Genomic DNA, 288,358 nt, shown 5'->3' on the forward strand with positions numbered 1-288,358 from the left:
GGGGGCAATCAGGGGGCTTTATGCGGTAGTATATGGGGGTCCCTGGTGCTATAAAAAGCTGCGGCGAACCTAAATACCTACCTGCCTAACTAGCGTCACCTGTGACACTAATACAGCGATCAGAAAAATGATCGCTTATTAGGCTGGGTTCACACTAGAGCGATGGGTGAACGCCACGAATCCGCGGCGGGTTCCCGCATCGCATGCCTCCCGCCGGCAGTTCACACTGCCCTATGCGAACTGCTGGGAGTGTCAGTGAAATGTTAATGACACCCCCAGATCAGTTCGCATATCGCAGTGCGATCTGCAAACTCGGATCGCATGGTGTGAACACCCATGCGATCCGATTCTGCTGTGGGCCAAAAAAAGGGTCCCGTGCGAATTTGCGGCGGGTGCGGCGGGTGCGATGCGAATTCAGCCATACTATCTGTATGGCTGAACTCGAATCGCACAGAGATCGGATGTGATTTGCACTGCAGTGCGGTGCGAATCACATTCGTTCTCATAAACCGCTGCAATGTGAACCCAGCCTTAGTGACACTGGCGACGGGGGGTGATCACGGGGTTAAACCTTTATTGGGGGGGTTAGGGGGGTACATTAGAACTAAAGGGGGCTAACCCTAACTGCCCTAACAGTTATTACAGTCACAAATGACACCAATGCAAAAAAAAAAAAAAATTACATTGGTGTCACTGTGACTGGGGGGCAGGGGTAATTGGGGGGGGGTGATCGGGGGGGTGTGAGTGTGCCTGGCATGTTCTACTGTGTAGTGTCGTGTTGGTGCAACTCACCGATCCTCTCTCCTCGGTGTCGGAACGAAAAATACCGACACGGAGGAGAGAATACATCACTTCCTCTCCTGTGTTTACATTACAGGAGAGGAAGTGATGTCACGAAGGATTTCTATTCGTCGGGAGCAATCGCGAGGGGGTGGCCATGAATGAATGGCCGCCCCCTCGTCCGGGATCGCTCCCGAACGAATATGGACCGCCGCAGGCACCGGGCGGGGGCCCGATCAGGCCCCCGACCCGCGGGAAGGCAGGGACGTACATGTACGCCCTTATGCCTGCCCGTGACATTCTGTCGACGTACATCGTCGTGCGGCGGTCGGGAAGTGGTTAAGGACCAGAGGTCTTTTTCCAATTTCGCACTGTGCTGCTTTAACTGGTAATTGCGCGGTCATGCAATATTGCACCCAAACGAAATTTGCGTCCTTTTCTTCCCACAAATAGAGCTTTCTTTTGATGGTATTTGATTGCCTCTGTGATTTTTTTTTTTTGCGATATAAATGGAAAAAGAGCGAAAATTTTGAAAAAAAAAGATATTTTCTTCTTTTTGTTATAAGAAAAATCTAATAAACTAAATTTTAGTCATACATTGAGGGCAAAATTTATTCAGCCACATGTCTTTAGTAAAAAAAATGTCAAGCGTAAAATGTAAGCGTATATTTTTTGTTTTGCGCAAAAGTACATTTTCTGGAATTTACACAGCTTTTAATTTATGACTGCCTATCTCATTTCTTGAGGTGCTAAAATGTCAGGGCAGTACAAACCCCCCCCCCAAATGACCCCATTTTGGAAAGCAGACACCCCAAGGAAATTGCTGATGGGTATGTTGAGCCCATTGAATATTTTTTTTTTTTGTCCTAAGGGATTGAATAATGACAAAAAAAAAAAAAGATTTTTTACAAAAAGTTGTCACTAAATGATATATTGCTCACACATGCCATGGTTATATGTGGAATTGCACCCCAAAATATATTCCGCTACTTCTCCCGAGTATGGGGATACCACATGTGTGGGACTTTTTGGGAGTCTAGTCGCGCACGGCACCCCGAAAACCAATCACCACCTTCAGGATTTCTAAGGGTGCAAATTTTTGATTTAACTCCTCACTACCTATCACAGTTTCGAAGGCCATAAAATGCCAAAATAGCACAGAACCCCCCAAAATGACCCCATTTTGGAAAGAAGACACCCCAAGCTATTTACTGAGAGGCATGTTGAGTCCATGGAATATTTTATATTTTGCCACAAGTTGCGGGAATATTACAAACTTTTTTTTTTTGCACAAAGTTGTCACTAAATGATATATTGTTCACACATGCTATGGGCATATGTGAAATGACACCCCAAAATACATTCTGCTGCTTCTCCTGAGTACGGGGATACCACATGTGTGGGACTTTTTGGGAGCCTAGCCGCGTACGGGACCCCGAAATCCAAGCACCGCCTTCAGGATTTCTAAGGGCATACATTTTTTATTTTACTCCTCACTACCTATCACTACCTATCACAGTTTTGAAGGCCATAAAATGCCAAGATGGCACAAAACCCCCCCAAATGACCCCATTTTGGAAAGTAGACACCCCAAGCTATTTACTGAGAGGCATGTTGAGTCCATGGAATATTTTATATTTTGCCAAGAGTTGCGGGAATATTACAAACTTTTTTTTTTTTTTTGCACAAAGTTGTCACTAAATGATATATTGCTCACACATGCTATGGGCAGAAGTCAAATTACACCCCAAAATAAATTCTGCTGCTTCTCCCGAGTACGGGGATACCACATGTGGGGGACCTTTTGGGAGCCTAGCCACGTACAGGACCCCGAAAACCAAGCACTGCCTTCCGGATTTAAATATAAAATGCTACCAAAAAAACTGTTAGCGATTGCAGGGATCAGGCCTGACTCTGCAATCGCTGCAGTTATGTGTTTAGTGTTTTGTAAGTGACAGTGATCGATCAATACTGCACTTGGGTGGGCTGGGCAGAGGGGCAAAACGCAGGTGCTAGCAGGTATCTGGGCTGATCCCGCTAACAATGCGTTTTTTTGGAACCCTAAACTGCTGGGGATGCTAGTATAGATCTGATCAGATCAGATATTGATCTGTTCAGATTCTATACCACTACGGGAGGTGTATGCTTTGCGCGTGGGTGTTAGCGGTACTGGCACTAACCTAGCGCTGCCTGGGGCGACGCAGACCCTGACCCTAAAACCTAATTGATATCACCCGCCGGGTGATCAGGGGGTTAAACCTTTATTGGGTAATAAATGGTGGGTGCCCTGATGCTATAAAAAGCAAACTAACCAGAGTCACCCGTAACACTTATACGGTGATCAAATTTTTATTAGGTAGTATATGGGGGTCCCTGGCGCTATATAAAAACCTGACGGGGAACCTAAATAACTAACTGGCTAACCAGCATCACCAGTGACACTTATACTGTGATCGCTGGTGAAAGGGTTAACTAGGGGCAATCAGGATGTTAAAACCATTATTGGGTAGTATATCGGGGTACCTAGCGCTATAAAAACCTGGCGGTGAACCTAAAAAAATAACTAGCTACCTAGCGACAGTAGCGACACTAATGCAGCGATCAGAAAAATGATCGCTTAGTGACAGTGGCAAAAGGGGGTGAAAGGGTTAACTAGGGGCAATCAGGATGTTAAAACCATTATTGGGTAGTATATCGGGGTACCTAGCGCTATAAAAACCTGGCGGTGAACCTAAAAAAATAACTAGCTACCTAGCGACAGTAGCGACACTGATGCAGCGATCAGAAAAATGATCGCTTAGTGACACTGGCAAAAGGGGGTGAAAGGGTTAACTAGGGGCAATCAGGATGTTAAAACCATTATTGGGTAGTATATCGGGGTACCTAGCGCTATAAAAACGTGGCGGTGAACCTAAAAAAATAACTAGCTACCTAGCGACAGTAGCGACACTGATGCAGCGATCAGAAAAATGATCGCTTAGTGACAGTGGCAAAAGGGGGTGAAAGGGTTAACTAGGGGCAATCAGGATGTTAAAACCATTATTGGGTAGTATATCGGGGTACCTAGCGCTATATCGGGGGGGGGGGGGTTTGTGTACCTACGTGTACCTATGTGTCAGTGTAGTGTTTTGGTGCACTTACTTTGTGTCTTCTCCTCGTAGTCTGGTCAAAAAGACCGCCCCGAGGAGAATTACATCACGTCCTCCTTCCTGTGTAAACAATACACAGTGGGAGGAAGTTCGTCATTGGCCAGGAGCGATCGAGAGGGGGTGGCCAGAAACCAACGGCCATCCCCTCATCACGGATCGCTCCCGGAGGGAAACGGACCGCCGTAGCCAGCGGGAGGGGGTCCGATTGGACCCCCCACCCGCTGGAAGGCAGGCACGTACATCTACGTGCTTGTGCCTGCCTGTGCCATTCTGATGACGTAGAATGGCAATACGGCGGTCCTTAAGTGGTTAATAACATCTCTACGTATTCTCCTATGCGGTATTATTATGTGTTTATAGTTTATATATTTTCACAATAGTTTCCAATATATGGATGAACATGTCAATTCTTCATACTAAATTTTTCCCACATGGACCACTGGGCAATAACTTTCTTTTGATTCCCTTCTCTCCAGGCCAACGTTTTCTCATATGCATATGAGTCGTCTACTAATTTTCCGACTTCCTTCACCGGGGGGGGGGGATGCTAATTTCCAATGACGTGCTATGACCAGGCGGGCAGCATGAAGGACATGCATCACCAGAGTGTGGCAGCTGCTGGGATAAATGTCCAGATCAACACTCAAGATTGCTTGTTCAGCTTTCAATTTATTGAGTATTCCTGTCAATCTGGCTATTAAGCCCGAAATCACCGCCCAGAAGCTCCTCAAAGAAATACATGACCACAACATGTGTACCAAGTTGCCCACCTGGCCACAACCTCTCCAGCATATGTTGGTCAGTGCTTTGTTATATTTTGCCAACGTGTAAGGCGTTTTATACCACCTGAGAAGTATCTTTTGAGCTACTTCTCTATAATTAGAACACTTGATGTGGGCATTATTATTCCTGATTGCACGGCTCCACTGTTCCCGAGATATTGTTGTGTTTAAATCTGATTCCCATTTCTGAAATTGTTTTGGGATATCCAGGTATTTTTTGCTATTCAGCAGGTTATATATGCTTGTGATCCCTTTTTTCTTAGTAGAGTCAGCCCTCCACAGTTTGTGAATCTCCTCCGGGACATCAACCACCTGACCAGATGCATCTCCCAAGATATGCGAGATTCTCGCATATGTAAGAAATTATGTTTGTGGTAGTGAATATACAGATTGTAAATTCTCAAATGTTCTCAATTTGTGTGATTCATATAAGTCTGCTATGGATTGAATGCCCACTTCCTCCCATTTCCGGACCTGTAGATTTGGTGTTAACAGTAAAAGAGTTTTAATAGGGATTGGAGTTGCTATGTGTTTAACGTAAGGGTTTTTAACCTGCATAGAATAATCCCAGGCTTTAAGTGTTGCTGTAATCGTGGGATGGGTTTTACATAATTTTTGGTTTGTAAGTTTTGTGGAAAGTAATAGGTTCTTAGCTTCTCCCCTGTCTATATATGTTTGCTCTGCTTTGCTCCAATGGATTGGGTTGACCGTGTTATGCCATGCTGCCACTTGTGCCAATATGGCTGCCATGTGGTAGTCCTTAATCTTTGGAACTCCCATGCCTCCTACTCCTCTATGCTTCATAAGGATATTTTGGTGACATCTGGCCCTTTTCCCATCCCATAGGAATTTAGATAGAGCAGTTTGCATTTTGGTGTAAAAAGTAGCTGGTATTTGGATTGGGAGTGCTCTGAAACAATATAATAATTTGGGGAGTAAGACCATTTTATATGCTGCTAATCTACCAGACCAGGACAAGTAATAATGTTTCAGTCTGTGCATTTCTTGTGTGAATTCATTAATTAGTGGTTCAAAATTAGCTTGGTATAGGTGGGAAAATTGGTTTGTTAGCGATATACCCAGGTATTGGAGGGATCTATCTGCCCATGTATACGGCATTGTGTCTTTCAAAAGTTTCCCCACATCTGAAGGCAGGGCTAATCCCATAATACTTGATTTGGATGCATTAAATTTATAGTAGGAAACCGCGTTAAATTGTTCTAGTAGCCCCTGTACCGCTGTGAGTGAATGAACTGGGTTTGAGATTGATAATATAACATCGTCCGCAAATAATGTCACCATGTGTTCTTCCTTACCTATACGTATCCCTGTTATTTGGGGGTGCTGCCTTGTTTTTACTGCCAATGGTTCCATCACGAGCGCGAATATCAGGGGTGACAAAGGTAACCCCTGTCGTGTTCCGTTTGCTATTGGGAATGGATCTGAGAATATACCTTCCGTATATACCATGGCTGACGGGTTTAAATACAGAGCACCTATAGCTGACTGCACTTGACCCTTGAACCCAAATTTGTTGAGTACCTCTGAAAGGAAGCCGCAATGTATCCTGTCAAAGGCCTTTTCAGCATCCAATGACAGGAGGATTGAAGGCTGCCCTGATTCAACTGCACAGTGCATTATGTTTAGTATGCGCCTGGTGGCATCCGTGGTTTGTCTACCTGCCACGAATCCCACCTGATCATGATCTATAAGACGTGGCAAAAGTTTTCCCAGTCTATTTGCTAGGATCTTCACATACAGCTTAACGTCTGTATTTAAAAGCGAAATAGGGCTAAAGTTTTGAGCTCTATCTGGTTCCTTCCCTGGTTTGGGCAGTGTAATAATCGTAGCCTGCAACATTTCCTCAGGGAAGGAGGCTAAGGATGCAGCGGCTTGGAAGACCCTCTGTAGGAATGGTGCAAGTATTTCTTTATAATTTTTGTAATATTCCGAAGAATACCCATCTGGTCCTGGTGCCTTGTTATTAGGTAGATTACCTATAGTTTCTTTAATTTCCAGTTCTGTGAAAGGAGAATTTAGTATTTCCAATTCTGTGGAGTTAATTGAGGGGAGAGAGATATCCTTTAGGAAATAATTTATTAGAGCTGGTGTAGGTTGGGGAGTATCAGGATCTTTCCCTATATTGTATACGTTTTCGTAATAACTTCTAAATGTGTCTGCAATTTCTTTGGGGTTGATATGTTTGGAGCCATGTTTATGGTGGATCAGAAATGGAATTTTGCTTAATTTCAGTTAAGATGTTGTCCAAGCGCTGCCTCCTTTTCCTCCGTAATATTGCACTGTGCTTCATCAGGATCTCCCTTACATATGCTTTATGGGATAACCAAAGGGCAAATGGGTCAACATCAGGTGTGTCATTATGCTCAAAAAAGTATTTCAATTAATTTCCTATGTCCAATGCAAGCACCGGGTCTGCAAACAGCAAGGTGTCGTTACGCCATCTGTTAGCTCTAGTGGTGATACCTTGAGTACTCACTGTTACAGATACGGGTGCATGATCGGACCAGGAAATGTCCCCTATGTCTGATTTAGAAATCTTCTGTAGAAGAAATTTGTCCACCAAAAAGACATCTATTCTAGAATACAATAAATGTACCCTTGAAAAGAAAGAGAAGTCTCTCTCATTGGAGTGATGACTCCTCCAGACATCATACAAATCGTTCTTACGAGTGAAACCTGAAAGTGACGTCCTGAACGTTGTCCTGTTACCGGAGCTGGAGACATCCAGATGTTGGTCAGAAATAACGTTCAGGTCCCCACATAGCATAACATGACCATAAAGGTTTTGTTGTACTTTTTTCCATAATTTGTTCAAAAATCTAAGCTGATTATTATTAGGAGCATATACATTCACAATGGTATAAGCCACCCCATTTATCTCATACGCCAGAATAATATATCTGTCCTCTTCATCACTATAATGGGCTTTGTATTTAAACGCTATGGATTGTTTTACTAAGATAGCTACTCCTCTTTTTTTGGTTTGTGCACATGCATAATAGCAGTGCGGATATTGGTTGTGAGATAAGTGAGGGTGTGTTTGTGCTTTGAAATGCATTTCTTGTAAGCATAGCAGGTCACATTTTTGGGACTGGGCCTCTTTCTATAACATGTGTATCTTCTGAGGGGTGTTTAATCCATTGACATTCATGGAGATAATTTAGAATTCCATTGTCAGTGAATGTATAGTATGAGAGACTCGAGGGTAGAAACGGTGTTGCACTAAAATAAGGCCTTATCGGCCAAGAGCCTCGAATTTTAAGGTACTTGCTAGATAGGAAGGCACTTCACTAGGACCTTGCCAGTGGACCATGTACTGATGGAATGATAAGTATCGCCCATAGGAGTTGGGCTACGGAGCCCTTTCTTAGTCATACAGAGTTGTTTCTGTGTAGGTATCTTGAAGATGCAAACGTCCGATTGGACACAAAACTGTGCAAAAGGAAGTATCCACAGTAAAGAAAAGAAAGAAAACAAACAAAACAGAAGTGCTTGCCGCACTGATATTAAAAGAAACAATTTCTCATGAAATCTGAGCAGATGAATACCTGCTAATTTTAGAAGGAAGTTCAACTAATCCAATCTGCCGGTGTGAACCTCCGGAGTGGGTGAAGTTGATTTGTAGGCACCAACCTTTTGAGATGTTCAGGTATAGTTGTTGGGGTGACACCTTCCATCTTCTTCCTCCGAGTGGGGGGTATTGTCTTGTCTTGGGAGGATGTTCCACTTCTCCAGCAGCTTGATGCCGTCCTCTAATGTAGATATTACGTATTCTCGGTCACCTCTTGCCACCACCAATTTGGCTGGATAATTCCACCCGTAGGGAATTTTGTGATTCCTCAGTGGTTTTGTGATGGTCATCAAATTGCGCCTCCGTTGCATCGTGTGGGCTGATAAATCTGCAAAAAAGGACAGTCCATGCATACTTTCTGGCAGTTTGGCAACATTCCGGGTCATGGACATAAATTTTTCCTTGACATGGTAGTAATGGATTCGCGCAATTGTGTCTCTAGGAAGTTGCTCAGGGATGTGCCTGGGTTTTGGCAATCTGTGAATCCAATCTATGATTGGCATTATTGTAGCCAAATGAGCCATCAATTCTTGGGGTCTAACCGTTTCGGGGATACCTCTTATCTTGATATTGTTCCTTCTGGAAGGATCCTCAAGGTCCGCGACCTTTGACCTGAGCCATTGGATGTCATCAGCATGATCATTGTGCGTGTCAACCATAGCATTAAACGTTGTAGTGAATTCTCCCATCTTACTTTCTATGTGGGTCACTCTGTCTCCTACAGCTTTGACTTCTGCCTTGCATTGTTTTACCAACTGCAACATATCTGTGTGTATTGCGCTCCACAGAGTCATCAGCATTTCTTTCATGGTGGAATCTATCACCGGAGCATTGTTTGTAGGAAAGGCCGCAATGGCGTCTTGGAACTCCAGGGTATCGTCTATTAATATCCCCTTGCCCTCTGTCTCAGAGCCTGAAGGTGACGAATCCATCATCCTTTGCTTTGCTTTTGCTGGGCTGTTCAAGGTGGATGAGGCACGGGAGTCAGGTAACCACTGTCTTCGCTCCTCAGCCCGAGTACTGTCCCCTCTCCATCCTCTCCCAGCATGCGGGGAGGACGGGCGCGCTGCGCTGTGAGTATGGCCGGCGCCATCTTGGCTGTCTGAGCGGCCTGACCGGGCGAAGAAATCCGTCATCTTACCAGGCTCTTTACGGTCATGATCTGCAGGGGTGGCCCACCTTTAGCGCTCTGGTCTGCTGAAAAATTGGTGCCTCTCGTCGCTTGGCCATTCACTTCGCTCGCTGGCTCCGCCCCCCAAAAGTCCTCATTTTAAAGGCTTATATGCAAGTAATTGCCCTAAAAATAGCATGGGGACCTGGGTATGGCTCTAGGGCACATGTATCAATGCAATAAAAATGTTTTTAAAACAATCATTTTTTCAGGAGCAGTGATTTTAATGATGCTTAACGTGAAACAATAAAAATTAAATATTCCTTTAAAAATTGTGCCTGGGGGGTCCCCTTAGTCTGCCTGTAAAGTGGTGCATCTGTGTGATGTGTAGAAAATGCCGCAGCAATAATGACATCTCTAAAGGAAAAAAATATCATTTAAATTTGCTCATGGCTTTAATGTATTGACGGCACCCAGCAATATAGATGAAACTTCGATGAAAAAATGGTGTTGGGTACCCCAGTCCACACCAGTCCCTCCGTATCTTGTATGGATTTTAAGGGGAACTCCACGCCAAAATTAAAAAAAAATTAGAGTGGGGTACCTCCCCAAAATCTATACCAGACGCTTATCTGAGCATGCAGCCTGGCAGGTCAGGATGGGGGGAAATGAGCAAGCCCCCCCCCCCTTCTGAATCATACCAGGCCACATGCCCTCAACATGGAGGGTTGGGTGCTTTGTGGTCCTCACCCCAAAGCATCTTGTTCCCGTGTTTATGACATCAGATCACTTGGTTATGTCAATGAGTGGCCCTACCCTTGCCTATATAACAGCAGTCAAAGCCAAGAGACAGTATTCGCTGGGAGACTTCCCACGGAGGCAGAGCTTTTTTTTCAGGTCCGCCGGGTGGTGTGTCTCTTGTGGTTTTTACTTTTTGACACTTTTTTTAGTGAATGGGCAGGACTACAATGTATCCGATACCCATTCACATAGGGGGGTGGGATCTGGGACCCCCTTTTTAAAAAATGTTGGCATAGAGTTCCCCTTAAAATCTATACCACACCCACAGCACCTTTTTTGGTGAGGACCCCAAGCCATGTTTTTCTTTTTTTTCGGAGCAGTGATTTTAAAAATGCTTAAAGTGAAACAATAAAAGTGAAGTTTCCCATGTTTACAACAGTCCCTGCACAAAATCACATTTCTAAAGGAAAAAAAGTCATTTAAAAGTATAAGCGGCTATAATGAATTGCCATTTCCGGCAATAAACATAAAAGTCATAGAAAAAAAAGGCATGGAATTCCCCCACAGTCCCTTACCTGGCCCTAATATTAAGGGGAACCCCAAACCAAAATTACTTTTGTAGTTTTGGGGGTCTGCAGGCAGGGGCAGTATCGGAATCTGGAAGCCCTCTTTAACAAGAGGACCCCCAGATCCCAGCCTCCCCATGTGAAATGTTAACGGGGTACAAATGTACCCCTACCACATCACAAAAAAAGTGTGAACATGGAAAAAAAGGACATGGCACGGCTTACGACAAGTCCTTTATTAAAAAATAGTCTGCAGATGGACCGAAAAAAAAAAAACACAACCAACTTGCCTTCGTGGGAGGCTCCTGCTGTATGGCGCGTCTTCGCCTTGACAGTTCATTTATAACTGAGGGCAGGGTCACACCGTGATGTTCCCGGGTGACCCTGCCCCCTCTGATGCACAGGGCCTTCCCTATGACTTCCCTGTAGTCAGAGGGGGTGGGGCCATCCGGTTATGTAAACGGGTGACCCAGCCCCCCTCTAAAGCCCCAGGAAAGCCATTGGGAAGTCACTGTGTGTCAGAGGGGGGCAGTATCACCCGGGAACGCGTGGCCCCGCCCTCAGTTATAAAAGAACTATCAAAGCAAAGATGCGTCATATAGCAGGACCCTCCCATGGAGGCGGGTCTGTCATTTTTTTTTCCTTTTCAGTCCATCGGCAGAGCAAGAGAGGAAGAAGACTTTGTGGGACATTTTTATTTTTTAATAAAGGACTTGTCCTAAGCCGTGTAATGTCATTTTTACCATTTTCACACTTTTTTGTGAAATGGTAGGGGTACATTTGTACCCCGTTACCATTTCACACAGGGGGAGGCCAGGATCTGGGGGACCCCTTGTTAAAGGGGCTTCCAGATTCCGATAAGCCCCCCTGCCCGCAGACCCCCACAAACACTGGGCAAGGGTTGTGGGGATGAGGCCTTTGTCCCCATCAACATGGGGACATGGTGCTTTGGGAGGCTACCCCAAAGCACCCTCCCCATTTCGAGGGCACGAGGTCTGGTATGGTTCAGAACGGGGGGCACTCTCTCGTCTCCCCCTCATTTCCTGTGGCCTGCTAGGTTGCGTGCTCGGATAAGGGTCCCTATACCTCCTGATTAAGGATGAGCTCAGGCGTGTTTGCATGCTCCACGTGCAGAGCCCACCAGGAAGTCAGCGCAGCACTGCGCTAATCACAGGCAGTGAGACATGGCCCCGATGGGCAGCTGCAGAGATCGTGAAATGAGCGTGAGGAGAAAAAAAAAGGGATCATGAGCTTTTGTTTTGAACATGTGATCAGCTGTCTTTGGCCAACAGCTGATCACATGGCAAGGGGCCGGGATCGGTGATCACCGGAGCTTCAGTAACTTGGTGATCCCAACGTTCTCTCCGCTCTGTGGCCGTCATTCGGTCATAGCGCAGATGTCAAGTGGTTATTGGTGTTCACGTGTTCAAACTAATTTTTTGCCTGTTTGCATGTTCTGGTGCGAACCAAATGGGGGGGGGGGGGGTGTCCAGCCCATGCCTAGTGGCTGCACAGGGGAACCATCTCGGTTCTGTTTATGTTGCTGGGATGAATTCAGATGTAATTGTTTATTATGCTCTGTTGGCATCGGAGAGTTCTGAATATCTCTGCCAGACATTCAAAGGGTGATCCAGAGATTATTTGTTTAGCTCACTCTGTAGTTGATCAGGGCAGTATACTGATTGAAGATGTTCGGCCTTTGATTAAGATATGTACAGCTGGCTCTGCCTTGTATCCCAAAGGGCTGTGATGACTTTTCTCCGCCCTTCAGCTTTAACCAGGTTAAACAGTTGTTAAAGGATTATATACTGTAGATGCAGTGCAGTCCCTGGTCAGACAGAGGGTATGTGAACCCGCTTTTGTTCTACTTGTACTTCAGGCATGGTCAGACCTGTTATACCCAGCATCTGTGAGCTCTCCACTATCCAGACCTGCTAATAAACACCTGCCTGCTCAGACATGTTTTCTGCCGTCACCCATGGCAACCTCAGCTACAGTCCAATATACCCTGCTTCCCACTAAGCATCAATACCCTGTTTCTACTTCCTGCACCCTTCCTGCCTTTAAGCCACCTGCCTCTTCACTACTACCTACAACTTCCCCACAGAAATGTCCTCTGGCCGCTGTTCCCCCTTCCTTGCCATTTCCCAGCCCTTCGCTTCAGTATTCCTCACCTCCTACCTACAGTCCTACAGCCACCTACAGATCTCCAGCAGTTAAGCCAAAGAAGAAACGGAAGTTCTTCCCCACTCACATGATCCTGCCATTAATCCAACCTGCTTCCACACCAACCAACCTGTGTCAGTCTGCCTTTATGCCAACTTAACCTGATGACCCACCTAATCCTGCCAACTCTTTGCCTGCTATCCAGCTTGAAGTTCCTGTGCCCTAGTATGATGTTGCAGTCCGATGTTCCAATACCTGCCGGCCAGTCTGATGTGCCTGCCGTTCAACCTGTTGTGCCAGTGCCTGCCATTTAGCCTGTTGTGTCAGTGTCAGCTGTTCAGCCTCTTGTGTCAATGACTGTGTCTGCCGTCCGGTCTGACTTCCCAGTGCCTGCTGTCCAGTCTGATATCCCGACTCCCTTGTTCCCGCTTGATGATCCTTTGCCCATGTTCCAGTCCGATGTGCCTTTGTCCCCACTTGAAGTTCCGGTGTCCCAGTCTGAAATTCTAGTGTCCCCGTCTGAAGTCCCGGTGTCCCAGTCTGAAGCCCCAGAGTCCCAGTCTGGAGTTCCAGTGTCCCAGTGTGAAGTCCTGGTACCCGCTTTCCAGTCTGATGACCTGGAGCCTGCTGCCCAGCTCAAAGACCTGGAGCATGCTGCCCAGCTTGATGATTCGGATCCTGCTGTCTGCCTTGATGTGCCCACTGTCTGCCCTGATGTGCCGTTGCCCAGTTTGACATACCCATTGCTGAGTTTGATGTTCCTGTTGCCCCCCCCCCTGAAGTGCCTGATGCCCAGCCTGAAGTGTCTGATGCCGTGCCTGATGCCCAGCCTGAAATGCCCGATGCCCAGCCTGTAGCGCCTGTTGCCCAGCCTGATGTACCCCCATCCTTTATTCTGCTTGATGCCATTGACTATGGACAAGTACAATTATCTGGAGCACCTGGAAGCTGGTCCATTTAAGGGGGGTACAGTCAGGAAAGGGTTCACTGTTGGTGGAGCTGTCAGTCTCTTGGGTCACAGTACCAGTGTCCACCAGCGGGTGTCTTCCAACACTCTGGATCTGTAGTGGAAGGATTCACCTGTTGGTGGCACTGTTGGATCCTTTGGCTGTAATACCAGTGTCCACCAGTGGGTGTTTCCCGGCACTGTGGAGCAGACAGCACCTCATGCGTTCAGGTGTCACTTGAAGCTAATTACAGGCATTCATATAAATACCCGGCTGATGATTGCTCTCATCTCCCTGGTGTCTTCCTTGTGTCCTGATCTGTACCTGCGACCTGTAAACCTGATTCTGCAATCAAGGTGGTAGTTATGGCGCTCTCCTATGACAGTGCAAAAATCGCATACTATTTATGAGTTGAAAAATATTACATCCATCTCAAGGTGCTAATGTTGCATATGTTCTAATGTGTTAGATCACAGTGCAAAAAATGTCTGCAAATTACTAGAAATATAAAGGAAACATTTAAGAGTTAATAAAATTAACAACTGTGCAAAAAAGTGCAAAAAAGTGCTTACGTGCTGTAGTGCAAAATACGTGCATATAGAGCCTATCCAGCTTATATCATCTTCACACAAACATTTCAAAAGAAATCCAAAATAAAATCCATTAGAATTTTTTTACAAAAAAACAAAACAAAACAAAAATCCTCAGGAAAAGTTTTATCAGAAAAAGTTTTTTTAGAAGAATTTCACAAAAGTTCAATAAAAGTTACTTGTGCTCAGTGCCTGGTGTATTCTGAATCGCAACCGGTGCGTTTTCCGTGCGTAAGGCAAATTGCCACACTCACCAGCTCCCCTGCCCCTGCAGGGGTTAACTCGCATCCACAGTGTGAGCCCCTGTGCCGCTGTATAAAGATGGTCCGGTTAGTGTTCAGTTGCTCCTCATTTCCTCGTGTTTATATAAAGAAATATAGAACATCCATAGTACAGTACTGTTTTAAAATTAGTGCCTTTATTATATTCAAAAAGTGGCTACTCACATAATCACAGATTAAAAACGTTCGTAAACATCACAAAACACCGCCACCGCCTTATAGGAGAGAGTGTGTACGTTAGGCGTAGACTGGCAAACTGGTGTATTAAAGTTTTCTTCTACACACTGTCTATCTACAGTAGTTGTCTAATACCTTAAGCTGTGAATCTGATCTTGGAGCCTTTTACTAATGACAGCAATATGTCAAGGATTCTTGTACACTATTTGGTCTTTGTTGTTTTTGAGACGAAAGGGGTTGATACTCTCCCTTTTCATCGATATTATGATTGTCCTATTGAATTGTTACCAGGGGCTTCAATACCTTAGGGCAGTAGATATCCTCTTTCAGAGCCTAAATTACAAGTTTTAAAAGAATACATTGATGAAAATTGAAATAAGGGTTTTATAAGGCCATCTACCTCCCCTGCTGCTGCTGGGATTTTATTTTGTTGCAAAGAAAGATGTATGCCTCAGTCCATGCGTGGATTATCAAGCACTGAATTCTATTACCATTAAAAATATTTATCCACTGCCTTTACTTCCTGAATTAATGCAAAGATTGTGTTCTGCTACCATTTACAGCAAGGTCGATATACGAGGAGCTTATAACTTGGTAAGGATTTGAACTGGAGATGAAGGGAAAACTGCCTTCCGTTCTCATTATGGACATTATCAATTATTTGGTAATGCCATTTGGATTATGCAATGCTCCTGACACAGTTCAGCAGTTTGTCAATGATGTTCTGCGGGATATTCTAGACACCTATGTAGTAGCATACATGAATAATATATTACATAGTTACATAGTATGTGAGGTTGAAAAAAGTCCATCAAGTCCAAACTATGTGTGTGATTATATGACAGTATTACATTGTATATCATTGTATGTTGTGGTCATTCATTTCAAATTAAATAGGATTTGTCCCAGCACAGAACCCTGGGGGACCCCCCTTTCCATCACTGACCATTTTGAGTACTCCCCATTTATCACCACCCTCTGAATTCGACCTTGAAGCCAGTTTTCAATCCATGTACTCACCCTATGGTCTATGCCAACAGACCTTACTTTGTACAGTAAACATTTATGGGGAACTGTGTCAAATGCTTTTGCAAAATCCAGATACACCACACCTTCCGTTATCTAGATGGCAGCTCACCTCCTCATAGAATTTTAATAGATTGGTGTAGCAAGAATGATTCATGAATCCATGCTGATTACTGATAATGATACCATTTTCATTACTAAAATATTGTATATAGTCCCTTATTATCCTCTCCAAGAGCTTGCATACTATTGATGTTAGGCTAACTGGTCTGTAATTCCCAGGTATATATTTTGGTCCTTTTTTAAATATTGGAGCTAGATTGGCTTTTCTCCAATCAGCTGATACCATTCCAGTCAGTACACTGTCAGTAAGGATTAGGAACAATGGTCTGGTAATTACTGCATTCCCTAAGGACCCTTGGGTGCAAATCATCTGGGCCTGGTGACCTATTAATGTTTATTTCTAATTCTGTCCTCTGTTAGCCATGAGGGTGCTTCCTGTGATGTGTCATGATGATAAACACTGTCGTTTTGGTTACTGAAGCCCCCCGATTCCCTCGTGAAGACTGAGGAGAAGAATAAATTCCTAACCTTTGCCATCTCCCCATAATTTGTAACCAAATTTCCTTTCTCATTCTTTATGGGGCCAATATGTTCTGTCCTCCCTTTTTTAGTGTTTATATACTTAAAGAATTTCTTGGGATTTTTTTGGCTCTCCTCCGCTATGTGTCTTTCATGTTCTATCTTAGCCGCCCTAATTACACCCTTACATTTATTGTTGCATTCTTTGTAAAATCTGAATGCTGATAGTGATCCCTCAGCCTTGTATTTTTTTAAGGCCTTCTCCTTTGATTTTATATGCATTTTTACATTGGAGTTAAGCCATACAGGACTTTTGTTCGCTCTTTTAACCCTTTCACAACTAAGCCTATTTTTGACATTTGGTGTTTACAAGTTAAAATCTGTATTTTTTGCTAGAAAATTACTTAGAACCCCCAAACATTGTATATATTTTTTAGCAGAGAATATAGAGAATAAAATGGTGATTGTTGCAATATTTTATGTCACACGGTATTTGTGCAGCGATCTTTTACACTCAATTTTTGGGGGAAAAAGACACTTTCATGAATTAAAAAAAAAAGGAACATTAAAGTTAGCCCAATTTTTTTGTATAATGTGAAAGATGATGTTACACCAAGTAAATAGATACCAAACATGTCATGCTTTAGAATTGTGCACACTCGTAGAATGGCGACAAACTACGGTACTTACAAAATCTCCATAGGCGATGTTTTAAAGAAAATAACGGTTACCAAGTTAGGGTTACAGAAGAGGTCTAGTACTATAATTATTGCTCTTGCTCTGACGATCACGATGATACTTCACATGTGTGATTTGAACACCGTTTACATATTCGGCGCAATTTCCGTATGCGTTTTATTTGCTGCGTGAGCTCGCGGGGACAGGGGCGCTTAAAATTTTTTTCTATTTAATTTATTTTTATTTTTTTAATTTGATCACTTTTAGTGCTGTCACAAGGAATGTAAACATCCCTTGTGACAGTAATAGGTGGTGACAGGTACTCTTTATCGGGGGTCCAAATCCCTCCTTTTCACTTCAAAGTATTCATAACAGAAACAGATTCTGAATACTGTATATTTTTTAAAAACCGGCACCATTGGCTGCCGAGTAAACCAGAAGTGACGTTGTTTTGTCACTTCCGTGTGTACAGAGAAATGACTGGAATGAAGCCACTTCTGGCTTCATGCCAGTCTGTCTCTAGCCGCAAGAAGTGGAGGATCAAGGATTGGGTCTCCCGGTGGGACGGGAGGCCTAGTAAGAGTGGCAGAAGGTGGCAGGAGGAGCGATGTCCCCTCCCACTCCTCCGGGATAACAACCAAGCGGCTTTTAGCTGCATCGGTTGTTATCCCTGGAAAGTCGACCGCCTGCTCTAAAAAACAGTACCAAGATGATGCCTGCAGCTGCGGACATGAACCCAGTATAACCCCCGAAATCTGAGGCCATATGTATGCGTATGCTCGGCGGAAAGGAGTTGAATTTATTTCCCAATGGGATGCACTGGCTAATGCCCTTAATTAATATGCTCTTTAAGCAAACCCATCTCTCCTCCGTCTTCTTTGTTCCTAAGATTTTATCTCAGTTTATATCTTCTAGCAAAATTCTTAGTTTGAGGAAGTTTCCTCTTTTGAAATTCAATGTCTTTGTATTCCCCTTATCTTTCCTATTTGTGTGATTTATAATGAAGCTAATTGACCTGTGGTTGCTGTTTCCTAAATTGTACCTTATTTCCACATCTGTGATGAGGTCTGTATTGTACGTAATCAGTAGGTCTAGTAAAAAAAATGTTTCTAGTTGCTGTGTCTACCATCTGACCCATGAAACTGTCCTGCAAGACATTTAGGGACTGGCGAGTCTTAGATGAATGTGCGGTTCCTTCCACCCATATAATTAAAATCCCCCATTATGATGACACTTCCCTTCCTTGCTGCTAATTCAAATTGCGATAGGAGGTCAGTCTCCCCTTCCTCCTTCAAGTTAGGGAGCCTATAGCATACTCCCAGTGTTATTTCCTCCTTAGTTTCATCCCTTTTAAACTCTACCCATAAGGATTCCACCTCCTCCCTAGCTCCCTTAGTGATGTAATCTCTCAGATTCACATGTTCAACATGTTAAGACAGTGTTATCCCTACTAAGGACTCATCGCAAAACTAGGAAAATAAGCTTTCAACGTGAAAACTTTAGATTTCCTGGGGTATATTATTTCATTCCCTTACCCATAGATGAAGTTTAACTCCAACCGGTGAACAAATACTAAGAGCGCTATCAGTGACGCTGCGTACATACACACGATCAGACTATCCGGCGGATATTATCACTGTTTTCTAGCAGGTCTAAAACCACTTTTGATATAAAGGGATGGTTTTGGTTGCTATGGACAATCTCCAGTTTCCAGGTAGAAAGAACAGTTTTTATAATATAAAACTGCATGGAGGGCATGGGACAAACCACTAGGGGACAAATGGACGTGAAATAAATAATAATAATAATTTCATACAGTAATGTAATCTGTAAGATTACAGTATACTGTATGTATAGCATGTTTCACTTTTTGAATTTGACGCCGTTCTCCGTCCTCGTGCGTCGCAATGCTCGCAGAGAATGAAAGCTCTGTGATGAATCGAGCAGAGGACGAGCCACTAACACTGTGGGGAGACATCGCAGGATCCAAGGGACAAGGTGAGTAATGCCGCGTACACACGAGTGGATTGTATGGCGTACTTAGTCCGTCATACAATCCGACGGACAGTCCGTCGTACTTTCCACTGAACGGACTTGACCACACACGGATACACAAACAGTCCGTCGAAAGCTTGTGCGATGACGTGTACAGCACGTGGACGTGACGGGACTAGAAATAGGAAAACCAAGACACAGCAAAGCACCCTTCCGCCGTGTAAATCCTTTCTGGGCATGCGCCATTCTTAGTCCGTCGAACTAGCATACTGACGACCGTATTGTCCGCTGAAACCAAAGTACGACGGACAGAATTTCGAAAAAAACGAAATACTTAGTACTCCGGACTACACGCTGAAAAAGTCCGCTGAAGCCCACACACGAGCGGATTGTCCGCTGAAATGTGTTTCGACGGACTAAGTACTCCATACAATCCGCCCGTGTGTACACGGCATAAGCTGTACCTGGATCCTGTGATGCAATCCCGAGCCTTACCGCTTTTGGTTCTGAAATTCCACCCTGAGGCCCGAGCCAGATACCGCCAGGGAGGTCATGCTTTTTGGAAAACATAGGGAAGGATTATCACCCTTGTAACATTTGTTTTGCTGTCTGTGCACCTGTTCAGAAGATTTCATCTCACTTTCTGTCCCAATGACAATTGGATTTTGAAAATTTGGGGTTTTTAGTGAAATAAGGAACTCTCACAGGAGAGAATTTTCTTCCTAGGAGTAGATTTCCTCTCACTTCCTGTTGTCTCCTTCCGTTTGCAAGTAGGAGTAGTTTGTAAGTTGGATGTTTGAAAGTAGGGGCCTGCCCTATATACTCTGAAAAAATTTGGTCCTTAGGTTTTGGTGTTGCCACAACACTGTAAGCACTCACAGTTACTCTTGGTTGGCACAGGAACAGGCCCTGCTGTGAAATATTTGATCAAGAATTGTAATTAAATGCCCTTGTTAAACAGGGCCTGAAAAATTGGGCCTTAGGCACTGGTGCTGGTGCCACAACACTGCAGCCCCTCACAGATACTCTAGTTGGAGTGCAGGAATGAGCCCTGCTTCAAAGTATTGCATCAAAAATTTAAATTATGCACCCCTATTAAACAGGGGCTGAAAAATTGGGCCTTAGTCACTGGTGGCAGTCCCCAGAATCAAAAATGTTCTTACAAGCTATCAGCATGAACATTGAGGAAGAAGCGGATAATCACTCGACATAACAGGATAGTCACTCAGCATCAGCATAGGCAGTCTTGAAGGGATCTCACATAAAAACTACACCAGCATCAGGTGCTTGATATTTTGTGATCCAAGACTGATTCTTTTTTATGAAGGTCAGACGATCGGCCGATTCGGTGGACAGGTGCACCCTGTGATCGATTACAAAGTCTCCAGCAGCATTGAATGTGCGTTCTGAAAGAGCGCTGGATGCAGGACAGGCCAGTAGCTCAATTGCATACTGTGCAAGCTTTGGCCAGTGATCCATCCTCAAGACCCAGTAACCTGGAGTATTTTCAGTGGAAAAGGTGTCCAAGTCTGATATTGCCCCTAGGTATTCCTGCACCATGTGAATCAGACGCTGGCGATGGTTGCTGGAACTGATAATACCTTGGGGCTGCGGACTAAAAAATTGTCTGAACACATTGGTCAGAGGGCCACCTTCTCCATCACACCTTCTGTGACTGACCGAAGCCTTAGCAACACGTTGTCCAGGAGGACCAGGAAATTTTAACCTCCCAGGCTCTGTAAACGCGTTGCACAAACATTTCTGCAAGGCCTCCCGAAGATGTTTCATCCTCTGCCTCTGCAACAGCAAGATAAGGTCCGCAACCTTAATCTTGTAACGTGGATCAAGGAGGGTTGCCAGCTAGTAATGATCCCTCTCCTCGATACCACGAATAGAAGGATCCTTCCGCAGACTTTGCAGGATCAGGGAGGCCATGCAGTGTAGGTTTGTAGAGCCATTCAGTCTGGAGTCCTCTGGGACACTAAGGACAACATGATCCCCAGCCACGTACAAGTCCATGGGTTTCTTCGGACTGTAAATGATCCCTTGAAGACTGCTGCTGATGCTGAGTGCTAGGATCCACCTCCATGCTAATGCAATCCTCCTCCTTCCTGTGTGATCGGCGGGCATGCAGGAACACTGTCTAGATAAAGGGGGCCTTGAGAGGTAAGGAAGTCCTCCTCTTCCTGCCTCTGTTCTGCCTCAAGTGCCCTGTCCATTATTCCATGCAGTGTGTGCTCCAACAGATGGACAAGAGGGACAGTGTCACTGATGCATGCACTGTCAATGCTCACCATCCTTGTGGCCTCCTCAAATGGTGACAGGACAGTGAATGCATCCCTGATCATGGCCCACTGGAGTGGGGGAAAAAAAAGCCCTGTCCTGGTGCTATAGTCGCACAGGTATTCATTGATGGCCCTCTGCTAGGTGTGCAGCCTCTGCAGCATGGCCATTGTTGAGTTCCACCTGGTGGGCATGTCACAGATTTGGCGGTTCTTGGGCAGGTTCAATTCCTTTTAGAGGTCTGCCAGCCGAGCACTGGCACTATATGACCGGCAGAAATGCACACAGACTTTCATGGCCCGCCTCAGGAAATCCTGTATGCTCGGATACCTGCCAAAGAACCGCTGCACCACCAAGTTAAGGATGTGAGCCAAACAGGGAACATGGGTCAGTTGTCCCTGTCAGAGGGCAGAGAGGAGGTTGGTGCCATTGTCTAAAACCACCATTCCTGGCTTAAGCTGGCATGGCGTCAACCACCTCTGCACCTACCCCTGCAGAGCTGACAGAATCTCTGCCCCAATGTGGTTCCTTTCCCCCAAGCAGACCAGCTCAAGCACCACATGGCATCTTTTTTCCTGCATGCTTGCGTAGCCCCTTGAACGCCTACGGAGCACTGCTGGTTCCGAGGACAAATCAGCACAGGAAGAGGTCATGGAAGAAGAAGAAGAGGAGGGGGTGGAGGAGAGAGGTGTGTCAGAATCACCAGTAGTAGCATTTTGGAGGCGTGGTGGTGGAACAGCCTCAAAAAACGAATGCACCCTGTCCTGCATCCTTCCCAGCTGCCAGCAGAGTCACCCAGTGCGCAGTGAAAGATAGGTAACGTCCCTGTCCATGCCTGCTGGACCATGAGTCAGTGGTAATATGCACCTTACCACCCTGACCGCCCTGTCCAGTGAGACCAAGACATTGCCTTCCACATGTCGGAAGTGAGCCGGAATCGCCTTCCATGAAAAAAATGGCATTTGGGAACCTGCCACTGAGGTATCACACATTCCACAAACTCACGTAAGTGGAGCAGAGTCTACCAACTGAAAAAGCAGCAGTTGAAATTCTAGCAATTTAGCCAAGCTAGCATTCAACTGCTGGGCATGTGGGTGGCTGGGAGTGAACTTCTTTCACCGGTGGGGCAACTGGGGTAGGAATATCTGCCCAATAGCAGATTGCCCACAATTACTTGGCAGTGGCACACCTAATTCTACACCTTCATTCTCAGTGCAGTTTCTGAAAGGACTGAAGGTATAGGGGGTTGGAGATCCCAGCTGATGAGGAGGAGTAAGGAGAGGTCTGTCTTGTTCTTTGGAGTGGGTCTTTTAGGTAGTGTTGCCAATGGTCTGCATTGGAGCTCGACATGTGTCTGATTAAGCATGTGGTGCCCAAGTGCTTGCTGTCTAGTCCACGCTTGATACGCTTCAGACATATGTTGCAAATAGCAACGGTGCGATCTGCTGCACGCGTTTCAAAAAAGGCCCACACCGAAGAACTTTTGGAATAACGCATGGAGTCACAAGCGCCCTGCACTTGCGGAGCTCTGTGGTGTGATTCAGTCAGTTGGCTGCCCTTAATCTGGCCCCTGGAGGGCATCCTGCCTCATTGTAGATGTGCCTTCTCCTCCTCCCCCCCTCTCCTATCAGGCACCCACGTAGAGTCAGTGAGCTCATCATCCCCTCCCTCCTTGTCACTGGAGCAAACCTGGCAGTATGCTGCAGCTGGGGGAACATGACTGCCAGTTTGTTTTCCTACTTGGGCAACCCCTCTCTCTGGGCTCACGTTACTGCCTTCCTCTAGCTAGGTACTATCATCAGAGCCTTCAAAATGCTGCACATCCTCCTGCAGCATGTACCCGACACTGTGGTTGAACAGTTCGTGGGGCTCCTCTGGTGGGCTAGGGAAGGAGTAACCGATGATGACCTCGAGTCCAAGGAATAGAGCGCTTTGTCACCTGCATTGGCAGCCAAGGTAGCTTGGGTGACAAAGGATGAGGAGGATGAGGACGGCTTGGTCATTCACTCTACCAACTCTTCGGTATGTTGTGGCTCAACACGGCCAGCTGCAGAGAAAAAGGACAATCGTGCCTGACGGCCAAGTGCTGATGAGGATGCACTGTGTCCACAACCAGCACTGTTGCCTCTAGACACAGAGTCTGCTTTCCCTCTTTTATTGGCCTGTGACTGTCTGCCTCTCCTTGTTGGCCTTCCAGACATACTGTCTTTGATGTATTGGAATAGGTACACAAGGAATGGCCTGCAGTGAGATGTATCTGCACAAAGCTGGGATATATATATTGTGACATTGGGGTGATTAGCTCAATTGGTAGATGCATTTTTTAGTCCACATCAGTCAGGCGTGTAGGGTTAAGGGCCTGGTAGCCCACGTTTATTAGAAGAAAACAAAATATTAGTCCATCCAGTAATCCCATGCAGGGGTCCAAGCTTAAATTAAATACAGCAAAATCAGAACGAAAATGCTAGCCCACCTGGCTACTTGCCCCGTCCAACAAACTGCTTGGACGCACACAGCTTCCAACCCTTCGACACACAGCACACGGCTCCTTGGACGTACACAGCTTTGAGTCCTTCACACAGCTTTGGACATGCACAGCTTCAAGCAGCAAGCTGCTAACACACCACCATCCTACACAAATCCCCTCGTTATATGGGCTGTGTGCAGCTGGGCACACACCCTGCTCGCTAGCCTCAAGACCCGGACACAGGGTTGGAGATCCCGTCCCACCCATAACTCTCAGGGATCTCCAAACTACAGAATCCCATCTGGAGCTAGCAAAACCTGGAGAAAACTGACAGAGCAGTTTTCTCCATTTAAACTCTACACTCTGTAGTCCTGCAGTCTGCAGATATGCAAACTCTGTGTCTCCTTTACCTCTAATTTCATAGGGACAGAGCCTCGCTCTGTCACATATCCCCCCCCTTTGTTTCGATCCGGAGGGAGGAACACCAGCACCCATCATGATGGTTGGGACACCTCTGTGCTGGCTGTCAGCCACGTAGGCCCAACCCTTTTTCCGGGTGCGCTTCCAGGAACATTCCCCCCTGGATCTTAACAGGTTCCTATATTGTCCTATACTCAGCCTTCCTCTTCTTTTGGGGTCCCTGGGCTTATTCACTTTTCTTGGGGGAACTCTGCCTTCCTTGAGCCCTCCTTTCAACTTACAAATGCCCATTTTACCCTTCACCATCGGTATTTCAGGTTCAAAACAGTTTTTCTTGGTACCCACTGCAACCAAATCATTGTTTACAGAACAAACTCTTAACAGATCACAGCTTTCCATATCATCAGTGCTTTCCAATTCAGTGTTTGTTAGAAGAAGACCTGAGGAGGGACTACGTCCGACGGGACCATAGCACAGCTCCACCTCACCCATTGTCAAACACTCCATGGGTACCTGTTCTAACAAACTACCCTGACCCAAGCATAAACCATTTTTTCCAGGTGTACACATTAGACATGTGCAGAGTAAAATATTTCGTTTCGGAATTTCGTTTTCGTCTGAAAACTTAATTTATTTAGTTACTCCCGAAATTCGTTTTTATTTATTTCGTTTTTCGTTCAAAAATTGCATTCGTCCGAAAATCCACATGAATCACGGTGGAATCTGTCTTTGAAGGCTTATGGTGTATGTCGAATGTATAAAGAAGATTCGACGGAGCTAGTATATAGCATACTTTAGAACCCTATTAAAGTCTATGGGACTCCAACGTTCAAAATCTAAAGTGCTAATTTTAAAGGCTAATTTGCAAGTTACTGTCCTAAAAAGTGTTTGGGGACCTGGCTCCTGCCCCAGGGGACATGGATCAATGCAAAAAAAAGTTTTAAAAACGGCCGTTTTTTCGGGAGCAGTGATTTTAATAATGATTAAAGTGAAACAATAAAAGTGTAATATTCCTTTAAATTTCGTAGGGGGGGGGGGTTGTCTATAGTATGCCTGTGAAGGGGCGCATGTTTCCCGTGCTTAGAATTGTCCCTGCACAAAGTGTCATTTATGCAGGAAAAAAAGTCCTTTAAAATCACTCGCAGCTATTATGAATTGTCGGCTCCCGTAATACAGAGAACACTCATTGAAAGTCATTGATAAAAAAATAAATAAATAAATTTAAAAAAAAGCGTGGGGGCCCCCCAAATTCAATTACCAGGCCCTTCAGGTCTGGTATGGATATTAAGGGGAACCCTGCCTCAAATTTAAGAAAAAATTTGACGTGGGGTTCCCCCTAAATATCCATAACCAGACCCTTTATCCGAGCACGCAACCTGGCAGGCCGCAGGAAAAGAGGGGGGGACGAGAGAGCGGCCCCCCCTCCCTCCTGAACCGTACCAGGCCACATGCCCTCAACATTGGGAGGATGCTTTGGGGGTCTGTGACCCCTCAAAGCACCTTGTCCCCATGTTGATGAGGACAAGGGCCTCATCCCCACAACCCTGGCCGGTGGTTGTGGAGGTCTGCGGGCGGGGGGCTTATCAGAATCTGGAAGCCCCCTTTAACAAGGGGACCCCCAGATCCCGCCCCCCCCTGTTTGAAATGGTAAGGGGGCACAAAAGTACCCCTACCATTTCACAAAGAAAGTGTAAAAAATGTTTAAATAAAACAAACACACTTTTGAAAAATTCCTTTATTAAAAATAAAAAAATAAAAAAAAGATTCCAGCGGCGGTAATCCACTCTTGCTATCCAGCGACGGACGGTCATATCTCCAGCGATGTCTCATGTCATCCAGCGCAGCTCAGCATCCTTCTTCTGTCTCCGTGTAGGAGACATTGCAGGCATTCCGGCGGCTGACGTTTGTTATATACGGAGGGCGGGGCCACCCGTCACCTGACCCCGCCCCCCTCTGACGCAAGGGGAAACCCGGGGTTCCCCGTGACGTATAGGTGACCCCGCCCCCCTCTGATGTAACGGAAACCTGCCTGTGTTACATCAGAGGGGTGCGGGTCACCCCTACGTCACAGGGAACCCCGGGTTTCCCCTTGCGTCAGAGGGGGGCGGGGTCAGGTGACGGGTGGCCCCGCCCTCCGTATATAACAAACGTCAGCCGCCGGAATCCTTGCAGTGTCTCCTCCACGGAGACAGAAGAAGGATGCTGTGCTGCGCTGGATGACATGAGACATCGCTGGAGATATGACCGTCCGTCGCTGGATAGCAAGAGTGGATTACCGCCGCTGGAATCTTTTTTTTATTTTTTTATTTTTAATAAAGGAATTTTTCAAAAGTGTGTTTGTTTTATTTAAACATTTTTTACACTTTCTTTGTGAAATGGTAGGGGTACTTTTGTACCCCCTTACCATTTCAAACAGGGGGGGGGCCGGGATCTGGGGGTCCCCTTGTTAAAGGGGGCTTCCAGATTCTGATAAGCCCCCCGCCCGCAGACCTCCACAACCACCGGCCAGGGTTGTGGGGATGAGGCCCTTGTCTTCATCAACATGGGGACAAGGTGCTTTGAGGGGTCACAGACCCCCAAAGCATCCTCCCAATGTTGAGGGCATGTGGCCTGGTACGGTTCAGGAGGGAGGGGGGGCCGCTCTCTCGTCCCCCCCTCTTTTCCTGCGGCCTGCCAGGTTGCGTGCTCGGATAAAGGGTCTGGTATGGATTTTTAGGGGGAACCCCACGTCAATTTTTTTTTAAATTTGACGCGGGGTTCCCCTTAATATCCATACCAGACCTGAAGGGTCTGGTTATGGATATTTAGGGGGAACCCCACGTCAAATTTTTTCTTAAATTTGAGGCAGGGTTCCCCTTAATATCCATACCAGACCTGAAGGGCCTGGTAATTGAATTTGGGGGACCCCCACGCTTTTTTTTTTTATTTATTTATTTATTTTTTTATCAATGACTTTCAATGAGTGTTCTCTGTATTACGGAGCCGACAATTCATTATAGCTGGGAGTGATTTTAAAGGACTTTTTTTCCTGCATAAATGACACTTTGTGCAGGGACAATTCTAAGCACGGGAAACATGCGCCCCTTCACAGGCATACTATAGACAACCCCCCCCTACGAAATTTAAAGGAATATTACACTTTTATTGTTTCACTTTAATCATTATTAAAATCACTGCTCGCCGTTTTTAAAACTTTTTTTTGCATTGATACATGTCCCCTGGGGCAGGACCCGGGTCCCCAAACACTTTTTAGGACAGTATCTTGCAGAATCTTTTCTCTCTGTCAAATCTTTTTTCTCTGTCGAATATTTTCTCTATATAATCTTGGACTAATAGAGGTAAGGTTAGGCACATTCGAACACAGGTTCTATAGACACAGATTGTTGTCAGAGTCATGTCGAATCTCCTATTCTATATCGAACTGTTGTAACAATGAAAACGAAAATAAAGCATTTATTTATGTCGGATCTTTCCTTTTTCGGATTTTGTGCTTTCGTTATCGTTTGTCAAAACGAAAACGAAAATAGCTGAAATTCGGACGAAAATGCATTCGGACGAAAACGAATGCACATGTCTAGTACACATTACATTGTTACGGCAACCAACATTAACACTTTCTCCCATAGTGTCTCCGGGCACCTTAACTTGTACCCCTGGGCCAGTGACAGAAAGCATCTCTGCTACTGCTGAGTCCATTCTGGGCCCTTCCTTCTCATGAGGCCTAGCGGGTAAGGCAGTATCTGCGCCCTCTACTGACCACTGCTCCGCCGCACCTCGGACCACACCAGCAGAGATTTTTCTAGTCACCGCCCCAGACGGAGAGACCTCTGATATCTCAAGCAGTTCTCTCGCGTGCCTTCCATACCAATCAATAACTAGAAGTACGCTCACAGAGAATCTGGAGATCCTGTGCCAAATGGTTAACCATTGGTCCCACCAATTCCACTGTTGGTCATGGTTTCCCAGCACTGCCTGTACCACCTGGCTCCACCCATTGGTGCTACGCAGCACCACCTGGTCCAACTGCGGTGGAGATACCCAAGTATACAGCGAGTTCATTTTTACCAACTCTAGCATTTCCAGTAAGGTTTCGGTCATCTCTAAACATCCCATGTCTAAACACCAGAACTTTCTAGGGTCTTCTACCCTGTCCAAGACATGGAGGGGCTCAGCGACTGCAGGTTGAGAGGGTGAGACATTTGAAGAGACCTCATCCTCCTTGGAGCTACTCATCATCACGGCCTGTTGTTCCCCTGGAGAGCTGTCAGACACATGTCTCACACTTATCCATTCTGCACCAGTGTTGGTGAGCCTCTGCAGGTCATTACAAGTCACACTATCACTTTGATACTCAATATCATTTAGCTGTGGAGCTGTGGACAACACATCTGCGATGCCATTGCCCTGAACTGTTTCTTCAGAGGGGAGGGCAGCAACCTTTGCAGGGACCAGGACGCCCTCAACCACCAGCGGCTCTGCGATCCCCCTGTCTGGCATAGCAGTTGTGTCCACACCCTTGTTACTTAAGTTAGCCTTACCCAGCATGGCTAGCAATTGTTTGGCCCAGCTGTCCCAGTCCATTGTGGTTCCACCATGGGTGTTCCACAGCGTTGCATCACCTGCTGTAGAAAGCCGCACAGAAACCTGGGATTCATTAGCTTTAACTGCACATTCCTCACTTCTATATACATCATTTTGTAACACCACACATTTATCAACGTTGCATTGGGGTGATGCTTCACCTAAAGCTTGGTGCAGCACACCATTTTGAACACCTTTTTCTGGTGGCACTACAGACACATTCAGCTTTGTACCCTCAACTTTTGCAGGCTGAATTAACCCCTTGCCTACTGGGCTACACGTAGGGTTGTGGGGCTGCGCCCACACTCTCTCACTGCGTGGCCCAGTCGTAACATTACAGGAAACACATTTTTCAGCATTATAATCACCAATCACATCACATTGGCCAACACTATTGTCAGCATGACCATCAATATTCTCATTATGTGTTGACATAGCTACTGCTTTTGTGGGTTGTCTATGAGCCACCATAACCTCTGAGCAACTCTTCACAGCACCCGCTCTCTGTAAAGGGGCACTTTTGCCTATTTGGGCAGCTCCATAGCTGACCTGGGAAACTCTCTGCTCTAACACTGCAAGCTCCTTGGAAGTTTCCCTGGGCAACCCTGCAGCAGCTGTCACTAGGGAACATGGTACCAGCACTGTTTTGGTCACCCCTAGCTCAATTTTCCCAGCCATCTGCTGGATCATAGCAGGCATATGCAGAGTCCCCATGTCCTTTTCAGTCTTTAGCCCTGCGTCTAGTTGGGCTTTACGCTGCGCCTCCCCACTGCTCTGGGTAGCACAATGCAGAAAGTCTATGTCCATTTGTACTGCGGATCTCCCCACTGGACATACTCCCACTTCACTGGGTTCAGCATCATAAACTGAAACAGTCTTACCAGTTCCTGCAGCTGATGTCATAGCCTTCACTTGAGTGCGTTGTCTCACTGGTGTGGTGTCTCTATAGGCTGACTCCCCCATGTGGCCATGGAGCAAAACTGCAGCCTTTCTGAACCCACCGACGCCCCCTGTAGGTAACACAAGATCCTTGTTGATAGGGGTAACTGCAGACTTGCGCTCCAAAGCTGGTTGGCTATAACTCATCCAGGATTCAGGCTGATGTACTCTCCTTTCGGGACTGACCCCTTTGCCTAAGCGGCCATGACAGAAAACTTTACGTTTCTCTGGATTTCCAAAACCTAGGTCTTCCGGCGACACTTCTCCCGTCCTGGAGTATTGCTGGCGGCCCATGATACGATGGAACTCTCCTCTAAGAAAGATTTCCTCTTTAAACTTGCTGTAGTCATCCTGGTCCCCATCCATCAAATGGTAAACCGACCGGAACTCTATCCGCAATAAGGTTTGCAGCAGTTTTGGCCACCGGTCCCTAGGCCATTTTCTCTTTACAGCAACTTCTTCAAATCTTACAAGGAAGTCTCCCACCTCCTCTGTAGGCAGCATGGGTTGCACATAGTCAGAGGCCAAGATCTCAGCCCCTTGCAGTGCACCCGACTCTTTGCGATTCCGCTTGAACCATTCATTCGCTGTCTCACATGTCACTGGCCCCTTTTTACTGGTCCTACAAGGTGGAGACATCTTCTCAGGCCATGCTGAGCTCACTTCTTGGCACCTCCTCCATGACTGGCTCTCACTCGTTGCCATTGGATACCACTTCTGAGGACACAGCTGATCACAATCATTAGTAGGTGAGCTCCAGAATTCATCAACCTCCCATCCAGCTTGGTTATTCCACAAACATTCCTGTGACAAGGGGCAATGGGCAACAGCATGTCCCCACTCACTACAACTAATGCAGCGCAGAGGCCTCCTTGCGTCATGCTGTGGCACCTTTGGGCTCAGGCTGCCAGGAACAACATCCTCTTTCACTTCTCCTTTAACTCGGGGTGACATGATCAATTTACCCCAGATCACAGCGATGTCAGACTCAGACAAATTCTCTGGTGTGGCTGGGGCATGTGGTGAAATACCCTCTAGCCACAATAGCCGCTCCCTGGCTTTAGCAAGGATTGCTTCCTTTTTTTTTTTGCTTTGACCGTCCCATCCTTGCAATCACATGCACACAGCAGCTTGTAACAGTTCTCAGCAGAGAAAGAAAAAAAAGAAAAATCTGATGTTTGATTCTTCCTTCACAGGTACACAACCCGCATGCAACACAGTCCATCAAATAAACGTATACGCAATGCTGTTCGCCTGGCTGCCACACACAGCTAGCAGTAGTTCCTGATGCGACTCACCATGGAGCAAGGACCCGGATTCCACCGTCTACATGCCCGCATTCGAGCACCACTTGTGACATTGGGGTGATTAGCTCAATTGGTAGATGCATTTTTTAGTCCACATCAGTCAGGCGTGTAGGGTTAAGGGCCTGGTAGCCCACGTTTATTAGAAGAAAAATAAATATTAGTCCATCCAGTAATCCCACGCAGGGGTCCAAGCTTAAATTAAATACAGCAAAATCAGAACGAAAATGCTAGCCCACCTGGCTACTTGCCCCGTCCAACAAACTGCTTGGACGCACACAGCTTCCAACCCTTCGACACACAGCACACGGCTCCTTGGATGCACACAGCTTTGAGTCCTTCACACAGCTTTGGACATGCACAGCTTCAAGCAGCAAGCTGCTCACACACCACCATCCTACACAAATCCCCTCGTTATATGGGCTGTGTGCAGCTGGGCACACACCCTGCTCGCTAGCCTCAAGACCTGGACACAGGGTTGGAGATCCCGTCCCACCCATAACTCTCAGGGATCTCCAAACTACAGAATCCCATCTGGAGCTAGCAAAACCTGGAGAAAACTGACAGCAGTTTTCTCCATTTAAACTCTACACTCTGTAGTCCTGCAGTCTGCAGATATGCAAACTCTGTGTCTCCTTTACCTCTAATTTCATAGGGACAGAGCCTCGCTCTGTCACAATATATATATATATATATATATATATATATATATATATATACTGATTATACTGCAGCTAGCGGAATCGCCTGCCTACCTGTAGTATTATTAGGAAGAGAAAACCAGCAATTGTCTGCAGTTAACTTTAGTTGTACACTGTGCACAGGATACAGTACACTGACTGAAAATACTGCAGCTGCCTGCCTATAAGTATATTAGGAAGAGAATAACAGGAACGGATATAGCTAAACTGATTACAGTGTATATATATATATATATATATATATATATATATATATATATATATATATATATATATATATACACAACACCTGGGATGCATATATATACTAAATACACTGATTGCAGCTAACTCACTCGCCTGCCCGCTCTATCTAATTCAAATGAAATTACACTGTCTCTCTCTCTCTATCTCTCAGCTCACCGGAACACACTACACGAGGCCGAATTCCAGACAGCCGTATATAGTGTGGGTGTGTACTAAATCCCCTGAGGCATAATTGGCCAAAGCCACCCTGCCTCTGGCTCTCTGTTCTTATTGCGCTGTGATTGGCCAAAGCATGCGGGTCATAGTGCATGTCTGGCCAATTATCAGCTAGCAATGCACTGTGATGCCGCAGTGAATGAGGCGCCACTCGAATTTGGCGTGAACGGCCCATAATGTTCGTAATTCAACGAACAGCTGATGTTCGAGTCAAACTTAAGTTCGACTCGAACTCGAAGCTCATCCCTAATTGACACTATCAATTTTTACAGGAATTATCAGTGACCTTGGTTGTCAGTGGGGGCTGCATACACTCTCTCCTCTCTTCCTCTATACAGGCATACTCCACTTTTAAGTACACAATAGAGTTTATTTACTAAAGCTGAAAACTGCAAAATCAGGCTCACTTCTGCATATAAACCAATCAGCTTCCATGTTTTATTGCCAAAGCTTAATTGAACAATCTGGGGTTAAAAGCTTATTGGTTTCTATTTAGAAGTGAGCCTGATTTGCACTTTTTAGCTTTAGTAAATAAACCCCATTGTGTACTTAAAAGTGGGGTATGCCTGTATACATACACTGATCATCCTTAAAATGGAAGTAAACCCATCAATTTAAACAGTTAAAAAAAAAGGCATGCCGGGAATGCTAACTGCACATTGGCTGTGCTCTCAGCCAAACTATCAAACCATCCAATGGCTGGTGTCATAACGAATCACATGTGCAGCACCATAGCAGTTGAAGATTAAACAGAGGCAAAGATGGCAGCTTCCTTGGCTGAAAACGACAGGGGAGTTTACTTCCACTTTAATATCCCAAGTTGATCTGAGGCAAGATTGTTTGTTGAGTCATAGTCTTTGAAGTGTGGTGTCCCCATATATCTTTTTTTTGTTTTAAAGTTTTCTTTGCCAAGTGTACATACATAAAAAAGAAGGCATCAGTTACAGAATACAATCTCAACCATAGTCAACAAGGCAGCGGAAGTCTGGACTGTTTACAAGGGTGCACGGTCCGCAGATAAAGATATGTTAGCACATATAGCTTTTTTTCTGCATAATTTACCATTTACCCATATTAGTTACGGGGTCCCCATATATCTTGATTCAAGGTCCAGCAGCACCTACCCAGTATGTTCTGAGGAAGCTACTCATTCGCGAAATGCGTTGACAAGCATGTGTGGAGGAGTTATTGGATCATTTTTAATTACACAGACAAAAGCATTTAATATATTCACATATTCTTTTTCACCAAGGATCCACCCCTTCTCAAGTGTTGCATTGGGTATCTGTTGACCTTGTCAATCAATAAGGTGTTGTCTAAGTGTTATATGTAATTTTAATTGATTTGTAATAAAATATATTTTTAATATAATTTTTGCCTCGTGCTATGCCCACAATCTGCTCTTTCTTTGTGATATATTCTCAATCCTTATATATACTAATTGGATGTTGGCATAGTGGAGGCGCTCCCTTTCTAAGCAAACATAATAGTTATTTCTACCTGAACCTTCATAATAAAGTATAATGTTTTTTTTTGTTTTTTTTTAATGAATGCTGTAATAATGAAAATGACATAGATATGATCAAGTGCAACCAAACAGACTAGAAGTCTTCTGCTCTCTTAAAAGAAAGGTGGCAATGGATCTCCATGCACCAGAGGCAGTTTTTCTAGCCTATTTTATGTTGATATATTTCTCATGAGATAAAAATGTAGACAGACTGTTTAAAAAGAGCAAGTTGCATAGTCACAACTCAATGTACACAACACTGATAGTGAATAGAGTGATCTCTTAACAAAGTTAATAAAGTAAAGCTGTATATATACGCAATAATATACAAAGCAAAGTGCTGTCTTTTTATGTTCCGCTACACATGATTGTTTATTCAAATTAAATGCAACTTCACTGTATTCATTAAGTCAAGTGAACATTAAAGTATCAAACTTTACATGTAAAAAATATCCTCAATTAAATACTGCTTGTAAGCTACACTACAGTCCTTTAAATGACATTACAGTTGATTTACTAAATCAGCACAGGCTGTTTATTTACTAAGCATATGTTAGTAAATAAGGTCTTCACAGAACATGGATGCTTAGAAGAAGATGGACGCTTAGATCCTAAGCTCCTGCTACCTCACGACCTTTTAGCTGACTAACGGAGGTTTTTTACCTACCCCACCTCGCTACTTAATGGGGACTGCTTCGCGGACGTCCTCTGCTTCCAGATCCCGTTCCCCTCGTAGGAATTCGAGCTGTTCTAGCACCACTATCCCGGCTCTATTCCGGACGAATAGAGGGAACATGGCTACCGCTAACAAAAGCCACCCAAGATCTGAAGCGCCTTCGCCGAGTAACACCCCGCCGGCTCTAGCTCCTCATGTGTCTGCCAGTGAAGAGAGCATGGATCGAGCCACACCGCACTCTCAACCTCAGCTCAGCATCCACGATCTTAAAACCATCGCGGCTGACATAAAGGATACCTTGTCAGCCGCCATTTCAGAGCTCAGATTAGACATCCGTTCCCTATCTGACAGGATGGTCGAGGTGGAAGACACTGTTCACAAACAAGAGGCACAGCTGCGGAAGATGACCCATCATGTGGACACACATACCCTCCAACTCAGGGCAATTCATATCCACCTGGAAGACCTCGACAACAGGGGAAGAAGACATAACTTAAGAGTCAGGGGTCTTCCTGAAGCGATCGAGGGTGATAGTTTACCACAGGCTGTGACGTCCATCTTTAATAACCTACTTAATAGGCCACCTCAGACGCCCATCGAAATGGCTAGGATCCATCGCGCTCTTAAACCTAAAGGAAGGGACACTGACCCCCCACGAGATATCGTGTGCTGTTTAACTGATTTTAAACTTAAGGAAGAAATCCTTAAGCAAGCGAGAGGCATACCACAAATCACACATGCAGGTACGGCTATACAGATTTATCAGGATCTCTCTAGTATTACGTTGCAACACCGCAGAGATCTCAGGCCATTACTGGATACTCTTCGTTCTCATGGCATAACCTACAAATGGAAATTTCCATTCTGCTTGGCGGCCTCGGCACAGGGCCGCACCGCGCTTCTCAGAGTTCCTGAGGATTTGCCTCAATTCTGTCGCTCACTAAACATCCCTTTGGTTGATGTGCCTAATTGGCTTGCAGACTTCCGTCGCTCAGCGGTGCACAAGGATCTGCCACCTGCCGAACCTATGGAGGCACAAGACCATAATCTGAGAAGGCCCAGATCTCCATCCACCGCAGACAGCCGCAGTACACCTAGGAGCTACGGCCACACTCGCAGCCCGTTCCATCCACCCAGCTCAAGGAGGGCTAGAAGAAATCGCTGACTCTAATATCATTCTCTTGATCTATACTTTCCTTCACGTTCGGTGAATAAGACTTGTTTTTCCTTTTTTGCTTTTCAATTCAGATCCGCTAAAATGTCTCCTGCTTTGTTATGTGGAGTCATTGCACGTTATGTTTTTTTTTGGTCATCTTAGCTTCCATGGGACAACTGATGGTTCATTTTTATTTTTATGTATACTCCACTCGCTTTTCTAAAACACTGCTTCTACTACAGTCTCTAACTTGTCAAGCTCTTTCCCTGCCTCTGCCTCTGCTCTAAGATTGCGTCTCTAACACAATTCATGGCCATGACTGTAAACTACAGCTACCACAATGCTCTGCGGTGGTCTCCACTGACCTATTGTATCCAGCTTCCTGAATGCGACCCGGAACGGCAATGATACAGGATTGCTGCCGCCGCATCCGAATACTTTCTGAAGTGATATATTTTATGCAATATTGCCATTTACCTACACTTCCCTGCCTGACCTTGCCTCTACCGGACCTCTCACCTCTCTGAATGTTTACGGGGGAAGCAAGATTTTGCGCTCATAATACTCTACCACCCTCGGACTGCCACTTACTTTACCATGCTCCTACTATATACCATACTGCTGAACTCTATATCCAAAAGAAAAGGGAGATGAAGGAGAGAGATCGGAAAGGGACGCAAACTAAAAACAGGAAAGTACTAGACACATCCACTATTGACCTAAACTGTTTTTCTTTTTACTGCTGCTGCAAGTATTTACTAGTTGAACTGCCATATCTCTTCCTACTGGATAAGGTATCGGGGGGGAGCTCCCTCTCTCACCACACTTATATTTGCTTATGTTTCCTCCTCTCCCATAAGCACTGGTAATATAGAAGGTTTAATATGGACTGTTTTTATGTTCAATGATTCTGTACTTTTTATATTTAGCCGCATACTTATGTCTTTATGCCACTATCATAATACCTTTTGCTTTTAAAATGCTCTTTTAATCTCTCCCAATACTTATGATGATCCCCAACAAATTACCTAAGTAATATTTTGGGTGAATTTCCTCCATCATTTATTATTTCTAAGGTCGGGAGATAGCTGAATCTCCCTATTTCTCACACCTCATCCCTGGTCTGGCTTCAGCCAACCCCCATACAGTTGTGGCACTTGGCAACTTCATTCATTACTGAGTGGACTTGTCATTGCCACGCTGTACATATACCGATCTTCTCATATTGGAGATAGTGGGGATTACCTTCCCCACTGCCTCATTGGTTTAGAGTTATATTCTCTCCCACATATCCCTGCATTCACTTCGATACTGCCTTTCAACTCCAAATACACACGAGTTCCAGTCTTTTAATTTGCATCATATATAAGAACGACAACTGGAACTATGTCCACATCTACGTCCTGTACGGATCCACCGCTTACCCATCTCAAAATATGCTCCATTAATATGCATGGTCTCAATATACCCGAGAAAAGAACAAAATTGCTTTCTTCGCTAAAACATTCTAAGGCTCATATCGCTCTTATACAAGAAACACACTTTAGAACTGATACAGTCCCCAAACTATATAACAAATACTTTCCCACGGTCTACCATGCTCCCAATATTGAGGCTAAATCAAAAGGAGTCTCCATATTGATCTCCCGCAATTGTCCAATCCAAATCACGGATTCTCAAATAGACACTCACGGTAGGTTTCTTTTTCTGAAAGGCACTTTTGCTAATAGACATATTACTATTGCTAATATTTATGCACCTAACTCCCATCAAGTTACTTTTTTTCGCAACACTCTCCAACAACTGACTATGTTCCAAAATGGTTTTCTTGTGTTAGGTGGCGACTTCAACATAGCTTTGAACCCCTCTTTGGACACTTCCAATGGTTTCTCCACTTTAACATACAGGGCCCTCCGCGCAATTAAATCCCAATTTCATGATCTCCTATTACATGATTCATGGCGTACATTGCACCCAAACACGAAAGATTTTACTTTTTACTCCCCACCTCATACCAAATATTCGCGACTTGACTATCTATTTATTTCTCAATCCGAACTACCTTATCTGTCCAAAGCCACTATTGACCCAATGATTTTATCTGATCATAACCCAATCTCTATGACACTCTCTTTCCCCGCATCCACACCTCGTTCATCTATTTGGCGCCTTGACAACTCGCTTCTCACCGATCTAGATATTGCTCAAAAACTATCCAAATGGGGGGCGCATGCGCGAAGCTCGACATGGCAGACGTCCTTCCATAGAGCTCCGCACTCCCCGCTGCCTTAACGGATCATTTACATCACCCTGAATCACAATTCTACCCTGCTATCCACGGGATCGCCTGACTAAAGCTCCGCTGTACCTCACGGTATGGTACTCACGGGTCCCAAGGGCAAGAACAAGCCAAAACCCATCAAAGAAGCTCTGGCCCGGGCCTCCTCCAAAATGGCGGCGAAGGCCCTGGCAAAACAGCACGTTGCTTCTCCGGCCTCGGACAGCGATGAGGAAGAAGACATGGACGCTAACGCTTGCGGCTCCCCTCCTCTACCCACCACAGGTATGTCGCAAACTGCCTTTCTAAGCCACATGGAGTCTATGCTCCAGAAAGCACTAAAAACTACTTCTGAACAGATCACTGATACGCTTTCACGAGAAATTCGTGAAATAGGTCAGCGTACTACTGACCTGGAAACGAGGGTGGATGATGTGGAACTCACCCTACGAGAACACTCTCAGGATCTCTCCATGCTCAGGGAGGAGAATCTCACCCTTTTATCCCGCTTAGAAGACGCTGAAAATAGATCTCGCAGATCCAATCTACGTCTACGTGGCATCCCCGAATCTATTGAAGACATTCAGTCGTTCACCACTGCTCTGTTCCAGGAACTATCACCCTCTCTCTCTATAGAACGTCTTGAGTTCGATCGGATCCACCGAGCTCTCACACGCCGCCAGCCAGACGGTCCCCCCAGGGATATCATCATAAAGCTGCACTTTTTCCGAACGAAAGAGCAATTGATCAACGCAGCCCGCAAGAAGGAAGACCTCACCTTCCAAACCCACAAATATCAACTATTCTCTGATCTGGCTCCCTTGACCATCGCAAAACGGCGTGCCATGAAACCCCAGCTCCAGATCCTATTGCAACATCAAATCAAATACACCTGGAGATTCCCCTTTGCCCTGCAATTTACCCACCTGGGTCAGCAACACTCGTGCTCATCCCCGGAATCCTTACAGCGGCTCCTGGAATCCCTTCGCCTGACCCCGTCGACCCAACACCAAGAGACTGAGCTGCCCTGTACGCCAGCCCGAACGGCTGCCCACCCGTACTCGGCTACGCCTAAACGCAACGTCTCCATTCCACCTTCCGTTCGTAAGGGGACTCCGCAACGACGATATGATGACACCGTCGTCAGTCCGAAGGTCCGCACTCCGCGCTGATTAGTCTGCACTTGTCTTCTTTGTCTTCCTCCCGGTGCTCCATGAGTGCCCCCACCGTGTCCCTATACTACGGGACTCTGTAGATACCTTACTACGAAGATTTTTTCTCTTCGACTTCCTCAAGCTTCTTGTTACACTACATGCCCTTGCATTTTCGCTGCTTTTTTGCTAAAATTTTTGTTGTTTTTACTTTTTGCTTCCCTCCCTGCCTCTCATTTTTTGATTCCCTTTTTTCATTTTTTTAATTTTTTTAAAAAAAAGCATTTTTCTGTATGTTTAAAATTTTTGCTTCAAACTTTTTATTTTATACTTTTTGCTATCCCCTCTATGCATTGACAATGCCGTGCTGGTTTCAAATAATCCCTATTGTTTTGTGAACAACCAGCTCATATTTAAATGTCTCCTGAAAAGCTTGTGCTCCGCACGGCTCAGTTGATAGGGGCTAGTTTTATATTTGTGTTATTTTATTGGTTTTCCTTTATTACCTAATTGCCAGCTAATTCCGTTCTGGCCAATACCGTATACCCCTTCTTCGGGGTTCCCTGGGCTGCTGCACTCCCCTCCCCCCTTTTTCTCCCCTCCCCCTATTCCCTCCTTCTTGGCCCTTGTCCTCTATCTATCTTTCTTTTCCTCCCTGTTCTTGCTTGCCTTTTCCCTCTTCTTCTCTCTCACCTTCTACCAGCTATGTCTTCGCCACAGCCCCCCCTCCTTTCTACCCTTCCCCTTCCCCCCTTCCCCTTCCACCCTTCCTGTTACCCTTGCTTCAGCCCAGGGGTTAAAAATGTTAAGCCCATTCAAAGGGGCTCTATACTGACTCAAAACTGTTTAAGTTTACATACTTTGCTTACTTACCCTGGTGTTTTCAGGATTAATGTTTTGTTTTTCATGTTCGATCCTACAGCAGCGGGGAGTAGTCACTGCTCCCCCGCCTTACGGTGCTCTTTCTCTTGGGCCGCTCCTAGTTGCCCGCAGAGCAAGTGCGCCATTTAGTTGGGCACCATCAACTGTACACTACACTTCTCAAACTCAAGGATGTGCCCCACGCTGGTTTTACCATTCTCTCTCTCCCTCTGTCTTACTTTCTTTTCCTATCCCTTCTTTCCCTCCCTCTCCCCACTCCTCTTTTCTGCTCAGGTGGTCCCAATACCCTTATATCTATTTTTTATTGACCCCCCAAGTACACTCAGATGGCCCCCCTGAATATTCTCTCCCTTAATGTTAAGGGACTCAACTCCCCGCAAAAGAGGGTTAAAGCCTTTCGCACTTTCGCTTCCCTGAAGGCGGATGTGGTCGCCCTTCAGGAGACCCATTTCTCTGCCCATAACACCCCTAAATTTTTTGGCTCTCGCTACCCTTCAGTCTACACTGCTTCCGCTGAATCTAAGCACAGGGGTGTCCTCCTGGCCTTCCACCATTCCTTACCCTTTACGGTTATTAAAGAAATTAAGGACCCTGCTGGCCGTTATCTTATCTTAACGGGTTTGCTTCAAGAAATGGAGACCACCTTCGTCTCCTACTATGCCCCTAATGTTAATCCAGTCCCGTTTTTTTCTCATCTTCTGAGGGTGATTAAATCACATGTTAAGGGTACCCTAATCTTGTGCGGTGACTCTAATCTGATACTTCAACCGCACCTTGACAGATCACCCTACTCCCCGGGTCATTTCTCCCCTTCTTCACAATTATGTAACCTCCTACAGCAACATTCCTTGCTGGATACTTGGAGAGAGTGCAATCCGTTAAAGAGAAACTATACTTTTTATTCCCATCCACACAACTCTTTCTCCAGAATTGACCATATCTTTGTCCCAATCGCCTCCTCTCCCCTCTTGATGCATTCCGTTATACACCCCATTACGTGGTCGGACCACTGCGCTGTGATTACCACGCTTTCTTCACTAATACCCCGTCCTGACACTAAAACCTGGTGCATGAATGAAGCCCTCCTAACGAATCAGTCCTATTGCCTAGACATCCAAACGGCACTTAATGACTATCTTTCACATAACTTGATACCTGGTGTTTCATCGACCCTCTTGTGGGAGGCCCACAAGCCGGTGGTTAGGGGTACTTGTATTTCTGTTGCTACCCACATTAAAAGGGAGAAGAAGGCCAGGCTCCGACAGCTCGAGTCTGACTTTCAACTCCAGTTTTTACAATTTCAGGCTTCCCCCTCTAACACCAATAAGCAATTATTAGACAAAACCAGACTGGAACTTGACCTTCTTTTGGCCGAATCTGCGGAAAAATCCATCCGCCGGTCTGGCCACAAGATTTACACCAAGGCCAACAAGCCAGATACCTTTTTGGCACTCCGCCTTAGAAGACCAGACCATACCTACACTCCGGTTAAACTTCGACTGGCTAATGGTAACCATACCAGTAACCCTGTTAAAGTCCTTTCTGAATTTCGTAAGCACTTAGCCGATTTATATAAAGAACAGGGATCCTTCCCCTCCCGGGAAGCGGAAACACTATTTCGGGATTTACCTATACCTACGTTACCTGACGCCAGTCGAGAGTCTATCGACGAACCAATTTCGATCGATGAAGTGCTCGGCGCCATTAAAACGCTCAAACCTCACAAACGCCCTGGTCCAGACGGTCTTCCCGGCTTATACTATAAAAAATTCGCAACCACCCTGGCCCCACTCCTTGCCAATTCTTTTAACGCCTTGTTAAATCAACAATCCCTTGGTCGTGATTCTTTGACGGCCATCATAGCTATGATCCCCAAACCCAACACCGACCACACAATATGTTCCAACTATAGGCCCATTTCCCTTTTAAATGTAGATGTAAAAATTCTAGCTAAAATCCTTGCTCTGCGACTAAACCCGATAATAGGCCGTATGATCCACAAAGACCAGGTAGGCTTCATTCCTAGACGTCAAGCCAGCGACAACATACGTCGAATTATTCTTTTACAGCACATAGCCAAGACCCGCAAAATCCCCATGCATCTCCTATCGCTCGATATTAAGAAAGCCTTCGACACAGTCTCATGGCCCTATCTTCACTTTATTTTAGGACGTTGGGGCTTTGGCCCCAATTTTCTATCTTGGATTAAATCACTGTACACACATCCACAAGCCTTTATAAAATACTCAGGTTTTAGCTCAGTTCACTTCCCTATCGGTAGGGGGACGAGGCAAGGTTGCCCCTTATCCCCTTTATTATTTGCCCTAGTAATCGAGCCCCTTGCCGCCCTCATTAGAGCGAACCCCAACATCCATGGTCTTGATATAGCCTCCACATCCCATAAACTGTGTCTCTTTGCCGATGACGCCTTACTATTCATCACCTCCCCGCACATCTCCCTGCCCAATTTACTTCAGCTCCTCTCCCAATTTGCCAAGATATCAGGTTTGGAAGTTAATCAAGCGAAATCCAAAGCCCTAAACATATCCCTTCCCACGGCTGACCTTCATCTTATACAGGCGAACTTCCCTTTCCAATGGTCCACCGCCTCAATCCCTTACTTAGGAATTAAATTAACCAGTGACCCCACCCAACTGTTCCATTCTAACTACACCCCAATGCTGAAATACCTGTCCTCCCTACTCACTACTTGGCTGCCTCTCCACGTGTCCTGGCTTGGTCGCATAGCAGCGGTAAAAATGTCCCTATTGCCTAAGTTGCTTTACTTGTACAGGGTCCTCCCGGTCACCGTCCCGACCTACTTCCACAGAGTGATTCAGAGCAGGGTTTATAAATATATATGGGGTTCTAAAATCCCACGCATTTCCCGAACTACCCTGCTCCGTAGCAAACTCAATGGGGGTCTAGGAGTCCCTAACTTTCATCAATACTACCATGCTGCCCAACTTGCTCAACTCACTCTCTATCACGCTAGGACTGAAATCCCCTTGTGGGTCGTCCTTGAGGCTATAGATGCCCATCCAGTTTCTATTTCTAATCTCCTGTGGCTCCCTGCTCATATTCGGGGTCCTTTATCTAACCCTCTGACCCAACACTCCCTCAAGATCTGGGATAAGCTGAATAAACCGTTTCAATTAACCTCCCCACACTCACCTTTGCTTTCCTTATTTGGCCAACCGCTCTTTTACCCCGCCTTTGCCCAACCTATCTCTTTCCAGACGTGGTCTCGTGCTGGTTTGGAACGTATTCGCGATTTCTTCTCCAATGGCACTCTCAAACCCTTCTCAGTCCTTCAATCACAGTTGCGCATCCCCCCACGTGAACACTTTCGCTATATTCAAATCACCCATTTTATCCGTACCCTCCTAGGCTCTCGCAGAGCTTCGAATAGGTTATCTGTGTTTGAGGATATATGTGACTCTGATCCACACGCCCCAGGTATCATCTCCACTCTTTACGCTCATCTTACATCCCTTCCGTCATCCCTTCCTTCGTATGCTTCGGCCTGGTCTACAGACTTATCCCTCAATTTGGATGCAGGCGATTGGGCGGAGATATGGGCAACCACTAAAATATCATCACAGAATGTGATCGCGCTGGAGGCCAGCTATAAGGTGCTAATGAGATGGTACCTTGTACCGTCCAGGATCGCTAGTTATACCCCAGCCCACTCTCCGAACTGTTTTCGTGGTTGTGATTCTAGGGGTACACACCTCCACACATGGTGGACGTGTCCAGTAGTAGCACACTTTTGGGTACTCATATTTCAAATGGCCTCTCTCCTGTTCAACACCACCTTCATTCCTGACCCGGCCATTACCCTGCTTAACCTCCCTCCCCCCAATTTGTCTAGGGCGCAATTGCGTCTTCTCACCCAACTTACCACAGCTGCCAAACAGACCATAGCGAAGGCCTGGAGGACGCCACTGTTACACATTGCGGAAGTTAAATGTAGGATAACCCAAGCCATGATCCATAGTAAAATTGAAGCTACAATCTTGGACAAAATTCCCCAACACCTTAAAATTTGGCGCCCCTGGGCAGATCATTACCTCCCCCACGATTTTGATAAACACCTTTTGGAACCTTGATCCTGTGATATTTGGCCTTGTTAAGATTTAGGTCCCTTTTTTTTTTAGGATCAGGAGTTTGTGACGTTCTCAGCTTCCTAAGCACCCGTGGACCACCTGGCCGGAACCAACTCTCCTTTTCCTTTCACCCACCTTCTTTCGTTACCCTCTCCTTCACTCCACTCTCCCCATTCTCTCTCTGCACTTTTTCCCCCTTTTTCCTTATCTCTTTTCTATCTCTTACTCCTCTTGTCTTATCCCTTAAAATCTGTTGATGATGTAGCTTTTTTATCCCTTTGACCTTGACCATCGCAAAACGGCGTGCCATGAAACCCCAGCTCCAGATCCTATTGCAACATCAAATTAAATACACCTGGAGATTCCCCTTTGCCCTGCAATTTACCCACCTGGGTCAGCAACACTCGTGCTCATCCCCGGAATCCTTACAGCGGCTCCTGGAATCCCTTCGCCTGACCCCGTCGACCCAACACCAAGAGACTGAGCTGCCCTGTACGCCAGCCCGAACGGCTGCCCACCCGTACTCGGCTACGCCTAAACGCAACGTCTCCATTCCACCTTCCGTTCGTAAGGGGACTCCGCAACGACGATATGATGACACCGTCGTCAGTCCGAAGGTCCGCACTCCGCGCTGATTAGTCTGCACTTGTCTTCTTTGTCTTCCTCCCGGTGCTCCATGAGTGCCCCCACCGTGTCCCTATACTACGGGACTCTGTAGATACCTTACTACGAAGATTTTTTCTCTTCGACTTCCTCAAGCTTCTTGTTACACTACATGCCCTTGCATTTTCGCTGCTTTTTTGCTAAAATTTTTGTTGTTTTTACTTTTTGCTTCCCTCCCTGCCTCTCATTTTTTGATTCCCTTTTTTCATTTTTTTAATTTTTTTAAAAAAAAGCATTTTTCTGTATGTTTAAAATTTTTGCTTCAAACTTTTTATTTTATACTTTTTGCTATCCCCTCTATGCATTGACAATGCCGTGCTGGTTTCAAATAATCCCTATTGTTTTGTGAACAACCAGCTCATATTTAAATGTCTCCTGAAAAGCTTGTGCTCCGCACGGCTCAGTTGATAGGGGCTAGTTTTATATTTGTGTTATTTTATTGGTTTTCCTTTATTACCTAATTGCCAGCTAATTCCGTTCTGGCCAATACCGTATACCCCTTCTTCGGGGTTCCCTGGGCTGCTGCACTGCCCTCCCCCCTTTTTCTCCCCTCCCCCTATTCCCTCCTTCTTGGCCCTTGTCCTCTATCTATCTTTCTTTTCCTCCCTGTTCTTGCTTGCCTTTTCCCTCTTCTTCTCTCTCACCTTCTACCAGCTATGTCTTCGCCACAGCCCCCCCTCCTTTCTACCCTTCCCCTTCCCCCCTTCCCCTTCCACCCTTCCTGTTACCCTTGCTTCAGCCCAGGGGTTAAAAATGTTAAGCCCATTCAAAGGGGCTCTATACTGACTCAAAACTGTTTAAGTTTACATACTTTGCTTACTTACCCTGGTGTTTTCAGGATTAATGTTTTGTTTTTCATGTTCGATCCTACAGCAGCGGGGAGTAGTCACTGCTCCCCCGCCTTACGGTGCTCTTTCTCTTGGGCCGCTCCTAGTTGCCCGCAGAGCAAGTGCGCCATTTAGTTGGGCACCATCAACTGTACACTACACTTCTCAAACTCAAGGATGTGCCCCACGCTGGTTTTACCATTCTCTCTCTCCCTCTGTCTTACTTTCTTTTCCTATCCCTTCTTTCCCTCCCTCTCCCCACTCCTCTTTTCTGCTCAGGTGGTCCCAATACCCTTATATCTATTTTTTATTGACCCCCCAAGTACACTCAGATGGCCCCCCTGAATATTCTCTCCCTTAATGTTAAGGGACTCAACTCCCCGCAAAAGAGGGTTAAAGCCTTTCGCACTTTCGCTTCCCTGAAGGCGGATGTGGTCGCCCTTCAGGAGACCCATTTCTCTGCCCATAACACCCCTAAATTTTTTGGCTCTCGCTACCCTTCAGTCTACACTGCTTCCGCTGAATCTAAGCACAGGGGTGTCCTCCTGGCCTTCCACCATTCCTTACCCTTTACGGTTATTAAAGAAATTAAGGACCCTGCTGGCCGTTATCTTATCTTAACGGGTTTGCTTCAAGAAATGGAGACCACCTTCGTCTCCTACTATGCCCCTAATGTTAATCCAGTCCCGTTTTTTTCTCATCTTCTGAGGGTGATTAAATCACATGTTAAGGGTACCCTAATCTTGTGCGGTGACTCTAATCTGATACTTCAACCGCACCTTGACAGATCACCCTACTCCCCGGGTCATTTCTCCCCTTCTTCACAATTATGTAACCTCCTACAGCAACATTCCTTGCTGGATACTTGGAGAGAGTGCAATCCGTTAAAGAGAAACTATACTTTTTATTCCCATCCACACAACTCTTTCTCCAGAATTGACCATATCTTTGTCCCAATCGCCTCCTCTCCCCTCTTGATGCATTCCGTTATACACCCCATTACGTGGTCGGACCACTGCGCTGTGATTACCACGCTTTCTTCACTAATACCCCGTCCTGACACTAAAACCTGGTGCATGAATGAAGCCCTCCTAACGAATCAGTCCTATTGCCTAGACATCCAAACGGCACTTAATGACTATCTTTCACATAACTTGATACCTGGTGTTTCATCGACCCTCTTGTGGGAGGCCCACAAGCCGGTGGTTAGGGGTACTTGTATTTCTGTTGCTACCCACATTAAAAGGGAGAAGAAGGCCAGGCTCCGACAGCTCGAGTCTGACTTTCAACTCCAGTTTTTACAATTTCAGGCTTCCCCCTCTAACACCAATAAGCAATTATTAGACAAAACCAGACTGGAACTTGACCTTCTTTTGGCCGAATCTGCGGAAAAATCCATCCGCCGGTCTGGCCACAAGATTTACACCAAGGCCAACAAGCCAGATACCTTTTTGGCACTCCGCCTTAGAAGACCAGACCATACCTACACTCCGGTTAAACTTCGACTGGCTAATGGTAACCATACCAGTAACCCTGTTAAAGTCCTTTCTGAATTTCGTAAGCACTTAGCCGATTTATATAAAGAACAGGGATCCTTCCCCTCCCGGGAAGCGGAAACACTATTTCGGGATTTACCTATACCTACGTTACCTGACGCCAGTCGAGAGTCTATCGACGAACCAATTTCGATCGATGAAGTGCTCGGCGCCATTAAAACGCTCAAACCTCACAAACGCCCTGGTCCAGACGGTCTTCCCGGCTTATACTATAAAAAATTCGCAACCACCCTGGCCCCACTCCTTGCCAATTCTTTTAACGCCTTGTTAAATCAACAATCCCTTGGTCGTGATTCTTTGACGGCCATCATAGCTATGATCCCCAAACCCAACACCGACCACACAATATGTTCCAACTATAGGCCCATTTCCCTTTTAAATGTAGATGTAAAAATTCTAGCTAAAATCCTTGCTCTGCGACTAAACCCGATAATAGGCCGTATGATCCACAAAGACCAGGTAGGCTTCATTCCTAGACGTCAAGCCAGCGACAACATACGTCGAATTATTCTTTTACAGCACATAGCCAAGACCCGCAAAATCCCCATGCATCTCCTATCGCTCGATATTAAGAAAGCCTTCGACACAGTCTCATGGCCCTATCTTCACTTTATTTTAGGACGTTGGGGCTTTGGCCCCAATTTTCTATCTTGGATTAAATCACTGTACACACATCCACAAGCCTTTATAAAATACTCAGGTTTTAGCTCAGTTCACTTCCCTATCGGTAGGGGGACGAGGCAAGGTTGCCCCTTATCCCCTTTATTATTTGCCCTAGTAATCGAGCCCCTTGCCGCCCTCATTAGAGCGAACCCCAACATCCATGGTCTTGATATAGCCTCCACATCCCATAAACTGTGTCTCTTTGCCGATGACGCCTTACTATTCATCACCTCCCCGCACATCTCCCTGCCCAATTTACTTCAGCTCCTCTCCCAATTTGCCAAGATATCAGGTTTGGAAGTTAATCAAGCGAAATCCAAAGCCCTAAACATATCCCTTCCCACGGCTGACCTTCATCTTATACAGGCGAACTTCCCTTTCCAATGGTCCACCGCCTCAATCCCTTACTTAGGAATTAAATTAACCAGTGACCCCACCCAACTGTTCCATTCTAACTACACCCCAATGCTGAAATACCTGTCCTCCCTACTCACTACTTGGCTGCCTCTCCACGTGTCCTGGCTTGGTCGCATAGCAGCGGTAAAAATGTCCCTATTGCCTAAGTTGCTTTACTTGTACAGGGTCCTCCCGGTCACCGTCCCGACCTACTTCCACAGAGTGATTCAGAGCAGGGTTTATAAATATATATGGGGTTCTAAAATCCCACGCATTTCCCGAACTACCCTGCTCCGTAGCAAACTCAATGGGGGTCTAGGAGTCCCTAACTTTCATCAATACTACCATGCTGCCCAACTTGCTCAACTCACTCTCTATCACGCTAGGACTGAAATCCCCTTGTGGGTCGTCCTTGAGGCTATAGATGCCCATCCAGTTTCTATTTCTAATCTCCTGTGGCTCCCTGCTCATATTCGGGGTCCTTTATCTAACCCTCTGACCCAACACTCCCTCAAGATCTGGGATAAGCTGAATAAACCGTTTCAATTAACCTCCCCACACTCACCTTTGCTTTCCTTATTTGGCCAACCGCTCTTTTACCCCGCCTTTGCCCAACCTATCTCTTTCCAGACGTGGTCTCGTGCTGGTTTGGAACGTATTCGCGATTTCTTCTCCAATGGCACTCTCAAACCCTTCTCAGTCCTTCAATCACAGTTGCGCATCCCCCCACGTGAACACTTTCGCTATATTCAAATCACCCATTTTATCCGTACCCTCCTAGGCTCTCGCAGAGCTTCGAATAGGTTATCTGTGTTTGAGGATATATGTGACTCTGATCCACATGCCCCAGGTATCATCTCCACTCTTTACGCTCATCTTACATCCCTTCCGTCATCCCTTCCTTCGTATGCTTCGGCCTGGTCTACAGACTTATCCCTCAATTTGGATGCAGGCGATTGGGCGGAGATATGGGCAACCACTAAAATATCATCACAGAATGTGATCGCGCTGGAGGCCAGCTATAAGGTGCTAATGAGATGGTACCTTGTACCGTCCAGGATCGCTAGTTATACCCCAGCCCACTCTCCGAACTGTTTTCGTGGTTGTGATTCTAGGGGTACACACCTCCACACATGGTGGACGTGTCCAGTAGTAGCACACTTTTGGGTACTCATATTTCAAATGGCCTCTCTCCTGTTCAACACCACCTTCATTCCTGACCCGGCCATTGCCCTGCTTAACCTCCCTCCCCCCAATTTGTCTAGGGCGCAATTGCGTCTTCTCACCCAACTTACCACAGCTGCCAAACAGACCATAGCGAAGGCCTGGAGGACGCCACTGTTACACATTGCGGAAGTTAAATGTAGGATAACCCAAGCCATGATCCATAGTAAAATTGAAGCTACAATCTTGGACAAAATTCCCCAACACCTTAAAATTTGGCGCCCCTGGGCAGATCATTACCTCCCCCACGATTTTGATAAACACCTTTTGGAACCTTGATCCTGTGATATTTGGCCTTGTTAAGATTTAGGTCCCTTTTTTTTTTAGGATCAGGAGTTTGTGACGTTCTCAGCTTCCTAAGCACCCGTGGACCACCTGGCCGGAACCAACTCTCCTTTTCCTTTCACCCACCTTCTTTCGTTACCCTCTCCTTCACTCCACTCTCCCCATTCTCTCTCTGCACTTTTTCCCCCTTTTTCCTTATCTCTTTTCTATCTCTTACTCCTCTTGTCTTATCCCTTAAAATCTGTTGATGATGTAGCTTTTTTATCCCTTTACATCTCCGTTACTGTTGCCCAGCTCGCTCGGGCAGAGCCTCTCTTCTCTTTGGCTGGTCTAACAATTTCTGAACATGCAATCTGGTGTCAAGACCATGCTCGTTGTTTTGTTATACCTTTTTATTTCTCTTGTTATACGATTCTAATGTACACCAATATCCGAATCACTCTGTACGCATTAATGCACATTTTCTCTATTCTCCTTTATCTTCCTTTGTAATAGCTCTGCTACCACTGTTAGTTCCTTGCAAGCGATTGTAACAGTACCAACACTGTCTGTATCTTTTTAGCTTGTTGTCAATAAAATTATTTGAACGCAAAAACTATCCAAATGTCTGACCAACTATTTCTCTGAAAACTCCCCCGCTGACTCACAACCAGATCTGCTGTGGGCTGCACATAAATGTGTACTCAGGGGAGAAATTATCTCCCTAGCAGCTCGACGTCACAAAATTAGAAAGGCACACATTGATGACCTGACCAGACGTATACAGGACTTGGAAAAAAAACACAAGGCCTCACAAGCCGTGGAAACACTGACGGAATTAACGTTGGCCAGAGAGGCTCTTCTAGAAGAAATCCATAAAAAAATGAAACGTAAATTCGCATTATCCCAAAAAGTTTTTTACGAATCTGGAAATAAATCTGGCAAATTGTTAGCTAGAGCCCTACAAACTCAGAAAGCTCGTTTTAACATCCGCTCTATTAAGGATGCATCCGGCAAGGTGTTCTCTAAGACGGATGAAATTGCGAACCAATTCGTAAATTACTTTTCTAACCTTTATAACCTCCCTAACGCGCAATCGATTGCTACACCGACTGATTGCAAGACTGCTTTTCACGAATTTCTACAAAAATACTCACCGGACCCTATTAACCCTGCTGAATACCCTAGCCTAAATTCCCCACTGACTGTAGAAGAAACACTAAACGCCTTAAAATCAATGAAACCTGGGAAAAGTCCGGGTCCAGATGGTTTTACGGTTGGCTATTATAAATCATTCACAGACATTTTAATTCCACGCATGGTTAATGCCTTTAACATGATTACACCTTCTCACACGACTCATAAAGAACTTCTGGAAGCCCACATCACCCTAATACCCAAGCCTGACAAAGATCATATGTTAGTTACTATCGTCCAATCTCGCTCCTCAATGTTGACGTGAAGCTGTATGCCAAAGCCCTTGCGAATCGGATCGCCCCCTTATTGCCCTCTTTGATTAATCTAGATCAGGTAGGATTTGTCCCTGGCAGGGAAGCCAGGGACAATACTATCAAGGCACTTCACATCCATCACTGGCTCTCTCATAATAACTCTACACCTGTTTTTTTCTTATCCCTTGATGCGGAGAAGGCGTTCGATAGAGTGGCCTGGGACTATATGGAGGCGGCTCTACGTGCGGTGGGTTTGCCTTCACATCTACTGCAGATGATCATGCTTCTGTATTCAACCCCCACAGCTAAAATCAGGGTTAATGGCCACCTATCGAACGCCTTCTCCATTTCCAATGGAACACATCAAGGATGCCCACTCTCACCTTTGATCTTCCTTCTCACCACGGAACCCCTTCTTCGTAAATTGAGAGATAATTCAGATATTAAGGGTATTACCATAAAAAACAAGAGTTACAAAGTTGCAGCTTACGCTGATGATATATTGCTCTTTCTCTCAGAGCCAATTATCACTATTCCCAACCTCCTAGCGGATTTTTCACTATTTCATGACTTAGCCAACTTGAAAATAAAAGTCCTCTGCCTTAAATATATCCTTATCATACTCACTGGTGGCACAATGTAAACAGAATTTCCCGTTTGATTGGAAACGTTTGGCCATTAAATATCTCGGCATTCTTATACCCCCCGATCTTAAAGACTTATATGCTAAAAATTTCCAACCCCTACTTAGCACAATTCAAGCTTATCTACTCAAATGGATTAAAGGCCCTTTTTCATGGTTCAGCAGGGTTGCCATCTTAAAAATGAATGTTCTCCCCAGGCTCCTCTATTTACTTCAAGCTATCCCTATCACCCTACCACCGTCATTTTTCTCAGCGTATAAACGCATGTGCAGAAATTTCATTTGGCTATCCAAATCACCTAGAATCAAATGGGAACGTCTGACTTTACCTAAATATATGGGAGGTTTGGGAGTGCCAGACATCCAAAAGTATAATTTAGCTTGTCATTTAACTAGACTTGTAGATTGGCACGTACACGAATCTAATAAGGATTGGGTCAACCTCGAACGGACTCTCGCGCAATATCCATTGACACATTTACCCTGGATACGTTCTTCCCATTACCCAGATTCCGTTAAAATCAATCCATTCCTGTCATCTACGTTACAAAGTTTCAAAGCGGCATGCCCATTCCTGAAACTGGACCCAATTAATGGTCCCATGACACCGCTGAATAATAACCCTGATTTCACACCGGGCCTTCCATTGCACAACAATTGTATAAGTCCGAATATTTCCATACCTCGAGCCCACAATTTCTTTCACAATGGGAAACTGTTGTCCTATCAAGACATGGTATCATCCTTCCCTGATTATCGCATCCCATTCTTTAAATTCCTGCAACTTCGATACTTCTTTCAAAGTCCCACTTCCAAATCCAACTGGTATAGAGAGTTTACTCCTTTGGAATCTTTATGCAACGCCTCTGAACCCCAAAAACATGTCATATCTTTCACCTATACACTCCTCTTCTCTACATATGACATTCGCCAAGATAAACTAACCCAACGATGGGAAACTGACCTGGAAGTCACTTTATCCACGGATGATTGGCGCCGTATATTCCACATTCTACACAAGGGATCTTTGAATGTTTACAATCAGGAGAATAGATATAAGATATTCTCAGGCTGGTACAGAACTCCTGATAAAATTCATAAATTTTCGAAGGCAGTCTCCCCTTCCTGCTGGCGTTGCAATAATGCCTTAGGAACCCTACTACACATATGGTGGGAATGCCCCCTTCTACACCAGTTCTGGCGAGATATCCACCAACACATCTCCAAAATTACAACCTACACCCCAGACTTTACTGCTGCCCAGTTCCTACTACATTACTCCCCCAGCCCAGAACCTAAATATGCTAAATCCCTAACTATGCATTTAATTAATGCTGCTAATCAGTGTATTCCAGTACATTGGAGAAACCCCTCATTGCCCTCAATATCTGAATGGATTTCAAGAGTAGACCGTATTGCTGAAATGGAATGCCTAATATCGCAGACTAAAGATGACCCCTCCAAGCATGGACGAATTTGGGCGTGCTGGAATCTTTTCAAAACTTCCTTACACTCCCCTGATTCTCATACTTCCTTACCACACTAATACAAGTTCTGAGCATACCTACAGACGTTAGAGGTTTAATATGATCCCATCCCTATATGTACTTCACTTTCCCCTACTATCCTCTGCTATGATATACTCTTCCTTTCCGACCTATGAATGTACCTGACACCTTTCTCTAGTAAAGCGAAGGAGCTATTTAAATGTGTCTTTAGCAACTATGTCCCATTCAGTACCTGGGAACACAAGTCTTTATTCTCGACACGGGGTTAGTAAAGAAACTTTATAACCCCTTCCTAATTTCCTGTTAGGGTATCGAGTTCTCCCTCCGGTCACAGTTTGCTCCCCATAGGGGTGGCTGGAGATTTGTGAATGCTGCTGTACCCTTTTTTAGACATTTGTTACGTTATATGTTATAGCTTCTTAAGCTTATTACGTTTCCTAATCGAGACTATCCTACCTTATATGTTTAAGGTATTTTGTTCAATACTATGACCTTACTGGTAACTTCGCTCACTCTGTTATCTGTTGTTCTCAACATAAGGATATCACCAGTGTCGAAATTTTTGTTCCCTTTTTCTTTGGTGTATGTTAGTAACTCCTCTGTTTAATATGTACCATAAGAACTGTACCTACTGCTTATGCTGTATGACACTGAAAAATTTTAATAAAATATTCTTAACCACTTCAGCCTCGGACCAATAAATACCTTAAGGACCAGAGGTCTTTTTCCAATTTTGCACTGCGCTGCTTTAACTGGTAATTGCGCGGTCATGCAATATTGCACCCAAACGAAATTTGCGTCCTTTTCTTCCCACAAATAGAGCTTTCTTTTGATGGTATTTGATTGCCTCTGCGATTTTTATTTTTTGCGATATAAATGGAAAAAGAGCGAAAATTTTGAAAAAAAATGATATTTTCTTCTTTTTGTTATAAGAAAAATCGAATAAACTAAATTTTAGTCATACATTGAGGGCAAAATTTATTCAGCCACATGTCTTTAGTAAAAAAAATGTCAATAAGCGTATATTTTTTGGTTTGCGCAAAAGTTATAGCGTCTACAAACTAGAGTACATTTTCTGGAATTTACACAGCTTTTAATTTATGACTGCCTATCTCATTTCTTGAGGTGCTAAAATGGCAGGGCAGTACAAACCCCCCCCAAATGACCCCATTTTGGAAAGTAGACACCCCAAGGAAACTGCTGATGGGTATGTTGAGCCCATTGAATATTTATTTTTTTTGTCCTAAGGGATTGAATAATGACAAAAAAAAAAAAAAAAGTACAAAAAGTTGTCACTAAATGATATATTGCTCACACATGCCATGGTTATATGTGGAATTGCACCCCAAAATATATTCCGCTACTTCTCCCGAGTACGGGGATACCACATGTGTGGGACTTTTTGGGAGTCTAGTCGCGCACGGCATCCCGAAAACCAATCACCACCTTCAGGATTTCTAAGGGTGCAAATTTTTGATTTCACCCCTCACTACCTATCACAGTTTCGAAGGCCATAAAAAGCCAAAATAGCACAAAACCCCCCAAAATGACCCCATTTTGGAAAGTAGACACCCCAAGCTATTTACTGAGAGGCATGTTGAGTCCATGGAATATTTTATATTTTGCCACAAGTTGCGGGAATATTACAAACTTTTTTTTTTTTGCACAAAGTTGTCACTAAATGATATATTGCTCACACATGCTATGGGCATATGTGAAATGACACCCCAAAATACATTCTGCTGCTTCTCCTGAGTACAGGGATACCACATGTGTGGGACTTTTTGGGAGCCTAGCCGCGTACGGGACCCCGAAATCCAAGCACCGCCTTCAGGATTTCTAAGGGCATAATTTTTTTATTTTACTCCTCACTACCTATCACTACCTATCACAGTTTTGACGGCCATAAAATGCCAAGATGGCACAAAACCCCCCCAAATGACCCCATTTTGGAAAGTAGACACCCCAAGGAAACTGCTGATGGGTATGTTGAGCCCATTGAATATTTATTTTTTTTATCCTAAGGGATTGAATAATGACTAAAAAAAATAAAAAATAAAAAATGTACAAAAAGTTGTCACTAAATGATATATTGCTCACACATGCCATGGTTATATGTGGAATTGCACCCCAAAATATATTCCGCTACTTCTCCCGAGTACGGGGATACCACATGTGTGGGACTTTTTGGGAGTATAGTCGCGCACGGCATCCCGAAAACCAATCACCACCTTCAGGATTTCTAAGGGTGCAAATTTTTGATTTTACCCCTCACTACCTATCACAGTTTCGAAGGCCATAAAAAGCCAAAATAGCACAAAACCCCCCAAAATGACCCCATTTTGGAAAGTAGACACCCCAAGCTATTTACTGAGAGGCATGTTGAGTCCATGGAATATTTTATATTTTGCCACAAGTTGCGGGAATATTACAAACTTTTTTTTTTTTGCACAAAGTTGTCACTAAATGATATATTGCTCACACATGCTATGGGCATATGTGAAATGACACCCCAAAATACATTCTGCTGCTTCTCCTGAGTACAGGGATATCACATGTGTGGGACTTTTTGGGAGCCTAGCCGCATACGGGACCCCGAAATCCAAGCACCGCCTTCAGGATTTCTAAGGGCATAATTTTTTTATTTTACTCCTCACTACCTATCACTACCTATCACAGTTTTGACGGCCATAAAATGCCAAGATGGCACAAAACCCCCCCAAATGACCCCATTTTGGAAAGTAGACACCCCAAGGAAACTGCTGATGGGTATGTTGAGCCCATTGAATATTTATTTTTTTTGTCCTAAGGGATTGAATAATGACTAAAAAAAAAAAAAAAAAAAAAATGTACAAAAAGTTGTCACTAAATGATATATTGCTCACACATGCCATGGTTATATGTGGAATTGCACCCCAAAATATATTCCGCTACTTCTCCCGAGTACGGGGATACCACATGTGTGGGACTTTTTGGGAGTATAGTTGCGCACGGCATCCCGAAAACCAATCACCACCTTCAGGATTTCTAAGGGTGCAAATTTTTGATTTTACCCCTCACTACCTATCACAGTTTCGAAGGCCATAAAAAGCCAAAATAGCACAAAACCCCCCAAAATGACCCCATTTTGGAAAGTAGACACCCCAAGCTATTTACTGAGAGGCATGTTGAGTCCATGGAATATTTTATATTTTGCCACAAGTTTGCCACAAGTTGCGGGAAAACCAATCACCACCTTCAGGATTTCTAAGGGTGCAAAGGCCATAAAATGCCAAAATAGCACAAAATCCCCCCAAATTACCCCATTTTGGAAAGTAGACACCCCAAGCTATTTACTGAGAGTCATGTTGTCTGAACGAAAAAAAAGAGATTGATCGGTGGGTATGCCCACCATTAGATACCTCCCTTCATCCACCCACTTCTAATGATGGACATACATGCACCATTTATATATGCCGAAGCATGGGGGCATCCTCCCGCAAAAAAGTTATGCCGCGTACATACGTTCAAACTTTTCCATGGGCAAGCCCCCTGTCGGAATTTTGACCGTATGTACGCGGCATTAGGAGCAAAATCACTCCTCCACCCCTTATGCCCCCATGCTTCGGCATATATGCTCTTTTTTAACTGTGGTGGTGAAATCACCGCCTACAGCACTGGAGTCACGGCTTTATGTATCGTGGGAGCAAACGCTGTTGCTGTCAAGATAAATAAATCCGCGCTGCAGCTGAATGGCGTACCTGCTAAGCAAATTATGGTTAACGTTAAAACAAAGTAACATCCCAGTAAAACCTTACCATACCATACCTGCAAAGCAATTGCCAAAAAAAACAGTAAAAAATAAAACATTTTTTAACACAACCTGTGTCTAAAATATATATATGCCGAAGCATGGGGGCATCCTCCCGCAAAAAAGTTATGCCGCGTACATACGTTCAAACTTTTCCATGGGCAAGCCCCCTGTCGGAATTTTGACCGTATGTACGCGGCATTAGGAGCAAAATCACTCCTCCACCCCTTATGCCCCCATGCTTCGGCATATATGCTCTTTTTTAACTGTGGTGGTGAAATCACCGCCTACAGCACTGGAGTCACGGCTTTATGTATCGTGGGAGCAAACGCTGTTGCTGTCAAGATAAATAAATCCGCGCTGCAGCTGAATGGCGTACCTGCTAAGCAAATTATGGTTAACGTTAAAACAAAGTAACATCCCAGTAAAACCTTACCATACCATACCTGCAAAGCAATTGCCAAAAAAAACAGTAAAAAATAAAACATTTTTTAACACAACCTGTGCCTAAAATATATATATGCCGAAGCATGGGGGCATCCTCCCGCAAAAAAGTTATGCTGCGTACATACGTTCAAACTTTTCCACGGGCAAGCCCTCCGTCGGAATTTTGACCGTATGTACGCGGCATTAGGAGCAAAATCGCTCCTCCACCCCTTATGCCCCCATGCTTCGGCATATATGCTCTTTTTTAACTGTGGTGGTGAAATCACCTCCTACAGCACTGGAGTCGCGGCTTTATGTATCGTGGGAGCAAACGCTGTTGCTGTCAAGATAAATAAATCCACGCTGCAGCTGAATGGCGTACCTGAAAACATGAAAAATGGTTAACAATAACACAGTAAACAGTAAAGTATAAAAAATTTGAGAGAAGAGAGAGAGAGAGAGAGAGAGAGAGAGAGAGAGAACAATAAAACGACAACTATTTTTGGTTTTTATATTTTATATTTTTTTTGGTTTTTTTATTTTACTTTTTTTTTTTTTTTATACACTTTTTTTTGAACTGTAAACTGTAACTGTAACGGTTCGGGTCTCTCAAAATGCGATGGCATCTTGGGAGACCCTGTGTAAGTGTGCCTAGCCTGTGAAATGCTGTACCCTACGCTAATACTTCACTAGTGAATGGTAACGTTCAAAACACTCACCCTGACAAAGACCAGGATTGCCAGGACAGCGTGGACAATAAGAACGGGTGTCACGCCTATATCCGCGCTTGCTACAGACACGACATCTTTTTTGGGGGGCTCGTTGGGTAGGGGTACTCGGGAGGACATAAGAATAATGCCTCTCATACAGCCGGCTTACTGCATTTGGTTGGGAATGGTGAGGTACAGAACCGTCTGGAAACAGAAGCTCTGTGACAACCTCTCTTTGGAAGAAAAGAAAGGTTAATGTTCCGCCTGAAGCTTTGTATAGCACAAAAGCATTCAGCAAAGCCAATTGAAATAAGTAAGCAGACACTTTTTTGTACCAGCGTCTGGTCTTACGGGAAGTTAGATACGGCGCTAACATCTGGTCATTGAGGTCCACCCCTCCCATATTTTTGTTATATTCGTGGACACAGAGGGGTTTCTCCACAATACCAGTCGCCGTAGAAATTTGGACCGTCGTGTCTGCATGAAGGGAGGTAAGAACGAAAACATTCTTATTATGCCTCCACTTCATAGCGAGCAAATTATTACACCGATAGCAGGCTCTCTCCCCCAGCCTAAGACGGGAATCTACAAGCCGCTGGGGAAAGCCCTGGCGATTAGGTCGCACGGTGCCACATGCTCCAATCTGATTATCAAATAAATGACTAAACAGTGGCACGCTGGTGTAATAGTTGTCCACATACAAGTGGTACCCCTTTCCGAATAAGGGTGACACCAATTTCCACACTATCTTGCCAGCGCTTCCTATGTAATCAGGGCAGTTCTCCGGCTCTACGTAACTATCTTTACCCTCATAAACCATAAAGCTCCATGCATAGCCTGTGGCCCTGTCACAGCACTTATAGAGCTTGACCCCGTACCTGGTACGCTTGTTGGGAATGTACTGTTTGAATGACAAGCGACCAGTAAACTTAACCAGGGACTCATCAACGCAGACAACTTTTTGGGGAATAAACAAGTCTGCAAAACGTTGGTTGAAGTGGTTTATGAGGGGCCGAATTTTGTAGAGCCGATCGTATTCAGGGTCTCCACGTGGACGACAATGTTCATTGTCACTGAAGTGCAAGAACCGCAAGATCTGCTCGTATCGTGCCCTGGGCATGGAGTTAGAGAACAGGGGCATGTGGTCAGCCGGATGCGTGGACCAATAAGCCCTCATCCGCATAAATTTATGTGTGCCCATGTTGAGGGAAAGGCCCAAAAACTTCTTAAATTCGGAAACCGTAACTGGTTTCCAATCTCTGGCAAGAGACGGCAACTGGGGATTAGCGGCGATGCGTTGACCAGCATATAAATTGGTTTGGTCCACAATAGATCTATAGAGATCTTCCGTGAGATACAGAGAATAAAAATCGAGTGGCGTAAAATCATCTGTATCCACCTGAATACCGGGTTGGGCAGTGAATGGGGGAAGTACGGGTTCTGCAGAAGTGGTGGGCACCCAATTGGGATAGGCGAATTCTGCAGGAAGGGCACTATGGGTACGACGGGCCTGTCTTTGTCTTCTTCTTCTTGGTGGCAGCGGGACACTACTTGTGCTTGCCACCTCGCCAGCTTGAACTGCACTTATGGGACTCGCCACGTCACCACGTGATACTGCAGTGCTGGATGTACGTCCAGGGTGTACTAGGCCGCTGGTGCTTGCCAGTTCACCAAAAGGATGAGCGGCGCTAGTACTGGCTCTATACTCCATACGAGGGACTTGCGGTTCCTGCACCTCAACAACATCAGAAAATCGGGGTCGGGTACGCCTGACAATAGCAGGGACCTCTTCTTCGTCGTCAGAGCTATCTGACATGGAGGCGCTGTCCTCTACAGGTTCGTATTCTGAGCCTGATTCTGACAGATCAGTGTCTTCCTCTTCACTATCTGTCATGCTCAGAAACGTGTAGGCCTCTTCACTAGTGTACCTTCGCTTTGCCATTTTGGGCTCTAAATTTAGGGGTACAGTAGTGAGACTCACAGGTAAAAAAGCACCTAGCCTGTCAGCGACTGTATAAAACGCTACCAAAAAAAACTGTTAGCGATCGCAGGGATCAGGCCTGACTCTGCGAACGCTGCAGTTATGTGTGTTGTGTTTTGTAAGTGACAGTGATCGATCGATACTGCACTTGGGTGGGCTGGGCTGGGCTGGGCTGGGCAGAGGGGCAAAACGCAGGTGCTAGCAGGTATCTGGGCTGATCCTGCTAACAATGCGTTTTTTTAGAACCCTAAATTGCTGGGCACGCTAGTATAGATCTGATCAGATCAGATATTGATCTGTTCGGATACTATACCACTAAGGGAGGTGTATGCTTTGCGTGTGGGTGTTAGCGGTGCTGGCACTAACCTAGCACTGCCTGGGGCGACGCAGACCCTTTCTGACCCTAAAACCAAATTTATATCACCCGCCGGGTGATCAGGGGGTTAAACCTTTATTAGGTAATAAATGGCGGGTGCCCTGATGCTATAAAAAGCGAACTACCAAACCAGCGTCACCCGTAACACTTATACGGTGATCACTGGTGAAAGGGTTAACTAAGGGCAATCAGGGGTTAAAACCTTTATTGGGTATTTATATGGGGGTACCTGAAGCTTTATAAAAAGCTGACGGGGAACCTAAATAACTAAATAACTAACTGGCTAACCAGCGTCACCAGTGACACTTATGCAGCGATCGCTGGTGAAAGGGTTAACTCTAGGGGCAATCAAAGGGTTAAAACCTTTATTAGGTTATATATCGGGGTACCTAACGGTATAAAAACCTGGCGTTGAACCTAAAAAAAAACTAGCTTCCTAGCGGGACCAGTGACACTATTGCAGCGATCAGAAAAACGATCGCTTAGTGACACTGGTAAAAGAGGGTGAAAGGGTTAACTGGGAGGGCAATCAAGGGGTTAAACCTTTATTAGGGGGGGGTAGGGGGCTACCCTGGACCTAAAGGGGCCTAACACTAGCTGCCCTGACACTTTTTACAGTCACAACTGACACTAAATGTAGTGATCAATAAATAAATGAACACTGCATTAGTGACACTGTGACTGGGGGGGGGCGGGGGGCCGATCGGGGGGGTGATCGGGGGGTGACTGGGGTGAAATGTGTGCCTGTGTGTACCTATGTGTCAGTGGACTGTTGGTGCACTTACTTGCGTCTTCACTCCTCGCTGTCCGGTTCAAAAAGACCGCCACGAGGAGTGTGACATCACTTCCTCCTCCTGTGTTTACATTTTCACAGGGGAGGAAGTTCGTCACTGGCCAGGAGCGATCGAGAGGGGATGGGCGGAAACCAACGGCCATCCCCTCATCGCCGATCGCTCCGGCACCGAAAGGGACCGCCGTATCTAGCGGGAGAGGGTCCGATCGGACCCCCCACCCGCTAGAAGGCATTCACGTACATTTACGTGATTATGCCTGCCTGTGCCATTGTGTTGACGTACATTGGCAATACGGCGGTCCTGAAGTGGTTAAAAAAAAAAAAAATAAGGTCTTCACTTTGAATACCTAAAAATAAGTTACTTTTTCATAAAAAATTTAATCCACACATGACTGGGTATTCAAACAGCAGAATAGGTGTTCTTATTAACCAACATTCAATTTGCTATGTGCACAGCCTTTATTAAATTACCCCAGTAAATCTACAATAATGTAGATATAAACTACAAGCTCAACAAAATTAAGGGTTAATGCACACAAAATCCCAAATCTAAACATGACAAAGCTTGAAAGAAGCCTGTACTAACAGAAATGAAGGGGCAGCCATTGATGACCTCTTTGAAGGCCAGTTCACTCCAGAATTTGTATAAGAATGCGGGCACTGTCATGCGGTATGAATGCAGCGATTTTGATGTACTGTAAACAAATTCCTTTTGTATTAACGTTAATGAAATATCACAAAGTGACATTGCAATACTGTAAGGCTTATTGGCCACAGAGGAATACTATTCAGTGGATGGTGTCATACCTTGCTACACTGAAAAAAAAAGCAAGCCATACTTTTTCCAGCGCACAATATCTGCAGAAGATGAACAGTAGGGAACAAGATTTTTTGCCTTGTCTTAAATTGGGATTGTGCAGGGCAAGACTGCCCAGCAATGTTCCAATGCACAGGGTGTGAACGGAATCTTAAAAAATACTATAAGTCTGTCTAGGGTTTTATTACAGTCAATGAACTGGGACAAGAATACAGATAAGAACGTTAGTGCAAAGTCAGGGCTCCTGTTCTGCATACTTGTTGAAAGTCCAACACAACAGCCAGGAAGATAGCATTTTTTCAAATGGACAGATCTGCAATGGCAGCCTACGTGTTCATTATGTATTGTATTAATTTTCTTTCATTCGTGAATGTCTAAATAATTTGACAGCCCAAACCAGGCAAATTAACATAAAAATAAGTTGAGGGGATACAAGGTAAATACAAGGTGAATTTGTGGGTGGATGTTGAGTGAATTTCAACTAATTTTGGCTTGATGCTTACAGTGAATGTTTGCTAACAAAGTTTGGATGAATTTGGGTAAGTGTTGGGCAAATATAACACAAAAACATTGGTAAATACATCCCCATAGGCTACTAATCCTAATTATTTTTATTTAGTTTCACCCATCAGTTTGGAAGATTGTTTTGTAGGACCTCAAACTATGAAAAATTCTATTTATTTACTTGACTATACAAATAAGCAAGTAAGACTCCAGGCTCAAGTGTGCACACATTTATTTCTTTTTTGAATCATACAACATATCTTTTCTAATGCTTTCAAAACTAATGTTCAGGTTAAATTTTCTATTTACCCCGTATCTAATAGTGCTATTCTTTAAACTAGATGAATATTTTCTGGACCGTGAAAATGTTATTGACATTCTGTTGTAATCAAATGTCATTCTAGACAATGCAATTGCTACTTCACTACTGAAAAAAATGTTTTTCAGTATACATTCAAAGCATTGCAGAAATTCAAAATTCACATGTGATCTATCTATCTATCTATCTATCTATCTATCTATCTATCTATCTATCTATCTATCTATCTATCTATCTATCTATCTATCTTATATACAGTGTATATATATATATATATATATATATATATATATATATATATAAATCTGTACAAAATGGAAAGTAAATGAGTAGAAGAGAATTCCAAATTAAAATGATTTTGCTATGACCAACCTTTGGCTTCAAACGAGTATCAATCCATCTTGATATACACAATGTTTGTGAACACAGTTTTTGAAGCAACCCAGCAGGTAGGTTGTTCCAAACACACGGTCGGACATTCTGACGACCAAATCCGTTGGATTTTGTCCGACGGATTTTGTCCGAAACTGTTGCATACACACGGTCGGACAAAGTTGTCGGAAAATCCGATTGTACATAACGTGATGACCTTATTCCGTTACGATGGGACTACGTTCAGGCTAGTAGCCAATAGCTTTGGTCTAGGAATGTGATCTGAGCATGCGTGGCACTTTGTCCGTCGGAGTAGGCTACACATGATCGGAGTATGTCCGATTGGAGCATTTTGTCGGAATATTTTACCGGCAAAGTCTGATGGAGACCACACACAGTCGGAATATCCGACAAAACGGTCCGATAGGACACATTCCGTCGGAATCTCCGACCGTGTGTACAAGGGCTTGGAAAACTAACCACAGATCTTCTGGGGATGTAGGCTGCCTCAAATCCTTCTGTCTCTTCATGTATTCCCAGACAGACTGTAAGATTTTGAAATCAGGGCTTTGTGGGGTCCAAAACATTACTTCCATAACTCCTTGTTCTTCTTTATACTGAAGATAGTTTTTTTTTCATAAAATTTTTATTGAGAAAAAAAGGGTACATTACAGAAGGGTAACCAGCAAGTACAACATTTCTCTATTTTTTAAAATGTACAGGCTATAGAGATACAACAAATAGAGCAACAATTGGTGCCAGAGCACCTTCTCATAAACCAAAGATGGAGAGTACCACTCTCCCTGAGAGTCAAAAAGAAATGAGGTAGCTATGACTGGATGGATCTGAGAATAATAAAGCACTAAGTTAACCTCGGGGAGAAGGAACAGGGTACATATCGTGTCAACAAGAAGGCTCTGATTGGGGGGGGTGGGGGGGGGGGGCAAATTTGCAGTATTGCCGTGGGTAGCTACCCAGTAGTAGAGGGGGCTGCGGTGAGCCAATGGCCATTGTAGACAAAAGAGTGTTCAGCAAGGTGAGCTCGTTCTTGAGGAGTGAGTTGCGATGTCACAAAAGAGTCCCATCTGCTGTGGAAGCGCTGATTTGCCTTCTTGTGGGCTAGATTGGCGTTAATTCTGTCACGGAATAGAAGTTGCAGGAGATCTCTATTGACCTGAGTGACTGAGGGTGTGGAAGCAGACGTCCAGTTGGCTAATATGGCCCGTCGTGCCAGCAGGAGGCAGATCAAGGCCCATTCTTTGCCTTGTGGGCCAGGAACATTTGACCAAGGAAGTAATGTAGGATCCCAATATCCGAAGATAAGTAGTAAAGGGTCTTTGGGTAGCTTTAGCAGTGTAATCCTAAAGATGAAGGCCAGGATCTGGTCCCAAAACGCAGAGATAAAGGAGCAAGTCCAGTAACGGTGCGCGAGAGAGGGCTTAGGTTGGTGGCACAGAGGGCATAGTGAAGACGGGTGGAGTGTGGTTGTTTGGCAGGAAGAAAGGGGATATGCGCCCGGCGGGCGATTTTTAGTTGCGTTTCCCTCCAGGATTCATTTGGAACCAAATTGTAGACAGTGCGGAGGCCTTGAAGGATCTTGTCCACTATGTCTTCCTCCGGGAAGTCTTTTGCCCAATTGGACACCGAAGAGGAATCCAAGGGGGGTGTCATTTTTACAAGTAGAGGCTTATAGATATCCGAGATCTTGTAAGAATCTTTCTGTATAAGTATCTCGAGGAATGATGATGTGAATCTCGTGGATGCGACTCTGCAGGTTTTGTGGAGAAAGCTGAGACATTGGCCATAGTGAAAAACGGAGGTAGTGGTGAGAGAGAATCGAGCAGCTAGAGTACGGAAAGGTAATGCTTGACCAGTATCGGGATCACAAAGGGAGAAGAAGGTGGTGAGACCCTTTTGCCGCCATGATTCATAAGGTTTGTGTTCCAGACCTGGAGAAAAGCTCGGAATGCCTTGTATCGGGAGAAATTTCGAGATGAAGGGGGAGAGTCGGAGGCTTTTCCTTACCTCCCTCCAGGCTATAGCAGTGTCTCTCAATAGAAGGTTATGTTGATATGGTGTTGGTAGAGATTTCCACTTACAGTGGAGAAGGGCTGTTAGGGAGTAGGGGTGGACCATTGCAGCCTCCAGTTGATAGAGCATTTGGACTTTTGGGCAGTGGCGGAATTATCAGGGTCGCAACAGTCGCAGTTGCGACTGGGCCCCGCAATTCCATCACTGTGGGGGGGGGCCCGGCGTGGTTGCTATCCACGGGGCTGTGAGTGGAGAGCGTGTCTGTCATTTAACAGCAGCGCAGAGCCAGAGACACCGGGACTGACGTTTAATTTTCCCTCGTTCTCTCTCCCAGGGAACACTGGCACAGCTGATCTGCTCCCCCTTCGGCCCCCCCTCCCCTCCCCTCCTCTCCTGTGTTCTCCGCGGGCATTCAGGTGCGAAGCTAACAAGCTCACATTTCCCGCGTTGAACACAGGAGAGGAGAGGAGGGGAGGGGGGGCCGAAGGGGGAGCAGATCAGCTGTGCCAGTGTTCCCTGGGAGAGAGAACGAGGGAAAATTAAACGTCAGTCCCGGTGTCTCTGGCTCTGCGCTGCTGTTAAAGGAGAGACACGCTCTCCACTCACAGCCGTGCTGACCCCTCTCCAGTGTGTGCAGAGACTCAGGAAGATCCCGCCGCCCATCAACATCCATAGAGCTGCTGATCGTTGCCTCCCCCCAGGTGCGGGGGGGGGGGGGGGTTACAGAGATCTGCTGGGGCCAAGGTGCACATCGGAGTCCAGCAAGGTACAGAGAAACCTCTTTAAGGGGGGGTGACTGCCTAGGGACCCTAAAGTAAGGGGGGCTCTCTGGGGACCCTGATATAAGGGGGGATATCTGGGGATCCTAAAGCAAGGGGGCCCTCTGTGAACCCTGATGTCCAGTACCACGGCCACCCCTCCTCCAGTACCACCACCACCACCGTACCCCCCACCTTCAGTACCACCACCACCCACCTCCAGGACCACCACCACCCCTCTCCAGTACCACCACCGTGCCCCCCACCTTCAGTACCACCACACCCACCTCCAGGACCACTGCCACCCCCCCTCCAGTACCACCGCCACCCCCTCTCCAGTACCACCACCACCACCCACCTCCAGTACCACCACCACCACCCACCTCCAGTACCACCACCACCACCCACCTCCAGTTCCACCGCCACCACCTCTAGTACCACTACCACCCCCTCCAGGACCACCATCCCCCTCCAGTACCACCACCGCCACCCACCTCCAGGACCACCACCCCTCTCCAGGACCACCATCCCCCTCCAGTACCACCGCCACCCCCCTCCAGTACCACCACTGCACTGGTGACACAGGTTTCACTCGGGACACAGGCTGCACAGAAATGTTTTACTTTGTTCTACAGTGGAAAAAAATATAGTATCAAAATCATGCTTTTCGGGGGGGGGGGGGGGGGCCCTTCCTGATTTCTTGCATCGGGGCCCTGAGGTTTCTAGTTACGCCTCTGCTTTTGGGTTATCCAGTCCAGACCTACCCTCAAAAGACAAGCAAGGTTATACATTCTAAGGCTCGGGAGACTAATACCGCCTTCGGTCCTGGGAAGATGAAGTTTCGAGAAGGCTATGCGTGGTCGCTTGTTTCGCCATATAAATTTTGATATCGCAGAATTCAACAATTTAGAGTCTTTGTGTCTTATAAGTAAAGGTATTGTCTGGAGAGGGTATAGCAGGCGTGCGAAACTGACCATTTTCACCAAATGGCATCTTCCCAGGAGCGAGAGGGGCAGATCCATCCAGTTGTCTAATTCTTGGGTGATTTGGGCAAAAAGTGGGGGGTAATTCAGGTGGTAGAGAGAGGATGGGAGTTTCCCTATTTTGACTCCCATGTATGTGATATGGGACTTGGCAATAGTAAAGATGGAGTTTTGAACCCAGGCTGGTGGGGGGAGGGAGCCTAGGGACAGAATCTCGCTTTTGGAGTAGTTTATGCGCAACCCTGAGCTACCAATCTAGCTGCTGGTGAGGTGTACATAGAATTTATTAGGTGAAGGAAAGGGCCAGAGAATCCCATTTTATGTAAGACCATGGTGAGCCAGTCAAAGTTTACATTATCAAAAGCCTTTTCGGCATCAAGAGTTACAATGGCATAGTCACCCTTTGGATGGCATCTGGCGTGTTCTAGCGCCATCATCACCTTTCTGATATTTATCGTTGCTGTTCTGCCTTTCACAAAGCCAGACTGGGCAGGATGGATCAGAAAAGGGATGATGTCGGCCAGTCTTGTGGCTACAATTTTAGAAAGAATCTTAACGTCAAGGTTCAGGAGTGAGATAGGTCTGTATGATCCAGGTTCCTGGGGGTCTTTCCCTTTCTTTTCTAGTAATTTAATTATTGCCTGATTGCCCGTGGGAAGGTAGGGGCCACCAGACCACATACGTTGATAGACATTGTGAAGAGTGGGTGCCAGGAGAGGGTTCAGGGATTTGTAGAATTCGCCTGTTAGGCCATCTGGGCCAGGCGCTTTAGAGGAGGCTAAATTTCGTATCGTGGCAGTGATTTCCATAAGAGAGATAGGGGCATTAAGGGATTCTAGTTGGGAGGGAGATATTTGTGTCAGAGTCACTTTGTCTAGGAAGTCGCACGCCGTGGGTTTGTCAATGGGATCGGCAGCATATAACGTAGAATAATAGCGCAACATGGCAGAGTTTATGCCTTTTTGCGTGGTCGTGACAGCACCATCTGGCTCACGGATGGAGGGGATGATAGTCGGGCGATAGGTTCCCTTGCTAAGACGGGCTAGGAGCTTACCTGCCTTGTTTCCAAATTTATGGAGAGTGGCGTCTAGGTATGCTCTCTTGGTCGATTCCAAGGTGTCTGCCCAGGTGTCAAAGGATTGTTTGGCCAATTGCCAAGCAGCCCGGTTTTCAGGGGAGTCATGAGTGTATAGTGCTCGTTGAGCCATGTGAAGTCTGGAGCTGGAGGTGTTGTAGTTGAGGTGTGCAATTTTCTTAAAGGACGACGCATACGAAATGATGCGACCCCTGAGAAAAGCTTTCCCCGCATCCCAGAATAGATTTGGGTCATCAGCGTGTGTCGCATTTGTTTGCGTGTAAAACTGCCATTCTTTAGTGATGTAAGTTTGGAAGTCCGCATTGTGTTGGAGGAAGGAGGGGAAACGCCAAATTTTAGGGTTGGAGTGTATGTCAGGGTTCTCTAGGGACACAGATATGGGAGCGTGATCAGAGATGGCTATATCGGGTATCTCTGCTTCTGGGATTAGAGGAAGTAAATCATCGGAGCAGAATAGATAATCTATCCTGGTAAAGACATGATGTGGGTGTGAGTAAAAGGAGAATTCTCTATCGGTCGGGTGGTGAAATCGCCATATGTCACGAAGGTGAAGGGTTTCCATTGTTGCTGCAAGCACTGTGGGGTTTAAAGATGTCGGGAGTGGGATGGGGCGTAGTCGCGTGGATTTGTCATCTATCTGGTGAATAACAGAGTTGAAATCACCCCCAATGATCTGAGGGAGGTGTGGGTATCGTAAGAGCCAAGTGGTCAGTGTATTGAAAAATTCCTTTGTGGGGCTGTTAGGGGCATAGATGTTAGATATTATTAGTTCCCTTGTCCCAATGAGGACACGGATAGAGAGAAGTCTGCCCTGGTCGTCTGAGTCCGTGGATAGGATTTTACAGGGGAGACGTTTGTGAATGAGGACAAGGACTCCTGCTTTGCGGCCTAAAGCCTCAGATCCTACAACCGTACCTACCCAACGTTTCCTCATCCGAGCAAAGTCAGGTGAGGAAAGGTGGGTTTCCTGAAGTAGTGCTATATCTGTGTTCAGCCTTTTGAGATGTCAAAGGACCTTCATCTTTTTAAAAGGAGAACGAAGGCCCTTCACATTCCACGAGATTATCCGCAGCATGGTGGGAATGTACTGGGGAGATGTTGTACAAGTATTAGAGCTACTAAGACATTGGGGCCTGGGTAGGATAGATAGCTAAAAGCTGCAAAGGAATTAGCTCGCCAGGCCCTAGGAAGCGGGGTAGTAAATGGTATCAAAACATTAGCGGGCCCAATGGGGAGAAGGAGAGACAGATGGGGAGAGGGGGAGGACTGGAGTGTGTACCAAAGGTAGAGTATACAAAAGTGAACATATTCATTAACCAACTTCGCTTTTTTCCGCATGGGGGTCACCGTGAGGACCAGCTCCCATAACCAGCCCTGTGTCTGATGTGAGGGTTTCCGCCCTTCAAATAGAAAATATGGGGTATCATCAGTATCTGCAGGGAATTGGAGCGTGGTTATAGGTCCGCACAATAGCGCCCAGGGGAGGAAAACATGAGTACACGTATAGTGTAATCAATATCTAGGGTATCATTAAAGACATAAGAAACCGTACTATAAACTGTATCAAGGAAAATACCACAAAAGAGAAAACAGAGATAAAAGAACAAAAACGAACCAAGATGTAGCTGGTGACATCCCCATAACTGTTTAACTCTTATAGAGCAATACCTGAGAGGTGTGGACAGTCCAGGAAGGAGAGTCCAAGAACAGTTCACCTTGACCAGGTCGGGTGGGGGCCAGGTAAGGTCATCCGGAAAAGAAATGAGAGTGTGCCGGGGGGGGGGCACCGTTGAGTACATCACCCCTGAGCGGGCAGTTAGGCCATGTTGTGTTGGGCCCGAGACCCTAAAGCGCTTGGGAGAGTCTTTCCGTGGGCTCCGTTGATCCAAGGCTTGGTTGACTGGCGGGGCTTTAGGTGCGGGACTGAGGTGGGAGCCCGAGCGGGAAGATTTCAAGAAGGACGCCGCCTCCTCCGGATCTTGAAAAGAGAGTTGTTCCCCGGCGGGTGTTTTGATCCACAGAACGGCCGGGAATGCCAGGGTGAACTTGAGTTGACGTTGGTGAAGTTCTGCGCAGATGTGCTGAAAGGCCTTGCGTTTCTTGGAAACGTCCGCCGAGTAGTCAGCAAAGATTAGAATTTTGATACCATCAATCTGCAAAGATCTGGACTGTCGGTATTGTTGCAATATGGCGGCCTTGTCGGAGTAGTTGAGGTATTTGGCAATTATCGGGCGCGGTGTTTTGCGTTCTGAGTTAAAGGTTTCCACTCGGTGAGCACGTTCCACTGTGCAGGGGCCTCCCAGACCCAGTGCCTCAGGAATGTGGCGGGCACAGAATTCTGAAAGAGCAGATTGGGGAAGCGATTCGGGGAGTCCTACAAACCGCAGGTTGCTCCTCCTGGACCTATTTTCGAGGTCATCGAGTTTTTCCAGTATGTATTTGTTCGTTCTGTCTTGGGCATGTTCAAGGGATTGCGTCTGGTAGAGTTCTTCTTCAAGATTTGATATACGGTGTTCTGCTTCGTTCAATCTGGAGGCATGTTCCCCTAGCTGGGCTTGAATCTTTTGCATGCCTGCGCTGACAGCCTTCTCCACTGAAGCAGCAATCATAGGGGAGAGAAGAGCAGCCACAGCTTGAGCCAGAACCTCAGTGTGATGATCCTGCAGTGGTTGAAGTATGTGAGGCTGCTGCATATGCTGGGGTGTTGCAGGGCCGGAGATTTGTGGAGGGGCCTGGGGTTGTGGAGACATGGAGTCTCTCTGAGTAGGGTGTGTAGCTGGCTGATCACCTACCTCCATAGCTGGGGCCGTCTCTGCTGGATAGGCCGCGCAGGCCGGTTCCGTGTAGGCCGAAGCCGGGGCCTCGATTTGCGGCAGGGCCGACCGCGCGGTAGCGGCCACATACGGCCCGGTTTTTTCCACGAACCGGTCCATCTCGCGATCGGATTCGTGGAGAGGGTAGCTGGGGTCGTTTCGAGTGAAAATGACGATTTTGTAGGCAGTTTTATAGGGTGGTCTGCGGGAGCTGTGAGGAGAGACAGCTACTCCATGCAGCGCCGGAACCGGAAGTTAATATAGTTTTTTAATGACATTGGCTGTATATTTGGGGCCAATAACATATCTCCCTGATAGTATGGCATGATGGATAAATATTTGCCTGTATTTTTTTTTTGTAAGCTCTGTATTTTATTTTCAACAAACTTTTATACATTAACACAAATACATTTTCATTGCATGCGTATCATAAAACATATCTTCCATATATATCGATTCATTTCTATTATAACCGGTTATCCATGTTCATAAAAAAAATCCCTTCTTTTTCCTCCCCCCCTCCCCCCCTTTAAATTCCCTCTCCTCCCCCCCCCCCCCCCCCCCAGCTCCGCCTCAACTAATATGCTGCCATATTCCTCAGTAGATGCCAAATGGGACCACGGTATCCATTTTGATTCAAACTTCTCCTTTTTACCCTGTATAATTGCAATTCCTTTTTCCATGGCATATATGTCAGCTATTTTTTTAAACCACAGTACGGTAGAGGGGGGTGTTCCCCGCTTCCACAGAGCCACAATGCACGCCTTCGCCGCATTCAACTGATGAGCAATCAGCGAGTTTCGATATCTATGTTTTGAGAAATCTGAAAGGTGAAGGAGATAACTAGCTGGGTCAGATCCCAAATCATATTCTTTTAACTGTTTAACAATATTTTGCATCTTGGCCCAAAAATGTAGTAGATTTCGACAAGACCAAAAAATATGTAGCATATCACCCACCGACTCTCCACAGAGCCAACGAGTGTTGGTCACTTCCGGATAACTTTTCTGTATTAAGAATGGGACTTTGTACCATCTTGTAAGAATTTTATAGCATAACTCCTGATGATTACTAACTGTGGAAGAATAATGAGAAAAATATAAAATTTGGTTAAGTTGTTCTTTAGAAAATGTGGTACCTAAGTCTCTTTCCCATCTCTCAAGAAATCTAGGAACATAGTCTTCTGGAGGGTCTATTACTATTTTATATACCTATGATACCCCGTGAGACGTAGGTTTTTCTACCAAATAGAGATTTTTCCATTGACGTATTTGGACGATCTGATCTCTCTCTACCCCCCCCCCCCCCCGAGTAAGAGAAGTGCCAAAATTAGTAAGCTGTTGCATCTACCAAGGGTCCAAAGGCGGATTAAACATAAGCTGTATTTCCGACACAATTTTCATCCTTGACCCTTCAAGAACATCACCTAATCTAATTTTGCCACCTCCCATAGCTTGTTTGAATCTACTATCTGTATAACCTGGAGGGAATAACGGATTCCCCAAAACTGGATACAGCCGGGTAATTTCTTCCTCCACTTTTAAAAATAGATTGTTTTGTTGAATTACTTTTAAAGTTGCCCCTATCAAGGGGTGCTGTCTTAATGTTCCCAATGTTCTTGGCCGTAACCATGGCAAACATTGAAGTGGTATCTTTGTACATGATTGCTCTATCGCTACCCAGGTTTTATGTCCCTCATCTCTACACCAGGCTAAGACCCTGGTGAGATGGACTGCCTTATAATATTTTATCGGGTCCGGAAGAGCCATATCTCCCTGAGTTTTGGGCAGTGATAAATAGTGGAATGCTATTCGCTGACTTTTTTTGCCCAAACAAATCTAATAAAGGCACTGCAAAGTGACTTCAGAAATGACTCTGGAATAGCTATTGGTAGGGTCTGAAAAAGGTACAACAATCTTGGTAGAATGTTCATTTTAAGAATAGAATTTCTACCCATCCATTTATAGGAACCTTAATTCCATCTATCCAAGTCTACTGAGAGTTCCCGTAATAGTGGTGGGAAATTTACATGAAAGATCTTATCTATCGAAGATGTCAATTTTACTCCAAAGTATGTAAAAAAAGAAGATGCCCATGGAAATGAAAAAGAAGACTGAAGAGCCTCTACTTGTTTGCTTAATAGCATAAAATTCAATATTTCAGATTTTTGAATATTGATTTTAAAATTTGACACTTTACTATACCACTCAAACTCCTTTAGTAGGTTTGGTAGAGTAGTTTCTGGTGAGGTAATAAAAAACAATATATCATCGGCAAAAGCCACAATTTTATACTTGGACTTATTAACTAGACAACCTTGAATATCCATACTTTGTCTTACATGTCTTAGGAAAGGTTCAAGGGTTAGTATAGAGATCAGTGGAGAAAGAGGGCAACCCTGTCTAGTACCGTTACTCATATTAAAATATGACAAAGTCACCTCATTAATTCTTAATGCTGCCGAAGGAACAGAATAAATGGCCTCTATCCATTTGCTGAATGACTTTCCCACACCAATATGAGTCAGCGTCTCCTTCAGAAATGTCCAATCCACCCTATCAAAGGCTTTTTCAGCATCAGAAGATAGTAAACACATTGGTATTTTACAGGCATGGGCTAAATGAATAATCTCTAAAGCTTTTGTAGTATTATCTTTAGCCTCTTCGGTGGGCATAAAACCTACCTGATCAGGGTGGATGACATTCTTAAGGAGAGGCTGTAACCTGGAGGCCAATATCCGAGTAAAAATAAAGTCAACGTTTAAGAGGGATATGGTTTGATAGTTCTTACATTGAGCATGAACCTTACCTTCCTTGGGAATAACTGGCATATGTGTTCTGAGAGTATCTTCCGGTATGGGTCGGTCCTCTAGTAAAGAATTAAAAGCGTTTACAAATCTGGGGCCTAAGATAGAAGCAAATGCCTTATAATACACAACCGTATACCCGTCAGGGCAAGGAGCTTTATTAGGCTTGAGCATATTAATAGCCTTCGTGTATTCCTTGATTGAAATCAGTGCTTTAAGTAATTCTGATGCGTCCTCTGGGATTGACGGTAATCCTGAGGAGGAAAGATAATCCCTAATTTTTTGTTGTTTTGTGGACATCTGATCTGGAGGCATCTTGGTCTGCAGGTTATAAAGTACTGTATAGTATTTTCAAAGGGTATCCGCAATTTCAATAGATTTAAAGGTATGATTCCCATTCGATATGTGGGACATAGTTCTTTCTAGAGATTTCCCTAAGTGACTGTGCTAGCAGTTTACCATGTTTGTTCCCTTGTTCATGATACGTATTTCTGACTTTAGCTATCTGTATATTAGTCTTTTGTCTCATTATTGAGTATAGCTTTTCTCTCTCTATCCTAGATCTACTGCTACAGACTGGGCCAATGTTTTTTTTATGTTTGATTTCTAAATCTGCCACCTGGTTTAATTGGGCTTGGAATACTGCTTGACTATTTTTCTTTAATTCGACTGCCTTTTTAATAAATACACCCCACATAACACACTTATGCGTTCCCCCTAGAGTTAGAGGGGAAATTTCATCTGAATCGTTTTCATTCAAAATTCTATTCAATTTGCTTAAAAAATTGTTTCGTAGTTGGCCTTCCTGTATTAGTGATTCATTGAGCTTCCATGACCATGGTCTATTAACCCTCTTAACCAACTCGAGATCAATGAGCACTGGGGCGTAGTCGGACACAGTTTGTACACCAATTGATTAATTAAATACCGTAGGTAATAAGGATTGGGAAACCAATATGTAATCAATACGAGAATATCCATCACGTGGCGAAGAATAGAAAGTATAATCACGTTCAGCTGGATGTTGGATTCTCCAAATGTATACCAAACGCAGAGTTTGAAGGGCTTTTTTTTATATGATTAAGATAGTGATATGGAAGATATGAAGCTGATTTAGAGACATCCAATAGCGGTTCGAGAGCCACATTAAGGTCTCCACCCATTATCACCCCCCCTTCCATAAAACTTTGTAGAGTACTAAGAATACTGTCCAAACAGCTCAGCTGGGCTCTATTCGGTAGAGAGAAACCAAGGTAACCCGCCGACCTGCTAGATCACCTTTAACAAATAGATACTGTCCCTCCGGATTGCTCATCTGTTCCAGCAAAGACCATGGCACCGAGCTCGAGAGCAAAACGCTCCCCCCCCCCTCGTCTTGGAATCTGGATTTGTACTATGGAATATCTGTGTATAGTGTTCGGAGTCTAAGTTTCGGAGTCTTCCCCATTTGAAAATGTGTTTCTTGTATAAATGTGACTTGTACTCGCATACGTCAGAGTTCACGCAAAACTGTTGTGCGCTTCTCTGGTATATTTAATCCATTGACATTTAAGGTTAGACAGCGTATATTTGTCATATTGAAACCCGGGGTCTACTACCTACACACTGGCAAAGTAAAAGACCAACCAGTGGGGGGTAAGGGGGGGGAGAAGGAAGAGAACGAGAGGAAGAGAGAAAGAAAGAAAGAAAAAGAATAAAAAAAGAAAAAATAATAAATACGCAGCAACTAACTAAAGGTGCTCTTAATTGAGCCAAACCACCCCTGCAATCTCTTCCCAGAATTATCTAGCAAGAGAGCGCACTGGGCGACTCATTTCCTATATTTCCTTTATTTACTATATGTGGGTGGCTGTAATGTAATGCTGTTGATAGAGAGAACACTTGGATCAAAAAAACCTCAAATAATATATTTTAAGCCTATTATCCACAAAGCCACTTTTGAGAGAAAAAAAAAATTACATACAGCAAATTACATAGGTCCATAAATTTGCGTATATAGATCTAAGCCATACATATAGCTACAAAAATGTATTTATATACTTTAGTATCTTTATTAATCTATGAATCTTTAGTATCTCATTTATCCACGATTTTTAATGGTTAAGTGGTTATGTCTCAGAAATTTTTCTCACCTTGTTTCAACAATAATAAACCACACATATCTCATTTTTTTTCCCCTCTCTTCCTCTCTGCCTCCCCTCCTCCCTCCCCCTTATAGTATCCTCATTTCTTTTTCTCCTGAAAGAAAGATAGGAAAAATAAAGGGGGGGGGCGGGGAATGAGGTAAAGGGAAGGGGGGGTGATTACCCTCAACTACCACTACCACTTCCCCCCCTAAAAAAGGGGCGGGGAATGAGGTAAAGGGAAGGGGGGTGATTACCATCAACCACCACTACCACTTCCTTCACAAAAAAAAAAAATTATATACAATAGAGGGATAAAAAAAAAATGATTGCCATCAAAGACTATTCTGACAAAACTTGATAAATAAATAAATAAATAAGTAGCTTAGTAGGTGCCTTCCCTATATTTTTCAGAGTAGATAGCAATAATGCAGAACATATATACAATAACCAATATATGTAGTTTCCGTTCATTCATTCTAGCATAGTCCAATCAATGGGTGCAATGGAAGAAATATCCAACTTAGAAAACATTTCTGGTAGTTGATAAGGAGAATGCAATGTAAATGACTTTTGGCCTTTTGAGATATAAATGCAGAATGAGAAGCCCTATCTATATGTGGCTCCTTCTTCTCGTAGCCTATCCAACAGGGGCTTCATACTACAGCGCATCTGTAGAGTATATTTAGGTCTGGCAGAATCTGAATTGTTACTCCATTAAATTCTACAGTACCAATTTGTCCGCACCTTATGGATAATCTCCTCTTTTACGGTATAAAAATGGACCCTACACAGAGTGTCTCTAGGTCTACCATCTGGGAGGGGATTCAAACCCTGTAGCCGGTGGACTCTGTCCAATTCAATATCCGCTAATGGCTCCTTTCCCATAATCTTATTCAATATCGCCACTATGGTAGGACACAGTTCTTTTGCCGCTATTGATTCTGGAATGCCTCAAAGTTTTATATTATTTCTCCGACTATGGTTTTCAAAATTGTCTAGTTGAAGACGCATGTTGTGAAGAGCTATTGCTTGTACATTTGACTTATCTTCCAAAGAGGCTATTTTTTGATCTGCCACAGAATGTTTTTGTTCAATAGTGTCTACACTGGTTGTAAAGCTATATAATGATTCCTTCACCTCCTTAAATTCTTCTTTCAGCACCTGTTGCAGAGTATTAGTCATATGCTCCATATCTGATTAAGTAGATAATGTAGCAAGGAAAGCCAAGCCAAGCCATCTCGTCCAACATCAGTGCCTGAACTCACAAATGCACTTCTGGATGAATGGTCAAACATTCCCATAGACCCACTCCTAAACCTTGTGGACAAGCTTCCCATAATTTTTAAAGCTGTCATAGCTATAAAGGGTGGATAAACTCAATATTGAACCCTACGGACTAAGACTGAGATGCCATTAAAGTTCATGTGTGTCAAGGCAGGCGTCCCAATAGTTTTGGTAATATAGAGTGTATATATACACTGAACAAAATTATAAATGCAACACTTTTTTTGTTTGCCCCTATTTATCATGAGTTGAACTCAAAGATCTATGACTTCTTCTATGTACAGAAAAGGCCTATTTCTCTCAAATATTGTTCACAAATCTGTCTAAATCTGTATTAGTGAGCACTTTGCCGAGATAACAGTCAGTATCTAGTGTGACCACCCGTTGGCTCACACAATGCAGCGCTTCTCCTTCGCATAGAGTTGATCAGGTTGTTGATTGTGGTCTGTGGAATGTTGGTACATTCCTCTTCAATGGCTGTGCAAAGTTGCTGGACATTGGCATGAACTGGAACATGCTGTCATGTACGCCGATCCCGAGCATCCCAAACATGCTCAATGGGTGACATGTCCGGTGAGTATCCTGACCATGCAAGAACTGGGATGTTTTCAGCTCCCAGGAATTGTGTACAGATCCTTGCAACGTGGGGTGGTGCATTATCATGCTGCAACATGAGGTGATGGTCATGGATGAATGCCAAACTACAATGGGCCTCAGGATCTCATCACGGTATTACTTTGCATTTAAAAATGTCATCAATAAAATGACCCTGTGTTTGTTGCCCATAGCATACGCCTGCCCATACCATAACCCCACCACCACCTCAATCCACAACAGTGACATTAGCAAACCGCTCACCCACACAATGCCATACATGCTGTCTGCCATTTGCCCTGTAGAGTGATTCATCCGTGAAGAGAACACCTCTCCAAAATGACAGATGTCATTGAATGTGAGCATTTTGGGGGGAGTGTCCAGACGGGGAAGACATCAGACGCACCTTGCAGAGGCTCCCTCACCCCGGACCTAATCCAGAGCCATCCAGCGCCATCGGACTGCCCTGTGAGTTCACAGACCCTCCGCACTGTAGTTCGGGCTTCCCATGACCGGATCAGCTCCAAATTGCCCGCCGCCACACACTTAAACTCGGCCCGTGGCCGGCGCCTTCTCCGGACCTCCAGCCGTCATCTTGCGGCCTACGAGGCCTCCGTGTCCACCGGGCTAGATTTCGCCGCTCGGCTGGGACCTTCAGGGATCTCCATCATCAGCAGCGGCTCCCTGACGGCAGGCAGTCTTCTTGGCCCCAGACGGCGCATTCACCTTGCGCCCCGGCTTGCGGCCGGATCCATCCCCAGCATACGGCCTCTGTCCTGCGGCACGCGAGGCCTACTGCTGACTCCAAGCTTGTTGGGGTCACCATCCGGACCTACAGCTACCCTTTCCTAACAGCGCCCGCACTGCGGCAGGCGATCAGGGGGCTCTGCACCCCAAGGCTGCTGGCACGCTTATACATCAGGCCTCCAGGCGTCGTCCACCATTTTGCGGCCTACCAGGCCACCTCTAGGCCTATTTGCCATGCTCCGCGGGGTTGGCGGTGGTCCCCCTTTACTCTGCCGCACCAGAGGACCAGAATCTCATCTCCCATGAACCCCAAGGTCGGCTGGAGGATCAACAGCAGAGCATTACATCTGAACATCAAGGTGAGAGGCGGCCATCTTGATACACCCTGATTCACCTGTAGCCCCTCTGTCCCACCACAATCAGATCCTCTCCCTGCTATATCACAGCAATACATCACCTTGGGGTGCTCTCCCAGGCCAAGGCACAGACAAGTCTACACCCCCTCCCTACCTTATCCCCACTCCCAGCTGCAGCCACCACCTCTCTACCCCATAACAGTCCGGAATTGCTCTCTGTGGGTCCCCAAGAGCAACCCCCAAGTTTATCTTCTTGGAGAGAACCCCCTTTTGTGTTGCAGCCAGCGACCGCTATTACTCTACATCTCCCGGACTGTTTTACCACAAGCCCTGGCTACTGGTTCTTTACCGTATACTCATCAGGCAAAATGTAGCTGCACAATGATCTTGATACAGGCTATAACCCTGAGACCGTGAAATAAAATGAACTAAAGATATACTCACATACAATTGGGGACGCTTGCGAGCCGCGATGCAGTTCAGCATACGTATCCAATAACCCCATTGATTCAGCGAGGATTCAATACGAAAGATAGTGTTCTATTGCCTTTAATAGTCATATTTCATATAAAAATCCATACATTTCATACTACTGCATGCCGTCGGGCAGGAAGGCGAACAATCGCCGTGCGCAACAGCACTTATTAACCACATACCCACTACGCAATAAGGAGCAAAAGAATATGGCTCAAAAAGGCACCAGCTCATCACCGGAGCAGCCCTGCACGGCCGGCACTGGCCCTCAAGTAAAGTCTCCTTCAAAACAAAATATCAGCGATCTCCCCTCCCAGATCACAAAGGCTGACCTGGATTCCAGTTTAACCAAGATCTACGAAAAACTTGTAGACAAAATACAGTGCGAACTCCAAAAAACAACAAACACACTTACTCAAGAAATTGCTACTCTAGGAAATCGCACAGATGTTCTAGTAACCAAACATGACAAACTTTCACTTGCGCACAAAGATCTTAGAAGGGACTTTGAGCTCTTGGCAGAAAACCACTCTTACTTACAATCACAAGTGGAGGATTTGGACAATCGCAACCGCAGAAATAACCTGCGGATTCGTGGCATCCCAGAGTCTGTCACCGAATTGTTACCTGCAGTATCCAAGTTGTTCCACAACCTCCTCCCAGATTTACCTCCGTCCTCATTTATGTGTGATAGGATTCATAGGGCCCTGCGTCCCAAGCCTCCCCCAGATAAACCCTCACGGGATATTATACTATGCATGAAAGACTTCATCGCAAAAGAAAGTATACTTAGAGCATCTAGGAACATGCAAAATATTGAATTGGATGGCTCAAAAATCCAAATATTCCCAGATATCTCACAAGCCACCCTGGAGAGGAGACGCAAAATGAAAGAGATAACATCGGTATTACAATCAGCTCATATCAGATACCGGTGGGGTTTCCCATTTAAATTAACAGTCCCTCACAATGGTACTACTTACACAGTCTTCAACATCTCAGAAGGTAAAGATCTTCTAGTAAAGTTGGGACTCCTGGACCCGGGCACAGTTGCAAGACCACCTTCTACTCCTCATACCTCACCTATCTGGGCCACCCCGGCCACACGCCGAGGACAAGGAAGATGGCGCCCCTCACTCAGAAATTTAGACCCCTGAAGCTATATTTGTGCTCTGCCGACTGCTTTGTCTTCATTCTTTTACAGGAGCAGAGGAAAACCACCCCCCCCTTTTTTTTTCTTTTCTTTTTTCTTACGCTTGATCCTAAGACCAATTTTTATAGTTTTTTATTCAGCAAGTACTAAAGTTTGACTTATTGCAATTGGTACTTAGCAGCTCTATTCCTTCAGAAATTATCAGTTCGGTATTTACATAATCTTTTTTATGGGATTTCATGTGTTTGTATACACTTATCACACCCCCCTCCTTCCCCCCCCCCCTTTTTTTTTTTTTTTTCCCTTTTCTTACTGGTCCCTAAAACATAACCTTTATAGCTCAAATGATTCTAAATCTTAATATGTGTATTATTATGATCAATATTTAGCAGTTACACACCGTTAAGATTTTTCGAGTTGGTTTTATATAACCCCCTATACATGTTTCTGTGTGACACTGTGCATCTGTGGTATGGAGAAAAAGAAGGGGAATTTCCTAAAGATAATTTTTTTTTTCCCCTTTTCTTCCTCACTCCATAGGGTAATAGCACACTCTTGGTTTATTCTTTTTATAGTTTATAAAATCCTTGCTGAGGCTGTTCTGCTCCGCCTCTGCTAGTTTGTTCCCCTACTCAAAAAGGACTCCATAAACATGATTCACCTGGTGGATACGCTTCTACTAATGAACCTGCTTTCCATTGTTTTTTTGGAGGATGCTCCATTTGTGAGTTATGGACATTATGGTCCACAACAATTTTATTTTTGGTCAGTTAGTGCTTCTCACACTGACCCCCATGTTATTAATGACTATAATTCATTTATTTACAGTATTATACTTTATGTTCTGATACATTTGAATAGGTCAAACAAATATTCTCTACGTTATTTAATGCAATATGATGGTGAGGTTTTATGCTGGGTAGCAATCACACTGTTCAGGATCTTAGAATTTGTTTGGTTCTACACTTTAAGAACCCCAATCTACATTGTTTACGGGTATAGGTACAATATATCTCTTATTAAAAGATTAACTAGAATATACATACACAAGGTTTTGATGAATTACTTAATATGTACACTCGATATCACAGTTGGCCACATAGTTACCACAGAATTCCTCTCTTCGTTAGGTAGTATCTCCATCTTGCTTTACACCTTGTTGATGGAATCAACCACATCACCAATATCAAATCAACTCAGCCTCAGATCAATCCCTGGGCCCTATGACCCTCTGCCACTATCTAATAACCTCTGTAGCCTATTAATGCCTCCACAATGGGTCTCAGGGTGATTTCTCACAATGCCCAGGGCATTAACTCACCTCATAAGAGAAAGAAAGCCTTTCGCCACTACAAAAGATTTGGGGCGGACATAATTTTAATGCAAGAAACCCATTTTGCTACAGAAAAACACCCCAAATTTTTTGACAAAAGTTTTATTCAATTTTACTGTACTACTTACAACACGAAATCTAGAGGAGCCGCCATATTCATTAGAAACTCTGTCGTTTTTGAAATTCAGAGTCTCTATAAAGACCCAGATAGTCGTTATTTAATTCTGAAAGGCTCAATTAATGGTCGCTCCATCACCATCGCCTCGATTTATGCTCCCAATAATGCCCATTCAAACTTTTTCAATACATTTTTTGACACTCTGGATAAATATCACTCCACGCACTTAATTGTGGGAGGTGATTTCAATCTAGCGGCCCATTCGACCCTTGACAGAAGTAGAGTTGTCCCATCTTCTAAAGCCTTCCCCAAGTCTCTAAATAAATTATTATATAACCACCAATTAATAGACTCTTGGAGAGCACACAATGTTGGCATCAAATCCTACACATTCTATTCCCACCCACACAACAGCTTCGCCCGTCTAGACTATATCTTCTGCTCTCCAATCCTACTTGCCAACTCCTCCAAGGCTGACATCCACACATGCACCTGGTCGGACCACCACATAGTTTCTTTTGACACCTCTTGCATAGGTCTAGCCAAAACTACACATTCATGGCTAATTAACGACTCTATACTTACTGACCCTTCATGCATCCAGCAAATTCTATCTCACCTTGAGCAATATTTTGCAAATAATGTAACACTGGACATGTCTCCTTCAAATGTTTGGATGGCACAAATTAAATCAATCCATGAAACCACCCCACACATATAAATTAAGAAATACATCTGTAAACACAGTGTCTCATCCTAAAGAAGTCATGAAACTGTTTTTAGACTACTATAAAAATCTCCTCTCTACACCACAACCCTCTCCTAAACAAACCTCTTTAGATTGGCTTAATGACATTACACTACCAACCCTCTCCGTGGAACAAATTGAATCTCTCAATGCCCCTTGCACTGACATTGAAATCAATAAAATCATTGGCACTTTAAAGATATCCACAGCCCCTGGTCCAGACAGCTTTTCCACGTCATATTACAAAAAATGTTCCTCTATTATTACTCCACACCTTACTAAACTATATAACAATATTTTACAAGGCGCCCAATTCCCATCTGAAATGCTTTTAGCCAACATGTCCCTTCTTCCCATACCAAATAAAGACCATACTGCCCCCCAAAACTACCGCCCAATATCAGTGGTAGATAATGACTTGAAAATATGTGGTCGTATCTTGGCAGACAGACTATCCAGAGTTATCTCTCCTTTAGTCGACCCTGATCAAACAGGCTTCATTCCAAACAGACAAATAACAGATAACATAAGACTGACCTCAAACATTATTCAAGATTCCAACTTACATTCCAAACCTACTCTACTACTTAGCCTGGATATACACAAAGCTTTTGATAGCGTATCCTGGTCATATCTAGACATTCTACTCCCCAAATATGGCATTAACAATAACTTCGTACATGGCTTTAACCACTTGCAGACCGGACCTATTTGCTGGTCAAAGACCAGGCCCCTTTTTGCGATTTGGCACTGCGTCGCTTTAACTGACAATTGCGCGGTCGTGCGACGTGGCTCCCAAACAAAATTGACGTCCTTTTTTTCCCACAAATAGAGCTTTCTTTTGGTGGTATTTGATCACCCCTGCGGTTTTTATTTTTTGCGCTATAACCAGAAATAGAGCGACAATTTAGAAAAAAACACATTATTTTTTACTTTTTGTTATAATAAATATCCCCCAAAAATATATAAAAAAACATTTTTTCCCTCAGTTTAGGCCGATACGTATTCTTCTACATATTTTTGGTAAAAAAAATCGCAATAAGCGACTATTGATTGGTTTGCGCAAAAGTTATAGCGTTTACAAAATAGGGATAGTTTTATAGCATTTTTATTAATAATTTTTTTTTTTTTTTTACTAGTAATGGCGGCGATCAGCGATTTTTATTGTGACTGCGACATTGTGGGGGACCCATCGGACATTTTTGACACATTTTTGGGACCATTGTCATTTATACAGTAATCACTGCTATATAAATGCAGTGATTCCTGTGTAAATGACACTGGCAGTGAAAGGGTTAACCAGTGGGTGGCAGTGTAGGGGTTAAGTGTTCCTAGGGGTGTGTTACTAACTGTGGGGGGGTTGGGCTTTCATTTAGTGAACACTGATCTCTGCTCCAATCACATGGAGCAGAGATCAGCGTCACTAGTTGCTAGGCAGAATGGAGAAATGTTGTTTACACAGCATTTCCTCCATTCGGCCGCTCCGTGAGACGATCGCGGGGATGCCCGCGGCGATCGAGTCCGCGGGTCCCGCGACCGGACTCACGGGGGTCCCGACCAGCGCGGGAGCGCGCCGCCGGCAGCGTGGGAGCGCGCCGCCGGCAGCGCGCTCCCGATGGCAGGGCGGCATTGAATATTGGACGTACCTGTACGCCAATATGCCTGCCCGTGCCATTCTGTCGACGTACATCGTCGTGCGCTGGTCGGGAAGTGGTTAAGGCTCTGTATCATAACCCACAAACACGTATTAAACTCCCTGGCAACAATTCTGACTTTTTCCCCCTGACCAAAGGTACTAGACAGGGATGTCCCCTTTCCCCTCTACTTTTCGCACTTGCGATAGAACCCCTAGCCTGCGCTATCAGAAACAACCTAGATATTAAAGGATACTCCAAGGGATCCAGAGAATATAAATTAAGTCTTTATGCAGATGATGTACTTCTATTTATAACCGACGCTCTCATCTCTCTTCCCAATCTTACTAAAACCCTGGACATCTTTCATGACTTGACAGGTCTTTGTGTAAATTTGTCTAAGTGCTCGGCTTTACCGATTAATATTCCCCCAACCTTAATTTCTTTGCTTAAAGACAATTTCTCATTTAACTGGAGCGTGGACTCATTCAGATATTTAGGTATCCAGATTACGCCATTATAAAAATCACTATACCAAGCAAACTACCCCTCATTAATCAACAAGATTAAAAATCTACTCAAACTTTGGTCGCCATACCATATCTCATTCTCGGGCAGAATAGTTGCCGTGAAAATGATGATTTTACCAAAACTATTGTTTTTTTTTAGAGCCCTTCCCATTGCATTAGCTAAAAAAACATTAGACTCCCTACAAAGGGACATCAATAAATTTATTTGGCTAAACAAAAAAAACAGATTTAGCAATTCTCTTATGTTTAGACCCCAAATAAAGGGAGGTCTAGGTATCCCCAACCTCTGGCAGTATTATCTTTCGGCCAGATTCACCCAATTAGCACAATGGTATGCACATTCACCTCATATCCCTTGGCTCCGCTTTGAGGAAGAATCTATCCTACCCTATCTACAAGGACTCCTCTGGTCCAAATCGATAACTCCACAGAAACTCTATCGTTACTCACACTCTTCAGCTATGGAATAAACAGGTCACTAAATTTAAATTATCCTCTGACACTCCCCCCCCCTTGCTTCCTTTCTAGGCGACCCTCGCTTTTCCTCCCCAGAAAGAGCTCATGATCATAATTTTCTATCGCATTGGAAGCTAAATAATCTAACGCACCTAAAATCACTCTCTCACAATAACTCATTTCTCACCTTCACTAGTCTACAAATAAGATATGATCTCCCACCCTCGGAATTAGAGAACTATACCAATATAAAACACTTCTATCAGAAATTTCATTCACTCACACTCCACCCCCCTTACACACAATTCGAGCAAATTTGCATCTCCTTCCCTCGAGATAGGGGTTTAATCTCCAAGATTTATAAGTGCTTAAACGAGTCCAATATGCCTGAAAAAACACTCCCCATGCTACAGTGGGAATTTGATCTAAATACCACATATACTTCTGGGCAGTGGGACTCTATTCTTACAAACCTACATAAATGCACAAAAACAACCTCAATTAGAGAATCATCCATCAAATTGATACATAGATGGTACCTTACCCCTGTCAAACTTAACACATTCTATCCCTCAATTTCTGCTCTCTGCTTTAGGGGCTGCCCCTCCCAGGGAACCCTATTACCGTATATACTCGAGTATAAGCCGAGATTTTCAGCCTCTTTTTTGAGGCTGAAAGTGCCCCCTCGGCTTATACTCGAGTCACCGCTGTCTGACTGCTCGATCAGCGTATCGAGCAGACAGACGGCGGACATTAAAATTCAAAAGCCGCGCCTCCTTCTCCGCCTCCGCCTGTGATAGGCGGAACACTGAATTTCCCAGCAGTCAGTGTTCCGCCTATCACGGACATCCGCTCATTCTCATACTACGGACGAGGATGAGAGGATGTCCGTGATAGGCGGAACACAGGCTGCTGGGAAATTGAGTGTTCCGCCTATCACAGGCGGAGGCGGAGGCGCGGCTTTTGAATTGTAGAATGGCCGCCGAGAAGAGCGGCGATCCTGGAGCGGCGATCCATCGGCACGACACGGGACGGAGGAGGCACGGGACGGAGGAGGCACGGGACGGAGGAGGCACGGGACGGAGGAGGCTCGGGACGACGGCGGCTCGGGACGGAGGCTCGGGACACAGGTAGGCTGGACACACACACAAGGCTGCACGGACACACACACAGGGATGGATGGATGGATGGACACACACACACACACACACACACACACACACACAGGGATGGATGGATGGATGGATACACACACACACACACACACACAGGGATGGATGGATGGATGGATGGATACACACACACACACACACACACACACACACACACACACAGGGATGGATGGATGGATGGATACACACACAGGGATGGATGGACGGACACACACACAGGGATGGATGGATGGATGGATGGACACACACACAGGGATGGATGGACGGACACACACACAGGGATGGACGGACACACAGGGATGGACAGCCATGTCTCACCCTCGGCTTATACACGAGTCAATAAGTTTTCCAGTTTTTGGGGGGTAAATTGGGGGCCTCGGCTTATATTCGGGTCGGCCTATACTCGAGTATATACGGTACATATCTATTGGGATTGTCCTCACATAAAAAACATTTGGCATAAAGCCAGCAAAATTATAGAAAAAATAGCCGGTAAAAAGCTCTCTCTTACGCCCCAAATATGTCTCCTATTCTTCCCTTTACAAGATATCCCAAAGAACAACATTACCCTAATCCATACATTCCTAAGCACTATACATTGGGCCATATTTATTGTTATTGTTATATATTCTTATACCTGTACCTTCACTTAACTGTTTTATACTCTGACCTTGCAAATAATAAAAATCGTTTGTAAAGAAAAAAAAGAATGTGAGCATTTTTTCCACTCAACTGCAGTCAGGTTGAGACCCTGATAAGGACGAAGAGCATGAAGATGAGCTTCCCTGAAACAGCTTCTGAAAGTTTGTGCAGAAATTCTTTGGTTATGCAAACCAATTGTTACAGCAGCTGTCCGGGTGGCTGGTCTCAGACAATCTTGGCGGTGAAGATGCTGGATGTGGAGGTACTGGGCTGGTGTGGTTACATGTGGTCTGCGGTTGTGAGGCTGGTTGGATGTACTACCAAATTCTCTGAAACGCCTTTTGGAGATGGCTTATGGTAGAGAAATGTACATTCAATTCAAGGGCAACAGCTCTGGTGGACATTCCTGCAGTCAGCATGCCAATTGCGTGCTCCCTCAAAACTTGCGACATCTGTGGCATTGTGCTGTGATATATATATATATATATATATATATATATATATATATATATATATATTCTGCATTTAGTGTAGACTAGATATTCAGTGTAGACTCTATATTCAGTCAGTGCAGGCAGTGTTGTATAACACTATGTATTGAAGTAGTATTGAAGTAGTTAAGGGGAACCCCGCGCCAATTTTTTTAAAAAAATGGCATGGGGACCCCCAAAATCCATACCAGTCCCTTATCCGAGCATGCAACCTGGCAGGCCAGGATAAGGTGGGACGAGCAAGCACCCCCCTCCTAAACCATACCAGGCCACATACCCTCAACACGGGGAGCTTATCGGAATCTGGAAGCTCCCTTTAACAGATCCCGCCCACCTGCAATGTGAATGGGTATGGGGTACATTGAAACCCTACACATTCAGCAAAAAAGTGTTAAGAAAAGTAAAAAACAACAGGAGACAGTTTTGGATGATTCCTTTATAAAAAAAAGTGTACCACATACCCATTCACATGGGGAGTGGGATCTTGTTAAAGGGGGCTTCCAGGTTCCGATAACCCCTCCACCACAGGGCAAGGGTTGTGGGGATGAGGTCTTGTTCCCATCAACATGGGGACAAAGTGCCTTAGGGGGACCCTAAAGCAGCCTTCCCATGTTGAGGGCATGTGGCCTGGTATGGTTCAGAAGGGGGGGCACTAGCTCGCCCCCCATCCTGGCCTAAAAGGCCTGGTATAGATTTTGGAGGGAACCCCCATCCCCTTTTTTAAAAATGTTGCCATGGAGTTCCCCTTAATATCCATACCAGACCCAAAGGGACCATGCACCATTTTTTTCAATGGTTTTTTATCTATATTACGGAGGCCAACAATATATTACAGCTGCAAGCAATTTTAAATGACATTTCTTCCTTTAGAAATGTAATTTTTCTGTGCTAAAATACATTGGAAAGATGCGCTAATTCACAGGCAGACTAAGGGGACCCCCAGGCATGATATTTAAAGGTATATTTAATTTTTATTTTTTCAGTTTAACCACTTCAATACCAGGCACTTCCTCTTCCTGCCCAAGCCAATTTTTATCCTTTCGCTGTTTAAATGACAATTGCTCGGCCATACTACACTGTACCCAAACAGAATTCTTAGTATTTTGTTCCCACAAATAGAGATTTCTTTTGGTGGTATTTGATCACCTCTGTGATTTTTATCTTTTGCTAAACAAATAAAAAAAGACTGAATTAAAAAAAATCAAGTTTTGCTTTTGTTTCTGTTATAACATTTTGTAAATAAGTTTTCTCCTTCACTAATGGGCACTGATGGGCACTAATAAGGCGGCACTGATAAGGTGGCACCGATGAGCTACACCAATAAGCGGGCACTGACAGGCACCGACAAAGGGCACTGATATGCAGCACTGATGGGCATTGATAGGCGGCATAGCTAGGCACTGATGGGCATTGATACATGGAACTGATGGCATTGATTGGCAGCTGCCTGGCCAAAGTTTTGCATTTCCCTGGTGGTCTGGGGGGCATACCTGGTGGTCCAGTGTGGATGGCCACCCTGGTGGTTCTAGGCAGCATACTGGTGGTCCTGGGTGGGATCCGAGGAGGGACTGTGCTGATAAACAATCAGCACAGACCTCCCTGTCAGGAGAGCTGCCGATCTGCTCTCCTCTACTCGCGTCTCTCAGACGTGAGTGAGGAAAAGCCGATTATCGCCACTTCATGTTTTCATTGTGATCAGCTGTGACTGGACATGGCTGACCACGTGGTAAAGAGCCTCTGTCAGAGGCTCTTTACTAAGATCGGTGTAGCGGTGTGTCAGACTGATACACCGCACCACCAATCACCATGATGCACACTCCCATGGGATAACGGAACCACCGCCCAGCTGTCATTTTGCTATAGGCCAGGTGGGAAGTGGTTAAGCATTATCAAAATCGCTTCTCCTTAAAAACCAGTCTTTTTAAAAACCTTTTTTTGTATTGATACATGTCCCCTGGGGCAGTACCCGGGTCTCCATACACTTTTTTTATGGCAATAACTTGCATATAAGGCCGCGTACACACGGGCGGACTGTTCGCCCAACTTTGTCCGCTGAACAGTGTTTCAGCGGACAGTCCGCTCGTGTGTGGGCTTCAGCGGTCAGTTTCAGCGGACTGTCTGACGAACAAAGTCTTACGGAATTTCCGTAAAACTGTTCGCTGAAACTTGGTTTCAGCGGACAGTCCGCCCGTGTGTGTGCCAGTCCGCTGTACTTTCGAAATGAGCAAACTGTTCCCGCCCGGAGAAAAGTCTGCTCATTTCGAGCGCGTCTCCAGGTAGGCGGGGCCCGCGAAGGAGACGTCGCGGGCCCCACCACCTGGTATGGACTTAAAGGGGAACCCCAACGCCGAAAAAAATCGGCGTGGGGGTCCCCCCCAAGTCCACAACAGACCCTTGTCCGAGCAAGCTACCCGGCCGGCCAGGAAAGGGGGGCGAGCGAGCGCGCCCCCCCTCCTGAGCCGTACCAGGCCGCGTGCCCTCAACATGGGGGGCGCCTTGGGGAAGGGGGGGCCGCGCGGCCCCCCCACCCCAAAGCACCTTGTCCCCATGTTGATGAGGACAAGGGCCTCTTCCCGACAACCCTGGCCGTTGGTTGTCGGGGTCTGCGGGCGGGGGGCTTATCGGAATCCGGGAGCCCCCTTTAATAAGGGGGCCCCCGGATACCGGCCCCCCACCCTATGTGAATGAGTATGGGGTACAATGTACCCCTACCCATTCACCTGTAAAATAAAAGTACCCAAAAAAAAACACAACACACGAGATAAAATATTTTATTGCACAGCTCCGGGGGTCTTCCGTCTTCGGGGGTCTTCTCGCCGGACTCCTCCGCTATCTTCTTGTAGCTCTTTTGCTAGCGGAGGAGTCCGGCTTTCTTCCTCCCCGCCGCTGGCCTCTTCTCCCGACTTCGGGGGTCTTGTCCCTCTCTTCGGTTCTTCTGCCGGGCCACCGTGCCTTCTTATAGCTCTTTTACAGGCGGTGGCCCGGTCTTCTGTCGCCGCTGTCGCCGCCGCCTTCCGTTCTTCTTCCTCTTCTTCTTCTTCTTCTTCTCCAGGAGATGTTGACACGACGCTCTCTCCGGCCGGAATGCCAGAGCCGCGCTGCGCTGCCACTTATATAGTGACAATGGGGCGGTGTCACATGGTATATGTCACATGGGTTGGTCACATGGGTTGATGTCAGATGGGGACTATGACATCGTAAGGGGGCGGGGTCACCATGTGACCAACCCATGTGACATATACCATGTGACACCGCCCCATTGTCACTATATAAGTGGCAGCGCAGCGCGGCTCTGGCATTCCGGCCGGAGAGAGCGTTGTGTCAACATCTCCTGGAGAAGAAGAAGAAGAAGAAGAAGAAGAAGAACGGAAGGCGGCGGCGACAGCGGCGACAGAAGACCGGGCCACCGCCTGTAAAAGAGCTATAAGAAGGCGCGGTGGCCCGGCAGAAGAACCGAAGAGGGGGACAAGACCCCCGAAGTCGGGAGAAGAGGCCGGCGGCGGGGAGGAAGAAAGCCGGACTCCTCCGCTAGCAAAAGAGCTACAAGAAGATAGCGGAGGAGTCCGGCGAGAAGACCCCCGAAGACGGAAGACCCCCGGAGCTGTGCAATAAAATATTTTATCTCGTGTGTTGTGTTTTTTTTTGGGTACTTTTATTTTACAGGTGAATGGGTAGGGGTACATTGTACCCCATACTCATTCACATAGGGTGGGGGGCCGGTATCCGGGGGCCCCCTTATTAAAGGGGGCTCCCGGATTCCGATAAGCCCCCCGCCCGCAGACCCCGACAACCAACGGCCAGGGTTGTCGGGAAGAGGCCCTTGTCCTCATCAACATGGGGACAAGGTGCTTTGGGGTGGGGGGGGCGCGCGGCCCCCCCTTCCCCAAGGCGCCCCCCATGTTGAGGGCACGCGGCCTGGTACGGCTCAGGAGGGGGGGCGCACTCGCTTGCCCCCCTTTCCTGGCCGGCCGGGTAGCGTGCTCGGACAAGGGTCTGTTGTGGACTTGGGGGGACCCCCACGCCGATTTTTTTCGGCGTTGGGGTTCCCCTTTAAGTCCATTCCAGGCGGCGGAGCCCGCGACGTCTCCGTTGCCGGCCCCGCCTACCTTGACACGCGTTTGAAATGAGCGGACTTTCCTCCGCGTGTGTGGGCGAGTCCGTTCATTTCAAAAGTTGCGCGGACTTAGTACGACGAACTTAGTTTGCCGTATTAGTCCGCTCAAAAAGTGCCGTGTGTGGGCAAGTTCGTTCATTCAAAAGTTTGAGCGGACTGTTTGACGAACTTAGTTTGGGCAGACAGTCCGCCCGTGTGTACGCCGCCCAAGCCTTTAAAATTAGCACTTTTGATTTTTCATGTTTGTGTCCATAAATTTTAATGGTGTTCGCGTGTTCACACAAATTATTTGCCTGTTCACATGTTCTGGTGCGAACCAAACCGGGGGTGTTCAGCTCATCTTTATGAGTGAACAATGTGGGCTAGCTTGTGGCTGAGACACGGTTGCTCAGCTGTGGTGACCTCCTCTTTGTGACCCCTAAGGCAGATGGGAGCTTTCAAACATCCAGTTAAGGAATGTAACTGGTGATGAGGCGACCATTTATTTTGTTGTACCAACAATGACTGCCTTTTGTTTGCTTAAGATAAGCTGTGTTTTTGTTTGTCTGCTTTTTTAAATAAAAAAGACTGTTTGCTTTTACCAACATGTTTGGCTGATGATGTTAGGCTCCTTAAAGTGGAAGTAAAGCTTAGTTTTATTTTGTTTTTTTCTGACCTGCAAAAGTAAAGACATAATGTGCTAGTATGCATAGCATGCAGTGGCTTCCACTGTGGTGTTCTCCCATGGAATCCATTCTTTTTTAGTGTTTTATATATTGTAGGTACGCTAACAGGGATGTTAGCATATGCCAAAGAATTTTGTAAGTCTTTAGCTGACACTCTAGGATTCTTCTTCACCTCATTGAGCAGTCTGTGCTTTGCTCTTGCGGTCATCTTTACAGATCGCCCACTCCTAGGGAGAGTAGCAGCAGTGCTGAACTTTCTCCATTTATAGACAATTTGTCTTACTGTGGACTGATGAACAGCAGGGCTTTTGGGGATACTTTTATAACCCTTTCCAGCTTTATGCAAGTCAACAATTCTTAATCATAGGTCTTCTGAAAGCTCTTTTGTGCGAGGCATCATTCACATCAGGCAATGCTTCTTGTGAAAAGAAAATCCAGAACTGGTGTGTGTTTTTTATAGGGCAGGGCAGCTGTAACCAACACCTCCAATCTCATCTCATTGATTGGACCCCAGTTGGCTGACACCTCACTTCAATTAGCTCTTGGAGATCTCATTAGTCTAGGGGTTCACATACTATTTCCACCTGCACTGTGAATGTTTACATGGTGTGTTCAATAAAAACATGGTAACATTTAATTCTTTGTGTGTTATTAGTTTAAGGAGATTGTCTATTGTTGTGAATCAGATGAAGATAAGATTACATTTTATGACCAATTTGTGCAGAAATCTATTCCATTCCAAAAGGGTTCACATACTTTTTATTGCAACTATATATATATATATATATATATATATATATATATATATATATATATATATATATATAACAAATAAGCAAAATACAGTTTTAGAACTTTAAATGAAGCGAGCATCAAAGGGGTGCCCACCTCCATCCCTATCAAAATATTAAAAATGGGGGGGGGGGGAAGAAAGTGGGACTTTAAGTGAAGCACACAGTAAGTAAAAAGGATGGTCAAGCGACTAGAAAGTTATATTTATTCATATTTCATAATCCATAATCCACCATAAAACATTTTGGGCATCAAGCCTCTAAAAAACATTGTGGGCATCAAACCTCTATAAGGTGGATCTTGGGTAAAAATACAATATATAAAAATATATCACAATCCGATAGACCTTAACATTTGACTAAAACAGCAATAACAATTAATGCATATAGTACACAAGGTCATAATAAATTATATTGAATATAAATACAATCAAATGATATCTTATTGTTCCATGATTAAAGTAGAAATAAAAAATTGATAAAGGCTCAACGCGTTTCGCGGCACGACAACCGCTCACCAGGAGCAAAATCATGGAGTAAATCTAAAATAAAAATGATAAAACATAAACAATAAATAATAAAAAATAAAATAACATAGATTGATTGAGAAACATAAGAGAAAGACATGTATAATTTTATAGTTAATGAGGGCTATGCATCCAACTCACGTCTGCACCCACACACCAGCAGAATAGCATCGGGGATCGCCGCAACATCGCAGAGCAAAAATCCCGGTCACCACAAAGGCCAGCATGGGTGATGACACCCACCACAGGCACCTCCAAAGTGAAAATGTGCATATGTGAAGTAAAGTGTGAATGAAAATCCCATAGGGGAACCTAAGTGAGAAAAAATTTAAATAAATATATTAATAATGTGTACATGTTGGTGTGTCAAACAATTTAATACTTAATTTTTTTTTCTTCACCGCTTTGTTTGACACACCAACATGTACACATTATTAATTATTTATTTAAAATTTTTCTGACTTAGGTTCCCCTATGGGATTTTCATTCACACTTTACTTCACATATGCACATTTTCACTTTGGAGGTGCCTGTGGTGGGTGTCATCGCCCATGCTGGCCTTTGTGGTGACCAGGATTTTTGCTCTGTGATGTTGCGGCAATCCCCGATGCTATTTTGCTGGTGTGTGGGTGCAGATGTGAGTTGGATGCATAGCCCTCATTAACTATAAAATTATACATTTCTTCCTCTTATGTTTCTCACTTAATCTCTGTTATTTTATTTTTTTATTATTTATTGTTTATTTTTTATGGGATTTTTATTTTAGATTTACTCCATGATTTTGCTCCTGATGAGCGGTTGTCGTGCCGCGAAACGCGTCGGGCCTTTATCAATTTTTTATTTCTGCTTTAATCATGGAACAATAAGATATCATTTGATTGTATTTATATTCAATATAATTTATTATGACCTTGTGTACTATATGCATTAATTGTTATTGCTGTTTTTTTCAAATGTTAAGGTCTATCGGATTGTGATATATTTTTATATATTGTATTTTTACCCAAGATCCACCTTATAGAGGTTTGATGCCCAAAATGCTTTTTAGAGGCTTGATACCCAAAATGTTTTATGGTGGATTATGGATTATGAAATATGAATAAATATAACTTTCTAGTCGCTTGACCATCCTTTTTACTTGCTGTGTGCTTCACTTAAAGTCCCACTTTCTTCCTTTCTCCCCCCCCCCCCACATATAATTAATTTTGTTAACTGCATGCTTGAATCTCTTTTATCTCATGTATCTCTTAGTTTGATTTAATATCAATAATCTGAAACAAATTTGTACAAAAGAGTAATGTGGGCATGTGAGTTATTGCCCATTATGTCACACTTTAACATGCATTGCATTAAGGCAGTCCAGTGAAAACATTGGACTTGCAATGGAGAAAAACTTCCCAGTTGTCAGACTTGTCACAACATTTTTGTCTCAATTGCAACATCAAGCAAAAAAGGGGCTGCATTGTAAGTAGAACTGCTGTTAAGAATTTTACAAAGCATCGTTTTCGGTAAATTTTGCTGGTGTACCTTTTTCTTGATGTCACATTTACCTCAATGAGCATTGCTTGTGGGGAGATTGTATGGTAAGTGATCATAAAGCCGTTTGTTACTGTGAGCTGTATCTTCTGTGTCTTTGTCTGTACTAACTGTTATCAATTATATTGTTCTGATCTATCTCTGAGGACAAAATAACCACACCCCTTTCATATTAGAAGGAAGAGAAGAGAGGCACAGTCCTGTGGGTTTTTAGCAGAGCACTCTGGAATGCAAACATCCTGGAAGGCAGATTTGCTGGTATGAGTTTAAAATCCCCACCTCCACCCCAATGGGGGTTAAAACTGTATTTCAGAAGAGCACACTAAACTGTTTCATTTTGTGCGGGAGGGGAGCTAGTAAGAGGTCATTAATGGTGGAGCAGGAGACTGTTGGTTAACCAGTGCAAATACGGGTGCTTGATGCGTGATTTAGTATCCTACATTCAGAGGCAAAATCATATGAAAAGTTTAAATGGGCCTTCATAACCACATTTACAGTTCCACAGTTAACAATTAAGAAGATGTTTAGATGCCATTGGTCAATTTTGAAAAATGATAGGATTCTAGGCCCATTGCTCCCTGAAAAACTGGAGCGGTTTTTAGGGGAGCTCCATTTCCACAGAATAGGATTTCCACTAATATTTTGAACCCACCTCGTAGACCTTTCTTCTTCCGTTCATTAAAAGGTTTTTTCCTTGAAAAATGTTTTTGTATGTATGATCAACCAATCATTGACAGTTACCTCTCAGGAATATTGTATTGATAGTTTTATTACATGTGCCTCTAAAAATATGGTTTACCTATTGCAATGCCCTTGTGGTTTGCAATATGCGAGGAGGACCACAAGAATTTTTTTTTAGAGCTCGATAAATATGTATTCAAAGATTGAATCTCAACTGCTCACACTAAATGTAGACATGTGGAGTAAAATGGAGGCCTTTGAATGTGCCGTAAATCACATACCAATAAAAAACGCAAATCTAAAACATATAGGCTTTATTCTGTTACATAATAAAATCTAAATGTCTGATATATACAGAATTTTATACATTTAAAAGACATAATGTTGTATGTGACACATTATCAGCTATTGTTCACAAAAGATACACATGCAGGATTAACACGTTTCACTTTTCAATGCTTCATCAAAATCCATGCCAGTGATAAAGAAACAGTACAGCTGTATATATTAGTATTCAAAGATATTAGACTAATGAATAATACCAATTATAATGAAACCGATATATAACACAGACAAAATTAATTTGCAATTAAACACCCATAGGGAATATAAATTTGGGGTCAAAGGGGACAAGTAAAGCAAAAAGGGGGATGTGAGAAAGTGGGAGAAACCTACCCAGATAATTCTTACCATAAAAGAGACTGTGGGGTGGGGTCAAGGGGGGACAAAAATAGAGAAAGAGGGCCTGTGGCAACATAGCTAAATGTGAAATAAAAAATACATAGCACGAGATGCCCAGATAGAACATCCCCAGAGCCTATCAAATATGCAGATTTAGACAGACCAACGTGAATTGCAAGGGCCGAGACCATTAGACTATGCAGAAGCAGCATCAGGGGGTCACGTCACAGGCATAAGGTAGAACACCTTAAGGTCAACATTTATAAATATTGCTATAGAGGGAATTTGAACAAGGAAATATGGGTATATATATTTATATCTATCTATATATAGTTTAGAATGTAATATTAATATATATATAAATAAATATATATATATATATATATATATATATATATATATATATATATATATATATATATATATATATATATATATATATATAAACATAAAGCAATCATTATGGACACTTGGGGTATGCTATTAATTGACCCCACCCAGACACATTCTCTTTTATGGTAATAATTAGATGGGTGGGTTTTTTCACTACCCCTCTCTCTTTTTCCTTTCCCTTTTCCCCTTTGACACCTCCCCCCTTAAATTCCTTATGCGTGTTTATTTGCAAATTAATTTTGTCTGTGTTATATACAATATCTCACAAAAGTGAGTAAACCTCACATTTTTGTAAATATTTTATGATAACTTTTAATGTGACAACACTGAAGAAATTACACTTTGCTACAATGTAAAGTAGTGAGTGTACAGCTTGTGTAACAGTGTAAATGTACTGTCCCCTCAAAATAACGCTCAAGTGTACATGTGGAGCAGGTGTGTTCAATTTGGTGTTGTCGTTCTCATTCTCTCATACTGGTCACTGGAAGTTCAATATGACATTTTATGGCAAATAATTCTCTGAGGACCTGAAAAAAAAAAGAATTGTTGCTCAACATTAAGATTACCTAGGCTATAATAAGATTGCCAATACCCTGAAACTGAGCTGCAGCATGGTGGCCAAGACCATAGAGCGGTTTAACAAGATCTCACCATGGTCGACCAAAGAAGTTGAGTGCACATGCTCAGCATCATATCCAGAGATGGTCATTGGGAAATAGACATATGAGTGCTGCCAGCATTGCTGCAGAGGTTGAAGGGGTTTGGGGTCAGCCTGTCAGTGCTCAGACCATACGTCAATCACTGCATCAAACTGGTCTGCATGGCTGTCATTCCAGAAGGAAGCCTCTTCTAAAAAAAAAAGATGATGCTCAAGAAAGCCCATAAACAGTTTGCTGAAGACAAGCAGACTAAGGACATGGATTACTGGAACCATGTCCTGTGGTCCGATGAGACCAAGATAAACTTATTTGGTTCAGATGATGTCAAGCAGGTGTGGTGGAAACCAGGTGAGGAGTTCAAAGACAAGTGTGGCTTTCCTACAGTGAAGCATGGTGGTGGGAGAGTCATGGTCTGGGCCTTCATGAGTGCTGCCGCCACTGGGGAGCTCCAGTTCATGAGGGAACCATGAATGCCAACATGTACTGTCACATACTGAAGCAGAGCATGTTCCCCTCTCTTTGGAGACTGGGCCGCGGGACTGTATTCCAACATGATGACGACCCCAAACACACCTCCAAGATGACCACTGCCTTGCTAAAGAAGCAGGGTAAAGGTGGCGGATTGGCCAATCATGTCTCCAGACCTAAACCCTATTGAGCATCTGTGGGGCATCCTCAAACAGAAGGTGGAGGAATGCAAGGTCTCTAACATCCACCAGCTCCGTGATGTTGTCAAGGAGGAGTGGAAGAGGACTCCAATGGCAACCTGTGAAGCCCTGGTGAACTCCATGTCCAAGAGGGATAAGGTGTTGGAAAATAATGGTGGCCACACAAAATATTGACACTTTGGGCCAAATTTAAACATTTTCACTTAGGGGTTTACTCACTTCTTTTGTCAGCAGTTTAGACATTAATGGCTGTGTGTTGAGTTATTTTGAGGGGACATCAAATTTACACTGTTATACAAGCTGTACACAAAAACAATCCTTTACCCACAAGTGTTTCAGAGGAAGGAGAAAACCCCAGCAAAGCATGCGCCAATTTGCTACAGCAGAGGAAAAAATCCTTCCCCTAACTGAATCAACTTTACCTATAAAAGTTAGTACCCAGTTATATTATGTACATTTAGGAAAGAATCCAGGCCTTTTTTAGAACAATCTACTGAGCTGGCCAGAAACACCTCCGGAGGGAGTCTATTCCACATTTTCTCAGCTCATACTGTGAAGCAATCTTTCCGTATTTGGAGATTAAATATTTTTTCCTCTAGACTTAAAGAGTGCCCCCTGTCCTCTGCGATGACCTTAAAGTGAATAACTCAACACCAAGTTCAGTATATGGACTACTTATGCATTTGTACATGTTGATTAAGGATGAGCCGAACAACCCCCAGTTCAGTTCGCACCAGAACCTGCGAACAGACCGAAACTTTGTGCGAACTTTAGAACCCTATTAAGTCTATGGGACTCGAACGTTCAAAATCTAAAGTGCTAATTTTAAAGGCTAATATGCAAGTTATTGTCCTAAAAAGTGTTTGGGGACCTGGGTCCTGCCCCAGGGGACATGTATCAATACAAAAAAAAGTTTTAAAAACTGCAGTTTTTTCGGGAGCAATGATTTTAATAATGCTTAAAGTGAAACAATAAAAGTGTAATATTCCTTTAAATTTCGTACCTGGAGGGTGTCTATAGTATGCCTGTAAAGAGGCGCATGTTTCCCGTGCTTAGAACTGTTCCTGCACAAAGTGTCATTTCTGCAGGAAAAAAAGTCATTTAAAATCACTCGCAGCTATAATGAATTGTCGGCTCCCCGTAATACAGAGAACAGTCATTGAAAGTTGAAAGTCATTGATAAAAAAAAAGTGTGTGGGGTTCCCCAAAATTCAATTACCAGGCCCTTCAGGTTTGTTATGGATGTTAAGGGGAGCCCCGTGGTCAAATTTAAAAATGATGTGAGGTTCCCCCTAAATATCCATACCAGACCCTTTATCCGAGCACGCAACCTGGCAGGCTGCAGGAAAAGAGGGGGGACGAGAGAGTGCCCCCCCTCCTGAACCATACCAGTCCACATGCCCCCAACATTGGGAGGATGCTTTGGGGGTCTGTGACCCCTCAAAGCACCTTGTCCCCATGTTGATGAGGACAAGGGCCTCATCCCCACAACCCTGACCGGTGGTTTTGGGGGTCTGCGGGCAGGGGGCTTATCAGAATCTGGAAGCCCCCTTTAACAAGGGGACCCCCAGATCCTGCCCCCCCTGTGCATACAATACACACGCCCCAGGTACGAAATTTAAAGGAATATTACACTTTTATTGTTTCACTTTAAGCTTTATTAAAATCACTGCTCCCGAAAAAACGTCAGTTTTTAAAACTTTTTTTACATTCAGGACCCAGGTCCCCAAAAAACTTTTTAGGACAATAACTTTCATATTAGCCTTTAAAATTAGCACTTTAGATTTCTCCCATAGACTTGTACAGAGTGTTCTGTGGCTTTTCGAATTTGCCGCAAACACCACAAATTGTTCACTGTTCGCCGAACAGGCGAACAGGCAATGTTCAAGTCGAAACACGAGTTCGACTCGAACTCCAAGCTCATCCCTAATGTTGATCATATCCTCACTTAATCTCCTCTTCTCAAGAGGGAATAGATTCAATTCCTCTAATCTTTCCTCAAAGCTAAGCTCCTCAATGCCTCTTATTTGCTTGCCTGTCTCTGCACTTTCTCCAGTTCTTTTTGAGAACTGGTGCTTTAAAGTGAACTGCATATTCCAGATGCGGTCTTACTAATGATTTGTACAGGGGCAAAATTATATCTCTCAATCTCTCTCTCTCTCTCTGGAGTCTATACCTATCTTATTACAAGAAAGAACTTTGGAAACCTTAGCTTGGCACTGCATGCTATTATTGAGCTTGTGATCTACCAAAACCGCCAGATCCTTCTCTGCTATGGATTCCCCCAGTTGGACTCCCCCTAGTATGTATGATGCATGCATATTCTTAGCCCCAAGTACATAACTTTACATTTATCAACATTTAATCTCATTTGCCAGTTAGTTGCCCAATTAGATTAATGCATTGAGGCTGGCTTGTAAACCAGAGACATCCGAGTAAGAATCATTAACCACTATTCTCTGAGTTCTGTCTTTTAGCCAGTTTTCTATCAATTTACAAATTGATCTTTCCAAGCCTGTAGACTTTACCTTACATTTGAGCCATGTGTGGGGAACTGTGCCAAATGCTTTTGCAAAATCCAGGTATACCGCATCCACAGCCACCCCTCTGTCCAAGGTTTTACTTACCTCCTCATAAAAAGAAATCAGGTTTGTTTGACAACTTCTGTCTTTCAGGAATCCATGCTGTCTGAACTCATCTATGTGGTCTTTTATTAAACTCTCCAGTATCTTCCAACTAACAAATCTATAGTTTCTTGGTAAAGACTTTGATCCCTTTTTAAAAATGGGCACCACATTGGCCCTGCGCCAATTCAGTGGTACCATTCCAATCATTAACAAGTCCCTCAATATTAGAAACAATGGCCTTGAAATGAATAGCCTTTTCACATGAAAAGATATAATAAAATATTTACAAAAATGCGAGGGGTGTACTCACTTTTGTGAGATACTCTATCTGTTTTGTTACAAATGGTATTATACATTATGCTAATATCTTTGAATTCTAATATATACAGCTGTACTGTTTCCTTATTGTTGGCATGGATTCTGATGAAGCATTGAAAAGCAAAAACGTGTTAATCCTGCATGCATATCTTTTGTGAACAATAGCTGATCATGTGTTACACACTGCGATATGTCTTTTGAATGTATCAGGTTCTATATATAACAGACTATGTCGCAATGTTGATATGTTTTACATTTTAGTTTATTTTGGTATGTCATTTATGGCCCATTCAAAGTCCCTCATCTCATTCCACACATCTACATTTAGTGTGAGCATTGGAGATTCAGTCTTTGCATTCATGCTTTTCTGGGATGGTGCCATTATATAATTTTGCTGTGACTTCACCCACATGACTATTTTCATTGATTTTTATTGATAAATATGTACCTCCTTGGACAGGCGGTTCTGTAAAACAGGTATTTCCCAGCTAGAGACACGTAGGATATGAAACTAGAGATTTTTTTTCCCCTCACAGTATGAATTTTGAGTGAGATATACATTATTTTATAAATAATGAATATCTCTGTTTGTAAATGTTGTTCTTTATTGTATTTGGGATCTATTATTATTTTAGATATTTTTTTTTATTGGGTTATCAGTACCCCCTTTTTTTGATGAATGATATGTAATGTTTTTCTACTCAGGTCATATGTTTATATATTTTGATATATAGGTGAATATTTGTATGCTTGTGAGAAATATGAGAAACACTAGGAAACTTTTTTTTCCCCTTATGTTGGGATATGTGCATTATTGGACTTTTTAAATTTATTTGTATCATTAATAGAATATTTTTGTTGTGTGTAATCTTTTCTTAACACTAGATGGTGCATGAGTTTTTAGATGGTAGTTTTTCATTTGGATCGAGGCCTGGTTGTGGAAAGTGACTTCAGGCCACACCTGTGAGATGAATGGATTATCTCGGCAAAGGAGAAGTGCTCACTAACACAGATTTAGACAGATTTGTGAACAATATTTCAGAAAAATAGACCTTTTGTGTACATAGAAAAAGTTGTAGATCTTTGCGTTCAGCTCATGATAAATAGAGGCAAACAAAAACGCATTGAGTTTATAATTTTGCTCAGTGTTTTTTCGGAAAAAAATCACATTGAGTAACTATTTCTGAATGCCCCTTAATGAAAAATTACATCACATGCTCCTGGTTTCTCTGAAAGCCTGAGGCTATGGGTCCTGTGTTACAGATATGCCTGTTGGCTCTAAGTCATTTAGCTTGATGATCTTTACCTGTGCTCTAATTGCTGAAAAGAAGACCAGTTAAAATGATAAAAAAAAATTAACTGTGCTCGCTTTGTTTAATAAACAGGATGGTTATAAATGGCAATTAAAGGTTAAGTCCTCTTTTTATAAAAACAAAATTAATAAATGCACATCTATTCACAGATAGAAAAATGTGCATTTATTATTTTTTTTATTCTGAAGCTTGTAATTAAGGGTGCAATGGCAAGATCCAGCAGACTCTCAGTACACTGTCTGTTCATAGCCCTGATATGGCAGTCACTGAATGGCAGGAACAATCAATGGACTATCAGAGCGCTCACCAGCCCCCTCACTGTTCATTGAGAAATACAAGCCGTTGGCCTCGGTGGCTGATGGTACTTGTAGTTTATTGAATGATTCAGTTGTGGGATCAGAGCCCTGCACAGCCACACCGTTTTTAAATTCTGACAGTGGGTGCAGCGAGAAGAACCCCCATCCACTGTCATAGGGAGGGAGTAGTGGGAGGAGAGGAGTCAGGAGCTGTGCCAAAGGTGAACTCTAATGAAATGTATACCAAAAGTTTGAGACTTGCCTGATTCCTTATCCTTCAACATGGAAACAATGAAGGTCAAAAAAAAATAAAAATAAAGGGCGGCGTGGCTACCGCACAACTGAATGGATGCGTGATTACTCAGCTCCGCTCCAGCTTTAGGGACGACACCGCTTCTTAATAACTCACCCGTGGCAAGCCTAAAGGTGTAGCAGAGCCCACAGGATGGTCTGCAAAAGAAAAGGAGAGGCACAATTGAAGAAACTACAGGATTTCTTCCCTCCGAAAGACCGTGACCCCTTCCAAGATGGCACCGATGTTTGAAACAGCTCTCCTTCCTCCACAGGCAGTTCGGAGTCTTCAGCATTGAGTCCAGCAATACAAACAGGCTCTGCTCACAATGCTCCGGACACATCAACTCTGCTTTCCCTCAGCCCTGCAAAATCAAAGCCCCGGATGGAGGATGACGCCTGGCCGAGGTGTACAAGCCAAGAATCCATGAAGGACACGAGGGAGCTGGTGGATCCATTCACCACATTTCCTACAACGGGTAAGCCTGTTTCTGGTACAACTCTCAAGGACATGCTAGTCTCCCTCCATAGCTCCATGCACACAGACATGCTGCAGTGTGTCACTAACTTTAAAACTGAGCTAGGTGCACTAGGAGGGAGGGTGAACCACATTGAAGTGAAAATGGGGGACTTTGCTGCATCCCACAATACACTAATAGATGCCCACAACGACCACTCTGAGGCGCTCGCATGGCTCAGGTCAAAGGTCATGGACCTTGAAGACATGTCAAGGAGAAACAACGTCAAGATCCGGGGGGTCCCAGAAACAGTTCCTGTTCTCCCCGCACAACATCAGCAGTACGCCCATGATCTTATTAGGACCCTCCTGCCCTCCATCTCTGATTCTGAAATACAGTACACATTGACCGCATCGACATAGACTGCCTAAGCCATCATTTCTCCCGGATAATATCCCCCATGATATCTTGATGCGGGTGCATTTCTATCAAATAAAGGAACAACTTATGTCCGCGTTCCGCAAAAACCAGCAACCTCCAGAAAGATTTGCACATATTCAACTGTTTGCAGATCTTTCTCAATTTACGATGCAAAAACATAAATCTCTGCTACCAGTGACCAAAGCCTTATGCAACCACATTATTCCGTATCGTCTGGGGATACCCTGTTAAACTGACTGTCACGCATGAAGGCAACACGACTGTAATCTCAGATGTGGAAGAAGAGCTGGAATTGCTCAGGTCCCTAGACATACTGCCTGATTAATAACCTGCAGACCCCTCCCCCCTGCAAAACTAGACGCTCAATATGAATGGCAAACGGTGTCAAGAAAGAAGAGCAATAAACAATATAACCCTAAAGCACCTAAGCGCAAAAATTGAATCATCTTCTTTATATAATGGTTCCAGACAAACTCTGGAGTTCTCAGTTGTGAATTTCCCCCCGAGTTATGGGCAGGTGTTCTTCCGTCAGGTTCAAATTTGAATACGATTTTTTACTACATTATCTGTTTTTTTACACTTTAACTTTAATTTTCTTCCCCTCTGTTCCTTTATCCCCCTTCTACTAGTCTGACCTCCATCTGAACTATTTCACCTCCATCGCACTGGAAGTGTGTCAACGCATCTACCACGACAAGGAGGACTTTAATACCAAGGCTAAGGTACTGTCAACGCTCACACTCACTATACACACATGGCTTTGAAAATAGTTTAATTTAATGTGAATGGCCTCAATCACCCGGCCAAAAGGTCATCAACCTGGAGAGAGGCACTTAAAATCCAAGCTGATATATTATGTCTACAAGAGACTAATTTCTCAGCTGGCAACACCTCCTATTTCCAACATAAAAAGTGTCCCCACATTTTTTCTGCACCAACTCCCTCGAAAGAGAAGGGTGTCCTCATTGCTGTTAGAGACTCTGTGGCCTTTAGTTTGTTAGATACTCACGTTGACCTAGCAGGTAGATACCTCATACTTTTTGGAGAAATCAACAACAAGCCTTTTACCATCACAAAACTATACACCCCAAATTCCCACCAGATCTGCTTCTTGAAAAGACTTTACCGCAAAATAATTGCTATCAAAAAAGGCTCACTGGTGATATGTGGAGATCATAATATTAGAAATCGAATATGAGGTTGAATCCATTTTGGACTGTAGAAAGAGACGTAATCAGATTAAATTTCTGGTAAAATGGAAGGGGTATGGGCCTGAGGGAAATTCCTGGGAACCGGAATCCAATATCCATGCTAGAAGATTGATCCTTGCCTTTAAAAGGTCCCATCTGGGTAAGATGGCACAGTTGGGCATCCGGAGGCTGCCCCTTGAGGGGGGCAATGTCATGGTTTTTCCCGGTGGGCCAATGACATATAGAAGTCCTACCCACAGGATCCCCTTGCAGAGAACTTGTCGGTATCCTTGGGCGCGCGTTAGCGCGAACGGACGCACGCGGGTGCGCGTTGGTATGAACGGGAGCACATGGGTGCGCGATGCTACGAACGGGCGCACGCGGATGCGCGATGGTGCGAACGGACGCACTCGGGTGCGCGGGGTCACTAACGGGCACACGGTTACCTGCGGGGGCGCTGTGCGACCGTTTTTGGCGCCCAAAGGGCTACTTAAGGGATCTGCCACTGTGCCTCCTTGCTGTCCAGTCTACAGCGTGTCCGGTTATTCTGCTATTCTGACTACGCTTCTGCCTCTCCCTGTGTACCATTGTTGCCCGCCTGTTACCGACCCGGCTTGTACTAGACTCTGCTGTCCGCCACCTGCTGCTCCTGCCTGACTGCCTGTGTCTGCTGCCATCTGCTGTCTGCCACCTGCTGCTCCAGCCTGACCGCCTGCGCCTGCTGCCGTCTGCTGACTGCCACCTGCTGTTCCAGCCCATCTGCCTGTGCCGCTGTCTTCTGCGTCCTTACCTGCCTGCCGGGTGTCTACTATCCAGTGCCTCTTTGGATCCTTCGCTCCTGTTGGTCTGGATCTGTCCTACACCAGCTTGGCACTTGTGCCCTCTGAACTCTTGAATTCCTGTCCCCACTTCCAGGGGTTCTCGAGCCAGAGGCTTACGAGAGGCCGCTCCCTGCATTCTGGGCTCACATACCAGGTATGTGACAATTACACAGTGGCTCGGCACTGGGCAAGATAGCAGCGGCACACAAGGGGACAGTGCACACAGCTCACGCGGCCAGCCAGGCAAAGCAGCAGCACAGACCTCTGTTCGCCCCCACACCATTCTACTGGGAGGATTGCCAGTAGCCCACCACCCTCCGCATCCTCCAGTCCTGCAAAAAGTAAACCAAGGTTGGATAGCACGGAGAGAGAAGAGGAGGAGATAAGCCTAGATTCCTCACTAGAGGACACTAGGGAATTGCAAGTCTCACTATCTGACTTTCCCACTGCTAATGCCCCGATGATGGACACTACTTTAAAGGATAGGCTAGTATCCCTTCGCTCCACATTACACGCTGTTATCCAAGCCCTTACCAGGCACTTCAAATCAGAACTCTCCACAGTAAATAATAGAGTGTCACATGTGGAATCAAAAATGGGCGAATTCGCTGCCACTTTTAATGATCTTGTGGATGCTCACAATGATAAGACGAAATTATGCAAATAAAACTCAAGCTGGCAAATTTAGAGGACAGATCCAGGAGGAACAACGTTAAAATAAAGGAAATCCCCGAAACAGTTAAACCTCCAGACCTAAAAAATCATTTCCTGCAAATCTTAAAAGCAGTCCTTATGACGCAACTCAGGAGGACCTTGTGGTGGATCGCATCCACAGACTCCAAAAACCCAAGCACGTTGCAGCGCATCTCCCCAGAGACACCATCATTAGAATTAATTTCTATCATATAAAAGACCAATTCATGGCAGCCACCAGATGCAGGGATCTGCCTCCCAGGAACTACAAGAACTCTTGTTCTTTGTGGATCTGTCAGCCTTCACCATGCAACAGCGTAGGCAACTATCTACTATCACAAAGCTCCTAAAAAATACTGCATCACCTACCGCTGGATTTACCCAGCGAGATTGCAAATCATAAAAGATGATAATACCCACTTGATTTCTAACTTAAAGGAAGGCCTACGACTCCTGCAGGAATGGCAACGTATTCATCCTGAGATTACGATGACTCAGATCAAGGGTGAATACCCACATCCCATTCTGACCATGCCGCAGAAGCGAGCAAGTTATGCCTTACGGGTTTATGCTTTTTTTCGCCCCTGATGCCCCCCCCAGGGGATCGCATAGCCTTCGAGTTGTTTCCTTTTGAAGTTTTATACCTAAAGTTCAAATACCCCCCACAACAAGAGCGGTAATCATCACCACACAGATTCAAGTGTTAATCGCCTGAGTGTATCACGTTTTTGGTCTGTCTTCAGTTTTGTTTTCTGCTTCTCTTTGTCTTTTATTTTTTTATTTTTTTTTGTCCATCTTCTTTGTACTAGCTGCCACATATCGTCCCTGAAGGACTTCCGGGTACACAACCCAGCATCATACAACTGATTGCAGATCATTTGCTGCTATCTACAAGAAAGGAAGCTGCATCCGGCCACCGTATTCTGCTGAGAACAGGTAACCCTGTTGATCTGGCAAGCACATTGTTCCAAGTGTACTGAACCCCGACCACAGCTAACATGCCACTAACTATATCATCCCTCAACGTTAAAGGACTTAATAGACCTTACAAGAGACAATTGACATGGAAAGAAGCTAGAAATCTACATAGTGGTGTCATTTGCTTTCAGGAGACTAATTTTGCATCCCACAAACCACCTAAATTTGCTAACCGTCAATTCCTCCACGTATTTCAAGCAAATTACTCCTCCAAGAAAAGAGGTGTGGCAATTGCTGTTAGGAACACTGTACAATTTAAATGTTTAGATGTACATCTGGATGACCTAGGTCGCTACATTATCTTGGTATGCAAACTTAACAACGCTAAGTTCACTTTAATTAACGTCTATGTACCTAATACCAAACAGTTGTCTTTTATGAGTAGGGTTTGGAAAAAGATATCCAAAGTCAGACAAGGTCAGGTTGTATTGTGTGGAGACTTTAACCCCCATGACGGTATTCCCGAGTCTGGCTCGGGGTGGAATTTTTATACCAAAAGCAGTAACCCCGAGCCAGACTCGGGACTGCATCACTGGATCCAGGAGGATGTTTACTTACCTTCTCCCTCGGATCCAGCGATGTCCCCTCGCTGTACGAGCAAGCCAGGTCTCGAGCGATCTAGCACATCGCCGATCTCCGTTCCCTGCGAGCGTTGCGACGCACGGGTACGGAGAACGGCGCCAAATTCAAAAAGTGAAACACTCACTATACCTACAGTATAATGTAATCTTACAGATTACATTGCTGTATGTAATAATTTCACATCCCCTTTGTCCCTAGTGGCCTGCCCAGTGTCCTGCATGCAGTTTTATTATATAAAAACTGTCCTTTATGCCTGGAAACTGGAGACATAATGTACTAATCAAGGCACCCTTACCCCACCGTGCTCTTGAGCCTGCTGTCTCACCATCAGCGGTTCTCGAACTGGAGTTGTACGAGGGCCTTCCTCCACATGTCAGGCTCATCCACCAGGTATGTTGGAGAAACTGTGGGGCAATGAGAACCTGCTCCACATTTTCTGGGCCTGCAAACACTTAACCAGTTTTTGGAACTCCATTTTTGGTATGATATCAATCATCACTGGGGTTTTGACTTGTCCCAACCAATGTCTAGCAATATTGAATCTAGGTATTGAAACCTTCCCTAATGATTTCAGAACAGTGATCACTCACATTCTCCTACTAGCAAGAACACTAATAGCAAAACATTGGAAGGCAGACAAAGCACCAAATTTCTCTGAGGTTCTTATAAATACCCAAACCCATTATGTTTATGAATCCCTACTGGATAGTAGGTGCAGGTACAAGAAACAGTTTGATAACTATTGGAAAATATGGACAACATAGCTTAAAGGTAATCAATAAAGTATTATGTAAAGCATTATTTCTTTCCTACTGGCAACCTATATGTGCATAAGATGGTCGGACCATATAATTGTCTATTCCCTTTCCCCTCCTTAGCTTCCCTCCCTACCTTATACTGTTATACTGTTGTATTCTTATATTCATTTTCAGTTTTACCATTGGTATTACTCAGTCATGCTAACAATGATAGAGGAAATGCCTATATTTACAAACATGTTCTTCAACCATGATCAATTGTAAATTGTCTTTGCAATATATACGCACTATTTCCTTCCATGTATTATGGTGAATTATACTGGAGAAATACTGTATCTTATCTGTAATCTGTGAAAACTGAAGAAAAATCATTATAAATAAATAAATAGAAATGGGTTGATTCACGTTTTTGCACTTTTTCCCCAAAATTCTCCATGCTTTTCTTTAAGCACTGTTCTGATTTAAAAAAAAACTGTCCCTTCCCATGGCATACCTTTTATGTCCTGCATGACATTTCTGCAAAAAGTTTTGCAAAAAAGTTCTAAGTAGATGACCCCTCTATCCTGGCTAAACAGCCAAGGTTGAGCCAAACATTTGAAGTGTGCACCCAGTGGCCTCTCCTGGCTCATTCACCCATGCACAGTGAGCTCTGTTGAGTCCTCAAACCAGGGAAAGTAATCATTTGCCTTATTTCCCCCATTATCTCAACTAAATTGTATTAAGGGGATGAAAAAGACCATTCTTCTGTTTTGGTCCAAAGCCTGCCTACTGGTGACAAACGATGTGTAACATGCAACATTACATGGGTCTCTATGGGGCTTAGGTGTTATACAAATGTAGCACCCTGCTCCTGATGAGCAGATGCTATTGTTTTTTTTTTTCAAATTTAATTGTCTGAAGCTGTAGTTTGGCTCAGACTAATTTTTCTAAAAGTTCTGGTTTCTGTACCAGTCCAGCTGGGTTGCACTGATTCCCACCTGACCGTAGGTGTCGCTGTCACTGTTGGTGGGTGGGGAACAGAAGCAGGCTGGATGCATTGAATGCCACTTCTTGCTCGGAAATGGTTCATTGGGTGTGGTTTCCCTGCTGTGCATTCTGGGAGAGGGTACTTAAGGTACCAATGAAATTTTTTTTGTTTGTTTTCCAGGGTCCGTGATCCCAACCCCAGGGCCCTCCTGGCCTGGGGTCTGTGTCGCATGGTCTTGTGCCTCGGGGCGAGCTGGCCCGAGGCTTCGCAAGTGAGAGTGTAGGCCCAGAAATGTCTTGGGGTCTACTGATCCAGGGGTGGTCCTGTGCTGTCTCACCTGTGGGGAGAAGCCAAGAAAAGCTGGAGGATCCAGGGGAGGACTTTTCCAGTGGAGGACCAAGCGCAAGGCTAGTGTCTCTGGAGGAGCCTGGAAACTCTGTTTGAAGATGCAACCCGGATCAATATCTTTACAGGATTGTCGGGTCAGCTGAAAGAATCTGGTATTGTATGGTAGTTCTTCCTAAAACTCTCAAAAATCTCTAAGTTCAGTTAACAAGTCTGTGGCAGAGACTGTTGTGCATCTACTCTCCAAACCACTAAGTTCAATTAACAAGTCTGTGGCAGAGACTTTGTTTGGCATCTCATCGGCTGTTTGGTCAAGTGAGAGGGGCCTGTCCAGTGACTGCTGGATCCAGTCTGTGGAGCTGTTTGTCCTTTGGATCTGACTAATACCTCTAACCCGCAATTACTAGGTGCCTGAACTCACCCTTATCCTCTAACTCTCTATTGAAGGACTGTGTATTGTGTTTTTCTTTGGTGTTACCCCTAAATAAATCTTCAAAAAGGACCACGTGTCTGATCTATCATTATTTGGGCTACTTTCCACGGGAATCCCCTAAGATGAAGAGGTGAGTAGGTGAGGTAATGGTAAGCCTGAATAAAACCAGCAGCTCCTTTGGGGGTTAGTGCTACACACATATTGGTTCTCTTCTCTAAGGGTGTGCTTGACAAAGTGCAATAAAGTATTTAACTTGTTTTGGCACCAGCAGTTTTTTTTGCAATAAAGTGCAATAAAGCAATTGGGAGCTGAGGTTTTAGATGATTTGGTGACTAATGATACTTATCTTGCAGTTATCAAATTTTCTTTTATTTATCTACAGGTCTGAGGCAGGGATGGGTCAAGAGTTCAGAAAATAAATCATGTATGTTATAGGCCTGGATTTGATGGGGAGCAGTATAGAGGTTAGAGTAGTACAAGTGGAATTCCCAGAGGATTGCTTGAGAGTTTTGAATGAGAAAACCATCAGATTTCATAATTTTAGTTATTTTAGTGTGCAAGGATCAAGTATTGTGAAGTATTGTGAATGGACGGACAGTTTGGGTGTAGAATTTAGCATTTATCCATTGAAGGTTCCAGTCTAGCCGAGCCTAATGTACTCCAAAGGTGGTCAATATTTGTGTTCCTTAATTAGTTTGGATATGGTTAAATCCTTTTGGATAATATATACTTCTTTGTTTCTTATAAGGCAGTAAGGCTAAGCTTCCACCAGACATGAATTAAAACATGGTGGAAGAACATTCTAGCTAATTTAGTGCCCAGTCTAGATGGGTGACTGACAGTAGTCTAGTGCCACTTTAGCATTGCCACAAATCAGAATACATCTCACCAGAATATATAAACCTTCTAGGTAAGACAATTGTATTCAGTGTAAAGGAAAGGTTTTTTTCTGTGTTTTATCTGCTGCATTTACTAAGTAATTTAGGAATATAGTTGTCTTGTAAGAGGAGTATGTCTACTCCCAAAGGATTACAGTGCTGTAGGGCCCTGAGTCTTGAACCCTGAGCATTGTTATGTGTGTGGTGTAGACAGTATGTGGAGTAGGAAAAGGGTTGCATTCAACCCAGTAAAGCATCAGAATATAAACACATATATGGACAGGTGGGGGACAAGGAGGTGGGGGCAGCAGAAAGCTATAAAAAGGAAAAAAAAAAAACACCTCAAATCTGGAGAGACAACATCAGTCCAAGACAAACAGATCAAAACATGTATAAAACATAACTTTTGAAACGGCAATCATGCATTTAGGGTCAAAACACCCATAAAGCAGATAATCATGCCCCAGAGTTTTTTGGGTCACTATATTTGTGTCCATCTGCATTTCTAGGGATAATGGCAGAGTCAAATGAGGACAGAAGACTAATGCCGCGTACACACGGTTGGATTTTCCGACGGGAAATGTTCCTTGTGAGCTTGTTGTTGGAAAGTCCAACCGTGTGTATGCTCCATCAAACATTTGATATCGGACTTTCTGCCAACAAATGTTTTATAGCAGGTTCTCAAATTTTCCAGCAACAAAACTTTGTTGTCGGAAAGTCCAATAGTGTGTACACAAGTCCGCACTCAAAAGTTCACGCATGCTCGGAATCAAGTACAAGCCGGAAGCTAGTACTTAGCGTTCATAATGGAGATAGCACATTCGTCATGCAGCAAATTTTGAAATCGCTCATTGCAGAGCATTCTTTTCTTCTTTATAATGCTAGAATAAAGAATTTTTGCATTGCTGCTGACATTTACAGAGTTCTGACAAACTGATTTTTAAATATTTCTCCTAATCTCATGAATAATCTTTGTTTTTTTTTTCTCAGGATCTCCAGAATAATACATTTTTTTCTATTGATCTCCATATTTTTTATGTTTTTTTTTTTTTTTCGTGATCTCCCGAATATTTTTTTTTCTAGTGATCTCCATAATATTTTTTGTTGTTTTCTGTGTGAAGTTACTACAACACCATTATTATGTTGTATTTTTTAACCTCAAAGAGATACAACTATGTTGGTGTCCCTTGTTAATTTGACATTGTATTTTGGAAATGTACCTGCCTACTCACAAACAGACTGTTCTTTTTGAAGTAAAACACATAGCCAAGTACTTTTCCAAAAACAATTTGACATTTAATAGGGGTCATAACAAAATAAAGAGGAAGGCAATGCTGGAGAAATAGTTGGAATTGGTGAAGCCTTTGTACCCCAGGACAGACATCAATTATTTGACTGTCAAAGTTGGTAACCTGAGGAGTCCAGGAGATCGGGAGCAACAGCAGATGACTTATATGTCCCGAGGCTGTGGTGTTACAACAGCCTGTGTCTTTTGCCAGACCACACCAAACCCAGGTCATCACTCTCAACACTTCCTTCCATGCTTCTTTCCATTCTGCTCTGGTGGGTTGGGTGGCTGTAGTGTTGGTGGTGTTGCTGGAGGTGATGGAGGAGCATGGTCCAACTCACACAGGTAGCTTTTATTTGTGAGTTAGCCCCTCATCCCCTTGTTTAGGGCCTGAAAAATAATCTCCTCACAGATGAGGCATTGCCCCTCCTCCATGCATTCAGGTTTACTTGCTGTCACACCTCCAAATGACTCGGGGCAACCAGGGGTCATTTTATGTACCGCAGTAGCCTGGCAAATTAAAGCAGTCACTGAATCATTCAGATTCCTCACCTTCCTGATCCATTTGGTTGGAGGGCGGAGGGAAGGAACCTGGGATTCGGTCAGGCTGCTTTCCCCCTGGCTGAGACTTTCCTGTGTATGAAAATGGTACATGGTTTAAATTTTTTGGTTATAAATCACACACAATTTTGAGCTTATGACTGTTACAAATTCTTGTCCCAATCATTTTTGGCTACTACTGTCAATTGATATGTAAACACTTTGTTAAATCATAAATGTGTGATCAATAATAGCATCTAGTTAACATCATAAAATTTTTGACAAGAAATATGTTCAATAATGCTATACCTGGCTCAAGCTGGGCTCCTCCACATCTTCTTCCTAGGTGGAAGGTCCAGGTTTGACTTCTCTCATCTGATGTTGAAGGAAGTGTGGAATAAATTGTTGACAGTGATGGCCTGGGTTCACTCTGGTCTGACAAAAAATGTAGTCTGTAGTAGTACCACAGCCTGGGGACATATACATCATCTGCTGCTGCTCTGGATCTCATGGAATCCTGGACCTTCTTGCGCTCCCTATTATATGTACTCCGCAGGCTACCAATTTTGGCATTCAAATAGTTGATGTCTGTCGTTGGACTTCACTAATTCCAACAGTTTCTCCAGTGCTGCCTTCCTCTTTAGCTTGTTGAAGTATGCTCTACATGTCACTTGCCAGAGGCATGGCTGCTCCCTGTACATATCAATGAAGTTTGGCAGGAAGTCTGGGTCAATAAATGTATCCACCATTTTATCTGCAACACACAACACAAGACAAACCCAAATGTCAGGCTAAACGCTCCTAATCTTGTCCCAGTATAGGCCTCAATCTATAATCAGTATAGGCCTCTAACCACTGATGCCCCAAGTTAAGACTGTATGTATGACCCCCACGCGTTATGCTTTATATACACTGCGCATGCATGAAACTCCACCCCTGTCCTTATTTCTAGTGGATTCCCCTCCACTTCTCTTTCGAGGCAGTGGGAGAGCACATGGCAGTGACATAGCAGGTGCCTGCAGAGAGCAGCAATGACGATGAAAGCCCAGCGCAAGGCAGTTCCTTATTCAGGATGAGGTATAAGGCCTCAAATATGTCCTTTGTAGAGATGGTGGAGATGGTGGACATCTTGTAGAGGGCAGACTATGATGGGAAATATGGACTGTACACAAACCCAAATGTGAGAAAGGCCAAGATCATGGCTAAAGTTGTGAAAAGTCTGCACAGGAATTTTGGGGTATGACGATGCAAGGAGCAATTGAGGAAATGCTGGTCAGACCTGAAATTGAGGGAGCATGATCAGTATAGAAGGATCAAGAAAGTGCTTCTAAAAAGTAAGTATTTGTCTTGTGTCCCTATTATTTTTATTACTTTAGTGCTGCTCCATGTGCTTTTCTTTACTGTTGTACAGTTTACAATGCCAAGTTTGAGGTTTGTGCGCACAGTAATTGTTCGTAGTAAACATTGTTTGTTCGACCACTAATACGTTTTTGCCAGATGCAGGTTAACTACATTTGTTCAGGCCTTGTATTAAAAGAAGTTTGTTGTCTAGATGTGTTTGTAACTAGAATGAAATGCAAACTTGATTCAGTGTAAGCAGAGGACACTCCGCAGCTGTTTACACATCTGGATGCAGGAGCACTAATGTGGGACACCAGAACAACCTTTTTATGGTTGTAGCATGCAGGTGCTCCAGTGGATACTAGAGGATACTCTTCATGTGTGAAACTTGAACAAAATAGGTAAGTATTCCAGCTTTTGAAAAGGAAAAAATCATGTCTTCAACTTGGAACTCTGCCAAAACAGACAATTGAACGACACTTCCAAGCAATGTTTCATATTCCTATTTCTCACCTCAAATATCTGTCTGCTAAGTATAGCTTGTTTGTATTCACATCAGGACATATGAGGACACCAGGAACCCCACAACTCCTAAAGAAGGAAAACAACTCACCACACAACATGAGGATGTGGATTCTGAAGTTCAGGAAGTGGTCAAAATTGTGACCACAACAGGTCAGTGTCTGAAACCACAGCTTCAGGTAATAGATGTATGCCTGCATATTTATAATAAATGTTTTTTTTGTTTTTTTAGGTGATGTGGATGTTATGGAAGAAGAAACTCACTTCAATAGTGCAAGTACACAAGTCCTCATCAGCAAAATAATGGTGTGCAATCGGCATTTAGAGAAGGTCAAGAAAAACATCAATGATGTTGAAAAAAAGACTGACCAACATCATTGATGTTTTAGCCGAAATGTAAAAAAAAAAAAATGTTGTCATTATTGTTTATATTTTTCTATACATTTTAAAGTAATTGCAAAGCCAAATTTTGAAGATACACACAATGTGTCAGCATGTGCTATCTGCCATCAGGGATATCAATGTACGTGTTTTGTGTGTGCAACCCCTTCCTCGCAACTAAAGTAGACACGTCCATTGATCCCCATGATGAGATCTAGCACATGTTGACACACACAATGCAAGTGCACTTGTAGGGCAAAGTGGATTGTCCTTTCTGAAATAAGGCCCAGTGTGTCAACATGTGCTAGCTCACATCATGGGGGATCAATGAATGTCTTTCAGGGGTGCAACCCTTTCCAACCCTTTCCTCTCATCTACTTTAGTTGTGAGGAAGGGGTTGCACCCACAAAATATGTACATTGATATACCATGATGGCAGATAGCACATTTTGACACACTGTGTGTTTTGTGCCTTTTTAGACATGGAATCATGATGGAAATCCATACTTTGAGCCACCATTTGTGTGCATCTTCAAAATTTGGCTTTTATGGAGGTGAGATCACCCCATCTGATGAAAGCAAAATCAACACAGTTTTGACATACTAATGTGTCATATGGCCTTCACTTTATCAAAGTTGAACTTTGTAAGTTCCTGAGTTGGGGATATGGATGTTGTTTTTAAACATGCCTGTTTAGCCACAAAAAGGCATGTCAAACATACATGTTATATGTCAAACATACATGTTATACACCAAAGATGTTATTTTGTTTAAAAACCCTTTTATAACGCACATGTGAATGTGCTTGGAGTAAAATGTTTTATACTCAGCAATGTGTGTCTGTTTCTTTAAATGCTCAATATAATTTTTTGGAGTAAGTTGTTGTAGTTACAGGGACAATGGGGGGGTATTTACTAAAGGCAAATACACTTTGCACTACAAGTGCACTGTAGCATACTCATAGCACAACAAAACATAATAGTTAGCTGAAGAAGAGATTGTCACCTCATGTATCAAATAGGTTACGTTTGCACTATTGAAGAAAATGGGCAAAAATAAAAGGCCATTGGAGAACCTAGGAGACAGATAAGAAACACAAGCAGTAAATCAAATGAAATATGAGTTTAGTTTTTCACACAAAAAATATTAAAAACAGATAACTGATTATCTGGCATATCAATTGCCCGCCTACCCACCAAATACTCTAGATATCTTTGCCATACTTCACGGGTGCTTTGGGGAGGCAAGCCAGGATGGCCAGCTTCAATAGCCTTCATGCTTTCCTCCGGTGAGCCGGCCTCAGTCGCAACTGAGGCCAGATAGTTGGTTGCATTTCTTCTCATATAATTATTAAAAATGCAGCAGCACATAATAATATGGTTACGTTTGTATTCTGCCATATTTATTGATGTTAGGAATAGCCGGAAATGGCTGGCCATTATGCCTAAGGCATTTCCCACCACTCGTCTGGCTCTGGCCAGCGGGTAGTTATAAACCCTCTGGGCCGGGGTGAGGGTCCTCATCGGGAATGGCCATATCAGATGGTCCCTTAGCGAAAATGCCTCATCTGCCACAAACACAAATGGGAGGCCTGCCACGTTGTCTGCTGGAGGTAGCAAGCCCAAGCTGCCAGTCTGGAGATGCCTGTAGAATTCCATCTGCGCGATGACTCCACCATCCAACATACAGACATTCTCCCACGTACAGAAACTCGTAAGTCGCCGACACCACCGCCAACAACACAATACTACTATACCCCTTGTAGTTAAAGTAGTATGGCTTTGAGTTGGGGGGTGGGATGATACAGACGTGTTTCCCATCTATCGCACCACTGCAGTTGGGAAAGTCTCACTGCTGGGCGAACTGGGAGGCCACAGTCTGCCATTCCTGTGGGTTGTAAGGAAACTGGAGTCAAACAAGAAAAAAAAATAGTACTTTTGCACATAACATTGCAAGCAGGTTAGACACAAACATTCTTGGCCAACATAAGTATAACATTTATTTAAATCAGTATTTAACGACATACGTATAATATCCCAATATATATATAATTGCGCTACCAAATAGAAACAATGTATAAAGCAGCCAGCATCAACAATGATACAATTTCATAGAAAACAAAAAACAAAAAATGCGGCGCTGAAAGTGAAAAAAATCACCTACTTGTGAAAAAAAATTTGCACAATGGCATAGCATAAGCCAAGCATAATAAAAATAACACAAATGCAATATGTATAGATAAACAATACAGAAATCCATGTGAACAATGTGTAAAGATCCCCACATAATATGTGGATGAATAGTAAAGAAATCCACGTGAACCATACAACGTAGATCAAACAAATAATGTGAAAAACACAAAACAAACAATAGTCCTATGACACGTAAGAAAATAATCGTCCCCTTAAGCAACAACTAGTTCCTCTTCAGTAAGGAGTGACCCAAATTGACAGGAGTGCCCAACTTCTTGTAAAATGGAACACTGAAGATACCATCATAGCGACACCCTTCCAAAGCTCCTCATGCAGGTAATACAGCGTACGGGATAAACAGAGATAAGTAATGGGTACACTTATCCGAAGACCTTAGTGGTGAGTCAGTCAGGCGTCAAGCTGTAATGAACAGCAATCCTCTCAAAGGGATGGTGTGAACCTCCACTCCGCCACGCCGTCTTCTGTACTCTGTATAACTGGGGTGTCCAATGTAGGATATCCTCAGCATAAACTCCAACGTAGGAAGTACTCACATCATAGTAGGTGTATCAAAAATAAGAAAGGGGAAAAGAAAAAAGGCCTCCTCATAGAGTAGATTAAATCCAATAAAAAAATATGTTTCTTAAAAAATATAAAATTAGAAATACATGCATGTACAATCCCACAGTGAAGAGGGGTACAAAAAAGCAAAACAACAACGAAGCTGTCGCCTGGATGCGTGGAAAATATCGCCAGCAGGCTAAGTACCCGACATGTTTCGCAATAAATTGCTTCAACTGGGGCTCTCTTTACTATTCATCCACACATATTGTGGGGATCTTTACACATTGTTCACGTGGATTTCTGTATTGTTTATCTATACATATTGCATTTGTGTTATTTTTATTATGCTTGGCTTATGCTATGCCACTGTGCAATTTTTTTTTCACCTTTTTCACAAGTAGGTGATTTTTCTCACTTTCAGCGCCACATTTTTTGTTTTTTGATACGTATAATATCCACTTATCAGATTCCCCACCCCCTCTGATGGCCCATTGTAAAGAATTTTTGGGGGAAGATGTTTTGGACAGGCAACCCTCTCCAATTCATTGAGAGCTGGATGTATAAATAATGTGTGTTACTTTGGCCAGCTCCTCCTTACTTACACTATTGGCAGCCCACTGGATAGGTAATAAGTGTCATAATCCAAAAATATGAATACACACTGTCCAAACTGAAGCACTTTTTTACATTCTGCAATTACCTATCAAGATAATAGGAGAACAAAACTTTAAACAGTACTATTTGAAAGTATCAGGCAGGCACTTGCACGACATGCTTTGGTGAATTCATCCATAAATATGACCACAAAAGAGGTAGGTATAGTGTGTATGGGTTCGGCAAAGACAGCAGATAGAGGATTGGGTTAAAAAATAGTTTAGGCCCCCCCAAAAAAAGCCTCTTGCACTCTGCCTGAATTTAAGGACAACAATAACATTTGCACACTTTTAAGGAGGTGTTTTTAATGTAAGCACTACAATAGAGCAGACAAAATACATTGTTAAGTGACTAGGCTAGGTGTGTATTGGCCCAGGATAGCATGCTGGGGAGGCTAGTGAAGGCAAATATGCATGAAGGATATAAAAGGAGCATTACAAGCTTACAGCATACATGAGGATAAAGAGAACATTCATTCTGCCCAAAATGTCATGGGTAGATCCATTATGTGATGTGATGAAGTTCCCAGTATGTAGAAGGATTAGATAGGAGCAGTGCTTCATATGGAAGATGGTGGAAATAGAATAGGTTCTAATTCTTGCCATCAAAATGTAAAATAAAAAAAAGTAAATAAGATGACTAGAAAGGTTGGGCGAATGGTTCGGCCCAAGCATGAGTTTGTGCCGAACATTGGCTGTTCTCCCCATTTTCAGAACACTCAAATTTGCAGGGTGTTCGGCGAATGCCCTGCAATTCACTGTGCAATTCACTGTGCTCTGCCCAACCAGGGTGTAGTCAAATCGGGTTGTTAAAAAGCGGGGCCGGGAAATTGGCTTAATAACAAATGAGTCATCAGCTGTCAATGAGCTTCCCCCGCTGACAGCTGAATAAAAAAAAAAAATTGCAGGTAGAAAAAATTATAAAAAAAATGGCGTGGGCCCCCCCCCAGTCAATATGTGCCAGAGGTGGTAGTAACGGCGCTCACCTACTATTAATTACACCTACTGCAGGCTCACCTGCTATTAATTTACATTTTGTTTTTATGTGAAAAAAATATTTATAAAAAGGTGTAACTGAAAAGTGCCTACGTGACAATATCTCTCAAAAAATGTCTCACATAAAATGATGTACAAAAATGAAAAGAAACCAATATTGTATGAGAAACATCAAGTGGATATTCTACATATATAAATCCCTAGCCATATGCATAGAAAAAAATTGTGAAAAGACCTACTGCACATATAAACGTTAAATTCACTTATTGCGATTTATCAGAAGTGCAAAGATGCTAAAGTGTTAAACATGCAAAAAAATGCCTTATTAACAATGATGACAAAAGCTACTGCAAAAAAGTGCTTCATGCTAATTAAAGTGCCATAGTATATAAATTTTCTGTCCTTGTGCGATTATAAAGTCGCTAAATTATAGCATGCGTTTTTTAGTTGATATGGAAGTCCAACGGCAAAAAAGGCAAAAAAGGACAATACAGCTCCAAAAAAAATATTCTATAACAAAGGTGACTGTGTGCTTTAATTTTCAGTGGATTCCTGGATTGCAACCGGTGCGATTTTTCGTGTAAAAAGACAATAATCCGCACTCACCAGCTCCCTCTCCCCTTAAGGGGTTAATGCGCCTTCACAGTGTAAGCCTCTGTGTCGCTGTGCAGAGCTGGTCCAGTTAATATCCAGTTGTGATCCAAAGATTTCCTCCAGACAAAAGGAAGCCCAGCAATTCAGATATCAATGACCCTCAGAGGTCATTGTGCCACTTTACAGGCATACTATAGACACCCCCAAGGTTATGAAATTTAAAGGAATATTTCACTTTTCTTGTTTCACTTTAAGCATTATTAAAATCACTGCTCCCAAAAAAAAACAGACGTTTTTAAAACCTTTTTTGCATTGATACAACGCCCCTGGGGAAGGACCCAGTTCCCCAAACACTTTTTATGACAATACCATGCATATAAGCCTTTAAAATTAGCACTTTTGATTTCTCCCATAGACTTTTAAAGGGTGTTCCGTGACTTACAAATTTGCCGCAAACACCCCAAATTGTTCGCTATGCGGCTCATCCCTACTGATAAGGCTGCATTGATGGGCATTCAAATGTACGTTTTTTTTTTTTTCCTTGAACTTCCCTCCTAGTATAATATATATATATATATATATATATATATATATATATATATATATATATATATATATATATTTTTTTTTTTTTTAATATATATATATATATATATATATATATATATATATACCTTTACAATCACAGATAAAGGTACATATAGAAACAATATTATTTATGCATATATGCTTAAAACAATTCACCATCTAAAAAAAATCTACAATAAAAATATGGTAAAACAACTGGTAGCTAAACTGAAACAGAAGAAGGCACGTAACTGCATTGTTCTTCATCCTGTTCAGTATTGTTACATCAGGAGACAATGCTAATCTATATTGCTGCTTAATGTCAGCAGGAAACTTCAGAGCTTAAAGGTTGTTAGATTTATGATCACATTTACTAATTAAACAATAAGGTTCAGTCTTTGAAACCCTGTTGTGACAAATATATTCTGCAGGAATAATAAAATATTCATTGCCTGATACATTTATTTCTCATTAGCACCATTTTATAATCCACACTGAAATCCAACAGTGCAAACAATGTGTTTTTATATTTTACTGTTTGCAGTACATTAATAGAGGTATTTTCCTTGAAATTATACATTGTTTTGTTTACCATGCAAAATAATGTTGCATGTGATATGTATGAAGTTGCATGTCTCATTATTATTTGTAGGTTAAAGAACAAGATTTACTGAAGCTTAGGAAACTCATCTGCAACTAATCTGACTAATTCTGAACTGCAAGACAGAGGACCTATATATGGTGATCATTTTTAGTATAAGAACAACAAAATAAAGGGGTTAATTGGCTAAAGAAATAGAAGCTGTTCACCTAACACAATTAATGTTTATTTTGGAGAATGTATCATGGACAAGTGAAATTTAGAAAACAGTAATTTTTCTTGCACTAAAATGATTATTTAAAGTGGATGTAAACCCAACTCATGAAATGTCTTCCTCTGTTATCAGCATGATAACTTCTGACATCTTATCATGAAAGATAAAAGCAGCTAAAAATGTGTGTCTGGGAGATTGCTATAAAGATATATATATAATATATAGATTAGCAGAGAGCTGATCTATTAACAGCACAGCTCTGCAAGTTTATTTGTTTCTCTACCTATGTGGAAGGGGGGTGCCATTCCTCCAATCAGCTATCACACAATGTATGCCCAGACTCCCCTCCCATTGCTGAAAGAGTAAGTAAAAATTCTAATACAATGTTTATAGAATAAAGAAAGCTGAAGAAAGCAGATATGCATGCAAAACTTACTGTATGTAGGGAGATTTGTCTAGTCTCTGTGTATCATCTAAAGCTAGTCACTTCACTGGGTATAGTAGAGGGTTTACTTCCACTTTAAGGTGCATATAGCTTAATTTTGTTTTCTAACATTCACTTTGCAAAGTGAGCATTCAATTTGCAAGGCAAATGGCCTTATACCTTTAGGTAATCAAGCCTGATATGTACTAACTGCCGTTTTTTGCTATTTTATTACTGAAAACTACAGGCATACCCCAATTTTAAGTACACCATGGGGTTTATTTACTAAAGCTGGAAAGTGCAAAATCAGGCTAACTTCTGCATAGAAACCAATGAGCTTCCGGGTTTTATTACCAACGCTTAATTGAACAATCTGGGGTTAGAACCTCATTGGTTTCTATGCAGGAGGGAGCCTGATTTTGCACTTTCCAGCTTTAGTAAATAAATCCCATTGTGTACTTAAAAGTGGAGTATGCCTGTACCTCTTGTTTGTGAACATGTTTTACTGATTATCTGCTAACTTTTAATATCATAGCATATGTATGCTTTACAGAACATTTAACAATGTAATCTAGGACTGGATTACCAGAACATTTAACAATGTAATCTAGGACTAGAAGGGGGGGGGGGGGGGGTGGTTATATATCTTTGCCCTGTTTTTACTTCTGACCTTTGTATAAGAGTCTGGGGATTTCCCTTCACTTCTTGTCCCAGAGACACAACAATATGTACGAATCTCTCCATAATGAAATGAAATCCCCTAATATAAAGTTGTCACTGGGACAGGTGTCCCCACTGAAAATATGTCCTTTTACTCTTATTCCAATTATAATTGTAATATTTTAAATTTCCTGCTACTGTCTATACAGATGATGATAGTTACTAGGAAAAATACACACTGAGTAAATCTACCCAGATGAGACACAGAGAGCAATAAAACCTGACAGAAATTTGAACACTTCTTCACCCTATCCAAAACAGAAAAAAAGTTTTGTCTTTGTATTTTATAATTAAAAAATATGTTTTAAGGCAAATAAAAGACCACCTAAAAATCACATTGATTCTTTCCCCACCATCATCCATGTGTTCAGCTTCTAAAAATGTACTTGTGGAATGGAGGTGCTGACAACCCTCAATATGTGGTTGATTTAGAATCTTACTTATCAGTCATTTTAGCATCATCCTGTAGTGGATCAACCATGTTTGTGGGTTATAGAAACCCATAGACAGGAAAGAATGAAGACTAATGCCGTGTACACACGGTCAGACTTTCTGGCGGAAAACGTAGGATCTGAACTTATTGTCAAAAATTCCAACCGTGTATAGGCTCTATCAGACAGTTTCCATCGGAATTTCCATCGCACAAAATTTGAGATCTGGTTCTCAAATTTTCCAACAACAAAATCTGTTTGCGTAAATTATGATTGTATGTACACAATTCCGACGCACAAAGTTCCACGCATGCTCAGAATCAAGCAGAAGAGCTGCACTGGCTATTGAACTTAATTTTTCTTGGCTCATCATACATGTACGTCACCGCGTTCTTGACTTTCAGAAATTATGAAAACTTTGTGTGACTGTGTGTATGCAAGACAAGTTTGAGTCAACATCCGTCAGAAAAAATCCCATGGATTTTGTTGTCGGAATGTGCGAGTGTGTAAAGGGTAAGGGAGGGATATTTTTTTTAGTTCTGTTTTTTTTTATAGCAAACAGTTTTCACAATGGGCTGAAAGCTGACAGCACATGGTAAACACTGTAGCATCAATAAGGATGCTGAGCACTCTTGCCACCAGTTAACACCTCTCACTAGGAATAAGTGAACTTGGCCAGATTAGTTTCAAGCTAGGTTTGCCAAACTCAACAGGAAGTCTGCAAACCCTAAACATAGCATCAAACCCCACTGAAGTTTAAATACCCTTATCAATCACATCATCCCGCGATGTAAATGCATTGTCAATCACTAAGACCCACTGCCCAATGATGTTTCCATGCCATACAGCCATTAAATTAACAGATCCTTGGCTGGTAGAATGTAAATAACTATGTGATCGGGGGCCAACAACCTCAATCTAGAGAAATTATTGAAAACAGATATGACATCTGCATTAAACATGTCCAATGCTCCTGCTGCTATGTATGTCAACAGAGTTGGTTGTTAAACAAAAGAGTATAACTTTCAATAAAACAGCTCATAGAGTCCAGAAATTGAATATAATAACAATATTCACATCACACACTTTACTGGATAAGGCTTTAGGAGTAGCGGGTGCTGTAGCAACAACCAGCTGGATCTTTATTGTAAAATGATCTCATCATAGAGACATAGTGCAACATTTCAGAGCTGTGCAGGTCCCCTTCACCAGGCATCATGCCTGGTGATATGATCATTCTTCAAGAAAGATTTGTATCTAATTGATGATCCATGGTGTGCTGGCGAAGTACAGATGCAGAATATGTATTCACTTTAATAGGTAACCCCTGTTAAAAGCATGTGACAACCCTGTGATATTGAGCCACTGAGAGTTGCCCATGGGGGTGGCCAGTCCAATGATGAAAGTCTGTCAGGCAGCAGTACAGGGGTAACAAAGCCAAGTATAGATGCCAGATGCCAGTGAAAAGCAGTGCCAGTAGTCAGAGTCACCGGAAGTGATGCATTGCCAGTGCTCCAGATCTTCTCCTGTTTCAGATAGCCACAAGTGTCTCAGATCTACAGGACAATGCATTATGAGGCATGTTTTATTTGTCAGGGCCTAAGGTAGAGACTGGGGGAGATGAATATAAATATACCAAAGCACTGGGCTAATGCGGCAGGGGCAGAGATGCAAAAACAAAAAATAAAAACAGCAGACCACCCCCAATACCACTGTGACACTGAATGAGCCCCTTTGAAGCTAAAGAACCACCACAATTAAATGTATGACCGCAAAGTTAGATCGATATAATAAAATTGTAATTTAAATTGATGATACCACAATAAAAAAGCAATGTGGACAAAATAACATAATTGATTTGGACACAATAGTAGCCAGTGTGTGTATTATAATAAATAAAAACTCAAAGGATCAATCTTAAAATTAATGCTAAATATACAATGTATTTTATATTAAATATTAGCTATTTAGAAGTTCAATACCAACACTAAGAAGATGATACATATATGATTCTCATGAAAAGATAACAATAAAAAAATAAAATAAGCGCCACTAAAAAAATAAAACAAAACAAATAAATAACAATGATGATCTTTGTTCCTTGGGGACACTCTAGTACTTTTTCCATGAGCTACACCTTGGACTCCATGACCATGTTTTTTGGTGTCTATATTTAAATTTTCTGTTTTTTGTAATGTAAACAAGCAGCTGGGGATCCTAATCCTAGATGACATAACTGACCTTATTTGGTCATGACCAATTATGGTTAATGGCCTAACTCATGATTGTCACCACTGTGTTTACATCAACTCAGGACCAGGGATCTGTCGTTTAGCAGCAGTAGTGCAGTGGAAAAACATCAAGTGATGGACCATTGTTTGAAAAAATTAATTGGGCTGTAGGTTGTCATGGTTGATGATGAATTTACATTGCTGGCCTACATGACTGATGTTGAAAAAAAGGTATAGGGGTTCCTTTTAAAATTTGGTCTGTGAAAATGTCAATTATCAATCACATAATCCAGCAATGTAAATTAATCATCAGTCATGATGACTCACTGCCTGAGGATGTTTCTCCTCTGCCACTAAGGCCGCGTACACACGGGCGGACTGTCTGCCCAACTTAGTCCGCTGAACAGTGTTTCAGCGGACAATCCGCTCGTGTGTGGGCTTCAGCGGACTTTTTCAGCGGACAGTCTGACGAACAAAGTCTTACGGAATTTCCGTAAGACAGTCCGTTCAAACTTGGTTTTGTCCGTCCAAACTTGGTTTCAGCGGACAGTCCGCTCGTGTGTAGGCAAGTTGGACGGACTAAGTATGGCGCATGCTCAGAAAGGGTTTACACAGCCGAAGGTTGCATTGCAGTGTATAGGACGTCGTTTTTCTAGTCCCGTCGTACGTGCTGTACACGTCATCACGCACGCTTTCAGCGGACTGCCTGCTCATCGTGTGTGGTCAAGTCCGTTCATGCTAATTTTGAACGGACTGTCTGTCGGATTGTCTGCCGAACTTAGTTGGGCAGACAATCCGCCCGTGTGTACACGGCCTTAGACTCGCTACCTGTTGATGCCTCCCCTCTGTACTACTACCACAAAAAAAAGCAGAATACCATGTTGCTGTAATGTACCAAACAGCGTTTTGGATCCTGTCTTTGACCAAATACGGTCCTGATCATATTTGGTCAATGACATCTCCTAGATTCTTGGATGTTTACTAACATTGTTACCCTAAACACATATAGCACAATAACTAAGAATAAAAAACTTTCGCTCAACCATTTCATATCAAGAAAAATGATTAGTTCAACTCACTGTATACATTAGAAAAAAATATTTAATAATGTCAAGCAAGAAAGAAAGAACTGACAACTGATACCTATCACCCAATATCACTCATACTGATTGAAAGCCATGTCCACCTCATATGCACATATATCTCTGACCACAAACAATTGTAAATGTATTTGACCCCCACCCCATAGCTTGTGTTGTCACTGTATGAGGGTATATGTATGCAGGGTCCAGTGATGTTGGATAGATACTGCTGCAAAGGGATAGTTCAGTACAGTCCCTTAACTGGGTTTCTCAACTTACAGTATGTGATAAGTTAGACGTTCACATAGTTCCTCTTGATAAAGATACAACTGGACAATGGTGATGTAGCTGAATATAACTGAAGTGATGCAATGGCCTAGGCTCATTGTTCAAGGTCAGGGAGTCCAGTATTATATAGATATGGCGGTCATTTTGTCAGTTGGAAACGCTGGTCATTTCCACTTGCCTGACAGATCTTATAAACATGTGAGTGTAACAGTTTCTTTTACTGAATACATTTAATTCTTGGATGCCTGCACAATGAGCGGTCTTTTTTCTCATATCTATGTGTTGGATGCTAGAGTTTATTTTATGGGATTCCTATTTATGGAGGAGGGCTTGGAGGTCTTTTTTGCTCTATTGAAAGAGAATTATTTTGACTTTCTGTGAAATCGATCGATCTGTGGAGTAGGATCGTTGGGGCCATAGCCTATACATTTAATGTTTGTACCCTATACACTGATGGTAAGAGTAAGTAGTTGTGGATGCTGGTGGTGGCTTTCCTATTGTTCCTTATCCAGATTAATCTATTAGAGGACTTTTGTTTCGACCATCTTCTAAAAATACCAAACTTTTTTATTTATTTATTTATTTTGTTTTTTAGTGCTAAACCTCTCCTTGTATTCAGTATTCATATCCAAAAGGTCAGGTATAGCCTGTTATGCAAAAACAGAACGCCATGCCTTGAATACCTCCCTTGCACTGTAAAGTTAGCCACAATAGTAGGGCCAAACAACAGTCTAGAACTTCTAGTCACAGTTCCAAAGAAAGCAATTGTAATCCATTATGATCATGCTCAGAAGTGATCAAACGTCTTACATCCAAGCAAAGTATAATATACTTATCAGGCCCTTTTGTTCATGGGTCTCTTGTGGTCAGTAAGAGAGACATCCATTGCAGGGTATATCATTCCATAAAGTGTCATATAGATGTCAAACAGGTTATAGTGAAGAGGTGGACAAATATCCTGACTGGTTTCGCCGGTCTCTGCTGGCTGCTTCAGAGGGTAGTGATCGTGTGGTTACCCTAAACACATATCATACATTCAGGAAAACCTACAGAGTCCATATGAGAGATCAATAGAAAAAGTGTTCAGCAACTCTTTAGCTCAGTGGCCTAGCATTTTGCCTCAGGACAGAATGCTTGACTCATTGTGGGATGTGAGAAATTGGTTACCAGTCAATTTAGGAAAGTTTAACAGAGTTTATTATAACCAATAATAAATATAGAGAGGGATTAGATTACATGTCCAAAAGAAAGGTATGCAGACTTGGTATTTTTACTCACAGTCCAGCCAGCAAGATCCTTTGCCGGCTGGAACCATCATTCTGTATTCTTCCAAACTATAAAGCAGTGTCAAAATACACTCACTGGATGTGCCAAACAACTTCCTGCAATCTCCAAGCTTGTATCCAGCTTTCCTGTACACTTCCATATTCAGCAGATTAAGTTTCACCACTGGTGCTCTGAGACTTCAGCTTTACTACTCTAAGATATACCATCCTGTAAGGCAGTGCAAGCTCCAAAGGTCCATACTCACAGGCCTTTCTTCTCAAAGCACAAGTTTCCTCCTCAGTCAATAGGCCTGAGAGGTCAGACAGTTTCACATATGTTCTCCCCAGGCAAAGCATGGGTGGCAACAATGCTTCTAGAATATATACAGTATGTCCTTCTTCGCATGTTCATCTGAGTGGTTGGCTAGGGAGATGTACATATTCATAACCCAGGTCATTGGCTCGTCTTACATTATTGCTAGGTACATTTGCCAACAGCAGACAGAAGCAAACAATGACTTGGGGGGGGGGGGGGACCTACATAAAGGATACTGATCACTCCAGGCAGTCCAGCAGCACTACATGTGGCATAAGAACACTCCTTCTGGAACCTGTGCAGTTCAGTTTAGAAAAGAATAGTGACAAATTATAAAATAACTGTAATCTAAAGCTGAAATGAAAATAGCATTACTATTAATTGCCAGTTGCATAGTTCCATCCAGTATTTGATGTGCCACTAATTATAATAAGTTCATATTGCCTAGAATTAACTAATTACAGGTACATAAATAATATAATGCATGCTCACCTTAAATCTGAGCTCCAGCAAACAGTGAAATAATTATATATAGAAGATATTTTCCTTCACATAGGGTTTTTATTTCTGCACATCCGGTCATGAGATTTTACAAGCCTAGGCAGACAGCAGAGTCATGTTTGTGCTCTGTTTTTTCCCTACTGCAGTTAGAGCACTACAGCTAGGTCACCTAGCTGTCCCCAGCCTTTAATTGGACAGTGAATCAGGTAGATAAGCTAATCCTCAATGCCGTTCACTCATTCTGCTTTTTCTTGTCAACACTTGGGCATGCTCATCTGGCTCCCAGTGTCAGCCATCTCTTTTCCAGTCTGAGTGCAAATGTGACCACAAAATACTTATACCAAGTCTAATGAACAACAAATGTTGAATGTGAGCCTGTTGGCTGAAAGTCCGACCATGTGTATGCTCCATTGAATATTTCCTGTCTGACTTTCCGCCAACAAATGTTGGCTAGCAAGTTCTCAAATTTGCCGCAAAACTTTGTTGTCAAAATTTCCGATGATGTGTACACAAGTCCAATGCACAAACGTTCACGCATGCTCGGAATAAAGCAGAAGGAGCCGCACTGACTATTGAACTTTCTTTTTCTCGGCTCATCGTACGTCTTTTGCATCAGCACGTTCCCACGTTCGTAATTCTTGGCCAACATTTGTGGGACTGTGTGTATGCAAGACAAGCTGGAGCCAACAACCTTTGAACAAAATTCCACGGTTTTGTTGTCGGAAAGTCCGATCGTGTGTACGGGGCATAATGGGGGCATTGTAAAATAAAGGTGTTTTTTAAATGGATACTTATCTGCAATAATTGGTGTTTTGAAAACTGCCTAGAGTTCAGTTTTAAGTCACAAACTTCTGGCAATAAGAGTGTAAAAATAAAATTTTGCAAAATAGGAGCTAGCTTAAGAGAAGTTCATTATATCTAGCCAAAACGTTCTTGCTTGAAACACGATAAATAACAGTTGTAACCCCATATCATTTTTTTCCCTATGGGAGTGGTTAAAGGGAAATCCCCAAGAGGGACACAGACAGAAATAAACTGCTAACAGGGATTTTAGGATTCTCGATCCCTCCTAACATACAGATTTATTTATTGCCAATGTGTACCTGTAAAAGAGATTTGGAGTACTCAGGGATTTCCACCCATATAGGTTGAGGAGTTCTGGGGTGATGCAGAAAAAGGTAAAAACTTGTTTTCAGTTTCCCCAGGTTTGTTTATTCATGTTATGAGACCTTGAATTCAGGGTGGGAAAGAGCCTCCAACCCTTTCTATTGAGATTGTGGTCCTGAAAGAGTTAAGTTGGAAAGAGCAGGAAGATCAGGCATGAGGTAGAATGGAGCAGGGCACAGCTGTATGAGAAACATGGACTGGCTTATGACTGAGACACATTTACTGAGCTCTTGTAACACTTATGAACTCCTGAGCAGGCATGAACTTAAAAAAAAAAAAAAAAAAAAAACACGGTGGGACAAGCCTGTGATGGCAGTGAGCCAAAAGCTTATTTCTATGTACCAAAAGTATGCAGTCTTGTTTTTACATGCTGAAGTAAGCTGTTTTCATTTAACATTTTGGAAAATAAAGACTATTGCTTTTACCAAGGTAGCTGGCTGGTGATCCCAGGTTCCCAAATAATACAGTGGGGTATATCAGTCATGTTTTTTTGTTTTTTGCTTAGTCCTACGTTCTTTGTTGATGATTTACTTTTCTTTCTTTTCTCTTTATTTCTCATCTTCCTTCACCTACTGCTAAAAATGAACAACTCTGAAAATTGTGCTTTGCAGTGTTTAAGTGCATATGTAAGTGTTCCTATTGAATGTTGTGGGAAGGGTGACAAAGGCTAGAGAGAGGAAGTTCAGTTTAGGAATGACAAATATACACTGTATATACAGTACAGCGGATAAAATAAGTATTGAACACGCCATAATTTTTCTAGGTAAATATATTTCTAAGAGTGATATTGACATGAAATGTTCACCACATGTTGGTAACAACCCATGCAATCCATACATACAAATAAACCAAAACAAGTTCTCAAATTAAGTTATGTGTATTAAAATAGAATGACACAGAGAAACAAGCATTGAACACATGATGAAAGGGAGGAGCAAAAGGGCATGGAAAGCCAAGACACCAGCTGAAATCTATCAGTAAATAGAAAGCAATCCTGCCCCTTGTCAGTCCAAATTAATATCAACTGGTTCAGTCTCAACTGATGGCCTATAAAAAGGTGTCTCATTACCAAGGTGTCACACAAGAAAATCTCATGGTAGGTAAAAGCAAAGAGCTCTCTCAAGACCTTCACAAGCTTATTGTTGCAAAACATACTCATGGCATTGGTTACAGAAGGATTCTAAACTTCTGAATGTTCCAGTTAGCACTGTTGGGGCCATAATCTGGAAGTGGAAAGAATGTAATTTCACCATAAACCAGCCGCGAACAGGTGCTCCTCACAAGATTTCTGAAAATAATTATCAGATGAGTTTTCCAAGAGCCAATGACCACTTGTGGAGACCTTCAGAAAGAGCTGGAATTAGCAGGTACAATTGTTTCAAAGAAAATAATAAGTAATGCACTCAACCGCCATGGCCTGTATGCACGCTCACAATGCAAGACTCTATTGCTGAAGAAAAAGCATGTTGAATCTCGTTTACAGTTTGCTGCATAACATTTAGACAAACCTGTGGTGAAATACTGGGAGAATATAGTCTGGTCTGATGAGACCAAACTTGAACTCTTTGGATGCCATAATACACACCATGTTTGAAGGTCAAATAGCAATGCACTTCACCCCAAAAACACCATACCAACAGTGAAGTTTGAAGGTGGGAACATCATGGTAAGGGGCTTTTTTTCAGAATATGTTACTAGCAAACTTCATTTTGTTGAAGGAAGGATGAATGGAAAAATGTACCAAGACATTCTTGATAAAAATCTGCTGCCATCTAACAGGATGATGAAGATGAAATAAGGATAGACATTTCAGCAAGACAATGATCCCGAACACAAAGCCAAGGTGTCAGGAACCATGAAACACACTAAAGGTGAGGTGAGACTGGTGCTTACAGTAGCCAGAATGTGATCTGGAGGTATTACACGAACAGGCACTGACTCAATCTTGGAAGCGGTGGATAAACTGTCATGACAATGCGTCAGCCCTTACATTCTTAGTACTGGGTAAGAATGAGACTATGCAATTGAAGCTTGACAGAAAAAGAGCACACTGCTCTCTTCTGGGAGATAAGCGTTTAGCCTCAGACAAGAATGTGAGATTCTTATGGTCAGTACCTTTGAGGACCGGCACAGTGGTACCTTTGAGGAGATGCTTACATTCTTTAAGAGCTAAAATTATAGCTAACACCCAATCTTGTAATTGCATTCTGCAGGAGACAATTTCTTAGAAAAGTAGCCACAAGGATGCTTAGCGCTCTCAGAGGTAGGATGTTGAGACAGAAGGGCGCCCTCTCCAGTCTCAGATGCATCAACCTCAATAATGGTAGCATACGATCAGGATGTGCCAACTCAGGAGCTGAAACAAATGCAGCCTTGAGAGACTCAAAAGCTTTAATGGAATCCAGAGGAACCCAGAGACCAATTCTGTGAGTTATCATCCTTTCTAGACATATTAGTCTGGGTTTGACCAAAGAAGACAAGTTCTGAATAAATTTCTGATAATAATTGGCAAAGCCAAGAAAACATTGTAACTGATGTAGACCGGTCAAGGTCATTTTATAACTTCAGATAATTCCTCTGGGTCCATGGAAAAACCAGCAGTAGAAATGTCATAACCCAGAAATGTAACCTGGAACTTGCACTTCTCCCATTTAAAATACAGGTTATTATCTCTCAACCTCTGGAGCACATGGGAGATATCTGTATGGTGGCTCTCTAGGGATTTAGAATATATGAGAATATTGTCGAGATAAACCACCACACATTGCTGCAGCATATCTCGGAGGACATTGTTGATGAATTCTTGAAAAACTTCAGGAGCATTACAAAGGCAAAACGGCATTACAATGTAATGACTTGAAATTGGATTATCTCATGGTGAAGAGCCCATATGGCCATAGTCAACGGAGAAGGTCCCCTCATCACATCAGCAGTTACCTGTCACATCAGAGGATCCCCATCATATTAGGGGTCCTCTTTGTCATGCCACCTGTACATTCTGGACTGGACTAATGCTTTGGTGGTGAGGTGACCACACTGATATCACCTGGCTGAAGACTGAAGGCTACCGACATCATTCATTTCCCTTGCTGCTGCATAGTGGACACAAGAACTTCTCCTCTCCAAGGCTGATTCCTCCTCTGTGCTCCCAAATTCAAAAACCCACTGCTCTCTTGCAGAGACCGGATGCAGAGGGAGGAGGCTGTGTGTGTGTGAGTGAGCGGCGTCTCGCTCTCCTCCCCATGCTGTTACACTGAACGGCGTTTTCCCCCACCACCCCCGCCTGCTTGCGGATGGATGGCGGCTTGAATCTCGGACCCCATGCTGCACGGATATTCCTTTCTGCCTCTGCCTGCCATTCCGCTGTGCGACGGAGCCCGCGACCCGGAGGTGGTGGGCATAGCCCTGAGGAGGGGGTCAGTCCCTTTGCCTGTCTCTTGTGGAGCGGTTAGGACTTAAAATTAACCTAGGATCCGGGAGCTGTGAGCGGAGAGGCTGAAGAGCATCTAGTGAGAGACCAGGGTTGCTGCACATTCATTGCCAAAAAAGAAAGAAAAAAGTCAGGACCGGAGCAACAAGCAACATGCAGATGAGCTCAAAGGAAGGGTGAGAAACAGCTGATGGAGGAGAAATTTTCTTGCATAAATCCTTTTGCATAAATAGGGTGGTGAGTCAGTATTGCTCAATGAACATTGCAATGTGAATAAGTTTGTATACTCTGTGGAAGGACGTGGAATAGCTTCTATAACTCCCACCCTATATACTGTTTTTTTTTCCCTCTCCCCCCTGCTCCTACCCAGATAGTTAAGCAGATTGCTTGAGAAATAATTTGAAGACCTGGGGCTTTGTTTCATGGTTGTCTGGAGGAGTTGCTAACTCATTATAAAGAACTTGTCGGGACGCATAAACCCTGAGTGGAGCTGTTGTTGCTAGACCCATTTTTTGATCTCCCGGGACACTGTTCCTCCCCAGGGTTTGACTGTTGTGGGGACTGCATAATGCTCTACGGAAGCCACCTTGTAGATTAAAGCTCGTCAGCCTTTTAAAACACTACCTTACATACCTGTTTGCTTGCTTTTCTCCTCCACCTCAGCTTTGGCAACTAAGGTCTTTATTCAAGAGAACAACATAAAGAACTGTATTGTATGTATGTACTAGAGGAGTTAAAAACCTATGGTGGAGAACTGTTTCTATCTATAGTATTGATAGTAACCGCAGGGGAAAGGAAAGAAAGAGAGGATAAGAGAGGGGAGGAAAGGAGAGGAAGAATCGATTTATTTATTTATTTAGTTTTCTTCTCTTTTTTTTCCTTCTTTTTACTGGGTTAATAAATTATCACGGGATATCGGGTAAATTAGACCCAGTGTTTTTACTTTTCCTACCCTGGCATAGAGTCAAAGTCGTCATGCCGTCGCATCGTGCGACTAAAGCAAGCCAAGCAGCTGCGAAACTTGAGAAATATGCCCACAACCCGAGTCAGGGGCCCGGCCAGACCTCCCTGAAGGGTATTCAACAAGGACAGCAAAATCAAATTAACAGATTGTCATGTGCCAAGGGCACTAGGAAAAGCCATGGGTTAAACCACCCTGGGATGGTATTGGAAGGAGGCGAAGATATGGAAAATACCCCAGGTCAGGCCATTGTTGCAATCTTGGAAGGAGCACCTACTCCGGTTGAAGAGGGGGCTCGGGGAGGGGTGGAATTGGAACCTGAGCCAACATTAAAAGAAGTCCTGATGGCAGTTAATTCATGTAGAGAGTCCCTGGGAGGAATGAGTGTTCAACTCATTTCCATTCAGGAGGAATTATCCTATGTCAGACAGGATATTCAAAAAATCCAGGAAAGGACTACAGCCTTAGAGGGCCGGATTGGTCAGGTTGAGGACGACTTAGATCCTTTGATACGGGTAGTCAAGACTATGCAAGAACAGTTAACCAAACAAGAAACCAAATTGGATGAAATGGAGAATAAGATGAGGAGGAAAAATATTCGGATAGTGGGCTTACCGGAACACTGTGAAGGACCAGACCCTATAGCCTTTTTAGTGAAATGGTTTGGAGATGTGTTTCGTCAAGATACATTTTCACCTTTTTTTGCTATTGAAAGGGCACACAGGGTCCCTGCAAGACCCCCACAATCCGGCGCCCCCCCCAAGACCAATTCTGGCCAAATTATTGTTCTACAAAGACAAAGAAACTATTGCACGTAAAGCCAGAGAGCTGGGCAAGATTGTATACAATGGTTCTCGAGTAACAATTTTTCTGGACTTTTTCACCAGATTTGCAAAGGAGGAGAGCTAAATTCGGGGAAGTAAAATATAAACTCCGCCAGAGGAATGTGACCTATGCTTTGTTATATCCAGCAAGATTGCGATTAAACACACCTGGAGGGCCTATGATATTTGACAGCCCTAGAGGGGTTGAGAAGTGGTTGGAGTCCCACTCTTAGAGACTATGGTGCTGATGGATTGGCGATTTTTTTCTCGGCTCTCCCCCCTCTCCCCCCCCCTGTTTTGGGGGGGGGGGGGGAGAATGTTGGGCAGATTCTTGATGTGGGGGGAGGGGAGGGAGGGGAGAGGCGATGGTTAAAAAAAAAAGGTTGTTTCTATTATTATTGATGGGGGAGGGAGTGGGAGGGCGAGATAGAGAAGAAGGGGAGTGGCAGACATTGTGCCCCTTTATAAGGGGGGGGTTGGTGGGTTGCTCTCCCCATATGTGTATCGTATGGGGTATACTTTGTGTTTGGAGGGTTCCGGGGGGGGGGGTAGAGAGATGGGGGCGAGGGAGGGGAGGAATTCACGGTAGAATGGGGAGCAAAGTTTTTGTATGGGAAGGTCACATCAGAAGGCCCCAGGGGGTGCCTAGAGAGGCAACGGGAGAAGTGTGTGGGTTGAATGGTGAGTGTGATGTGGGGGGGAAGTGTATAAGGGAGGGTGGACATATAGGATGTAGAAAAGGATGGAAGAAGCCCACTCTAGGAGCACTATAGAATGAATACTCAATCACAGGGAAATGATGGGTAAGAGATAACCACATAAAATTGAGTGTTAAAGATGGAGTAAATTATTTTGTAATAAGGATGATCACTATAATTAGTAATGGGTGAATTCACAGCGTTAAAAGGGGAAAGTTTTATTGTGTACTCTTGGAATGTAAGAGGTTTGGGAGATCAGTGGAAGAGGATGGCGGTTAAGTCAATAGTTGGGACACAAGGGGTAACGTTTCTTTGTTTACAGGAAACACATTTCACAAATGTTTCTAGTTCACAGTTAAATTGGGGTGAATATCCTATTCAATACCATTCGATACATACCTCTTTTTCTAGGGGGGTTAGCACTTTGATTAAGGTAGGGACACCTTTTGACTGTCTTCAGGTTGAGACTGATGAACAGGGGAGGTACGTTTTCTTGTACGGCAGAATAAGAGAAACGGCTTTGATTCTGGCCAATATTTATATAACGCTGCCCTCTTCCATGGATATTCTATATGCACTGGTTGAGTTTGTGTTGGATAAACCGGGGGTCCCATTGATGATAGTAGGGGACTTTAATATGGTTATTGACATAGCAATGGACAGATTCCCCAAAGGGAGGATACAACAGGGAGGTATAATTGAAAGTCAGTTTTTGCATGTCCAGATAGTGACACAAATGAAATACCTAGGTATATACATTTCAAAAAATCCCAAACAGTATATAATGGACAACCTGGCCCCTTTGTTACTTAAAATCAAACAGAAAATTAATATCTGGAAGAGACTACCTCTATCAGCAGCAAGCCGATGTAACTTAATTAAAATGATAATTCTACCACAACTTTTATACGTTCTACACAACTCTCCAGTATGGATCTACAAAAAATGGTTTTATAAGGTGGATTCCATATTTAGAGAATTGATCTGGAAAGGTGGTCAAGCACACATTGGCTTAAAAACGTTGCAACTTCCCAGCGATGGAGGGGGAGTTGCACTCCCACATCCATTTAACTATTTTCTAGCGGCCCAGATACAGCACCTGGTGGGAGAGGACCTAGAGGGTGGAGGATGGAAAAAGAAAGCCCCTCTTGAACAACGTCTAGGCAGACCATTGGTAGCGACACTAGAGTCAGGGATTCACCTGCGAGATATCCCTACTCTGGGTTTAATGATAAAGGTGTGGGAGGCAATCAAAAAAACGTTGGGATATAAAGGGATTTATGGAGTACTCCCCCCTTTGGGATAATAACAATTTAGATGAGATACAGAAAATAGGACAAAATAAGGGAATGGGAAAGGTGTGGTATAAAATTAATTCAAATAAAAATCGTTTGTAAACAAAAAAAAATTCATTCATCAGATTTACCAGAATGGTAATCTGAAACAGTTTCAAGAGTTAAGGGATCAGTTTGCAATTCCGAGGCAGTCTTTTTTTAGATATTTACAGGTCAGGCATGCGTTGGGAAAACAGTTTGGGGAAGAGGCAATAAAATGGTGTGAGATGCCAATAATTAAAGATATATTACGAGCAAAATCAGGAAAAGGGTTAATATCTAAAGTCTATGTGAATTTGTGCAGGAAGACCCAGGTAGGAAGGCAGGAGCAAACGAATAGGAAAAAATGGGAGGCAGATGTGGGAAACATCTCGGAAGATCAGTGGGAGAGGATTCTCGAGTTGGCACCCTGGGTGTCCATCTCCCCCCCTCAAAAGCTTTCTCATTTGTTCCTGTTGTATAGAGCATACTACTAGTGATGGACGAACTTCCGACGGGACGTTTCGCGAACGCGAAACGCGAACGGGCACAAACGTTCGCGAAAACGACCGTTCGCCGCGGGCTCCATTGACTTCAATGGGAGGCGAATTTCGCAAACCTTTAGGTCGAATTTGCGGCCACGGGGTAATTATTAGGGGGTAGCACGTAGTCCCACCACCTGGACAATAGCATAATACATGTATGAGGTGAATTTGGGATCGATAACTACAAGCATTTTTTTTTTATTTGGGAAATTGTTCTGACAATTCAGGACTATGGAGCTAATGAAGGCAATGGAGGAGAGGGAAGGTCAGGGACCAGGGTAGGCAAACAAGAGGGTGCAGGAGATACAGAGCACTGACAGCAGCACCGTAATACAGAGCACTGACATCAGCACCGTGACATACAGCGCTGACAGCAGCTCCGTGACATACAGCGCTGACAGCAGCTCCGTGACATACAGCGCTGACAGCAGCTCCGTGACATACAGCGCTGACAGCAGCACCGTGACATACAGCGCTGACAGCAGCTCCGTGACATACAGCGCTGACAGCAGCTCCGTGACATACAGCGCTGACAGCAGCTCCGTGACATACAGCGCTGACAGCAGCTCCGTGACATACAGCGCTGACAGCAGCTCCGTGACATACAGCGCTGACAGCAGCTCCGTGACATACAGCGCTGACAGCAGCTCCGTGACATACAGCGCTGACAGCAGCTCCGTGACATACAGCGCTGACAGCAGCTCCGTGACATACAGCGCTGACAGCAGCTCCGTGACATACAGCGCTGACAGCAGCTCCGTGACATACAGCGCTGACAGCAGCACCGTAAGCAGCCCCAGGAGGAAGTCAGCACAGCACAGGGATGGTGTGATCCCCTCATAATAAGAACCCCCAGGAGGAAGTCAGCACAGCACAGGGATGGTGTGATCCCCTCATAATAAGAACACCCAGGAGGAAGTCAGCACAGCACAGGGATGGTGGGAACCCCTCATAATAAGCAGCCCCAGTAGAAATATGACACCGCTCAACCTCTTCAAAGAGGAGGGTAGGGGCATATAGTACGGTGTGCTTTTTTGGGTCAGGGAAGTGAGCCAAATGAATTAAGAAGGTCTGTGTGCTTGATTCCAAAAATTGTTTATAGACATATACATGGTCTACTGATCACATGTGTTGAATTCCTCCGAGATCCATGCCTCATTCATTTTTAGAAATGTGAGGTAGTTAACACTGTGGTGAGCTAGGCGAGTACGCTTATCGGTCACAATCCCCCCTGCTGCGCTGAACGTCCTTTCGGACAGGACACTGGATGAGGGGCAAGCCAACAGTTCGATTGCAAATTGGGCAAGCTCTGGCCAGAGGTCAAGCCTGCCCACCCAGTAGTCTAGGGGTTCATCACTCCTCAGAGCGTCCACATCGGCCGTTAACCCAATGTAGTCGGACACCTGACGGTCTAGGCGTTCCCTGATGCTGGATCCGGATGACACCTGTCGATGGGTCGGCTGAAAGAATGACCTCATATCCGAAGTCACCAACACATCTTCAAACCGGCCTCTTCTTGCAGGCGCTGTTGGATTGGTACCCGCAAATCCTTCTCTGGGAGTGGGAATTGCTCCTCTGCCAGCGCACGCAAAAGCAGAATGCAGCATTTCTCGAAGCAAGGCCTGGAAGTGCTGCATTCTGACAGCCCTCTGCGACGGCGGTAACATTTCCGCCATTTTGTGTTTGTACCGGGGGTCTAAGTACGTTGCCACCCAGTACTGGTCCTTGACCCTCATGCTTTTTATACGGGGGTCCCTATTAAAACACTGGAGCATGAAGGCCCCCATTTGCACTAAAGTGGAAGCGGTGTGGTGGCCTGGCTCCTGCTCATCATCCAGGATAATGTCGTCCTCTTCATTCTCCTCTCCCCATCCTCGCACAACAGGGATCCCAGAAAGGTTTAAAGCATGCTCTTCTTGCTCCTGCTCATCCGCCCCGGCACCATCCTCCTCTGACTCCTCATCAGACTCCTGTTGTTGACTTGTCTCAGATAGAGTAGCCCCCCCTGGGAATTCATCCAGCATTGCGACTTCCTCATCTTCCCGCTCCTGCTCCTCCACAGCCTGATCAATGACACGACGCAATGCACGCTCCAGAAAGAAGGCATAAGGTACCATGTCACTGATGGCGCCATGGCTGCGACTGACCAGTTTGGTGATCTCCTCAAATGGCCGCAGAAGTCTGCATGTGTCGCGCATGAGCAGCCACTGGCGCGGTGAAAAAAAACCCAGCTCCCCAGAACCGTTTCTTTCGCAGAGTTCATACAGGTAGACGTTAACTGCACGTTTCTGCTGGAGCAGCCTATCAAGCATATAGAAGGTTGAGTTCCATCGCGTCGGGCAATCGCAAATAAGACGTCTGACCGGCAGATGGTGTCGCCGCTGAATGTCAGCAAGGCGAGCCATGGCCGTGTAAGATCTTCTGAAATGGGCCGAGATTTTCCTTGCCTGCCGCAAGATGTCCTGGACCCCAGGGTATTTGACAAGGAATCGCTGCACGACCAAGTTTAAGACGTGTGCCATGCACGGCACGTGCGTGATTTTGCCCTGTTTCAATGCGCTAAGCAGATTGGCACCGTTGTCACACACCACTTTACCAACTGTCAAATTGAGCGGTGTTAGCCACTCATCTGCCTGTGAACGCAAAGCTGAAAGGAGTGCCGGGCCAGTGTGGCTCTTTGCTTCCAGGCACAACAGACGCAGCACGGCATGGCAACGTCTCACCTGGCATGTGGAATAGGTTCTGGGGAGCTTGGGCGGTGCAGTGGAAGAGACGCTAGCAGCGGAAAAGGAGGAGGCAGCTGAGGAGGAGAGGGAGGAGGATGGAGTAGGAGGAGGAGAAGAAGAGTCAGGCCTGCATGCAATCCGTGGCGGTAAAACCAAATCTACACGGGTGCCACGGGTTACATGCTTGACGGCCGTCAGAAGGTTCACCCAGTGGGCAGTAAAACTGATATACCTTCCCTGCCCGTGTTTGCTAGACCACGTGTCTGTGGTCAGATGTATCTTGGCACCGACACTGTGTGCCAGAGATACATTCACTTGCCGCTGAACATGGCCATATAGCTCTGGGATGCCCTTCTCTGAGAAATACTTCCTTCCTGGGACCTTCCATTGTGGTGTTCCAATGGCCACAAATTTGCGAAAGGCCTCCGAGTCCACCAGTTTATATGGCAGTAGTTGGCGGGCTATGAGTTCTGACAAGCCAGCCGCCAACCGTTGGGCAAGAGGGTTATCCGGCGTCATCATTTTTTTACGCTCAAACATTAGGCCCACGGAAGCCTGCCTTTTTGCAGAAAAATGTGAGCTTGGCGTGATGGAAGGTGGAGTGGAGGACAATTGTGAGGAGAGAGGAGAAGGAGAAGTAGAAGACGAGGCTGGACGGTGAGAGCCTGCAGTGTGGCTTTGTGTGTTCCGTTGCTCCCACTGGGCTCGGTGATGGCTGCTCATGTGCCTTCTTAAGGCGGTCGTCCCTAGGTGAGTATTGGGCTTACCGCGACTAACGCGTTGACTGCAAAGATTGCAGATGGCAACGCTATTGTCAGCAGCGGACACGTTAAAAAAAGCCCACACTGCGGAGCCATGTGCCGGTGTCCTGGGAGCGCCAGATGTGACCGTACATGGTCGATGACTCGCTCCTGATACATTTGCAGTCTGCTTTGTCCCTGCTGTGCAATGTAAGTCATTGCTGCTTCTCCTCCCTATCTGCTGGTCCATATCTCCCTCTGAACTCCCCTCCTCTTCCTCTCTTGTGGGCACCCACGTGACATCACTAGACACGTCATCATCAACGTCACCTTCCCCACCGCTATAAGTAGAGTAGGCAGCAACACCGGGGACCAACCTCCTCCTTGGGCTGATCTGGGTACTGGCGTCAGACTGCTGAGTAGCGCTTGTTGCTACCTCCTCTTCCTGATCCAATACCAAGAGTGGCTGCGCATCAGAAATGTCCTCTTGATATGGATCGGAAAATAATTCCAGTGACTCAAGCGGAAGGTATGTGGTGGTGGTGGTGGTGGTCGTGTTGTTGGTGGTAGTGTCTTTGGGGGTGCACATAGCAGAGAGTGAAGAAGAGGGTGCAGATCGAGAGGATGAGGAGGGTGCAGAAGAGTAAGGCTGAGCGAGCCACTCAACCAAGTCTGGTGCATCCTTTAAAGTAATTGAACGCACCTTCTGCAACTTCCCACTTTGGCTCAAGCCTGTTGCTCCTGCCCTACCCCTACCACCCCTGCGGAAGGGCCTGCCTCTTCCTCTGCATGTCATTTTTTAAATGACCCTGTGACAAAACTCTTAGTCCCTATACCGCTGAAGGACTGCTGCAGTATAGGTGAGCGGTCAGCAGTGGTGCACGTCAACCCTATCTATTGTGGACCTATAGCGGTCCTTACAGAACAGCAGACTGTACCGCACTCAAGCCTATGTACCGTAGCACCCTATACCAAGTTACCAGTCCTTATAAGAACTTTTGTGGACCAAGCAGGTTGTGTGTTAGTGATTAGCAGACTGTACGTCAGTCCCTATACCAATGAAGGACTGCTGCAGTATAGGGCAGCGGTCAGCAGTAGTGCACGGCAACCCTATGTATTGTGGACCGATAGCGGTCCTTACAGAACAGCAGACTGTAACGCACTCAGGCCTATGTACCGTAGCACCCTATACCAAGTTACCAGTCCTTATAAGAACTTTTGTGGACCAAGCAGGTTGTGTGTTAGTGATTAGCAGACTGTACGTCAGTCCCTATACCAATGAAGGACTGCTGCAGTATAGGGCAGCGGTCAGCAGTAGTGCACGGCAACCCTATGTATTGTGGACCGATAGCGGTCCTTACAGAACAGCAGACTGTACTGCACTCAGGCCTATGTACCGTAGCACCCTATACCAAGTTACCAGTCCTTATAAGAACTTTTGTGGAACAAGCAGGTTGTGTGTTAGTGATTAGCAGACTGTACGTCAGTCCCTATACCGCTGAAGGACTGCTGCAGTATAGGTGAGCGGTCAGCAGTGGTGCACGTCAACCCTATCTATTGTGGACCGATAGCGGTCCTTACAGAACAGCAGACTGTAACGCACTCAGGCCTATGTACCGTAGCACCCTATACCAAGTTACCAGTCCTTATAAGAACTTTTGTGGACCAAGCAGGTTGTGTGTTAGTGATTAGCAGACTGTACGTCAGTCCCTATACCAATGAAGGACTGCTGCAGTATAGGGCAGCGGTCAGCAGTAGTGCACGGCAACCCTATGTATTGTGGACCGATAGCGGTCCTTACAGAACAGCAGACTGTACTGCACTCAGGCCTATGTACCGTAGCACCCTATACCAAGTTACCAGTCCTTATAAGAACTTTTGTGGAACAAGCAGGTTGTGTGTTAGTGATTAGCAGACTGTACGTCAGTCCCTATACCGCTGAAGGACTGCTGCAGTATAGGTGAGCGGTCAGCAGTGGTGCACGTCAACCCTATCTATTGTGGACCGATAGCGGTCCTTACAGAACAGCAGACTGTAACGCACTCAGGCCTATGTACCGTAGCACCCTATACCAAGTTACCAGTCCTTATAAGAACTTTTGTGGACCAAGCAGGTTGTGTGTTAGTGATTAGCAGACTGTACGTCAGTCCCTATACCAATGAAGGACTGCTGCAGTATAGGGCAGCGGTCAGCAGGAGTGCACGGCAACCCTATGTATTGTGGACCGATAGCGGTCCTTACAGAACAGCAGACTGTACTGCACTCAGGCCTATGTACCGTAGCACCCTATACCAAGTTACCAGTCCTTATAAGAACTTTTGTGGAACAAGCAGGTTGTGTGTTAGTGATTAGCAGACTGTACGTCAGTCCCTATACCGCTGAAGGACTGCTGCAGTATAGGTGAGCGGTCAGCAGTGGTGCACGTCAACCCTATCTATTGTGGACCGATAGCGGTCCTTACAGAACAGCAGACTGTAACGCACTCAGGCCTATGTACCGTAGCACCCTATACCAAGTTACCAGTCCTTATAAGAACTTTTGTGGACCAAGCAGGTTGTGTGTTAGTGATTAGCAGACTGTACGTCAGTCCCTATACCAATGAAGGACTGCTGCAGTATAGGGCAGCGGTCAGCAGTAGTGCACGGCAACCCTATGTATTGTGGACCGATAGCGGTCCTTACAGAACAGCAGACTGTACTGCACTCAGGCCTATGTACCGTAGCACCCTATACCAAGTTACCAGTCCTTATAAGAACTTTTGTGGACCAAGCAGGTTGTGTGTTAGTGATTAGCAGACTGTACGTCAGTCCCTATACCAATGAAGGACTGCTGCAGTATAGGGCAGCGGTCAGCAGTAGTGCACGGCAACCCTATGTATTGTGGACCGATAGCGGTCCTTACAGAACAGCAGACTGTACTGCACTCAGGCCTATGTACCGTAGCACCCTATACCAAGTTACCAGTCCTTATAAGAACTTTTGTGGACCAAGCAGGTTGTGTGTTAGTGATTAGCAGACTGTACGTCAGTCCCTATACCAATGAAGGACTGCTGCAGTATAGGGCAGCGGTCAGCAGTAGTGCACGGCAACCCTATGTATTGTGGACCGATAGCGGTCCTTACAGAACAGCAGACTGTAACGCACTCAGGCCTATGTACCGTAGCACCCTATACCAAGTTACCAGTCCTTATAAGAACTTTTGTGGAACAAGCAGGTTGTGTGTTAGTGATTAGCAGACTGTACGTCAGTCCCTATACCGCTGAAGGACTGCTGCAGTATAGGTGAGCGGTCAGCAGTGGTGCACGTCAACCCTATCTATTGTGGACCGATAGTGGTCCTTACAGAACAGCAGACTGTACCGCACTCAAGCCTATGTACCGTAGCACCCTATACCAAGTTACCAGTCCTTATAAGAACTTTTGTGGACCAAGCAGGTTGTGTGTTAGTGATTAGCAGACTGTACGTCAGTCCCTATACCAATGAAGGACTGCTGCAGTATAGGGCAGCGGTCAGCAGTAGTGCACGGCAACCCTATGTATTGTGGACCGATAGCGGTCCTTACAGAACAGCAGACTGTACTGCACTCAGGCCTATGTACCGTAGCACCCTATACCAAGTTACCAGTCCTTATAAGAACTTTTGTGGAACAAGCAGGTTGTGTGTTAGTGATTAGCAGACTGTACGTCAGTCCCTATACCGCTGAAGGACTGCTGCAGTATAGGTGAGCGGTCAGCAGTGGTGCACGTCAACCCTATCTATTGTGGACCGATAGCGGTCCTTACAGAACAGCAGACTGTAACGCACTCAGGCCTATGTACCGTAGCACCCTATACCAAGTTACCAGTCCTTATAAGAACTTTTGTGGACCAAGCAGGTTGTGTGTTAGTGATTAGCAGACTGTACGTCAGTCCCTATACCAATGAAGGACTGCTGCAGTATAGGGCAGCGGTCAGCAGTAGTGCACGGCAACCCTATGTATTGTGGACCGATAGCGGTCCTTACAGAACAGCAGACTGTAACGCACTCAGGCCTATGTACCGTAGCACCCTATACCAAGTTACCAGTCCTTATAAGAACTTTTGTGGACCAAGCAGGTTGTGTGTTAGTGATTAGCAGACTGTACGTCAGTCCCTATACCAATGAAGGACTGCTGCAGTATAGGGCAGCGGTCAGCAGTAGTGCACGGCAACCCTATGTATTGTGGACCGATAGCGGTCCTTACAGAACAGCAGACTGTACTGCACTCAGGCCTATGTACCGTAGCACCCTATACCAAGTTACCAGTCCTTATAAGAACTTTTGTGGACCAAGCAGGTTGTGTATTAGTGTTTAGCAGACTGTGCGTCAGTCCCTATACCGCTGAAGGACTGCTGCAGTATAGGGCAGCGGTCAGCAGTAGTGCACGGCAACCCTATGTATTGTGGACCGATAGCGGTCCTTACAGAACAGCAGACTGTACCGCACCCAAGCCTATGTACCGTAGCACCCTAGACAGACCAAGTTACCAGTCCTTATAAGAACTTTTGTGGAACAAGCAGGTTGTGTGTTAGTGATTAGCAGACTGTACGTCAGTCCCTATACCAATGAAGGACTGCTGCAGTATAGGGCAGCGGTCAGCAGTAGTGCACGGCAACCCTATGTATTGTGGACCGATAGCGGTCCTTACAGAACAGCAGACTGTAACGCACTCAGGCCTATGTACCGTAGCACCCTATACCAAGTTACCAGTCCTTATAAGAACTTTTGTGGACCAAGCAGGTTGTGTGTTAGTGATTAGCAGACTGTACGTCAGTCCCTATACCAATGAAGGACTGCTGCAGTATAGGGCAGCGGTCAGCAGTAGTGCACGGCAACCCTATGTATTGTGGACCGATAGCGGTCCTTACAGAACAGCAGACTGTAACGCACTCAGGCCTATGTACCGTAGCACCCTATACCAAGTTACCAGTCCTTATAAGAACTTTTGTGGACCAAGCAGGTTGTGTGTTAGTGATTAGCAGACTGTACGTCAGTCCCTATACCAATGAAGGACTGCTGCAGTATAGGGCAGCGGTCAGCAGTAGTGCACGGCAACCCTATGTATTGTGGACCGATAGCGGTCCTTACAGAACAGCAGACTGTACTGCACTCAGGCCTATGTACCGTAGCACCCTATACCAAGTTACCAGTCCTTATAAGAACTTTTGTGGACCAAGCAGGTTGTGTGTTAGTGATTAGCAGACTGTACGTCAGTCCCTATACCAATGAAGGACTGCTGCAGTATAGGGCAGCGGTCAGCAGTAGTGCACGGCAACCCTATGTATTGTGGACCGATAGCGGTCCTTACAGAACAGCAGACTGTACTGCACTCAGGCCTATGTACCGTAGCACCCTATACCAAGTTACCAGTCCTTATAAGAACTTTTGTGGACCAAGCAGGTTGTGTGTTAGTGATTAGCAGACTGTACGTCAGTCCCTATACCAATGAAGGACTGCTGCAGTATAGGGCAGCGGTCAGCAGTAGTGCACGGCAACCCTATGTATTGTGGACCGATAGCGGTCCTTACAGAACAGCAGACTGTAACGCACTCAGGCCTATGTACCGTAGCACCCTATACCAAGTTACCAGTCCTTATAAGAACTTTTGTGGAACAAGCAGGTTGTGTGTTAGTGATTAGCAGACTGTACGTCAGTCCCTATACCGCTGAAGGACTGCTGCAGTATAGGTGAGCGGTCAGCAGTGGTGCACGTCAACCCTATCTATTGTGGACCGATAGTGGTCCTTACAGAACAGCAGACTGTACCGCACTCAAGCCTATGTACCGTAGCACCCTATACCAAGTTACCAGTCCTTATAAGAACTTTTGTGGACCAAGCAGGTTGTGTGTTAGTGATTAGCAGACTGTACGTCAGTCCCTATACCAATGAAGGACTGCTGCAGTATAGGGCAGCGGTCAGCAGTAGTGCACGGCAACCCTATGTATTGTGGACCGATAGCGGTCCTTACAGAACAGCAGACTGTACTGCACTCAGGCCTATGTACCGTAGCACCCTATACCAAGTTACCAGTCCTTATAAGAACTTTTGTGGAACAAGCAGGTTGTGTGTTAGTGATTAGCAGACTGTACGTCAGTCCCTATACCGCTGAAGGACTGCTGCAGTATAGGTGAGCGGTCAGCAGTGGTGCACGTCAACCCTATCTATTGTGGACCGATAGCGGTCCTTACAGAACAGCAGACTGTAACGCACTCAGGCCTATGTACCGTAGCACCCTATACCAAGTTACCAGTCCTTATAAGAACTTTTGTGGACCAAGCAGGTTGTGTGTTAGTGATTAGCAGACTGTACGTCAGTCCCTATACCAATGAAGGACTGCTGCAGTATAGGGCAGCGGTCAGCAGTAGTGCACGGCAACCCTATGTATTGTGGACCGATAGCGGTCCTTACAGAACAGCAGACTGTAACGCACTCAGGCCTATGTACCGTAGCACCCTATACCAAGTTACCAGTCCTTATAAGAACTTTTGTGGACCAAGCAGGTTGTGTGTTAGTGATTAGCAGACTGTACGTCAGTCCCTATACCAATGAAGGACTGCTGCAGTATAGGGCAGCGGTCAGCAGTAGTGCACGGCAACCCTATGTATTGTGGACCGATAGCGGTCCTTACAGAACAGCAGACTGTACTGCACTCAGGCCTATGTACCGTAGCACCCTATACCAAGTTACCAGTCCTTATAAGAACTTTTGTGGACCAAGCAGGTTGTGTATTAGTGTTTAGCAGACTGTGCGTCAGTCCCTATACCGCTGAAGGACTGCTGCAGTATAGGGCAGCGGTCAGCAGTAGTGCACGGCAACCCTATGTATTGTGGACCGATAGCGGTCCTTACAGAACAGCAGACTGTACCGCACCCAAGCCTATGTACCGTAGCACCCTAGACAGACCAAGTTACCAGTCCTGATAAAGAGCTTTGTGGAACAAGTGAGTTGTGAATGATTAGCAGACTGCAGCAGAAGGGCAGCAGTCAAGTATAATATTCTTTCTATATTTGGAAGAAAGAATATTATACGTGTACAAGCCTATTACCGTACCACTGATACCAGTCCTGAAAAGAACCTTTGTGGAACTAATAGTAACAGCAAGTCTTTAAAATTATCCTCACTGCCTGACACACTGCTTCCTGCCTGTCCCTATACAAATTGGCAAAAAAGAGTAGGCTGGAACGATTAGCTGGAACAGCTCTTTTGTGGACCTGATAGTAACAGCTAATGATGATGATGATGATGATGATGAAGAAAGACTAATCTGGCTGAGCTGTCCCTAAAATAGCAGCATACAGCGCTCTGTCCCTTTATCTAAACTGACAAAAGAAACTCAGGCTGCTGACCTAACACCTATACCAGTCCTGAAAAGAACTTTTGTGTACCAAATAGCTAGCGTTTTCTCTGTCCCTACTCCACACAGGATCCTTTCCCTACAGTGACAGAAGAAAGAATGTAAAATGGCCACCGGATCGGGTGTATTTATAGGTTAGGGGGAATGTCCAAGTGTCCATGAGCTGTCATGTCTCAATTGGTTGTCCTGTAACACATGATAAACGTGTCACGAAAGGTTAAAGTTCTTGTATACATTAAACACGTAAGTCCGCCGGGGCGAACGACGGAAAAAGGCGTTCGAACCCGCGGACGGCGAAAGTCGGAAATTCGCCGCGAAACGACCGCCGGGCGAACCGTTCGGCCATCACTACATACTACACCCCTAAGAGGCTCTTTCTGTTTGGTAGGAGATGTGATGCGGCTTGCCCTAGGTGCGGAAGGACAGAGGCAGATATGATACACATGTTCTGGAGATGCCAAGCTATACCGATATTGGAGAGAGGTAGTGACGATAATTAACCGAGTGTTTGAGATAGCAGTAGAAATGGAACCAATGGGGTGTGTACTGGGGTGGACTGCGGGGGGTGGCGACCCCAAGGATAGTAAACTGGCAAAAATAAGGTCCCTCTTTCAGGCTAGGAAACTGATAGCTCAGAAATGGCAGTCTTCAATACCCCCTACCAGCGGAGAGTGGGTGCAGAATATGAATAGGGTTATCCTTAAGGAAAGGGTTGCTTATATAAGACAGGGTGGTATTAAAAAATTCGATAGGATTTGGAAGCTGTGGTATGAGAAAATGAATAAAGGGGTTTATATTTAAAAGGGGAAGAGTTGTTGGTCGAGAAATGACGGGAGAAGTGTGTTTGAGTGAGTGGGGAGGGGGTTGTCAGTTAAAGAAAAACAGTGTAAGGAGTGGGTTTGAGTGAGTGTGGGAATAAGATGAATGTGGGGAATGGTAGGGTGTAAAAGGGTTACATGTAATTCATATGATGTTTTGGTTTTATATGATAATGTGGTATGTCATGTTTATATATTGGGAAAGAAAAATTAATAAAGAGATAAAGTTAAAAAAAAAAAAAATCTTCAATCGGGTTCTGCACCGGGCCCGGACGGTCTCTCGAACCCCTATTATAAGACATTCTCTTCCACACTGACTCCACACTTGACGAAATTTCTTAACACAAAATCACAGGGGACCCCTCTCGACCCCCACCTAAACACCGCCTACATTATAGTAATACCAAAACCAGATAAAAACCCAGAAGAAGTTAGTAACTATAGGCCTATCTCCCTCATCAACAGTGACTTAAAAATCCTCACCAAAATCCTTGCAAACCGTCTAGCTTCCTTTATTAACCGTTATATACATAAGGATCGGGTGGGGTTTATCCCAGGGAGACAAGGTCCTGATCAAATCAGAAGAGCGATAGACATAGTTTTCATCCTACACACAAACTGGACAGGGGGCCCCAAACAATCAGGCATGCTACTATCACTAGACCTCCAAAAGGCCTCCTGGCTGTATATTTTTGCAATTCCTCAAGCATTGGGGCTTTGGCGATAAGTTCATGGGCTTGGTGCGGGCATTCTATTCAAACTCTACAGCTTACATTAAGCTGCAAGGGCACTAAACCAATACAAATAGCTAAATGCACCAGGCAAGGCTGTCCTTTATTCCCACTTATTTTCGCAATAGCAATCGAGACACTAGCCATCCCTGTTCACCAAAACCCCAGTATACAGGGAGTTCAATGTGGCTCTCAGGTCCACAAATGTGCCCTTTTCGCAGATGACATTCTCCTATTCCTTACCTCCCCCTAACCCTCAATCCCCAACCTTTGCCACTCTTTAGACAAATTCTCCAAGATTTCCGGCTTCCAAGTAAATTACTCTAAATTTCAGGCCCTAAACATTTCACTTCATCCAGACACTGTAAACCTCTTAAAAACTAACCTTGACTTTCAATGGAGCTCCTCCTCCATCAGATACCTAGGTATAAACCTTACGGCTAAAATGGAAGACCTCTACAATAGCAATTATCCCCCTATGTACAGGAAACTGGAACTAGATCTTTCCACATACTCCAAACACAATCTATCATGGCCCGGGAGGATCAATTCTGTTAAGATGACACTACTCCCCAGACTTCTCTACCTGTTTCGATTCCTTCCGATTCCCATCAAAAAAAGCCAGATCAAATCATTCCAAAAGCAAAGTCCTCAGATTTACCTGGGGAAAAGCAGGCTATAGAATTCCCCAACAGACCCTGTATTTGCATAGAAAAAAGGGGGTCTAGGATTGCCTCACCTACACAAATACTATCTGGCAGCCAGGATAGCCCAAATGTCAGTGATCTATTCCAAATATGAGAAACCAGACTGGGTACAGATGGAAAAGCAAGCAGTTCCCCAATTTACCCTTGATTACCTCTTCTGGTCTAACCCTAAAACCCGCCCCCCGATCTTGGCCTCCACCCTTTCCCACACATATGCTTTCTAGGATTCCTTGCGCTCGAACTCTGCTTTTGTTTCATCTTATAGGCCATTGACACATATCTTTAACCACTTGCTTACTGGGAACTAAACCCCCCTCATGCCCAGACCAATTTTAAGCTTTCAGCGCTGATGCACTTTGAATGACAATTGCGCGGGCATACAACACTGTACCCAAATTAAATTTTTATCATTTTTTTTCCCACAAATAGAGCTTTCTTTCGTGGTATTTAATTACAGCTCGGAGTTTTATTTTTTGCTAAACAAACAAAAAAAGATGCAAAAAAAAAAAAAATCATGTTTAATAGTTTGTGGTTGTTAAAATTTTGCAAACAGGTCATTTTTCTCCTTCATTGAAGTGCGCTGATGAGGCGGCACTGATAGGCTGCATTGGTGGGCACTGATAGGCTGCATTGGTGGGCACTGATAGGCACTGATAGGCATAGTTAAGGCGGCACTAATAGGCACAGATAAGGCGGCACCGATGGGCACAGATAAGGCGGCACTGATGGGCAAAGATGGGCACAGATAAGATGGCACGGATGGGTGGCACTAAGGGGCACTGATAGGTACCACTGATAGATGGGACTGATGGGCACTGATAGGTGGCACTGATAGGTGGCTCTGATAGGTGGAACTGCTGAGCACTGATGGGCGGCACTGCTGGGCACTGATGGGCACTGGCAGATGACACTGATGGGCACGGATATGTGGCACTGGGGTGCAGAACCTTTGTTGAGGCAGATTGTGGGCACTGCTGGGTGGCACTGTGGGCACTGCTGGGTGGCACTGATGGGTGGCACTGTGGGCACTGCTGGGTGGCACTGACGGGGGGCACTTATTTTTTAATGATGTCTAGTGATGAGGGGGCAGGTGGGCACTGGCAGGGAGCAGGTGGGCACTGGCAGGGCTGGCTGTGATCGGGACTGATGTCCCGATCACGGCCGCCGGTGATCGGCTCTTCTTTTTTCTCCTAGCCGATTACCGGCTCTGTTATATCACATGATCAGCTGTCATTGGCTGACAGCTGATCACGTGATAAGGGGTCGGGATCGACCCCTTTCTCGGATCGGTGATCAGGCGAGTCTCATAGACTCGCCGATCACAGAGAGCGCCGTGCGCGCCCCTCAGGGGGCACGCAGGCCGCTCGTGCACGGGACGACGTCAATAGACGTAGTCCCGGCAAAGGAGATCCGCGCTGTAGCCATCATTCGGCTATAGCGCGGGTCTCAAGTGGTTAATAATCCAGCATTTCCCCCTGGAGAAAATATCCTAGCATTTAAATGGTGGTTGGACAAGGGGCTATACCGAATCGAACACTTCTTCACGACGACCGGCTAGATCACCCTGTCCTTCTGTAACACAAGTTGGACCTACCCACTTCGGAAAAGTTTAGATTCAACCAGATCTCACATTTCCTACAAAAAATATGGAAGGTAAAGCCCCTTCCCCCACATTTCACCGAATATGAACTCTGGTGTGCTCAGTCCATGGACCAGAAGGGTGGGGTGTCTGTGGTCTATTCATCACTTGCCTCTTCTCCAAACAAGCCCTCCTATATGACTTCCTGGGAATCAGACTTCAATTTTCAGTGGGACCTGGGGGTCTGGCAGAAAGCAAGCTTCTCCCCATTTAAGATCATTCTCAATACAACACTAATGGAAGAAAGCCTAAAAAATATTTCAAGATGGTATTATACCCCTTCTAGGCTTGTCACAATCTTCCTGGCAGCCAATCCTTTGTGCTTCAGAAACTGTAATCACAAAGGCAGGATGGCTCATATTTGTTGGGAATGCCCCAGAATACGCCAATTCTGGAAAAAGTTGTTCAATATAATTGACAGGCTTGTGGGTAGCCAGATCCCCAGGACCCCTCAAATAGCCCTTCCAAATGAACAGATCCCAAATGTCTCCAAAGCCTCGCGTAGGCTGGTTCAGTGTGGCCTAAGCCTGCAAAACACGAAAGATCTCATTCCCAGCCTAATTATAAAATTCTCTTGGATAATGTCACGGGAGAAGTTATCTAGCATACTCTCAGACATGGTGGGTAAATTTGTAACAACCTGGGAACCATGGGCCATTTATGTGGGGTCACCTCTGACAACTAACTCATTCCCAACCGCAATTCTTCTGACTATACCTGCTGATGCTCCTCCCTGATCCCCCTTCACTCTCTTCTCTTCTGCCTCTTCAATCTTTATACCTATCTTCATTCCTCCCTCCTCCTCCTCTCTTCATCATTTCTTAAAGCACTGTTGGAAAGTGACAATTGATTTCTTGTCTAGCTAGACTTTATCATCCAAACAAAATAGAAGTTAGATACATGCAGTCCCTTTCTCCTCATTCTCCTCACGAATCAACCGATGGTTTATCTTTTCTTGGGCACAGTATGATCCCAACAGGGGTGTCCAGGGGGGAGGAGACCATCTGACCTTCTACTGTTTTTCCAATCCAACACACCATCTTCATTAGGACTGCATTAGTTGGCATCCTGTTTGCTAGACTTTTTGTTTACCACTAAACTATTGTGTTATCTTGTTACAATTATATACACTGTATGACTCGATATGTTGGATGTCGCTTTCAAATGTTTTTCGATTGCTTTAAAAAATAAAATATTTTGAAATTTAAATTATAGACCTCATCAATAACGACTTAAAAATACTTACCAAAATAATGGCTAATAGGATGTCTTCCTTCATCGGCCAATACGTTCATAAAGACCAAGTAGGTTTTATACCTGGGAGACAGGGCCCTGACCAAATCAGGCTGGCTATTGACATCATCTTGATCTTACAAACCAACTAGGTGAGGGGCAGAAACAATCCAGTTTTCTTCTATCCCTAGACCTTTGATACGGTCTCCTGGTTCTAAATCTTCTATCTTTTTCAGAGGTAGGGCTTCGAGGCTCTCTTCCTTGGCCTTCTGCATGCACTGTACTCTCATCCGAAAGCCCTAATATGCCTCCAAGGGCATTATTCCAAACCAATAGACATCACAAGGGGCACCAGACAAGGGTGTCCTTTATCCCCTCTTATATTTGCAATAGTTGTAGAAACCTTAGGAATCGCCATCCGCCACAACCCAGACATAACAGGTCTGACCTGTGGGGATCAAATGCACAAATGCAGGCTTTTTGCCAACGACATCCTCCTTTTCCTAACCTCCTCCCTCACTACACTTCCCAACCATTTCCTAGTCTTGTAAAACTTTGCCAAAATCTCAGGAGTTAATTTCTCCAAATCTCAAGCTCTCAATGTTTCATTACCTCACCAGACAGACAGTCTCCTCGCTAAAACAATCATTTCATTTTTTGAATGGAACGACACCTCAATTCGTTACCTAGGCATCTCTTTGGCGGCCAAAACAGAAGCCCTTTACGCTCATAACTACCCAGCACTCAAGAAACTGGAGGCTGACTTAAACTATGGTCAAAACATGAACTATCCTGGCTAGGTCGGATCAACTCCATTAAAATGACCCTACTTCCAAAAATCCTCTATTTCTTCCGCTCTCTCCCTATCCCGATCAGGAAGGACCACCTAAAATCGCTTTAAATTAAAATACTAAAATACATATGGGGCAAGATGGGTTATCGCATTCCGCAAAGTACCCTTTTCCTCCATAGGCGCAGAGGAGGACTTCCCAAACCTACATAAATATTAATTGACAGCCAGACTAGCCCAACTGATCACAATTAATTCCAGGTATGAGAAACCGGACTGGGTAGCTATAGAACGACAGGCCACCCCCAACTTCCTCGGCAAACCCTCTCTGCTTCAGAGGATGCCATCACCTGGGCTCCATGGCCCACATATGGTAAAAATGCCACAAGATTTACTCCTTTTGGAGGAAAATCTTCATCATGATTTACAAGGTGACAGCTTGCCAGGTCCCCCGATCCCCAGAGGTTGCTATTCTCAATGAACGTATCCCTGATCTACCTAAAGCCTCTCAAAAGCTAATCCACTTCATCTTTCTAGGCACTAAAATCACAATAGCTAAAGCCTGGAAACAGCCAAAACCATCCTTGCAAGTGGTTAAGAGAAAGGTATCATGGATTATGTCCCAAGAAAAACTTTTCTCGCATCCTGACAGACTCCTCAACGAAATTCCAAAAGATCTGGGGGCCTTGGGCCCAGTACGTGGGTATTACCCTCATCAAGGGGATTCAGATTCCCAACAATTCTTGACTCATTCTCAGGCACATTTGTCCGACCACTCCTCAGGCGGCACACATATGTTATCTTCATCTCTCTAGAGGATTTCCTTCCCCAAACCTCCCTTTCTCTTTCCTTTCTTCCTCTCTTCTATCCCTTTTCACTGTCTTCCTACTTACTTTTGTTGGTTAAAGACCTTTCAGTCTGACACCACCTTCTCCTGATGGATTAGTCCTAGCAGGCATGGGAAATGCTTGGGGGGGGGGAGCTTTCCCATCTGGCACAGTCAGATCCCGTCAGGGGTGCCGGGGGGGAACCCCTCCACCCTTGTTGCATAACTGAGAGTCTGTTGATGACATGCCTGGGACTTCCTCATAGGACAGCAAACTTTACAAAGCATTCACATTGTTGTTTTTGGAGAAAGCTGTAAGAGTTTTGCATTACTATGTTGTACATTACAGGAGGCCTGCCTTCCTGATTTTTTCTCAATGTTCAAATTCACATGTTTTTGCAATTTTGAAAATAAAAACATATTGAAAGTAAAAAACTGCAGCTTTTTCAGGAGCACTGATTTTAATGACGCTTAAAGTGGAAAAAAAGTGAAATATTCCTTTAACCACTTCCCACCCGGCCAATGCATATATACGGCCGGGTGGGAGCCGTCTACTCCTGATAGGACGTTCAGGAACGTCCTTCAGGAGTAGCGGGATCGCGCGCGCGCGTGCCCGCGCAGCGGCGCGATCCCGATGTGCTCGTGTCACCCGGACACGGCACATCTCAGATTGGCAGGAGGGCTCTGTGATTGGCCCTCCTGATCACATGACGGCCGTGTCCAATCACGGCCGTCATGTGATGTAAACAAACAGCCGGTTGCTAGGCAATCGGCTCTCCTCTCCTCACACGGAAGTCACCGCTGAGGAGAGGAGAGCAGAACGCTGCAGCCGGCTGATGATCAGTGAGTATGGGCTGCTTTTTACAGCTTTTTACTCACTGATCATCAGTGTAGTGTAAACACACAACACACCACACAGTACAAACACAGTCCCCACATATGTCCCCAAAACACACATGTCCCCAAAACATACATGTCCCCAAATAATAAAAACACATGCCCCTAATAATAAAAACGTGTCCCCCACATATGTCCCACTAAAATCACATGTCCCAATGATTATCTGCACACATATGTACGTGATCACCTGCACACATATGTACATGATCATTTGCGTACATATGTCCGTGATCACACAAACCAATTATTATACACTTAACGGAATTTTTTTTACCAAAAACATGTAGCAGAATACATTTTGGCTTAAATTTATGACAAAATTTGATTTTATTGGATTTCTTTTCAAATAGAAAAAAGAAAATATTGTTTTTTTTCCAAATTTCCGCTATTTTTGCGCTTATATCGCAAAAAAAAAAACGGAGTCGTGAATAAATAACACCAAAATAAAGCTCTATTTGTGCGAACAAAATGATAACAATTTCATTTGGGTACAGTGTAGCATGACCGCGCAATTGTCACTGAAAGCGCTAGAGCGCTGAAAGCTGAAAATTGGGCTGGGAAGGAAGGGGGTGCAAGTGCCCTGTATTGTAGTGGTTAAATATCTTGCCTGGGGGGTGTCTATAGTATGCCTGTGAAGTGGCACATGTTTCCCATGTTTAGAACAGTCCCAGCACACGGAACGGAAAAAAAGTAATTTAAAACTGCTTGCGGTTTTAATGTAATGTCTGGTCCCAGCAATATGGATGCAAATCATTGAGAAAAATGGCATGGGGAAGGGGCGTGGCTGGACCTCGTAGAGAATGGCTGCTTGATCTCTGAGCTCCGCTGACAGGGCTAGAATTCAGCTTACTCTGACGGTTTCTGACATTCCACACATCTGAAAAAAGATAGGGACAGCCTCCAGAGCATCGTCGACCTCCCGGTCACGGTCACCCTGCGAATTACCGGAAAGATCCAGTCAAACAATCCCGGAGCTCTTTCAAGGCCAGACGGCGAACAACTCGCAGTTAATATCCTCACAGAACGCTCAGAGGATTTCAGTGAATCGCACTGGGATGGATGCCTCACACCACAATAGTCTCAACGATGGAGGGATTCTCCTCACATCTCAACAGCAGTCAAGTCTGAATGACCTTAGATCTGTAGCTGAGGATATTAAAGATACCCTCACAGCTGCCATCTCTGACCTGAAATTGGAAATTCAAGCCATCACAGGGAGAGTTCAGGCAGTTGAAACTACCTCAGCATTACATTCATCACGGATCCATTCCAATCATCTTGCGATCGATACACACACCAGACAACTTAGAGACATGAATCGCCACTTAGAAGATTTGGACAATCGTGGCAGACGCCACAATCTTCGTCTGAGAGGTCTCCCTGAGTCTGTGGAGGCGGAAAACCTACAAAATGAGGTAGTACATTTCTTCAATAACCTGCTTAACAGGCCGAAAGATGTCCCAATCGCTATGGAACGAATACATCGTGCCCTGAGGACTAAGGGCAAGGACTCAGATCCACCTAGAGATGTGGTGTGTTGTATTGTGGACTATCGCTTGAAGGAAGAACTGCTGAGGAGAGCTCGGTCCCAATCCCCTTTACAACATAACGGTGAGGAGATTCGCCTATATCAAGATCTTTCTAACATAACCTTACAGCGCAGAAGAGAACTAAAACCACTTCTCATGGTGCTAAGAGAAAAAGGGATAATCTACCGCTGGAAATTCCCATTTGGATTGTCGGCATCGGCTCATGGGAAATCGGCTCTCCTCAGAGTGCCAGAAGATTTGCCCCATTTCTGTGAGGCACTCGGGATCCCTCTCACGGAGGTCCCGGACTGGTATGTGGAATTTCGCACATCTTTTCCTCACAGGCCGAACCCCAGAAGTGAACCAATGGAGTTCCAAGATTCCCGCTACTGAAGACAGCGATCTCCGTCGGACACACGAGCATCATAACGCGATCCCTGCTCTCCATTGACCTACAGCCCGACGAAGCCTCCACGCTCTAGAAGAGCCAGAAGATATCGTTAGATGTAGAAAGCTTCTACCAAGCTCTACAGACTGCCCTCTACCCGTTTGATCATCTTTTTACCATGGTTTACCTGTTTTTTCCCCTGACTGGTCATACTCTAAATACAGTAAGTCTCAAGACTACAGCTGTAGCCTCAGGATTCCTATGGGCCCTCTCCTTTACAGACTCCTCAGCACACAGACAGCATGTGTCCTCTTGAAAGTATCTGCCTGCTCGTATGAACTATTTCTGACGTTACTGTTTATTCAGCTGTTCTCTTAAGTGTTCTCAGGGTTTAACCCCCCTTCCGTTCTATACTACTTTAGAGTTAAGCCTCTTATTGTACCCAGACTTCAGGTATGACTCCTTAATCCTGATTGGCTATGTTTTTTAGTTACTGTCACTGCCCCGCTGCTCAGTGTCACTTTTGATTAGACTCATGCCATCCCTGTTTTAATTCTGCTTGTTATGTTTCTCAAACCATAGTGACACTCTTTGGTATTCTTTTTTTTTTTTTTCTTTGCCACATCAGTATTGTTATATCAGAGACTAGATTCAGCTTGCCGCTCATACGTGTCTCATTCATAATTCCACATCATTGTGGCTTATTTCATTTCATATATTTTCTCTAAGGTTCCTTGTGATTACATAGCCAATACATAATATTTTAAAAAATACAAACAAGAAAAAATAAATAAACAATGTGGTGGAAAACGTCCCCATCCCTAGTGTTCTCGAAGTATATACCATAGCTAAACCTATTACCCTGACATCCTATACTTAAATTTAATTTTTCTCCCCCAGCACCCCCCCCATATTCCCCCCTCCCCCCCCTCAGTCCCCACAGGATCACATCATACACTCATTTTGGATATAGCCTCCTCCCTCCTCTCTCCAGTACTGTAACGATATCATTCTCTAGTTGACAAACAGAGTCATGAAGAGGCCAACAGGGAAGTCCTAAAGAAAAACAAAAGGAAGGGCCCACCCTTCATGTAAGGAGAAAGACACTCATATAGAAATAAAAAGAAAATAAAGATGCAAAGATACTAGAAAAAGCCCCATCCAAAGAGCCACCAGACACTCATGGGGGAAGTCAGTTTTTCATGCAAAAGCTACAGCCCATCTACTTATGGTAGAATACCCAACTTCCCCAGGGTAGACCCCCATAGGCTCATAAACTTCTTATTATTGCCCTGTTGGGTGAAAAGGACCCTTTCATTACCAATTGTTGTTTTTATGTTTGCTATCCAAGTTTCAACTGACGGGCCCGAGTGTGAATGCCATTGTTAAGCAATTAACTTCCTTGCTTGGAAGAGACATCTAATCACTGGAATTTTAGTAACGTTGGAGATTGTAAAACCCTCAGGTATAGTCAGGAGACAGGTCCTGACCGTTGCTTTCAGTGTTAAATTAAAGATACTATTAATCTGATCTATAACCTGCGTCCAATACCTAAACAACTTCGGGCACCTCCAGAGCATGTGGATGAAGTCGCCCGTCAAGCCACATCTAGGACAGTGGTCATTATTTCTCCAACCTAATTTGAACATTTTGTTAGGGGTGTGATACACCCGATAAAGTCGGAATTGGACAGAGGACCCACATCGTTCTCCCATCTTTTCCTACTTTTGAGCAAGGCTTCATGATCCAGCATTTTATCCCCTAATCTAGCGTACATATAGGAAATCAATCCCTTAAGCGTGTCCTGGGACATGATTTGTGATAACACAGGCATCTGGATCCACTGAACCTTTTGAGATCCAAATTGTGACTGGACTGCATGTCTGACCTGGAGATATTTATAAAAACGCACGGTTCGTCAGCGAGAATTCCAATTTTAAACTATTAAACAATTTAATTTCCGAACCCTGAAATATTTGGATTAGTTGGTTTATACCTTGATTCACCCAATCTCTACATCTTTCAACTTTAGGTAATTCGGCCAGGTTACTATTATTCCATAAAGGGGACCATACAGATACCCCCTGGTATCCTAATATAGCCTTCACTGTTTTCCAGAGTTTAACAATCTGGTTAATTGTAGGGCATCTTATACCAAACGAGTTTGCCTCGAGGGACTCAATAAGTGTATTATGGGGGGATCCTAACATTAACAGGCCATGGCGAGGCATACCCTCACTTGGTATTCCTGATCCTGCTAGATGCTGCATCTGTGCCGCCAAATAGTAAAGCCTAGGATGTGGAACCGCCATCCCCCCCTCCTCCAACGGTAGCTGCAACGTCCATAGATTGATCCTAGGCGACCTCTTTCTCCATATAAAATCTCTAATCAGAGATTCTATTTTCTTAAACCACCTCGAACCAATCCATAATCGGGGATTTGTGGAGAAAATATAAAATTTGGGGAAGCCAGACCATCTTGACCAAGTTACAACGTCCCACCATCGATAAGGGGAGGCGGCTCCAAATATCAGCCTTGTCTTTGAGCTTCACCAGAAGAGGGGCTAAGTTATCTTCCAGATACTAGACATGTGCAGAGAAAAATATTTTGTTTCGGAATTTCGTTTTCGTCCGAAAACTTAATTTATTTAGTTACTCCCGAAATTCGTTTTTATTTATTTCGTTTTTCGTTCAAAAATTGCATTTGTCCGAAAATCCACATGAATTACGGTCGAATCTGTCTTTGAAGGCTTATGGTGTCTGTCGAATGTATAAAGAAGATTCGACGGAGCTAGTATATAGCATACTTTAGAACCCCTGTTAAAGTCTATGGGACTCCAACATTCAAAATCTAAAGTGCTAATTTTAAAGACTAATTTGCAAGTTACTGTCCTAAAAAGTGTTTGGGGACCCGGGTCCTGCCCCAGGGAACATGTATCAATGCAAAAAAAAGTTTTAAAAAAGGCCGTTTTTCCGGAGCAGTGATTTTAATAATGATTAAAGTGAAACAATAAAAGTGTAATATTCCTTTAAATTTCGTAGGGGGGGGGGTTGTCTATAGTATGCCTGTGAAGGGGCTCATGTTTCTGGTGCTTAAAACTGTCCCTGCACAAAGTGTCATTTATGCAGGAAAAAAAGTCCTTTAAAATCACTCGCAGCTATTATGAATTGTCGGCTCCGTAATACAGAGAACACTCATTGAAAGTCATTGATAAAAAAAAAAAAAAAAAAAAAAAATTAAAAAAAAAGCGTGGGGGTCCCCCAAATTCAATTACCAGGCCCTTCAGGTCTGGTATGGATATTAAGGGGAACCCTGCCTCAAATCTAAGAAAAAATTTGACGTGGGGTTCCCCCTAAATATCCATAACCAGACCCTTCAGGTCTGGTATGGATATTAAGGGGAACCCCGCGTCAAATTTAAAAAAAAATTGATATGGGGTCCCCCTAAAAATCCATACCAGACCCTTTATCCGAGCACGCAACCTGGCAGGCCGCAGGAAAAGAGGGGGGGACGAGAGAGCGCCCCCCCTCCCTCCTGAACCGTACCAGGCCACATGCCCTCAACATTGGGAGGATGCTTTGGGGGTCTGTGACCCCTCAAAGCACCTTGTCCCCATGTTGATGAGGACAAGGGCCTCATCCCCACAACCGTGGCCGGTGGTTGTGGAGGTCTGCTGCCCCCCTCTGATGTAACGGAAACCTGCCTGTGTTACATCAGAGGGGTGCGGGGTCACCCATACGTCACAGAGAACCCCGGGTTTCCCCTTGCGTCAGAGGGGGGCGGGGTCAGGTGACGGGTGGCCCCGCCCTCCGTATATAAGAAACGTCAGGCCGCCGGAATCCTTGCAGTGTCTCCACAGCGGAGACAGAAGAAGGATGTATTCGCTGCGCTGGATGAGATGAGACATCGCTGGAGAGAAGACCGTCCGTCGCTGGATAGCAAGAGTGGATTACCACCGCTGGAATCTTTATTTTTTTTATTTTTAATAAAGATATTTTTCAAAAGTGTGTTTGTCTTATTTAACTATTTTTTACACTTTCTTTGTGAAATGGTAGGGGTACTTTTGTACCCCCTTACCATTTCAAACAGGGGGGGGGGCGGGATCTGGGGGTCCCCTTGTTAAAGGGGGCTTCCAGATTCTGATAAGCCCCCCGCCCGCAGACCTCCACAACCACAGGCCCTTGTCCTCATCAACATGGGGACAAGGTGCTTTGAGGGGTCACAGACCCCCAAAGCATCCTCCCAATGTTGAGGGCATGTAGCCTGGTACGGTTCAGGAGGGAGGGGGGGGCGCTCTCTCGTCCCCCCCTCTTTTCCTGCGGCCTGCCAGGTTGCGTGCTCGGATAAAGGGTCTGGTATGGATTTTTAAGGGGACCCCCACGTCAATTTTTTTTTAAATTTGATGCGGGGTTCCCCTTAATATCCATACCAGACCTGAAGGGTCTGGTTATGGATATTTAGGGGGAAACCCCACGTCAAATTTTTTCTTAAATTTGAGGCAGGGTTACCCTTAATATCCATACCAGACCTGAAGGGCCTGTTAATTGAATTTGGGGGACCCCCACGCTTTTTTTTTTTTTTTTTTTATCAATGACTTTCAATGAGTGTTCTCTGTATTACGGGAGCCGACAATTCATAATAGCTGCGAATGATTTTAAAGGACTTTTTTTCCTGCATAAATGACACTTTGTGCAGGGACAGTTCTAAGCACCAGAAACATGAGCCCCTTCACAGGCATACCATAGACAACCCCCCCCCCCCCCCCCTACGAAATTTAAAGGAATATTACACTTTTATTGTTTCACTTTAATCATTATTAAAATCACTGCTCCCGAAAAAACGGCCGTTTTAAAAACTTTTTTTTGCATTGATCCATGTCCCCTGGGGCAGGACCCGGGTCCCCAAACACTTTTTAGGACAGTAACTTGCAGAATCTTTTCTCTCTGTCAAATCTTTTTTCTCTGTCGAATATTTTCTCTATATAATCTTGGACTAATAGAAGTAAGGTTAGGCACATTCGACCACAGGTTCTATAGACAGATTGTTATTGTCAGAGTCATGTCGAATCTCCTATTCTATATCGAACTGTTGTAACAATGAAAACGAAAATAAAACATTTATTTATGTCGGATCTTTTGTTTTTCGGATTTTGAGCTTTCGTTATCGTTTGTCAAAACGAAAACGAAAATAGCTGAAATTCGGACGAAAATGCATTCGGACGAAAACGAATGCACATGTCTACCAGATACCCATTTACATCCCTTGCCATCCAAACCCTTAGATACTTAACTTTCTCCACCACCTTCAAATTAAAAGTATCGCGTATTGCCTCAGTGGCCCCCATATCTATCAGAAGTAGTGCAGATTTATCCCAATTGATAGTCAATCCAGACACTTGGCCAAATTCCCTAATCGTTTTCATAACCTCTTTTAGCGAAGTTTGAACTTCTCCTAAAAAGAGCAAAATATCATCTGCAAATAATGCGATCTTTTCCTCTATCTGACCTCTTCTAAATCCCTGAATTTCTAGATTAGCCCTAATGGCTATAGCCAATGGCTCCATTGCCAGGACGAAAAGTAGCGGAGAAAGGGGGCAACCCTGCCTCGTACCTCGTTCCAGTTGAAGCCCATCGGAGTACTCATTATTGATTTTTATTTTTGCACTTGGATTAGTATAAAGCATCTTTATCCATTTAATAAAGGTTTGCCCAAACCCAAATCTATCGAGTGCCTCAAAAAGTATTCCCACTCAAGACAATCAAAAGCCTTGGCTGCATCCAGGGCTAATATGGCCCTGGGGCCTCCATCATCTGCCGGGATCTGGATATTCAAATGGGCTCTACGTATGTTAATACTGGTAGACCTGTTCGGGATAAATCCCGACTGATCAGGATGGATGAGCTTATGGATAAACGTTTTTAAGCATGTTTCCAGTATTTTCGCTAAGATCTTTACATCAGTACATAACAACGAAATCGGGCGATATGAAGCAGGATCCATCGGGTCTTTCCTCTCCTTGGGGACGACCACTATGGTAGCTTCCAACATTGAGGAAGGTAGCGTTCCCACTGTCAATGCCTCCAGCAATTCTGGCAACAGAACCTCGCCATATTTCTTATAAACCTCAATAGGTATCCCATCAGGTCCTGGTGATTTTAAATTGGGCATCTCCGCCACAGCTTTACGAAGCTCATCAATTGTTATTGGAGCCTCCATTATCATAGAGTCTTCTACTGATAAAGTTGGTATAATTATATTTCCCATAAAAGCAAGCATCGTTCCCCCCTCTTCCCCCCTCTGAGATTTATATAAAGAGCAATAATAATGATGGAATATATCTTTAATAATAGACTCTTTGGTATTCTAGTATCACTCATAGCTGGGTTACGATGCAAACCTATTGCTGCTCTGCTGTTAGCAAGCGCCCAATAGGAAGACCCGGAGCTGGTAGCCTTGGCAACTCTCACTGAGGTAGCCCCAAGCTCCTCCTTTGTGGATGAGCACAGCCAAGGGGAGTTGTGTAATGTTGTAACATGATCTCCTCACACAGGCATCTCTAAACAGAGCTTCATTTCTAAGGTTAGGGCATTAAGTGTACAGCTACTGCGGTACGCATCCAGATTTATGAACACCTTTAGTTTCCCATATATGAGACTCCAGATGTTGGTTCTTATCTAGAATAGATTTCTTGATCGCGGTTTTGCTTGTGTAAGGGTTTCACAGGATGGCGTTGGGCCAATAACATTTCCAGCCAGACATTCTCCACTGATGGATGGACAGGAGACAGGCTGAGTTCTTGGCCCATCTACACAAGCTAAACCCTTGGCGCTTGCAGCACTCTGGACATGTTCTCTCCTCAAATGATAACATACCTAGCAGCGACTCCCGCCCTCAGTACGGTCGCGCAGTGAGGATGATTCCAATGGGTGATTCTTGGTCACCGGGTGTTCCTTTTAGTTTGTCAATTACTGATTCTGTGGATGCCTCTAAAAGTATAAATGTACGATCTTAAGTATAATGCTCTTATTCACCTTCCCACCAAGGTGTGCTCTAGTGCAAGCTGTCATACATATATTGTGCTTCCAATATACAGGGAGATTTGTGTGCACAGTGATTATTCATGATGTCAGTATATGACCTTGTGCCCCAGTTCTCTTAGCCCATCTGGCATGTGACACTACTGTACTAAGGAGATCATTTAGGATTGACGGCCCATACATCAGGCAATTGGCGCTGTGCGGTAACATGCTGTCATTATCCTGACCCTCAGGGTCCAACCCTGGTTACCGATTCCTGTTTAAGACTTCCAATACTTTGGTTAAGTTCAGTTGTGCTTATAGCTATTTTGTATGACATAGACAGGGGTAGCTCCTTTATAGTTTATGTGTTGTTTAATTTGTTAAGAGGGTAGGCCACGTACTGGTACTAATTCTTTCAGCTCTCATCTAGGATAGCTTACCTGTTTTATTTTAAATTTTTTTGCATTTATGGTACACGAAAGTGGTTGTCCCTGATATGCCTTGCGGAACAGCCCTCCCTCACAGGGTTTGTCTGCCACTCCTACCTATGGAGGGGAACGCTCCTTTTTCACAAGGGATGACACACTGACTCCTAACTGCGGTTTGCCCATTCCAACAGAAACCGTCCTCAGTTCCTGCCCATATGATTTTACTCTGTAAGTCCCATGTATCAGCGGATCTCACCCCATTTCATTTTTTTTCAGACCTCTATTCCTCTACATAGTAGTTCAGCCATCACCCCACGCAGTGCCTCAATCCCATCGAGTGTTTTTTGCATCCCAGTTATTAGTACTACTGCACTGACCCTTTCCGGCTATATAGCTCTGGTGGTAAATACCAGCTAGTGTCTAGCGAGCAGGTTTCGCTAGCTGCCGGACTACTTACCCCCCCCCTTTTTTTTTTATTATTTATTTTTATTCATTTATTTATTTATTTTTCTCTCCCTCTATCCTTATGTAACACACTGTACACTCTTCAGTGACCTGTGTATCTCAGTACACTCACCCAGCCCTCACAGTTGATTCAGTGACCAACCTACGCCTGCAAGACACAACCCGCCTCTCGCAGAGTAGTATGGCTCCTAGACACTCAGAGCGCGCCTCGCACACACACAACACAAATCTCCCCTCAAAATAGTCTTGATAAATGCACGAGACCTGAACATCCCCGAAAAGCGTGCACAAGTTCTTCTATCCATGCGGAAACTCAAGGCAGACATTCTGTATATTCAAGAAACTCACTTCAAAGCAGATAAGATCCCTAAGCTTTCCAATTATTACTATCCCTGGGCTTTTCATGCCGCCAACCAGGAGTCTAAAACAAAAGGGGTTTCTATCCTTATCTCAAAACACTGCCCATTTCAAATAAAAGAATCTCTCCCTGACAGTAATGGCAGGTTTATCTTTATCAAAGGGGTATTGTTTGGTAAACAGATGACCTTGGCTAATATATATGCACCATTTTTTAGACAGACACTACAATTGCTTGCCTCCTTCCAGGAGGGTATCTTAGCGGTGGGAGGAGATTTTAATGTTCCGCTTAATCCCTTGCAAGACACCTCTGCGGGAAAGTCTGCCTTGCCTTATTCAGCCTTAAAAGCAATCAAGAAGTGTCTCCAAGATTTGACATTACATGATTTGTGGCGTGCCTTGAATCCGTTGTCTAAAGACTACACTTTTTTCTCAAATACACATTGCAGCTACTACAGACTTGACTATCTGTTTATAACTCCAAGGGATCTGCCCCTGATCACAAATGCCTCCATAGAACCGATGTTTATATCTGATCACAATCCGATCACCTTATCCCTGGAATTTGACTCCGCACTTCCTAGCCCCAGAATCTGGCGTCTAGATCCATCACTCCTTACGGACTCTTCCGTAGTCTCCAGCATAACTGATAGTCTCACACATTACTTCGAGGACAACGTCTCCCCAGACATGTCTCCACTGCTATTATGGGAAGCCCACAAATGCACTATTCGAGGGAAATTAATAGGGCTAGCCTCCAAGAGGCGACGGGATAGACTTTCTCATATCTCCACTCTATCCAAACGCATTCACGATCTGGAAAAAACGCACAAGCGGACTCAGGCTCTCTTCCCTCCAAGAACTCACCCAAGTTCGGCCTGAATTGACCGAAGCGCTGAATAGTCAAATAAAACGTAACTTTATTCTATCACAAAAAAAATTCTACGAGCATAGCAATGAATCGGGTAAGATTCTAGCGAATGCACTTCGGACCAAACTTCAGATGGGAAGTTTCTCCCATTTTCCACCTTATTTCCTCAAGGGTTGAATCGCCAAACCTCCTTATGGTCTTATCTGCAACTCAAACATTTTCTACTCAACCCACACATATGCACGGCCTTCTCCAGAAAGCATTCACACTTTGAGTCCCTATGTTCTAGTACGGAACCGCAACGCCACTTGATTTCCAACATTTACCTGTCTCTCTTTGACGAACAAACCCCCAAATCGGATAGGACTACCAGACAATGGGAGAGAGACCTATCTATCAATCTTTCTGCAGTTGAATGGGGGAAGGTATGCTCCAACATACATAAGGGGTCAATTAACGTCACAACACAGGAAAATGGCTATAAAATATTTTCCAGGTGGTATAAAACTCCACTAAAATTGCACAGAATTGACCCAGCAATCCCACCCAATTGCTGGCGTTGCAATGATCAGAATGGGTCCCTCCTTCACATATGGTGGGAATGCTCCACGATAGCCAATTTTTGGTCTAAAGTGTATCAACTCATAGCTCAAATAACATCTCTTCAACTGGACTTCACGCCAGCCCAAGCATTGTTGCACCATTCTTCCCTACCTATGAAAACATATCATAAATCTCTAGCCTCACATTTGCTGAATGCGGCTAAATTGTGTATCCCAGTTCTCTGGAGATCTTCCACACCTCCTACAATAGGAGACTGGATCAAAAGAGTGAATAAAATATCCATAATGGAAGACCTTGTCCACCAAGCCCATGACGCCGAAATTTACAGGAAAGTATGGGCCGGCTGGAGACATTTCCAAACAACACCTGAGTACTCCCGGTCCCTCAGATAGAGACATGGACAATAGTTATTCTTCTACTTCTTATTCAGTTTGTACTGTCACCCAAGACAGAGTAGGCCCGTTTTCCTTATGGATTAAACTGGACATGACAAGGTATCTTGCTACATACACCCAACCTATGAGTCTTACCGGCTGAGAGAATGTCCTATGGCTGGGCTATGGATGCACACGCCCTATCACGTGCTCACGTTGTCACTATTATCAATGTGCTTTGGTTTACGCTTTTTATTCCACCCAGGATGTGTACATATTCTCTGACTCACGGCTTTCCTTACCCATTCTGTATGTCTTGAATTCCTATATGAATATCCTGTTAATTCCCAGTTAATTTAATTTATGCCCCCTTAATTATTTTAGAGTTATATATAGTCAATACATAATTTGCTATAGTTAATATTTCAAATTCAAGTATTATTTCACCAAATGATACCCATGTTTACTGTATTGTTCAGAATATCTGTGTAACTCAATGTTTGCTTATCTGTATATTCTTCTTTGGATTGAATAAACTTTTACTTGCAAAAAAAAAAAAAAAAAAAAAAAAAAAAAGATAAATGTCATGGGTACCTCCCTACCCATTACCAGCCCCTTTGGGTCTTTTACGGATATTAAGGGGAACCCCGTACCCAAATTAAAAAAAGAAAAGGCGTGGGGCCCCCAGGCCCTATATACTCAGAACAGCAGTTTGAGTAGAATCTGTTTGTAATTTTGAACTGGTACATTTTTAAAGTGTAGCTCCAGTCAAAAAATCAATTTTTAAGCTTTTTGGAAAACATAGGGAAGGGTTATCAGCCCTGTAACATTTTTTTTGCTGTCTGTGCACCTCTTCAGAAGATTTCACCTCACTTTCTGTCCCAATGACAAATAGTTTTTTTTGAAAATTTGGGGCTTTTAGTAAAACAAGGATTGGGATAAAGCATTAGTGGAGAGGAGACACGTTTTTCCCATATCAACTCTAAGCCTTTGTACACACGGTCGGAGTTTCCGACAACCAAATCCGTTGGAGTAATTCCGATGGATTAATTCCGGAAGAGGTCCGGAAGTGATGTTGCATACACACGGTCGGACTAAGCCCTTGTACACACGATCGGAGAATCCGTCCGAATGTGTCCTATCGGACCGTGTTGTCGGATAATCCGACTGTGTGTGGTATGCATCGGACTGATTCCGTCGGAACCCAATTTTCCAACTTGTTGGAAATATTTCCCGACCAACTGGGCCGATCGGACATACTCCGATCATGTGTAGAGAATTTTGATCGGACCAAGTGCCACGCATGCTCAGATCAAATTCCTACATCAAAGCTCTTGGCTACTAGCCTGAATGTAGTCCCATCGTAACGAAATTACGTCATCACGTTCTGAAAGATCGGATTTTTAGACAACTTAGTCCGAACGTGTGTATGCAACAGTTTCGGACAAGATCCGACGGACAAAATCCGACGGGCAAAATCTGATTGATTTGGTTGTCGAAATCTCCGACCGTGTGTACAGGGGCTAAGTTGTCGGAAAATCCGATTGTACATAACGTGATAGTAGCCAATAGCTTTGGTCTAGGAATTTGATCTGAGCATGCGTGGCACTTTGTCTGTCGGAGTAGGCTACACATGATCGGAGTATGTCCGATCGGAGCATTTTGTCGGAAAATGTTACCGTCAAGTTGGAAAAGTTGGTCCGTCGGATATTCCGATGGAAACAGTCCGATGCAGACCACACACAGTCGGAATAACTGACAAAATGGTCCGATAGGACACATTCCGTTGGAATCTCCGACCGTGTGTACAAGGGCTTACAGGAGATAATTTCCCTTCCTAGGGGGTAGATTTCATCTCACTTCCTGTTGTCTCCTTCCGTTTGCAAGTAGGAGACAGTTGGATGTTTGAAAGTAGGGGCCTGCCCTATATGCTCTGCAGAAATTTGGGCCTAAGGTGTTGGTGTTGCCACAACACTGTAAGCCCTCAAAGTGACTCTTGGTGGGCGCTGGAGCGCCCTGCTGTGAACTATTATATCAAGAATTGTAATTACATGCCATTGTTGAACAGTGGTAGAAAAATTGGGCCTTTGATGGTGGTGGTGCTGGTGCCATAACACTGTAAGTCCTCACCATTACTCTTGGTGGGTGCTGGAACAGGCCCTGCTGTCAAATATGATATCAAGAATTGTAATAACATGCACCTGTTGAACAGGGGCAGAAAAATTGGGCCTTAGGCACTGATGCCACAACACTGCAACACCTCACAGAAACTGTAGTTGGAGAGCAGGAATGAGCCCTGCTGCAAATTATTGCATCAAAAATTGTAATTACACACCCCTGTTAAACAGGGGCTGAAAAATTGGGCCTTAGGCACTGGTGCCACAACACTGCAACCCCTCACAGATACTCTATGGGGAGCGCAGGAATGTGCCCTGCTGCAAAGTATTGCATCAAACATTTTAATTACAGGGGGGGCGTGGCGACCGCCGAACGTGATGGCCGCAAGTGAATAGAGCTCCGCTCGGCTGAAGGGGAACTATCGACATACCGCCGTTCGGTCGCATGCCTGAATCGCCGCCGCGGCTCGACGAAACACCGCAGAAGCGAGAAATCCCGGGAACATGAAGAAGAAGCTCCGCGCGGCGGAGAAAATGCAAAGATTACCGGCCTTTTTTCCGGCCGTCTCCCGCGGACCACAGGAAAATGGCGGCGAGAGACAAAACCTCAGGCAAGCCTCAAGTGCTCTAGTGACACCGTCCGGACCGGAAGCGCTGCGGAAGGAGAAGGAGAGGAACGCAGCTACTGCACACACCATGTTCGCTGCACGGAACAGTGGAAATACATCGCCATGTGACTCACCCACAACTAGAAGTCCGGCGAAATCCAAGCCCAGGCTGGATCCAGAAATCCCTGCACATCAAAACAAATTCTCAGCCCTGGATATGGAGGTGAGTGGTGCTCATGACAAGGACTCAGGAACACATACCCCAGCAGACCCAATCGCTATGTTTCCAACTACAGGGCAATCAATCTCGGATATTACACTTAAAGAGATGCTTATGTCGCTTAGATCATCGCTGCAGTCAGACATGATGACGTGCCTCCAGCAATGTAAAGCTGAAATCACTGAATTGGGGGGCAGGGTGCATCAAGTTGAAACGCAGATGAGTGATGTTACTATATCCTTCAACGCACTTGTGGACTCCCATATGTCCCAGCAAGACTCTATATCTAAAATACAATCGAAATTGGCAGACCTCGAGGACCGTTCCCGCCGGAACAATTTGAAAATAAGGGGCATACCGGAAAGCGTCACAACGCAACAGCTCCAGTCCTATGCCACAGATCTATTTCATGCTGTAGCGCCATCATTGTCCCCAATGGATCTGAAGATAGACAGGATTCATAGAGTACCCAAACCTTCCTTCTTACCGCAAGAAGTCCCGAGAGATGTGCTCCTTCGAGTCCATTTCTTCCAGACCAAGGAACTACTTTTAGATGCCTTCCGTAAAGCGGAGAATATTCCAGAACAGGCTGCAAGCTTACAAGTGCTCCCGGACCTTTCGCAATACACGTTGCAATTGCGACGCAACATGGCGACAGTCACTAAAGCGTTTCGAAACCACAAGATAATGTATAAATGGAAATACCCGGCGAAACTTGTCGTTTCACATCAGGGCACCACTCACTTGATTACCTCATTGGAAGATGGATTGAGTCTCATCCGTCACTGGCAAATCCTACCGCCTGATACAAGTGCTGATCCCCCTCCACTGCATATGGCCCCACCTGGCAAAGTACAACCAGAGTGGCAAATACAACAGCGCAGAAGATCCAATTCGAGGCGTACCTGAACCGACCAGTATTACTTGACCTGCTAAATACAGTAGGGTTCCCCACCGGCCTATGATACCGTACACCGTACCGTAGCTCCCTCCAGTTGGGCGGCCAGCTTGCCTGGTCCGTCTGGACTTGTTCGTATGTTTGAGTGTTTTCCTTTTGTTTTCCCTTTGTTTTCCTACCCCTTTTGACCTTTGGAGATTTTGCTCGACCAATATGCTCGCAGCTGTAATTTTTAGAATATCTCCACATACAGTTCTGGACATTACCGCTTTTTCGATTGTTTGCCTCCCTTACCACCACTATTGGCAGTCATCCTGGATATTGACTGTCGCGAAGTTCCACCTATGCTTTAACTCTGTTCCCTATCTAACTACACACCTATCGGAGGACCTATTGATAGTTGCTTCTACATCCTTTCCACTTCAGAGAACACTGTGCCATTTTTCCCATGACCAAAGACACTACCGACTGCCTTATCGTCCCACAACTGTGAATGTCAGTTAAGATCCTATCGATCAACGCGAGGGGCCTTAACAATCCGGCTAAAAGAAGATCCCTATGGAGAGAGACTATCCAGCACAATGCAGACATTCTAGCAGTCCAAGAGACCCATTTTCATAGCTCAGCCACACCTAGATGTTCCCACCCGAACTTCCCGCATGTGTTCTTGTCATCTGCTATGACGAAGAAGAGAGGAGTGATGCTTGCTGTGAGAGATACGGTGGTATTTGAACTAAAGGACTCCTTTTGCGACCCAGATGGTCGATACATCATTCTGGTTTGTACCATAAATAAGCTTCCTTTTACATTATCGTGTATATATGCTCCCAACTCGCGTCAACGCCAATTTGTAAAACGTATCACCAAAAAGATTTCAGAGATGCGAGCGGGGAGTATATTAATTTGTGGTGATTTCAACATGGTGGTAGATGTAAGCCTAGACTCTTCCTCCCGCACTAAAAATCGTAACCCGAATTTTCTGGACCTTCTTATCAAAGAGGATTTGTATGACGCGTGGCGTTGTCTAAATGCTAATGATAGAACGTACACTTATTACTCCCCCAGACACAATACATACTCTAGATTGGATATGTTTCTAGTAGATAAGTTGCTGCTGCAGAGAATCTCCCACTCTGCTATATATGATATAACGTGGTCAGACCACGCCCCAGTACTTATTCAGATAGAGGGTGGGAGTGCATTTGCCGCAGCTCGCTTATGACGTTGCAATGACTACATAATACAGGATCCTAAACTACAAAAAGACATCGCCAACCAGTTGACAGAATTCTTTCACTTTAATACCCCAGATGACACAAATCCCTTTACAAATTGGAACGCCCACAAAGCTTATGTCCGGGGTATCCTAATCAAACTAAACACAGTAGCCCATAAGGCCCGCTCGGCTAAAATTACGGAACTCACATCTGCACTTCGTAAGCTTGAAAAAGAGAACCAACTCACACCTACAGCTGCCACTGCCTCGAAACTAGCCAATACACGCTCACAAATCAGGGAATTATTTTGTACTCAACACGACCAATATATGAACAGACTAAAATTAAACTACTATGCTAATAACAACAAGGCAGGTAAATTCCTAGCGAACAGATTAAAACAAAGAAGATCCAAAACGGTAATTCCCCATCTGCACTATCCCGACGCCTCCAAGAAAATAGAAAATCCACAGGGTATTGCTAACGCATTCGCGGACTACTACTCGTCACTATATAACTTAAAAGATGACCCCAATACCACCCAACCAAATAGGACGGATATAGTCAAATTTTTATCTACGATCAAATTACCTTCACTATCAGAATCCCAGCTTCAAACATTGAACGACCCTTTCTCAATTCCAGAATTAGAAAAAGCCATAGAGTCCCTCCCCCTCAATAAGGCTCCCGGCCCAGACGGCTTATCCAATGGATACTACAAAGCCTTTACCAAAATACTGACCCCAAATCTCATATCACTATTCAATGAGGCCAGGACAAAAGGTTCTTTCCCACCAGAAAGGCTAAAAGCTTATGTAATCACACTACCAAAACCGGGGAAAACTCCCGATACGCCAGCTAATTTCCGCCCCATCTCTCTTCTCAATGGAGATGTAAAAATCTATGCAAAACTGCTCGCTAACCGATTATATGATCTTATCCCAGACTTGGTGAAACCAGACCAGACGGGCTTCACCAAAGGCCGTCAGGCATCAGATGCCACAAGACGCCTTTTGAATATCATTAACCAGGCAGAGGCCCGGGGAACGCCTTCTCTGCTCCTATCAGTGGATGCAGAGAAGGCGTTCGACAGGGTCCACTGGGGCTATATGGAGGCAGTTCTGCAGAAATTTGGTTTCCGAGGTGAATCCCTATCAGCTATTATGGCCCTATATTCAAACCCAGTAGCACAGGTCTATACATCAGGACTGCTATCGAAAGAATTCCAAATTACGAATGGAACCCGCCAGGGGTGCCCATTATCGCCATCAATTTTTAACCTAATGATGGAGCCCCTGGCGGAAACCATTCGTACTCATCCCCATATTTCAGGCTTTAAACTCCGTAAGGTTAACCACGTCATAAGTCTCTTTGCAGATGACGTTATTCTTCTACTTACCAACCCCTCTCTTTCACTCCAATTCGCCCACAACGTTCTCAATGATTTCGGTAAATTATCTTACTATAAAGTAAACTTTAGCAAGTCCCTAATATTAGACTTAGGCGTTCACCATCTTACTAAAACTCATTTAAAAAATGCCTTCCCATATACGTGGGCGGAGAAATCCATACCATACTTGGGCGTTCAACTTGCGGCAAAAATTTCAAAGATAGCCGAGATTAATATTAAATTATTAATTTCGGACATTCGGGAAATTTTGGACAATATGACCAAAATTGAACTCTCCTGGGCGGGCAGAATTGCATCCTACAAAATGATCATTCTCCCTAAAATACTGTACGTGTTCAGAACCCTCCCCATTCCATTTAAAGCCTCTTACTTCAACGAACTAAACAGATCCCTTAAGTTGTATATCTGGCAAGGGAAAAGAGCTCGCTGTTCATATAATATTCTTACTCGGCATAGGAAGGGAGGGGGGATGGGACTCCCGGATCTAAAAGACTATTACTGGGCTTCTCTTCTTGCCCAGTCCAAAAGCTGGTTCCAGGTATCTTCACTTCCATTATGGGTGGATATAGAAGCATCGGTCAACAAGGCGTACCCTTTAAGTCTTCTACTGATAGCAGACTCCTGGAAACAGCTATCGCTTACATCCCTGTCCCCAACCACCAAGGCCACTCTTCTTGCGTGGAGGCATCTTCTGTCACAACCCAAAACTGAACATAATCTCACCACCTTAAAAATACCATTGCAGACGATCGGAATAATTCTCCCCTATAGCCACATTCATAAATGGATAGATTTAGGAATAGAAACAGTGGAAGAACTGCTAGACGATGGCACGCTAAGGTCATTTAACACTTTACAATGTAAATACAATCTACCTACCTCACATATTATGTTATATAAGCAAATCTCATCATTCTTAATTAAACATCCCCTTCCGACTATACAAATAAACACCCAGGTATGGCAGTTCCTTACATCACAACACAGCAAACGCAGAGGCATATCCCTTATCTACAACCTATTACAATCCAAACTCGAGTTCATCAAAACGTCAAATATACTGTCCTGGGAAAAAGATCTGGATAAAACATTTGACCCTGACCACTGGCGAGTAGCACTGCGTTACAATTACAAGGCCACGCATTGCATTAATCACTGGGAACTGTCCCAAAAAATTCTCAGTAAATGGTACAGGACACCCTTTCAATTAGCTAGAATGTTCCCTACGCATTCCCAGCTATGCTGGAGAAACTGTGACTCACCCGGAACAATACTACATATTTTCTGGCATTGCAAAAATCTAACCAGCTTCTGGAGAAAAATATTCACGGTCCTTGCCGAAATTACAGGCATATTACAGAATCCAAACCCAGCTCTGGCAATACTCCATTTAGGTATACATAACTACCCTTATCAATTCCGGATGGTCGTGACGCATATTTTAACCACAGCAAAACTGATTATTGTCAGGCACTGGAAAAATACTCTCTCTCCGAACCCCTCTGAAGTAATGGCACAAGTAAATCTTAACTACCATTATGAAAGATTATTATCGATTAGAAATAACTCTTGCTTGACTTTTGACAAAAACTGGAATTGTTGGAAAGAATGGTATGGCCGTTGATAACACAATCTCTTTCGCTTCCCCTATTCGCCCTGCCTATACCCCTCCTGTCACCCCTAGAACTTTATCGTTTACGTCACCTACCAGGTAGTTGAAGCAAGTTAATTGTTTAGGCAATCAAATCATTGTTTAGTACCTTTATAAGCGATCTTCCAACTGGAATATATGTCTTATTCGAATCCAAACAACGAACCTCCTCTGGCGCAGTGTGATCCCAATTGGGGCGCTAGAGGGGTTCGGATAGGTCTCTTTAGACGTGACTTCCAGGTGGATTGACCGCAACAGTAGTTTTCACATGCAAACCTTATCTATATGTTCCAATGGTAATGTTATCAATTAATCTATTGTATCTTATTTGAATGTTACAATGTATTATTCATATGACCTTGTTTGACAATCCAATTGTAACTGTGAAATTTAATAAAAATTATATTTAAAAAAAAAAAAAAATTTAATTACACACCCCTGTTTAACAGGGGCTGAAAAATTGGGCCTTAGGCACTGGAGCTGGTGCCACAACACTGCAACCACTCACAAATATTGTAGCTGAGCACAGCAATGAGCCCTCCTGCAAAATATTGCATCAAAAATTGTATTTACACGCCCCTGTTAAATAGGGGCTGAAAAATTGGTCCTTAGGCACTGCTGCTGGTGCCACGACACTGCAACCCCTCACAGATACTCTAGGTGAATCTCACAAATGACTATTGTCATAGTGTATTGTGTCACTGTGCAGATGACACAATACACCGACTGTAATTGCTGCAGCTGCCTGCCTGTGGTATAGGATCTGAAGAACACCAGCAATTGGGGTAGCTTTAAGTGCACACTGTGCAGATGACACAATAGATTGACTGTAATTGCTGCAGTTGCCTGCCTGTGGTATAGGATCTGAAGAACACCAGCAATTGGGGTAGCTTTAAGTGCACACTGTGCAGATGACACAGTACACCGACTGTAATTACTTCAGCTGCCTGCCTATGGTATAGGATCAGCGGAACACCAGCAATTGGGGTAGCTTTAGGAGCACACTGTGCAGATGGCATAATACACAGACTGTAATTGCTGCAGCTGCCTGCCTGTGGTATAGGATCAGCAGAACACCAGCAATTGGGGTAGCTTTATGTGCACACTGTTCAGATGATATAATACACTGACTGTAACTACTGCAGCTGCCTGCGGTATAGGATCAGCAGAACACCAACAATTGGGGTAGCTTTATGTGCACACTGTGCAGATGGCACAATACACCGACTCTAATTGCTACAGCTAAATGAGGATAGGATCAGCAGAACACCAGCAATTGGGTTGGCTTTAGGCATACACTGTGCAGGTGGCACAATACACCGACTGTAATTTCTACAACTGCCTGCAGATAGGATCAGCAGAACACCAGCAATTGGAGTAGCTTTAGGCGTACACTGTGCAGATGGCAGAATACACCGACTGTAATTGCTGCAGCTGCCTGCCTGTGGTATAGGATTAGCAGAACACCAGCAATTGGGGTAGCTTTAGGTGTACACTGTGCAGGGGGCACAATACACCGACTGCAATTGCTGCAGCTGTCTGCCTGTCACGATCTGGAGTCAGGCTCAGAGGCCAGTAGCTATAGCAGCAGAGCAGATATTCACACAGGTCACCCTGGCTGATGACACGGGTTCTCCTGAGGTACGGGGTCTAAGCACTAACCGGTATTCACCAGAGCTCCCAAAGGTGGAGATGGGCTTGGCTGCGTGTTAGTGCCAGGTCGCGGTCCTCAGGATAGCCCCACCAGGAGGTGAGCAAGCCGGGGGTCTGGTAGCAGATATAGCAGGTAGGGATCAAGCAGAAGCGTAGTTGAGAAACAAGCCAAAAAGTCGGTAACCAATAGTTGCAGGTTGGGATTCAGCAGAAGCGTAGTCCAGGAACAAGCCAAATGTCGGTAACAAAAGGTAGCGAGGATACGGTCGGCAGCAGGAGAGATAGAAGCAAGATATTGGCTGGTGAAGGCACAATATTCTGGCAACCAGGAAGTGCAGAGACATGGCTTAAATCAGGAAGTTCATGGGAGGAGCAAAGGGTTCAAGGTTCAAGGCAAACAAGATTCAAGACAAGATCACTCAAGTAATTGTCCAAGAAGCTGTCCAAGGAGCTGTCCAAGGAGCTGTCCAAGGAGCTGTCCAAGGAGCTGTCCAAGGAGCTGTCCAACATTCCAGGTGGCTCAGCAAGCAGAGTCACTGCCAGACACACCAGAGGTCCCAGGTTCAAGCCCAGGTCCTAACAGTACTCCCCTCCTCCCAGGATGTCTTAGGGCCAGGTTTCTGAGGAAACCTCTGGTGGAAATCCCTTGTTAATCTAGGGGCATGAACATTCTCCTCAGGCTCCCAAGAATTTTCTTCTGGCCCATATCCTTCCCATTGAACCAAATATTGCAATTTGTTCCTAGAGATCCTGAAGTCAAGAATTTTTCCCACCACAAATTCTTCTTCAGCCTGTACCTCGACAGGTGGGGGAGGAGGCTCAATTCTTCCAGAAAAAGTATTTTCATGAAATGGTTTGAGTAGTGATATATGAAACACAGGGTGAATCTTCATATTGTCAGGAAGTTTGACCGGGTTGATTTGAGCAGAAATCTCAAAAGGTCCCATAAACTTTTGACCCAACTTAGCACATGGAACTTGAACTTTAAAATTTTTGGTAGATAACCAAACTTTCTCACCTACTTGAAAAGTGGGAATAGACCTACGATGTCTGTCAGCAGCCTTCTTGTAATATTCCTGCGCCTCCTTCAATGTATCAGTCAATTTCTCCTAGATCTCATGTAATGAAGTTAGTCTGTTGGTAACAGCAGGAATTGAAGTTGAGATGGGGAGATCAGGAATAAAAACTAGATGATACCCGGTGTTTAAGAAAAATGGGCTTTGGGATGTGGAACTATGTTTAGAGTTATTATAAGCAAACTCTGCCGTAGGAAGGTAGTCCACCCAGTCATCCTGAAGATAACTCACGAAACATCGAAGGTATTGCTCCAGAGTTTGATTGGTCCTCTCGGTCTGACCATTAGACTGCGGATGAAAAGCCGAGGACAGATTAACTGTTACACCCAAAGCTGAGCAAAAACTTCTCCAAAATTTTGAGGTAAACTGTACCCCTCTGTCAGACACCACATCATCAGGAATTCCATGAAGTTTAAAAACTTCTCTAACCATTACCTCAGCAGTATGTTCGGCGGAGGGTACCCCTTTAACTGGAATAAAATGAGCCATCTTAGTGAGACGGTCAACGACTACCAGAATGGTGGTCATCCCTTTTGAAAGAGGAAGGTCAACCACAAAGTCCATAGAAATTGACCCCCATGGTCTTGATGGAACAGGTAATGGTAGAAGTAACCCCAGAGGAGAAGATCGAGGTGTCTTATTTCGAGCACAGGTTAGACATGAAGCCACATAACTCTTAACATCTTTCTTGTACCCAGGCCACCAAAAGGAATGTGATAAGAGTTCTTCTGTCTTAGAAACCCCAAAATGACCAGCAAGCTTAGAGTCGTGTACCAACCTGAGGGCTTCTACCCGAACTGATTCAGGTACATAGAGGCAATGCGCTTGAGTCCAAAAACCATTGTTGTACTTGAGGTTAATGTCCTTAGGAGGATTATTAAGAAGTGGGTCATTCTCATACCCCTCCTTGAGAAGATTAAAGCCGCGTACACACGGGCGGACTGTCTGGCCAACTTAGTCCGTCGAAACGCATTTCAGCGGACAGTCCGCTCGTGTGTGGGCTTCAGCTGACTTTTTCAGTGTGCAGTCTGGCGGACTAAGTATTTCGGAATTTCCGTAATATTGTCCGTCCAACTTTGGTTTCAGTGGACAGTCTGCTCGTGAGTAGGCTAGTTCGACGGACTAAGTATGGCGCATGCTCAGAAAGGATTTACACGGCGAAAGGTTGCATTGCTGTGTATTGGACTTCCTATTTCTAGTCCCGTCGTACGTGCTGTACACGTCATCGCGCAAGCTTTCGACGGACTGTTGTTCATCCGTGTGTGGTCAAGTCCGTTCATTCGAAAGTATGACGGACTGTCCGTCGGATTGTCTGACGGACTAAGTTGGCCAGACAGTCCGCCCGTGTGTACGCGGCTTAAGAAATGTCTTCGAACTCATGGCCCCTTGAAAGTTCTTTTGAGGCAGGATTGTACATTCAGAGGTGCTTTCCTGGAAAGGCCCAGACAACATCCGTGATAGGGCATCAGCCTTATCATTCCTTGACCCAGGGCGGTATGAAATAACAAAATTAAACCTGGAAAAGAAAAGGGTCCGACGTGCTTGTCTAGATGACAACCTTTTAGCAGACCTAATAAATTCAAAATTTTTATGATCGGTGAGAATGGTTACAGGGTGCTTAGCTCCTTCCAGCAGATGCCTCCACTCAGAAAATGCTTCCTTAATTGCCAGCAGCTCCTTGTTTCCAATGTCATAATTCATCTCGGCTGAAGACATCAGTCGAGAGAAATAAGCACAAGGATGAAGCTGCATTTTTTCTCCCATTCGCTGAGAAAGGATAGCTCCCACAGCAGAATTAGAAGCATCAACTTCTACGATGAATGGTAGTTCTGGATCTGGATGTACCAGTATTGGTGCAGAAGTGAAGAGATTTTTCAGTTTACTAAAGGCAGCCTGTGCCTCAGGTGACCACAAAAAGGGCACCCCTTTCTTTGTCAACTGTGTGATTGGAGCAATTACCCTAGAGAAATTCCTTATAAATCTTCTGTAAAAGTTGGCAAATCCAACAAATCGCTGTATCTCTTTAACATTCTTAGGGGCGGGCCAATCCACCACAGCTTTGATCTTATCGGGATCCATGCTTACCCCTTCAGAAGAGATTATGTATCCCAAGAACTGGATCTGAGTTTGTTCAAACTCGCATTTCTCTAATTTTATGTAAAGTTGATTTCGCCTTAATCTCTCGAAAACAATACAGACATGCTTGCGGTGTTCTTCCAAAGTATCAGAGAAAATGAGAATGTCATCCAAATATGCTATTACAAACTGATCAAGCAAATCTCGAAAAGCATCATTAATAAAATGTTGAAAAGTTGCAGGAGCATTGCAAAGCCCAAAGGGCATGACCAAAGACTCAAAATGTCCATATCTGGTTCTGAAAGCAGTTTTGCATTCATCTCCGGGATGAATGCGGACAAGGTTGTATGCCCCCCGTAAATCTAATTTGGTAAAGGGCTTGGCAGAGCGGAGTCTCTCAAGCATTTCTGGAATCAGTGGGAATGGATAGCGATTCTTAATTGTGATCTTATTTAAATCTCTGTAGTCAATACACGGACGCAGGGTGGAGTCCTTTTTTTCGTCACAAAGAATAAGGCTGCGCCAGCAGGAGAGGTTGAGTGTCTGATAAAACCCTTCTCAAGATTCTCATTAATCCACTCCCTGAGCACTTTCAGTTCAGGTTCTGATAAAGAATAAAGGCGACCAAATGGTATTTCTGCCCCTGGAAGCAATTCAATGGGACAATCATAAGAGCGATGAGGAGGCAGCTGATCTGTGTTCTTTTTATCACAAACGTCCCGAAACTCAAGATATTGTGGAGGTAGCTTGTCGTATGACTGGATAGTTGCCAAAACTGCTTGTAAATCTTGGGTTGGTGGAGGGCTTATTTGATAAGATTCTTTGCAATGTTACTTGCAATGGTCAGATGTAAAGCTTAACCACTTGAGATCCGCGCTATAGTCAATTGACGGCTACAGGGTGGATCTCCTTTTCCGGGACGACGTCTATTGACGTCGTCCCGTGTACGAGCGGCCTGCGCACCCCCCGAGGGGCGCGCGTGGCGCGCTCTGTGATCGGCGAGTCCATGAGACTCGCCTGATCACCGATCCGTGCAAGGGGTCGATCCCGACCCCTTATCACGTGATCAGCTGTCAGCCAATGACAGCTGATCATGTGATATAACGGAGCCGGTAATCGGCTATTATTCCTCCTCGCGCTGTCAGCACGAGGAGAAAAAAAAAGCCGATCACCGGCGGCCGTGATCGGGACATCAGTCCCGATCACGGCCAGCCCTGCTAGCCTGCAAATTCGATGTCGACTAAGTTTCCCCCAGCCCCTGAGTCCAGCATAGCAGAGCAAGGTATTTCATTGCTTTCAACAATAAGCTTTATAGGGATGACAAAATGAGTTGATAAAGAATTAACTTTATTTGCTTCCTGAATCAAAGGAGAGATGGACTGAGAAATTGAGTTTATTTGTTCAGATACTGTAACATCCGTTGCTGCAATTGTTCTTTTAAATTTATTGGGACAATTAACTGCGTAATGTCCAGAGTCTCCACAATAAAGACATACGTTTTCTGAACGTCGTCTTTCTTTCTCCTGAGTAGTAATAGATCTTTTAATAGCATCCACCTGCATAGGTTCAGAAGTGTCAGAATCAGGAAAAACTCTTGGACCCTTAGGAGGATACTGAGTAGTAGAAAAACGCATGCCACCATTACTGCCTAGGATTCCCAGTCTCTCCTTTCTCCTTTCAGTCTCTGATCAATTCGAATACATAATTTAATAAAAGCTTCAAGGTCATCAGGACCTTCTACTCTGGCAAGCTCATCTTTTACGTGTTCCAAGAGTCCTTGACGGAACTGACTCTTTTGTGCTGCTGGATTCCAATTGGTATCTGAGATCCAACGTCGGAATTCAGTTGTGTACTCTGCAACAGAGCGTCTTCCCTGCCGTAAATTGTGCAATTTTGCCTCAGCAGTAGCACAGCGGTTAGGATCATCGAAAACTTGGTTCATCGCAGTCACAAAAGAATCAAAATGATCCAGGACGACATCATCTTTCTCCACATAAGGGGAGGCCCAGGCTAAGGCTTCCTCAGTCAGGAGGTTGATAATAAACAGCACCTTTTTCCTATCAGAAGTGAATGCAGCAGGTTGCATCTGAAAGTATATACGACATTGATTAAGGAATCCTCTATAATGGCGGCGATCTCCGCTAAACTTGAGTGGTAGGGACATTCGTGCATTCGTTTCTATGGCAGCAGTATCTCGGGCATGAAAATCCCGCAATTGTTTGTGTAGATCAAGGATTTCCTCTTGTAGACCTTTTTCACTTCAATTTGTAACTCAGAAAATTTTTCCTGGTAGTCAACACCAAATGCCTGTAACTCAGCGATTTGAATCCTGAGAGGAGCCACGGCAGCTGCTACAACGGCCTCCATGTTTTTGGCCAGAATATTCTGTCACGATCTGGAGTCAGGCTCAGAGGCCAGTAGCTATAGCAGCAGAGCAGATATTCACACAGGTCACCCTGGCTGATGACACGGGTTCACCTGAGGTGCGGGGTCTAAGCACTAACCGGTATTCACCAGAGCTCCCAAAGGTGGAGATGGGCTTGGCTGCGTGTTAGTGCCAGGTCGCGGTCCTCAGGATAGCCCCACCAGGAGGTGAGCAAGCCGGGGGTCTGGTAGCAGATATAGCAGGTAGGGATCAAGCAGAAACGTAGTTGAGAAACAAGCCAAAAAGTCGGTAACCAATAGTTGCAGGTTGGGATTCAGCAGAAGCGTAGTCCGGGAACAAGCCAAATGTCGGTAACGAAAGGTAGCGAGGATACGGTCGCAGCAGGAGAGATAGAAGCAAGATATTGGATGGTGAAGGCACAATATTCTGGCAACCAGGAAGTGCAGAGACATGGCTTAAATCAGGAAGTTCATGGGAGGAGCAAAGGGTTCAAGGTTCAAGGCAAACAAGATTCAAGACAAGATCACTCAAGGAATTGTCCAAGGAGCTGTCCAAGGAGCTGTCCAGCATTCCAGGTGGCTGAGCAAGCAGAGTCACTGCCAGACACACCAGAGGTCCCAGGTTCAAGCCCAGGTCCTAACACTGCCTGTGGTATAGGATCAGCAGGACACCAGCAATTGGGGTAGCTTTAGGTGTACACTGTGCAGGTGGCACAATACACTGACTGTAATTGCTGCAGCAGCTGTCTGCCTATGGTATAGGAACAGCAGAACACCAGCAACTGGGGTAGCTTTAGGTGTACACTGTGCAGGTGGCACAGTATACCAACTGTAATTGCTGCAGCAGCTGCCTGCCTGTGGTATAGGATCAGCAGAACACCAGCAATTGGGTTAGCTTTAGGTGTACACTGTGCAGGTGGCACAATATACCGACTGTAATTGCTGCAGCAGCTGCCTGCCTGGGGTATAGGATCAGCAGAACACCAGCAATTGGGGTAGCTTTAGGTGTACACTGTACAGGTGGCACAATATACTGACTGTAATTGCTGCAGCAGCTGCCTGCCTGTGGTATAGGATCAGCAGAACACCAGCAATTGGGGTTGCTTTAGGTGTACACTGTGCAGGTGCACAATATACCGACTGTAATTGCTGCAGCAGCTGCCTGCCTGTGGTATAGGATCAGCAGAACACCAGCAATTGGGGTAGCTTTAGGTGTTCACTGTGCAGGTGGCACAATACACTGACTGTAATTGCTACAGCTGCCTGTAGTATAGGATCAGCAGAACACCAGCAATTAGGGTAGCTTTAGGTGTACACTGTGCAGGGGGCACAATACACCGACTGTAATTGCTGCAGCAGCTGCCTGCCTGTGGTATAGGATCAGCAGAACACCAGCAATTGGGGTAGCTTTAGGTGTACACTGTGCAGGTGGCACAATACACTGACTGTAATTGCAACAGCTTCAAATGAAATTCAATCAAATTGTCTCTCTATCTATCTCTCTCCACCACTGCAACACACTACACAAGTGTGGGGCATGTACTAAACCCCCTGAGTCATAATTGCATTTTTTTCCGAGCTGTGATTGGCCAGAGCGTGTGGGTCATAGTGCATGCTTGGTCAATCATCAGCCAGCAATGCACTGCGATGCTGTAGTGAATTATGGGCCATGACGCGCCACTCGAATTTGGCGCAAACGGCCCATAACGTTCGGAATTCGCCAAATGGGCGAACAGACGATGTTCAGGTTGAACATGGGTCCGAGTCGAACACAAAGCTCATCCCTACTGTATAGACCATGTAAATGCAGTTTATGGATAGTTAGTCATTCAACCTCCATATATGTGCATCTGTTTGTAAATTCATAAGCTACATAGACAGCAATTGTTTCACTTACGTTTAACTCAGGGCTAAGTAACCAGCATAGGCTAGAGCCAGGTTGGGCATCCAACTTCTGTTTGTAAGGTTGTAATATATAAGTATTTATTTGCCTATTATCTGGTTGCCTCTAGAATTTAAGTCTGCATAGCTACAAATAACATTCAGTTTTGCTTGCAGTCTCTCAAGTTGTCTTCATAATTCCCGTGTGTTAAACTTACATCCATCATTAACCATTTACCACCGGCCTATAGCAAAATGATGGCAGGGCAGTGGTTCAGTTATCCTGACTGGGCATCATATGACGTCCTTCAGGATAAAAGCCGCTGTGTGCCCGTGGGGCGATCGATGGTGCAGTGTGTCAGTCTGACACACTGCTACACTGATCTCGGTAAAGAGCCTCTGACAGAGGCTCTTTACCACGTGATCAGCCATGTCCAATCATCGTGACGGGGGGGGGGGGTCTGTGTTAATTGTTTATCAGCGCAGCTCCCCCTCGGATGCCCACACTGGACCACCAGGGAAGCCGCCAGGATCACCAGGGAAGGGGTCAACATGTGGATGGCCAGGTAGATACCCCATGGCCATCCACATGTGCAAATATGGGCACTAACTGGCACCATTATGTAATAAATTACATCAGTGATGTCCAGCAATGACATCCATCAGTGTCATCAGTGCCACCCATCAGTGTCCATGAATGCCACCTATTAGTGCCCATCCATGCCCATCAGTGCTCCTCAGTGCCCATTTGTGCCACCTATCAGTGCCACCCTTAAGTATCCATCAGTGCCACCATAAGTACCCATCAGTGCTGCCTATGAGTGCCCATCATGCCGCATACCAGTGCCACCTATCAGTGCCCATCATCAGTGCTACCTCATCGGTGCCACCTCATTGGTGCTACCTCATCCCTGCCCATCAGTGCCACCTTATCAGTGCCTGTCAGCGTGGCCATATCAGTACTCATCATTGAAGAAGAAAACTTACTTATTTACATAAAATTTTAACAGAAACAACAAAAAACTTTTTTTTTTCAAAATGTTTTTTTTTTATTTGTTGCGCAAAAAATAAAAATTGCAGAGGTGATCAAATACCACCAAAAGAAAGCTCTATTTGTGGGAACAAAATGATAAAAAATGTGTTTGGGTACAGTGTTGTATTGTCATTCAAATTGCTACAGTGCTGAAAGCTGAAAATTGGCTTGGGCAGGAAGGTGTTGAAGTGCCTGCTATTAAAGTGGTTAAGCATACTCATTCTTGTTAAATATTTCATCAGCAAACCTATTTTTCTTCCCCAAACAAGTTTGTCATTGTGGGTGTGATGGGAGTCACTTTGGGCGGGAGGCTTGTGGAACCCAGCTTACCTTGGAGAGCACTGGAAGCTCCTAGTGCAGCTCCCTTGGCCCCTCCTATGTTTAAGTCACACCGTGTCCATTTGGGCACAGGGTGACTGAAAACTCCAGCTGGGTCTGCCTAACCCAACTCACCGTATAACTACATAAGACTCAGCATTTCCTTTTGACACTGTTGTGCTGGATTCTGTGTGTGTGCGGCTTGTGCTGAAGAAGCAAAGGGGCTCTTTTCACTTGGGACATTAATGTTTGTGAGCCATATCCCTCAACTTTAAGACTACTAGACTCTTGTAAGAGTATTTTACAGACCATTGCTAGATAGTTTGAGGTGGAGTGGGAGTTTTTATGTACTTGTATGGTACTATTTCTGGATATTTTTGCCTGGTGTGCCTTGGTTATTCCCTGTGACACTGACATTGCAAATAACACTGTTTTCAGCACTTTTTACCCAGATTTAAGTGAGACTGTTCTCCCATGTCTCTAAGTTACCAGGCAGTCACACTTCTACTAGCCAGGCTTGTGGAACTATTATCGGCCACCATTTTTTACCATGCCCAGTTCCTTTTTATTGCTTGTATTATGTGTATCTTGCAGGAAGACTGGGGGCAGGACAAAGAGGGGAGGGGGGATTCCTCCAACAGCCCTCCCTGATGATAAGGTGGTCTATTGTTCAAATGTTTGATTTACCTTTGTGTCCCTTATTGCTGAGTGGACAATTTACCCTGCCCTGAATCCAAGGGAGGAGGCATTGTCTTTGAGTGTATCTGTTGTTACATGTGTTGGAATAAAGAGTTTGATATTTTCCACCCTACATTGAGTTACAGCTAGTGACTGGGTGCACTAAGGGGTCTTGGATAGTGCTGGTTCTGGACAAAGGAAGCATTTAAGGGGGGACATAATCCTGTTGAGGACAGAGGTCCGTCACAGTGGGTCTTTCACTGCGCATGCATAGGCATTAGGGATTAAAAAACAATAATCATTTAGATTGTGCTTGCATATGAAAGTGCAATTGTATATCTATTTCCAGCTTAACCTGCTTTAAGATCTATAAGACAAAGTAAATCAATAATTTATGAATTAATATGAAACCAAGCATGCAGATACACAGATAAGAAGCTAATTCAGTCAATTTTCACGTCTGACACTTTACGTATGTTAATAGTAGTGATAATTAGTAGTGACCTTTTACACATTGTCAGTCAAAGTCTCATGCTGTTTTTCAACATAATATAGGCTTGGACAATGTTATGCTCCACTGATTGATTTTTATGCATATTTAGCGTTGTAGAAGGAAGAGATAGCTTTTTAAGTGATATTCACCTTCATAAAATTTCATCTTGTTCTATGATGTTTATTCAATTAAAAATGCAAATGACTCTGAAAATGTTTATTGCAGCTGTTTCCTGCATCTGTTACTATTACTGATCCATTAACACCTGGATAATATGAGTACATATGGCTTGTTTATGAGACCCACGATATGATGTAGTAGACAGCAGCATCCTTTGAATATTTAGCCTGACTTCCTATCACTAAAAAAAATAACCTTATATCAAACAACATTTGATACACTGTTATGGATTCTTTTAAAAACATACACTTTGTTTTGGAGTTAATTAAAAAAATATATACACACAAATATACATTATTAAAATATTGGATTGAGCATACTGTGTAAGTAAAAGCACAAGTCTAAATTAACCAAAAATATACATGATTACATTTAATATTCACAAAAGCACATACAACAGCTCTTGTTTAAGTCATACACCCCTGGCCGTAAAACACCATCACGGTTGATGGTATTTTCAAAGAGGGATGAGGTTTGGGTCTAGCATGGGTTTGGGACAAACCTTATTTGTTTGCAGACCCACAAAATGTGCAAATTTGCAATAGTTACCATAATGCATTGTCTGGCTTTTGAAGTTAGATCAGTTACCTTTGAAGGGTCAGTAAGGGATTTTTTTTTTTTTTAGATAAACAAATCCCCTCACTGTAAAAGGTTGGGTTCCCAGCAGACATACTGACATTAAGGGAGATTAGGGCTTGCGGCAGGGCCATCTTTAAGGCAGGGCAAAAGGGACAGCTGCCCTGGGCCCTGTCATTGTTGTGGGGCCCAAAACAGCTGCCTCATATTTGCCAAATATCCAGGTTTAAATTCCCTTGTCCCTTGAAGTTTTATTCGTGTGCTGTGTCCAGATATCTCAGTGTGCAGTGCTGGTACTAATGCTGCCCAGCTCTGCCCTATTGTTGTGTGCAGATGACTCACCTGCAAATCTTATGTTTACATGTAAATAATCGTCATTCTTATGTAAATAGCGGCGGCAATACTAAGTAAATAGCTGTGGGCGGCGGCATTGATATGCAAATAAAGGCGGCATTCCTATGTATATCATGCTCCCCTGCTATGAGGAGGTGATGTGCTGTAACCTCTAGCAACTAATCAGTGAGCCGTAATGTGTGCTGTAACCTCTAGCAACTAGTCAGTAAGCAGTAATGAGATGCTGTAACTGCTGGCAACCAGTCTCAATTGGTGCCTGATCTGATACAGAAAACTGATTTTAAGTCTAGCTGCTATTTATTGTATGTCTCAGAGTAGGTGGAGAGGGAAATTGCATGAGGAGGAGGAGGAGGAGGAGGAGGAGGAGGAGGAGGAGGAGGAGGAGGAGGAGGAGGAGGAGGAGGAGGAGGAGGAGGAGGAGGAGGAGGAGGAGGAGGAGGAGGAGGAGGAGGAGGAGGAGGAGGAGGAGGAGGAGGAGGGGGGGGGGGGGGGATGGGGATTGCCCATGGTCCAATCTATATTAAAGACGGCCCTGGCTTGCGGGCATTGGCTGGTCTCTTAAAGTAGATGCAAACCCTTACTGAATGTTCTGTAGGTAGTAAAATACTATGTATCTTGGGGTTTTTCAGTATAGGGCAGGGAAGTTTTTTTTTTTTCCTTAAATAGATTGGTGTTACAAGAGAAAAGTCTGCACTATCAAGTTAGTCTTGGTTTAAACCAATATCAATGGGTGTAACCATTAAATGGAAAAGTGAATCCCTACACCTTCCTCCCTAAGTGAAAAAACAAACAGATGCTGCAAAAGCTGAATACAAGATTTAGCTATAAATAAAAGAAAACTTCAAAACTTCAATCACGCAACCCGAATGGGTTAATCAAACGAGTGCTTACATGGGTCTCCGGAATACAAATTTCCATGCCCAAACTAGTATACCCTTCACTCTCACCAAAAAAATCAATAATTAATTAATCAGTGATAAAAACACACTCAGTGATAATAACAAAAGTATGCCTGTTATACCACTCATAAAATGTGTAAAAATAAAAAACATGTTTTTGGGTTGTTTTCTTTCCAAATTGGGGTAATTTTTAGGGTGTTCCCATTGTCCTGGTACTCCAGGGCCTTCAAAAGTGTAAGCCCTTGTACACACGGTCGGACATTCTGACAACAAAATCCGTCGGACAAAGTTGTCAGAAAATCAGATCGTTCAGAACGTTTTGACGTTATTTTGTTATGACGGGACTACGTTCAGGCTAGTAGCCAATAGCTTTGGTCTAGGAATTAGATCTGAGCATGCGTGGCACTTTGTCCAATCGGAATTCTCTACAAACGATCGGACAAAGTCCGAGCAGATCATGTTTTCAGAAAATTTTATAGCCCAGCTCTAAAACTTTGTCGGTTGGATATTCCGACAGAAACAGTCCGATGGAGCGCACACACGATCGGATTATCTGACAACACGGTCCAATCGGACATTTTCCATTGGAATGTCCGACCATGTATACAAGGGCTAAGAGGTAGTCAAAAACCCAATGTATAATCTATGAGGCATATTGAGTCTTTTGTACAGTCATTTTTTTCTACAAGTTTTTGGAAAATGTGTAAAGAAAATGAAAACACATTTTATTTTTACACAATGTTGTCCATTTACACAACATTTCTAACACATAACATGTGCATGGCAAAAATTACACTCCAAAATAGATTCTCCTGCTCCTCCTGAGTACGGCGATACCACATGTGTGACACTTTTCCACAGCGTGGCCACATACAGGGGACCAACACGCAGGGAGCACCATCAGATGGTCTAGGGACATAAGTTTCAAATCTAATTTGACTATCTATTACACTTTTGTGAGGCACTGTAGTGGCATGGATGTGGCGTGGATGAGCATAGATGGAGATAGATGAGCATTAATGGGGATGGATGAGCCGTGGATGGGGATGGCTGGGTATGCAGAGTATGGCTGGGTATGGCTGGTTATGCAGAGTATGGCTGGGTATGGCTGAGTATGCAGAGAATAGATGGGTGAGCATGGATGGATGGATGTTTAGATTTCTCACTAAGTAGCGCTGTGGGCACTGCACATGCAGCCCACAGTGCTGCTACCACACGATCAGCGGCTCTTCACCATGATCCATCCTGAGGACCCGGCGGTCACGGAAGTTCTCAGGTGCGCGCCCCCAGGGGGCGCGTGAGAGCGGAATTCTGGGAGGACGTCACTGTACGCCCTCTCAGAGTTAACAAACCACCCTGTAGCCATCATTCAGCTATGGCCCGGTTATTACGTGGTTAATTAATTCGGACAAATGCAATTTTTAACGCCAAACAAAATAAATAAAAACTTATTTCGGAAGTAACTAAATAAATGTATTTTTCGTACAAAAACAAAATTCCGAAACAAAATATATCAGTGTGCACACGTCTAGTACACATACAAATATGAAAAACATCATATATACATTACATATCAATTAGGATTGTATGAACCACTTTCTTAAACACATACACACATTTTAAAGCTTTAAGACTTATACATACATAACTTCTGAACAAGAAACTGACTATAGATAAGTATTACTTAAAAACAATAGCTAAAAATCATCAAGCTTATACATACTTATGCGCTAGGAAAGAAATTAATTGCACCTATCCATAAACAAATTGATGGGGATTGTATGAACCACTTTCTAAAACACGTACAATTTTTTTTGACCTACTGTAACTCCGAAACTATACCAATCAATACATGAATTGATAAGAAGTGCAAAAAACACTTTTAAAACAATAGTTGTTTTAAGACAATAGTTATTTTTCAAAGGATAAATTCAATTAAATACATGCATAAGCACCTGGTATTCCTAGGTTTATATTTGATAACTAGTGATAGACGAACTTCCGAAGGGACGTTTCGCAAATGCGAACCGCGAACGCGGCCAAAAGTTTGCGAACCTTACGGTTCGCGGCGGACCCCATTGACTTTAATGGCAGGCGAACCTTAAAAACCTCCAGGTCATATTTTCAGCCACAAAATACTTACTAGCTGTGCACACATAGTTCCCACAACATGGACACTGACATAACAAAAGTATTAAGTGAATCTGGGATCGACAACGACAAGCATTCTTTTTTTATCTGTGAAATTTTGACAATTCAGGAGCACATGAAGGCCATGGAGGAGAGGCAAGGCCAGGGCAGGCTATGAAAGGGGTGCAGGAGATGATCAGTGCCACAGTCAGGGCAGCACAGTCCTGTGCCAGTGTCCCAGTGTGCCAACCTGTGCTTGAGCCCCTCCCTCTGCCCGACCCTTACCCCCACCTATGCAGGGCTCCACTGCGGTTGTCCGGAGGTGCCAGTCCAGTGCTGATCCTCAGCCATGGGGCTGGCACTGCCTGCTGAGTGGCTTCTCCACTGCTAACTCCCTCACTGTCTGAAACCAGCACTGTGATAGAGACTGAGCACTGACACCAGCACTGTGATAGAGACTGAGCACTGACACCAGCACTGAGATAGAGAGCACTGACACCAGCACCGTGATAGAGAGCACTGACACCAGCACCGAGATAGAGAGCACTGACACCAGCACCGAGATAGAGAGCACTGGCACCAGCACCATGATGGAGAGCATTGACACTAGCACCGTGATAGGGAGCACTGAAACCAGCACCGTGATAGAGAGCACTGACACTAGCACCGTGATAGAGAGCACTGACACCAGCACCGAGTTAGAGAGCACTGACACCAGCACCAAGATAGAGAGCACTGACACCAGCACCGTGATAGAGAGCACTGACACCAGCACCGAGATAGAGAGCACTGACACCAGCACCGTGATAGAGAGCACTGACACGAGCACCGTGATAGAGAGCTGACACCAGCACCGTGATAGAGAGCACTGACACCAGCACTGAGATAGAGAGCACTGACACCAGCACCGTGATATAGAGCACTGACACCAGCGCCGTGATAGAGAGCGCTGACACCAGCACCAAGATAGAGAGCACTGACACCAGCACAGTGATAGAGAGCACTGACAACATCACCATGATAGAGAGCACTGACACCAGCACCGTGAGAGCATGGACACCAGCGCCTTGATAGAGAGCACTGACACCAGCACTGTGATAGAGAGCACTGGCACCAGCACTGTGATACAGAGCACTGGCACCAGCACCGAGATAGAGAGCACTGATACCAGCAACTCGCTGCGGGACCCAAAAATATGACACCGCTCAACCTCTTCAAACAGGAGGGTACAGGCATATAGTACGGTGTGCTTTTTTTGTACAAGGAAGTGAGCCAAAGGTAGAAAAAAGGTCAGTGTGCTCGATTAAATAAATCATTTATAGAGTTATGCATATACATGGTCTACTGGTCACATGTGTTGAATTCCCCCGAGATCCATGCCTCATTCATTTTTATAAATGTGAGATAGTCAACACTATCGTAAACTAGGCGAGTGCGTTTATCGGTCATGATCCCCCCTGCTGCGCTGAACGTCCTTTCGGACAGAACAGTGGACGAGGGGCAAGCCAATAGTTCCATTGCAAATTGGGCAAGCTCTGGCCAGAGGTCAAGCGTGCCCACCCAGTAGTCCAGGGGTTCATAACTTCTCAGAGTGTCCACATCGGCCGTTAACCCGATGTAGTCAGACACCTGTCGGTCTAGGTGTTCCCTGATGCTGGATCCAGATGACACCTGCCGATGGGTCGGCTGAAAGAATAATCTCATATCAGAAGTTACCAACACATCTTCAAACCACCCTCTTCTTGCAGGTGCTTTTGGATTGGTACCCGCAACTCTTTCTCCGGGAGTTTGAATTCCTCCTCTGCCAGCGCACACAAAAGCAGAATGCAGCATTTCTTGAAGCAAGGTCTGTAAGTGCTCCATTCTGACAGCCCTCTGTGATGGTGGTAACATTTCCACCATTTTGTGTTTGTACCGGGGGTCTAAGTGTGTTGCCACCCAGTACTAATCCTTGACCTTTATGATTTTTATACGGGGCTCCCTGTTAAAATACTGGAGTATGAAGGCCCCCATTTGCACTAAACTGGAAGCAGTGTGGTGGCCTGGCTCCTGCTTATCATCCAGGATAATGCCGTCCTCCTCGTTCTCCTCTCCTCATCCACGGACAACAACAGGAATTCCAGAAAGGTTTAAAGCAGGCTCTTCTTACTCCTCCTCATCTGCCCCGACACCATCTCCTCTGACTCCTCTTCAGACTCCTGTTGTTGACTTGTCTCTTATAGAGTAGCCCCCCCTGGAAATTCATCCAGCATTGCGACTTCCTCATCTTCCTGCTCCTCCACGGCTTGATCAATGACACAACGCAATGCACGCTCCATAAAGAAGGCATAAAGTACCATGTCACTGGCGCCATGGCTGCGATTGACCAGTTTGGTGATCTCATCAAATGGCCACAGAAGTCTGCATGCGTCATGCATGAGCAGCCACTGGCGCGGTGAAAAAAAAACAAGCTCCCAGAACCTGTTCTGACGCAGAGTTCGTACAGGTAGTCGTTAACTGCCCGTTTCTGCTGGAGAAGCCTATCAAGCATAAAGAAGGTTGAGTTCCATCACGTCGGGCAGTCACAAATAAGATGTCTGACCCGCAGATTGTGTCGCTGCTGAATGTCAGCAAGGCAAGCCATGACCGTGTAAGATCTTCTGAAATGGGCCGTGATTTTCCTTACCTGCTGCAAGATGTCCTAGATCCCAGGGTATTTGACAACGAATCGCTGCACGACCAAATTTAAGAGGTGGGCCATGCATGGCACGTGTGTAATTTTGCCCTGTTTCAATGTGCTAAGCAGATTGGCACCGTTGTCACACACCACCAACTGTCAAATTGAGCGGTGTTAGCCACTGATCTGCCTGTGAACGCAAAGCTGAAAGGAGTGCAGGGCCGGGGGGGCTCTTGGCTTCCAGGTACAACAGACGCAGCACAGCATGGCAACGTCTCACCTGGCATGTCGAATAGGTTCTGGGGATCTTGGGCGGCGCAGCAGAAGACACAATAGCAGTGGAAAAGGAGGAGTCAGCCGAGGAGGAGAGGGAGGATGAGTAGGAAGAAGAGAAGAAGAGGCAGGCCTGCATGCAATCCATGGCGTTAAAACCAAATCTTTACAGGTGCCATGGGCTACATGCTTGATGGCCGTCAGAAGGTTCACCCAGTGGGCAGTAAAAGTTATATACCTTCCCTGCCCATGTTTGCTAGACCACGTGTCTGTGGTCAGATGTATCTTGGCACCGACACTGTGTGACAGAGATACATTCACTTGCCGCTGAACATGGCCATATAGCTCTGGAATGCCATTCTGTGAGAAATACTTCCTTCCTGAGACCTTCCATTGTGGTGTTCCAATGGCCGCAAATTTTCAAAAAGCCTCCGTTGGGTTATACAGCGTCATCATTTTTTTAAGCTCGAACATTTGGCCCACGGAAGCCTGCCTTTTTCCAGGAAAACGTGAGGACGGCATGATGGAAGGTGGAGGGGAGGACAATTGTGAGGAGAGAGGAGAAGGTGAAGTAGAAGACGAGGCTGGATGGTGAGAGCCTGGAGTGTGGCTTTGTGGGTTCCGTTGCTCCCACTAGGCTCGGTGATGGCAGCTCATGTGCCTTCTTAAGGCGGTCTTCCCTAGGTGAGTGTTGGGCTTACCGCGACTTATGCGTTGACTGCAAAGATTGCAGATGGCAACACTATTGTCAGCAGTGGACACGTTAAAAAAAGCCCACACTGTGGAGCCATATGCCAGCATCCTGGGAGCGCCAGATGTGACCGTACATGGTTGATGCCTCGCTCCTGATACATTAGCAGTCTGCTTTGTCCCTCCTGTGCAATCTAAGTTCCGCCTGCTTCTCCTCCCTATCTGCTGGTCCATATCTCCCTCTGAACTCCCCTCCTCTTCCTCTCTTGTGGGCACCCACGTGACATCACTAGACACGTCATCATCGACGTCACCTTCCCCACTGCTATAATTAGAGATCTCGGAGTAGGCAGCAACACCGGGGACCAACCTCCTCCTTGGGCTTTTGTCAGACTGCTGAGTGGTGGTTGTTGCTACCTCCTCTTCCTGATCCAATGCCAAGAGTGGCTGTGCATCAACAATGTCTTGTGATGGATTGGAAAATAATTCCTGTGACTCAAGCAGAGGGTATATGGTGGTGGTGGTGGTGTTGGTGGTAGTGTCTTTGGGGGTGCACACAGCAGAGAGTGAAGAAAAATGTGCAGATTGAGAGGATGAGGAGGGTGCAGAAGAGTAAGGCTGAGTGAGCCACTCAACCAAGTCTGGTATATCCTTTGACGTAATTGAACGCACCTTCTGCAATTTGCCACTTTGGCTCAAGCCTGTTGCTCCTGCCCTACTCCTACCACCCCTGTGTATTACACCCCTATATACTGCACACCAAAAAGTACACCTATACCAGTCCTTAAAAGGACCTTTATGGACCTAATAGTAGCTAGCTAGTAGCTAGTGAATTGCAGACTGTCCCTGCTCCAAAAAAAATCCAAACTGTTCCTCCCTATACTGAGAAACAACAGCTGCAGAATCGGTCAACAGCACTGCATGCAGTGTACTATAAAAATGTTTTCTATATTTGAAAGAAAGTATATACGTGTACAACCCTATATACTGTACACCTATACCAGTCCTTAAAAGGACCTTTGTGGACCTAGTAGCTAGTGATTTGCAGAATTTCCCTGCTCCAAACACCAAACTGTCCCTCAGTCCCTACACTGATAAAAGACAGCTGCAGAAGCAGTCAGCAATCAGCTCAGCTGCACAGCAGTCAAGTATAACAGGCTTTCTATTTTTGAAGAAAGTATATTATACATGTACAACCCTATATACTGTACACCTATACCAGTCCTTAAAAGGACCTTTGTGGACCTAGTAGCTAGTGATTTGCAGACTGTCCCTGCTCCAAACACCAAACTGTCCCTCAGTCCTTACACTGATAAAAGACTGCTGCAGAATCGGTCAGCACTCAACTCAGCAGCACAGCAGTCAAGTATAATATGCTTTCTATATTTGAAAGAAAGTATATTATACGTGTACAACCCTATATACTGTACACCTATACCAGTCCTTAGAAGGACCTTTTTGGACCTAATAGTAATAGCTAGTGATTAAACTGACTGTCCCTGCTCCACACAGCATCCTGTATCTGCACTGACAAAAGGCAGCTGCAGAATCGGTCAGCAGTGCACTCAGCAATCAGCAGCACAGCAGTCAGCAGCAGTGCACCAGAACCCTATATACTGTACACCTATACTAGTCACTACAGTCTGTCCCTGCTCCACGCAGCATCCTTTCCCTACACTGACAAAAGACAGAATGTAAAATGGCCGCCAGATCAGGTCTATTTATAAGGTAGGGTGTATGTCCATGTGCCGAACATACCTCAATTGGCTGTCCTGTACCACATGATGGATGTGTCATGGGTCAAAGTTCTTCACAATGTAAACAAATATGGCCACCGCGAACAGCGTCAGAAGTCCACCGGTTTGGCGAATCGTGAACGAGCAAAATTCGCCACGAACCGACCACTGGGTGAACCGCAAGGCCATCTTTATTGATAACCCTGAATGTATGCTATATGTACCCCTCAGTTCCTCTGTCTCCTGTGTAATTTGCCTTTGCACTGTCCCTGTACTATATATAACCTTCCAGAGCAACTCTTGAATGTAACAGAAATTTACAGTTGAAAGGATCTGCCATGAACAAATGTTTAGGGTATGTAAAAAGAATGTATGCTTTTTATAGTAAGTTAAAGTATGTGCATGTTTTACAGTCATTGTTAAAAACCCAGTTCAATTCAGTGTAAATGCATGACAATGCACTAAAATACAGAACACAGAACCTTGCCTTAATGACCCTCAATGTAATGCTGTCAATACAATGGGTTTTTGACAAATACTCTATATTTTTCAATTTTAACTGTGCAGAAAATTCAGAAATGTGTTAACAAACTGAACCTACGGCAAGTTAATGGACATTCAAGTATTTGCATGCCCTTTAGAAAGAGCAAATGAGCTATAGAACAAGTCTTTACTGTGTGGGGGCTTTCGTTACTTGCCTCTGAGTGTTTTCTTAACCCACTGTGGCAATCTTTTCTGAATCATTGATGTAGATCAGGGAAATCAAGTGAGAAGTCCTTATCTGTATATTTTTTCCAGGTCATTTGCTAAAAGTATCGACACATCAGGGTCAATATCTAGATAACTAGTATTTTCCGAAAAAGTCTGCAACAGTAGCCTCCGTGATTTTCCCACAACAAGTTGTAAATAATATTTTTTGTACAAACCTCACTAATGAAAACCTGCATGAAATTTGTGTGCTGAGAAAGTTAATAGCTGGCTCATCCTCTTATACTTTGCTCAACTGTTTATTGATTCATTGACATCATTAACATTTTAATTTTCCAGTAGAAAGTTCTAGGTAGAGTGGGTCAATCCTTTATCTATTTAGAAAAAGCTAAGATTTGCATATACATATATAGGTTCTGGGAGTTTCTGGGGTACTTATAAAATAAAAGGATGGTGCAACTCCTTCAGGCTGACATCAGCAGCTACTCAGTTCATATGATCTCCTGCAGCCTCTTTGATAACACTGCGTCTCTACAGTGATTGCTGCATGTCATGTTTCAGGGCATGTTTATTGATGGGAATGGTGACTAAACATGTTGTCACTTTGAATGCTGGTATAGATGATTATGGTTTACAGCACTGCAGGTGTCTTCTTCTCCTGAGCCTGCTCTCCAGCAGCACGCTTGGGCCATTTTAAGTTGGACAACTCTAGTCTACACTGAAGGTGCACGTGGCAGAGTGAAAATGTAAAAGAACAATTGGAACACAGGCACAAAGCATTGTCCCCGCAAAACAGAAGGTGCCTGAACATACGTCAGGATCACAAGGTATTTGAAATCTGTACACTTAAAAAATACTTTTGGAATATATTATTATGTTAAAGAATATAGTGTAGAGTATGAGATTTTTAGGCAAAAAAAATCACCAAAAAGAGTAGTGTCTTTAAAGAATCCAAGTGGAAAGATGTGCCCATTACAGTGACAAGAGTATCAGTAATTTTATGTTCAAATACATTGGAGATTTTTCATGGTTAGCTTGCCTCAATATCCATTTACATTTGCTTTATTTGTATTCTAGACAAGTTATCTGGATTAATTATACACTTAGGGCCGGTTCACACTGCGGCGCGAGGCGAGGCGACACGGCTCGCCTCGCCTCGCTCCCGCAAGTCGTCCCCATTGAGTACAATGGAACCGTTCTGAGAGGAGCGACTCGAGTCGCTCCGACTCAGAAAAAAGGTTCCTGTACTACTTCGGGGCGACTTCGGGGGCGACTTGCATTGACTTCTATGCAGAAGTCCTCTGCAAGTCGCCCCTGACCCCCCCTGCAAGTCGCGGCGAGGAAGTCGGAGACGCCTCGCCGCGGCTCGCAGTGTGAACCGGCCCTTAAAGTGCACCTTTGCCCGGTCTATGGACATTAAACTATTTACCTATGTTCTCAACAAGCAGTAAAGAATAAAATAAAACAGACTATCCCTGACCTCTGAAAAAATGGTGTGGCCTTATGAGAAAATATATATAAAAAAAGGTACCATCATCCCATATAGATTACAATAGAAAAAGTGAGGAGCTCAAAAGAGGGCATCTATGAGCAGCCAAAAAAGGGGAGGAAAAGGGACTATTGCGGCACCACAGGAGTAAAGTTATTCAGAAAAAGTATTTTTTTTTTTTAAAAAAACACATTTATTCAATATATTAATTAACAATGACATCACAAAAAAGAAACAGAAAAACAATTCCAAGAGACAAATATGCATCTCAAAAATTCAACATAAACATTACAGAAATATGTAACAGTAAGGTGTGGTGCTCTTTCAAAAAAGGCAAAGATCATTGGATATAGGGTTTTTTGACGTTTTCCTCGACTAGTTTCGTGACAGAGCGTCGCTTTCTCAAGAGGCGTCACCCGTGCAATCTAATGAGACATAATAATGACTTGTTAAAAAAACATTTTAAGAAAGTGATAAAATTATGAAAAGGGGGACTCACCACCCGGTTTGCTGCCCGAGAGAAACTCCACAAGAAAGGATATTTGCTGGATTGAAAGCGGGGTTAAATCCACAGTCCCTATTCGAAAAACATAAAATAATTTTAATCAGATTATCAACAAGAAATAAAAAATAGGCGAAAAGAAGGGGGGGGGGATTTTTAGGATCACAAGATCCGGGTGTGTTATCCACCCTATTGATATTGAAAAAATGGTGTCGCCTTATGAGAAAATATATATAAAAAAAGGTACCATCATCCCATATAGATTACAATAGAAAAAGTGAGGAGCTCAAAAGAGGGCATCTATGAGCAGCCAAAAAAGGGGAGGAAAAGGGACTATTGCGGCACCACAGGAGTAAAGTTATTCAGAAAAAGTATTTTTTTTTTAAAAAAAAACACATTTATTCAATATATTAATTAACAATGACATCACAAAAAAGAAACAGAAAAACAATTCCAAGAGACAAATATGCATCTCAAAAATTCAACATAAACATTACAGAAATATGTAACAGTAAGGTGTGGTGCTCTTTCAAAAAAGGCAAAGATCATTGGATATAGGGTTTTTTGACGTTTTCCTCGACTAGTTTCGTGACAGAGCGTCGCTTTCTCAAGAGGCGTCACCCGTGCAATCTAATGAGACATAATAATGACTTGTTAAAAAAACATTTTAATACACAAAAATAGAAATGAAAAATAAAACAATGTCATTATACAACAAGGTTTATAAGATCAAATGACTCACCCATATCAAAAGACAGATCCGAAAAAGGGGGCAGGGGGGGCAATTGATGAGGCGCCCTGAACCATAAGGACAGGGACACCCCCCTGGGCACGGACAAGGGGGGTAAAAACACAGTGGCGGCAAAGGCAGTTGTCAGCTGGAAGTGAAATAAATTAATATGCGATTTATTGGTGGGGTTCGGCGCCATAAAAACCCCCAACCCGGAAGCCAGGGAGCGTCATCAAAGTGCTCCCTGGCCGTCGCGTGTCCATTCCTAGTGCGCAGGCGCCGAACACATCATGCGCGCGCATATTATCCCGGCAGTAGCTGGAAGGCATAAGTCCATGCCAGGAAGAAGGAGGAGGAATAGGCAGAGCGTGCCACCCAATCGGGGAACGCCCACCCACCCATCCTTCAGAAAGGACACAGATTTACCGGGTCTGATGGCCAGAGGTGCGCGCGCATATCAAAGAGATGCACACACACGACCTCTGCACCGAATGTAAACAAAATATCGGGGCAGAGAGGGGACCGCAAAAAATATATTATCCATAAGGCTGCTTTCACACTGGGGCGGTATTCAGGCGTTACAGCGCTAAAAATAGCGCCTGTGTAGCGCCTGAAAAAAACTGGCCCCTGTCACTCCAGTGTGAAAACCGGAGGGCTTTCACACTGGAGCGGTGCGCTGGCAGGACAGTGAAAAAAGTCCTGCCAGCCGCATCTTTGGAGCGGTGAAGGAGCGGTGTATTCACCACTCCTAAACCGCTTCTACCCATTGAAATCAATGGGACAGCGCGGCAATACCGCCGGCAAAGCGCCGCTTTGCCGGCGGTTTTAACCCTTTTTTGGCCACTAGCGGGGGTTAAAACCACCCCGCTAGCGCCCGTAGACCGCCGCTAAAACGACGGTAAAGCGCCGCTAAAAATAGCGGCGCTTTACCGCCGACGCCCGCACCGCCCCAGTGTGAAAGGGGCCTAAACATGGAATAATATCGGGTACCCTAGGACATCACTTGTCCGTCCCATGGGGGGAGCATGTAAGCTCCTCAAGCACCCCCTGGCTGGGCTGTCAAGACAATAGGGGAGTCAGGAGATATACGACATATAATGTATACAAAAACAAAACATTTGTAATAAATATCAAAAGAGTGGGGGACCACGATGTCCGACCAATGACATCCAATGGGAAACCTACCTATTCACTGTCGGCAGCATCGTGGGACCCCACTGTAGTATAGCAGAAACAGAAATTGGTAATAATGAAGAACAAGCACACCTGCCGTACAGGCAGGGGTGAAAACAGGAAAGGGAAGGAAAAGAAAACACCCGCTACAACTGTTGTCCTGAAACAAACGCATTTTGCTAACAGAAATATAGTGACAACAGCAAGAGTATTGTATAAAACAGCAAACAGGACGACAGAACAGCATCCCTCTTGTGGAAAGTTCTCTGGGGCTATAGCGAGTGATGTGAATAGTTAAAAATAATATTCAGTTATAGAAAATGTTTGTATGAATGGGCCTCATTTAAACCAGGGGGAGTGAGGGCATTGAGACGTTCTATCCATAGTGTTTCACGTCTAAGGATCTCCCGATCCCAATTGCCCCCTCTTGAGTCTTGTGGAAAGAGTTCTAAAACCATAAATTTGACCTTTTCCGGTTGGAATTTGTGGTATAAGCCAATGTGTCCTCCTATGGTCGTAAGCTTACCATTGGTGGAGTAATATATATGGTCTCCTAGGCGCTGTCGTAGTTCCCTGATGGTCTTGCCAACGTAAAACGCGCTACAGGCGCAGACCATCAGGTATACCACTCCCCTGGTGCCACAGTTGGCATGATGTGGAGGTGAAAATAATTCACCGTTAGGGAGGATATAAGATTCTCCTTCCAATATCCAGGGGCACCTGGAGCATTGTCCACATTTGTGTGTACCACGAGGACCATCCCGAGACCGGGGTTCGGCCCTATAGTGGCTATTAGTCAACTTATCCCTTAATGAAGTGGCCCTTCTAAATACAAGTTCAGGAAACGGTCTAACATATTTGCCCAGGATATGGTGCTCAGTCAATAAATGCCAATGTTGTGAGAGCAAATTACGTAGCTGTTGGTGATGGCTAGAGAATTTAGTTATGATTCTTGTAGTGCTGAGTTGTTTAGAGCGCGGAGGGCCATATAAAAGAGATAAGCGAGTACGAGAGGAGGCTTTATTAAAAGCCTTTTTCAAAGCTGTATGACTATAGCCTCTGGCTAAAAGGCGTATTCGTAAAGCATTGGCCTGGTCTCGAAAATCCCCGTCCTTGGTGCAGTTTCACCTCAGCCTCAAATATTGGGCATAAGGGATGCTGCGAACCAGAGGACAGGAATGTGAGCTTGAGGCATGCAAGATGGTATTTCCGGCAGTCGGTTTACGAAAAAGGTTCGTAGTCAATTTTCCAAGGGTGTTCTTACTAATTAGGAGATCCAAAAAAGAGATATTCCTTTGGTCTGATGTATATGTGAAGTGCAAGTTAAACTGATTCTGATTCAAGATGACCATAAAGGCATCTAGATTCTGTCTAGTGCTGTTCCAGATAATAAACAGATCATCAATATATCTGTGCCAGCACAGGATATAGTCCAAGAAATGTTGTAGTTTTTCATCACCGAAGATAGTTCTTTCCCATCCCCCTAAATAGAGGTTAGCGTATGAGGGAGCGCAGGCTGTACCCATAGCTACCCCTTGGGTCTGCAGATATAATTGATCCATGAACAGGAAATAGTTCTTGGTAAGTATAAATTGTAATAATTTTAGAATAAACTTGTTCATGGGCCAAGTGGTGTAATCCTGCTCCATAAGAAACGTCTCAGCCATTCGGACGCCCTGCTCGTGGGGGATGCTAGAGTATAGTGCCTCCACATCGATAGCCACGAGCAGGGCATCCGGAGGGACCTGGACATCCTCAATGTGTTTCAAAATGTCGGTAGTGTCCTTTATGTAGGAGGGGAACCCCAAAACGTGGGGCATGAGAAATGAATCAACGAATCTACTTGCGTTTTCGGTTAATGAGCCTATGCTAGACACAATGGGTCGGCCTGGAAGTTTTCCTACATTTTTGTGAGTTTTTGGTAATGTGTAGAAGGTCGGTGTACGAGGAAATGCAGTATTAATGAATTTCAAAGTGTCTGCATCGATGAGGCCCCCCCAGAAAGCATCCATAACGAGACCTCGAAATTCTGCAGTGAATGTTTCTATTAGTGAGTGATCGATCGGAGTATACCAAGAGACATTTTTAAGAACCGTAAGGCACATAGATTGATACTGTGCATGCGTCATCAGGACTAGGTTACCTCCTTTGTCTGATGGTTTTACTATTAAATCAGATTTTTTTTGTAATTGTTTAATGGCTTGTTTTCGTTAGGGGTCAGATTTGATGGTGGGTCTGACCACTGACTTTTTTTAAAGATTTGATAGATTCATGGAAAAAGGCCCAAATAGATGGGCAGGTCATTAGGTCAGGGAATGCCCTGGATTTAAGTTTTACATTTTTATTGTTTATAGACGCCGAACCCGAGCGGCAAAGAGTTTTGTCCACGGGTTTGGAGTCTACATCCTCAGTTGGAGTCTCAGTGGCTCCTTCTTCGTATAACAACATTAGGTCTCTTAGGGCTCTAAATTCTTGCATGGTAAAGGACTTTGTGCGTTCAGTAAGTTGCTTTTCCTGATTTAGTTTCTTACGGTCTGGATCAAAAATGAATTTGTAAGTGAGATTTCTTGCAAACAGATAAAGATCTTTTATTGTCTCGTAAATATTGATGGGTTCCGAGGGGCAAAAACCTAATCCCAACTGAAGTACATATTCTTCCTCACGGGAGAGTTCAATAGGGGTCAAGTTTATAATATTGAGAGTAGACTCTCCCATTGCATTGGTTACCTCGGTGTCTATTAATTGTTGGGCAGGGGTGTCTTCGGAATACATGAGTCCAGAGTCCCTCTTCTGATGGAGTCTGGAGCTGTTGGGTTTAAAAGGTTGGGAGGAAAAAGGGTTTGAATCTGTGGTTGTAATAGTTTAGGGATGATTGAATGTAAAGTGGAGCTTGAAGCTTCACTTTTCGTTGTAGATGTACCTAACCGAGTATTCATCGGTGGTTTAACACCTTTACCTTGTTTTTTGCCCTTTTTGGGGTCTTTAGTAGGGACGCTATTACCAGTGAGAGATCTTTTTCGGGGGAGAACCGAACCTTGTGTAGTCAAGGAGTAGGACGTCATTTGTGAAGATAGGGAAGAGGCTGAGGAATCCGATTCCATAAAATCAGACGGTATTGTGCCTGAAGGGTTTCTATTGCGTGTCGGATTTCTCCTAAAATGCGGCTTACCCGCCCATTTATAGGCATAGCCTTCAGTGAAAGCAAGTTTGTCTTTGAAAAACTTGCCCTGTTTGTTACTAATTATCTCTTTGTTCAAAGTTTCTAGTCGGTCTCTCACCTCTTTCCATCTCTCTGGAAAGGACGTCAGTTCCACGATGTCAGGATATTGCTGGTTCAGTCTGGTTATTTCTTGTGGCATTTTTTCCAAATATCCAAAGTAAATAGCATAGGAGCAAGGCAAATACGTCTGAGTTGTGATATAGAGGAGGATAGGTCAGACCCGAGCATAGAACAAGGATGGACCGGGTCAGTGATACTCATTTCTATCTCCGCCCATCGACTCGTCGCAAAATAGGAGGACCAGGAGACCGTCGTAGATAGGTGGGTCGCGTAATAATATCGTATAATATCGGGAGCTCCCAGACCCCCGTGTGAGCGCGGTGCAAAGACAACCGTATGGGCAATTCTATGTGCTTTGTCACCCCATATGAATTTAGTAAAGGCCCTCTGGATACTGCGAAGTTGGGGCATGGGAAGGGCAACAGGTAAGGTTTCGAAAAGATACAAAAATTTAGGGAGTATCGCCATTTTGAGGACATTTATCCTATCTAAAAGGGTAGGGGACATTCCATCCATTTACGGAGTAGACTGTGTGTTTCTGAAATTAAAGAGAGGAAGTTAGCCTGGTATAGTGTGCAATAGGACGCTGTTAAATGAATGCCTAAATATTTGAGTGAGTCTGAATGCCACTGGTAGGGAAAGGTGTTGCGTAAAGCGGCGAGGCGTAGGGGAGGGATATGAATGGGGAGCGCTTCGGTTTTAGCTGTATTAACTTTATATCCCGATATATTACCGAACGTTTCTAGGAGGGCATGAGATTGGGGAGTGAGGTGTGAGGTTCAGTTAAAGTAAGCAATATGTCGTCAGCAAACAAGGACAGCTTGTATTCTTTCCGTCGTAAAGAGACTCCCCTGATGTCCGAGTCTTCCCGGATGCGTGCTGCCAGAGGTTCAAGGCATAATATAAATAACAAGGGGGAAAGGGGGCAGCCCTGTCTAGTACCATTGCTATGTGTAAACGTTGGGGATTTGAAGGATGCCAATTGAACTTGTGAGGTGGGATGGGAATAAAGGGTTTGAAGAGCCGATACAAAGGAGCCTGAAAAACCATAGCGTGCAAGTGTGGCAAACATGTAAGGCCATCCAAGCCTATCAAAGGCCTTTTGGGCATCTAGGCTGAGAATGAGAGCAGAGCGAGAGGTTTTATCAAGCATGTCAATTAGATCAATGGTACGTCTGGTGTTATCACCCGCTCGTCTACCTAAAACAAAACCCACTTGATCATTGTGAACAAGGGTGGGGATTATGGAAGAAAGTCTATTGGCTAAAATTTTGGTAAAGATTTTATAATCCAAGTTCAGTAGGGCGATGGGCCTGTAATTATCTGGCAGGGATGGGGATTTGCCCGGTTTCGGAAGGACTGTGATATGAGCGTGTAGGAATTGCGAATGTGGAGTGACCCCTTTTTGTAAGGAGGAGTAAAGCTTTAATAAGTGAGGGCCGAGGATGGGAAGGAAAGTCTTATAATATTGATATGGTAGACCGTCAGGCCCAGGGGACTTATGTAAGTTCCTTTACTACTGCTGCTAACTCTTCTGTCGAGATATCTGCATTAAGGGTGGCTATCTGTGACGGTGATATTTTAGGCAACTTTAAAGGGGAGCAAAAAGAATCAAAAGAATCTTGAGTGAAAAAGTGTTTAGGGTCAGAAGCTAAACAGTTGTACAATTTGTCGTAAAACGAGCCAAAAACCTTGGACATCGTCAAAGGACAATGGGTCAGGGAGCCGTCAGCCTGGAGAAGGAGTTCAGGATAAGATTGAAAGGGGCGCGATTTTAGCTTGTTTACTAGCATCCTGTGGGGTTTGTTAGCGAATTCATAAAATTTCTGCTTTGCCCAAATTAGGGCCTTAGAACATTTTTGCATATCTAGCGACTTCAAACGCTCACGGAGGGTTGTGACCGTGCACAGACGGGTCACCGTAGGGGAAGCCAGAAGCAGATCTTCAGCCTTACGGAGCTGTAAGAGGGTGTCTTGCCTCAGGGCTGCCGAGTCCCGCTTTAAGCGGGCGCCGGCAGAGATACACGCACCTCTAAAAAATGCCTTGTGGGCTTCCCATAGGGTAGACACCTCCGCCACTGAGCCCTCATTCAATTGAAAAAATTCCGATAGATTTTGGGACAGTTGAGCCTCGACAATGGGGTTGCGGAGGAGAAAGTCATTGAGTCTCCAATGACAGGTTCTCGGCATGGAGCAGGCAAGAGCCAAGTCAAGCTGAACCGAGGCATGATCTGACCATGTTATGGGGTTCAGCTCCGACGCCACCGCCGATGTCAGTAAAGGTGCCGATATAAAAAGGTGGTCAAGTCTGGAGTACATCTTATGTGGGGGGGAGAAAAATGAAAATTGTCTGCTAGTGGGGTGTTTGATTCTCCATATGTCCAACAAGTTATGGGTTCTAATTCGTTTACGAAATGTGGTGGACTGACGTTCCACTCTAGATGAGGGAATGGAAGGAAAAAGCGTCTGTCTGTCTCTCCTAGGAGACATGACCATGTTGAAATCCCCCCCCCATGATCATGAAGGGTTGAGCGTATTTACCTAAGCTGTCCAATAAGTCAGAAAGAAATTGGATTTGGCCCGAGTTAGGAGCATACACATTAATCACCGTAAAGCCCCGTACACACGAGAGGACTTATGTCCGACAGACTTCCGAAGGAGTTCCGTCGGAGTTCTGCTGGAATTCCGACGGAGTTCTGACAGACTTTTCGGCTGAGCGGACTTGGCCACACACGATCACACTAAACTCCGACGGATTCGAACGTGATGACGTACGACTCGGCTCGAATAAGGAAGTTCATAGCCAGTAGCCAATAGCTGCCCTAGCGTCGGTTTTAGTCCGTCAGAGTAGCATACACACGAGCGGATTTTTCGAAGGGGACCGGGTCCGGCGGAGTTCCTTCGGAAAAATTTGAAGCATGTTCCATATTCTAAAGTCCTTCGGACTTTGGCGAGTCAAAAGTCCGTTGCAGCCCACACACGATCGGATAGTCTGACGGACTCAGTCCTTCGGACTTTGGATGTTGAAAAGTCCGCTTGTGTGTACGCGGCATAAGAGAGCGCGAGAGATATTCGCAGTCCAGGAGGATATATCTACCATGAGGGTCTATAAATTAAGATTTTACCCTGAGCGGGCAAGATTTCCTAATCAGGATTGCAACCCCTGCTTTGCCAGAGGGGTCAGAAGCCAGAAAAGAATTTGGAAAGTGTTTAGCAGCAAATTTAAGAGAACCCCCGGGGCGAAAATGAGTCTCCTGGACCAGGACTATGTCTGCAGCCGAAGATTTGAACTCTTTCAGAGCCAGCCAGAGCTTATGAATAGAGTTCAAGCCTTTAACATTATAAGTAAGAACCCTTAAAGCCATCTTTATGGATTGGCATTAATGCAATGTAAGCAGAACAAACATGTATTAACCAAAAATACCCGTAAAAATTAACTAGGCAGTATAAACCATGGTGTATCCTGTGGGAGAAAAGCAGATGTATGCATACAACATCAAATATAAGAAAAAAAAGCTACACAGTACCTTGAGCAATGTAGGTCAAAAACAGCCAATAGGCCAAAAAAAAGGCCCATAACAAGAAAAAAGAAAGAAAAAAACGGAGAAAAAGAGCCTGGGGGTAAAAACCACCCAGGAGTCCACGGCCAAGGCCGCGGAACAAACGGAGGCACACAAGGGGTTCCATCTCATCGGGAGTCGCTCCCCTCGCCACCTTCCAACAGCGCCTAAAGATAGCCAAAGAAAAAACAATTTAACTTAACTTGACTCTAGTCCAAAGGAGTAATGAAAAAACCATAATTACGGGCAAGGCCAACCCCAGAACAGGGGAGACATGGTGACTTAGGGGCCGAAATCAATCCCAACCAGGGTTGGGGAATGGGTCCATCTCAAGGAGGATGTCTGGCAAATGATGAGCGTTGAGGGGTAGAAAAGTTCTTCTGCGACCTCTGCCGAGCGGGGGTCCAGAGCCGTCCTGGGATGGAAGTGGGTTTGGGTGTCATGGGAAGAGGAGTGGGGTCTTCACCTGGAATCGGTGGTAGACCAAGGCTGCGGACAAATGCTTCACTTTCCTGTAAGTCTCTCATTGAGTATTGAATTCCATCTTTTGAGGCGGACAGGCGAAAGGGGAAACCCCATCGGTACGGGAGTTGATGTTTCTGTAGATGCGTAGTCACCGGTCGGAAGCTTCTGCGTTTGGCAAGGGTGATCGGAGATAAGTCACTGAAAATCTGTATCTTCGCCCCCTTAAACTCTAGGCGGGATTTGTTGCGGGTAGCCACTGTTAGAGCCTCCTTACTGTCATAATAATGAAAGCGTACTATGATGTCTCTGGGTTTGGCACCTGCTGGGGGCTTGGGGGCCAGTGATCTATGTGCCCTATCCAGTCTCCAGTCAATGTCCGGAATCCGAGGGGCCACCGCATTGAACAAGCTGAGAAGATAAGGTCTAATCTCTCCCTCGCTAACGGTCTCCGGCACGCCCCTGATACGCAAATTTTGACGGCGTTCCCTATTCTCCAAGTCTTCTTGCTGGGATTGAAGCTGGGAGATTGATTGTTTCAGGCCAGCATTGTCATCTTCCAATACGTGAACGTATTGTATCAGATCATCAAACTTCGTTTCGAAGACATCGGTGCGTTCACCAATTTGAGCTATCTCTCCCCGTAGTTCGTGTGCAAGCTTTCCCATTTCTTTAGAGACGTTGCTGGTCAGGTCTTGCAGTAGGGCCTTAAGTTTGTCATCAAGGACTTCTACCGTGACAGGGGCGGCCATTGTTTCTGGTGTGGCGTCTGAGGAAAGCTGAGAAGCGTTTTGCGTCACCCCTTGAGAATGCGTTTGTGCGGACAGGGTGGCTGTCAAGGTTGGGGAAGGGGATGTAGGTCTGCTCAGAAAACGATCAAGTGTCTGCGAGGGTCGCAGGTATGGAGATTGAGACTGAGTGGGATGTTTTGGCCCGTTTTTCACCATGAGGCGTTCGGACTAGAAGTCAGACAGTTGTGCTGTCCCCCGTTGTAAAGATGCTGGTTATGCGTTGTAGGGGGAGTAGGAAGGCGGCTTAAGGCGTCATTTAATAGTTACATGGTGCTCATCCTATGGGACCAGATGTGTGGCCCCCACAGCAGAGAATGAAGCACATGAGGTAGAGGGACCACACGGGTATAGGGGGTAATGTGGGGCCCCTAAATGAGGAAGAGGGTTCCAGGGGGGTAGATTGTGTTGGTGAAGTGGAGGGATCCGGGAAGAATGTAGGAGCAGTGCTCACTGAAAAGGTCTCGGGAGACCCAACATGGCCGCCAGGCAGGCCAGAGCCTCAGTGTTCAGCTGGGGGTAGTGGTAGGGGGAGAAGCAGAGGTCTATTGCCCTGCCTGCATGTACAGAGTTCAGAGCCAAGCCAGCGGGGGTAACTAGAACAATAAACTCCCAGGGCTTCTCCTCACCTTAGGTCTTGGGTGTAGCAAGATGGCCGCCGGAGTTCACCAGGAGCCTGAAGAGCTACTTCTCCTCGACACCTCCGGGAATGCCGCTGTGGATGCTTCGCCGTCGGCGTGTTCAACCTCCGGTGTGTGCGGCGATCTTGCGGTGGGCAGATGTGTCTGCCTGCTCGGTGGAGCCCGGAGCCTGCAGGGCCCGTTGGAGGAGGTAGGCCACAAGATGGCGGCGACGGGACTCTCACTGTGGCGCCAGCCGTGCGTTAGGCCGCGGATGGTGAGAGCGCAGAGGAGTGGAAATACCGCCAGCAAACCGATCCGGGCGGCTTCCCCACTCAGGATGAGCCGTTTTGGGGCCTCGGCAGACGATCCTGAGTGCGGATGGTGGTGGATACAGACGGGGATGCACGGAGCTCTCCTCCAGTGCGTCCGTCCACCTCGGCTTCCGGCCACGCCCCCCCCAGTTTGGTTATTTCTTCGTCCAAGGCTGTCATGTCTAAAGCATATTGATCATTAAGTTGTTTTATGAGTTCCACACTGCAGGCGGTGAGTGTGTTTTCCCAAGTTTTTTTTAAATCTGCAGTGGGTTCTTTTAAAGTGGGAAATATCTGTATACGAAGATCCAAAGGGCAAACATGTTCTTGTATGTAGAGTTTGAAGTACTGTGTATGCCAGTGTAAGTGAGACTTTCTTTTAAGAAGATTAAACATTCTGTCAAGAAAGGCATTGGTATCATCCTCAGTCTTGTGGCTGTTCAAACACTCAGCCTGAATGGAGGACATAAAGCCCCCCCATGCCGAGCCCAGAACATCCATAAGAAAGTGATAAAATTATGAAAAGGGGGACTCACCACCCGGTTTGCTGCCCGAGAGAAACTCCACAAGAAAGGATATTTGCTGGATTGAAAGCGGGGTTAAATCCACAGTCCCTATTCGAAAAACATAAAATAATTTTAATCAGATTATCAACAAGAAATAAAAAATAGGCGAAAAGAAGGGGGGGGGGATTTTTAGGATCACAAGATCCGGGTGTGTTATCCACCCTATTGATATTGAAAAAATGGTGTCGCCTTATGAGAAAATATATATAAAAAAAGGTACCATCATCCCATATAGATTACAATAGAAAAAGTGAGGAGCTCAAAAGAGGGCATCTATGAGCAGCCAAAAAAGGGGAGGAAAAGGGACTATTGCGGTACCACAGGAGTAAAGTTATTCAGAAAAAGTATTTTTTTTAAAAAAAACACATTTATTCAATATATTAATTAACAATGACATCACAAAAAAGAAACAGAAAAACAATTCCAAGAAACAAATATGCATCTCAAAAATTCAACATAAACATTACAGAAATATGTAACAGTAAGGTGTGGTGCTCTTTCAAAAAAGGCAAAGATAATTTTTTGACGTTTTCCTCGACTAGTTTCGCGACAGAGCGTCGCTTTCTCAAGAGGCGTCACCCGTACAATCTAATGAGACATAATAATGACTTGTTAAAAAAACATTTTAATACACAAAAAAAGAAATGAAAAATAACAATGTCATCATACAACAAGGTTTATAAGATCAAATGACTCACCCAGATCAAAAGACAGATCCGAAAAAGGGGGCGGGGGGGAAATTGATGAGGCGCCCTGAACCATAAGGACAGGGACAAATTCCAAACAGAAAAGGTCAAATTTATGGTTTTAGAAGTCATTCCACAAGACGACTCAAGAGGGGGCAATTGGGATCGGGAGATCCTTAGACGTGAAACACTATGGATCGAACGTCTCAATGCCCTCACTCCCCCTGGTTTAAATGAGGCCCATTCATACAAACATTTTCTATAACTGAATATTATGTTTAACTATTCACATCACTCGCTATAGCCCCAGAGAACTTTCCACAAGAGGGATGCTGTTCTGTCGTCCTGTTTGCTGTTTTATACAATACTCTTGCTGTTGTCACTATATTTCTGTTAGCAAAATGTGTTTGTTTCAGGACAACAGTTGTAGCGGGTGTTTTATTTTCCTTCCCCTCTCCCTTTCCTGTTTTCACCCCTGCCTGTATGGCAGGTGTACTTGTTCTTCATTATTACCAATTTCTGTTTCTGCTATACTACAGTGGGGTCCCACGATGCTGCCGACAGTGAATAGGTAGGTTTCCCATTGGATGTCATTGGTCGGACATCGTGGTCCCCCACTCTTTTGATATTTATTACAAATGTTTTGTTTTTGTATACATTATATGTCGTATATCTCCTGACTCCCCTATTGTCTTGACAGCCCAGCCAGGGGGTGCTTGAGGAGCTTACATGCTCCTCCCATGGGACGGACAAGTGATGTCCTAGGGTACCCGATATTATTCCATGTTTATGGATAATATATTTTTTGCGGTCCCTTCTCTGCCCCGATATTTTGTTTACATTCGGTGCAGAGGTCGTGTGTGTGCATCTCTTTGATATGCGAGCGCACCTCTGGCCATCAGACCCGGTAAATCTGTGTCCTTTCTGAAGGATGGGTGGGTGGGCGTTCCCCGATTGGGTGGCACGCTCTGCCTATTCCTCCTCCTTCTTCCTGGCATGGGCTTATGCCTTCCAGCTACTGCCGGGATAATATGCACGCGCATGATGTGTTCGGCGCCTGCGCACTAGGAATGGACACGGGATGGTCAGGGAGCACTTTGATGATGCTCCCTGATTTCAGGGTTGGGGGTTTTTATGGCGCCGAACCGGCGCCTTCCAACAGAGCGGCAGCAGCTGGGCGAACGACTGCATACTCTCACTCTAGGTAGGTCGCTATTGCCGGCAGTTAACCCTATTTAAAAAGCTTTATTCTACTCAATCCTGTCTGATATTAGTAAGCCTGGTGGGTGTATACCTCCATTATATCGTCACCCACTGAGCTATGCTTCTTTATCTTGGTAGTCCAATATTGCTGTTTAAGGTATCTTTACTTTGAACTTTATTGCAGTTCTGGGATAGAGCAACTTGTATGCCTTTCCCTTTCCATCATAAAAACCTTGCTATAGAGTCAGCCTTGGATGCCCTGATTTTGGTGCTAAGTCTTTACCTATTGGATCTGTGTGTACTCTAGCCGTCCCAGCTGTGATTCGCTTCTCGAACTGTGCGGGGTATGTAATTAACCGTTTAAACAATTGAAAACTGCACTATCTATTCAATCTCTCTCACTGATGGTGTCTCTACCTGGATGGTGGGTGCCTGGTTTTGGGTTAATCCCTAAATTTTTCTTCCCTCCTGTCTTTTCCCAATCTTGGTTGAACTACTACTTTTTAGTTCTGCCCACCTCATTTTCTTTTCTTCTCTTTTTCTCCTCTTTTTCTCCCCTTTTTTTTTTTCAAATCAGGAATCCCACCAATAAATCGCATATTAATTTATTTCACTTCCAGCTGACAACTGCCTTTGCCGCCACTGTGTTTTTACCCCCCTTGTCCGTCCCCAGGGGGGTGTCCCTGTCCTTATGGTTCAGGGCGCCTCATCAATTGCCCCCCCTGCCCCCTTTTTCGGATCTGTCTTTTGATATGGGTGAGTCATTTGATCTTATAAACCTTGTTGTATAATGACATTGTTATTTTTCATTTCTTTTTTTGTGTATTAAAATGTTTTTTTAACAAGTCATTATTATGTCTCATTAGATTGTACGGGTGACGCCTCTTGAGAAAGCGACGCTCTGTCGCGAAACTAGTCGAGGAAAACGTCAAAAAACCCTATATCCAATGATCTTTGCCTTTTTTGAAAGAGCACCACACCTTACTGTTACATATTTCTGTAATGTTTATGTTGAATTTTTGAGATGCATATTTGTTTCTTGGAATTGTTTTTCTGTTTCTTTTTTGTGATGTCATTGTTAATTAATATATTGAATAAATGTGTTTTTTTTAAAAAAAATACTTTTTCTGAATAACTTTACTCCTGTGGTACCGCAATAGTCCCTTTTCCTCCCCTTTTTTGGCTGCTCATAGATGCCCACTTTTGAGCTCCTCACTTTTTCTTTTTTTTTTTTTTCCCATAAAGAATTTATTGAAGTTTTAAACAGTACAATAAGAGGCGATACAGAATGTACTAAAAGAAAAAGGGAAGGACATAGTACAAATTGAGATCACAGATAACAGTATAAACTGAGAGGTGGTCTCGAACCCATCTTGTTTTATACAGCAGTCTACACCTTAAACAATATTGACTGTAAGCGGAAGGATCGCGGAGATTGGTCCGATAGGTTCCCATTGCAGGTGGTCGGGAAGTGTACTGTACACAATCCAAAGTTGAAGCTGCCGGGGTAGGTCATTGGTTGTGGGCGTTATCGTATCCCTAAGGGATTGTTAAGTTGAGTGAAGGTACAGGGGGAATGGGAAGAATGTCGGGCGATAGTATGGTATGTGGGGCGGAACAAGTGGGTAAGCGGCTAACCGGAGCCAGTCAGCCGAGCTGAGATCTAAGTCATCTATGTCTGGGCTAACTCCCCACAGGGGAGAGGTCAGTGGGGCACTAGGAGATGGAGGGGATGTGGATGGGACAGGTATGGGGGGGATAGGGGATAGGGAAGGGGCATGGGAGAGGAGGGGTGTTGTCTCTCCGGGCTCCTCCACCAAATATGCACCATTGCATAGGTGCGTACAGCCGTCCGCTCGAGTTCCTTTGAAAGGAGGAAAAATACAAAAAATAAAAATAAGACTTGCACCACCTGGGCCAGTACCAGGTCGTATAGCAAAACAAACAGGGGTTTACTAAATGCGTACTTAATTATGGGAGCTATTTGAGGAGAAAAGGCAGCCATAATCTCGGAAATGTGTCCACTTATCCCAGGTCCACGCATACTTCTGTGGGGAGTCTCGGGCAATGTGAATGAGCTCTTCCATTTCCGCTACTTTCTCTACCTTGTTTAGCCATTCAGTAATGGAGGGGATATTGGGGGAGCCCCAATGGATTGGGATGCAGAGCTTGGCGGCGTTAAGGAGATGTAGGGTCAATGATTTCAGGTAGAGTCGTGTGGGGATAGAGGTATGGTGGAGAAGCATGCGAACTGGTGTATATTCTATCGTGCTGTTGGTGATGGTGCTAGATATTCTATGAACCCGTGTCCAAAAGGTTTGGATTTTGGGGCAAGTCCACCAGATGTGTAGGAGCGATCCCTCATCATTTAAGCATCTCCAACATTTGTTGGGGGCATCAAGTTTAAATTTATGTAGCAGCTCAGGCGACCGATACCATCAAGATAGAAGTTTGAAGTTATTCTCCTGGGTGTGAACATTCAGCGAGCCTTTGTGTGTGATTATTAAAATTCTTTCCCAGTCTTCCTCAGAGAGGTTTATTTGTAAATCTCTCTCCCAAGCCTGACAAGCTTTCCAGTCCTTCGGGGAGGCGGACTGAAAGAATAGGGAATAGATTATAGAAATTAAATGTCGTTGAGGAGTGCTTTGACAGAGATTTTCAAATGATGTTAGCCGTCTGAACAGCTTGCCATCTACGTTTTCCGCTCTAAGGAAGTGGCGAATTTGGAAGAATGTCCACTTAGGGCAGGGGGGGCAGTCATCCTTGGTAGGGAGAGCACTACATTCCAAAAGTCCCTCATTGCTGTAAAAGTGGTGGGCTCAGACTTCCTGGTGTACCCAGCAATCCTTGAGAAAATTATTAGACATTCCCGGGGGGAAGGCTGGATTAAATCGGATGGGTGTGAGGGGACCTGGAGAGGAGGAGAGCTTGAATTTACAGCAAGCTTCCTTGAAATTATTCAGAGTAGCACTTACAAGGGGGTGATCTTTAAGCGTTTTGGGAACATTGGCGGAGTGGATCCACGGGGCGTTTTTGATGGGTATGGCAGGGAGCGAGTTATCTATGTGGATCCAGTCCTTATCCCCTGTGCGGGTGGACCAGTCCACTATTCTGACCATATGGCAGGACAGGTAATAATTTTTGAGGTCTGGGAGGCCGATTCCACCTGCGCTTTTGGGGAGTGTGAGCTGATTGTAACTAATCCTAGGGCATCTGTGTTTCCACAGAAATTGGGTGGATAAGCATTTAACAAGTCTAAAGAAGGAGGGCGGTAGTTGGATGGGAATAGTTTGTAGAAGATAGAGAATTCGTGGGAGAACATTCATTTTGAGAATGGCTGCACGACCAAACCACGAGAAATGGGATTTGTCCCATTTCCGTAAGTCTTCGGCTATGGTACGCGAGAGGGGGAGAAAATTTCTAGAGAATAGATCGCTAAGGCGTGTGGGAAGTTGGATTCCTAGGTGCGTTATAGCTTCCCGTTGCCAGGAGAACGGGAATGAGCTTTGGCATTGGGAGACTAACTCTCCAGGCAAGGTGACATTCAGGGCGCTGGATTTTGAGAAATTTATTTTGAGATTGGAGATACGGCCAAAAGTTTCAAAATCTTTGAGTAGGTTTGGGATCGTTACTAACGGGTCACTGAGAAAAAGCAGAATGTCGTCCGCGAATGCTGCTAATTTATGGATACGCCCAGCCACTGGAATTCCTCTAATATTTTCGTTTGCTTGAATACGTCTAAGCAGGGGTTCCAGCGTCAGAATAAATAAAATGGGGGATAGCGGGCAGCCCTGTCTCGTTCCGTTTCGGATGAGGAAGGCATTTGACAGGCGGCCGTTAACCCTTATACTAGCAGTCGGGACCGAATAAAGGGACACGATGAGATTAAGCATTTTTTCGGGTAGCCCCAGGTGGCGAAGCACCGCCTCCAGGTAGTCCCAGGCGAGCCTGTCAAATGCCTTCTCTGCATTCAGGGACAGGAAGAAGCCTTTCTGTTTTCGGGATGTAAGCCAGTGGTGCAGATTGATGGCCTTGGTAGTATTGTCCCTGGCTTCTCTACCAGGGACAAAGCCCACTTGGTAATTACCTATAAGGGAAGGGAGGAACGGGAGTAAGCGATTAGCCAAAATCTTTGCGAAGAGTTTTATGTCCGAATTGAGTAGCGAGATGGGCCTATAACTGGCGACTGAGGAGGCATCTTTACCTTGCTTGGGAATGACCATTATATGTGCTTCTAAAAGCCTGTGGAATGGTGTGGGCGTATTATTTAGGGAATTGAAGGCGCTAAGGAAGGGGGTCACTAGGGCGTCCGTGAAGGTTTTGTAGTATGGGGCGGAGAAGCCATCAGGGCCTGGACTCTTACCCGGCTTCAATTGTTTGATAGCCTGCCTTAATTCCAATTCGGAGATGGATTTGTCAAGTTCAGAGGCCTGGTCTCTGGATAACTTGTCGGGACTAAACTGATCAAGAAACTGGGAGATAAGGGTCTCCCTTTGTCGCTTTGTAGAGCAAGAAGCAGTAGGGCAGGGTAAATTATACAGGTCTTTGTAGTAGTTTTCGAACTGGGCAGCTATGTCCTCTGACGAAGTATGCGCTTTACCCGACGAGTCGGTTATAGTGTGTACATTCGTGGAGGCATTTCTTGTGCGTAAGGCACGGGCTAGAAGTCTACCGCACTTATTACCCTGTTCATAGAACAGCTTCTGACTCAAGACTAATTTACGCCGGGTTTTATAGTTCAACGTCTCTAAAAGAAGTTTCCTCGTTTCAATCAGATCTTGAAGGGTATCCTGAGCTAACGAATGTTTGTGGGACCGTTCGAGCCTTTGAATTTTCTGTATCAACTCCAAAGTTTTAGCTTGATTTGCTCTTTTCCTGATTGCAGAAAGTTCAAGAAACTTCCCCTGTATTGTGTACTTGTGGGCTTCCCAGGTTGTTATTGGCGAGATCGAGGGGTCTATATTTTCCCGGAAAAAATGGGTCAAACTAGAATTAATGAGGTTAATGTCAGCCTCTGAGGAGAGTAGAGAGGCGTCCAGACGCCAGATCTTTGTGGCCTGTCTCTGGTGTGGGAGGGTAAGTAGTATTGAAATAGGGTGATGGTCAGCTATAACAAGGGGTTCAATCGTGGCGGCTTTAAGAAGGGGAGGGTCCCCTTGGGAAACAAATAAGTAATCTAAGCGAGAATACCTATTGTGTGGAGGCGATAAGAAGATGTAGTCTTTGGCATTGGGGTGCAAGGTACGCCAGGAGTCGTGCAGGGTGAGGTTTTGTAAGAGGGTTCTAATTTGCCGCAAGTTTCGGTAGGGGAGGGATGAAGTACCTGACGAGGAATCTAGAAGGGGTTGTAGCGTTATATTAAAGTCCCCACCAAGGATGATCAGCCCCTTCCCAAAGCTTGTTAGAAGGTCTGTAATGGAGCGAAAAAAGCTTAGTTGAGCTGTGTTGGGGCTATAGATATTTGCCAAGGTGACAGGGAGGTTATGAAGATGCCCTTTCAGGAATACATATCGCCCTTCCGGGTCAATTAGGGAGTCCTCCAATTGCCAAGGGATATGTTTCGCTAGAAGGATAGAGACACCCTTAGTTTTTGCCAAAGGGTTAGTAGAGTGATAGACCGTGGGATATTTGCGGCTTACAAGGTTGAGTATATGCTTAGTGCAAAAGTGGGTTTCTTGAAGAAAGATAATATCTGCCTTTTGCTGTGACATCAGGCTCAACATTTGGCTGCGCTTTTCAGGCACATTAAGGCCTTTCGCGTTTTGGGATATTATTTTCAGAGTAGCAGGGCGATTATCAGTGATCAAAGTGTGCATGGTGTAAGAAGGGATGATGGGTAACGTAGCGCGAATCGATCAGAGTTGGGTGCCCAACCTCAGTTATACCGTCACCGTGAGGGAACAAGGTAAACAGCTGACAAGAGAGCGGGGCTATAGGCTTACGAGCCTTGGAGTGGTGTGGAGGAGACCGGAGAGAACAAAGTTAAGGTAATGGGAAATATGCAGGAGGTAGGAGGAGCCTATAGGGGGGGTCAAGGAGGGTGGGAAGGCAGGAGAGGAGGGGGTGGGGAAGAGAGGGAACAGTAAATACCGGAGGGCTGGGTAGCCGGCTACCTTACCCTAACTTGAGTCGGGAGTTCTGGATGTGGTCAACGGACGGGGATACCTTCCGTTGTGTGGGGGAGTAGAGGGTAGTCCGGGTCAAGTCCTGGCAGGGGTCAGTCCAACGGGAGTCCTCAGATATATCCAAGGAGGCACGAGGGAGCCTGCTAAAATAAAAAGGCAATGGGGACACAAAGAATTAGGCACCGGAGGAACACAGCATATAAAATTAACATGAGGCTAAGGAAGAAAGGTAAAGGGGAAGGATAACCCGAGTGCAAAAACAGAAACAGGTCAAGGTGATTAATCAACATGAGACCTAACATGTGAGATAGAAATATAGTGGTATACAACAAACGTTTGACAGGGGGAATCCCCATAATAATAATCTTGACTATTTTATCATTAAGACAATCAGACCCTGAAGCCCCCCCCTTCAAATAAGACCATACAAAATTTTTCCACTTTGAGAAAAAAAAAAAAAAAGGGGAGAAATAAATGCAAACATAGCAAACTAAGCTGTCTTAAGAAAAAGTGGTAAAAAGAGGGGTAGGCTTCTTCGGCAGAGACAGCAGCTTGGGCCGCTCCCCGCGTTTTACCAGCAAGAACAAGGGCCTAGGCTGGCGTTAATCAGAAGGGGTCGGCCGTTCAAAACTCAAGAGGCCGAGTAGTGTACAAACATGGAAAGCATATTAAAAAAAAATGGGGGGGGGAGGGGACGGGAACAGAACAGGTCAGAATTGAAAAGTAAAGAAACGACCCCACTCTGCTGATATATATGGGGCAGCCATATAAGAATACAGTCACATTTAACTGAGCAGGGGAGTTTTAGAGTCCAGAAGACCACTAGGGTGCGCAAGATTGTACGTTTCTAAACCGTCCTCCACCACAGGCAAATGACTACTTCTGCGAGGGACAAAGTTCAGAGGGTCGTGGTGGGGGAAGGGGCAAAAATGGGTGAGGGGGCCAGGAGAGGCATAAAAACAAATAAATAATAATAAAAAAAAATTAAGGAAGGGGGGGGGGGAGCATGAGCCGAACAGGTATGAGCTCTTGTAAGGGCTATTGAGAAAAGTTAAAGTCAAATGAGATTAATTAATTAAGGACAGTCTGGTCTGGCTCGCCTATGAGCGGGGGAGGCAGTGGGACTAGAATACGATCTGTCATCCCGGTTCCATTGTGGTGGTGGCCGTGGTGATGAAGATCTGCGTCTCCTGATGTGAAATTCCTCCCTTTCAGGAATGGTATCCATTGAGGAAGCTCTCTGAAACTGGGTAGAGCAGAAAGCCTTATACCAGTCTGGAAGTTCAACAAGAGGAATCTGAAGCGTGTCGCAGAACCTTGCTAACTCCTCAGGGACCCTCAGGATTGCGGTGCGACCTGCCACTGTAGCAGTTAAACCAAACGGGAACCTCCATTTATATTGGATACCCTTACGGCGAAGGGTGTCAAGCAGGGGGCGTAGTTCCCTTCTGTTCTGGAGGGTTACAGGTGATAAGTCCTGAAAAATGTTTATTTCAGCACCCTGGTATAGGAGGGGGCGTCTGTCTCTGGCTCTCTTCAGAATGTCTTCCTTGACTCTGTAATTCACAAGGCAACATACAACATCCCTAGGGGGATCAGTGACCCTGCCTCTAGGTCTCAAGGCCCTGTGCAGTCTCTCATACTCAAGAGGTGACTCTGAAGTCTGCCTAGCAGATCATTGAATATTTGTATGGTGACCTGAGCCAATTGTGCCTGCTCAACGGATTCAGGGATGCCTCTTACCCTGATGTTGTGACGGCGTCCTCTGTTGTCCAGGTCCTCCATATATCAGTTGACATCCCTCAACTGCGTGTTGTAAGATAGGGAGGATTGCTGGAGCTGCAAGATGGCGGTGTCATGGCGGGCTGTTGTTTCCTCTACTTCCGTCACTCGTGCATGCATGGCATGGATGTTTCTTCTAAGATCCGTGATCACCGCTGTCAGCGAGTTTTTAATGTCCGCCGCCACATCCCTAAGGTCAGCCATGGTGAGGGTGTTCCTGCCCGGTGGACTGTCCGCTGTGTGTGAGCGCGCGGTGGGCGGCGGGCTCCTGCTGGGAGAAGGCTCCTCTGCATAGGCCTGAAGTGAGGCATCGCGTGAGCGGGGCCGGAAAAGTTCCGGGATACTGCGGCCGATCGGGGCGTCGGATCCTCTCGGGGATCGAGAGCGGGACTGGGAGCCTTGTCCCCTGGATTTCCACATGTTTAGCGGAAGGTAGGCTCAAAGAGAAAAGGCTTGAGGACTCCCGTGGACGGAGCGGCTTTAGAATGCGGCCATCTCGTCCCGGCACCAAGCCACGCCCCCACTTTTTCTATTGTATCCCTGACCTCTGTAGATGCTTATAATATGAAATTGTTCATTCTCAAAGTTCCCCAAAGATTACAAAAAGGACTCTAAAATCAGGTTTCTTAGAGCATCTTAGAAATATATACTGGTTGCTTACATTAGAGGGCTCGCAGACTGCCAAGATCTGCTCTCTATACAGCTTTGTTCAGACTGGCGGCAGCCCTTGCTAGCTCTCTGAAAGTGATACAATTTCCAAAGGGTTATTGACAGGCAGGTAGGAGACAATTTGTCACCTAATGCCTGCCTGTTTTAAACCTGAAAGGCCAAACCACCACACCACATGTGTGTGCATTTCATACACTTGCAAGAAGCTGCAGTGCATTTCCATTCACCGGAATGAGTTATGATCAGCAGAGGTACTGTCCTGAACAACTGCATGTCCTTCTTTAGATGGGCAGTTATGAGGCAATAAAACCATGGCTCCACCACTTGTTTTTACTACCCCCTGTCTGCCCATGTAAATGAACCCTAAAAAAAGTAAAATAACTGTGCTGTGTGCTTTGAAAATCAAAGCAAAACTCCAGACAAACATATTTTATGAAAACCTACTTTTCGTAAAAAGCACTGTTCTGTGCATGACGAAAGGGAGTGGGTGGCTGATGAATGAAACGATGGCATCTGTGTATGAGAGACACAGCAGCACTCATGTCTACATTGAGCAAGGAGCTATACTATTCAATATTGATGGACGAACTTTCCACGGGACGTTTCGCGAACGCGAACCGTGAACGCGGCCAAAAGTTCGCAAACCCCAAAGTTTGCGGCGGGCCCCATTGACTTTAATGGCAGGTGAACCTTAAAAACCTACAGGTCATATTTTCAGCCACAAAATATTTACTAGCTGTGCACACATAGTTCCACAACATGGACACTGACATAACAAAAGTATTAAGTGAATTTGGGATCAACAACAAGCATTCTTTTTTTATCTGTGAAATTTTGACAATTCAGGAGCGCATGAAGGCCATGGAGGAGAGGCAAGGTCAGGCCAGGCTATGAAGGGGATGCAGGAGATGATCAGTGCCACAGTCAGGGCAGCGCAGTCCTGTGCCAGTGTCCCAGTGTGCCAACCTGTGCTTGAGCCCCTCCCTCTGCCCAGCCCTTACCCCCACCTATGCAGGGCTCCACTGCGTTGGTCCGGAGGTGCCAGTCCAGTGCTGATCCTCAGCCATTGTGCTTGCACTGGATGCTGATTGGCTTCTCCGCTGCTATCTCCCTCACTGTCTGAAACCAGCACTGTGATAGAGACTGAGCACTGACACCAGCACCGTGATAGAGAGCACTGACACCAGCACCGTGATAGAGAGCACTGACACCAGCACCGTGATAGAGAGCACTGACACCCACACCGAGATAGAGAGCACTGACACCACACCAGCACCAAAATAGAGAGCACTGACACCAGCACCGAGATAGAGAGCAATGACATCAGCACTGTGATAGAGAGCACTGACACCAGCACTGTGATAGAGAGCACTGACACCAGCACCATGATAGAGAGCACTGACACCAGTAATGAGATAGAGAGCACTGACACCAGCACCGAGATAGAGAGCACTGACACCACACCAGCACCGTGATAGAGGGCACTGACACCAGCACCGTGATAGAGAGCACTGACACCAGCACCGAGATAGAGAGCACTGACACCAGCACCGTGATAGAGAGCACTGCCACCAGCACCATGATAGAGAGCACTGACACCAGCAACAGGATAGAGAGCACTGACACCAGCACCGAGAGAGAGCACTGACACCAGCACCGTGATAGAGAGCACTGAGACCACTACAGCATCGAGATAGAGAGCACTGACACCACACCAGCACCAGGATAGAGAGAGAGAGCACTGATATCAGCACCAAGATAGAGAGCACTGACACCAGCAGCAAGATAGAGAAAACTGACACCACACCAGCACCGTGATAGAGAGCACTGACACCAGCACTGTGATAGAGAGCACTGAGACCACACCAGCACAGAGATAGAGAGCACTGACACCACACCAGCACTGAGATAGAGAGAGAGCACCGATACCAGCAACGAGATAGAGAGCACTGACACCAGCGCCAAGATAGAGAGAGAGCACTGACACCAGCAGCGAGATAGAGAGCACTGACACCACACCAGCACTGTGATAGAGAGCACTGACACCACCACCATGATAGAGAGCACTGAGACCACACCAGCACCGAGATAGAGAGCATTGAGACCACACTAGCACTAAGATAGAGAGCACTGACACCACACCAGCACCAAGATAGAGAGAGAGCCCTGACACCAGCACCGAGATAGAGAGCACTGACAGCAGCACTGATACCAGCAACTCGCTGCGGGACCCAAAAATATGACACCGCTTAACCTATTCAAACAGGAGGATACAGGCATATAGTAAGGTGTTCAAAGGGGAAAACACTGCGCTATGCCAAACAATCACCAAAAATAATTAAAACAGCTGCCAACACTTCAAACAAACAAAGTTCAGAAAATATAAAGTAACAAATAGTGTGGCGCTAAATTTATGTAGCGGAATTGTACATAAAAAATAATGTGGTTGTGAAAAAACAAATTATAAATATACAAAATTGTGACATAAAACCTGTGAATACTGTAAACCATTAATAATTAAATTAGTGAGTCCCAGTGAACAAGTCCACATGTATTAGGTAGTGCACAAATGTTGTGGTAGGTGTTCCTCACAGGAAAATCAGGGAATCCACAGATCAGGTGGGACCAAGTGTGTCAACTTGTCTGAAGTAAGATAAAAGATAGGTAGAATACTCTTACCAGAGAGGATGGACTCATCAGTCTTACGACAGTTGAGTCAACAACGCTTGAGTCAAGCTTGGAACCCCAAATGCAACACATCCGATCCGGATATTCTGAGAGATGCTTCGAGAGACGTCCATCATGAGCTCATAACTTCTGAAGCCTCCCCAGCATCCATTCGGACCATCTATGATTCATCATTCGGTTCCATGTTTGGACCTCAAGCGTTGTTGACTCAACTGTCGTAAGACTGATGAGTCCATCCTCTCTGGTAAGAGTATTCTACCTATCTTTTATCTTACTTCAGACAAGTTGACATACTTGGTCCCACCTGATCTGTGGATTCCCTGATTTTCCTGTGAGGAACACCTACCACAAAATGTGTGCACTACCTAATACATATGGACTTGTTCACTGGGACTCACTAATTTAATTATTAATGGTTTACAGTATTCACAGGTTTTATGTCACATTTTTGTATATTTATAATTTGTTTTTTCACAACCACATTATTTTTTATGTACAATTCCGCTACATAAATTTAGCGCCACACTATTTGTTACTTTATATAGTAAGGTGTGCTTTTATTGTACAAGGAAGTGAGCCAAAGGTAGAAAAAAGGTCAGTGTGCTTGATTAAATAAATCGTTTATAGAATTATGCATATACATGGTCTACTGGTCACATGTGTTGAATTCCTCCGAGATCCATGCATCATTCATTTTTATAAATGTGAGGTAGTCAACACTATCGTGAGCTAGGCGAGTGCGCTTATCGGTCACGATCCCCCCTGCTGCGCTGAACGTCCTTTCGGACAGGACACTGGAGAAGGGTAAGCCAACAGTTCCATTGCAAATTGGGCAAGCTCTGGCCACAGGTCAAGCCTGCCCACCCAGTAGTCCAGGGTTTCATCACTCCTCAGAGCGTCCAAAACGGCCGTTAACCCGATGTAGTGGGGCACCTGTTGGTCTAGGCGTTCCCTGATGCTGGATCCAGATGACACCTGTTGATGGGTCGGCTGAAAAAATGACCTCATATCAGAAGTCACCAACACATCTTCAAACTGCCCTCTTCTTGCAGGCACTGTTGGATTAGTAGCCACAACGCTTTCTCCGGGAGTGGGAATTCCTCCTCTGCCAGCGCACGAAAAAGCAAAATGCAGCATTTCTCGTAGCAAGGCCTGGAAGTGCTCCATTCTGACAGCCCTCTGTGACGGTGGTAACTTTCCGCTATTTTGTGTTTGTACCGGGGGTCTAAGTACGTTGCCACCCAGTACTGGTCCTTGACCTTTATGCTTTTTATACGGGGCTCCCTGTTAAAATACTGGAGCATGAAGGCCCCCATTTGCACTAAACTGGAAGCGGTGTGGTGGCCTGGCTCCTGCTCATCACCCAGGATAATGTCGTCCTCCTCGTTCTCCTCTCCCCATCCACGCACAACAACAGGGATCCCAGAAAGCTTTAAAGCATGCTCTTCTTGCTCTTCCTCATCTGCCCCGGCACCATCCTCCTCTGACTCCTCTTCAGACTCCTGTTGTTGACTTGTCTCAGATAGAGTAGCCCCCCTGGGAATTCATCCAGCATTGCGACTTCATCATCTTCCTGCTTCTGCTCCTCCACGGCTTGATCAATGACACGACACAATGCATGCTCCATAAAAAGGCATAATGTACGATGTCACTGATGGCGCCATGGCTGCGACTGACCAGTTTGGTGATCTCATAAAATGACCGCAGAAGTCTGCATGCATCGCGCATGAGCAGCCACTTGTGCAGTGAAAAAAACAAGCTCCCCAGAACCTGTTCTGCCGCAGATTTCATACAGGTAGTCATTAACTGCACGCTTCTGCTGGAGCAGCCTATCAAGCATATAGAAGGTTGAGTTCCATTGCGTCGGGCAATCGCAAATAAGACGTCTGACCAGCAGATTGTGTCACCGCTGAATGTCAGCAAGCCGAGCCATGGCCGAGTAAGATCTTCTGAAATGGGCTGAGATTTTCGCTGCATGACCAAGTTTAAGACGTGTGCCATGCATGGCACGTGTGTCATTTTGCCCTGTTTCAATGCGCTAAGCAGATTGGCACCGTTGTCACACACCACTTTACCAACTGTCAAATTGAGTGATGTTAGCCACTGATCTGCCTGTGAACGCAAACCTGAAAGGAGTGCAGGGCCAGTGTGGCTTTTGGCTTCCAGGCACAACAGACACAGCACAGCATGGCAACGCCTCACCTGGCATGTCGAATAGGTTCTGGGGATCTTGGGCGGCGCAGAGGAAGAGACGCTAGCAGTGGAAAAGGAGGAGTCAGCTGAGGAGGAGAGGGAGGAGGATGGAGTAGAAGGAGGAGAATAAGAGGCAGGCCTGCATGCAATCCGTGGCGTTAAAACCAAATCTACACGGGTGCCATGGGTTACATGCTTGACGGCTGTCAGAAGGTTCACCCAGTGGGCAGTAAAAGTTATATACCTTCCCTGCCCGTGTTTTCTAGACCAAGTGTTTGTGGTCAGATGTATCTTGGCACCGGCACTGTGTGCCAGAGATATATTCACTTGCCGCTGAACATGGCCATATAGCTCTGGAATGCCCTTCTGTGAGAAATACTTCCTTCCTGGGACCGGACCTTCCATTGTAGTGTTCCAATGGCCGCAAATTTTGGAAAGGCCTCCGAGTCCACCAGTTTATATGGCAGTAGTTGGCGGCTATCAGTTCTGACAAGCCAGCCGTCAATCGTTGGGTAAGAGGGTTATCCAGCATCATAATTTTTTTACGCTCGAACATTTGGCCCAGGGAAGCCTGCTTTTTTGCAGAAAAATGTGAGGACGGCATGATGGCAGGAATGGAGGACAACTGTGAGGAGAGAGGAGAAGGAGAAGTAGAAGATGAGGGTGGACAGGGAGAGCCTGGAGTGTGGCTTTGTGTTTTCCGTTGCTCCCACTGGGCTCGGTGATGGCAGCTTATGTGCCTTCTTAAGGCGGTCATCCCTAGGTGAGTGTTGGGCTTACCACGACTTATGCGTTGACTGCAAAGATTGCAGATGGCAACACTATTGTCAGCAGTGGGCACGTTAAAAAAGCCCACACTGTGGAGCCATGTGCCGGCATCCTGGGAGCGCCAGACGTTACCGTACATGGTTGATGCCTCGCTCCTGATGCATTAGCAGTCTGCTTTGTCCCTCCTGTGCAATCTAAGTTCTGCCTGCTTCTCCTCCCTATCTGCTGGTCCATATCTCCCTCTGAACTCTCCTCCTCTTCCTCTCTTGTGGGCACCCACGTGACATCACTAGACACGTCATCAACGACCTCACCTTCCCCACCGCTATAATTAGAGATCTCGGAGTAGGCAGCAACAGCGGGGACCAACCTTCTTGGGCTGATCTGGGTACTGTCCTCAGACTGCTGAGTAGCGGTTGTTGCTACCTGATCCAATGCCAAGAGTGGCTGCGCATCGGAAATGTCTTGTGATGGATCAGAAAATAATTCCTGTGACTCAAGCAGAGGGTATATGGTGGTGGTGGTGTTGGTGGTAGTGTCTTTGGGGGTGCACATAACAGAGAGTGAAGAAGAGGGTGCAGATCGAGAGGATGAGGAGGGTGCAGAAGAGTAAGGCTGAGTGAGCCACTCAACCAAGTCTGGTGCGTCCTTTGAGGTAATCGCACGCACCTTCTGCAATTTGCCACTTTGGCTCATGTCTGTTGCTCCTGCCCTACCCCTACCACCCCTGTGGAAGGGCCTGCCTCTTCCTCTGCCTGTCATTTTTTAACTGACCCTGTGAAAAAAGTCTCTAGAGAAGTACAGTATGTATGTGGAAGAAGGTATATAACATCCCGCTTCAATCTGTCGTTTTTGGGGGCCACTGGTCTATCACACCAGTTATAATATTTTTTTTTTTAATTGCGTTTGTCACTCTTTATAGTATTGCTGCAGAACCGCTCAGCAGTAACAATGCTGCACAGTGGAAATGCACTATACTATCCTTTCTATATGTGCAAGTATTTTATACGTGTATTACACCCCTATATACTGCACACCAAAAAGTACACCTATACCATTCCTTAAAAGGACCTTTGTGGACCTAGTAGCTAGTGATTTGCAGACTGTCCCTCAGTCCCTACACTGATAAAAGACAGCTGCAGAATCAGTCAGTACTCAGCTCAGCAGTCAAGTATAATAGGCTTTCTAAATTTGAAAGAAAGTATATTATATGTGTACAACCCTATATACTGTACACCTATGCCAGTCCTTAAAAGGACCTTTGTGAACCTAGCAGCTAGTGATTTTCAGACTGTCCCTCAGTCCCTACACTGATAAAAGACAGCAGCAGAATCGTTCAGCACTCAGCTCAGCAGTCAAGTATGATAGGCTTTCTATATTTGAAAGAAAGTTTATTATACGTGTACAACCCTATATACTGTACACCTATACCAGTCCTTAAAAGGACTTTTGTTGACCTAATAGTAATAGCTAGTGATTAAACTGACTGTCCCTGCTCGGCACAGCGTCCTGTCCCTATACTGACAAAAGATAGCTGCAGAATCAGTCAGCAGTGCACTCAGCAATCAGCAGCACAGCAGTCAGCAGCAGTGCACCAGAACCCTATATACTGTACACCTATACCAGTCCTTAAAAGGACTTTTGTGGACCTAATAGCTAGTGATTTGTGTCACTACAGTCTGTCCCTGCTCCACACAGCAACCTCCCCCTACACTGACAAAAGACAGAATGTAAAATGGCCGCCAGATCAGATCTATTTATAAGGTAGGGGGAATGTCCAATTGTCCATGTGCTGAAATATCTCAATTGGCTGTCCTGTACCCCATGATAGATGTGTCATCATGGGTCAAAGTTCTTTCACAATGTAAACGCATATGTCCACCGTGCGAACAGCACCAGAAGTCTGCCGGTTTGGCAAATCGCGAACACGCAAAATTCGGCGTGAACTGACCACTGGGTGAACCGCAAGGCCATCCCTACTATTCAACATGAATAAAAAGGCCCATTTTAAAGAAAGGGCAGCAGTTCTGCAAGTGCCATACTCCTCATTTAGTAGTTCTTACTTAATGTCACGTACCTGATGGTGAGCCTGGAATGCAGGAAGCGGCCCCTCGTATCCCCTGGCTATCGGACCCCTGAAGGTGGAGACAGGTATTCGACAGTCCAGAGGGCACAAGTGCCTGGTAGATGGTATAGGTCCGGAAGGTCAGCTGGGCACAGATAACAGACTGGTATAGCGGATGGTGCTTGACTGTCCCTGGCAGGCACACGTGCGGGAACTGGCTGGTAAGCAGATGTTCTGTAATGCAGGAACTCAGGTAGGTAGCAGGAACAGCGGAGTCAGATACAGGCCGGGTCAGCAGGAGAGGATCAGCACGGTACAAAGGGATGAGGCAGAAAACGTAGTCAAACAGGCAGAAGTCGTAGGCAGGCAGCAATCAATCAGAGTCAAGGGAACAAGCCGGAGGTCAGGAATCAGATAACAGGTTCAGATGCAAACAACACGGATCACGGACACGCTGTAGACCGGACAGCACGGATGGAAGGGAGCCTGTGACTAAAGAAGGCCTTAGGGCGCCAAACGGACGTACGACGGGTCAGCGCGCCCTCGCACGTAGACGTGCACCCGTTCGTGACCCGCGTGAGTGTGCGTTCGTGTTGACGCGAACGCGTTCGTTGGCTTTAGCGCGCGTCAACGGGAAACGACGAGATCTCCACGACGGATCTCTACGGGTGAGTCTCTTGAATACGACCGGAGTGCCCGAGTGGCCATGACATTGCCCCCCCCCCAAGGGGCAGCCTCCGGATGCCTAATCGAGCCAACTTATTCGGGTAGGATTTCTTGAAGGCGCGGATGAGTCTTTTGGCGTGGATATTGGTCTCCGGCTCCCAGGAGTTCTCCTCAGGTCCATATCCTTTCCATTTGACTAGGAATTGAGTCTGGTTCTGCCTTTTCCTACAGTCCAGAATAGCCTCTACCTCGAACTCCATTTCCCCATTGATCAGTACGGGTTCCGGAGGGTTGGAGATTCTGTCGGTGAAGAGGTCCGTGACGGTGGGTTTGAGGAGTGAGACATGAAAAACTGGGTGGATTCGGAAGGATTCCGGGAGCTTGAGTTCAAACGCCACATCGTTAAGTTTCCTCTTAATTGGAAAAGGACCTATGAATTTTGGGCCCAGCTTCTTAGAAGGGCAGGAGAGTTTAAGGTTCAGGGTAGACAGCCAGACCCGATCCCCAACCTTAAGGTCCAGCTCCCCTCTTCTCTTACGGTCAAATACGTCCTTATTATGCTCCTGTGACCTGGCCAGGGTTTCCTGTAGGAGCTTGTTATTCTCCTCAAAGAAATTCAGGTTCCTCTGAACCGCTGGCACGGAAGATTCAGGAAGGTCGCCAGACAGGAACAACGGGTGAAAACCAAAGTTTGCGTAGAACGGGGATTGCTTGGTGGCCGAATGAACAGTATTATTGTATGCAAACTCCGCCATTGGTAACAGAGAAGCCCAATCGTCTTGGGAGAAAGACGAAAAGCAGCGAAGATATTGTTCCAATGTTTGGTTTGTTCTTTCGGTCTGGCCGTTGGTCTGCGGGTGGTAGGCTGAGGATAGGCGAAGGTCAATTTTCAATGCTTCGCAGAGCGCCCTCCAAAATCTTGAGGTGAACTGCACCCCCCTGTCGGACGTGATGTTGGCAGGAATGCCGTGAAGCCTCACAATTTCCTTTATAAAAGTGTTAGCTGTCTCCGCGGCTGAAGGGGTGCCCTTCATGGGCAAGAAGTGCGCCATCTTGGTGAGTCGGTCAACCACAACGAAGATCGTGGAATGGTTTTCTGAAGGGGGGAGTTCAACGATGAAGTCCATGGAGATCATACTCCATGGTCTGTCAGGGACGGGTAGTGGTTTCAGAAGGCCCCAGGCTTTTAATTTGTCGCCCTTACTTCGGATGCAAGTGGTGCAGGCTTGTACGTAATTTCTACAGTCATCTTTCATCCGTGGCCACCAGAAGGTGCGTCTGAGTAGTTCCAGGGTCTTGAATGATCCAAAGTGGCCAGCCAAGGGATGGTCATGACAGGAGGCCAAAACCAGAGTTCGGGCTGCCTGGGGGACGAAATCCTGCTCTCATGCCAAAGAAGGCCATCACTGGAGGATAACGGAATGCCAGATGGAGGAATGGCGCCTATGGACGCCTGCTTAAGCTGAGAGATCACGTCTCCCTGGAGAAGAAGGAAGTTCCCAGCCGAGAGAATGGTGTCAGAAGATGGTAAGTTCTCCGGCTGACTGAACATACGGGACAAAGCATCCGGCTTGGTGTTCTTGGATCCAGGACGGTACGTTATATGGAATACAAATCGGGAAAAGAAGAGTGCCCACCTGGCCTGACGAGGCTTAAGTCTCTTGGCTGTCTTCAGGTACTCTAGGTTTTTATGATCTGTGTAGATCAAGATTGGATGAGTAGCCCCTTCTAGTAAATAACGCCACTCTTCGAGGGCGGACTTGATGGCTAAAAGCTCACGGTCTCCAACGTCATAGTTTCTTTCAGCCTCTGATAACTTGCGGGAGAAATAGGCGACTGGATGGAGTACGGACTTGGGTCCCTGCCTTTGGGAGAGTATTGCTCCTACTGCTATTTCCGAGGCGTCCACCTCAAGGGTATACGGTAGAGCAGGATCGGGATGTTTCAAGACCGATGCGGAGACGAATAGGTCCTTCAGAGACTGGAAGGCCTTTTGTGCTTCGGGAGTCCACTGGAACCTTCGGTTCTGTCTGGTCAGCTCAGTGATGGGGGCGATGATAGCAGAAAAACCTTTTATGAATTTGCGGTAAAAATTAGCAAAGCCCACGAATCGCTGGACTCCCTTTCTATCTGAAGGAGCAGGCCAATCTTGGATGGCTGAGATCTTCTGTGGGTCCATCTCTACTCCTCTTACCGAGATGATCAAGCCGAGGAATTGAATGCTCTGCTGTTCAAAGATACATTTGTCTGGTTTGGCATACAAACCGTGGAGGCGGAGACGGGTCAGTACCTTCTTCACGTGTTCCCGATGAATGGCTAGAGTGGAGGAGAAAATTAGAATATCATCCAAGTAAATTATTACAAACAGATCTAGATAGTCCCTAAAAATATCATTAACAAAATGTTGGAAGGTGGCCGGGGCATTGCATAGTCCGAAAGGCATCACCAAATATTCGTAATGCCCAAAGCGGGTACGGAAGGCAGTCTTCCATTCGTCCCCCTTCCTGATGCGTACAAGGTTATAAGCACCCCGAAGATCTAACTTTGAGAAGAACCTAGCAGATCCTAGTCTTTGGAAGAGTTCAGGTACCAATGGCAGGGGATAGCGATTTTTGATGGTAATCTTATTCAGGGCCCGATAGTCCACACAAGGGCGTAGTGAGTGATCTTTCTTTTCAACAAAGAAGATGCCAGCGCCTGCCGGGGAGGTGGAAGGCCGAATAAACCCCTTCTCCAGACTGTCATCTAGATATGATTTCAGGGCACTCAGCTCAGACTCAGAAAGGGGGAAAATTCTGCCGAAGGGGATTTCTGCCCCCGGGAGTAGTTCTATTGGGCAGTCATATGACCTATGAGGAGGAAGGGTCTCTGCACCCTTTTTGCTAAAAACATCTAAGAAGGCGTGGTATTCCTTGGGTACCGCTAGTCGGGTATCATCATCAGATTCAGAACAGAGAAGAATCGAGGAGTCCCCGTCAGGATTCTGGCAGCAATGCCGGTGGCAGTAGTCCGAGGGGAATTCGATGGTTCCGGTGGTCCAATCAATCCGTGGGTTATGTGCCTTCAACCAGGGCATGCCAAGGATGATTGGAAACAGCGGGGACTGAATAACATCCAGGCACAGAAGTTCTTGATGAGTCCCGGCAATGACAGCAGGTAAAGGACTAGTCTCCAAAGTCACCGGTCCCGAGCCCAAGGTAGATCCGTCGGCCAGGTATACAGAGAGCCCCTTCTCCCTTGGTCTGAGGGGAATCCTATTTCTTCGGGCGAAGGACGAGTCGACAAAGCCACTGCAAGCCCCGGAATCAATAACCGCGTGGGTTTGGATAGTCCTTCCTGGGAGCTGCAAAAGGACGGGAATGGCCAGATGAGAAGTGTTATCAGGCAGCACAGAAGAAGGAACAGGAGGAACAAGAAGGCACTTGCGTAACTTGGCTGGGCAGGCACGAACAAAATGTCCTGGCTCTCCGCAATACAGGCAAAGGTTATTGGCCCGGCGACGTTGACGTTCTTCTGGCGTCAGAGACGGGCGCAGGAGCCCCAGCTGCATAGGCTCTGAGGTGTCCGGAGTGGATGCAGGTGGAGCAGGGGGAGTAGGGTGACTAGGCACCCGTGGTAGCATCCAGATTGGACGGGTAGCCGTGGAAGAGCGTTCCTGGCGGCGTTCTCTCAAGCGCCTGTCGATCTGGATGGAGGTGTCTATTAGAGCTTCTAATGTCCCGGGGATGCCTACACGGGCCAACTCGTCTTTCAAGGCCTCAGAAAGGCCCAGGCGGAACTGAAAACGCAGAGCCGCGTTGTTCCACTCTGTGTCCGCACTCCAACGCCGGAATTCAGAGACATAGTCCTCCACTGGTCTATGACCCTGCTGCAGGGCACGTAGGGCTGCTTCTGCGGTAGCAGCCAGTTGGGGATCCTCATAGAGCTTGGACATTGCCTGAAAGAAGGTATCCACAGAGTCTAGAGAAGGGTCTTTACGCTCTAACAGACGGTGTGCCCAGGTCTGAGGTTCATCTGTCAACAAGGAGATGATGAATCCCACCTTCGTTGCTTCAAGGGAAAAGGTCCGGGGTTGCAAAGCAAAATACAGCTCGCAGGAATTGCGGAAGGCCCTAAACTTGCTTCGGACTCCCGTGAATCGTTCCGGGGTTGGCACCCTGGGTTCCGGTGGCAACATAACTACTGAGGGCGAAGCATGGGCCCCTGGGGCGGCTGGTGCTGAAGCAGATAGTGCCTGGACTTGTTCTTCCAGTCTTCCGTAGCCCTCCTGCAGACTCTTGACTGCTTGAGTAAGGCCGGCCAGATGATGGCAGAGTTCGTCCATGGAGGAGGCTCCCTGCGCAGGCTCGGACATGGCTGTCCGGTACTGTCACGTACCTGATGGTGAGCCTGGAATGCAGGAAGCGGCCCCTCGTATCCCCTGGCTATCGGACCCCTGAAGGTGGAGACAGGTATTCGACAGTCCAGAGGGCACAAGTGCCTGGTAGATGGTATAGGTCCGGAAGGTCAGCTGGGCACAGATAACAGACTGGTATAGCGGATGGTGCTTGACTGTCCCTGGCAGGCACACGTGCGGGAACTGGCTGGTAAGCAGATGTTCTGTAATGCAGGAACTCAGGTAGGTAGCAGGAACAGCGGAGTCAGATACAGGCCGGGTCAGCAGGAGAGGATCAGCACGGTACAAAGGGATGAGGCAGAAAACGTAGTCAAACAGGCAGAAGTCGTAGGCAGGCAGCAATCAATCAGAGTCAAGGGAACAAGCCGGAGGTCAGGAATCAGATAACAGGTTCAGATGCAAACAACACGGATCACGGACACGCTGTAGACCGGACAGCACGGATGGAAGGGAGCCTGTGACTAAAGAAGGCCTTAGGGCGCCAAACGGACGTACGACGGGTCAGCGCGCCCTCGCACGTAGACGTGCACCCGTTCGTGACCCGCGTGCGTGTGCGTTCGTGTTGACGCGAACGCGTTCGTTGGCTTTAGCGCGCGTCAACGGGAAACGACGAGATCTCCACGACGGATCTCTACGGGTGAGTCTCTTGAATACGACCGGAGTGCCCGAGTGGCCATGACACTTAAACAGTTGATTTCTATAGACTATGTATGCATTGAGTACTACTTTAAAATTTCCCAATGCTTGTAGATACTTAGATGAATGAGAGCATATAGTTGAAATATGTAAATACTTGTAAATATGTAAATACTTTAGTGGACATGATCTGGGCACAAGGTTACTTTAAGTACCAAGCTCTAGCTGTGTGAAGTTGGCACCCCATGTTTGTAAAACCTGAATAAAAATATACCATTCGTTTGTGCCGCGTTTGTGCTGATTTGTGCCGCAAAAATTAGCGTTTGTGCCGGTTCGGTTTCTGAGATATTAAACATTCAATTTAATGCAAGCCCCGCCCACTTTGCACCCCATGTTGCTGAATTTGAAAAACAAACGCGCCATTTGTTTGTGCCGCGTTTGTGCTGGTTTGTGCTGCAAAAATAAACGTTTGTGCCGCTTTGGTTGTGGAGATATTGTGCGTTATAGTTGCTGAAACCCCGCCCACTTTGCACCCCACGTTACTGAATTTAAAAAACAAACGTGCCATTCGTTTGTGCCGCGTTTGTGCTGGTTTGTGCTGCAAAAATAAACGTTTGTGCCGCTTTGGTTGCGAAGATATTGTGCGTTATATGTTGTGAAACCCCGCCCACTTTACACCCCACGTTACCGAATTTGAAAAACGAACGCGCCATTCGTTTGTGCCGCGTTTGTGCTGGTTTGTGCTGCAAGAATAAACGTTTGTGCCGGTTCGGTTTCTGAGATATTAAACATTCAATTCAATGCAAGCCCCGCCCACTTTGCACCCCATGTTGCTGAATTTGAAAAACAAACGCGCCATTTGTTTGTGCCGCGTTTGTGCTGGTTTGTGCTGCAAAAATAAACGTTTGTGCCGCTTTGGTTGCGGAGATATTGTGCGTTATAGTTGCTGAAACCTCGCCCACTTTGCACCCCACGTTACCGAATTTGAAAAACAAACGCGCCATTCGTTTGTGCCGCGTTTGTGCTGGTTTGTGCTGCAAAAATAAACGTTTGTGCCGCTTTGGTTGCGAAGATATTGTGCGTTATATGTTGTGAAACCCCGCCCACTTTACACCCCACGTTACCGAATTTGAAAAACGAACGCGCCATTCGTTTGTGCCGCGTTTGTGCTGGTTTGTGCTGCAAAAATAAACGTTTGTGCCGCTTTGGTTGTGGAGATATTGTGCGTTATATGTTGTGAAACCCCGCCCACTTTACACCCCACGTTACCGAATTTGAAAAACAAACGCGCCATTCGTTTGTGCCGCGTTTGTGCTGGTTTGTGCTGCAAAAATAAACGTTTGTGCCGCTTTGGTTGCGGAGATATTGTGCGTTATAGTTGCTGAAGCCCCGCCCACTTTGCACCCCACGTTACCGAATTTGAAAAACAAACGCGTCATTCGTTTGTGCCGCGTTTGTGCTGGTTTGTGCTGCAAAAATAAACGTTTGTGCCGCTTTGGTTGTGGAGATATTGTGCGTTATATGTTGTGAAACCCCGCCCACTTTGCATCCCACGTTACCGAATTTGAAAAACAAACACGCCATTCGTTTGTGCCGCGTTTGTGCTGGTTTGTGCTGCAAAAATAAACGTTTGTGCCGCTTTGGTTGCGAAGATATTGTGCGTTATATGTTGTGAAACCCCGCCCACTTTACACCCCACGTTACCGAATTTGAAAAACGAACACGCCATTCGTTTGTGCCGCGTTTGTGCTGGTTTGTGCTGCAAAAATAAACGTTTGTGCCGGTTCGGTTTCTGAGATATTAAACATTCAATTAAATGCAAGCCCGCCCACTTTGCACCCCATGTTTTCTGAATTTGAAAAACAAACGCGCCATTTGTTTGTGCCGTGTTTGTGCTGGTTTGTGCTGCAAAAATAAACGTTTGTGCCGCTTTGGTTGCGGAGATATTGTGTGTTATATGTTGTGAAACCACACTGACTTTACACCTTGTTACTACATCTTACATACAGAACTTACAGAACCTATACTCAGCTTGGGTTTCCTTAATGTAAAGCTCCTCCCACTGTGCTGAGCACTGCACTTCATACTGTACCCTGTAAAAGGCAGCATTGGAGCTCAAACAACTTTTTGCTTGATGGTTTCATTCTAGCTCAGGGAATCCAGGGTAAATTAATTTTTAACATCTTTAATTTTAATTATTATTAATAATTATGCAATGTATTCAATTGCAGTGAAAATAATACATTTGGAATAGGTGATCGTGTGTTTGCTGTGTGTATACAAACAATTTTTTTTGCAATACTAGCACATCAACCTAATATAGTGGTCAGGTGGCAACACTAGTTGTGTTAATAACTGATGTCCCTATGTACTGTATACATCCTTTGTTCAGGGGTAGCCAGAATGTAAAATCATTGTAGTAACATACAGAAATGCTTTAAACTAGGGATGAGCCGAACACCCCCCGGTTCGGTTCGCACCAGAACTTTCGAACGGACCGCAAATTCGTACGAACCTTAGAACCCCATTGAAGTCTATGGGACTCAAACGTTTGAAATAAAAAGTGCTAATTTTAATGGCTAATATGCAAGATACTTTCCTAAAAAGGGTTTGGGGACCTGGCTCCTGCCCCAGGGGACATGGGTCAATGCCTAAAATGTTTTTAAAAATGTCCGTTTTGGCGGGAGCACTGATTTTAATGACGATTAAAGTGAAAAAAAAGTGAAATATTCCTTTAAATATCATGCCTGGGGGGTGTCTGTAGTATGCCTGTGAAGTGCCACGTGTTTCCCGTGTTTAGAACAGTCCCTGCACAAAATGACATTAAACGGAAATAACATGATTTAAAACTGCTTGCGGTTTTAATGTTATATCTGGTTCCTGCAATATGGATGAAAATCATTGAGAAAAATGGCATGGGTAGCCCCCCCCCCCGCCCATTACCAGCCCCTTTGGATCTTGTACGGATATTAAGGGGAACCACGTACCCATATTACAAAAAGGAAAGACGTGGGGACACCAGGCCCTATATACTCAGAACAGCAGTATACAGTCGGTGCAGACAAGACAGGGACTGTGTAGGTTTGTTGTGTTAAGTAGAATCTGTTTGTAATTTTCAACTGGTACATTTTTAAAGTGTAGCTCCAGTCAAAAAATCTATTTTTAAGCTTTTTGGAAAACATAGGGAAGGGTTATCACCCCTGTATAATTTGTTTTGTCGTCCATCTTTTTTCATCTCACTTGCTGTTGTCTCCTTCCGTTTGCAAGTAGCAGATGTTTGTAAGTTGGATATTTGAAAGTAGGGGCCTGCCCTATATGTTCTGCAGAAATGGCGGAACAAGGTGTTGGGGTTGTCACAACATTGTAAGCCCTCAAAGTGACTCTTGGTGGGCGCTGGAGCGCCCTGCTATGAACGATTATATCAAGAATTGTAATTACATGCCATTGTTGAACAGTGGTAGAAAAATTGACCTTTGGTGGTTGTGGTGCTGGTGCCACAACACTATAAGTCCTCACAGTTACTCTGGGTGGGCACAGGAACGGGCCCTCCTGTGAACTATTATATCAAGAATTGTAATTATATGCCCCTGTTAAACAGGGGCTGAAAAATTGGGCCTTAGGCACTGGTGCTGGTGCCACGACACTGCAACCTCTCCCATATACTCTAGTTGTGGTGCAGGAATGAGCCCTGCTGCAAGGCATTGCATCAAAAATTGTAATTAAACGCCCCTGTTAAACAGGGGCTGTAAAATTGGGCTGGTGGCATCACCCAGAACCAAAAATGTTCTTCCAAGATATCAGCGGAGGAGGAAGAGGATAGACAATCAACATAACAGGACAGTCACTCAGCATCAGCATAGGTAGTCTTGAAGGGATGTGATATTTCAAAAAAAATTATTCGGTTACATCAGCTTCAGGTGCTTCGTAGCTGTGGGTGATCCAAGACTGATTCATCTTGATGAAGGTCAGTCGATCAACTGAGTCGGTGGACAGGCGCACCCTGTGATCGGTAACAAAGCCACCAGCAGCACTGAAGGTGCGTTCCGAAAGAACGCTGGATGCAGGACAGGCTAGTAGCTCAATTGCATACTGTGCAAGCTCTGGCCAGTGATCCATCCTCAAGACCCAGTAAGCCAGAGGATTTTCGGTGGGAAAGGTGTCCAAGTCTGACCTTGCCCCTAGGTATTCCTGCACCATGTAAATCAGACGCTGGCGATGGTTGCTGGAACCGATCATACCTTGGGGCTGCAGACTAAAAAATTGTCTGAACGCATCGGTCAGACGGCCACCTTCTCCACCGCTCCTTCTGACCGATGTCTCAGCAACACGTTGTCCAGGACCAGGAGTTTGTAACCTCCCAGTCTCTGGGAACGCGTTGCACAGACCTTTCTGCAAGGCCTCCCGGAGATGTCTCATCCTCTGCTCCCTCTGCGATGGCAAGATAAGGTCGGCAACCTTACCCTTGTACCGTGGATCAAGGAGAGTGGCCAGCCAGTAATGGTCCCTCTCCTTGATCCGAAGAATACGAGGATCCTTCCGCAGGCTTTGCAAGATCAGGGAGGTCATGCAGCATAGGGTAGCTGAGGCATTCGGTCCGAAGTCCTCTGGGTCACTAATGACAACATGATCTGCAGCTACCTCCTCTCAGCCACGTACAAGTCCACGGGTTTCTTGGGACTGTAAATCATCCCTACAAGATGCTGCTGCTGATGCTGAGTGCCAGCATCCACCTCCATGCTGACACAATCATCCTCCTCCTCCTCCTCCTCCTCCTCATCCTCTTCCTGTGTGATGGGTGGCTCAGCAGGAACACTGTCCTGATAAAGGGGGCCTTGAGAGGCAAGGAAGTCCTCCTCTTCCTGCCTCTGTTCTGCCTCAAGTGCCCTGTCCATTATTCCATGCAGCGTATGCTCCAAGAGGTGGACAAGAGGTACAGTGTCACTGATGCATGCACTGTCACTGCTCACCATCCTTGTGGCCTCCTAAAACGGTGACAGGACAGTGCATGCATCCCTTATCATGCCCTACTGGCGTGGTGAGAAAAAACCAAGCTACCCAAACCCTGTCCTGGTGCCATAGTCGCACAGGTACTCATTGATGGCCCTCTGCTGCGTGTGCAGCCACTGCAGCATGGCCAACGTTGAGTTCCACCTGGTGGGCATGTCACATATAAGTCGGTTCTTGGGCAGGTTCAACTCCTTTTGGAGCTCAGCCAGCCGAGCACAGGCATTAAATGATCGGCGGAAATGCACACAGACTTTCCTGGCCTGCTTCAGGACATCCTGTAAGCCCGGGTACCTGCCCAAGAACCGCTGCACCACCAGGTTAAGGACGTGAGCCACACATGGCACATGGGTCAGTTGTCCTTGTCGGAGGGCGGAGAGGAGGTTGGTGCCATTGTCGAAAACCACCATTCCTGGCTTAAGCTGGCGTGGCGTCAACCACCTCTCGGCCTGCCCCTGCAGAGCTGACAAAACATCTGCCCCAGTGTGGCTCCTGTCCCGCAAACAAACCAGTGCAAGCACGGCATGGCATCGTATTGCCTGCGTACTTGCGTAGCCCCTGGAACGCCTACGGAGCACCGCTGGTTCTGAGGACAGAGCATTGGAAGAGGCCATGGAGGAAGAAGAAGAGGAGGGGGTGGAGGAGAGAGGTGTGTCACAACCAGTAGTAGCATTTTGGAGGCGTGGTGGCGGAACAACCTCCAATACTACTGCACCTTGTCCTGCATCCTTCCCAGCTGCCAGAAGAGTGACCCAATGGGCCGTGAAAGACAGGTAACGTCCCTGTCCATGCCTGCTGGACCATGAGTCAGCGGTAATATGCACCTTACCGCTGACCGCCCTCTCTAGCGAGGCAAGGACATTGCCTTCCACATGCTGGTAGAGAGCCGGAATCGCCTTCTGTGAGAAAAAGTGGCGTTTGGGGACCTGCCACTGAGGAACCGCACATTGTACAAACTCATGGAAGGGGGCAGAGTCTAACAACTGAAAAGGCAGCAGTTGAAGTGCTAGCAATTTAGCCAAGTTAGCATTCAACCGCTGGGCATGTGGATGGCTGGGAGTGAACTTCTTTCGACGGTCCAGCAGCTGGGGCAGGGACATTTGCCTGCTATAATCGGACGTGGGTGTACTGCTAGCAGAGTGCCCGGAAGCACTTGGCTGTGACACACCTCATTCTACACCTTCATTCCTCTCAGAGCAGGTTTCAGAGAGGACTGAAGGTCTAGTGGGGTTGGAGATGCCAGCTGATGAGGAGCAAGGACAGGTCCGCTTTGTTCTTTGGTGTGGGTCTTTGAGGTACGCTTGCCAACGAGCTGCATGGCAGGTCAACATATGTCTGGTCAAGCATATGGTGCCCAAGCGGCTGATGTTTTGGCCACGCGAGACATATGTTGCAAATAGCAGCAGTGCCATCTGATGCACTCGTCTCAAAAAAGGCCCACACCAAAGAACTTTTAGAATAACGCGCAGAGGCAGCGCCCTGCACAGGCAGAGCTCTGCGGTGTGATTCAGTCGGTGTGCTGCCCTTAAGCTGGCCCCCGGAGGGCATCCTGCCTCGTTGGACATGTGCCTCCTCCTCCTCCCTCCTATCAGGCACCCACGTGGAGTCAGTGCCCTCATCATCCCCTCCCTCTTCATTGCTGGAGCAAACCTGGCAGTATGCTGCAGCTTGTGGAACATGACTGCCAGATTGCTGTCCTTCTTGAGCATCCCCTCTCTCTGCGCTCACGCTACTGCCTTCCTCTAGCTGAGTATCATCATCAGAGCCTACAAAACACTGGGCATCCTCCTGGAGCATGTACCCAACACTGTGCTCAAAGAGTTCAGGAGACTCCTCAGGAGGACGTGGTGGGTCAAGGGAAGGAGTCACTGATGATGACATTGAGAGGCGGGAAGACGATGGGTTGGCAGCTTCTTTGCTAGTACCCTGAGCCTGGGTGAGAGAGGATGAGGAGGATGAAGAGGGCTTGGTCATCCACTCTACCAAGTCTTCGGCATGTTGCAGCTTAACATGTCCAGCTGCCGAAAAGAAGGACAAGCGTGTCCCATGGCCACGTGCTGATGATGACGATGCACCGCGTCCACGACCAGCACTGTTGTCTGTCTGTCTGCCTCTACTTGTTGGCCTTCCAGACATGGTAATGGCCTGAAGAGAGATGGGAAAACCAGCATTCGGGTAGTGTATATTGTGCTGGAGGCACACACAACTTCCACTAACTCCTACAGATGGCTCAATTATAGAAAAGCTATGTAGGTGGATATAACGGTGTATACTGCGTTCAGAGCACGCAGACAGCACGCACAATCTCCTACAACTGACTGCAAGCTCTATAAAAAAAAGAGAAATATAGCTAGCTATATAGGTGGCTATAATGGTGTATACTGCGGTCAGGGCACGCAGACAACAACCACTACAGAAGAGCAAGAACGAAAAATTGGCCGATAATAAACGGTGTATACTGTGTTGAAGGTACACAGAACACCCACTAACTCCTACAGACGCCAATACACTACACAAGGCCGCCGCGCTGGCAGGCCTTATATATTGTGGGGCGTGTACTACACAGCCTGAGCTATGATTGGCCACAGGCATCCTGCCTGTGGCCAATCATGGCTCTCCTTGCTGTCGGCGCTGTGATTGGCCAAGCATGCGGGGTCACAGTGCATGCTTGGCCAATCATGAGCCAGCAATGCACTGCGGTGGCGCAGTGCATTGTGGGCCGTGAGCGCCACACGAATTTGGCGCGAACAGCCCATAACATTCGGTATTCGCCGAACGGACGAACAGCCAATGTCCGAGTTGAATGTATGTTCGACTCGAACACGAAGCTCATCCCTAGTGAACAGTGTAGTGGACAGTATAGTGTAGTGATCAGTGTAGTGGTCAGTATAGTGTAGCGGACAGTATAGTAGTCAGTATAGTGGACAGTGTAGTGGTCAGTGTAATGTAGGACAGTATAGTATAGTGGTCAGTGTAGTGGACTGTGTAGTGCAGTGGACAGTATAGTGGTCAGTGTAGTACAGTGGTCAGTATAGTACAGTGGTCAGTATAGTATAGTGGTCAGTGTAGTTCTCAGTGTAGTGGACAGTATAGTATAGTGGTCAGTGTAGTGTGTAATGGTCAGTAAAGGAATTAATCAAGTAGGTTAGTGTAGTGGTCAGTATAGGAATCAGGTAGGTCACTGCTATTGTATTTGAAGGGACTCGGGGAGTGTTAAAAGTCCGCAGGTTAGGAGGTGCAAATTACTTGCCTTGACCCGGGTGCTGACAACCCATGCTACTCCACTGCCGCCCAGTAGATAGCTCACTGCGGGTCGATCAACCAGGGACAGTGGGGAGACAGACGACTGACCAGCTGAGATCCGGAAACTGGGTAGGTAGCAGGTGGATAGCAGCACGTAACAGACCGATAAGCAGCTACCATGGTGGGGGTACAAATCAGCTTTAACACGGAAATTCAGGCTCACTTAGCATATTCGCTCGGGGGGGATGCCTAGGAGCTCACAGCATCACACTGCTGCTTGGCGCCATGTAGTAACTCCGCCCCTCCGTCATCTACACTTTTTTCTGATGAATATGTGCAGCTGCAAATATCCCCTACTTTGAGACATATGAAGGGTGGTACAGAAGATTCACTTGGAGGAACAAATCAAATATCTGCACTGTATCTCCCACCTGCAAGCTTAGTTCTTCATTTTTTTTGCTTGAAAGTTGTAGATGGCCACTCCGAACCTCTCTCTCCTGCTGGAGTGCTGTTTTTCTTGGTTAACGTCTGGTTTAAACTTATGTTAAAAGAGAACTATGTCCCAACCTTTCTTGGCCTTAGTTCTCTTTTTGTTCACAAGGTGACATTTAGTATGTTCTCCTGTGACAAAAAAACTCATGTGCATGTGGCGGGCCATTGCCCACTATATCCTGCCAGTGCAGATCAATGCTGCAACCGGTACAGATCCTGACAATACTGTCGAGATCCACCCTGCCGCCTGATTGACAACTGCTCTGGCTCACTAGAGCCAGAGCTATCTGTGCCCGCCCCCTCCCTGTCTGTTCTTCCATTCAGCACTAGAGAATCGGAAAGGGGGGATCCCTGTGGGGGTGGCAAAACTATGCATATGAAGTAAAACATGTATAATATCCACCAAATCTGCACAAACCATTAACAAATAAATCTAGTTGTATGTATGATTTAATAACGAGGTGCTAAGTTGTTGTGGTTTGACAATATATACTGCTCAATATCTCTGCAACTATACCAGCAAAAACCTGGCACAAACAAATGGCGCGTTTGTTTTTCAAATTCGGTAACGTGGGGTGTAAAGTGGGCGGGGTTTCACAACATATAACACACAATATCTCCGCAACCAAAGCGGCACAAACGTTTTTATTTTTGCAGCACAAACGTGGCACAAACGAATGGCGCGTTCGTTTTTCAAATTCAGCAACGTGGGGTGCAAAGTGGGCGGGGTTTCACAACATATAACGCACAATATCTCTGCAACCAAAGTGACACAAACGTTTATTTTTGCAGCACAAACCAGCACAAACGTGGCACAAACGAATGGCGCTTTTGTTTTTCAAATTCAGTAACGTGGGGTGTAAAGTGGGCGGGGTTTCACAACATATAACGCACAATATCTCCACAACCAAAGCGGCACAAACGTTTATTTTTGCAGCACAAACCAGCACAAACGCGGCACAAACGAATGGCGCGTTTGTTTTTCAAATTCGGTAACGTGGGGTGCAAAGTGGGCGGGGTTTTACAACATATAACACACAATATCTCCACAACCAAAGCGGCACAAACGTTTATTTTTGCAGCACAAACCAGCACAAACGCGGCACAAAGGAATGGCGCGTTTGTTTTTCAAATTCGGTAACGTGGGGTGTAAAGTGGGCGGGGTTTCACAACATATAACACACAATATCTCCACAACCAAAGCGGCACAAACGTTTATTTTTGCAGCACAAACCAGCACAAACACGGCACAAACGAATGACGCGTTTGTTTTTCAAATTCGGTAACGTGGGGTGCAAAGTGGGCGGGGTTTCACAACATATAACGCACAATATCTCTGCAACCAAAGCGGCACAAACGTTTATTTTTGCAGCACAAACCAGCACAAACGCGGCACAAACGAATGGCGCGTTTGTTTTTCAAATTCGGTAACGTGGGGTGTAAAGTGGGCGGGGTTTCACAACATATAACACACAATATCTCCGCAACCAAAGCGGCACAAACGTTTATTTTTGCAGCACAAACGTGGCACAAACGAATGGCGCGTTCGTTTTTCAAATTCAGCAACGTGGGGTGCAAAGTGGGCGGGGTTTCACAACATATAACGCACAATATCTCTGCAACCAAAGCGACACAAACGTTTATTTTTGCAGCACAAACCAGCACAAACGCGGCACAAACGAATGGCGCTTTTGTTTTTCAAATTCAGTAACGTGGGGTGTAAAGTGGGCGGGGTTTAACAACATATAACGCACAATATCTCCACAACCAAAGCGGCACAAACGTTTATTTTTGCAGCACAAACCAGCACAAACGCGGCACAAACGAATGGCGCGTTTGTTTTTCAAATTCGGTAACGTGGGATGTAAAGTGGGCGGGGTTTTACAACATATAACACACAATATCTCCACAACCAAAGCGGCACAAACGTTTATTTTTGCAGCACAAACCAGCACAAACGCGGCACAAAGGAATGGCGCGTTTGTTTTTCAAATTCGGTAACGTGGGGTGTAAAGTGGGCGGGGTTTCACAACATATAACACACAATATCTCCACAACCAAAGCGGCACAAACGTTTATTTTTGCAGCACAAACCAGCACAAACACGGCACAAACGAATGGCGCGTTTGTTTTTCAAATTCGGTAACGTGGGGTGCAAAGTGGGCGGGGTTTCACAACATATAAGGCACAATATCTCTGCAACCAAAGCGGCACAAACGTTTATTTTTGCAGCACAAACCAGCACAAACGCGGCACAAACGAATGGCGCGTTTGTTTTTCAAATTCGGTAACGTGGGGTGCAAAGTGGGCGGGGTTTCACAACATATAACGCACAATATCTCTGCAACCAAAGCGGCACAAACGTTTATTTTTGCAGCACAAACCAGCACAAACGCGGCACAAACGAATGGCGCTTTTGTTTTTCAAATTTGGTAACGTAGGGTGTAAAGTGGGCGGGGTTTCACAACATATAACACACAATATCTCCACAACCAAAGCGGCACAAACGTTTATTTTTGCAGCACAAACCAGCACAAACGCGGCACAAACGAATGGCGTGTTTGTTTTTCAAATTCGGTAACGTGGGATGTAAAGTGGGCAGGGTTTCACAACATATAACACACAATATCTCCACAACCAAAGCGGCACAAACGTTTATTTTTGCAGCACAAACCAGCACAAACGCGGCACAAACGAATGGCGCGTTTGTTTTTCAAATTCGGTAACGTGGGGTGCAAAGTGGGCGGGGTTTCACAACATATAACGCACAATATCTCTGCAACCAAAGCGGCACAAACGTTTATTTTTGCAGCACAAACCAGCACAAACGCGGCACAAACGGATGGCGCGTTTGTTTTTCAAATTCGGTAACGTGGGATGTAAAGTGGGCGGGGTTTCACAACATATAACACACAATATCTCCACAACCAAAGCGGCACAAACGTTTATTTTTGCAGCACAAACCAGCAAAAACGCGGCACAAACGAATGGCGCGTTTGTTTTTCAAATTCGGTAACGTAGGGTGTAAAGTGGGCGGGGTTTCACAACATATAACACACAATATCTCCACAACCAAAGCGGCACAAACGTTTATTTTTGCAGCACAAACCAGCACAAACGCGGCACAAACGAATGGCGCGTTTGTTTTTCAAATTCGGTAACGTGGGGTGCAAAGTGGGCGGGGTTTCACAACATATAACGCACAATATCTCTGCAACCAAAGCGGCACAAACGTTTATTTTTGCAGCACAAACCAGCACAAACGCGGCACAAACGGATGGCGCGTTTGTTTTTCACATTCGGTAACGTGGGGTGCAAAGTGGGCGGGGTTTCACAACATATAACGCACAATATCTCTGCAACCAAAGCGGCACAAACGTTTATTTTTGCAGCACAAACCAGCACAAACGCGGCGCAAACGAATGGCGCTTTTGTTTTTTCAAATTCGGTAACGTGGGGTGTAAAGTGGGCGGGGTTTCACAACATATAACGCACAATATCTCCACAACCAAAGTGGCACAAACGTTTATTTTTGCAGCACAAACCAGCACAAACGCGGCACAAACGAATGGCGCGTTTGTTTTTCAAATTCGGTAACGTGGGATGTAAAGTGGTCGGGGTTTCACAACATACAGTGGTGTGAAAAAGTGTTTGCCCCCTTCCTCATTTCCTGTTCCTTTGCATGTTTGTCACACTTAAGTGTTTCGGAACATCAAACCAATTTAAACAATAGTCAAGGACAACACAAGTAAACACAAAATGCAATTTGTAAATGAAGGTGTTTATTATTAAAGGTGAAAAAAAATCCAAACCATCATGGCCCTGTGTGAAAAAGTGATTGCCCCCTAAACCTAATAACTGGTTGGGCCACCCTTAGCAGCAACAACTGCAACCAAGCATTTGCGATAACGTGCAATGAGGCTTTTACAGCGTCCTGGAGGAATTTTGGCCCACTCATCTTTGCAGAATTGTCCTAATTCAGTTACATTAGAGGGTTTTCGAGCATGAACGGCCTTTTTAAGGTCATACCACAACATCTCAATAGGATTCAGGTCAGGACTTTGGCTAGGCCACTCCAAAGTCTTCATTTTGTTTTTCTTCAGCCATTCGGTGGTGGACTTGCTGGTGTGTTTAGGATCATTGTCCTGCTGCAGAACCCAAGTTTGTTTCAGCTTGAGTACACGAACAGATGGTCGGACATTCTCCTTCAGGATCTCTTGGTAGACAGCAGAATTCATAGTTCCTTTTATCACGGCAAGTCTTCCAGGTCCTGAAGCAGCAAAACAGCCCCAGACCATCACACTACCACCACCATATTTTACTGTTGGTATAATGTTCTTTTTATGAAATGCAGTGTTCCTTCTACGCCAGATATACTTTGACACACACCTTCCAAAGAGTTCCACTTTTGTCTCATCGGTCCACAGAATGTTGTCCCAAAAGTCTTGGGGATCATCAAGATGTGTTGTGGAGAAATTGAGACGAGCTTTGATGTTCTTTTTGCTCAGCAGTGGTTTTCTCCTTGGAACTCTGCCATGCAGGCCATTTTTGCCCAGTCTTTTCCTGATGGTGGAGGCATGAACGCTGACCTTAACTGAGGCAAGTGAGGCCTGCAGTTCCTTGGACGTTGTTATGGGGTCTTTTGTGACCTCTTGGATGAGTCGTCGCTGCGCTCTTGGGGTAATTTTGGGCGGCCGGCCACTCCTGGGAAGGTTCACCACTGTTCCATGTCTTCGCCATTTGTGGATAATGGCTCTCACTGTGGTTCGCTGGATTCCCAAAGCTTTGGAAATGGCTTTATAACCCTTTCCAGACTGATAGATCTCAATTACTTTCTTTCTCAATTGTTCCTGAATTTCTTTGGGTCTCGGCATGATGTGTAGCTTTAAAGGATCTTCTGGTGGACCTTACTGTGTCAAGCAGCTCCTATTTAAGTGATGCCTTGATTGTGAACAGGTGTGGCAATAATCAGGCCTGGGTGTGGCTAGAGAAATTGAACTCAGATGTGGACAACCACAGTTATAGTATGTTTTAACAAGGGGGGCAATCACTTTTTCACACAGGGCCATGATGGTTTGGATTTTTTTTCACCTTTAATAATAAACACCTTCATTTACAAATTGCATTTTGTGTTTACTTGTGTTGTCCTTGACTATTGTTTAAATTGGTTTGATGTTCCAAAACACTTAAGTGTGACAAACATGCAAAGGAACAGGAAATGAGGAAGGGGGCAAACACTTTTTCACACCACTGTATAACACACAATATCTCCACAACCAAAGCGGCACAAACGTTTATTTTTGCAGCACAAACCAGCACAAACGCGGCACAAAGGAATGGCGCGTTTGTTTTTCAAATTCGGTAACGTGGGGTGTAAAGTGGGCGGGGTTTCACAACATATAACGCACAATATCTCTGCAACCAAAGTGGCACAAACGTTTATTTTTGCAGCACAAACCAGCACAAACGCGGCACAAACGAATGGTGCGTTCGTTTTTCAAATTCGGTAACGTGGGGTGCAAATTGGGCGGGGTTTCACAACATATAACGCACAATATCTCTGCAACCAAAGCGGCACAAACGTTTATTTTTGCAGCACAAACCAGCACAAACGCGGCACAAACGAATGGCGCGTTTGTTTTTCAAATTCAGCAACATGGGGTGCAAAGTGGGCGGGGCTTGCATTAAATTGAATGTTTAATATCTCAGAAACCGAACCGGCACAAACGCTAATTTTTGCGGCACAAATCAGCACAAACGCGGCACAAACGAATGGTATATTTTTATTCAGGTTTTACAAACATGGGGTGCCAACTTCACAGAGCTCCAAGCTCTGCTAGGTCTATTGAAAAAAAAAAAATGTTTGGATTTCATGCTGAGCCAATAGATAAACACTTTAATTTTACATAATCAGTATAACACATTTAGGAAGACAAAACCTGCTGTATTTCAAACTCAGATGCAATATGCTCACATTGTATATACTAAATATTTTCAGATAACTGAAGAGTCCTTGAAAAACAAACAAGCTATTTATTTTGCACTTGTCTTATTGTTATAAATATTGTTTTTTTCTTTTCACAACAATATTTTTTATTGTAAATGTAAAGAAAATAACATTTGTACAAATTGTACCATAGTATAACCAATGTATACAAATACATATGAATTGTTTGATTGTCATAATACATACTTAGCTTCATCAATTTGTTTCTAGATAATACACATGATGAGTTGAAGAAACAGTATAGTCAGTTATGTGTATTTCTGATTTTCAAACTAAAGTCTGGTGTCACATCAATCATTGTGTTGTCTATGCTCTAAGTGTTTGCTTCAGTTGTGTAAGCATGGTATCTGCTATGTGGGCCAGAGTAACAACCTGTAATAAGAAGTATAAGTAGATGGTAGAGTGGAGAGAGAGAGAAGCTGGGAAAAAGAAAAGGAAAGAGAATGAAGTTATAGAGCAAATAGAGCAGGGGTCCAGGCGTTGCCATGATGAGTTTCCAGTCAGTGAGTCATAATCTGTAGAGTATTTGAAGATGACCCAAGGCTGCCATGTTTTGTCAAACTTTTTAGTTGTTTCGTGTGCAGTTGCTCCTTATTTCCTCCATTGTGTATAGGTTGTGTACCTAATTTAGCCATTCTTAACCACTTGCCGCCCACCCACCATCAAATGACGGCAGTGCAGTGCGACTCTCATTCTGGGTGGACATCATATAATGGCGCCCTGAAAGACCACTCGTACACGCTCCCTGGGGGACCATAGCTTGGCAATCATGGCCAAGCTATTTAGCTAGGGCTTGATGCAACCTGATTTCTGTAAAGAGCCATGCCTGTGGCTCTTTAACCATGTGAATGGAGATGACAGAGTATGAGAAGAAGAGAGCCGATCAGCAACATCTCCACAGAGGACATATAGGCATGTAATCAGGGCACTAGTAATCAGTGCCCTGAATACAATAAAGCGCCCACAGTGCCAGAAGTGAGTGCACATTAGTGCCAGCAGTGTGCCCACCAGTGCCAGCAGTGAATGCTCACCAGTGCCAGCAGTGAGTGCCCACCAGTGCCAGAAAACAGTGCCCACAAGTGCCAGCAACCAGTACCCATTAGTGACACCAGTCAGTGCTGGCTATCACTGCTGCCCATCAATACCTATCACTGTTACCAATAAATGCCACCCATCAATGCCAATCAGTGCCTATAGTGCCACCCATTAGTGCCCATCAGTGCCGCCTATCGATGTCACCTATCTGTGCCCGCCAGTGCTGCCTATCTGTGCCAATCAGTGCCACCCACCAGTGCCCACCAGTGCCACCCATCAGTGCCACATATCAGTGCCACCTATTAGTGCCCATAAGTGCAAAATATTCGTGCCTCCTCATCAGTGCCACCTAATCAGTGCCCATAAGTTCCACTTCATCAGTGCCCATAAGTACCATCTCATCAATTCCCATCAGTGCCCATCAGTGCTGTCTCATCAATGCCCACCAATGAAGGAGAAAAATTACTTATTTACAACATTTTCTGACAGAGACTAAGAAAAACTTTTATTTTTTTCAAAATTTTAAGTCTTTTTTTTTTTTAGGAAAAAAATAACCCAGAAGTGACTTAATACCACCAAAATAAAGTTCTATTTGTGTGAAGCAAATGATAAAAATTTCACATGGTTACAGTGTAGCATGACCACGCAATTGTCATTCAAAGTGTAACATTGCTGAAAGCTGAAAAATGGCGTGGGCGGGAAGGGGATGTAAGTGCCCTGTATTGAAGTAGTTAATTGTGGGGGTATTTTGGATTTCCAGTGCCTAGGGATCACTGCTTTTGCAGCAGTGAGTAGGAATCTGGTTAGTGATCATTTGTATGTTTTCATTGAACAATTTGAGATGTGAAGCAGGCAGCATGTTGCCGTTAATTGGATCGATGTATTTGCTACAAGTTTTATGAGTTCACAGACTTTTTGACAGAATGGTTGTATCATGATACAATCCCACCATATATGTAGTAATGCACCTTTCTCCTGGTTACAGTGCTAACAAAGATCCTGAGCCATGGGAATCCATCTATGTATCCTAATTGGTGTATTGTACCAATTAGTCAAAAGTCTATATGATGTCTCCTGAAGGCGTGTACTGTATGCGCATTTATGTGCAAACATGCAAGCATGTAGCCATTGGTCATCGCTAAAAGAGGTGCTTAGAGCAGATTCCCAAAACTTCTTGTGTTTATTCCACACTGAGGATCTGGAGGTCTGCAACCAGGTGTAAGTTAATGAGATTCTTTTGCACTTTCAATCGCCGTGAAGCATACTGTTTCAAAAGGGGTTAATGCTCTCTTAAAGTGTTTGTGTTGTTTAGAGTTGAGGACACAACTGTGAATCTGGTGATAATCTCAGTTGGTCAGGCTTAATTGTCCCCCTTCTGATTGAAGTTCCAGTAATGTTTTCAGCCTGCCTCCTGTGAAACAGTGTGTGGCTAGGAGAGGTCTCCCATTTTCTGTATGGAGATGTGGGGGCATTATCATTCCTGGCGTGAAATCTGGGTTGTAACCTAACGGACTTAAAGGCCTTGGGAAGATAGTTAGGTCAGATATCTGGTTAATCTTTTGTAGGATCTTAAGCGTTGCTCTTACTAGGGGATGTTGTTTCAATTGTCTTCGGCAGAATTTCCAAGGAATCCACGGAGCGAACGTCACTGGTATCGATCCTATATTGTTCTCCAACTATAAATATTTTTCATTGCTTAAAGTCAAATTATTTTTTTTACATCTAAAGAAATGTACAGAAAAAAAGTATTTCTGCAAACATGTTTTGAATGCAAATAATGGTTTCTAAAGCTTCTTTTAAAATCAATGTGTACCATACGGATGCAGATGATAACTTGTAAACTCAGCTAAAATTCTTTATATCTCTATAACATTATTTGTCTCCCATGCTGCACTTGATAGATAGTGCTGCTAGTGTGGCTGCTTCCAGTAGTATTGCTAATAGACCTCACCATCAGATATATAGAGGGCATATATTACAAGCAGGTATAGAGCATTTTTCATGCACAAACACTTATTTATGTCTACCATGGATTAGATACAGAAACATTTAATAAACACAGAAAACCAAAGTGTAAAATGTACTTAATTCAGAGCTTATGTACAAGTTTAGTATGATTTAAATTTAGGTACCAAAGAATTCAAGAGAAGAAAGGGGTAATGATTTCGGTATGCTATGTATTGGTATCAGCAAATTGATCATACAAATAGTAATCTGCATCTTGAACATTAGTGTATCAATGTAAGAACAATTGACAAAACCAAAGGAATGGTAAAGTGGTATGTAACAAGCATAAGTGGAAATATCATAGAAAGGGTCCCCATGAAGGCTGCTAGGCAGTACAATACAGAATAATATAACAAAATAATAATTAAAGCGCTGGTTCAATAATATGAATTATTCTTTGTTAGAATGCATGCACGATGAATCATCCCATAAATACTTTGGCAGGTGAGATATTTAATTTATATTTATCATCCAGGAATTTATGCGTAAATAGTTTTAATAGATACTGATAGCTGATAAGACCCATATCCTTTAAAAAGATCAGTCCGGTAAATGGTGGGGAGTTAAACCAACATGCTGGCAGAACCAGAGCCAAAAATGTTTATAGGGATATCCCACCACTTTACTGTATGCCCTGAATGAATTTCAGAAGCTAGTGAGTGGTTCGGCCTACCAAGTGGTATCTGTAACTAAAAAATAATTTTTGGGTGGATGGAGAAATGGAAGGTGGGAGTGCACCATGCATTTCACTTATTTATATGTTTGTCTTTTTGTAAAGAGTCAATGATGTCTACGTATTCATTAGCAACTACACAGATTAATGGCATTCAAAGCTGAATCTGCCTCCACCCGTATTCACCTCAGTGAACATATTTTTTAAACCTTTTGAGAAAAGGCTTAGCAGATGAGTTTCACTTGTTTAGATGAGTTGAACAACATTATATTTCTCACATGTAAAGTTGATCAGCGAGAAATTTAATTTTTAGATTTAAAAATTAAAAAGGTAGGAGACAGGATTGAAACTACCACATTTTGTAAGCCAACAGCAGGTAATATGCCAATCCAGTCACCACCAATGACAATTTTTTAAGGGGGATTCCCTATGGAAAGTTTTTAAGAAGCAGGAATAACTGCTCAAATATTGATGTTTACCATGTAGAGTGCCAGGACCTAAAAGAAAGGATCAGAGCGAGGGCATACCCAAATTCAGTTTTAGAGAAGAGCAGGATTTGGGACTTACAACAAGATAGGACCCAAATCTTACAGAAGAAGGAAAGAAAAGATTAACAAAAAGAAAAAGAAATGGCCGTACACACGTTCCGATTATCGGATGATAAAAATCGCATTCGGATAGATCGTTCGATAATCTGATCGTTAGTACACAGCTTTCGACTGCCGATCATGACAGTCTGTCCAACCAAATCCGAAGGGACAAACAAGAAAACTTTGCTCGGACGACAGCCCATCGTATGACAATCGCGTAATCAGTACAGTATGCGTCCGCTAAAAGTCGATAGACAAACACCGCGCATGATCGGAAACATGAAAATAACCCGGAAGGAGATGTGAGAATGTAACAATGATTGTACCACGAAAATGCTCCTATATACAAACAGAAAATCGCCTGTAGCCAATCATAATTTTCTCTAAGAATCAATCAACAGATGAGAATATTGTAGTTAATTATTAATCAGGATATTCCTTGAAAATAGTATATAATTATATTTATTATGTAAATATTCATTGCACTGTACTAATTGCTCCCCTAAAAATAAATGAAAAATAAACTGTGACGGCTCCGGTGAACTATATCCCTTCCCCCCCCCCCTTTTTTTTTTTTTTCATTCTATTTTTTTTTTTTTTATATATTATATTATTACAGTTCGGAAATTCACCTTTTGTATTCATAATTTTTCTTCAATTTTGTACATTGTATATTTGTATTTGCAGTGTGATCTGTGGGGGTGACCGAGGGTCCGTGTACACGGACCCTCCGTCGCCCCTACCAATTCTTGATGGCGCCCCACTTTCCGCCGGCATCCCCTCCTGCTCACTACAACTATTTCTGGGTTTCCTTGGCTTATTTTCACTACACCGCCTCATCCACTGTTGTTGGGGGGCATATGGACACTCAGGGTGTCTCCGTGGGTTCATTACTTCCGGGGACACCCGCTCTGGGAGGGCTCAAGGGCATAATTGTCTCGGTGCGGGATCGTGCATTGGCTCGGGGGCAAAGATATCCTAAAGCAATTTTGTCCAAAGCAAACTATGTGTAGATAATGTGTAAATAATGTGAAATCAACATTCACATTTCATTATAATAAAACAACAAATGAGTGTTAATTGTCCTGTGCGTATCAAGTTATTAAAAACATTCATTAAATGTGCAAAAAGGTGAAATTGTTATTAGTATTCGATGATATATTAGTTGAAAACAGATTGTGCAAACATGTGCAAAAAATTGTGCAAAAAGACAACTACAGATCAGAGCAACCAAGGATCAGAAATCATTCAACCAAAAAACCGCATAAAGGCGTTAAATGTGCAGATCAACAATGTTTTCAACCAATAATCGCATGAAGACGCTTCTGAGTCCAATATAAGTCCAAATTTAATATTTGGCTTGATAGTGCTGCCTCTTCGGATTATTGTTGTAATGATTACAAAAAATCAATGGGGGGTATTTGATTCACTTGTGCAAATAGTGTGGACTTTCACTTAGAAAACTTCATCCCCGGTGCGCCACTCTGTGCTATGGTATATAAATGCTCTCACCAGAGTTAGTGCCCTCGTGGGGCTAGATGAACCTTCACAATGTAAGCCACTGTGTCGCTCTCTGGCTGCTGCAGGTGCACTGGGTGAAGCTTCGTTGTTCCGTCCGTGTAATATCCAACGTTAATGTATAAGGAAAGACATATCCATAGTGTAATACGTTCTTAACCAAATCGTTCGTTTATTAAATTTAAAATCTACTCACATTTTGTATTAAAAGCATATGCGTATAGTAAAAACTCCGTTCGTCTCAAACGAGTGCACACAACGTGGCCACGCCCTACGCGTTTCGTCACTACGACGTCCTCTGGAGCGGCCATATTGGTGCACCTTATTGCTTAAATAGGGTGTAGTGCTCCACTACGCCTGCGCTGAACTAACAGCGCCATTTTGGATACGGGATGCCCTTTCTTTGCTAGGGATAAAAGCAATTTTGCCCCCTAGCGCCCTTAAGAAAAACCGATGTAATAGGCATAATTAGTCTTGGAGCACTGCAGCCTACCTATGAGCCACACTCAATTTAGATGACTTTCTTTAGTCATTTCCCATTTGACCGGATGTTTATAATTAGTTTTTTCTTGTCTGGGAATAACACTAAAAATACAGTAAATAAATAAATATATGCATATAAATACATGTAGAATTCGCATATATAAAAAATTCATATATAAAAAATACTTATATAAAAAAATTCATATGTAAACAGGGGGGTACACATTAATATTAGAGAAAACACATGAGAATTTATAAAAATTATATGAATTATAAAAATTATAAAAATTACATGAAAAGGTTTTTATGTATTTAAAAAATCTTTTGTACATACTAATAAAAGAGGGAATTATTCCAGAGGAAAGTTGTTTGGGGAGACATTAATTTAAAATAAAACTCTATATGGAGGTGCTAAGGAGATCTAACTAGCATCGTCCTATAGGTGGTTGTGATATTGTAACTGTATATTACGTTCAGGGGAACTTTTGGATAATTTTAAAAGAAGGGGGTTTTATTGTAGTTCAGACATCTCTAACGTATTTTGAATGGATAACATTCGACCTGAACCCAAGAAAGGTTGGGCCATGAGGTGTAGAATAGGCTACTATATATGTGGTTAGGTCTTGTCGGGATCCTATAATATGTGTGTGTATGGGTAACATTCGACTGCGGAATATTCGTCCAGCATTATCCAATGCTGGGGCGATCAGTTAATTGTTAGAAGTTAGTTAAGAAGCAATTGAGGTCTAGTTCTATGTTCATTCCCCTTGGCTGGAGGGTATCTAAATTAAAAATCCATTTAGTTTCGTTCCTGGATATTTTGATCGTTTTGTCTTCTCCTCTCCAGTGGCCTCTTATTTTGTCTATTCCGTAGAAAGTCATTTGTCCAGGATCCCGATTATGGAAATCCCTAAAGTGTTTGGAAACACTGTGTTTCTGGAAGCCTTTTTTGATATTTGCAATGTGTTCCCTTATCCTGACTTTTAACTCCCTGGTGGTCCTTCCCACATATTGCTTGTGGCAAGGACATTCAATGACGTAAGTAACGTGTGAGCTGCTACAAGTAATCAATTCCCTGATTTTATATTCTTTTCCATTAGAGGTGGATTTAAAACTCGTTTTCTTTTTTTCAGTTTTTTTACTATTTCTACATGGAAGGCAATTTCCGCATTTATAGAATCCTTTTAAGGTCTCAGAGATTCTTATTTGTTTTGGTGGGTCCACCACATTCTTTACTAATTTGTTTCGGAGTGTTGGAGCCCTCCTGTAGATGAACCGTGGTTTGTTCGGCAACATGGCCTGGAGTGAACTGTCTGCTTGTAGAATCGGCCAGTGTTTTTTAATAATACGTTCCACATCTTTATGTTGTCTATTATACCCTGTGAGGAATGCAATGTTATGGAGGTTTTGTTTTGGTTTTACTTTCTTGCCTTCAATTAATTTTTTCCTGTCCATATGTTTTACTTCATTTTTTAATTTACGGAGATTTTTTTCTTTATATCCTTTTTTTCTAAACCTTTCGATGACGATTTCCGCCTGCTCGTCAAAATCATCTGTTTTGCTACAGTTCCTATATAGCCGTAGAAGCTGGCCTTTGGGTATATTCCCTAGCCACCTGGAATGGTGGCAGCTATTTGTGGGAATATACCCATTGCGATCCGTGGTCTTGAAGAAGGTTCGGGTGCCAAGATTTCCTTCATGTTTGTAAATTTGGAGGTCCAAATAATCTACAGTCTGGGTGTTAAACTTTCCTGTGAATTTGATATGGTATATATTGTCATTAATTTCTTCAAAAAAGTCTTGTAGTTGTTCTACCGTGCCTCCCCATACCAATACGATATCGTCTATATATCGCCGGTAAAATTTCAAATTTTGCCTATGCACTCCATAAATTTGTTCTTCCTCCCATCGGTTCAAAAACAAGTTCGCCACACTTGGAGCGTACTTTGCCCCCATTGCCACGCCTTTCGTCTGTGTGTAGAAAGTTCCATTATACCAGAAATAGTTCGATGTCATTGCCATCCTTAGGCCTTCAGTGATATATTTTATTTGCTCCTGTTTTAAATCCGATAGTCCTTGTAATGCCCACTCCACACTGCTGATGCCATCCTCTTGTTTTATGTTTGTGTATAGCGATTCCACGTCTATCGTCACCAGTATGTCACTTTCACTGATAGGGATTCCATTCAAGTCCTCTAGTAATTGCTTGCTGTCCCTTAGGTATGACCTTCCTTTTGTTACCAGGGGCTGTAGGAAACCGTCCACATATGCCCCTAGCCTGGAAAACAAAGAATCAATTCCACTTATTATGGGTCTCCCAGGTGGGTGAGTTTGATTTTTGTGGATCTTAGGGACGTAGTAAATAACTGGGGTCTTAGCCGCCTTTGGAACTAGGTATTTCGCCTCTTTTTTATTCAGAATGCCTAGATCTTTACCTTTTTTGATATATTTCTTAAGTTTAGTTTCATATTCTGATTTCGGGTTTTTCTTCAACTTCTTATATGTGTTGGGTATGTTCAACAGGTTCTCCATTTCTTTCTCATAGTCATGTCTATCCAAAATGACAAGACCACCTCCCTTGTCTGCGGGTCTGATGATGATTCCCTTTCTTTTTTCTATAGATTTAATAGTGTCCCATATTCCTTTTCCTTTGGTTTTCCTCACCTCTATGTTCCTTAGGTCATGTTCGACCATCTTCTTAAAAACCTTAATGTTTTCGTCCTGCTGGACTTTGGGATTGAAGGTTGAGTTGTTTCTTAATTGCGAGTGCTGGTAGAATGTGTTATTATCTTCCTTCGTGTGGGGATTCTTGGCTGCAAAAAATTTTTTGATGTTGAGTTTCCTCACGAATCTTTGGAGGTCTATATATGTTTCAAATTTATCTAATCCCTTATCTGGGGCAAACTTTAAGCCCATGTCCAGCACTCTGAGTTCTTCCTCCGTAAAAACCACCTTACTTAAATTATAGATGCCCTCCCCTATTGTTCCCTTCTTCTTTTTCTGGAGGCCTCCTCTCTTTCCTCGTATGCGGTCGAACATGACCTAAGGAACATAGAGGTGAGGAAAACCAAAGGAAAAGGAATATGGGACACTATTAAATCTATAGAAAAAAGAAAGGGAATCATCATCAGACCCGCAGACAAGGGAGGTGGTCTTGTCATTTTGGATAGACATGACTATGAGAAAGAAATGGAGAACCTGTTGAACATACCCAACACATATAAGAAGTTGAAGAAAAACCCGAAATCAGAATATGAAACTAAACTTAAGAAATATATCAAAAAAGGTAAAGATCTAGGCATTCTGAATAAAAAAGAGGCGAAATACCTAGTTCCAAAGGCGGCTAAGACCCCAGTTATTTACTACGTCCCTAAGATCCACAAAAATCAAACTCACCCACCTGGGAGACCCATAATAAGTGGAATTGATTCTTTGTTTTCCAGGCTAGGGGCATATGTGGACGGTTTCCTACAGCCCCTGGTAACAAAAGGAAGGTCATACCTAAGGGACAGCAAGCAATTACTAGAGGACTTGAATGGAATCCCTATCAGTGAAAGTGACATACTGGTGACGATAGACGTGGAATCGCTATACACAAACATAAAACAAGAGGATGGCATCAGCAGTGTGGAGTGGGCATTACAAGGACTATCGGATTTAAAACAGGAGCAAATAAAATATATCACTGAAGGCCTAAGGATGGCAATGACATCGAACTATTTCTGGTATAATGGAACTTTCTACACACAGACGAAAGGCGTGGCAATGGGGGCAAAGTACGCTCCAAGTGTGGCGAACTTGTTTTTGAACCGATGGGAGGAAGAACAAATTTATGGAGTGCATAGGCAAAATTTGAAATTTTACCGGCGATATATAGACGATATCGTATTGGTATGGGGAGGCACGGTAGAACAACTACAAGACTTTTTTGAAGAAATTAATGACAATATATACCATATCAAATTCACAGGAAAGTTTAACACCCAGACTGTAGATTATTTGGACCTCCAAATTTACAAACATGAAGGAAATCTTGGCACCCGAACCTTCTTCAAGACCACGGATCGCAATGGGTATATTCCCACAAATAGCTGCCACCATTCCAGGTGGCTAGGGAATATACCCAAAGGCCAGCTTCTACGGCTATATAGGAACTGTAGCAAAACAGATGATTTTGACGAGCAGGCGGAAATCGTCATCGAAAGGTTTAGAAAAAAAGGATATAAAGAAAAAAATCTCCGTAAATTAAAAAATGAAGTAAAACATATGGACAGGAAAAAATTAATTGAAGGCAAGAAAGTAAAACCAAAACAAAACCTCCATAACATTGCATTCCTCACAGGGTATAATAGACAACATAAAGATGTGGAACGTATTATTAAAAAACACTGGCCGATTCTACAAGCAGACAGTTCACTCCAGGCCATGTTGCCGAACAAACCACGGTTCATCTACAGGAGGGCTCCAACACTCCGAAACAAATTAGTAAAGAATGTGGTGGACCCACCAAAACAAATAAGAATCTCTGAGACCTTAAAAGGATTCTATAAATGCGGAAATTGCCTTCCATGTAGAAATAGTAAAAAAACTGAAAAAAAGAAAACGAGTTTTAAATCCACCTCTAATGGAAAAGAATATAAAATCAGGGAATTGATTACTTGTAGCAGCTCACACGTTACTTACGTCATTGAATGTCCTTGCCACAAGCAATATGTGGGAAGGACCACCAGGGAGTTAAAAGTCAGGATAAGGGAACACATTGCAAATATCAAAAAAGGCTTCCAGAAACACAGTGTTTCCAAACACTTTAGGGATTTCCATAATCGGGATCCTGGACAAATGACTTTCTACGGAATAGACAAAATAAGAGGCCACTGGAGAGGAGAAGACAAAACGATCAAAATATCCAGGAACGAAACTAAATGGATTTTTAATTTAGATACCCTCCAGCCAAGGGGAATGAACATAGAACTAGACCTTAATTGCTTCTTAACTAACTTCTAACAATTAACTGATCGCCCCAGCATTGGATAATGCTGGACGAATATTCCGCAGTCGAATGTTACCCATACACACACATATTATAGGATCCCGACAAGACCTAACCACATATATAGTAGCCTATTCTACACCTCATGGCCCAACCTTTCTTGGGTTCAGGTCGAATGTTATCCATTCAAAATACGTTAGAGATGTCTGAACTACAATAAAACCCCCTTCTTTTAAAATTATCCAAAAGTTCCCCTGAACGTAATATACAGTTACAATATCACAACCACCTATAGGACGATGCTAGTTAGATCTCCTTAGCACCTCCATATAGAGTTTTATTTTAAATTAATGTCTCCCCAAACAACTTTCCTCTGGAATAATTCCCTCTTTTATTAGTATGTACAAAAGATTTTTTAAATACATAAAAACCTTTTCATGTAATTTTTATAATTTTTATAATTCATATAATTTTTATAAATTCTCATGTGTTTTCTCTAATATTAATGTGTACCCCCCTGTTTACATATGAATTTTTTTATATAAGTATTTTTTATATATGAATTTTTTATATATGCGAATTCTACATGTATTTATATGCATATATTTATTTATTTACTGTATTTTTAGTGTTATTCCCAGACAAGAAAAAACTAATTATAAACATCCGGTCAAATGGGAAATGACTAAAGAAAGTCATCTAAATTGAGTGTGGCTCATAGGTAGGCTGCAGTGCTCCAAGACTAATTATGCCTATTACATCGGTTTTTCTTAAGGGCGCTAGGGGGCAAAATTGCTTTTATCCCTAGCAAAGAAAGGGCATCCCGTATCCAAAATGGCGCTGTTAGTTCAGCGCAGGCGTAGTGGAGCACTACACCCTATTTAAGCAATAAGGTGCACCAATATGGCCGCTCCAGAGGACGTCGTAGTGACGAAACGCGTAGGGCGTGGCCACGTTGTGTGCACTCGTTTGAGACGAACGGAGTTTTTACTATACGCATATGCTTTTAATACAAAATGTGAGTAGATTTTAAATTTAATAAACGAACGATTTGGTTAAGAACGTATTACACTATGGATATGTCTTTCCTTATACATTAACGTTGGATATTACACGGACGGAACAACGAAGCTTCACCCAGTGCACCTGCAGCAGCCAGAGAGCGACACAGTGGCTTACATTGTGAAGGTTCATCTAGCCCCACGAGGGCACTAACTCTGGTGAGAGCATTTATATACCATAGCACAGAGTGGCGCACCGGGGATGAAGTTTTCTAAGTGAAAGTCCACACTATTTGCACAAGTGAATCAAATACCCCCCATTGATTTTTTGTAATCATTACAACAATAATCCGAAGAGGCAGCACTATCAAGCCAAATATTAATTTTGGACTTATATTGGACTCAGAAGCGTCTTCATGCGATTATTGGTTGAAAACATTGTTGATCTGCACATTTAACGCCTTTATGCGGTTTTTTGGTTGAATGATTTCTGATCCTTGGTTGCTCTGATCTGTAGTTGCCTTTTTGCACAATTTTTTGCACATGTTTGCACAATCTGTTTTCAACTAATATATCATCGAATACTAATAACAATTTCACCTTTTTGCACATTTAATGAATGTTTTTAATAACTTGATACGCACAGGACAATTAACACTCATTTGTTGTTTTATTATAATGAAATGTGAATGTTGATTTCACATTATTTACACATTATCTACACATAGTTTGCTTTGGACAAAATTGCTTTAGGATATCTTTGCACGGTAGCACCAACAGTTTTTTCTTTTCTCTTCCCTTTTTTATATATAAAAAACAAACACTAGGGCTTGATAAGTTAATTCATTTTATCACTGATAGGGTTTAGCGCCATACCTTTTTTATTTCACATTTCATTTCCCTCTCCTCCCCAACAAGGAAGTGAGGGCTTCAGGCACAGGCAGCTCTAACCCAGCATATTTCTTTTCCTTCTTTTAATTTTACCACATATTCCTATCACAGCGGAGATTTGTTTGTCCATAGCGCGACTTTATTTATTCATTTATCTATACTCAAGGGACCTATTGGACCCTAATTCAAAGTTGCAGCAATGGATATTTTTAAATATGTTAATAGCAGAATGGTAAATCTTGTGGAGGTATTTAATCAAGAACATGTGGTCATTAAGCAGGATTTGGACAGCTTATTTAAACACCTGAAACATAGCCTTGAGAAGCAATTGAGGGTATGGTGGGATGTGGCCATTCTTGAAAAGTACATAGCGGAACAAATTACCCCCAGGAGATTAAGATGGGATGTTTCCCCAAATGATGCAATAAGCGATAGGCACCTTATGGAAGAGTGGTACCAGTTTTTCAATCAGAGCGAAAGAGCACTTTTACAGAAAATAGTAATCAGACGCCAACACAAATTGAAAAACATAGAAACAGAGATATCACAACTCAGGGATCAACTTATACCATTTAAAGAAACAGCAGAATATACAGATAGGGAGAAGATTTTACAAGAACACATAAAAAAGTATGATAAAGAAATACAACAAAAGAAACAAAAGAAATTTAAGAGGGATGTGCTGGATTATAAAAACCAGCAGGTTTACAAATGGCAAATAGAGGGCAACTATAACGAGGAAGACAATGAATTATCCATAATGGAAGAATCCAGGGAAAATCCAACCCAAGATACAGAACAGGAGTGGAATCAACCCACACACATACAAGACGGAACAGTAAGAAATGACATTCCACATACACCAGGGTATAGGAGACCTGAAAGGAGGACAATAGGAGAATATGAGCAAGACAGGTATAGGGGGAACCAAACTCCCCATACACCGAATATCCCGAGACACCACAACAGATACTCTCCTTTAAGGGAATACCCACAATACACCCCATTTAGAAACCGGAGATTTGAAAGAGATTTTTTTCCCAGGGGACAGGAACACAGACCACCAGGCCCGAGAGATACGAGACATGGACCCCAGAGAGAATGGAGACCTTTTCGATATCCAATAAGGAACCAACAGTACGGACACCCAAGAAGAAATGGTGGATGGAATCCGAGATGGACCAGAGAGGACAATACGAGGAGGAACTATGGGGGAAATGGCCATCATCGGAATCAAAGAGGGGAAGAAGCTCACTGGATACAAGACAGAAGAGCAGAAAACGCATACGAGGAAAGAGAGGAGGCCTCCAGAAAAAGAAGAAGGGAACAATAGGGGAGGGCATCTATAATTTAAGTAAGGTGGTTTTTACGGAGGAAGAACTCAGAGTGCTGGACATGGGCTTAAAGTTTGCCCCAGATAAGGGATTAGATAAATTTGAAACATATATAGACCTCCAAAGATTCGTGAGGAAACTCAACATCAAAAAATTTTTTGCAGCCAAGAATCCCCACACGAAGGAAGATAATAACACATTCTACCAGCACTCGCAATTAAGAAACAACTCAACCTTCAATCCCAAAGTCCAGCAGGACGAAAACATTAAGGTTTTTAAGAAGATGGTCGAACATGACCTAAGGAACATAGAGGTGAGGAAAACCAAAGGAAAAGGAATATGGGACACTATTAAATCTATAGAAAAAAGAAAGGGAATCATCATCAGACCCGCAGACAAGGGAGGTGGTCTTGTCATTTTGGATAGACATGACTATGAGAAAGAAATGGAGAACCTGTTGAACATACCCAACACATATAAGAAGTTGAAGAAAAACCCGAAATCAGAATATGAAACTAAACTTAAGAAATATATCAAAAAAGGTAAAGATCTAGGCATTCTGAATAAAAAAGAGGCGAAATACCTAGTTCCAAAGGCGGCTAAGACCCCAGTTATTTACTACGTCCCTAAGATCCACAAAAATCAAACTCACCCACCTGGGAGACCCATAATAAGTGGAATTGATTCTTTGTTTTCCAGGCTAGGGGCATATGTGGACGGTTTCCTACAGCCCCTGGTAACAAAAGGAAGGTCATACCTAAGGGACAGCAAGCAATTACTAGAGGACTTGAATGGAATCCCTATCAGTGAAAGTGACATACTGGTGACGATAGACGTGGAATCGCTATACACAAACATAAAACAAGAGGATGGCATCAGCAGTGTGGAGTGGGCATTACAAGGACTATCGGATTTAAAACAGGAGCAAATAAAATATATCACTGAAGGCCTAAGGATGGCAATGACATCGAACTATTTCTGGTATAATGGAACTTTCTACACACAGACGAAAGGCGTGGCAATGGGGGCAAAGTACGCTCCAAGTGTGGCGAACTTGTTTTTGAACCGATGGGAGGAAGAACAAATTTATGGAGTGCATAGGCAAAATTTGAAATTTTACCGGCGATATATAGACGATATCGTATTGGTATGGGGAGGCACGGTAGAACAACTACAAGACTTTTTTGAAGAAATTAATGACAATATATACCATATCAAATTCACAGGAAAGTTTAACACCCAGACTGTAGATTATTTGGACCTCCAAATTTACAAACATGAAGGAAATCTTGGCACCCGAACCTTCTTCAAGACCACGGATCGCAATGGGTATATTCCCACAAATAGCTGCCACCATTCCAGGTGGCTAGGGAATATACCCAAAGGCCAGCTTCTACGGCTATATAGGAACTGTAGCAAAACAGATGATTTTGACGAGCAGGCGGAAATCGTCATCGAAAGGTTTAGAAAAAAAGGATATAAAGAAAAAAATCCCCGTAAATTAAAAAATGAAGTAAAACATATGGACAGGAAAAAATTAATTGAAGGCAAGAAAGTAAAACCAAAACAAAACCTCCATAACATTGCATTCCTCACAGGGTATAATAGACAACATAAAGATGTGGAACGTATTATTAAAAAACACTGGCCGATTCTACAAGCAGACAGTTCACTCCAGGCCATGTTGCCGAACAAACCACGGTTCATCTACAGGAGGGCTCCAACACTCCGAAACAAATTAGTAAAGAATGTGGTGGACCCACCAAAACAAATAAGAATCTCTGAGACCTTAAAAGGATTCTATAAATGCGGAAATTGCCTTCCATGTAGAAATAGTAAAAAAACTGAAAAAAAGAAAACGAGTTTTAAATCCACCTCTAATGGAAAAGAATATAAAATCAGGGAATTGATTACTTGTAGCAGCTCACACGTTACTTACGTCATTGAATGTCCTTGCCACAAGCAATATGTGGGAAGGACCACCAGGGAGTTAAAAGTCAGGATAAGGGAACACATTGCAAATATCAAAAAAGGCTTCCAGAAACACAGTGTTTCCAAACACTTTAGGGATTTCCATAATCGGGATCCTGGACAAATGACTTTCTACGGAATAGACAAAATAAGAGGCCACTGGAGAGGAGAAGACAAAACGATCAAAATATCCAGGAACGAAACTAAATGGATTTTTAATTTAGATACCCTCCAGCCAAGGGGAATGAACATAGAACTAGACCTCAATTGCTTCTTAACTAACTTCTAACAATTAACTGATCGCCCCAGCATTGGATAATGCTGGACGAATATTCCGCAGTCGAATGTTACCCATACACACACATATTATAGGATCCCGACAAGACCTAACCACATATATAGTAGCCTATTCTACACCTCATGGCCCAACCTTTCTTGGGTTCAGGTCGAATGTTATCCATTCAAAACACGTTAGAGATGTCTGAACTACAATAAAACCCCCTTCTTTTAAAATTATCCAAAAGTTCCCCTGAACGTAATATACAGTTACAATATCACAACCACCTATAGGACGATGCTAGTTAGATCTCCTTAGCACCTCCATATAGAGTTTTATTTTAAATTAATGTCTCCCCAAACAACTTTCCTCTGGAATAATTCCCTCTTTTATTAGTATGTACAAAAGATTTTTTAAATACATAAAAACCTTTTCATGTAATTTTTATAATTTTTATAATTCATATAATTTTTATAAATTCTCATGTGTTTTCTCTAATATTAATGTGTACCCCCCTGTTTACATATGAATTTTTTTATATAAGTATTTTTTATATATGAATTTTTTATATATGCGAATTCTACATGTATTTATATGCATATATTTATTTATTTACTGTATTTTTAGTGTTATTCCCAGACAAGAAAAAACTAATTATAAACATCCGGTCAAATGGGAAATGACTAAAGAAAGTCATCTAAATTGAGTGTGGCTCATAGGTAGGCTGCAGTGCTCCAAGACTAATTATGCCTATTACATCGGTTTTTCTTAAGGGCGCTAGGGGGCAAAATTGCTTTTATCCCTAGCAAAGAAAGGGCATCCCGTATCCAAAATGGCGCTGTTAGTTCAGCGCAGGCGTAGTGGAGCACTACACCCTATTTAAGCAATAAGGTGCACCAATATGGCCGCTCCAGAGGACGTCGTAGTGACGAAACGCGTAGGGCGTGGCCACGTTGTGTGCACTCGTTTGAGACGAACGGAGTTTTTACTATACGCATATGCTTTTAATACAAAATGTGAGTAGATTTTAAATTTAATAAACGAACGATTTGGTTAAGAACGTATTACACTATGGATATGTCTTTCCTTATACATTAACGTTGGATATTACACGGACGGAACAACGAAGCTTCACCCAGTGCACCTGCAGCAGCCAGAGAGCGACACAGTGGCTTACATTGTGAAGGTTCATCTAGCCCCACGAGGGCACTAACTCTGGTGAGAGCATTTATATACCATAGCACAGAGTGGCGCACCGGGGATGAAGTTTTCTAAGTGAAAGTCCACACTATTTGCACAAGTGAATCAAATACCCCCCATTGATTTTTTGTAATCATTACAACAATAATCCGAAGAGGCAGCACTATCAAGCCAAATATTAATTTTGGACTTATATTGGACTCAGAAGCGTCTTCATGCGATTATTGGTTGAAAACATTGTTGATCTGCACATTTAACGCCTTTATGCGGTTTTTTGGTTGAATGATTTCTGATCCTTGGTTGCTCTGATCTGTAGTTGTCTTTTTGCACAATTTTTTGCACATGTTTGCACAATCTGTTTTCAACTAATATATCATCGAATACTAATAACAATTTCACCTTTTTGCACATTTAATGAATGTTTTTAATAACTTGATACGCACAGGACAATTAACACTCATTTGTTGTTTTATTATAATGAAATGTGAATGTTGATTTCACATTATTTACACATTATCTACACATAGTTTGCTTTGGACAAAATTGCTTTAGGATATCTTTGCACGGTAGCACCAACAGTTTTTTCTTTTCTCTTCCCTTTTTTATATATAAAAAACAAACACTAGGGCTTGATAAGTTAATTCATTTTATCACTGATAGGGTTTAGCGCCATACCTTTTTTATTTCACATTGGCTCGGGGGGACTGCACCCGCCCCCTCCCTTCGCTTTGTCGAATGAAAGGATTGACCAGTCATTCGGTTCCCACCTTTCGCTGGCGTCCGCTCTGCTGTGACTGTTTTTTTCCCAGCACGGCGGAATTCTGAGTAGTGTAGTCCCCGTTGCCAGCCATGCTGTTCCCGCACATGCTCAGTTCCCTCCCCACCTCGTCCACTTCGAGCCGGTGACGTAAGACGCCGGCTCGTTGGGTGGGGGAAATATAAGGCAGGCTTTTTTCCTCCGCTCTACCTGCGGGATACATGCTATTCCTGCATGCTAGAGCGTCATCTATTTCATTCAAGGTAACTGTATCTATTTAATATGGCTACATTCTATCCTTCATGGGTGTTTTATTGTTTCTTCTCTTATGGTTCTATGCTTGGCTGTTTCCTAGGCTAATTCCTCACTGATCAGAAATCTCTACTCCATAATTTTCCATCAGTTCAGCTGGGCACTTTTGTGAGCCCTCAATAACCATCTGCATATGCAACCTTTTAATGGATATTCGTACTAAATTCATCATTAAGTTTTACATTAATTAGTAAGTTATTTTTAATCGATTATTTATCTTGGGCACTAAGTATACTAATTCTTTCATCTAAGTCTCTTTTCTTCTTAATCTTGTTCTCTTCCCCTTTTTTCCTTTTTTTTTTTTTTTTCTTTCTACCATTGAGGCTGTTGCCCGTTTTCCTCAGATTGCTGAGGTTGTCATATAATTATACTATAATTCTTCATTTTATTATCTTAACTATTTAGTCTTATGACCTTTCTCCTAGTTCTTTCTTTTTCCTTGATCTTAGCATTGCTCTTACCCCCATCTATGTCCTCCTTTAGGATGGGGCGGTTGTTGATGTGAGTAGGTCAGGTGTTTATCCGGCTTTACACCTATGTTGTCTCTCTGCGGCAGGCGGTTTCTGGCGAACAGTGGGTAAGCGCCATCCCATTTAGATCACACTTTTTGAACTTATTGGTACCCTCTGACTCTTTATGGAGGTGCCTTTTGCAATTTATTAATGATATGTTAATTATTTAGTGAATGTTATTTTCTGGTCAAATATTAACTATTACTATTGTTTATTGCTAGCTGCATAATTTCCCTGATGAAGCACTCCGCGAAACATGTTGGGAATAAGTGCTGACAGCCTGTTAACCAGTATCCTTGGGATCTCATCCGCTCAGTAAACATTGTGTATAGTGTTTTTTTTTTATTTCATACACTGTATGTGTCAATGTCATGTTCTTTTAATGTATACCAATAAATATTTTTCTATGAGATTTTAATTATGTCGTGATAGGATCCATTGTTACATTCTTGCACCGCATAAAAATCCCCAATTTTTTCCCCCTCTCTTCCCATGCCCTTTATATATATCATATAAAGAATAATAAAGTTTGCAGAATGTTTTCAAATCAGATCATGTTTATTAAAGCGTGTCTTATAAAACTGAACAAAATAAATCTCAGTGCTTCTACATATATTGTATACATTTTTACTATAATAAACATTAAATGTATAATTATAAACACAAAATGTTAGAGTTTTTGTCACTCACTAAAGAACTACAGTATACTACAAAAAAAATGTCCATTATTTTTTAGCTGTCTGCACCCCCATGTAGGAGATTCACCCCCTCTATTTGACATGTTTACCTTTATTATAAAGAATTCCAAACCCCCAGAAAAGCAGAGGGGAAATCTTATAAAAGAGACAATGGTTATGTATGTAGACTGGAAGTAGTTGTAATGAAACCACAAGAGATCCACATTGCTGATATCAAACAATATAAATGCATTATAATAGACCTGGTGGTCAACATAAAAACAAAGAACAAGTTTAATTCTCACAACATAAATGCAACATAATGTTGATAACATCCAAAAAAAAAAAAAAAACGCTATTTAAAACATAACACTCATTAATCTGAAACTACAGTTGTGTATAATTAAAGTCTTGTGACCAAGGTGGAATTTGTCGTTCATGCTGTATGTATTGCCATTGGGCACCAGGATGATTTGACCCATGAGCAACGTGTTGTGATTGTTGTGTTGATGATGGAGATGAATCAGACTCCGTAATTATCGTTTTTCTAGTTAACTCACCTCTAACTCCTTTATTCAGCATCTCAAGCATTAAAATGTCAGCAATTTGTCGTTGTTACACTGACCTGCTTCTCATTTTGTCTGCTGTTATAATGCCCAAAGCGTCAAATACATCTGTTTTCTTTTGAAGAGCAGCACTTGCCTTGGTCAGAAAAGATGTAGTGGCATCCTCAAGTCTCCTCCTCTTCTGAGGCCTAGTCACAGGTGTGCTCAAAGTGGTCATACTAGTGATGGATGTTGTCACCGGTGTGTTCGGAGTGGACACATTCAAGTCTTCTGGTGGTTCATGTGCCTGTGTTGTTGTCTAGTCAAAAAAAGGGAAATTATAGTATTGCAAATAAATACCATGATGTAAGAAAATATATGAAAAGCCAAATATTTGTTAATACCTGTGTCTGTGGTACGTCCTCTGAATCCTCAAACTGCATTTCAGGAGACATTTGTTCAAAGTCCGCAGAGGTGGATGGTAGAGTACTGGAGGTTGAAGGAAGAATAGATATTGATCTTGCATCTACTTGATCTGTTAGAAACCTCAGGCTTTGAAAGTACCATAGTCTGGGAACATATATATCATTGGCCCCTGCTCCAGGTCTTCGAGAATCATTCATTTTATTGAGTTCCCTTTTAAAAACAGTTCTTAGGTTAGCAATTTTATTGCGAAAATAGTTCAAGTCCGCAGAACTACAAATTGGTTTGCACAGTTCAACTAGTTTAGTGAGAGCCTTGTGCCTTTTATTACGGTTGGAGTACTCCTTCGATTTTGTCTTTGCCCTTGTACACACAGTCAGACATTCCGATGGAAAATGTCCGATCGGACCGCGTTGTCGGATAATCCGACTGTGTGTGGGCTCCATCGGACTGTTTCCGTCGGAATATCCGACGGACAAAGTTTTAGAGCTGGGCTATAAAACTTTCCGACAACATAATCCGATCGGACTTTGTCCGATTGTGTGTAGAGAATTCTGATCGGACAAAGTGCCACGCATGCTCAGATCAAATTCCTAGACCAAAACTATTGGCTACTAGCCTGAACGTAGTCCCATCGTAATGAAATAATGTCATCACGTTACGTACGATCGGATTTTCTGACATCTTTGTCCGACCATGTGTATGTAAGGGCTTCCACAAGTATGACATCTGCTTGTACATATCTATGAATTGTGCCTTCATCTTGCCTGCAAAATAAAATGTAAATATTCCGGGCATATAAGACGACCCCCTAATCTTACAGTTGTTTAAGCATTTTTTTTTGTACTTACCGTATAAGACGACCCCCTTCCGAGGCTTCCGATGCTTCCGATGCTTGATATTTCGTCCTTCTTGCTGGAGCAGGAGCTGGCGCCATATCCTTCTTCCTGCTTTTGCTGGAACCAATCACGGCGAGCAATGTATTCTATTAATGAATACAAAGCCTGCTTGGATTGGCAGAGGCTGTATCATCATCAGCCCGCGCCTCTCTGACTCTCATAGCCAATCCGAGCTGGCTACAGAGTAGCCTGCTCGGATTGGCAGGGGTTGTTACTCCAATCCGAGCAGGCTCTGTATTCATTTGAATACAACGCTCACCGGGATTGGCTCAGCGGTATATACTGTATGTAGCCGAAACTACATACAGTATTGCCGAACCCTCAGCAGGCATCCGAGGGGCTGATCCGGCATATAAGACGACCCCCGATTTTTGTCCAATTTTTTTAAGCGTAAAAGGTCGTCTTATACGCCGGAAAATACGGTATCTTTTACATCAGACCTACATATACAGTATGCTATCACCTCACAATATGCACTAATTTCTACCATTAAACAAGGCCTTAATGTACACAGAACTTGAATAAAAAAAAAAGATTTTGCAATGTAATACAGAAACAAGGATTAAAAAACATGTTTGAAACATACCTACGTTTGTGTGTAAATAGCATTCGTGCGTGGTGTAAATGCGTGAACTTGTCCTTGGCTAGTGTCAACGAACGTCGCAACATTCAATCCGTACGTTACACACTGGTCATGTGTACGTTGCCCCGCCCCTTTCTGATGTGTGAACATGCAATAGTCCCGACGCCTGCGACACAGCCACGAGTTCTCACCGGCAGCATGGAGAAAATGGTGGACGTGGAGGGCAGAAAGGCACATGCTGCCAGACCTGGACACAAAACAAAATCAACCCCAATGTCAAGAAGTGAGATGGTGGACATGGTCTATATTCTAGAGAAGAATGATTATGATGGCAAACTGGAAAACTATGAAAAGCCCATCAGAAGAAAGGACATCATCATGGATAAAGTGATTGCATTGCTAAAAAGGAAACATGAAAACATGATGTAGAAAGATCCCAGGATCAGTTGAGGAAGCACGGGTCTGACCTAAAGCACCGTGAAAAAGAACAGCTTGAAAAAATTCATCAAACTATTAAAAAAAAGTAAGTAAAAAAAATATATATATATAACCCCCTTTTTGCAGAGTGTAAGCATTTTGAACAAATAGAAAGCCAGAGAAGTTTTAATATTGCTGCTGCTGAAGTTAAGAAATTATATTTCTTTGCATATGTTCTGCCAATAATTGCATTTTAAATGTTATTGTCTGCTTTATAATAAATCAAAGATACTTTGTAAAATGTGTTGTATTTCTTGACTACAATAAATAATGGTATCAACATTATATATTAATTAAGTATTTATTTCTTTGTTAAATGATGCATGTAGTCATGCATAAAGATAACAGAATGGTGGAACTATTAAACTAAATTTAATGAACGTTAACACAAACAATTACGTAAACGCAATAACACATAACACATACGATTTTTGGAAAAGTGGCCAAGTGGTGATTTTAGTTGTCATCCTGCCAGGGAACTGACCCCCTTCCAACAAAACAATCCATGTAATCCAGTCAGCATTTCCGGCATTTTGTGTGGGAAGCCTGGGATGTCCACTATTCAGGGGAGTGAGTACTCCCATACGATTATAACTGTCTCCATGAAGAATACTACCTGGCATTGCTGTTGAAGTATCTGACTCTCTTTCAAAGGGCAAAGATGTCATGTATCCATGGGAATTTCTCCGCAAGTAGTTGTGAAGGACACAACAGCACAGAACAAAGGAGTCGATTTTGTATAAAGCTAGGTTTATAGTGGTAAGGAATATTCAAAACCAATTGGCAAGGATACCAAAGGCATTTTCAATCACCCTGCGTGCCTGGGACAACCTATACTTAAAGATCCTCTGGTCTCTTGTAAGATTTCTCATGGGGAATGGTTTCATTATATGTTCGCTAAGTGCAAATGCATCATCTGCAATGAATACAAAGTTCATGCCTTCATCACATGATGGTAGGTTGAGTGTCCCTTCCTTCAGCCGCTTGTAGAACTCAGTTTGGTCGATGATGCTTCCATCGGAGTTCCGATCATTTTTGCCAATATCAAGGTAAAGAAACTCATAGTTGACATCGACTATTGCTAACATAACAATACTAAAAATGCCCTTGTAATTGTAGTAGTAAGAGCCTGAATTTGCAGGTGGTAAAATATGAACATGTTTGCCATCGATGGCACCACCACAATTAGGAAAGTTCCAATGTTGTTGGAAATCATTGGCAACCTCCTTCCACTGCTGTGCATTGGTGGGGAACTGAAAGGAAAAAGAAAACAGGCTATTAACAAACGTAAAATATTAAGATGGAACGCTACAGTATTAGCAAACATTTTTTTAAATTAGTTGTAAAGTCTATAGGTTTTCTAGTTTGATTCATTCCATGTATTAAGTTAAAAAACCTTTTGTGCTGAAGTAGCCACCAAAAGGTTGAGGAGGAAAAGCCAGGAGCCCCCCAGGGACACATCATACAAGGAGGATCAGGGCCAATATGTTCAAAAACCATGCACATAGCGTATGACATGTTGGTTATTATATAACACTTTAAAGAAAAAAAAGCACTGTACCTTAATATATTCTTCCTTTAATACCAGTATAATAGCCTTGCAGGTTTCTGGGATGATTTGTCCAAGTGCTTGGGGAGAAATGCCGGTCTAAAATTTCAGGTCTTGAAGACTTCGCCCTGTCGCCAAGTAACGGAGCGTGGTTATTAGCCATTGTTCAGGGCTAATAGATTATCGCATTAGTGTATCCTTTTTGATGACCAATGGTGTGACAGCTTGCAGCAGATTTTGTAAAATGTCATCATTCATCCTTAGAAAATTTCTATAATCATCTGGATTGTTCTCTTGCAACTCTTTGAGGAGAGACATATGGGAGTATTTCTGACGGTCCTGTAGCCATTGCTTGGACCATGTCCTCCTTTTTTCTTTTTTTTTTCATTTTCATGACATTATGAACAGCCAATATCCCCAACATTGCAAATGGAAGTGCTGGGTCCTGCATTACTTCTGTCCGTTCATTCAGAGAGGTTCAGAGAATGAGCTTGTGTAAAGAAAGGTTCCGGAGAGCAAATATGCCTGTACACTACGAATGGAGAGACGTGGCAGACACAGGGGTCACACGTATTTGATTTCATTTCCGATACGTAGCTACACACACCGGAAGGTTTTTCCGGAATCGTACGACAAAAATTGTAACTACATAGAGCACTTTTTGCACTGTTGTATTCGATATTAGTTTTTAGTCGACAAAAGTTGTACGATCTGTGTATGGGCCATTAGAGATATTGTTGTAAAAAATGTGCCTGACCCCCCAAAAAAATTGATTTTATTTTCGTTTCAATTTTAATGTATTTTTATTTTTATTTCTGTTTTTGTTTTTTTACATATCTTCATTTATATCGTATTTTATATTTTTTTTATTTTTTTTTTATTTTTTATTTTTTTATTAATATTTTTATTTATTTTAATTCACATTTTTTCATTCATAATTTAATACTATTTTTTCTTCACGTCTTTATCTTCACGTAGTATTTTTCATGCTTCACTTTTATAATTTTTTGGGGTTTTTTTTGGTTGTACCACTGGTTCATATTGGAGCTGGGGAATAGGGAATGGAATAACTCCTTGCCCCTTGCATTTTGTTTTTTATGATTATTTAATTTTTTAATATAAGAAAAAATTCTCCTGTACAAATTAGCTGGTACCAATGTGAGGTGAATGATAAATGTTTGATATATTGTAAAAGCTGCCTGTACATGGGGAAAGCCCATTCACCATACACGGGCAGATTGATAGTAGAAGGCTTTAATTAGCGCTGTGGGGTGTAATCTTGCTGGCCCCTCGAGTTGATTGATGGTGGGGGGGAGTGACTTTTGGGGGAGGTAAACACAGCGCATAATGAGGTATGGTTAGGCATATGCGGTTACATAGGTCCGACGGAACACCTGGGGATAAACAGGGTCTTATACAATAGTCAAGATGGCCGATCTGGAGCTTCCGGTGACGTATTTCTGACGGGAAACATCCGGAACACAAGCAGGAGTAAAAATGGCTGATTAGTAACATCCGGTGATGCACTTCCGGTTTATGACAACTTCCGGGAGTGTGTTCCTGGCCGTAGGGGGTGGGGGGGAAAACCGGTAATTAGGGTGTTTGGCGGTAAACTAGAATATAAAAGAGGATGAACGGAAAGTGATGGCAGCTTCCTGATGATGCAACAACGTTTGCGAAATGCGTAGCAGCTGCCGGGACCTCTGTTTACGTTCGGTGTATGAGGAAAAGGTTTGGGACGTATTCAAAAACTGCAGACTATAGACTACTGCTGGGGGGCTTTTTTGGATACATAGAGGAACCGATTGAACCCATATTCCTATGTACATGGCTGGACTTGCTTGGTGTCGGCTTAGGCACAAGCACATGTGAGTTTGAACTTTGTTATTTTAATCTTTTTAAATAAACCTGTTTTGATATACTGCACCATGATGGTCTATTATATATCCTTGTGAGATAAAGAGCACGCAAGGGTTCTCCTTTTCTGGTTGGAGAGGCTTTTGATGAGATCCCTAAAAGGAGTGGTTATCCTAAATTAACTAAACAGTCTATACAGATTAGATCTGGTGAGTGGCCATTTCATTTGGTGGTGGTGGAGTCACTTGGTTGGTGATTATAAGAAGCACTTTATATTTGGAGAAAAGCACATTGAAAGCACCTTGAAATAAGAAGAATCAGTCAGCATTGGGGTGATTGTTTTGCATTGTGCACTTTTATTATAGGAGTGATCACTCACTTGGGACATTCATTGTAATTGTTTTCATACTTTATGTGATCTAGGCACTGTTTGGCACTTTAAATTAGTTTGGCAACACTGAGGGGATGACTAGCCCAATGATACGGACAGATGGGATAGCCCTGAAGGGGTGCAACACATACAAAAATAAGTTTCAATTTTTTTTTTTATTCATTTTGAATATTCTGTTTTGTAATATTTATCCTGATGAAGGATGAGTATTTTTTTTTATTAAAAAGGTTTTCACATAAGTACGGCACTTTGGTTATATTTAATAGTTTAGCGCAACCCACATTTTTTATATATTTGTTTGAATTAGATTGGTTCACAAAGTGACGCTTCTATACTTGGTTGCAGCAAACAAAAATATAGATTAGTGGTTCCTTTTGCACCGGTAGTTCAAATTCATTCCAAAATAAAATGATAAGTTACTTAGAAAATATATCAGGCGAAGTGTCTGAACAATTGATATGGGAAGCTCATAAGGCGGTTGTAAGGTGGGTACTAATAGCCCATGGCTCACGAGTAAAAAGAGAAAAAAGGAAGGAGCTAGAAGATTTATTAGGAAAGATACATGAGCCTGAAAGGAAGCATAAAAATAGTATGAACCCTGAAGAAGTGACACAGCTGGAAAAGCTCAGAGGAGAGCACACTTTATACCTGGATAGGAAAACTAAAAACAAATACTGATTTTTTGTGCATAGATTCTATGAAAATGGGAATAAATGTGGAAAATTATTAGCTAACCAACTAAAAAAACAACAGGAATCTTCCCATGTTCATAGTATCCAATCCAGTGATAAACTGATAACGGACACTAAATCCATAGCAAAGGAATTTGATAATTTTTATAAGAAGTTATATAATATTAAGACGCCAATATCAGGAGCAGACTGGGGGATCAAGTAAAGGAAATAAGAGAATATATTAAAAAATCCACATTGCTGCCCCTGCCTCCGGAGGCAGTGGAGAGGATGGAGGAATAGATAGATGAGATAATAAAAGCAATAGAAAATCTACCAAATGGGAAGAGTCCAGGTCCAGATGGACTAACAAGTGCATATTATAAAAAATTTATAAACATCTTGGCCACACCGTTACGCAAGTATTTCAATCAGATAACAGCAAAAAAAATTGTTACCCCCTGAAGCATTAATGGCCTTTTTGACAGTTATTCCCAAACAAGGAAAGGATCTGAAATATTGTGCTAATTATAGACCCATAACTCTCTTAAACTCAGATACCAAATTATTAGCAAAAATATTGGCAACAAGACTACAAGATAAAATAACACGAGTGGTGCACTCCGATCAGACAGGATTAATGTCAGGTAGAGAAACCAAAGATAATACCATTAGAGCCCTGCATATGCTACACTGGATGCAGAATGGACCCAACAAGACCCCAAGAGTAATGATATCTATGGACGCCGAAAAGGTCTTTGATAGAGTGAATTGGACATTCATGATGAAGGTATTAAGGGAAATAGGCCTGGGAGAGCGGATGATGAGATGGGTGACAGCATTATATGCAGGACCAAAGGCAAGGGTAAAGGTAAATGGAGTTTTATCAGGAGGTTTTCGAAATATGGAATGGCACAAGACAAGGCTGTCCACTGTCCCCCACATTATTCTCACTAGTGTTAGAACCATTCTTATGCAGAATAAGGGAAAATAGAGAGATAAGGGGGGTATACATAGGAGGTAGAGAGTATAAAGTCTCAGTGTACGCTGATGATTTGTTGTTTTCCTTATCAAATCAACAAGATTCTATAGAAGAAGTGATGAAGGAGGTGAAAAGATATGGGAGTCTGTCAAACTTTAAAATCAATATAGAGAAATCGATATTATTACCTATCCATGTACCACCAGCTCTATGAGTAGGTATACAAAATAACCATCCGTTTGTATGGAATAAAAGGTCTCTGTTTTACTTAGGAGTACATATTTCAGCAGATGCAAAATTATTGTACAAACAAAACTACAACCCCCTATTAGTAAAAATAGAAGAGGATCTTCAGAGACGGAGAGGACAGACGCTAACACTATTTGGGAGGATAAACACCTTGAAAATGAATATAATACCCAGGTTGTTGTATGATCTATATATGATACCTATCTCACTCCCCCAGAGATTTTTTTAAAAGATACGTAAAATTTTCTTGGCATTTATATGGGCAAACGGAAGAGCAAGAATAGCACATACAATCTTGTGAAAAGATAAGGGAGAAGGAGGAGTAGGACTACCAGATATGGTAAGATATTACAGAGCAATGACATTGGTCCATATACTGAACTGGTGTCATGACTCTGATAATAAAGCATGGGTGATAATTGAAAAATATATGGCAGAAAGAGATCTAGCCGGAGCACCATGGATTCAAGCTAAGGATAGGGGGTTATCTGAATGGACATCCCCCTTAACGCGGAATACTCTTGCAATATGTGACAGAATGAACAAAACAGCCAAATATGCCCCAAGAATATCTCCTTTAGCCCCATTAGGCGGGTATCCATGGTTCCCCCTGGGGGAGGAGAAGGGAGCAATGGGACTATGGGAATCAGGAGGGAATACGATGTGTTTAAGATATACCACATCAGGGGCCCTTATACCACAAAGGGATCTGGAATTAAAATATGGAAGTATGAAAATGGCAAATAGAACCGCAAGTCAGATCCCAAGAAACTCTAACCATATTCAAGAAGAGGTGTAGGAAGCTATCAAGACCTATCAAGACCTAATCACTTATTATCCCAGATGTATAAACTGGTCCTCAGCGATGATAAAAACACAGTACCTTATTTTATAAGGGAATGGCAAAAAGAATTAGAATGTATATTTACCACATCACAAATAAAAAAGGTAATAGAAGCAACATATTCATTATCAATAAATTCATCTATTCAGGAAATGTCATATAAATTCCTGACAAGATGGTACAGAACACCGGTACGACTAGCGCACATATACCCAACTGTAGAGAACCATTGTTGGAGAGGATGTGGAGAGAAGGGAACTTATCTCCATATCTGGTGGACCTGCTCAAGGATAAGGACGTTCTGGGAGGAAATAGCCCCATGGATCAAGAGGATGGCAAAGGAGAAAATAGAGTTGGAGCCAGGGCACTTTTTGTTCCATGGAGCTATGGACATCAGAGGGTCCTATAAAAATATGTAATCCCACATCTTTTAAATGCGGCAAAGAGATTAGTACCAAGGCACTGGAAACAGGTTACAGGCCCAACATTGGAAGAATGGAAAAAAGAGGTGGACGAAATGAGGGAAGCAGAAAGATGTGTATATAAGATAAGAGATAAAAAAGATAAATTTGATATAATATGGGAAGAATGGGTAAAATACGCCCAGGAGATAGAAACATAAATAATTGACAAAAAACAAGATGTGAAGGAGGGAAGTGATAAAGGAAAAAGACAAGGGATGATACACAACCTGGATTCCTTATTAATTGATTTTAATATGGTCTTGTTAAACCAAATATTATATAAAGATGTGCTTGAATAATGTACTATAAAGGTAGAGGGAGCCCCCCCCCCCCCCCATGACCGCAGCCCCCAATCCTAGAACCTCTAACCCCCGGGGGTATTTTTTTTATTTTTTATTTTTCTTTCTTCTTTCTTCTTTCGCATAGAGAGAGAAAAGGGAAAGAAGGTAGAAAGGGAAAAAGAGGAAAGGGATTATTAAATAGGACATGTAGAATACACATAATGGATTGTAAAAAAAATCAATAGATAAATATACAGAAGTTAAATACATAAGAAAAAGGCACATCGGATAGAGGACACAATAAAAATAGTAAATAAATACATAAAGTGCACATACAAGGGAAACTTTAATTATTTCAATTAGTCACATAAATTAAGAAACAAACTATATTATAACACATTCACTTCACATATAGGGAGGAGAAACCCTATACAGAGGGCATGGGTTTTTAATTCCCTTTTGTTTTTTGTTTTTGTTTGTTTTTTTCCCGGAGAGGGGGAAAGGGAGTAGAAGGAGGGAACAGTAGGCGTTGGGGGCGCCAACCTCTACAATGGAAATATATAAGAAATGAATTGAATTTAGTATGTTAAATAAGCTGAAAATTGTTTGTAATAAGCAAATGGAACATGAGAGAAAATACTTAATAAAGATTGAATTATAAAAAAAAAGTGTGACATGGCCCTAAGCTACTGTGCCACATGTCACAGATGTATGCCCAGTGCCCACTAAAGAACTCTTTTTTTTGGTAAATATTTTTTATTGAGTTTTAATAAAATCCAAGCATACAGGATGTTCAACAAAACAATACAAAGGCAATTGTTATTATCCATCTTTGATAATGGAGCTTCTACATAATGTCTCTTATCACAAGTCTCAGTACAAGGGGAAAAGCAAAGAAAACAGAGAAGAGAAGAGAGGAAAAAAAACAGAACGGCAATGGGTCCTTGATAGTCTTATGTGCACCCAAGGAAGGCGAGTGCCCACTTCCCGCCCCGCCGACACCCCTTCCGGGAACTTGCTGTATCAGCGGGGCTGAAGCACGCCACCCACCCCTCCTCATATCTCATACTGTACAACCGACCTCATATGCTAATTATGTGCTTTACATGTACCGTTGCAGAAACAAACAACAAAAAAAAACATTAGACTATGATAAATTACTCACATTAGTCATTTTTTATACCATGTTTTCCAACATCTCCATCTCTTATCAAATAGTAAGCAAGAGTCATTCCTAATTGCTAACATTCTTTCAAAGTGATAATTAACGTTCACCTGTGCTACCACCTCTGATGGGTTGGGGGAGAACTTACTTCTCCAGTGTCTGGCTATCACTAGCTTAGCCATGTTCATTAGGTGGACCAGTACAGTTCTATACTGTGGGGGGTATTCATCTATTCCCAAGAGAAGAATAGTTAAAGCAGGTTCCGGGGATCTCAAGATCCCGGTTATTTCTGAAGCTATACTAAAAAATTTTCTCCAGTAGTTGGAGAGGTTTTTGCAATTCCAAAAGATGTGATAAATTGTGCATGGATTACCACAATCTCTCCAACATAAGGAGGAGTGTGATGGAAACATCTTGGCAAGTTGGTCAGGTGTCCTGTACCATCTCGCAAGGATTTTTTGTGCCATTTCCCAATGATTAATGCAGTGTGAGGAAGAGTATATGATTTTTAACATGGAAGACCATTTTTCGGGTTTAAAATCTTGATTAAGATCTTTTTCCCACGCCTTTATAGGAGGGGTTTTAGTGAACTCCAGTTTCCGTTGAATTAAGTTATAGAAGAATCTTATACCTTTCCTTTTGTGATCCGGAGATGTATAGAACTGCCAAATTGCGGGGTGTATGTATATACATGGAGGAGGGCATTTGGAATATAATGAATGAAACTGCTGGTGTAAATGTACGTTGTTGCGAGGGAGGTCATATTTCTTCTGTAAGGAAATAAATGATACAGGGGAATCATGTTCTATCAATTCGTCTACCCAGAGTAATCCTTTCTCTTTCCATTTTGTGAAGGAGCTATACGGGAGGAGGGTATTTAATGTTTCCACCGGAAATCTGAGGGGGGATAAGGGAGACCGACATTTTATATTAGAGATTAAAAATCTCCATGCAAGTATTGATGCTTGTATGGTGGGAGGGAAACTTGTTATGTTAGAAGGTTTCCAGCTATCCGCTAAGAGTAAATGACCAATATTTGTTACCTTGGAAAGTGTCAACTCCATGCACACCCAATGTGGTGCGTTTTGCAGATCAAACCCTAGTTTAATTTGATTTAATAAATTGGCCCAATAGTAATCTTTTATATCTGGCAACCCTATACCACCCGTTTTCCTATGCTGAATGAGGTGAACATGTGGGCAGCGTGCTCTTTTCCCCTGCCACACATAATGTCTGAGCAATTTTTGTAGTTCATGGAGATATGCCGCTTTGAGTGGAACTGGGATTGTACGAAAAATATATAGAATTTTCGGAAGAGCTAACATCTTAAAGGCTGAAATCCTACCAACCCAGGAAACCTCTATTTTTGATAGTCGAGCCAGAAGAGCTCGAATATCACTTATAAGTGGTTTAACATTTGCTTCTGCTAATTGGGAAACGTTGGCCGTTATCTTAATGCCTAAATAGGGAATGGCTTCTTTTGCCCAACTATATGGAAGATGTTTTTCAAGATGAGTACGAGTATGCAAGTTTAGGCCAAGGTCCAGAATGATTGATTTATTGAAATTTACTTTATAATAGGAAATATTACTGAATGTGCGGAGGACATCATGTGCAAAAGGGAGTGACACTAGTGGGTTCGATAAAAGTAAAATAACATCATCCGCAAATAAATTTATTATATGCGAAGTATGATTAATTTTAAAGCCTGATATGTGGGGATGAGATCTGGTAGTTTCAGCTAAGGGTTCCATCATTAGGTTGAAGATAGATGGTGATAACGGGCACCCCTGGCGAGTACCATTTGTAATTTGGAATTTCTTCGAAATTAGGCCCGACGTAAACTTGAGCTGTTGGACTGGAATAGAGTGCTAAAATAGCAGATAAAATTTGTTCTTTAAAGCCAAACTTACATAAAACTTTTTCCATGTAACCCCAATGTATACGATCGAACGCCTTCTCTGCATCCAAAGAAAGGAGCAGAGAAGGCGTTCCACTAAAGAACTCTTGATGTCATGCCATGATGTCTGCAGGTGTTCTGAATGGAGCCACACTTAGTAAAACATGTTACTAGAATGAAGACATTGTGCAGCATTACCATAACACAAACAAAGCATCAGTAAACAGAAAATGTAAACAGAAAATGCACTGCAGAAAGTTTACAGCACCGATTACACTAAATAATAAATATTATTATTATTATTATTATACAGGATTTATATAGCGCCGACAGTTTACGCAGCGCTTTACAACATTGGGGTAGACAGTACAATGCAATACAATTCGAGACAAGGGGAATAAGAGGGCCCTGCTCGTTAGAGCTTACAATCTAGGAGGGAGGGTCAAGTTATACAAAAGGGTAATAGCTGTGGGGGATGAGCTAATGAAGAGAATAGTGAAGTTGTTAGATGGAGGCAGGATAGGCTTCTCTGAAGAGGAAAGTTTTCAGGGATCGCCTAAAAGTGGATAAATTTGGAGACAATCTGACAGATTGGGGTAGTGAGTTCCAGAGGATGGGCGAGGCTCGGGAGAAGTCCTGTAGGCGGATATAGGAGGAGGTGAAGGAATAAGGAATTTTATGCTCAGGTTTCCACATCCGTGTTCTATCAATCAGCTTAGTTATATTAAACATATTCAGTGGGAAAAATAAGTATTGAACACATTACCATTTTTCTAGGTAAATATTATTTTAATTATAAAGAAAAATATTGTGCTACTAATACAAAAAAACAAGTGAGCTGCCAGCACCAGCAATAAGACTAATTGCATGAGAAAAATAAAAAGGAGAAAGTGCAGAGATTAAAACATTAGTGTGCCCCAGATGTGTGCCTAGGGAGCGAATACAATATGTGATTGAAAAGTGCAAACCAACATACAAAAATGTATAATAGCGTTAAGCCGCGTACACACGGGCGGACTGTCTGTCCAACTTAGTCTGCCGAAACACATTTCAGCGGACAGTCCGCTCGTGTGTGGGCTTCAGCGGACTTTTTCAGCGTGCAGTCTGGCGGACTAAGTATTTCGGAATTTCCGTAATATTGTCCGTCCAACTTTGGTTTCAGCGGACAGTCCGCTCGTGAGTAGGCTAGTTGGACGGACTAAGTATGGCGCATGCTCAGAAAGGATTTACACGGCGGAAGGTTGCATTGCTGTGTATTGGACGTCCTATTTCTAGTCCCGTCATACGTGCTGTAGACGTCATCGCGCAAGCTTTCAACGGACTGTTTGTTCATCGTGTGTGGTCAAGTCCGTTCGTTCGAAAGTAGGACGGACTGTCCGTCGGATTGTCTGATGGACTAAGTTGGCCAGACAGTCCGCCCGTGTGTACGCGGTTTTAGAGAAACAATGAGTGTATATGCACTCAAAAATGAACCCAATGATGGTCAAAAAATGGCAAAAGGTCAGATGACATCAAATGTTCATATTGATACGTCTGTGTAGCGACATGATGAATTAAAGCTTGCATACATACACAAAAGCCTGTACCTGGTATAAGCTATATTGAAAAATAAAGGTGAAGTCTGCATATATGCTGAGAAGTCAATGAAACAACACAAAGTCCATCAACATGTATATAGCATAGTAGATCCCTTGAACACAATCCAGAGAAGATGTAGATCACAAATATAGATACATTTATGAACCATGCAGAGTGATATTCACACAAGGCACCCAGGATTGTGCTTCCAACACCAGGGCAGGGGTGGATACTCTTACCTTAGGATGTGGACACACACACCAGTGGCAGTGGGTTAAACGAGCATAGACAGCAGTCAGGATCTCAAGCCATGAGCTCCTATGGTTGGACTGTTGTGTGCATACACCTGCATCAATGAAACCAGATGGTGATCCAGGGAACCGAAACTCGACCATGATATTCCTGATACATGTAGTACTCCTCCCGTTAGGAAAAAATTGGGGTCATAGAAAGAAAAAAGGAAGGCCTCCACATAGTGTAGATTAAACCAACATAAGGAATTTAATATTAAAAAGGGTACAGTCATCACTCAAGATGTTTACATAAAATGTGATCACAGAAATAGATAAAAAACAGGCTCAATGTATGGAGCCTAACATGCTTTGTACCCAATGTGTTTCATCCAATGGGACTGCGACTGGGGTATGTACATAACTATAAAATAGCAATCATTGAGGTTTAATTTTGGCCCATTTTTCCACACAAACAGTCTTCAAACCTTGAAGGTTTCATGGGCCCTTTCAATGAATGCTGATCTTTAGTTCTTTCCATAGATTTTCTATTGGATTCAAGTCATGTGTTGGGCTAGGCCACTGTAGCAGCTTTATTTTCTTCCTTTAAACCAATTGAACGTTTTCTTGGCTTTGTGTTTGGGATCATTGTCTTCCTCAAATGACCACACTCATTTCATCTTAATCACCCTGGTAGATGGCAGCAGATTTTTATCAAGAATGTATTGGTACATTTTTCCATTCATCCTTTCTTCAACTAAATGAAGTTTGCTAGTAAAGTATTCTGAAAAACAGCCCCACGCCATGATGTTCCCACCTCAAAACTTTGGTATTGTGTTTTTGGGGATATTGTACCTCTAGGAGGGTGGGGAAATGGCATTTGGATTAGATTTTGAGCAATCCCAAAGTTCCCATATTTTTGAAAATTGGGGCAGTGAGTTATTTACTACTGCAGTACGGTGTTCCATTCTGTGAATCTGATCCATTAATTGGAGCACCTGTAGAAGAGAGGGTGTAAAGGGAGACAACCATCTTGAAGGTATAGCCATTTTTGCTGCATGAAGGATGAAGGCAGTTCATTTCTGGGTATGTCTGGGGATGCCAGAGAATGGCAGGTCCAAAAGATAATGTATTGGGTCTAGAGAGAAAACAGTGTCAAATGTGCTCTGTAGGAGAACCGGGATTGAGAGCTAAAACAGTTGAATCATGGTGCACTCCGAGAAAATGTGGTAATGAGAACCAATATCACCTTGGCATCTCCAACACACCTGGGGAACCCTGGGGTCACATCTATGGATAAGTTCTAGGGTTCTATACAAAAAGAGCAATATTTTATAAGCTGTCTCCCTTTGTTCCACACATTGAGACGATTTGGAAACAGCCTCCCATATCTTCTGCCATAGAGGAAGAGGAATGAGTCGTTAAACAATCTGGAACCATTTCAGCATGTAATGGTGAGATATGTCAGAAAGTGGGGTAGTGTTATGTAGAAACTTATATATGTCTGAAATAAGATGGGTCTGATAAGGTCCTTGAGCACATAAAAGTTCAAATGAAGTGGGCTTATCTAGGGTTAGAGCGGAGAATTTAGAGGCAAAATAATGTTTGAACTGGAGGTAGTAAAATAACCCCTTAGGGATCTGATGCTTCCTTTGTATTTCAAGGGCAGAAGTGTGTAGGTGAGCAGGTGTACTAGGTTTCGAAGCTGAAAGATTCTGGCCTGTGTCCATGGGAGCATTCGGGTATAAGAAAGGCTGTCTGTAATGTCAGGGTTAAACAACACATTTAATAGGGGTGGGCATGGGGAAGAAAGAGAGAACTGGTGGGAGCACATTTTCCATATTGAGAGGGTGAACAAAATCGAGTGTAGATATAGACCTTTAAGTTGGCTCTTGGAGGACTTCAAATTCGCCAGGATCATGGAGCTGGGATGAACCAGTCTAGTGATACTCATTTCAATATTCTACCAAATGCTGGATGCCAATCTATAAGACCAGGTAATGACCGGTTTAAGATGGGTAGCAAAATAATATTTAATAAGATCAGGGGCTCCCAACCCTCCTCTGTCTCTGGGAGCTAGCA

This window comes from Lithobates pipiens, unplaced genomic scaffold, assembly GCF_037356315.1.
Source record: "Lithobates pipiens isolate NorthernLeopardFrog02 unplaced genomic scaffold, aLitPip1_a1.2 Scaffold_13, whole genome shotgun sequence".
Classification (NCBI taxonomy): Eukaryota; Metazoa; Chordata; class Amphibia; order Anura; family Ranidae; genus Lithobates; species Lithobates pipiens.